The following is a 243,212-nucleotide window of genomic DNA, read 5'->3' as shown; positions in this document are numbered from 1 at the left end:
CACGACCCGAGGACCTATGCTACACTTGTGAACACCTATGCTACAAAGAGCAACAACATGAGTGTAGGTGACTGACACCCTCCTACTTGCACTTGGGAAAGAACAGTGACAACAATCGCTAATGCATGAGAAGGTGTTGGATACTTTGTATATCCTATGAACATCTTAATGTGACATACCACTTTTTTCATCCATGAACATCTATCCCATATCCCAAAGTTGAGGTCTCGTGATGTTATTCAAACATCTTACAAACTTGGTCTCTAAAGAAATCTTGAGCTACAAGATTGCATGAGAGGCAAATGTAGACAAAGCGAATGCGAGGTAGTAGAAACAAATGGTTGAAGGGCCTAAGAGGAACATAGGGAGGTGTTCGAAGAAGATGATGGTGAATGGGACCGCAAAATGAATAACTAACAACAAGAATGTAATCTGTTCTAAGTAAACCGTTGCACTTGTGTTGTTAAGTTGACAAGGAATGCAAGGAAAACCTTCCTATGTTGGAGTAAGCACTCGTTAGACACGAATATAAAGTGGATAATCAAGCAGCGAAGGGTGACCTACCTTATGTATATAGAGCTGGACACACTTTCCTTCCATCGTCTGATGATGTGGCCTCACCGTCTTGATTATCCACTTTCATATGTATATAGAAAGTGGATAATCGTGTGAACCCACTCCAATCGTTTGACGGTGTGACCCCACCGGGTTCAGACGGTGTGGCTGCCACCCCTGTCTAAACCCAGTAATTTTTTTCCTTGTCCATGTAGTGGCCTGCTGGTTGGGATTGCACTTTTTGTAATAGACAAATGGGATCCCACTAGAGTCCGGTCCCGACAATTCATCTGACTGATGAGTCGCTGGGATCACACAACCTGTCCGCCCATGGGAGAGGAAATAGAATTGGAGGATGGCCACGGGGTGTGATGGTTCACACCACCCGGCATTCAGTAGGCTACTAATGTATGTCACCAAAGTGTGATTGGTGTAGCGATAGAATGGGCAACGAGTGGGCAGCCTGGATGGGCGTGGCACAAATCTTTAGTGTGAGTGTTCAGGAAGGTCGCTCCTATTGGGCCAACGAGGACGAGAGTGAGTCACACGAGCGGAGGGGGTACCGAGTCATTCTGAACGAGTGAAGAGTGTGAAACGTGTCTAAATGATATCTCATCTGGTTTGCGGCCAACTCTGAGATCATCTACTTCCAGGAGGACGCGTGAAGAAAATGTGAGCCTCTTCTCTCTGTTTTGTTGTACGAGTCTTTTACTTGGGTGTATGCACTCAGCCCTGTGCTTGGCTGCATGTAGCTGCTGCGGCGCACTTCGGTGCTCGCGATTTCTGCCCAAGTCGTCTGTGGCGTTTACAGAGTATAGCAATGCCGTCCTTGCACATGAATACTGGCGCTGCATTAGAGGGTACGTAACACAATATATCTATTGCAAATTCAGGAACCACGAGTGCATGAAGCATTACAACTAATTCGGAACATAGTTCAGGCAGGGGGCTTGTCTTTGAAGACGGGTGAGTAGTCCAGGTTCGAAGGGATTGAGGAGCCTTGCTCTTTCTTCTGCACCGCTGTTTCTGCCTGGTCCCAGGCCTCCGAGCTTAACATGTGTGAATTAGAATCATCGATCCATGTATCCGATGGGTTGTGGCTCACGAGCACACGTTCATTAGGGAGCGTGAGGATGCTTAATATTTCGCATGGCTCTGTCCCCTGTGTTTTGGGGGGACTCATCATCACATAAACCTGCAAATGCATTTGCGCCCGTGTCCTCTGGGAAGGTCGACTGTGTCAGTGTCTCATGGCCATTAACTCCGTCACTTCTGTGTTTTCATGTCGGGAGTACGGTGCTACTTCAATGTCTTCTTCCTGGCCTGAATTGAAAGAGAATTGGCCAAAAAGCACAAGACCCAGAGGACGCGGGCTCACCACGTAATCAGACGACTTACTGCACCTGCATAGCTTTCTTTATAGAAACTGAAAACTTTGTAATTTAAAGGCCAAATGTGGGTAACACAGGAAGCCAAAGTGATGTACTTTCTTTGTCAATGACCGTGTCCGTGCTCTTGAAGACACCCCTCCTAACTGAACCTTGTCCATGTGGCCTTGAAGATGCTCTGCTTGCCATATTGCCCTCACACTTTGGAATGCCTTTATGAAGGAAGAGAACACCCAGGCATCCAACAATCATAGCCTATGACAGGTATGGGAGGGCAGCGTGACAACGCCCAGTTACATTGCCTTCGATATCAACTCCACTAGGACATTAGAAGTATATCCATCTAGGATTAGTAAATTTCAATTTGTAGTGGCGTGTGGGGCTGGGCAAGGTCCCTTGAAGTGCTCCAGCCAGCTGAGGAACAACTCATCTGTCATCCAAGCTTTCTCTTCGTGCGAAACACAGTAGTATCATCACAATGTTCAATGTAATAGCCCTTTTACCTTAAATAATGTAGCATATGGGTAGATTATGTCTGGCTGCATTCAGACAGTAGAGGAGAGGGAGCCTCTTGTACTGCTTTGGTGGATAATTGCGCTTTGCATACATTGCCTAGATGTTGTAGTGGAAAGTGTTCATCACATCCAGTCTGAAGTGCAGTGCCTTGGAATAATGCAGCCTCTCAGCTATATGGATGCTGAATTCTGGATGCCGATGCTTGACATCCAGTCTAAAGTGCAGTGCCCTGGAATAATGCAGCCCCTCAGCTATATGGATGCTGAATTCTGGATGCCGATGCTTGAATTCAGCTATATGGATGCTGAATTCTGGCTGCATTCAGACAGTAGAGGAGAGGGAGCCTCTTGTACTGCTTTGGTGGATAATTGTGCTTTGCATACATTGCCTAGATGTTGTAGTGGAAAGTGTTCATCACATCCAGTCTGAAGTGCAGCGCCTTGGAATAATGCAGCCCCTCAACTATATGGATGGTGAATTCTGGATGCCGATGCTTGAACCCATTACACCAGGACTCGTCAAAAAGCCCAAGCTGGAAAGAGTGGGGTCAATCTGGCATAGTTCCCTTAGAATAAGGGGCTACTTACTAAGGAAAATGGATCCATATGCGGGAAAACCTGGTCAAAGTGAGCTACAAGCATCCAAAGCAAAGGGCTTGGAAGACAAGGCCATTATATAGGCCAACAGGCGGTGCAGTTTGGGGCAGTTTCAGTTGGCCTGTCTGCAGATCTGGGTCTGCTATTTTGGGGGCATACAGCCCCTACATACAGATCCCCAGCCTTGGGCTCTTCCACTCATTCATACAGCCTCAGCATTGGCTGCTTTGCAGAGCAGCAGGGACACCAGGAGTCGTCCTTTGGTGCCTCAGTTTTAGGTTGCAGGTCCAGCAGCAGGGAGGTCCGCAGGTACACTGCAGAGTTAGGTCTTTGGTGCCTCATATTTGGGCTGCAGTTCTAGCAGCAGGGAGATTCGGAGATCCACGAATTCAGAAGCCTTGTACCTCACCACTGGAATCAGGGTTGCTGTAGCTAGTGAGGAATATGGGCTTCACGGGCTTGCTCTTATATAGCCACCAGTCATAGTCGGTTAGACCTTCCAGCTAATTCGTTGAGTTTAGTTCCAACACTTGCCCTGTCTTCCAAGCCCTTTGCTTTGGATGCTTGTAGCTCACTTTGACCAGGTTTTCCCACATATGGATCCATTTTCCTCAGTAAGTAGCCCCTTATTCTAAGGAAACTATGCCAGGATTGACCCCACTCTTTCTAGCTTGGGCTTTTTGACGAGTCTGGTGTGATGGGTTCAAGCATCGGCATCCAGAATTCAGCATCCATATAGCCGAGGGGCTGCATTATTCCAAGGCACTGCACTTCAGACTGGATGTGATGAACACTTTCCACTACAACATCCAGGCAATGTATGCAAAGCACAATTATCCACCAAAGCAGTACAAGAGGCTTCCTCTCCTCTACTGTCTGAATGCAGCCAGACATAATCTACCCATATGCTACATTATTTAAGGTAAAAGGGCTATTACATTGAACATTGTGATGATACTGCTGTGTTTGGCACGAAGAGAAAGCTTGGATGACAGATGAGTTGTTCCTCAGCTGGTTGGAGCACTTCAAGGGACTTTGCCCAGCCCCACAGGCCCCTACAAATTGAAATTTACTAATCCTAGATGGATATAGTTCTAATGTCCTAGTGGAGTTGATATCGAAGGCAATGTAACTGGGCATTGTCACGCTGCCCTCCCATACCTCTCATAGGCTACGATTGTTGGATGCCTAGGTGTTCTCTTCCTTCATAAAGGCATTCCAAAGTGTGAGGGCAATATGGCAAGCAGAGCATCTTCAAGGCCACATGGACAAGGTTCAGTTAGGAGGGGTGTCTTCAAGAGCACGGACACGGTCATTGACAAAGAAAGTACATCACTTTGGCTTCTAATCTTCTGCGAGTTCTACTGGCTTTAACCACTTCTATATATGTTCCAAGGGGAGGGATATCTCTCTGGAAAATCAACAGTCTATTTAAGTGCCTTGGGCCACCTCCCAACATGCAGAGGGGATTCAATATTCTGTACTTACTTTTCATCTTTAGTCACTTCAAAAGGTACTTGGCAATTGTACCTAAGGGGGATGATGCTTTTGTCTCATTATTTTCTTGATTGTCCAGAACTGTAGCACCTGTACCTAAGCAGGAAGATTTTTGGTGCATGCTGCTTGTGTTTGCTTCATAATATGGAAAAATAAAATAGCTGATTTCTTTGCCATTCCATGAAGCTATGAGCTTCTAGGTTTCTGTTTTTGTCGAGTTTGTAAGGATGTCAATTTTGATCATCTGATTTCCTAAATCTAGGTATTGCTCATCCTAGTGTTTATTACATTTTGTTGATCTCTTCTTTTCTTGGTGTTGGATTGTCATTTTTTGCTTCCGTAATGGACATGCTCATCTGAGTTTGGAAATATACTTCTTCATCCATTTGTTCCATGTACAGATTTAATAGATTGTGCACTTTTTTATATTTCTGTTTCCTATGGTAGGCAAGTTCCCACTATTGCTCCAATCACATTTGAGAAAGGAGACAACAGTAATGGTCAAGGATGCTCGCTTTCTTTCTCCGAACTTATCTCCACTTTTTCGTCACACTGGTGGGCAATCTCATTTGTACATGTATCCTGATATTTCTTCTAAATGTCAACTGCACCTTCGAGTTCATCGTCACCTCATCAGAGTCTCTGCCTGTGATACGACTTCTGATTCACCCAGAGATGAGGATCTCAAAGTTGGCAGTCCTATCATCATTGTTGAGGCTCCCCCTATTCTGAAAACAGCAGAACCCATGCCCATGCTGAGAGCAAACTCTGGTCTCATCAGGCCTGGAGATGCTGGAAGGTAGCTACCCGTACGATGTTGGAATCCTGTTGTTTACTACCACTTATAGATCCAATATAGTGTCATCTTTCTTATTACTCCTTGTTTGATGTGGAAATGCAGAATAATCAGCAGAAGACCTAAAGATGTTTGGGCAGTTCGATTGGCTGTTGGGGCATATCTCATCGATCGAAAATACTTTAAACCATTAGATATTTAATATAGAATGTGGCCTCACTTTAGTGCCATTGCTTACTTTGTAATTTGAGATTAACCAGTGCGTCCTTTTGCCATCTTTGGCAATGTGATGAAGCAAAAGTACTCGCTTCATTTGAGCCATTCTCAGGTGGTGGGTTAGTTTAACCATATTGGAAGAAGCTCTGTCCAGGGGGGTGGGGTGAGATTTACGGTGACCTTAAATATTTTGAATGGAGTTTCATGTCATCTTATTAGATGCTATTGCTGTTGTGAGGAGCTTGGTCTTGGGGGGTGGGGTGAGATTTACGGTGACCTTCAATATTTTGAATGGAGTTTCATGCCATTTTATTAGATGCTATCACTGTTGTGAGGAGCTTGGTCTCGGGCTTGTCAAGTTTGACCACTCCAATGTTTGGGGGTGCTATCTTGTAATAATTCATCTTTTGTAATAGTAAAAAAAATTTGTTTAAGGATTGGGAATTTGAGGTGGCAAAGGCACAATTATGTTGAGTTGTATGTTATGTTCTTTTCGAGCGTCTTGAATGTGAATAAGGTTTTGTGAGCAGCAACATATATGAGAACCCAAGAATGGGCAAATTTATCCTTGATCAGGTGCGTTTTGAGCCAAGGGATTTCATATTTGAAAGTAGTAATTCAAAGTTAATAAATGAATTTAAAGGGAAAAATATTGAGGAACCCAAATAAGAAAAGGAAAATGAAATTGGAAGAAAATAACAGGCAATTTCTTTTTTGTGAGGGGATTTAGAATTTTGGACTTTAGAAAAACAAAAATTGAATTTGTACCATTGGATATATTCTAGTCTTACAAAGGTATATATATGTATAAGTAGTGACCATTTGTCTTGTCAATAAGTGTTTGTTTAAGGATTGGGAATTTGTTTAAGGATTGGGAATTTGAGGTGGCAAAGGCACAATTATGTTGAGTTGTATGTTATGTTCTTTTCGAGCGTCTTGAATGTGAATAAGGTTTTGTGAGCAGCAACATATATGAGAACCCAAGAATGGGCAAATTTATCCTTGATCAGGTGCGTTTTGAGCCAAGGGATTTCATATTTGAAAGTAGTAATTCAAAGTTAATAAATGAATTTAAAGGGAAAAATATTGAGGAACCCAAATAAGAAAAGGAAAATGAAATTGGAAGAAAATAACAGGCAATTTCTTTTTTGTGAGGGGATTTAGAATTTTGGACTTTAGAAAAACAAAAATTGAATTTGTACCATTGGATATATTCTAGTCTTACAAAGGTATATATATGTATAAGTAGTGACCATTTGTCTTGTCAATAAGTGTTTGCCAGTTTTCTGTTACAACCCTAGCAAAAGAAAATTCTGTTAGCATTTTCAAGAAGTGCCTTTTGTGAGGACAAAAAAAGGAACAGTAACAGAAGGATGAAATAGGAACGGTGAATTTTGACTGCTCGGAATCACAAGAGCCAAGCAATAGGAAATAGTGCTTTAGCTCTAAGGTAGGAAGGTATCATGCTTTAGGCGAAGCGCATTTGTTGTGGATGTTTGATTTGAAAGATGTTGCTTGCAGCCAGTTGTATATGATCATTTCTTTGTGTTACATACCAACAAGCTTTTTCGTTAGAATACATTGTGGGGAGAGGTGCTTTTTTATTAGCCTTTCTCCGTAGCTGGCCTTGATCCCAGCTTTTCTGCCTCTGATCTCCACGCCTCTTGCTATTCAGCTTCCATGCATCTTGGCTAGGTTCTTTAGGGAGCGTGTTTCTTGGAATATTTATCTTTTTTTTTCTTGTGTAGAGGCTTTTATCTTAGAAGTAGCAGGCTTTTATTTAATTTGGAGGTACTCCCCCCATATTTATGAGCGGGGCATTGACCAGCTTAAAAGCAACAAAATATCATTCATCTATGAGCAAAACCTCAGAGATGAGCTTAATTCTTTCTTTCATTCCAACATGAGGGAGGAAGGGAGAGAGAGAGAGAGAGAAAGAGAGAGAGAGAGAGAGAGATTTTATTCCTGTTTTTTGGTCGATTTTGTTTCTTGATTTGTTTGTTTATTTTTGCTTAGTCACCTTCTTCCTTTCTTCTTGTTTTCTTGTTTTCTTTCTCTTTTGTTTATTTGACGTGTTTTAGTAAGCATCGAGTTTGCTCAAGACACTCCATGGGTCTTTAGAACCCAGTATAGCTACTTGGGCACTGATGATGACATAAGTGTTGCTTTGCTTGCAAAGTATGTCTCCCTTTCGTTTTTCAAAAAAAATTATTACCTCATTTTGCTTCTCTTTCGTTTTCTCTTTTATTTTCATTGTAGAATTTTGGACTTAGCAACAAAAAATCTAAATTTGTACGATTGGATATATTCTAGTCTTACAAAGGTATATATACTCGAAAATTTATCTAGGACCTCAGTTACTATGGATACATGTTTACTAGACAAGGTACAAGAGAATGATTATTATAGGGCGAGCATTCTTTCCCAGCATGCGTGGGTAGCACCATGAGTCCTCAGCAAGACGATATGAAGCTTTTTTGTGTTTCGTCTTCTCATCCATTGAGCCAATTGACAATCTCAATAGAGGTGTTGGAATATGTCTGAGGTATGTGAGTGGTATGCTTCTTGAAGTATTACTAGAGGCTAATGGCCACCAGTGCGAGGAGCTAAATACACACAATGACCATTTACAAAGAGAAGTAAGGAGGGATAGAGACATTGCAATGCAGAAATAATGATATCACGATAGAGTCTCCTCAAATCTCTTCTATATTTTAATTACACCATGGATGAGCTTGTAGCTAAAAGTAGTACACAATAGCATTTTGGCAAGCTTGTCACTTTTCTCGGTGCTTCTCCTCCTTTACTCTCTCCCCCTCTCCTTTGCCCCATTCACGTTTCTCCCATACATCTATTGCTTATCTTCGGCCAGTTGCAATCTTATCGGTCATTGGCTATCCCTTTCTCACCCACTCTTCGTTTGGCTCTGTTTTTTTGCTCTTTCTTTTTAGATGTGTCAAGGTCCTTTGATCCATCTGTATTGTCTTATGCTCCTAATAAATAATTTCTTGCCATAACGAATGGTTTGGCCTTGAGGGTCCCACTTGTCTCATGGCCTCGTGTGCTTATAGTGTGTTATATTACTTTGCTATTTTGCTCCTTGTTCTTTTGCTATTCATTGTCTCGGTGAATCATGTATCAAGTGGAAGAGATTATGAGATTGAACAATTCAATGTTACATTGGGGTTCAAAGAGATTTGCTGAATTTCAAAATTGAAATATGTATGTCATGCACAAGAAACCCTAAGCTCACAATATTTTAAAAGTAATGTTCCCTTACTAGCATCCAATAGTCTATAGCCACTGTATTATGTGAGAATATATATATATATATATATATATATATATATAATTGGCAAAATATTGTGCTAAGGTGCAATGAGTTGTGCAAAACCTTAAAAAAATTAAGCTCCATAGAACAACACATAAGTCAACTCAATGTTTAGGCGCTAGTAACCCCTAGTCAAGACGTTTTTCCTCAAGTAGATTTGTCTAGTTGTGTCATTGACACCCCTTGGTTGAGAGAACGTGGCATTTAGAAATGTCTTACTTCATCATTGTTAAGCAACCTTTTTAAAATAAATAAATTGTGGTGTTGTTAGGGCCTAGCCAAGGGTCTAACTCAGGCACCCTCTGACAACCTCAACCATCAAGCTAAGGTCCCATTGGATTTTGGTAAGCCATCTTGTCTTTTCTACTCCTCACATACTAGGGTCGCATGAGGTTTCTCCTTATGCCCCTCATCATCATTTATTCTTCTTCTACGAGCAGCACCTTGTAGTGTGCTTTTTAGAAGGTGTACAACTCTTTGTATTTGCGAGAATTGTCTTGCATTGTTGCTAGAGGTGATTCTATATCCCAATGTTGTTTGATAGAGTGTGAACGACTTCTAGACTTACTCTACAAAGTCCATGACTTAGAAGTTCAAAGATCAACTATATGGATCCAACAACAACGCATGTGAGAAAGTTCATCATGGCTTGTAAGATGAAGGTGATGGAGAACAAGTCAACCTTGAAGGATGTTGTAGATACATGGTACAATCAATTCCTACAGACCTTTAAATTTGAAAAGTTTGACCACGATCATCCAATAGTTGTCTACTATCATGATAAAGTTGAAGTAGGGTATCTCTGCATTGTACTCGTGAATCAGGGTTTTAGTTGCAAAGATTTTTGTACTACCAAATGACATGGTCGTGAAGGGGTTGATCCCAAGAGACCTATTAACTTCCATTGTCGATCAAACCATTCTTTGGCATGATTTAGAATGTTTTGGCTTCTCAACAAGCTACTTGAACACGGCACACTATAAGATTTTTTGAAGGAAGTTAAGATAGTATTAGTACAAATCATTACTAACATTATGATGTGTTTCGCTTAGACATGCATTCAAATTGCCTATCCTTTGAGCTCCACAAAGACAATACTAGGTATACCTATTTCCAAATGGCCTAACAAAAGCGATGGCTTATCGTAGGATTGATTTGATGAGCTCACAACCCTTTGGGAAGATTGCTCATTCATATGAAAGATAGAATGCATAAGTGCACAATGCATACATTGCCACATGTCTTAGATTGAATTTGGAGAAGAAAATTACTTCTTTCATTGCTCATCATCTATAAGATGTACTACAAATGGCATTGCCACATTGAACACACCCATTCCTTTGCCTTCTCCTCATTCATCCATCTACCCTATCTTCGAACTCAGTCAGGAACACCATTGTAATCCTATCCAAATGTTGCTACAACCATACTACTGCGCTTCTTCCTCTTATTCACCACCCCTACGTAACAACTACACACTTGACTCCTATTGTCTAATTCTTAGCGCACACTCTTGCACCCACGACCTACTCTGCATAAGTCTATCTACCTATTCACCACCACTACATAACAACTGCACACTCAACTTCTATTGTCTAATTCGTAGCACACACTCTTGCAACCACTACCTACTCTGCATAAGTCTACAACAATGGCAACTCCTACACAACTAACTAATGATCCCTTTAGTATTCTCCCACATCGGCTTAGCATATCTCCCATGCCAAATATCTTGTCATTTGTTTTGTGCTTCGGCTTAGACTATGCATTGGTGCTCTCTTTTCTGTCAGACACCTTCATTTGGGGTTCAACATTGGCCACATTTGTTGCTAAAGCTATGTCCTGACAGGTTCTCTCCTGTTTGGGTCCTGAGCCACCACTTGAAGTTTTTGTTCCATCTTGGTATTGGTAGGTTCTCGCAATCATGTAGAAAATTGTATCCAAGAGCATTGTCCGATGCTCCACTGTCACAGCTCAGATTCTCTTTGCATGCGATTGGTCTGTAGTGTCAGATCGGCAAAGCTTGGTGTTGAGGTTCCGATTAGAGAGTTGTCCCAATTTTCTTGCTGTTCCTCCTCTAGGTGCTAAATCCAAATCTTGGTCATCTTTCCTTTATCAAAATTTTAGGTGTCTTTTGTGAATTTTGCTTGTACCTCCTTGAGTTGGATTTGGAGATAGACATTTAGTCAAATGTCTTACTCATTTGGGCCTCCAATACTTTCACTCATGGATTTAGCTTGATATTTTCTTTGCTTATTTTATCCAACTTTCTTGTTGTTGCTTCCATGTGATGCCTTCTACTCTGGTTGGACTTTACTAGTTTTGCTTTTAGCAAATCTCAAATTTTCAATTCTTCATTTTGTTATGACCTGGAGATTACCTCCTTCACTTCTTCTTAGTTTTGTTTCCATAGTTATTTCTTTGTCTCTAATATAATGCATTTGCCCTCCAACCTTTGCATGTCTGCCTTCATGGTCTCTAGCTTGAACTCCATTACAAGGGGGGTGTAAGCTCTCCACCACATGAGCCATGAGATTCATAGCCCCTCATAGCAATTTGGTGGTATTTGTTGTTGTACTACTTAACGTCTTCTGTTGTGGCCCTAATAAGGCTTGTTAATTCATGGAATAGATGGCAAACCATCTTCGTCCACAAGGAACTAATATGTTCAATTCTAGATAACCATCATGTGAGCTCCCACTTGGCTCACCTTGTTCGACTTCTTTGACTCTTGGATGTGTGGCAACTTTGAATGGACCTATGTAATTAAACCTCACTTTTGAAAGGATTCCCATGGGTATGTGGGATTGAGTGGCATCTAATCTTCAAACTTTGGTCTAACCACTTGTAGGATATGTCACATCTCTTGCAATGATTTGTTATATATGCATATATTATACACCATCACAACCCAACATCCAATATCTTTTTAGCTATGACTAATCGAGAAATGACCTCTTGCCACTCCTTGATCCACTATCAATATCATCCTGTTATGCAGAAAGACACATCTTTGTATGATCATATTCCTGCCTTTTTTGTACAATCAATGTATACTCCAAGGATTAATCCGTTGCATCTCATCTATTGATGCACCTTTAGAGAACATTGTTGTGGAGAGATACCACAAGATTTTATGTGCTTGTCTTCGTACATTGACACATTGAGCAACCTGCCTCTTTGGATCTTTGATCTTCAATGCGAGATAAATAATTTTCCCCATAATGAGATGACCTATGTTTATGACTTATTTTAAAATTAAACTCCTGCAACAGAATATCATCCACCTTATCAATATATGTTTCATGACCGTCAAATACAACAATTCTTGATGATCCATGAAGAACACAAAAGGTTTGCTTAACAAATAGCAGTACATCATTCCCAAGGCTTTTCTTTCTATTGTGGAATAATTGTTCTCTACTATTGGGAAATTTAGGCTTACATGGAAGATGAAGAAATCCATGTTCCCTTAGGTTGACTCAAAATCGCCCCAATTCCCATTCTTAATGCAATGACATGCACATGGAAAAGCATGTTCCAATTTGGTATTGGTGTCTTCAATCCATTTCTTGCAAATTTTGAAATGACTCGGCTCATTTGTTGCTCAATTCAAACTTTGTTTTTTACCTTGTAAGTTGATGCTTTGGTTTGGCCACTATAGTGAGCTTCTTGGTAAACCTCTAACAAAAACTCAAGAACCTTATAAAAGAGCAACCTTGCCTAATATTACTTGGCTACTTCAGCTTCTAAATGGCATAAACTTCATTTTCTCATGTCCCTTCTCTATCATGTCCCCTTCATTCAAATTGTTGTGCCCAACAAATCTCTTAAAAAGACACAAAACATGGTTAAGGGACATTTGACTCTCCTTGCACTTTTGAAGCACCTTGTTTAGACACTGCAATTGTGTTGAATTCGTGTTGTACATTAAAAAGTCATTGTGAAAAATCACTAAGAAGTCATCAATGTATTGCTATAATGTCTCCACCATGAACTTTTGAACATTGCTGGTGCATTTTTTCACCCCCAATGGCATCAATTTACTCAAAGATAAATTTTCTCTTTTCTCTATCTTCTTTAGCCAATGTGATCTGATTGTACCCATTGTATCCAGCCATGAGTGAATACATCTCATGCGCGGCCACCTTATTTAGAATGTTCTCATTTAAGGGTAGTGGAATAGAATGTTTGATGGTTAATTCATTCAACTTCTTATAATCCACCCAGACCCTCAGCTTTCTAGCACTATGACGATGGGGGACAACCATTTGCTTTAGTCCATTGCAAGATGAATCTTGCCCTAAGTAGTAGTTGATCAATTCTTGCCTTGACTAACTTTGCATAGTTGGGGTTCATGTGTTACCTTAATTATCTCATCACCTTTGCATACAAGGTCAAAGTAGGCGATACAATCTTTCAGTATGTGTACCCCTATCTTTGTATCATGAGAAGGGTGTATATGCTTGCTCGATGAATGCTTTAGGCAATTCCTCATTGATCTATATTAGCTTTATCTCTCCTTTCAAACTATACATTGAGTTTGATGGCTTGCCCCTCAATGATTTGTCCATTGTCACGAATTTTAAAGATGCGATGAGCAGGCTTCTCTTGAATTTTCGTCTATCCTTCATCTTTACCAAATCGATTTGGAAACACCATTTTTCTCTTTTTCTCATCCTTTCCAATCTGTGTCGGCATTCTTAGGGCATCAATTGTAGCTATCAACACAATATTCATTGCGAGTATCTTGTCTTCTATATCCATGGCATATGCTTCCTTGCGACTCTGCTCTTTGTCATTGCTATATGCACCTTGTTGCCTTTGTTCTCAATTGTTAATAAAGCTTTCCCTTGATTTTGCACTACTTTTACTCTTTTCAATCATGGCTACCCAACAACATGGGGTATCCATACTCACTTTCCATTTTTGCCACCATAAATGTCCCTGTTAGAAGTTGCCCTCATTTATCTTGGTGCATACACCTTTCAATAGACCTTTTTGCATCACCAACCTCTTAATTGCCATATAAACCTTGAAAGGTGATGGTTTCGATTCTCTTCAATCTTATCCATTTTTGTATTTCTTTTAAGACAATGCTGACTTTGGAATGTCCATCAATGAAGACTCCCTTAACAATGTGGTTCCTAAACTTGACCTTGATCATTAACACTTCTTTCTCCCAAATCTATATCTCAGTCGCTCCCGCTTTGGTGGTCAATATTTCTACCACTAGTTGCTTGTTGCATAATTTTGGAAGAACTTTGTGCAGTTTGAGAAGAACTTTCCAATCATGAACATATTGAAATTTCCACATTCAACTGGCTTAATTTCTCCAAAATTGCATTGATTTATTATATGCCAATGGGGTGTGTTCCATTTGATCATCACTTTTTCTCTTATCTCTACTTCATTTCTTTGTCTGGTGCACTCTAGCTCTTCTATGCTTTGATCTGTCATGTAGATGTTATTCAACTCTTCTCTTAGCTCTATCAAGGGCTCCTTCTGCTTCAATGCCTTAGTTAATTTAGTGGCCATCAGGTTTTCTTATTTCCAATGAATTTCGAGCTCTTTTGGCCCCTCTTGATTTATTGGGTCCTTATGGCTACCTTGTGATGACATTCATCTCGATGTCTGCTAAGACCAAGCCTAGTGCTACTAGGTGGGATGGGGTTCAGAGTTCAGATAGGGTCAGAGGTCAGAGCCCAATAGTATGTGAAGATAGTGGGAGAGAGGGAAGGAGTCTCACTTGCGGCTTTCTCACATACACAATGGGGGAATACACACAAAGGTGGAGGCTGAAAACAGTTTTCTTCTTCTTAGTTGTGAAAGCCAAAAGAACTCTAGTACAAAGAAATAGGAGAACCCTATATGTAGGTCTCAAACTAAACTCAGCTAACTAAGGTGGCATACTAACTAAGCCATGCACTAGAGTACATAAGGATAGTTGTCATCTAGCTATTATTCATGGGCGGTGTACCAACCGTATCTGCAGCTAACAAGTCGGTGACATAAATGCACAAGGGTCACCCTGTCATATCACGAGTGGAGCTCGATATCTCAACACTCCCCCTCGAGCTCAATCCCAATTCCTGCACACCAAGCAGGTCTCCGAACTTGCGCAGCTTCTCTGCGCCCAATGCCTTTGTGAATATGTCAGCTACCTGATCCTCTGTGCTGACATAAACTAGATCAATAAGACCTAGTAAAACCTTCTCCCACACATAGTGATAATGCACCTCAATGTGCCTTGTTCTAGCATGATAGACTGGGTTATTGCCAAGTGTATACTACTCATGTTGTCACAATAAATGACAACTGGCCCATCTGTAGACTGATGCATATCATAAAGTAGCTTATGCAACCAAGCTACCTCACATGCAGCCATTGCTGCACCCCTGTACTCAGCCTCTATGCTCGACAAGGCAACTGTAGGCTGTTTCTTGTTGCTCCAAGTGACTGCAGCACTCCCAAAAGAGAACACATATCCACTGGTAGATCGTCTATCAGAAATACTACCAGCCCAATCAGCATCAGTGTATCCATGCAACTGTATCTGAACCCCAGCCTCATAAAATAGTCCATACTGTAATGTGGACTTCACATACCTGAGTATGCGTCTAGCCGCATGCGGTTTCCTTGGAGCCTACATAAACTGACTTACCAATCCAACATCATAGCTCAAATCTGGCTTGGTAATAGTCATATAAATCAAACTTCCTTCTATGCATCTGTACATAGTAGGGTCTTCCAGAAGCTCACCTGCATCTGCGCTCAGCTTCACATTCTGCTCCAAAGGAACTGAAATAGGCTTATAGCCTGTCATCCCATATTTGGACAGCATGTCCAATCCATACTGCCTCTGCAAGAGCCGTATCCCACTTGGTGATCTAATCACCTCAATGCCCAAGAAATAACGCAGCTCTCCCAAATCCTTCATCTCAAACTTCTGCTTCAATAGCATTTTCACATGAAGGATATCTTCATCACTATCACCTGTAATGATCAAATCATCAACATAAATGACAAGCAGCATAATACCTTTCTCTGTTTTTCTCACATAAAGTGAGAAATCTGCCTTGGAAATCTCAAAGCCAATAGTGACAAGATACTGTCCTATCTTGTCAGACCATGCTCTAGGTGCTTGCTTCAAGCCATACAAAGCTTTCTTCAACCTACAAACAAACTCAGGATGAACAGCATGAACATAACCTGGTGGCTGCTCCATAAAGACCTCTTCGTGCAAATCACCATGCAAGAAGGCATCCTTTACATCCATCTGATGTAAAGACCATCCCTTTGATGCAGCCATAGCAATGACTACCCTTACAGTTGCCATCCTTGCAACCGGACTGAATGTTTCTTCATAATCAATGCCATATGTCTGTGCATACCCCTTGACAACTAATCTTGCCTTGTATCTATTCACAGAACCATCTACATTGTGCTTCATCTTATAGACCCACTTACAGCCAATTGCATTCTTGTCTTTAGGCAAAGGCACCAATTCCCATGTAGCATTTGCTTCCAAGGCATCCGTTTCTTCATCCATGGCTTTCTCCCATTTTTCTTTTCCCATGGCTTGCTCAAAAGAAGTGGGTTCTGGTTCCTGTATCACTTTGACCATATAGGCATAGTGAATGGCTGTAAATCCATCATATTTCAGCCTATCCACAGGATACCTAACTCTGGTAGACCTGCACAAAATAGGCTCACTTCCAGGTGCTTTCAAAACATCCCTGGTCTTCCTTACTCCAGGTGTACCAATAGAAGGAATACCCAACTCATCATCAATGCTCTGTTCTGAGCCACTGGATTCACCATCCACATAAGAGTGACCTGCATTCACATCAAACATGGGCTGATCTACCTTCTCTTTTCCTTTTCGTGATACCTGCATACCACTATCTACATTGCTTTGAGGAGATTCTCCTGATCTCAATCTGCCTATCCATGGTGAAGTATGTGAACCACTGCTCGAGGACACTGCAGGTCCATTAATATTTTGTGATTGCTGCTGCGAATTCTGTGTAGCATTACCATTTTGTGCATCTACATCAATCATCACATTTACTGGTTTATACCAGCTGCTCATCTCATAAAAAACAACATCTCTGCTCACTGTAAACTTACGAGTAGAAGGGTTATATCATCTATACCCTTTCTGCTGCAGAGAATAACCAATAAAGGTGCACTTCTCAGCTTTTGGATCCAACGTGGACCTCAACTCATCTGGCACATGAACATAGGCAATGCAACCAAAAATTTTCAAATGAGAAATATCTAGTTTCCTACCAGTATACATCTCCTCTGGCGTCATGCCATGTATTGCTGTAGTGGGAGTCCTGTTCATTATGTAAACTACTGTAGCAACTGCTTCAGCCCAATAATAATCTGGTAGGTCTTTTTCATTTAGCATGGCCCGAGATACCTCTCCAATATGCCTGTTTTTCCTTCTGCAAGTCCATTTTGCTGTGGGGTATGACTGCATGAATATTGCTGCTTTATGCCATGCTCCTGTAGGAACCTTGCAAACTCATTTGAGAGGTACTCCCCCCCTCCATCTGACCTTAGGCATTTTATTTGCAGGCCTGTTTCTTTTTCAACCATAGCTTTAAAAGCTTTGAATTGCCCAAACACTTCACTTTTCTTTTTCATAAAATGCACCCAAACTTTTCTGCTGTAGTCATCAATAAAAGTGACAAAATAATGACAGCCTCCAATAGATGCAGCTTTAGTAGTCCACACATCAGAGTGGATTAATTCCAATGGCTTCTTACTCTCTTGAACATGTCTAGGAAATGGTTTCCTTGCCTGTTTTCCAAATTGACAGGCTTCACATACCTTATGCATTTCTGCAACCTTGAATTTAGGCAATCCTGCAACAATATTTTGGGCCTGCATTGATTTAAGTCGCTGTACATTAACATGACCAATGCGTTTATGCCAGATATCAATATCTGCAACTACACCGGTCCCATGTGCAAACATTGTTGCACTCAATTCAGGCATGTCCGCATCCAACGTAAACATCCTGCCATTCTTCTTTCCTTTTGCTATCAAGCGACCGTTATTTTTCATATCCTCAACAAAGCATCCATGAGGATTAAATCTGACCTGCAAGCCCTGCTCAACCATTTGACCAATAGAACCAGGTTCTTGGTGATATTCGGGACATGAAATACATCAGACAAGTATTTCTTTTTCCCATCCTGCATAGATAAAGGAATTTTACCAATCTACACAATAGGATGTGCAATATCATCACCAGTCTCCACAAATCCTAGTCTATCCATTTTCCTTGCATCCTGCATCCATTCTGCATGACCTGTCATGTGGTTTGATGCACCTGAGTCAACATACCACACATCATTTCTTTCTTTTGCACTTGTCACAGAATTGGTCATGTGCTGCACCATAAATAGATGCTCATTTCTATCATCACCCTGTCTACTAGAAGATGCATAATTGCCTTGCTGCAATTTTCCATTCATAATGTCATTCTGCTTTTTGTAGCAGTCTTTAGCCATATGACCCATTTTACCACAATAGTAGCATTCAACATTGCTGTTTGCATTTTGGCCTCTCTGCCATCCACCACGACCTCTTTGGCTCCCCCTGCCTCTAGAGTTACCACGTCCTCCTCCAAAGGATTGGTTTTCTTGAGTTTGCTGTGTATTCTGATTTCTACCACGGCCTCCAGATCGGCCTCCTCTACCTCTTCCAGCATTTGAGTAGAAGACAGTTTCTTTTAAAGATCCTCCTGAAGAAGATGCACTACCATTTCTCTGCTCTTCAGAAATTAGAAGAGCAAACAACTCCTCAAAATTAAGAAATTTTTCACAGACGGCAATGGATGTCCGGAACTATGCATAATCCTTTCCTAGACCATTCAAGGTCACAGAAACCAGATCATCATCTTCCACTGGCGACCCAATGGAAGCAAGTGCATTTGCAATTTTCTTCACCTTCATGTGGTAGTCATTGATGCTCATATTTTCTCTCTGCACATTGTGCAACTCCTGCTTGAGCTGCATTTTCCTGGCTTGCATATTTGTGCTATACATTTTTGCCAAAGTATCCCATGCCTCCTTTGGCGTACTTGCATCCTGAATATGCACAATCATAGAATCTGAAATACTGATAGACAGCCAGTACATAACTTTTCTGGCTCTCTCATGCCATCCTTTAAATGCCTGCATTTCCTATTGATTGGGAACATTAGGAAGAACTGGTTCTTCTTCATTTCCTGTAATGAACTCCCAATAGCCTTTTCCCATAAGGAAATTCGTCATTCTAAACTTCCATGCTTGGAAGTTGTTCTTGTCAAGATTTTCAGTGACAATCTATGAAAGAGAATCAGACGCCATTACAGAACACTACAAAATATTCTGTCACTGCAAAAAACACAGCTTTTGCCTCACACAGGCAAATCTGCAAAACTGACGAAAGTGGTATTTGACCACACAGTCACTTCCTAGTGATGATTTTGCATGAACAGGCAATAAGGATGATTCTGTAACTCCCAATATCTCTGTGCATAGGCATACGATGCAATTTCTGCGGCAACTTTTCATCAACCTGCAGAGCAGTGGTCGCACAGCAAAAACAGGGCCTTTTTCTGAGTGCCTGCAAAGAACTTCCGCCTTCAAAATGGGCCCGAAATGGCCTCGAATCAAAAAAATAAAGTCACCAAGGGCTTTGCCATCTCCGCAGCATATATTGCCCTCTCACCACATCACGAAGGGCGTCTCAATCTGAGACAATGCACTCTTGCACTTTCCGGCTGTGCTACCTGCAGAGATTTGCTCCCAAACTCGAAAAAGGAAAGCAACACTGGTCCTCTTACCAGGACACCGCGAACTTGGTTTGCTTTCTTGAGCTCCTTACCACGAATCAGGCTCTGATACCATGTGAAGATAGTGGAAGAGAGGGAAGGAGTCTCACTTGCGGCTTTCTCACATACACAATGGGGGAATACACACAAAGGTGGAGGCTGAAAACAGTTTTCTTCTTCTTAGTTGTGAAAGCCAAAAGAACTCTAGTACAAAGAAATAGGAGAACCCTATATGTGGGTCTCAAACCAAACTCAGCTAACTAAGGTGGCATACTAACTGAGCCACGAACTAGAGTACATAAGGATAGCTGTCATCCAGCTATTATTCATGGGTGGTGTACCAACCGCATCTGCAGCTAATAAGTCGGTGACATAAATGCACAATGGTCACCTTGGCATATCACGAGTGGAGCTTGATATCTCAACATAGTAGAGGCCAGAATTCCTTGGCACCATTAATGCAGCCCTTTATAGCATATCTAGATGCTTCTTCCACTATCTGCAATCCTTCTTCCGATGACCTTCCTTTATATAGAAGAAACATGTAGTGTTGGAATTCTTTGGTTTGCTTATTTGCCCTCCCTTTCTACTTGGTTGTCCTTTGTGGAGCTTTTACATTTGTTGAACTAGTAGTCTTCAATCATGTGGCCTAATGTTGCATATGTTGCAGTAATGTCCTGACCAAATTTGAACCATTGATCATCCCTTGACAATTGATGATCTCATTAGGATGCCAGTAATTTCTCTTCTATAGTTTGATGTATTCCATGGACTCAATCTTTTGTGGGTACAATACAGATTGGACAATGGCAACAACATCTTCTCTCCTTAAAGATCCACTTGGGCAACACTAACTTTGTAAACATACATTTGCTGATGACACTTCCACAATAGCTTCTTACATCTTGCATCTTGTCTTTAATTCAGTCTTGTACCACTTTTGGGTTTTGTTGGTATATGTGCCTTACTTCCTCCCATTTTGTTCCTTCAAGGTTTCTTTGCGATTCTTGGGAACTTGACCCACCATCTTCCTTCATCGGTACATCTAGTGCATACACTCCCCAATAGGAATGCCAAAATGCTAGCAACAAATACTAACATAATGATTTCTTTTGCTTGGACATGCATTTGGATTGCGTAAATTTTGGTCTCCATGAAGGCAATATACCTATTTCTAGATGGCCTAATAAAAGAAATGGCTCATTGTAGGACCGATACTATGCTTACAAACCCTTGTGAAGATTGATCGTTCATATGCACAATAGATTAATGGAGGAATGTGAATTCATACACAGACACACAATTCATAAACTACCACAAAGTTTAGACTAATTTGTAGAAGAAAAGTACTTCTTTCATTACTCTCATCATCTACAAGATGTACAACTGGCATTGCCACACTAAATAGACCCATGTTGTTGCTTTCTCACTCATCCACTGCCCTATCTCCACAATGCATATTGGCTTGAACAAACTTGGAGAAGAAAATATCATCTACAAGATGCAACACAAAAAGCATTGATGCACTCAACACACTTATTCCCTTGACTTGTCCTCACTCATCCATACAGCTTATCTCCACACTCACTCATGAACATCTATTGCAGTCCTATTCAAATCCTACCACTATAACTATACTCATGTATGTCTTCTACTCATTCACGCCCACTATGCAAGAGTTGCACATTCAAACTCTTTATAGTGTACAATGTAACAACTCTCTATAGTCTACTTTATAACACTACTCCTACAACCACTATGTACTTTGCATAACTATGTAGGAACAACTTGACACCATAACAACAAAATCCCCTACACAAAGTACTCTCCTTTGTAGGCTTGGCATATCTCCCATGCTAGGTATCTTTCCATTGATGTAACCAAAACCATTGGTGAAGACATTTCCAAGACATCACCATGATTTTCAATAAAATTGTTGGCATACACTAACATATTTAAATTAGCATTGAGTAATTCATCTTCTATACTTTGGCTCTTCTCCTATCTTCATATGGGGCATGTGATTGATGATGTAGTGTTGAGATCCCTTTTATAACACTATTTCACACTTAAACTCTTGCAGCACGAGAAGCCATCTTGTTATCCTTCTTGTGGCATGGATTCAATGAACTAGATAAGGTTGAAATTTTCAATTTTAAATTTAAAAAGAAGAAATTTTCAATTACAAGATCTGGTGAAACAATAAAATCCATTATTAGACTTGCAATCTATGATAATAGTTAATTTTGGTGACCTAAGGGAAGAATACATTACTTAAGTATAATGGAGAGATCATGTGTTAGCTCTCAAACACATAATTGGATAATGGAGAGATCTTGTGCCAGCTCTCCAACACAGAATTGTATGATTCAAGTAAGTTTCTAGGGGACTCATTGAAGTCTAAATGGACATTTCAAAAAAATCATTGTATATGGATCTCCCTCACTAGAAATGACACCCTTTTAGTATATTATATGGTTCTCATATGAAACCAAAAATGCCCCCTTTTCTTGAATCATACAAATCCAAAATACCCCTTTCCTTATATCATAAGGGTGTTTAACCTACTATTCCTTTTCATTTAGACACATTTTCAATAGTGTTCATTAACAATTATAACTTCTTCTTTCTTTAATACCATGTAATTCATTTGGTTTTATTGTGCTCATAGTATGAACAATCATAATACATAGCACACTCACTAAAAAAGATATGTGATAAGTAGATTACTCAATATTCCCAATCCAGCTTGACCTTGCTCTGAGGCCAAGAAATGGCCAATCATCCCTTCCTTAAAAACTTAATTTACAAAATAAATCCATAGTAGCAAAGTTGCATTGATCATTGAAAATATTCCCTCGCACAAAAGAAACCTATTCCCTTATATTTCATTTTGTTTTTAAAAAACCCAAAAAACACATAGTACCAAAGAACCATATTCCTCCACTTTTCCATATATTGTTTTAAAAATCCTCTCAGACCCATCTAGTGCCAAATAGTATATGTGTATGATCTGAAATCCCCTTTCCTTACATGTGGGTGGGTGATCAATACAAAAATAGGAAGTGAAACCCTTGGGAGCAAGTTTTACAAATTTCTAATATTTTTTGGAAAAGGACTAGATTTCAATCTAAATTAAAAATTAAAAAACAAAAAACAATTTTGTCAATTTAAACTTCATTTCACTTTTTCAATTAATGTATATTATAACATGTCGCTTGTGTGAGACTACTTGCAAACTAGGGGACATAATCCTTTGGGTTGATCTTTAAGGGCCCTTAGTACTTGTATAGCATATTGCTTGAGTGAGAATACTTGCAAACTAGGGAGACAATTTCCTTTGGGTTGATGTTTAAGGGCCCTTAGGTTTTCTCAATAACATACTAAACCCCAAAATGATGAATTGAGTATTTGAATTCACCACCTCCTCTCAGTCACATCAAGCTTATCCAATAGCCTAAGGAACATTATGTCTATCCCACATGGGGCTACAATGGTGAAAATTTCTTAAAAATATGCTACCTTCACCAATGGTTCCCCACTTATCTTCCCATTCACCCTCTATTAACCCAATCCCCCATCAAGCCCCCCCCCCCCCCCCCCCAGCTTTCCTTTCCCGCACTCCCTTTTATTAATGCCCTCCCTCTCTCCCATGCATGATATCTCCTAACTTGACATCTTCCCCATTCATAAATTGCTATCCCATTCAAATGCCCCTATGTCCCCCTGCCGAGGAGCATCATGTCTATCCCACGTGGGGCTATAATGATCAAATTTTCTTTAAAAGATCCTATCTTCTCCAATGGTTCCCCACATATCCTCCCCTTTACCCTCTATTAATCCAAGCCCCCTGTCTTCCCTTTCCCTCACTCCCTTGTATTAATGTTCCCTTACTATTATTAATGTCCCAACTTGTCATCTTCCCCCTAAACAATTCCTCTCCCATTCAAATGCCTATGTACCCCTCCCCCCTCCCCCCCCTCCCACAACTCGAGGCCCTTGCCCCCAAAGTTCAAATTTCCCCCTTGACATCTTCTGCCTTGACATCTTTCCCCTTCATTAATTCCTCCCTCTCACTCAATCCCCCTAATTGCCACTGCCCCCAAAATTTAGTTGCCGCCTCGCCCCCTTCCCTCAATGACCCCACCTTCCCTCACATTAGATTAATTGTTTCCTCCGTCCCTCTTTTCACCTTCTCTCTTGACCTTAAAAAAAACTTGCACCCTTGCATGACATAGGATACAAATCAACATCTTAAAATGTATTACTCATCAGTTTCAAAAACTAAAATGCAGACAATCTAGTCCCTAAAATAGAGGCCAAACAATCTAAGCTAGTTGCCATCATAGCTAGTTAAAATACACAACATGTTGATTCCATTAGCACTAGAGTGGCACGATGGCACTAGCACTTACCGAGAGTGGCATGATAGCACAACATGTTGATTCCATTAGCACTAGCACTCACTCGAGAGTGGCATGATAGCACTAGGTAGGGAGTGGCATAATAGATCCTAGGTGCCACTTCTCTAGAAGAATATGAGAAGGAATATGAGAAGAACTTTCCAAACCATCCTTCCCCCACATATAAGGATCAAAGAAAGCAACCTTTCTAAAAGATTAGGTGAGTTATGACTTGCTACTCTTCAAAATTATATACTGTACTAAATGCATAATCTAGAATATAAGTTGATACCTATAAAAAATATATGTGACAGGAACTAAACAAAGGAGAAATTAGTATCAAAATTCATGCTCAAGAATATAGTAATGCAAGACATGAAGAATATGATAACAAACCTTGAACTTCAATTTGTGTGATGAAGAACTTCGTCACAAAAATGTCATTTCATATCATAAGATGAAGAAATTAGTCACAATATCAAAATAGTATTAAAATAAAAAGGAAAAACCATGCACAAAACTATTAAACAAAAAGGCAAGAAAATCACAAGATAAGAATTCTTCTATTTGCTTCACTCCAATGAGTTAAGAAACATTTAAGAATTTATCATCACTTGCCATTTAAAATAGGGACTTGAGATTATTAGATTTTATTCATAAATTCAATGCGTAATACAATTGCGTACACATATATATGCTTATATGCATACACACACATGAAACAACAATTATCACAAGACACATGCATACACATACATACACATATAGAATATCAATTCTCTCTCTCTCTCTCTCTCTCACACACACACACACACATGCATGCACACACACACACAAAAGCCAAGAGCAAAATTGAAAAGACATACCAAACTATTACTAACATCAAAATGGTAGGCAAAGAAAATGTGGAGACTGCAACACAATTACAAATCACCATGACCAAGTGTGTGTCATGGGGTGTGATGGATCTGACTCCACCCTATGAATGTTTACAAAGTTCAATGAACTTTCATGCTTACTACCTCAACGATGCAGATAACTTACACATGATATCCATCATGAACAAATTCTTATGGCTTATTCCACAAAACGATTAAAGTGGATTACATATTAACTACAAATCTAATGAACAGACATATACAAAACATATTTCTTATCCATAGTGCCAATACACAATACGTGGTTCCAATTTGTTTTGATTTCATATCACATATATATTTATATATGTACATATTATGCTTGTTTGGTGATATACGTGTGTGTGTGTGTGTGTGTGTTTGTGTGGTAGACAAGACAACAACCCCTTTTGCATATTTAAAAGACAAAAGAGTCAGGGAAAAGGGTAGAAAGAGAACATTATAGAATTAAGGAAGTGTTTGAGTGAGTAGGTAAAACACCTACGAAATTGTATAAAAAGTATGTAAGAGCTTTTTGATAAGAAGTGCCAATAATGTCTTAGCCAAAAAAAAAAAAAGCAAAAAATTAAAGCCAGTGAAGTCCTGACAAGCACCTCTTTTATTGAAGAGGAGAATCTGCATACCTATCACCATCCAACAAGCAAACATGATAAGAACCACTTTGGGAAGACAACTGTCATAGACACCCCTCCCTTGTTACTAGAAGCTTTGCCATACACTTAAAATGCTCGATGTAAAAAATTATAGTGTGAAAAAGGATTAATTTAGGAGGGTAATCTACTATAAGGGGAAAAAGGAGGGAATAAGGACAAAATTTAAGGAAAAAAGAAAGAGTCTTGGGTGGAGGGAAAAAACCTGAATGAAAATAAGACAATAAATAGAGGGGTGGGTAGGAGAAATATATAGGAAAGGTTATAAAAAATATCTTGGGAAATAACAATTAAAGAAACAAAGTGGGGGAGGGTAATACATTTTAATAGGGGAGGGGAAGGTAAGGACAAAGAAAAACTAAGCAAAGGGGATTTGCTTATGTGAGATGATGTAAAGAGGGAGAAATGAAGGGGTATAGGAAGAGTGAGGAATTGGGTCTGTATTAATGAGAATAATTTAAAATTTTAGACAAGGGAAAGATTGATAAAATAAAGGGGGAGAAATAGAAGAGGACTGAGAGAGGAAGAGAGAGACAGGAGAGAGAGAGAGAGAGAGAGAGAGAGAGAGAGAGAGAGAGAGAGAGAGAGAGAGAGAAAGGGGGGGGTAATTATTCAGAGGATCACAGTAGGATGGCTTTTATCTCCTAGAATTAGTTTGTCTTGTTATGGTGTTCTTGAGTCTCAATGGCAGAAAAGAAAAAAATTTATGATAAAAGTGATGTTAGACCATATTGATGGGCTTAAAGAAGCATCAATCTTCTAAGAATGAGACCAATAAATCAATTTCTTCAAAGGAGTGGTAGTGGATCGACACGACTTGCTATTGTGGGCTTCAAGGAATTGTGTGGTCCTTCTCTTATGGATAGTATTTTTAAAGGACATAAGGCTAAGTATTTGGTCCTTTGTTACGTGGAATTATTTTAGGATGCTGGTTCAAACCTAGGTGTAAGTTAGAGAGACATTTTTTGCTAGTGGGATTAATGGCTCTAAGTTGAGATAACTTATTAGTGATAGAAGAATAATTCTTTTTAAAAACCATAGTTTAGGTTCTTTCTCCCCCTTAGTTGTCGCATGAGGCGAGTTGGTGAAAGCTGCTGGCTTTGAGCATCACTATCATCATAGTGGATTCCTCTCCAGTGGTGTGAGCTACCTACCACATTCTGGGGTATTCTCGAGAGGGAGCCCTTTGTTGTCCGTCTTCTCAGGCTTAGCTGTCTACATCATGCCTCTCAACTACTACTTTGAAGTGTTTTTATCATGCTAGGGCGGCTCTCTTTGGCGTTCTCTGGTCATGTATGAGGGTTGATGTCAAGGTCTTATTGTGTAGATTCTTTTTAATAGTTTGTGGTTCTCATCCCTCGATGCTCTAACTACAAATCACTATTTCATGCTAGATAGCATACATGTTCATCCATTATCTATGTTTTCTTGCTCCATTTTCAAGTATGTGTTGCGTCATTGAGCATGAAGATCGGAAGGAACATCAGTTTGGTGAGTTTGCTGAAAATGGACATGATCTTCTCTAAGGTCCATTCTCCCTCTTGGCTTGCTAATCCTTCATGTTGGGATCGGCTTCATGTATGTGCTTTTGTCAAGTTGATATTTTAAGCACCTTGGCTAAAGTATCATGGTTCCTTGTGAGTGCTTTGTTGGCCAAACTTTTCTCCCTCAGTTCGGCCTATGTGCTTTCCTATGTTCCCTCACACTCTCAAGCCTAACTAGCATCTTGTGCATGCTTTGTTTACTATTGGGTGTCCTGTGACAGAGTAGCATGCATGTGCTCACTAGGATTGCTCAGCTCATTCTTTAGCGTGGAGCTATGGCACATGCATACGTCTCATTTCTTTGTTTTGCCTCATGATTCTTCCCTCTTTGGGCTCAGCTCTTTCTTCCTGGCCCAAAGCTCATTTTACAATTTGGTTCTTGCCTGGTATGGAGCGTGCTTTTGATCTAGAGATTCGACTAATGGATTTTTCTACTACGCTTTAATCCGTTGTTGTGATCACCTTCTAGTCCGAGTATTGGGGGAGTTATGAGCTCTCAGTTTTTGAGCTTCATCATTGGATGGGTCAATGACCTTTCACATTCTTCTTCTAGAGTATAGCTGATTAATTCGCTTTGCTTGTCGTCAATTCTAGGTAAGTTTCTCTTTTCTTGCTTTTTAGACTTCTGTACTGGATATTGCATTGGTTGATTTTATGCTTATATACATGTATAGTAGTGTTTTTAAATAGATATTTGTAGCTACGTATTAAATTAGAATAGTGGCTGTCTCCTTGGACTCCTTAATGTTGCATATAGATTTATTTATTTACATCATTGTAGGCATGATTAATACTTATATATATGTGTATGTATGTATGTATGTAAAATTATAAATTTTGACTTGGTCAATTGATCTAACATTATAATGTTTTATTGATTAGACAACAAGTATGCTTTGTTTCTTCTATTTGTAAAGAATTGGTTTGCATATGTTTTGTAAACACACACACACACACACACACACACACCATGCTACATACCTGAGATCACACTATTCATTAAAAAGAGAAAGGAAAAGGTTACCACTTGTAAGCCTAATTGCTTGGCCTTTTAAGTTCTTCATTCTCCTTTAACCCATGGGAGGATAAATGGATGACTAAGTTCTCAAAATAAAATCTTAAATGTAATATTTCATAAGTGCTAAAAGATAAATAATGTAAAAAATATATAGACATTGAAAGTTAAAAATATATAGTGAAAGCTACCTTGCAAGTTCCACATAGATGTGTCAACCTATTTTTGCCCGTTAGTCCACATTTGTATTCCATTAGAGAAATCATACCAAAGCATTCATGGTTTTTTAGTTTAAGCAATTTCTCAATTTGGAATTCATTACTTTTTTTGGGCATTGAATCCTCTCTCACATTGCAATGGGCAATAACATAGGAGACTTGGCATGCATTGTCGTATTTTTCCCAATCGATGTATCTAATGAATTCCATGCCTTCCATTCACAAGGATCTTGTAATTTAAAATATTGATACTCTTCATTGGCTTATTGAATTCCAATCAATTCCTCAAATACCTTACCACCAGTTTCTCTATTCTTCTAACCATAATATTATGCCAATTTTTAGATTTCCGAATTGCCATAATCTCTAAATCCCAATCTAGATGGAATGCTAGAGGGGAACAAAGCCTTAAAGCAACTTAAAATATCATTAATAGAAAATATAATTATTTTAAGTTTTAAATAATAGAGGCCATAAAAGCTTTTAAAAATGCTCTAAGCCACGTCCATCACTCTCCTTATCTAGTTTAATAGGCCCGATACATGTTGTTGAAACCAAAAGGTAATTATCTTCAACACAAATTCACCACTTAATCAATTGGAGAAGAAGAGCACAATCACACCACGAAAGCGACAGCAGACTGGGTACAATCGCCCCCCCCAGATGAGTGGCTCACCCTTCCTCATCCAGAGTATTTATGATATTTCATAAAAGCACCAAGGAGCCAAAATTATCCCTCTCTTCCAAAATGAGGGATTTGCTTTACATAGCCATCTTAGGGCCCAAAAATGAATTATGTCCATTACAAAATATATTGCTCAAACTTGCAATAATAAAGCAAGTACAAAATTGGCGCATGGCCATATAAAATGCACCATGCGACACCTCGATCGGTACCCTCGCACTAACTCCAGTCCTTGCTATGAGTTGCATCACCTGTACTCAAGCCGCCAATTACATTAGTTATTAACAATCGATTGAACGAATCAACCGATCCCAACATAACCGCGCTCAAAGCACAATAATCAAGCACAACACCAATAACACTAGCGACATCAATATTAACATGGAATCACCCACAATACCGACCATCTAGTATGGCAAAACACAAGCTAGTCAGGCATCCCCAACTAACCACACAAAGTATCCACTAGGAACCCCGCTGCGTCCGGTGCGCTCCTATGGAGTACTTTGTCATAGTCACACTTGATTAAAATAATAATGTCCAATGCAAGATATATCAGAAATATAATTTTTGTAACATCCCTCTTGCTTGGATTGCAATTGACCTCGGTTGCATGTTTGATTATAGGAACTAGTGAGGTCTGGAAAAGTTCAAAAGAACCACTCAAGCATCCACTGAGCATCATCTCTCAAATGATTCTTAAATTTGAGCACGTATTTAGTATAGACATTTCCTTTTCGGGTTGAGGTTTGTTGATGATCAATAATGCATTGAAGTTCTAGAATTTCTTCTTCATCAACAATCAATGGAGCCTCTTCATACATAGGATGAATAGGTAAAGGTCCTTTGAAAGGCTTTAAGAGGCTGATATGAAAAGCATTATGTATTTTCCAATTATCAGGTAATTCAAGCCTATAAGCTAGATCATTGATTTTCTAAATCACCTTGAATGGTCCATAAAAATGTGGGGACATCTTGATTACTGGCCATTTCTCAACACTCTTCAATCTTTTTTTCTCAATCCGAACAAGTACATAATCACCTTCTTTAAAAAGCATGTGTTTCATTTCTTATTAGCTTGTTTTGTGTACTTCTCTTGAGCGATTACAATGGCTTCTCGAACCTCTTTGAGAATATTTTGATAGTCATGGGTAAATGCATCTGCTGCCTCCACTCTATGGGTCAATCGTGTGATAGGAATAGGTCAAACCTTCCCATAGATAATCTCAAAGGGTGCTCTTCCAGTTGCAGAATGAGGAGTATTATTATAAGCAAACTGTAAGAGATGAAGATATTTGTCCCAAGTCTTTGGTTGACTTCCCACATAAGCTCTTATCATATCCAAAATAGTACTATTTGTAACTTCAGTTTGTCCATTCGATTCTGGATGAAAAGCTGATGAGAAATCTAATTTAGTGCCTAGATTATGAAATAATGTAGTCTAGAAATTGCTGCAAAACTTTGAATCTCGATCAGACACTATAATCTTTGGCAAGCCATGATGAACAAAGATATGCTTGATGAATAAATGTGCAGCTTGCTGAGCTGTTAAAGTCTTCTTGCATGGGATGAAATAAGCTTGCTTACTAAAGCGATCTAATATCGTCCAAATCATATCATTTTGATTTGCTGTAGTAGGAAAACCTGTTATGAAATCCATAGATATTTGTTCCCAAGGTTGCATAGGAACAGGCAAAGGCATTAGCAATCTTGGGGTCTTTCATTTGTAACTCTTGATCTTTTGGCAAGTGATGTATTCGGCTACAAACTTAGCCACATCTTTTCTTATAGTAGGCCAATGGTCGGCTACAAACTTAGCCACATCTTTTCTTATAGTAGGCCAATGGAATTCCCTTGCTATCACTTGTAAAGTGGTAGTCACTCCCCAATGTCCCATATATGGTGGTTGGTGCATTTCCTCCATTACAATTTGTCTAAAGGGTTGAGTGATGCATTTCTTTTGATAAAAGAGGTATCCATCATTGCATGAATAGTCCAACATAGGATTCCAATTATTCTTCTCTAATTTGTTCCATATATCGGAAAAGTCTGGATCCTCTTGATAAGAATTCTTCATACCTTCAAAAGGCTGGGTCTCTACAGTAGTGATGTGATTAATACTTGGCTTTCTGTTAAGAGCATTAGCAACTACATTTTCTTTTCCAAGTTGATACTGAATCATGGGCTGAAAACTCTATATGAATGATGCCCATTTGATGTGCCTATCGGATATTAGTGGCTGAGTCAACAAATGCTTAATACTTTATTGATCGGTTTTGATAAGAAACTCAGATCCCATCAAATAATGTTTCCACGTTCGTAAGGCATGCACAACAGCGGTTAATTCTTTATCATATGTTTTATAATTGCATTCCACTGGTTTTAATTTTCGGTTCTCATATGCTATTGGATGACCATCTTGCATAAGTACGGCTCCAATTCCATATCCACTAGCATCGGTTACAACTACAAAGAATGGTATAGAGAAATCGGGTAGTTGCAACACAAGAGCTTGTGTGAGAGCTTCTTTCAAAGCTGTAAAAGATTTATCTTGATGCTCAGTCCATAAGAAATGCTTAGCTTTTCTAAGAAGGTATGTCAATGGATGTGCAATGTATGTGAAATTCTTGACAAATTTTCTGTAAAAGTTACACAATCCTAAGAATGATCTTAATTTGTGTATATCTTGGGGTTTAGGCCATGTGACTATGCACTCAATCTTCTTTGGATCTACTCGAATCCCATCGGCGGATACAATGTGACCCAAATACTCTATCTGATCTTGAAAGAAACTACTCTTTTCAGGATTTATGTACAATTAAATTTCTTTCAAGAGTGAAAAGGCTAGCTTCAAATGTTCCTTATGCTCCTCAACGTCTTTGCTAAACACCAGAATATCATTAAAAAATACTACCACACAACCTTGGTGTTTAAGAAAGATTCGGTGCATCATTCTACTAAAAGTGGCTGGGGCATTAGTTAGCCCAAAAGGCATAACTAGGAACTCATAATGTCCCGTTTGAGTTCTAAAGGCAGTCTTGTATATATCCTCTTCTACCATATGAACTTGATGATAGCTCGATTTGAGATCTATCTTACTGAAGACCTTGGCCCCTTTCAATTTGTCCAAAAGATCATCAATCCTAGGGATTGGATATTTGTTCTTCACTGTGATTTTGTTTAGTGCACGATAGTCTATGCACATTCGATAGGTTCCATTTTTCTTTTGACTAATAAGAGAGGTGCTCCATAGGGAGAACTGCTGGGTCTTATCAATCCTCTCTCTATCAGTTCCTCCACTTGCTTTTGAATTTCCTTTTGTTCTAGCTGATTGACTCTATAAAGAGCTTTGCAAGGTGGAGTATTGACCGGTAGGATTTCTATCCTATGATCTTTAGGTCGAGAACATGGTAGTCTAGGTGGTAAATCCTCTAAGAAACAATCAGAAAATTGAGAAAGAAACTTTTGGTGTGTAGGCTTAGTGTTTAGCTGAGTAGCCATTACCATATTCACCAAAATTAGATATGTCTTCTCACATTTTCTAATTGCTCTTTTGGCTTGTGTGTGGTTGAGTAAAGGACTGATCTGAGGTTTCATTGAGCTTTTCAAACATATTTCTTGTATGTCCTCAATCCACATCTGATGTGAATCGTAATCTATCTTAAGATTATATTGATGCCTCCATGGCATTCCTAAGATGATGTCCACTCCCTGTAAGGGTGCCACTAGAAAGTCTCATCTATCCTTGTAGGGTTTGATTGAAATTTCAAGATTCTTGACTTCTCTAGTGCAATTGTACTTTGTTTTGGTAAAAGCAGCTTTGACCTTATAGTTAGATGGGAAAGACTCTAGGTTTAGCTTTGCTAAGGCTCTTTTCGAAATGAAATCATGTGTACTACCATCGTCATGCAGAATAACAACCTCTTTGCCATTAATAAAACCTTTCATTTTTAGAAGAGCATGACATTTATACTTACCTCCCTCTTGCTTGGCTGCTTTGTCGTCGATCATGTGTACTTTTGCCGTTGGGGTCTTCTTTCTTTCGGGACACTCAATGGCTATGTGTCCCACCTTGTTGCACTTGAAACACCTTATTTCTTTCTTTGGAAAATTTCCACCGTTTGGCTTCGAAGAAGAATCTGTCTTATGTGGAACAAAACCATTTTTAGATTTAAAGAAGGGCTTTTTATCAAATCTCTTTTTCTTATGGAAGGGTACATGCCGTTCTAAATCTTTTTCTTCTTTTGGGATCCCATTCTTCCTCTCACAATTCATTGCAAGAGAAATTGCAAAGTTCAGTGAGCGAGGATGAAACATGTTAATCTCGGCTCTCAACTCAGATTTTAGACCTGCCACATACTTCCTGCATTGATCTCGCTCATTAACTTTCTCTAAGGACTATAATTGGATCAATGTTTGCCAAAATCTTTCAGTATATGTGGAGATCGTTCCCTTATCAAACTACCTGAAAGTATCCCACTGTTGTCTAGCTTTTTCTTTGAAATGTGAGGGAAGAAAATCTCTCTTGATGAGCTTTTGAAAAGACTTCCAAAATTTTGGTCGCCTTTTACTGTGCTTAGTGATGTTCCACCAAAGTGCAACACTCTCTACTAAATGATTTGTAGCACACTTAATCTTCTCTTTTTCAGAGAATTTCTCCCTTGACAAATAATCATCTAGTTGACTTATCCAAGACAAGATAGTGCGTGCTTCTTTCTTTCCATCGAAATTTTGAAATGAGAAAGCTTTTCTACTTATCTTACTCTCCTTTCTCGAATTATGTGCTCTCAGTGTGGCTTTGACTGTCCTGATAATAGGATCATCGTTGGAATCATCATCGGATGACTCATCGTTAGATGAATGCCTCTTCCTTTTCTTACCATTGATTTTATTTTCCAATCTCTCCCTATGCTCACGCTCATCGGCCAACTGTGCTTGAAGTGTGTCTAATTGCTCCTGAAGCATGGGTGGTTGTGGCCGATGCACCATGATAATGCGATAAATACAATAAGTGTATGAGAATTAAACGGATGAAATAAAAATGTGATTCAAGTGTATGGTAAGACAACGGATGGCGGATGATACTAAGTGTATGAAATATAAAGCAAATAAATCACTTATCTTGCTCTTTGATCGGAGGTAGAAAGGACTAGAGTGGGAGATATGTGATCGATGATGTCGCTCGTAGTTGTCTATGCGCTCAACCGCTCTCCAATTAATTGCACGGTGTTTTTTGTGGTTTCAATCACCTTCTTGATTCAAGCGTTCAAATTTGGTTGTGGTCTTCGCCTTGTTGAGCTCCGATTGCCTTATTGAGCCTCGTAGCTTACTGAAATTTTATTTTTCTTTCTTTCTCTATTCTCTCTTTTTCTTTTTTTTTTCAAATTCTCTATCGTTGCAGGGCTATAGGCCGGCTTCCTTTTGCAATAGGATGACCATGGTAAAAGCCCTCGAAAATTTTTCTTTCTTCTCATTAACTTCTCACACGAGCCACAGGGTAGCTTTCTTCTTTCACAAGAGCGTCACCAAAGCTTTGATACCACTAAAACCAAAAGGTAATTATCTTCAACACAAATTCACCACTTAATCAATTGGAGAAGAAGAGCACAATAACACCAGGAAAGCGACAGCAGACTGGGTACAATCTCTAAAACCAAAAGGTAATTATCTTCAACACAAATTTACCACTTAATCAATCGGAGAAGAAGAGCACAATCACACCACGAAAGCGACAGCAAACTCGGTACAATCTCCCCCCCCTAGATGAGTGGCTCACCCTTCCTCATCTAGAGTATTTATGATATTTTATAAAAGTACCAAGGAGCCAAAATTATCCCTCTCATCCAAAATGAGGGATTTGCTTTACATAGCCATCTTAGGGCCCAAAAATGAATTATGTCCATTACAAAATATATTGCTCAAACTTGCAATAATAAAGCAAGTACAAAATTGGCCCATGGCCATATATAATGCGCCGTGCGACACCTCGATCAGTACCCTTGCACTAACTCCAATCCTTGCTATGAGTTCCATCACCTGTACTCAAGCCGCCAATTACATTAGTTATTAACAATCGATTGAACGAATCACTGAATCAACCGATCCCAACATAATTGCGCTCAAAGCATAATAATCAAGCACAACACCAATAACACTAGCGACATCAGTATTAACATGGAATCACCCACAATACCAACCATCTAGTATGGCAAAACACATGCTAGTCAGGCGTCCCCAACTAACCACACAAAGTATCCACTAGGACCCCCGCCGCGTTCGGTGCGCTCCTATGGAGTACTTTGCCATAGTCACACTTGACTAAAATAATAATGTCCAATGCAAGATATATCAGAAATATAATTTCCGTAACATCCCTCTTGCTTGGATTGCAACTGACCTCAGTTGCGTGTTTGATTATAGGAACTAATGAGGTTTGGAAAAGTTCGAAAGTACTGCTCAGGCATCTACTGAGCATCTTCTCTCGGATGATTCTTAAATTTGAGCAAGTATTTAGTATAGACATTTTCTTTTCGGGTCAAGGTTTGTTGATGATCTATAATGCATTCAAGTTCTAGAATTTCTTCTTCATCAACAATCAATGGAGCCTCTTCGTAGACATGATGAATAGATAAAGGTCCTTTGAAAGGCTTTAAGAGGCTGATATGGAAAGCATTATGTATTTTCCAATTATCAGGTAATTCAAGCCTATAAGCTAGATCATTGATTTTCTGAATCACCTTGAATGGTCCATAAAAACGTGGGGACATCTTGATTACTAGCCATTTCTCAACACTCTTCTATCTTCTTTCCTCAATCCAAAGAAGTACATAATCACCTTCTTAGAAAAGCTAAGCATTTCTTATGGACCGAGCGTCAAGATAAATCTTTTACAGCATTGAAAGAAGCTCTCAGACATTACGATTACCCGATTTCTCTGGACCATTCTTTGTAGTTGTAACCGATGCTAGTGGATATGGAATTGGAGCCGTACGTATGCAAGATGATCATCCAATAGCATATGAGAGCTAAAAATTAAAACCAGTGGAATGCAATTATAGTACATATGATAAAGAATTAACCGCTGTTGTGCATGCCTTACGAATATGGAAACATTATTTGATGGGATCTGAGTTTCTTATCAAAACCGATCAGCAAAGTATCAAGCATTTGTTGACTCAGCCACTGATATCCGATAGGCACATCAAATGGGCATCATTCATACAGAGCTTTCAGCCCATGATTCACTATCAACCTAGAAAAGAAAGTGTAGACCCCAGGATTGCTAATGCCTTTGCCTATTCCTACACAACCTTGGGAACAAATATCTATGGATTTCATAATAGGTTTTCCTACTACAGCGAATCAAAATGATATGATTTGGACGATAGTAGATCACTTTTGTAAGCAAGCTTATTTCATCCCATGCAAGAAGACTTTAATAGCTCAGCAAGCTGCACATTTATTCATCAAGCATATCTTTGTTCACCATGGCTCGACAAAGATTATAGTGTTTGATCGAGATTCGAAGTTTTGCAGTAATTTCTAGACTGCATTATTTCATAATCTAGGCACTAAGTTAGATTTCTCATCAGCTTTTCATCCAAAATCAAATGGACAAACTAAAGTTACAAATAGTACTATTCTGGATATGATAAGAGCTTATGTGGGAAGTCAACCAAAGACTTGGGACGAATATTTTCATCTCTTACAGTTTGCTTATAATAATTCTCCTCATTTTGCAACTAGAAGAGCACCCTTTGAGATTATCTATGGGAAGGTTTTACCTATTTCTATCACATGATTGACCCATAGAGTTGAGGCAACAGATGCATTTACCCATGACTATCAAAATATTCTCAAAGAGGTTTGAGAAGCCATTGCAATCGCTCAAGAGAAGTGTAGCGCACCACACGCAGCAGGGGTCCTAGTGGATACTTTGTGTGGTTAGTTGGGGATGCCTAACTAGCTTGTGTTTTGCCATACTAGATGGTTGGTATTGTGGGTGATTCCATGTTAATACTAATGTCACTAGTGTTATTGGTGTTGTGCTTGATTATTGTGCTTTGAGCACGGTTATGTTAGGATTGGTTGATTCAGTGATTCGTTCAATCGATTGTTAATAACTAATGTAATTGGGAGGATTGGCATTAGTGCGAGGGTATCGATCGAGGTGTCGCACGGTGCATTATATATGCCCATGGGTCAATTTCATACTTGCTTTATTATTGCAAATTCATTTTTGGGCCCTTAGATGGCTATGTAAAGCAAATCCCTCATTTTGAAAGAGAGGGATAATTTTGGCTCCTTGGTGCTTTTATGAAACATCATAAATACTCTAGATGAGGAAGGGTGAGCCACTCATCTAGGGGGGGGAGATTGTACCCATTCTATTGTCGCTTTCATGGTGTGATTGTGCTCTTCTTCTCCAATTGATTAAGTGGTGAATTTGTGTTGGTGAGCCACTCATCTTGGGGGGAGAGATATGATCTCGCTTTCGTGGTGTGATTTTGCAAACTTGCAATAATAAAGCAAGTACAAAATTGGCCCATGGCCATATATAATGCGCCGTGCGACACCTCGATCGGTACCCTCACACTAACTCCAATTCTTGCTATGAGTTCTATCACCTGTACTCAAGCCACCAATTACATTAATTATTGACAATCGATTGAACGAATCGCCGAATCAATCGATCCCAACATAACCGCGCTCAAAGCACAATAATCACAATAATCAAGCACAACACCAATAACACTAGCGACATTAGTATTAACATGGAATCACCCACAATACCGACCATCTAGTATGCAAAACACAAGCTAGTCAAGCGTCCCCAACTAACCACACAAAGTATCCACTAGGACCCCCACCGCGTCCGGTGCACTCCTATGGAGTACTTTGCCATAGTCACACTTGACTAAAATAATAATGTCCAATGCAAGATATATCAGAAATATAATTTCCGTAACAATTGCCCTGAAATAATAAGTGACAGGCATAGAGTTGACCAACTATGGATCCAAATTTTGGAAATCAATTTCTATTGGAATACAACTCCCTAGAAATGAGACATCAACATAATTGTGTTGAAACAAGGGAAAACAATTGCAAGAGCTAATCAACAGAGTGGTATGGCCTTGGTCAAGAGTAATCTAAGGGATCTCAGCTAGGTAACCATGGTGAAAAATCCAATTGTCAACCATGTGTTGGTTGAGCTTGGGACCACAACCTTAGCCTCCAATAGGGGTGTTTAACTGATGCATGCAGTGTTGGCCAAGGGCGAACCACCCCTAGATCTGGCCTCATTTTGTAATTGGTCTTTTTTTTGTTGGGATTGACCACCCCCTAATCACGAGCCATTAACTTTAACAAGGGCTACTTCAAATATAATGTCTAAAAGCCTAAGATAGAATTAGATAGAATAAAGACTATTCACATTTTTTTGTCAGACATTTTCTTCCAAAGAGGGCATGGCAAATTCACACCCCCACTAGATAAGTTTAAAAAGTGTTGAGAGCTGTTTGGCAAAAAATGGATGCATTGCTAATTTATTTTTCTAACCTTGGGTTATTGGACCAAATTTGTTTTTTTCTAACCCACCCTACTTACCATGCTCTTGTCCTCATGGTCTAACGAGGGGTACATTGCCATGATTGTTGGGTAGTTGAGCCAGGGTCCATAGCTGGGGTCAAACTCATGCACACCCCAAACACACACACCCATTTTGATGCCCTCATATGAGAAAAAATAGAGGATGGGTGCCTATGCCCAATCCAATTTGGTAGATAGCTATTTGAGCATCAAACACATTTGTGAAAATCGGCGGATGTTTATGAATCTACCTAAGGGGGTTTCATAACGCCCACTCATAAATCGATAAAGATCATGCCCAAGGGAAATTGTCTTCACACACATGTGTGTGGCTTCACGTGCTAGCATCTGAGTCATGACCAGGCATGAGAAGAATTTCAGTGGCCCAGATGTAGTGCCCCCGAGAGACATAGATAAATCAAGAGGAGGGACCAAGATTTGAACCTACGCCCGTAAGTGAGAAACTCGATCCCTTTACAAGCTGGCCCCGTCTATTTTGGTAAACAATTGGTGCAACATTTATTATATCACTTCACTTGTCCACCCTGATGTAAATGGAGCTCTAGATAGATGTAGAATCTCACTTCAAGACATGGTAGACACGCCAAATGGGGGCTTCAACCTTCAGGGGACCGGTGTGAAAGGAGCTCCGAATAGATGCAAAATCTCACTTCATGACATGGTAGACACGCCAAATGGGGGCTTCAAGGTGTATGTGTGTGTGTGTGTGGTGGATGGCCATTAAGGACATGCCTACTTTGGCAAGAGTAATATAAATGTGGTGTCATACAAGAGACAAAGAGAGCCTCCATCTTTAGAGAGAAATACCTAACAAAAGACAAAAGCTTTAGGATGAAAGACAAGAACATTTAGGACCTCCACAAGCAAACAAAAACCTTAAACCCTAAACACATTAGAAGCCCTTAAACTTCTAGTAACCCACATTTTAGACTCATACTAGCCATAATTTGCAAGGTCAAATTGACCAAATGAACTAACTTCAAAACTATGGCCCTTGATTAGCAACTCACTAACCATCATCCCTTAGGACCCTTGCAAGGCCAAAAACGTTGCACTATACCTCACACATGCACCGCGCCATGGGTCTTCCATTAACTTGCTACATGAATTGCCAAGCATAGCCACACGACTCGCCACATGCTTCCATCTTCAATCCTCCATCACTCTCCTCCCTCGTTCCATCTCACTCTCCAGTTCATTCACCCTCCAAACTCTATCCAGCTCTAAACTCCCTCCATCGCTCTACTTCGCTCCACCTTCCACTCTACTTCACTTTGTTTTAGCTTGACTCTGCTTCACGCCTCAACTCTCCTTCCAGTTTTCCTTCACAGCTCTTTTATCCTCACAATTGCCAAAATGCCATCCTTGGAGCTCTACTCCCTAAAAACCAAAGATCCAGTAGTGAATGTTTCCTCTTCGAATCCCAACGACACAGCTTCCCCATCTCGAGACATAGTTAGTCCCAATGGACATGGAGCCATTCGAACTTGGAGGGCAGCTTGCAAATCCACCCTTCGTGTAGCTCGATGAAAGCATCGTAGAAGAAGTATCAAGGGGAGGAGAGACCTGAAGCATCGCAAAGGATGAAGGGGCTAGAAGATGCTTCAACAACTAGAGGAAGGCTCATGGAATGGACACGATATCAATAGAACAGCTCGACCTCAGGGAAATCTACAACTTTCTCCAAACATTTTACCTTCAAGTAATCAAGTGAAACGGTAAGCTCTATCGGGCAGAATCCCTCATGAACATGTACAAATGCTTTGGCCAAATCTTAAGAAAGCAAAAAGAAGTTCGAATAGCCAAACCAAAAATACTAGAGGTTCCCTTGGACATATTAGAGTTGATAGCTGCAATGAACCAGTTGGCAAGAAAAGATACTTGAGGGGACACACAAAATCTCGCGTGATAGGCCTCGACCAAGAAATACAAATCCTATCCAACATAGAATTCATAGTTGGTTCACCTAGAGAAGTTCAAACGCGAATAGCATTCTACTATCTTTCAAGATTCTACAATAGAGGTGGAATAGAATTGTACAAACTGCAATTTCATAACAGGGAACGATTTGTACAAACGGCAATTTCATCACAGGAAGCTACGTCGAGTTATTTAAAAGCTATTTCATCCTCAAAGAATAGAATAAGTTTGAAATATGAATCTCAAAGTACCTGGGTGTGCTGGACTTGGAAGGAAGTTTGGAGGCTGAGCCTGGGATTTGCTCAAACTATCCACCAAGCGACCCAAAACAGAAGGCATTCCATGCTTGCTCTTCCATGGATCCTTCAAAAATTGGTTGCGTCTGAGATTTTGAACGTATGCCTTGGGCATTGGAAATCCTATACTATGCCACAGATCCTCAAGGCTACCTTGAACTTATGGTCTCTCCATGGATTGGCAAGGCCAAGCAGATTCATGGCTGTTTTGGGTTCTGTCTTCGTAAGCCCCTTTCGCTATCGACGTGCTTCGAACTCCTCCCTTGCGAACTCGCCTCTCACGGGAACATGGCCCGCCCGAGCCCAAATGGAAGAAGGCCTGCTAAACATCCCTCCCTTGCTCCAGAGGAATTCGAGCAGATCATGGGAAAGGGGCGGATACGACTTTCGGAATCTGAAGCCTTTGCTTCTCTCTTGACGCGGTGTGGACTTTCCATGGACTTGGCCGTGGGAAAACGTATCCACGAGCATATTGTTCATGTTGGATTTCAGCAGGACAGATTTCTGGGAAACCTCCTTGTCCAAATGTACGGGAAATGTGGAGCTTTGAACGATGCGCTTGCAGTTTTTTCATCCATGCATCAGCGCAACGTGTTTTCTTGGAACATCATGATAGGTGCTTGGGTCCAGAATGGGCAAAGCGAGGAGGCCTTCAAATTCTTTCAAAAGATGCAGCTCGAAGACATAAAGCCGGACAAAATCACGTTTCTTAGCATGCTTTCTGCATGTGCTAAGCAAAAGGACCTGGCTGAAGGCAAAAGGATGGAGGCCTACATCGCGATGAGCGGATTGAATACGGATGTTGTTCTCGGAAGTGCCCTCGTGAGTATGTATAATAAATGCCGCAGTCTGGAGGATGCACAGAGGGTGTTTGATAAAATGTGCGAGTGGGATGTCGTGTGTTGGAATACCATGATTGCAGCATTTGCGCAGCATGGAGAGGTGCAAAAAGCCCACCAGCTCTTTCAAAGAATGCTCCTGAAATGCATGCTTCCGAACACTGTAACTTATAGCACGATGTTGTACGTGTGCGCAAGCGACGAATCCCTGGCTCAAGGGAGGCACCTACATGCACGCCTGAGCAATTCATTTGAATCAGACGTTGTAACGGGGAATGCCCTCATCAATATGTATGGGAGATATGGCAGCATAGAAAATGCACAAGAGATTTTTCATAGCATGCCTGAGCGAAATGCGGTCAGTTGGAGTGTCATGATTGCAGCATATGCTCATCAAAGGCAGGGACAGGAAGCTCTTCAACTGTTTCAGCAGATGCAGCTTGAAGGTGTCATCCCAGGTGAAGTGATTTTTACTAGCTGTCTTACTTCATGTGCCTATATGGGAGATTTAGATCGAGGGAAGCAACTGCACACCTCCATTTCAGAGAGCAAATTCGAATCAGATGTGGTTGTTGGGACTGCCCTTATCAGTATGTATGGCCATTGTCAGAGCGCAAAGGATGCAGAGAGAATGTTCAAGAAAATGCCCGAGAGAGATGTGGTTACATATAATGCCATGATCGCTGCATATGGCCAACAGGGGCAGGGAAAGGAAGCAATTCAACTTTTCCAACAAATGCAGTTGGAGGGCATCTTTCCAGAAAAATCCACGTTTGCTAGTATTATTGATGCTTGCAGTGGTCAAGTGACCCTTAAAGATGGCAATTGTATGCATGCTCGCATTGCGTGTAGTAGGTTCAATTTAGATATTGATCTGGGGACGACACTCATAAGCATGTATGGTAAGTATGGTGATTTGAAAGAGTCTCGAAGGATTTTTGAAGAATTGCTCACGAGAGACGTAGTTACATGGAATGCCATGATTGCAGCATCTGCCCAGCAGGGGCAGCGCAGTGAGGCCCTTCAGCTGTTGAAACAAATGCAACTGGAAGGGGCAACTCCAAACAGGTCAACTTTTGTTAGTAGCCTTTCTGCATGTGTCACCCAGGCAGCACTAGCTGATGGCAAGCAAGTGCACACCTCCATTGTGAGTAATTCGTCTGAATCAGATGTCATTGTTGGGACAGCCCTTGTCAACATGTATGCCAAGTGTGGTGATCTGGAGTACGCACAAAAGGTTTTTGACAATTTGCCTGAGCGGAATGTGGTTTCGTGGAATGCTATAATTGCAGCATATGCACAGCATGGGCATGGCAAGAAGGCCCTCCAACTCTTTCTGAAAATGAAAGTTAAAGGGGTGCCTGTAGACAAGGTCACATTCTACAGCATTCTTTCAGCATGTAGCCATACTGGTTGTGTGGATGAAGGTTGGCGTTACTTTGTTTCCATGAGTGAAGATCATGGCATTGCACCAACAGTGGAGCATTATAACTGCATGATTGACCTATTTGGTCGAGCAGGCAGGCTGGAGGAGGGAGAGAATTTGATCAAGAATATGCCATTACAGCCAACCACGACATCATGGATGGCCTTACTTGGTGCCTGCAGGATGCACTCAGATGTGGAAAGGGGAAAACGTATAGCTTATCATCTTTCAAAACTAGGTCATGAGAGTGGTGCACATTTTGCATTGCTGTCAAGCATTTTCATGTTAGATGGCAGGTGGGATGATGCGGCAAAGGTGAGAAAGCAACGAAGGGAAAGGTTCTAAGAAGCAGGGATTAGCTCACATCACGCGAACACAAGGGTTTTATCAAATCACAGATCATGTGCAGTGAGGTGAGTTGGAGAAACAAGATGTGAGTCACATGAAGGATTATTTTGTTTTTATTGTAGAATGAGTAATCTACCTGTTGCTTTTGGATGTCCCCTCTTATACTCCAAAGAACCTCTCAGTATTCATCTGCATGTCCCTGTTACCTCTATATTCATCTCGCAAAATTTCTTGCAGGAAAATGTTTGACTGCGAAGTGTTGGAATGGAGTATGTTGCTTCCTGGATTATTGGGTCGATACTCCCAAGTATCTGGCGATTGTCATTGTTAAATGTAAGACGAAGCCTTGGTACTGCTTGAATAGTTTGAAATTGCTTGAATAACTTTCCATCTCATTACAATTTTATTATTTATATTGCAGCTGAGGCTCTCTTACAAGCTTTTGCAGCTTGCCAGATTACAGACTTCTCATCATGACCGTCTCTGAAGCGATTCTACCAAAAGTGCTTTTATGGTAAATCGTAACCTAGAGAACTTTGAAAGTAGAATCAAAATCACAGTTACGCTGAAACGCGTTTCAGAGCCCAGCCAGGCCTGAAACGCCGTTTCAGAGATGAGCCGTTTCCTGAAACGCGTTTCAGGTCCCGAAACGTTTCGGGACCTTGAAACGGCTGGCTGAAACGTTTCAGCCAGCCTGAAACACGTTTCAGAGCCTGGAACGTTGCGTTTCAGACAAGATATGCTGCCAGGTCTCCAATATCTTGCGAAATGCGCCGCCAGCCCGGTTTTTTGCCTTTCTGCCTCCGATTTTTGCCTCCTTCCACTCCTTCAGCCTCATAGTTCATACTCTCTCCAGAGTCCATCCATCCTCAAGGTTTAGGGGCCCTCCTTCAGCCCCATTCACTCCTTTCCTCTCCTTTCTCTCTTGCAGCCTGCTTCAGCCCTCCATCATCATCTTCTCCCCTCCAGCCCTCCTTCAGCCCCCTCTTTCAGCCCTCTCTTTCAGCCTTCTGTTCCCTCCTCTTTCAGGCCCCACTTTCAAGTTTCAGCCCTCTCTTTCAACCCTTGGCTCTCTTTGCAGTTTCAGCCCCCCTTTCAAGCAACAAGCTTCCAAAGTTCCATGGCTTCAAGACACCCTACCCCTGAGTCTCATTTGGAGGTAGAATTCACCCAATCAGATTTTTGGTGGAGTCAAGTCGATCTCCTGGGTGGCTACGACTCCAAGAAAGGAGGCACTCGCAAGTTCATGTGCAGGCGTTGTGGATTGAAAAGAGGTGGGATTCCTGATAGGGTGAAGGCCCATCTTCTTGGCATCAAGGGAGAGGGGATTACAATATGCAATGAAATATCCGAGGAAGAGAAAGCAAGGTTGGCACGAGAGGTCGAGGCATTTCCTTCCGCGAAGAAAGCTAGAACTATTGCATCCACTGGTGGAGGAGCTACTTCAGGTGCTCATATGGCTACTGCAAAAAGGAGTCCTCTTCCCTCTGCTGCTGCTACTACAATTTCATCTTCTGGGAGTGCACATGTTCTTGGAGCTACAGGTTCTACTCCTATTGCATCTCCTTCACCTCTCCCACCTACACGAAGGCAAAGCACCCTTTATACTGCATGGCATCCACAAAGAAAGGCACAGGTAGATGCAGCCGTGGCCCGTTTCTTTTACTCGAATGGGATTAGTTTCAATGTGGCACGGTCTGCTTATTTCAAGGAGATGGTGACTGAAATTACAGCCTTTGGGCCCACGTACACCCCTCCCACTTTTGATGCATTGAGGGGAAAGCTTCTAGAGGATGAGGTGAAGGTAGTTAATGAGGCCATTCAGCCTGTTAAGGAGAAATGGCATAAGTATGGGGTCACTTTGGTAGCAAATGGCTGGAGTGATGTACGTAGTCGATCACTAGAGGGTATTTTGGCATATTGCAGAGGATCTTCTTTGTACATAAACTCCATAGAGTGCGGAGTACAACAAAAAACAGCAAATGTTTTGATGCAGATGTGGGCAGATGCAGAGTATGTGGGCCCGTCTAATGTTGTGCAGTTGGTTTCAGATGGTGAAAATACCAATAGGGCTGCAGGTGCATTATTGGAACAAAGGTACCCCCATATTCAATGGAGTTCTTGTGTTGCCCATTGTTTGAATAATTTGTTGAAAGACATTGGCAAATTACCTTGGGTAAAAATTGTAATTGATAATGGAAGAGAGATAGTTGGGTTCATTACACGCCATCATTTTTCTCTCTCTTTGTATCGCACCTATGCAAGGAAGGAGCTTTTGAAGTATGCAGAGACAAGGTTTGCATACAATTATGTGATGCTTCGTAGACTCATTGAAATGAGACCTGCTCTTAAGCAGGTTGTGGCAAGCCCACAGTGGGATGCATGGCCCCAGGCTCTTGGGATATTGGTGTACGATTTGTGCATAGGCAGCGATGACTTTTGGGCTGATGCATCACACTTGTATGACTTGTGTAAGCCGATTGTCTTGTTGCTAAAAAAGGTTGATGGAGACATGCCTTTTATTGGCAAGGTATATGAGGGGATGGATCGTATGATAGAAAATATCAGAGTGTTAGAGAAAGATCCCCACAGGTTGAAAGAGCTGGAGGACTTGGCTGTGACTAGGTGGAAAGGTGGTCCGTGGTTGGAACCTCACTCTTCAGAAGATGGTGCAAATGCCAGAGGCTCGTCGGACAATGAAGGACCAGCTCGCCAATTACCGCAATAAGGAGGGCATATTTGGATGGCCAGATGCCCAGCATGACAGGTAATCCTAACTCATTTAAATTCTTAAATTTTACTATTTAATGATTCATAATTTTCAGATTTCATGAGCTTTGCCATATATCTGAATTTTATGATCTTTCAAATTTCAGATTTCGAGTTGGGTCTATTACATGGTGGGAGGATTATGGAGCTGATTCCCCACAGCTGCAAGCGCTTGCCATTCGGATTCTCAGCCATGGTTGTAGCTCCTCCTCTTGTGAGCGCATGTGGAGCAGCTTTGCCCACATCCATACAAAGAATCCATACAAAGAAGAGGAACCGTCTCAAAGCACACAAGGCGAACGATCTTGTCTTTGTTAATGCAAACTTGCGTTTGCTTAACAGGATGAGACAAGAGTACACTCATGACAAGTTCATTAGTTTTCATAAGCCTGATGACACCCTCACTGATGATGATGAGGAGGGGGAGGATGATGACGACGACGACGACGATGAGGAGATGGCAGTGGAGGAGGAGGACTCTTAAGCAGCTGAGCTATCTAGATTCGAGAATCTACATTATGGATTTTGATCATATCATAAGTGATGTAGCGGTTGGCCTTAAGGCTTAGAGCCTAGGCTTTTGGGAATCTGAATTTTGTACTTTTGACTCTTGAGTCTTGAGTCTTGACTCTTGACAATGAGACATAATAATATATGAATCATATATTATATTGCCTTTGGCATTTTGTAACTTGTCAATCTTCAGCTTTTCTCATTGATTTCAGATTTGTCATTTATATTTGTAATATGTATTGCTCACTGCTAAGTTAACTTCTAAGCTCCAAGTTCTAAGTTATAATTTGTAACTTGTTCTAACTTCTAACTTCTAAGTTCTAACTTCTAAGTAACATTGTGCCATGTGGTAAGTATTATGCACTATATTTTAAGTTACAGGTAGGCTGTAGGCTGTAGCATTCTAAATGTGTGTGTTCTCATCTCCAAACTCCCTTTTCTAAACCTCCCTTGTTGACGTGGCGTTCCCCTGTTTCAGCCCTCCCAAAAATCCCGAAACGTTTTCGTTTCCGTTTCTGTTCCCCGTTTCCCCGTTTCCGTTCCCCCTAACTATGATCAAAATCCAACGTGGGTAGCTTCAAAGCCTTTTTTTCAGATTAAAAACTTCTTAGGCTTGTTTTGGTATCCCCCTACCCCATTATTTGCTTATGTATCATTCTTATTTGTTAGTTTTAAAAAAATTGCTTGTGTTTGCGATGGTGTTTCATTTGTTTTCTTGTATTAATGTTGGTTTATCTATTGTTACCTTGTGTTAGCATTGGTTTTTCTTTTGTTTTCATTACATCCAAATGGGTAGATGTGGTGAAGCGGGAACTTGCGAAAGCAACAGTTTCGGCTACCCTTTTGGAGCAGCATCAGAGGGCCACTAAGGCTCTCACCATCGGAGTCTGCAGGTTCCCACGAACAAAGGTTACACCGATAGACGATGCGACCACTTTGTTGCGACCATTTGGGGTTCTTGATCATGCTATTGTGGGAGCATGGCGAGTGGGGAGAGAACCCAATAGAGAGCAGCCTCTCGTTACACGGTTCAGAGACTATGAGGTTCAGAGACTATGAGATCACCCCTCGATATCCATGGATGAGGACCTGACACCTCTATAGATACAGGAGAGACGTGCTCTCTTATAGCAGTGGATGCGGTCTGCAAGGAGGAAAAATGGGCAGCAGTGCAAGATGGTCTCATCATCGGGCCCCGCCGAACATCTAGCTGTCCTCACACATAGGGGGGCGAGGTCTATGAGACGCAGGATATTGAAACTCTCGCTTGCACCATCTAGAACTGTAATGGTATCCTATGGGAGAGCTTGGGAATTTCTCGGAGTCCTACACGGGGCGAGACAGTTTTTTCTACACAAACACATTAGAGGCCATCTCTCATTAGGGCGATCTGAGTTGAGAGAAGGGACCCGTACTCTAGGTTCCTTTGGATCCAATTATGACGCCTAGGACTTTAAAAGGGGGGAGGAGCCCTTCTTTTAGATTCAGTTGGCCAAATTAGTTTCAGAGGAGCCAGATCATCAGTTTGGAGCTTCTAGAGCTTGTCAGGGAAATTCGTTTTTACCGAAGGGCCAATTCCAAGTGATCCAAGGCCTGCCAGAGCAAATCGCAATTGATTCAGGAGCTTGTTGCAAGTGGCGATTTCTACCACTTGCAATTGGTTCTAGGGCTGTTCCAGGAGTTTTGGACTTGACCAGGCTGCTCCGAGTGAATTGTGACTTGCTTTTCAGGCTTTCAAGCTCTGTAGGAGATTTCGACCTGATTTTTTGGAGCTTTCTAGGTGTTTTGGCTGGTTTTGGTATATTTCCAGGCGTGGGTGTTCTATTCTAGGCTGCTTCTGGGCTGTGCCAGGGCAGAATCAGCTTTTCTTTGCGGGATCTAGGGTTTTCTAGCCCCGGTGACCTAGCTCTGTGGATACTGGGTAGAAGAAGGCTTGCTTTTTGCCTGCTTTTGCCCCCAAACAATCGAGAAGAAGGGAAGGGCGGGAAGTTCTCAGAGCAAAGAACCACTGAACCAGTACAATGCAATGAAGTGCAATTACAAAAAAGTGGGTAGGTAATGACTTTTACAGAAATACCTATCGTCGATGCTTGGTTAGCTGCCTTAGTTTTGGTTCCTTGGCCTGCATGGACCTTTGGTCCTAGCGCTTGCATCTGGTTCTTGCGCTTAGGACCATCATTCCGAGTGTGGCCCCGCTCCTCGCAAATAAAACGTCCTTCTTTCTTTAGCTTAAGGGTGCGTAGGAAATGGGCTTGACCATTCTTCATCTGAGTTGAATTCTTCTTGGAGGCATTGTCAATTGACTTTGACTCCCCAGTACCAGTTGTTAACTGGGAGAACTTTCTCTTGTTCTTCCCACTCGTGTCGGCAGTAGTGGCTCCCTTTGCGCTTGCCATAGTATCATCATAGATGCACGCATAGTTCATGGCCTCTGGCAAAGTAGTACACTTGTTGTTCTTGATCTGAAGCTTATACGAGTCAGGAAAACCATCCACAAAGAAGCCCAACAAAGTGACGGGGTCCATCTTTGTAGCTCTGGTCTGCAAATCACGAAACTTCTGAAGATAGACTTCAAGAGTCAAATTCAGCTTGGACATATTGAGGGCCTTAAGCTTGCCTACGATATCATAATCCTCCTCCTTCTTCAGGAACTCTTTCTTGAAGACCTCTTCAAATTCGATCCAAGTGGGGGGCTTTGATTGGAGTTCCTTACACCACAATAAAGCCTTTCCCAATAAATACCCTACTGCAAGTTGCATCTTCTTCTCATCGGGATAAGGATGAAATTGGAAGTGTACTTGCCACTTGTGCAACCAACTGTCAACCACCTCCTTGGTCCTGGATTTCTGATCTCCGGGATAAGGATCTGGTGTAATATTCGGACCCAACACTGAAGCCAAAGCGTCTACATGCGTGAGCACTTGAACAGTGCTAGTCAAAAGCGTGATAGAAGCTTGAATCCCTTGGATTTGTTGTGTCAACCCCGTTTGATTCGCATTAACCATCTCAAACTTTGTGTCGAGAGCGGTTGTGAATTCACTGAAGGCAGTCTTCGTAATTAAATCATCGTAGAGACCCTGGTCGTTCCCTCCGGGGTAATCCATATCTTGATCACCCTCTGAAAGCCTGGGTTCTATCAAATCAGCCATAACCAGAACTGGTTTTGGTGAAGAGAGTAGTCTAGAGAAGAGAAGCAATAGGTGGACTTAGAGCTAGGAGAATGGAGCGGAGCGGAGGCTTGCCACGAGGGTAGGAGAAGGCGAAGCAAGAGCAAGGCTGGTTGAGGAGAAAGAAGCGGCTGATTCCGAGCTGACGAACAGCAGAAACCCCCCCGATCTTGGCTGTTTCGTACGATCGTCTGCAATTTCGTACGATCGTCTGCAGCAGGCCATACTAGCTGACGGGATCCGAGTAGCAAGGCGTGGAGGGGTATCACATGCGTAGAGTCCACGGGCTGGTGTAGAGAGGCAATCCTGGCAAGCTATAAGGTCAATGGCCTTAGCTTTTAGAAAGCCCACCCTCCTAACTTGGAGGGGATGGTGCTTTTTATAGCTTCCAGGCCCCCGAATTCAGCTCAGCCCAGATTGCAACCCTGCCCAGCCCACAACGCACCTTTCCTCGCTCTCCTTTTTCACGCCATCTCGATTTCTACGCAGCCAGTCAGGTGCATGGGGTCTCTTGAATTCTGCCACAGCCTTGCGCATGCCTAGCAGCTCCTCTCGCACCTATCCTCCGACCCTGAAATCCTCACCACTCCATCCTAACTACACCTTCTCTCTCTCTCTTAGACCTTCAACATCTAACAGCGAATTCACCTCTTCACACTCTATGGCCTTCCTTCTATCCCACTCCAGGCAAGCAACAACTCTAATTGATGAACCAACAAGCGCTTGTAGCGCCAAAAAAAGCGGAGACCTCTATCTGGTTCGTACCCTTGCCACTCAACCCGAGAATCAAGGCCTGCCTAGCCCTAAGCCTCCCCAGGCTACCTGAGCTAGTCTTGTGGACCCCACTACACATGACAACGAACTACTCCTCTAGAGAGTGCTGCATTGTGTTGTATTATATTAGATTGTATCCGTTATGATGATGATGATGCCATTGAGGACTATGACTATGATGACATTGATGATGATGACATTGACAATATCCTACATAGTTTTCTAGCTTGGGTTAGAATGCTCGCTTAGTAGCTCCGCCCTTTTGTTTATTGTATCACGTTTTCTATCAATCTCATAGACCCATTGGTCTTTATTAGACTTTAATAAACTCTCTCTCTCTCTCTCTCTCTCTCACACACACACACACACACACATTTCTTCTTTTCTTCTTTGTTATCTTCCTTTTTTGCTGTTGTAATTTTTGTTGTTTGGGTTGGGATTCGATACGTTAGAACCCAAAAGACTCTAGAATCTTTTGAAATTCAAATGGCAGCTTATGGGAATATAAGAGTGGCTTTGCTTACTAAGTTATTCTTATTTTTGTTTTTCTCTTTTACGTTAAATTTTGTTTGATGCCTCTTACAAGCCCCCTTCTCCCCTTGTCTCTTTTTCTCTCCTTTATTCTTTCACTCGTTTTATAGAAATTTTGTATTTGTAAGATTGAATCTATTCTAGTCTTATTAAGCTATATAGTATATAAATTTTCATAGACAAGCGGGTTCTAAAGTTGGTCGTGAAGTATCCTTAGTAGATGTGAATATAGCATTTCATTTATTTAGTTTTCAAGGTCTTCAAAAAGAGCGACATTCAAAACAGCTTGAGAATCTCATGCCATATATGAATTGTAGTCGTTGTGAGGGCACTAAAAGATTTCTCTTTCCATGGTTCATACACCATGAGACTACACCATCTTACTATGGTGGTGGTATCTTTGTGAGGGTAGCTACAGCTAACACTTCATCAGGGTCGTTGAGGTCCGCATGGCTTGGTATCTTAACTTACTAGATCACCCTTCGCTTGTTAGCATGCCTCATGAAATTGGATGCTTTACACATCCACAAGGTTTCTCACCCATTCATAGGGTTTACACACCGTGATTTTTCTAGTATCTTCCTTTTTTGGTAGATGTATGTGTGGTATTGTTATAGGCAAACTCTTAGTAAAGGTAGATAGTGGACCATAACTTAGGCTGATCATACACAAAGGCCCTAAGTATGATAACTATGGCTCTATTGGCTGTGTTCAGTTGCAGGTTTAAAGGCCATGGAAAATTGAAGCTTAGTACCAAGGTTCTCAAATAAGGCTGTCCAAAAATGGCTCATAAATATAGAATCATTACTAGAAGTAAATCTGGGCAACCTAACCAGTCTAAACATAGCGTGAATGAATAGTTTGCTTTCAGGAGCTGTTATATCCTTCTTACGTGGAATGAAGTGAAAATTTTTACTAAGGTGGTCATAGTGAGTTTTTGGTCAAGTGAGTCACAGTTAGGAAATTCAGACACGGAATCCATTGTAATGTGCTTTTATCTTTCTAATGGTATGGTACGTGTTGTAAGGGGACAGGAGCAGACTTCTTCCTCGGCTGATACCTCTCAGAGCTCTATCACGGAGTCTTTCAGCCAGATCACATAGACCCCCATGAGGCGAGACCTCGACATGACCGTGACTCAGAGCCTGTGACCCAACAGCTCAGACAAAGGGTTGACTCACAGATCATACTTGGGGAGATCCCCTCCTTGTTTAGGGTCGGAGCCCGACCGACGGTGGTCATAGTGGCCCTAGTTAGACGCAAAGCTACGACCAGGCGACGTACCAGGATTGCACCCTTGGGGGGGTGACAACGCTCTATTGTTGACCTCATGCCTCCACTTCCACAGCCTCACCCATCCTAATGTCGTGCTATTGCTGCTACTGCTGATGATGATGATGATGATGATGATTATGATGATGTCGATGATGATGCTAAGTTTGATATATATAGTCGAGATATGACTATGTTGTACTTAGGAATTAGTACTACCATTTTGCATTTTTTGCATTCTGCATTGGTGTGGATGCTCGTTTAGTAGCTCCACTAGCTCATTGTATTAGGTTTTTCACAATCTCATAGACCCCTCGGTCTTCCGAAGACTTTAATAAACTTTCTTTCTTTCTTTCTTTCTTTCTCTCTCACACGCGCACACACACACACACTTCTTCTTTTCTTCTTTGTCATCTTCCTTTTTGCTGTTGTAAATTTTGTTGTTTGGGTTGGTATTCGATAGGTTAGAACCCAAAAGACTCCATAATCTTTTGAAATTCAAATGGCAGCTTATGCTTGGCTATTGATGGGAATATAAGAGTGGCTTTGCTTACTAAGTTATTCTTATTTTTGTTTCTCTTTTACTTTAAATTTTGTTTGATGCCTCTTACAAACGCCCTTCTCCCCTTGTCTCTTTTTCTCTCATTTATTCTTTCGCTCATTTTATAGAAATCTTGTATTTGTAAGATTGAAAGTGTTGCGAAACCATAAGAATGGTCCATGAGCTGATGGGAGGATCCCTTCGTATCTTCCCTTCATTAACCATGGGCTTCTTCTCGCTGATGGGTTCTCCATTCATCAACGGGATTCTTCTTCCTTTCGTCAGGGCTATATCTTCCCTTAATCAAAGGAGGCCTTTCTTTTTGTGGTCAATGCACGTGCTACCTTTACTCTCTCTCTAAACAGATAGTTGGAGCAGGCAAGCATAGTTTGTCTGTCTATGTCGATAATCTATTCATACAGAGGTTGCATGCATAAACACCCCAAAGTAAACACATGCATAGGAGGTCCATCTAGCACTCTTCTATAATGTCACTCTTCTATAATGTGCCCATGGCAGAGTATGCATGTATGACCGTGCCACATCGTAGAGGATATTCCTCTGCTTTAACTATTGTGGCTGTCAATATCATAGTCTCACCTTGTACATGAGTAAGTTATTTCTTAATTACTTCTTGCCTCATCTGGAGAGTGAAGACGATCTCCTTCAGCTCCCCTACTTGGTTCTCACTAATGGCAATAGCTCTATCTGATTCAACTAGCTACAGTCGAACGTCTTGAAATTCTTTAGCAGCTTCATCGTAGGCCTCTCTCAATCTCGCTAGAGTACTTCACGTATCAGAAAGGATAGAGGACTACCTCTTAAAATTCTCAAGAGCCGTGGCATGCTCCTCTACAGTGGTATTGTAATCTAACTAAAGAATCTAACTAAAGGGCATTTTTCTTATTTTTCCAATATTGAACCGTCTCTTTCCAATATTGCACATTCTCATTCTTGCTATGAGCCTGATCAGCCTTAGCTTCTCTTTGCCCCATTTGCATCCTTCCTGTTCTCTTCCAAAGCTGCATCCAGTCTTATTAAGCTATATAGTATATAAATTTTCATAGTCAAGCGGGTTCTAAAGTTAGTCGTGAAGTATCCTTAGTAGATGTGAATATAGCGTTTGATTTAATCAGTTTTCAAGGTCTTAAAAAAGAGAGACACTCAGAACAGCTTGAGAATCTCATGACATATATGAATTGTAGTAGTCGTGAGGGCATGGAAAGATCTCTCTTTCCATGGTTCATACACCATGAGACTGCACCATCTTACTATGGTGGTATCTTTGTGAGGGTAGCCACAGCTAATCCCTCATATAGTGAGCGGCCAATCACATCTAGGTAACAAGATGTTGGAGTTAGCACATGGGGTGGATTCCACTCCACAATCCCTAGGGTTGTTGAGGTCCCCATGGCTTGGTATCTCAAATTACTAGATCACTCTTCGCTTGTTAGCATGCCTCATGAAATTGGATGCTTTACACATCCACAAGGTTTCCTACCCATTCATAGGGTTTATACACCATGAGTTTCCTAGTATCTTCCTTTTTTGGTAGATGCATATGTGGTATTGTTATAGACAAACTCTTAGTAAAGGTAGATAGTGGACCATAACTTAGGCTGATCATACATGAAGGTCCTAAGCATGCTAACTATGGCTTTATTGGCTGCATCAAAAAAGTTTTTCCCAATTGAGCTTTTTGATCTTAGTGCTTTCACTACCATGTCTTGCATAATTTGAAATGATTCTTCTCATTGTTTGTACAATTCAAATTTTGTTTCTTGCCTTGTAAGCTAATGTAGTGCTTTGTACACTCCAACAAACTATTGAACCTTTGATAAAAACCAAGAATCCTACAAGCTGAACAAAGTTGCTTAACATAGGTCAAATCCTTCATCTTGAATGCAAAAAATCTTTTTTTTCTCCATCAAGATCCCTTGATTCAATGTGTGAACCAAAAATTCTCTTGAAAAGACACAAAACAAATAGTTGAATAGATTAAGGGTTATTTGAGTCCTTGCACTTCTAGAACACCTTCTCTCTAGACACTTCAAGTGCAGCGGCTTCATACTATACAATTAAAGGTCATCTAGAAAGATTTCCTTAATGACTCCTAGAATGTCTCTACTATGAACCTCTAAAATGTTACTAGGACTTGTGGCATGGCACATGAGCCAAAGTGGAATGAAACTCCTATCCCATTTCAGTTATATACCGCATTTGACTTTTTCTGATTTTGAATTTTGTGAGCATTGTCTCTATGGGAAGTAAACTAAATCAGCCCATAAAAAAAGGGGAAAGAAAGAGCTTGAAAGGATTGATCCGGTGCATTCAGGCGTATGTGGTCCCATGCCTACATGGTCATTAGGCGATAAATACAATGTGACATTCATTGATGATGCAACTAGGAAAGTGTGGGCCTATCCTATAGCTCAGAAGAATGATATGTTCTAGATATTTCAAAAATATCAAGGTTGATGAAACTGTTAAAGTTGCTATTGGAAGGGGCAAGACCAGCAGGGATAGGGAGAGGAAAAGAACATTGAGGGCAAGGATATCATTGGCAAGACTAGGGATAATAGAATGATACTCATTCAAAGTGTTAGTATCATTAAGATCAATGGCAATGAGATTGGAGGCAACTTTCTGAAGCCTAGCAAGGGCACCATCGCTTTCACTACGGGAGAACTTTAGGACTTTAATCTAGTCACTGTGAGAGAGTGCTTTGATAAGTAGAGGAGTACTTTTAGCAAGCGCTTCGAGATCATGAGTTCTAATAAATGCGAAGAACTTAGGGTGTTGAAAGCAAGTAAGTACCACTTGGGAGGTAGGAGAGGGAGTTGCAAGTGGGTTGTTGAGAGATTTTGAATGGAGCGAAATGTTCCATGAATATTTCTAAAAACAGAGGAAAAAAGTTAGAAAGAAAAATAAGTTAGAGAAAGGAGTCAAGAAGCCAAAAGAGACCTTAATGAATTAAGTGTACTATATGCAACCATCCGAAGTTACAAGGGAAAGCGTGAGAGTGCTCTCAACGGAAGCAAGAACGGAAGAGGGAGAGAGAGAAATAGAGAGCCACACAAGTTTTGGTGGGTGCAGAACCACCCTAATCTTCTTTTTCATTCATTTATATATGTGTTTGAGTATTGTACATAACCGGGGTAAAGGCATAGTGACCTTTAACCCCCACAACCTCCGACTTAAAGGACAATGTGCCTTTAAGGGAGAACAACCAGTGAGCATACTATCCAATGCCCATCAATGCACGACAATACTCAAACCGCTAACTAGGTAGACTCTTCGTCAGCATATCTGCAGGGTTATCATCTGTATGAACCTTGACAAGCTCTATGCGCTTGTCCTCAAGTACCTCCCTGATGAAATGGTACCTGTGTTTGGTCTTTGCATGAAAGACCGGATTCCGTGCTAGCTGAATAGCACTCATGGAATCACTATACAATAACGGTACACTTGTATGTCCCCAAATCTCCCACTAGCCAATCAAGCCATATAGCCTCCTTGCAACCCTCTGTGGCTGCAACATACTCAGCCTCTGTGGTAGACAAAGCAACGCACTTCTGTGCGCGAGACATCCATGATACTGCACCACCTGCAAAGGTGAACACATAACCAGAAGTGGATCTCCTACTATCCACATGCCCTACATAGTCTGAATCTGTGTACCCAAGTACACGCATGTCTCCTTTACCAAACCAGATGCACATCTCCTTGGTACCCTTCATGTACCTCATGATGCACTTAAATGCCTCCCAATGCCTCTTTCCTGGATTAGCCATATACCGGCTAACCGAGCTTGGCTGCTCGGTTATTGCAACAACATGATCAAATACCCCTGAGACATGTAAGGGATACAAAGTCCCACACTTGGCACCCGTGGCCAAAAGCATAGAGCCCTTCTGAATTTTCTAACTCTGAAAGCCAAAAGTGGTGTGAAAACCAGCATCATCTAGCTGACCCACTGAAATAAGACTCTTGGTTAGCTTAGGCATATGTCTCACATGTTTCAAAACAAATGCAGACCCAATTGCAAAAGAAAACTTTGTCACCTACTCCCACTATGTCACATGCATAGTCATTTCCAAGATGCACACAACCTGTCTTTCCACTGTCATAAGTGGAGAACCATTCCCTATGGGGAGTAACATGGAATGAAGCACCAGAATCCAAAATCCAATCTTGGGAATATGCATCATTTGAAGTGGTAAGCAACTCTGCAGATAAACTAGACATGAAGAGAATGTCATTGTCACTATCATGTGTGACTGCATTGATCTCCTCAATCTTCACTTTTCCTTTGTCCTCCCTTGGACTCTCTTCCTTCTGATTTGCAACCCAATTTGCATTCTTTTTGTTATCCTTTTGCTCTCTTTTCAGCTTGTAGCAATCGTTTTTCATATGGCCCTTCTTGCCACAGTGGTAACGCTCAATGTTCTGTGCCCTGGATTTGCTACGAGACTTCCCTCTTTCTTGGGACTTCCCCCTAAACTGTGATCTGCCCCTTTGCACATTTAAGACTACATCCTGCTTGTTGCCATGCATAGACTTCCGTCTAATCTCCTCGGCCAACAAGCTACCCACAACATCATCAAATTTTAGTACTCCACCAGGTGCAGAGTTACTGACAGCTGTACGGAAGGTATCCCATGAGGATGGCAATGAACATAAGAGAAATATTGCCGTAGTCTCCGCATCAAAATTCATCTTCTAAGCCTGAAGCTGGCTGAAAATAATATTGAATTCATTCAAGTGAGAAGCAATGGAGACCCCTTCCTTCATCTGCAGCTCAAACAATCTCTTCATGAGGTAAACTTTATTAGAGGCAGTTTCCTTTTCATAAGTGGCACACAGTCTCTTTCACAAATCTTTCGTAGTCTGCTCATTCACTACTGTGAAATAAACTGACTCTGCAAGATGAAGTCTAATAGTAGATTTTGCTAATGCATCCAACTCATTCCAATCATCTTCAGACATATTTGCAGGCTTAGCTTCGATCCCTGCCAAGGGTTTAATCTGCTTCTTTTGAATAAGCACGTCCCTTATTTGTTCTTTCCACAAAGAAAAGTTTGTTCCATCAATCTTTTTAATGCTAAAAAACTCCTTTTCAGACATGGAAGAGGCTGCCATGATGCAAATGAAGCAAAAATCCCAAATGCTAGTGCCTACAAGAGAGAATCACACCAAATACCAGGTGCACCCAAATGTGTATGCCACAATAGAGTGTAATATCACCAAAACTCATGTCTCAAAGCATCTGACTCATGTGCATATACTATGCATCCATATGAGCAAATCTAGCCCAAAAGAAAATGCCAAGTGCAATGGCAATCCAAAATGCCAATAAGTGCGAAATGGCTCAAGCATAAACACCGTCCATGGGCATATGCATCAATAATATCTCATCCAAGAGAGCATAACACTATTAGTGCATCACCTGCAATGTGTCAAAGCTGTCCCTCAGCATAAAATAGCATCCATGTGCAAAGCGTACATAAAAATAGCATCCCACAAGGCAATTTGGGCCTATCAGCGCATCCAATAAGGACCGCAATGCATCCAAATGGCCTATAAATCATCCACTACAACCCAATGCACACCACAAATGAATGCACACTGCTCAAACTACAACCAAAGTGATCTGCATAAGGTATGCTCAAGAAATCATAGTCCCACGGTAATGACCGCTACTGAAAATAGAACCTGAGATGCCTCAAAACATGGGCGCCATTGCATAATCGGACTCAATAAGAAAATCTGCAAATATCTCTCTTCTGCCGGAACTCCAAAATCCCAACCGATGAGTGAGAAATGAGAGTCAACACTTATCCACTGCCATGTGGCATAAATCTAAGGTTTCAAAACCTTAGAATGAAAAATGCATAATAGAGAGACGAAATCGAATACACAGAGATCTATAACTCTGAAAATCCTCCACCGAATCGCGTAAGAACTGACAAGTAGGGGTTTTTGGGCGTCCGGAATGCAATGGGACAGACGGTTTTGGAAACCGTGGTCTTAATCACTGGGTCCAACACACGGACTGAAAAACGTTTTTCGAAACAGAGCTGCTTGTAAACTCCACCGGAGTACGAATGATGAGCAACATAGAAGTTTTAGAACCTCCTGAGTCCACCAGAACTGATAGATTTGCAAATGGTTGCTCCAAACTTGAGTTCCAACACCCGGGTAGAAAAACGCAGAAACTCACACAGTGAGTCAGAAATCTAATGAAATGATCCCAGATTCAAGAATGAAGGTGTTTCCAATAGGGAAAAGCTCAAAAAATGACTTTTTCTTTGAAAACACTTAACAGGCTCTCAAAACCACTTCGCAAAACCAAAGTGACTTTTCCAAAGGTTCCTCCAAGGTCTCTACACACTCGAATGCAAGTAAAATCACCCACAAAGCTTCCCACAGAGCTTCTCCTTCCTCCCACAGAGCTGCTGAGCTTCAAGCATTCACGCACGCTCAGCTAGATCACCCAGGCTCTGATACCAGTTGAGAGTGCTCTCAACAGAAGCAAGAACGAAAGAGGGAGAGAGAGAAACAGAGAGCCACACAAGTTTTGGTGGGTGCAGAACCACCCTAATCTTCTTTTTCATTCATTTATATATGTGTTTGAGTATTGTACATAACCGGGGTAAAGGCACAGTGACCTTTAACCCCCACAAAGCGCATGTGTGTAAAAGACTTTACAAAACCCCTTTCCATACTGAAATGAAAACAATATGGAGATAGACAATGGATTCAAAAGAGAAAACTGTTATATTTAATGAAAATTTTCCAAAATATAGGTGGTTGCCTACTAATGCTTATACAAAAAAGGTCATCAAGAGGTAAGCATTTTGCAAAAGTCTATAGAATGCATAATTGCACAAAATGTTGAGCTATGACAAGACACAGCAAGCATCATTTTTATTGAAGAGAAGATTCTACATACCTACCACCATCCAACAAAAAAGACAGGTATCATAAACACCCCTTTGTTATTGGGGTCATAATAAAAATAATCATATAACTACAAACTCATAAAGTTTAATTTTAATGTATGAGATGAAGCTAACTACAATAAGTGTGTGCTTAAGGAAAGACTGTTGTATAAAAGGCAAACAATTTTAGAGCATTCTAGAGAGGGAACTTTTGTGAGGAAAAAATATTACGAATGAAAAATGAAAAAATGGGGAAATTAATGAAAATTATGGAAAGAGATAAGTGTGTGCTTAAGGAAAGACTGTTGTATAAAAGGCAAACAATTTTGAAGCATTCTAGAGAGGGAACTTTTGTGAGGAAAAAATATTACGAATGAAAAATGAAAAAATGGGGAAATTAATGAAAATTATGGAAAGAAGTTTAATTGTTTTCTTTTAACAAAAAAGGAAGGGAAAGAGGAATGAACAAAGAGTTAAAAGGATAAAATTATAGGCTATCAAGAAATAAGATGTTAGGTTAGTACATGAGCTATTTATAGTTTTAGCTAGCAGCATATAAGACAATGAGTGTAAATTAATATAATATAGAAGGCTCAAGACTAAAGGATCATGGGAAAAACAAAGTAGATAATTATAATTATAGGCCTATAGATGGTAGGGTGTGTACGGGATTAGTCTTAAGTATTAGGGATGTTAATAAAAAGGGTAAAAGGGGTAAAAAAGGAAAGGGACAAGTGACAATTTAATTAAAGAAATTATAAGCAGTGAGGGGGAGAGAGGGGGAGGTATAAATCCAATTCGAGAGCTTTTGTTAAGGAGACATGAAAAATCAATCAAAATATGTGAGAATCTATCGACGGCTATGAAGGAAAAATCTTGCCACAGTGTCACAGTGGAAGAGCAAAGGCTCATGTGGGCTTGTAAGAGATGGTGCGAAGATGAAGAAGGGTAGCACAAAGGTGAGCAGATGCTATGGTAGCAGAAGTAAAGGGGGATTCAAATGATTGAATTTAGTCATAACAATGGAGAGCAAGGGAGTCACGAACAACACTAGTGAGTAGTTGGAGGCATAAGCAAAGAGGTGACACGAGACTATATAAATAGAAGGAGAGATGCAGTCGGAAGGTAGATGAGCAGTCGAGGAGTTGGGGAATCGGGCAATCAAGAGGAAGAGTCGAGGTAGGTGGGGGGGGTTTATAGAGTAGCTGAGGGTGTTGGGTTGGGTTGGGTTTAGGTAGAAGTGTACCTAGGGATAGAGGGAGGGAGAGGATTGGTTGGGGAGAGAGGGGGGTTATTAGACAAGAAGTGTAGTTAGGGAGAGGGGGAAAGGATAGTTAGAGAGAGGGAGAGAGGAGAAGAATAGTTAGGGAGAGAGATTGGTTAGGTAGATTAGGGGGAGAGGATAGGTTAAGGAGAGGTGTAGTTAGGGAGAGAGGGGGAACAAATTGGTTAGGGAGTGCGAAAATGGAGGGGATAGTTAGATGAGGAGAGTAGTTAGGTAGGGAGAGGGGGAAAAACTTAAAGAGATAGAAGAAAGGATAGTAAGAGAGAGGGAGGGAGAGAGAGAGAGAGAGAGAGAGAGAGAGAGAGAGAGAGAGAGGAAAGTTAGAGAGAGATTTTTAGTAAGGAGGTAGTTAGAGAGAGGGGGAAAGAGGAGAGAGAGAGAGAGAGAGAGAGAGAGAGAGAGAGAGAGAGAGAGAGAGAGAGAGGGTGGAGGAGTCATTAGGGAAAGAGGAGGTGAGGATTGGTTGGGGAGAGAGGGGAAATGAGAGAGAGAGAGAGAGGAAAGGATAAATAGAGAGGGGGGGAAGGGATACTAAGGAGGTAGTTAGAGGGGGAGAGGGGGAAAGATACTAAGAGGTAGTTAGAGGGGAGAGAGAGAGAGAGAGAGAGAGAGAGAGAGAGAGAGAGAGAGGAAAGGATAGATAGAGAGGGGGAAAGGGATAGATAGAGAGGGGGGGAAGGGATACTAAGGAGATAATTAGAGAGAGAGAGGGGGAAAGATACTAAGGGGTAGTTAGAGAGAGAGAGAGAGAGAGAGAGAGAGAGAGAGAGAGAGAGAGAGAGGAAAGGATAGATAGAGAGGGGGGAAGGGATACTAAGGAGGTAGTTAGAGAGGGAGAGGGGGAAAGATACTAAGGGGTAGTTAGAGAGAGGAGGGGTAATTAGAGAGAGAGAGAGAGAGAGAGAGAGAGAGCAGGGGAGGATATTGAGGATAGAATTAGAATAAGGAAATGAGAATAGAGATAGGCAAGGGTCAGAATTATGGTAATAAAGGGAAGGGGGAGTAATAATAGAATGTGTGTGTGCACGTGCGTGCATGCGTGTGCATATGTGTGTGTGTGTGTGTGTGTCTGTGTGTCTGTGTCTATGTCTGTGTGTGTGTGTGTGTGTCATTGATGGAGGTGCAAGGAAGGCTAGTTGTCATTGTGCAGCCTTTCTTCGACAAAGCTTTTTGACTACTTCTACATCAATTTCCTTCTTAGCTTTTCAAGTTCGTGGTCGTCTTGGTAACCATGCTGAGCACTTGTCTATATTCTTTTGCCGATCAAGGGTTTTGTTAGTTGCTATGCAGTGTTTTTCTTGTAGTGGTTTTTACTTAGCTTTTTTCTTTCCATACAAATTTGCTTTGCTTTCTACTGTCATTTTTCTTTTCATCGAAGTCATTTTTGTCTTTGATCTTTGGGGTTTTTGTGTGGTGTTTTTCTCTCAGTAGTTTTTTCCTTTATTTTTGCTTTCCATCAGCATCGCCGTTTTGCATTTTGTTAGAGTCATTTTTTTATTTGACTTTTTGGGTTTTTCTTTTTTCTTTCCTTTTTACCCCTGGATTTGCTGCCTTGCATGAGCCACTAAAGGTTCTTACATAGTTTGCTACCCCTATGACCCTTTCTTGATTATAGGTTTTAGTTTTGTTGCTTTTTTGGAAGTTACCCCTCAGGCCTTGGTGGTCGTCTTTTGACCGGTGGTTTTTTAAAAGCTAGACATAGGCATTTCCTTTGTTGTAGCCTTCCTAAAGGCCTCCTTTTAAGCTGCAACCTCTCCTAAGGTTTTCCTTGGCTATGTTTTAGCCCTTCAAATCTCCCTAGTGTCCTGCACCTACCCCCTTTTAAGGATTTTCTTTCCCCTACATTTTGCCTCCCTACCTCCCTACTCTTTCTACATCATTTTTCCTACAAGCTACTACTACTGGCAAAGCTTATGGTTCACGTGATCTTTCTCAAGAACCTAAATGTCAACATATTGATGCTTCAAATGGCAACTTTGCACATATGGATGCTGAAAGTGAGAATTTTGCAACTCATGCCGGTCTAGATACACAATATGTTGATGATGTACTACCTGAAGATTTTCAACAAAGCCATATGCAATGGGACAAGACTCTACCATATCTCACCTACTAGAATTGTTTTGATTTCTATTGTTTCTCTTAGTTGAAAGTACTCGAAGAATATAGTTATCATATTTTTCCCAGGGAAGATGCCTTCAGAGGTGATGATGTTGCAAATTGGATAAAAGCTCCTTTGAAAGGACAAGGGTGTGTTTTGTATCAATCCTAAACATCATAATATATTACTTGATGCATTACCATTTGTGTTTGGCATGTAGATCGTACATGTCTTACCTTGGACTCCTACCAAAAATTATCAGGGTCAAAAGATATAGTTTCCTGGTGTGGGTAGACATGGTTAACCTCCCTGAATATATGTAAAAAGATATTCCTTTCATTTCTACCTCTATTGGTAAAGTGGTTTATCCTCCTTCTCTGATATGCAATCAAAATAGATGCTGCATTTTATGGGAGACAGATAAGCCTACTATCTCTTCTATTGCTATAAAGGTTGAAAATGTAAACATGGGTGCCAAATAATTTGAACTCACCGGGGTGTATTTTGATGGATCAACTGAAGGTTACAATCCTTACATGAGTAACCACTGTTGGGAGATTCAACTCCTCGCGTTCTCATGGAAAGGTGGGCTAGTAAATTTGGTCTTCAAAATGAAAGTGTGGAACCCTTGTGGATTGGCCCCCATAGCATTAATGCCTAATATCAATATGATTATACCTAAGATTAGATGAAAGTTTTTTTTAATGTAGATGTACGTTCTGCCTTGTATGGTTTTGTACCATGAAGGCACATACATGACAATATTGCCAATGTGCATATAGGATTTGAATTTTTTAATATGCTAAGTATACAAAGCAAGATATGCAATTAGATATTGCTAAAGCAGGAGTCAAGAAGCCAAAATGGCCTTAATAACTTAACTGTACTATGTGTAACCGTCCAGAGTTGCAAAGGAAACGACCTGTGTGTGGAAGATTTGACAACACCCCTTTGCATAGTGAAAAGAGAAAAGAGCGAAGCTAGACAATGAAATAGGACTAATTCCATTAACGAAAAAGTTTGTACAAGTCTGTGAATCCCTGTTTATAACGGAAATTAGCAGTGGGCCCTTTTGTAGAAATGACTTTGTGGAAACTGTATAGAAGTTGAGCTTGGATAAGTCTTGGCAAGCATCACTTTTATTGAAGAGCGGAGTCTGCCTACTTGTCACCATCCAACAAGCAAACATGATAAGAACCAGCTTAACTTTAATTGGGAAGACATGTGTCATAGACACCCCTCCCTTGTTATCAGGGTCACAATAAAATAGAAGCATTGCCATATACTTAACATGCTCGATGTAACAAAATGTAAGGTGAAAAAAGGGTTAATTTAGGAGGGTAATCTATTGTAAGGGAATTATAGACAAGTGGGGGAAATAAGGGGGGGAAATTTAAGGAAGAAAGAAAGAGTCTTGGGTAGAGGGGAAAAAGCAAAAAGAAAAAAAGTAATAAATAGAAGGGTTAGGTGGAAAAATATATAAGAGAAGTTTTAAACAATATTTTGGGAACTAACAATTGAAGAATCAAAGTGGGGGAGGGTGATACATTCTAAAGGGAAGGGGAAGGTAAAAAGACAAACTAAGCAAGGGGGATTTTTGCTTGTGTGAGATGATGAACAAAGGGAGAAGTTAAGGGGTGTAGGAAGAGTGAGGAATTGGGTTTTTATTAGGAATTTGAGAAATTTAGACCAAGAAAGGATGAGAGAGAGAGAGAGAGAGAGAGAGATCTTTCAGAAAAAGGGGGGGGGGGGGGAGATATAAAAAGAAAGGAAAAGAAAAGATATAGTAAGAGGGGGGGTAACTTTTAAACGAAGTATAAAATTTTTTTAGAGAAGGGGAGGGTGAAAAGACATAGAGAGAAGATAGAGAGAGGGGGAGGGGGCTTTGTTGTTTTAGAGGGGGGTTAAAGAATTAAAAGGGGGGGAAAGAAAAGGTTAAGGAACCTATGGAGTAATACGCACGAGGCGCGGGTCACAGCATACGTGCGGCCGTGGTCCAAAGCTCTAGATTCCAGAAGACATGGGCAGGGATAGTGCGGAGAAGTGGGCTGGCGCCGCAACACCGAGGTCCAGAGCCAGAGGGTCAAAGACCCATAAAGAGTGTATGGGCGTGAGGGCAACGTGATAGCCGGGGCAGCAGGATAGCCGGGGGGTCGTGAGGGAGTAGGAGCAGGTGGGAGAGAGAAGCTTAAATAGGTGAGGGGAGTGACGTAGTTAGAGAAGTCGGGGGTTGAAGAAACTAGCGGGTCGGGGAGAATATATAGTCAGAGTGGGGGAGAAGAAGTGGGGGGGGGGGGGGGGGGGGAAAGAGTAACCGTTAGTCGAGTGAGGGGTTGGGAGGTGGAAAGTATTAGTGGAGTTAGGGGGGGAAGAGTAAACGTTAGTCGAGTGAGGGGTTGGGGAGGTGGCGAGTATTAGTCAAGTTAGGGGTTAGGAAGAAAGGTGAAAGGTTAGGGGTTAGGAAGTAGCTAGGATCCAGTAGTCAAAGAGTCCGAGAGAGTCAGCTTTGGTTTCGGGGGGTGGGTTTACAGAGAGTTAAGTAAAATTAGGGAAAAATAAAGATAGATTAGGAATAATTATTAATAGAAGGGGATGAATAGGTTAAAATTTTGGGGAAGGGGGGTCTTTTTGGAATTCGAGAGAGAAAAAAGACGTAACATGGAAAGTGAGAGAGAGAGAGAGAGAGAGAGAGAGAGAGAGAGAGAGGAAAAGAGTAGAGAGAGAAAGATGTAGAGGGAGAGAGAGAGAGAGAGAGGGAGTGTGTAGAGAGAATTTAGAAAAAACAAGGGATATTATGGTCAAATGACAGATAAAATCATGAAGAAGAAGTAAATCGAGAGCATTTAAGAAGAAAACTTACGGAGACCATTTAAGAAGAAAAATAAAAGGAAATTTTAAAATAAAAGGAAAGAGCAATAAAAGTTGGATTAAAGGAAATAAGGAGAAAATGAAATATAAGGGAAGATAAAAGAAACAAAAAATTTTAAAGAAATTAAAAAGTAATAAATAGAGTAAGACGATAAAGGGGAAAAAAGGGGGGAGGGGGAAATTTTAAGAAGGGAAATGAATGGAGAGTGGGTGAAAAGAGGGAAATACTAGGGGGAGAAATTGAAAGAGGGGTTTTTTTTTTTGGTGGGGGGGGGGGGGGGGGGGGCGGGGGGCAGGTTGTCGGGGTAAGAACTAATGAGCAAGTGACCAAACCAATAGAGGAAGGGATAGTAAGTGTGTGTGTGTGTGTGTGTGTGAGAGAGAGCGCGCGATCCCTCCAATATCAAAAGGGAAGAAGAAGACAGTTCATGTCCCTCCCAAAGACTATCAAGCAAGATAAGCAAATGGGAAGACAATGAACATCAGCGCACATTGTAGCCCATGCATGGATCTGCTACCCCAAGCCTTGAACAAACACAAAGACCTTAGAAACCATGCCCTTCGACATATCTAAAGTTAAGGCAAGTCGTGGCCAGTTCAAAGAGTGGCAACAAGAGAAAGAAGCACAATCCAAAACTAAAGTTTAAGTAGGTCAACTTGCACAAAGAATGTGCTGACCAGAGGACCCCAAAAGCATCACCCAAATCTAGAGATGAAGCAGGTCGACCTGATCAGAGAGTGGTGACAATAAGACCACAAAAGCGAATGTAATTGACAATACCAGCTCTGATACCAATGTAACATGCAACGGTAATCTGATCGTGTAATTCACAGCAAGACCTTCTTTAAACCTTTAGTGAGGAATTAGCATTGTACACCATAGAGAGAGAAAGGAGATGAGGGTAGAGAGAGAGTGGAGTCGACAACCGACTGGGTCCCTGTACCCACTGAGGGCCCCCTCTCCCAATCAGGGGAGAATTTGCTTGTTACTTGGAGAACTGAGAAATACAAAGAACACTCTTCAAGTGAGCACGGAAATGCACTTTTGAAGAGCTCACTGTGCACATGTATAGCAGACCCAAAGATCTTAGAGGCAATGCCGACCAATACCAAGACCTTGATGTTGTCCACACTGACGATGTAGGACGCTTCTACAAGGCAAGGGAGAGACTTGTGCTGTCCACCGGAATGCAGGGCTATTGCGTGAGTGGGAGAGTGAAAGCTAGGAGTGATAGATCCTATAAGAGAGCTGAGAGATAACTGAAACCTCGCTTTCCTAGATCTATTTGACATCAGCCTTATGCCAAGCAAGATGCCAAGAATATATGTACTTAAGCAATGAGTAACAAATATAAGATGACTTAATGGAAACCTAGATGCACATGCCAATGCTTTGACCTTTTGTTTGAGGACCTTGTTTGAAGACATGGGACAACTTGCATCGGTGAAGCCATTCTTAGCACATGCCAATATGATTGTGACATTTGTTACTTGGAAGCACACCATGTTAGCATTGTATAGAACTTTCAGCAAAAGAAGGAATTGGTGAAACCTGCACAAACTCAGTTTGCTTTAATGTTTATCATGTTAGCAAACTTGTTGGACGAGAGATTCTACAATGGATTGAACCGTATGGTTGTGAGTGAAGTGTCAAGCACTATGAAAACACAACATGTGTCTTCCATTGTATTGGAGTGCTTCATTCTGGCAAGAAGCAAGAGTCATTGTAAAGATATGTGCACCTATTTTGAAGATCCTTCGTTTGGTTGATAGAGAAAGGGCTACCATGGGACTTGTATATGAGCTCACTGATTGAATGGTGGAGAAGATACAAACTATGGATGGGATAGACTCTTCAAAGTAAAGCCTTGTGTATTAATAGGTGGGATATGGTGCACTCTCCAGTACATGCAGTAGCTTTTGTTCTCCATTCTATTTGGAGAGAGAAATTCAAATGGTGACAAGAAGGTGCATGATGGGTGTATGGATGTCATAAAGCAGTACAAGAAGATGATATTGAGAGGTAGGGCATTTTAATTGATTAGTTAGATATTTACAAGTCCATGTTAAGCACATTTGCTTGGACAATTGCTAAGGATGATACGAGGATGCACCAAGGGATGGTAGGAGACCTTTTGGGCTCACACTCCAAATTTGTAACAGTTGGCTATTCGATTGCTCTCGCAAGGCACACGTGCTTCTCCTTGTAAGATGAATTTGAGCATCTTCTCTCTTATCCATACCAAAAGAAGGAATAGGCTACTTCCAAAGAATACATAAAAATTAGTATACACCCATACTAATTCGTGTCTCATCTCCATAATCATGTAAAGGGAATTTGAGAAGATAGAATTGACTTTGAAAATGATCAACAAGGAGAAGGATGATGAGAGGCTACTTACTTTGCAAGAGAGACTAATTTGTGTCTCATCTCCAAAATCAAGTAAAGGGAATTTGAGAAGATAGAATTGACTTTGAAAATGATCAACAAGGAGAAGGATGATGAGAGGCTACTTGCTTTGCAAGAGACTATAGAGGGAGAAGAGATTCCAACCACTAGTTACAAGATGGATGGATGTTGCTACAACTTCAAGCAACTCTAGTATTTTGGAGTCCCATGGCGACGCAAATGAAATGATAATAATGAGGAGGAGGAGAAGGAGGGCACTGATACTGATGATGACGAGGATGCAGCTTGAGGCTTTAGACTCATCCGTTGTGATACATTTCAGCTTTGTTTCTCGACTCTGGCAACCTCTGGCAAGAAGAAGCCATTTCTTGTATGATGTTTTGCAACTTGCCTTCGATACTTTAGTGTAGTACCAAAGGCTACTTTCAATTTTCTAATCATGATGTTTGGTGTAATATTGATCTATCACTATGTATCAAAACCCAAATGACTCTGGTCCCTAGACTCTTCCATGAATCGTGACCTTAAAATTAATACGAGTTTGAAGTTTGATCTATCACTATGTATCAAGATCCAAATGACTCTGGTCCCGGACTCTTCCATGAATCATGACTTTAAATATATTACAAGTTTGAACTTTGAACTTTGAAGTCAAAAGTTTTGTAGCTCTTTATCAATGAAAATGTGTACAATGTTTTTCTTTTTTGGTACAATTAGGGTCACATATGATTCAGCCCCAAAGGCTGAACCACACTCCCATCATACTTCCATACCCGTATGATGCATGTGTATGTTAACATATGGAAATCAAGATTACTGTTAATCAAGATTACATCCATATTGGAAATCAGGATTACACTCATGGCTAACTAACTAGAAGTATGGCATAAGTATTGATGGAGATCAGAAATTCATTACATTGACCAAAGTCCAATTATACCAATAACAGCCTGTTCACGTGGGAGGGATGGTTTGCAAACCACACTGTCCCTGTCAAGATTGACCAGCAACCACGTTTTTCTCCTAGCCCCTAGTCAAGAGGAGGGGCTCAGGCAGCAACCAAGTTTCCCCTCCAAAACTGCTACACGTGAACCTAATTCAAAGTCTCACATGCAACCTGGTTTGCAACCTACCCACTTCGCGTGAACAAGCCTAGCCCTACTCAAGAAAAGGGGCTCAGGCAGCAACCAAGTTTTCCCTCCAAAACTGCTACACATGAACCTAATTCAAAATCTCACATGCAACCTGGTTTGCAGCCTGCCTGCCCACTTCGCGGGAACAAGCTCTAAGCTCGAGCACATCTCGATGCCCTTTACAATCAAATTAGCCAGCATGTTCTGACAACCTGAAGTCTCAATCTCTAAACAAACTCAATGTATAGCATCAGCATGATATCCAAATATTCAACAGATTCACAAATTTAGATTGACTCTAATATCAATCTTGCAACAGCTTGTATACAGGGTGAACTTGCATAAACAGACTTCTATCAGAACTTGTTTTTTGCACAAACATGCCCAAGCTCATTGTATAATGTTTTATTTTACGCAAAAATGTGGAAATCAATGTGTATTTCATGGGAGTGAACTATGACTCCAAACCCAATATGAAGTTAGCTAAGTGTGAACAAGAAAACAGCTGTCACAAGCTCCGAGTGCACGCCATAAAGACAACTGGCGTTAAAAGAAGCACTAGAAAGACTTGGCCTTTAAAACCCAGATCTGGTTATTTCTAACAGCCTTCAGTATGACATGGAAAGATTCAAAACTCTCCATTGACCATTCTCAATCACAGAGAGGCAAAGATCCAATTAAAATGCAAGGGCTCTGATGAAATGTCATGATTATGCCTACCATATAATCCTATACAGTTCCAAAATACAACTAATCAAGAAGACTCTTCGCTAAAAGCCCTTCGGTAGAAATCTTCTGTAGAATGATGTTTGCATCTAGATGTCATGATGTTTAACCTCAGCTGTTGCTCCATTATGATCCATCAGCTCATTGAATTCTTGAGTTTCTACGAGAAGACTTGCCTGCTCAACTCCTGACAAGATCACCTCTTTCTCCTTTTTGATTCTGGCTGTTGCAACCAACACAACAGAATGGCACACCGCAGTGAGTTAAACACAGCAAAAAGCTTTAACAGTCGTATTTTTCCAGCAAAGATTCCCTATGCCCGTGAACATACAAGTACAATGCAGCTCAATTTTCCATGGGGAGGATTGAAATCAACATCTAAAGCTATAAAAACACAAAAAGAAGTACTTTTTCTGGTAGGAGACTTAAGTGCTCAGTTTCAATAGGTACTTGAGGTTTGTACTTCATAAAAAGAAGAGACATTTTGGTCTATGACCACTGTGATAGGCACGCATTATGCAATAATCCATACCTTTGAGTCCTGCGGTGGGGAAGCCCTATGCGAATTGCGAGTCCTTCTGTCTCCATCCTGTGAATAGCAATCAGGACAGTAAAAATGTTCCATCTTTTTAACCTGCTCAGGACTCATATTCATGCATGTGGGATGAAACCTGGAAAAAAATAACAGAACAACAACATCCACACTGTTAGGAACTCAATTCGGAAAAAAACTGAAAACAAACAGATGAAAACAGCATTGGCACAGTTAGTCAGTCCACCTACTCAACAAAAAATTGAAAATCACAGATTTAGCATTGGCACAGAGTTAATAATGCAACTTGAATGCATGGCCAGCTCACATTGCATTCTTGCAGCAACTTAAGCCCCTCAAAACCTCAAAAAATTTGCATCCAATAACACAAATCCCTAGTATGAACATCAGATATTCTAGCTTTCATTCACTTAGAAAAGTGCATGTCCTCAAAGAAAACGAATTCCATTCCACCAAAGAAAAGGGATAAGCTATAAATAATTAGGAATATTGCAATGGAAACCAAGTGACTTCAAGAAACAGAGAAACTAAGGTGCCACCATACATAAGGCTCAAGGACCCGTACGCTGTGCATCAGATATTCTAGCTTTCATTCACTTAGAATAGTGCATGTCCTCAAAGAAAACGAATTCCATTCCACCAAAGAAAAGGGATAAGCTATAAATAATTAGGAATATTGCAATGGAAACCAAGTGAATTCAAGAAAGAGAGAAACTCAAGGAGCTACCATACATAAGGCTCAAGGATCCGTACGCTGTGCATATGGAAAAAATTACGGTACATAAGGTACACCGGCTCTGTAAAAAGAGGGAGGGAGACAGAGACAAAGAAGGGAAAGTGACAATATACTAGTGAATATAGTCCATAAAATACAGTGACTAATCGTCATTTTAACAATCAAGTAGATTATACCATAATTGACTATTGATGTACATGCATGATACACAAAGAGATTCAACTTGAAATTGAAAGCTCAAAATTGAGATTGTAGAACATACTAGAGCAACAATTCACAACTTATAGTCTACGGGCTGTGTGGACCATGGCGAGTGACTACCGCTTCGAAGAGAAGGAAGTGCAGAAGAGGCTATGTTGGTTGAATGAAGGAGAAGGGAGGAGGTGGCAAGCATACACAAACAAGTGCAAAATCGATTTAAAGCAAGGATTTGTATGTACCTTTTATAATTACAGGCATACATTTAAAGGAAGGGGGACACATCTGAACCACACCCATTTTTTAAAATCTACTTCTCTAAACACATGGACACACACTCAAACGAAACAAAATAAAATAAAATATTCAATTATTTAAAAAACATAAAACCTGTACATGTACCATATAAAAAATAGACGTCATCAGTGCTCAAAGGTGGCTGTAGATCATAGTATAAACATATGCTGTCACACATACAAATCCACACACCCACAAATACTTGAGCATCCATTTTATACAGAAGTCTTTGTTACTGGAAGCACCCTATATTTGAAACCCATGATCTACTCAATTGTCAATATGAGACCCTTTGCATCAATAGGTGGCTACTCAAATAGAAAGTGTACCTGTTTGCCAATGTACTCTTGAGCAAAGACAAGCGAAAGACTAGAATACTAGGTGGGCACGGTTGAGCATTCGGTGCTTCATGTGTGCTTATAAATATGTCTACATGTGTTAGTGTGCAACCACCATGTGTGCTTATATGTGCGTCTACATGTGTTAGTGTGTGACCACCACGTGTGTGAGTGGTTGATGTGATGATCTAAACTGTGATGTCAATTGGAGAGTCGCATGAGCTGATTCAGTGAATCAAGGAGATGATTGAGGGATGGATCTGATCCCCTATGATGTATCCAGCGAGGCTAGTTTTCATGAATAAACTGCAACACTTCTTTTGTTCAAAATGGTATCAGAGCTATGCTATTACGTCCACTTCTACTGATGTAGTTGCATAGCTCCCTCAGTCTGTAGGCAGTATATACTCTTGCCTAACTCCATCAGTTTGTAATTGCCCTCCTGCTGCTGCATCTCCCTTTGCTGAAATTGCAGTTGCCTACAGCCTGCTGCTCTTTCCTGAGCTCATACTTGCTGCAAATCTTGTCGCCCACTTTCTCAAGCTGGCAATTGCTGTTTGGAAGACTCTCTCTCTCCACCAAACATTGACGAATGAGCTGTTGGAGCTGCCGAGAGCTGAAAAAAGTAACTACAGAGATTTCGTATTTCTTTTCTGAGCTACATTGCACCTGCTTGAGGTCGTTTTTTACTGAGAGCTGCTACAGAAGCAAGGTAACAGAGGTATGAAGCTGAATCATGCTCTTTCTGCTGGCAGCTCTTTTTGCAAGCATTTCCTACTGCGTTTGAAGCTACCACAAGCTGTCTTTTGCTACATGTGAGGTCGCCCAGCCAGGAAAAGAAGATATCAAATACATTGGAGCCACTTTCATGCTGTTTCTGACATTGCCCAGCTTCTATGTAGAGGTTGCAAACTGTAGCAAGGTAATTGAACTCATCTACAAGCTGCAATTTAGTTTTATTTCTATGAGCTGAATCAGCTCCTACTTGAAGTATCTTCATCTCTTTTTACTATGCAAGCTGAATGCCTCAGTCTACTTATGCTATGAACTGAGTAGAAGCTTGTACAAGCTCACAATGTTCATACTTTGGCTTGTCTTTGCTCTCTATGAGCTGTATCTTTCTCTGTTTTTAGTTTTTGAGCAAGTGGTTGACGAGATGATCTAAGCTGTGATGTCAAGTGGAGAGACACATGGGCTGAGTGAATCAAGGAGATTCTTGAGGGATGAATCTAAGCGCCCTCGATATATCCATTCAACCTATTTAAGAGGCTAGTAGTCTTGATTAAACTGCAACATTTAAGCCCCAAGCTTTTTGAATGATCCTATAGGGACGTGATATGCTGAGTCCCCAACCAGTATGGGCCGTAGTACCTACATACCAGCTTATTGGTATTCTCAACAAGTGTAAATAATACCCCCCCCAAAGTCCCTTTCCAAAGATCTAACATCTCCTATGCTCATGAAAGTATTTCTTCCAAGATAGCATGCTACATTCCCTTTCTAACTCTTACAAAAGAGTTTCCATCCATCTTTATAACCACATCTGTTATGGCTGAGGACATCCCAATTTTTGCAACCATGGCAATATTTGGTGCAATTATGATACAATTTACGAGTTCAAGCCCAGTTTCCAAGAATGACATATTGTAATTGCAGTGAGTTTAGTACCCAAATCCACTATCCGAAAGTGACCCACAGAGGCAGCATCCCTATCACTAACATCTATGAACTCCAACATATTTGAATTGAAGCTGTCTAAGATGTCAAAAGCCAAGTCTAAATGGGAATTAAATTGCCTTGTTTAGTAAGCATGTCAAACACCACAAAATGTTCATATCCCATATCTATGGAAGGCAGCCTCGTGAATAGAGGAAATCTCATGGCCTTCATTGAAAGGTTCTTTTGCCATTTTGGGATATTATTGGAACACTCAGCCATTGTATGGAGCATTCCTGAACAACAATTCAATTCGTTTGAGGACTCTCTATTACTTTGCTATTAACAACTACTATGTTGGTTAGGAATGTAGAACTTGACCCCCACCACATCCTAGACTCGCCATAGAGCCACCCACACATATGCAATATCATATGAAAAATCCCAACTTCCTTATGATCATCAATTGGCGTCTCTATCTTACCGCGTCATAAGGTGATGTAAATAGGCACAATCCAACTTGTGATTTCCCCCAAGCACTTGTGCTGTCCCATCACGATGCGGTAAAGCTCTTCATGAAATGGCTGCACCGCTTTGCTTCAAGGAAGGATCACACACCCTCGACACGCCCCTCCCCCATGGGATACACCCCCATGGGACACACCCCTCAAAACTATGCATGACCCTTCATTGCAAAAGAAGGACCTAGGGCCTAGGCCAACACAAACCCCCTCATGGGAGGCTTGCATTGACAGCCCCATTGGTAGAATATGTAGGACTGCCCCAAAGTGAGCCCCATATGAGCACTAAGGGCTACTACACAATTAGCTTGGGGAATTCTGCACTACACTAGGTTTTGCATGATCATCGACATGTACTTGCAATCCATGTTTGGCATCTCATGTACGAAGGTTTCTTTCTTGTACTTTATGTTGTAAAACAGATTTCAGTCCCTCTTTCATGCACTTAATTTGGAGTGAAATTGAAGGTTCTTTGCACTTCCATGTTCCACTTGAGCTAGCATTAGATTGTTGGTTATTCTCTACTTTGGTATCAAAGCCATCTCCATCAAAACTTGACGGTAGAAAGAACCTCAATAAGGTGTTCCTCTTGAAGGGTTAGAAAAAGTGTCATTTCAAGATGTATCATGGCTTCACATTTACTCATCCCACATTAGCGGGGGGGGAAGCTAGATGGCATAGCACTATAGAAGCTGAAGATACAAAGCCATAGATGGTACAAGCTAGATGGTACAAACAATTCAGTTTAGAAGTACCAACAAGCCAAAGATTGTCATTGGCAAAGAAGAGACAATGGAAATCCAAAAGAGTAGATGAGTGGGAAGAAAAGATGCCAAAGCCCTTTCTCTCATCGTTGAGACCATGGCTTACCTTCAAAATTGAATATTTTGAAAGATACATGCCAAACATACAACTATGCACACATTGTACAACATTAAGAGAGGAGGAAAGTGATGCAATAATCATGCCACATCATCCGAGAGAGGATGCAAGTGACAGTAACCTAGAAAAGTAAACTCCACTGAGATGAGACCCTAAGAAGCACAAACAGCCCATCCAAATTTCTGGCAGAATACTCACGGAGGGCAGTTACAGGTTCTTTTTTCTTGAAGAAAGAAAAAGTGAACTTGTATGGATTTTCAATGATAGAGGTTCTTTTTTCTGGAAGAAAGAAAATATGAAGAAAACTCACTAGAGAGATCCTTACTGTACACTAACCGCAGGAAAATTACATTTATCGCAAAATCTCTATTTCATCACCATTCGCAAGCACCACAGCTCAAAGCCAACCAGTCCCACGCGGGTGATCCACCAATTCAAGGGCCACAAGTACTAGTCCAATAGCACTCAACCAATCAGTCTGTTCAACTTATCCACAAAGCAAGGAGACCTATTTCAAACTCCACAACCTCATCTTTGCCATTCGTACAACTTACGTATTTGCAAGCTCCAACATTCAATTGCTCATCATTAGCGAGGATTAAAGCACCTAACATAGCTCAAGCTCACAAAAGACGTGTCATCCTTTGTACACACAAGCCAACATTACCTCAACCATGATTTACCACGACAAGGTCAACTAAATCTCAAGGCTACTGAGCTTGGATTAGACCCCAATCAAGTATAAACATAAGTTAGTCTAGCTGACTTCAAGTTTGAATTAGACAAGGTATACTTAACATTGGGTTATCTTGATCTACCCTAGTTACTTTATTGTAACCTAACCTGACGTTCTGATAGCCTAGATTTGGTTTAGTTAAGGAACCCCAAAGCCCAATTAAAGGCCATTCATAAAGTCTTAAAGGCCAACCCATTTTGATTTTTCACCCTCCTTTACAAGGACCTATCTCGTCTATTTTGAATTCAACGCCATAAGCCCTCACGTCATCATTTCAGCCTCAGTTAACAAATATGACAAAGACTCGTGATGACATTTTTTCTCCATCAAAATAGCAAACTGGACAACCATGGCAATTTTTTTTAAAAACCTGCCAACATCTTCAAACAGAACAAATCGTGGACGATTGTTACAGTCAAAGAGAAAAGACTAGAAACTCCAACAATGGCTCAACTTGCAATACTTACCCATGATCAAGCAAAAGAACTATAAGATAAGCAATCTACATTGGATTAAAAAACAGGTTCAGCACTTAACTTGATCAAATTCAATGTCAAAGATATCATAATCTCGGTCATCAGGGAGAAGCAATCTGCATCAAATGCATGGAAAGCATTGGGAATTTGATTTAATGCCAATAACATGTCCAGAGTTGTGCTTGAAAATCAACTCAACATTGCAATAAAAACTTCAGCAAAGACAGATCCAAACTATCTTTTCAAATAAAAGCACATTGCAAATCAAATAACATCCATCAATCAAGAATTGAGCCTGAAAGATTGGTACAGATTGCATTGAACAATCAAGGAAGAGATATGAAAAATACTTTTGACAGCCATGGTCACAATAGATGCACCTCCCACTTCAAAAATCATGTCAGATATGCTCTCACAACTGATAAAAAGATCTACTTAAAACTACCTATCACAATCAAGCTGCTCACTCACAAGACGGTTTTGACATCTCAATCTTATTTACTTCAACAATTAAATGTAGTAGAAGGCCTTCCACAAATCTATTCTTCTTCTCATTGCCCATCACAATAGCAAGCCAACTACCTCCTTGAAGTACCCACCAGATCAACATATTCTAGTCAAGATCGCCAACTACCCCAGACTCTAATCCAAAGTGACCAACCTCATCCTCGTCTCCTAGTATCTATGGCCTCATCCTCAACCTCATTGTTTATTGAGCAACCCTTGTTGTCCTCACACGAATCAGGACTTCAAACACAAGCATTGTCACACCTGGCTTTGCTTATCTAATATCAAGGCTGATAGGGGCAACTAGGTAAAAGCAACTCTTTGATACCATGTTGGCCTTTCTAAAATTGGTCGACTCCTTAGAGAGTTCTGGAAATCAAAGCCTTTAAAGACTAGCAAGAATTATCTACTCTAACAACTACAAAAGGTCTTTGATTGAAGAGAGGACGGTGACTATCAATGGAAATCTAAACACATTGGATGATGGCATCCCACATGATCTCAAATGTTGATGAGGTAGAAACCTAGATGAGACCAGCTATCTGATGTGGAAAAGATTCAAAGCCATATGGTGGCAAAGGAAATATGGGAGGTGTGTCAGAAGAAGAGGCTACCTTAGGATTGGGGCAGAAGGTAGCATAGGATTGTTCTTGTCAGCTTCAGCAAAGGTGTAAGAGGATTGGGGCAATTCCATAGGACCCCATGTACGAGTAAGGAAGACAAGCTCGATGGCACAAACTATACCCCTGGGAAGCTGAACATGAGGTTGTGGTTCATTCACAAAGGGCTCTAGGAGATTGTGCAAGGATTCAAAAGAAAACACCACAATACACACAGCTCCATCCATTGGGATGCCAACCGCGAGGACGCCTTTCTCTAAGAATTACAAGACTCAGAGGAGCCCAATTCCAAGGCACATTCTGCTATGGTACAAACCATTTTAAAAGAAGTCTCTCCAACAATGTACATCTTGACCAATGCCTCGAAGGTATTGTCCAAACTGGAGGATCTCTATGCCAAGGATTCATCCATGGGGGCTATCACTCAACAAGGGCAACTCTACAGCCTAGAATTCCTTAAAGATAGCCTTATGCAGCCATTCCTAATGCAAGTGAAGGTTATCCACGACCAGCTTCTAGCTATTGGTGCTTCATTAACTCCACCTTAGCTAGCTGCACTGATTCTCACCAAACCCCCATCAAAATATGAGATGGTCTCTCGAGATTGTGGTGCCAAGTCACGACAAGTCCCTTGGATTTCGATGACCTATGCTCCCTTCTTCTACAAGAGAAATCGGTTCTGTTATCTCAAGGCAAGCTGAAGAAGCCCTCAAATGGGGATGAGACATACGCAACAATACCAAAGGAAAGGAAGGAGGAGGTCTTATGCGTGTCACAAGGATGTGAATTCTAACGTAATTGAACTTACACATGAATACCTTCGACCTTGGTGGCACGGGAATTCTAGGAGTCCTGGTACGTGTATCAGGCTCTGGGAATTAATTCCTAGTGATCCCAGGCAAATTGTTCACTTGTTCGTGTATTAATTGTCCCTTGGGTTAGTTTTCCGGTGACCCCAGAAGAATGGTGAAAATCCATTTACTATCTTTAGCTCAAAATCTGCCAATTGTGTCCAGGGGCCATGCATCCAAGGACTAGGACAAGTCAGTTGCATGCAAAAAGCGTCCAGAAGAGAATTCGCCCACTCTCGTGTATGCTATTGGAGAAATCATAGTCAAAGAGTGTGTTCTAGTGTGTACTAGAAACTAGTTTTATGAGTCTTTGTGAGAGAGAGTGTCATGTGGCGTATTGGGAGTTATCCCATAAACATATGGTACTTGAGAGTGTGTCCACTCTATATGAGTGTTGTACCTTCACTTGTCACATCAATCGACTCAATGGAGCTTTTGGTCTTGTAAGTCATTTCATTTTGGTTCTTGCCTTTCCTTCCATTTCATTTCATTTCCAGTTCAAGTTATGCTTCCTTCCTTCTAGCTCCCTTTTCTCTTTTCCTCTTTCTTTCAATTCCTCATGTGGTATCAGAGCCATGTCCCCTTTCTAGCTTTGCCTTCCTTGGGCAAACTTAGGAGTGAGGTAGCTCAGAAATGGAAGCTATCTTCTCCCAAAGGGCAGCCCTTCCCTCTCTTCCCTTAGCCTCTCCATGCGCTGCTGATTCATGGAGCTGCTGCCTCAGAAATCCCGCCTTCTACTGCTGCTCATTCCGCCTCCCCTTTTTTTCCACTTCTGCTGCTGGTCGCCGCCATCAGCTTCTCCTCCTGCCCGCTACACGCTGCCTCTCTTCTCCCAGCTACCGCTACCTTTTCTACTGCTCGTGCTGCCCGCTCCCTCCTCTTGGTGCTTCCTTCTCTTTGGAGCTGCCAACATGACTTCTCTTTCCAATACGTGTGGAGAAGTTCACGGGCGAAGGATTTCCCACTTGGCAAACTAATGTGCAATTGCTCCTCATGAAATAAAATGTATGGGATGTCATTGAGGATGAGGACTACGCTACAACAACGGATCCTCAACAACTCAAGATATGGAAGCAACACAACTCAAGAGCCATTGCTCTTGTTCGACTTTGCCTCACTGACACTTTGATTCATCATATTAACTTCAAATCAAAGGCCAAGGAGATTTGGGAGCGTCTCAAGAACCTGTTTGGTAACAAAATCACAAAATCCAAGGTTTTGTTGAAGCTGCAATTTTATAAGTTAAAAATGGAGAATAATGATGCTTTAAGTGCACACTTGGCAAAAATGCAATCTCTTGTTCAACAACTTTCCAGCCTAAAGCATCCACCTAACGACGAGGACAAAATGGCTGTCCTCATGAAGATATGGAAGGAGTCTCTCGTTCTAAGCACTCTTGAAGTACTTAGGCTTGCCTCAACAACCTTTGATGATATGATGACTCTTCTTCTCAAAAAAGACCGCCTAAACAAAAGAATCTCCACTCTTTACATCAGGCACTGAAGAAGCTCTTGCCTCCACCAGCAAATGGAAAACCCATAAGAACATCACGTGCAGATATTGTAAGTGCAAGGGCCATATGGAAGCAAATTGCTACACAAAGAAAGCAAAAGAACAACACCAACATCATACCAACTTGGTTGCAACAGAGGAGATTCCAGATCTCGACCATGCACTCGCTGCACATGTCACCCTCATTGAGGATGACAACCCATATGTATTCTGATTTCTCTTATGTAAGTCAATAAAGGTCCTCTGCCTTGAGTATAAAATGATGTATGCTTTTGTGGCTTTGGAGTCAATAAGGGTACTCTGCCCTAGGTAGTCCCCCAAAAAGTGATTGTATTGGGTGTTTACTCTTATGGCTATGCAAGACTCCTACCCACTTCAGAGTAAAGGGGGGTGACAAGTGATGGTCCTCACTACCGATCACAATTGACTGAGAAGTTACTATCACACGGGAGGTGTTGGATAGCTAGACTTGCTCTTTGAAGTATTGTGGTGGAGGGGGGATCGGTTTACTCCTTGCGTGTTGGGTCTCACATCTTTGCTCTACGGGGGTGTGTTGGAGAAATCATAGTCACAGAGTGTGTTCTAGTGTGTACTACAAACTAGTTTGATGAGTCTTTGCGTGAGAGAGTGCCATGTGGCATATTGGGAGTTATCCCATATACATATGGTACTTGAGAGAGAGAGAGAGAGAGAGAGAGTGTGTGTGTGTGTGTGTCCACTCTATATGAGTGTTGTACCTTCACTTGTCACATCAATCAACTCAGTGGAGCTTTTGGTCATGTACGTGATTTCATTTTGGTTCTTCCTTCCATTTCATTTCATTTCCACTTCAAGTTATGCTTCCTTCTAGCTCCCTTGTCTCTTTTTCTCCTTCTAGTTCCTTCATGTGCAGGGAGCTGCCAAGAGGAATTGCGATTTGATTTCCGTTGTCTCCCAAGCTGGTTTGAGGCAGATCTGATCAGGGCGAGCTATCCTAGAGGTCTCCCAGCTGTTTTGGAGCAGGATCTGTCAAGGCAGTTTCTCTTGGGGCTGCTTTTGCTGGTTTCCACACCAAGGAGGCAGGGCGATTTCATTCAGGGCTGCCTACTCATTATGATGCCAAGGAAGAAGGGCAATTTCACCTGGAAGGAATTCTTGTTGAGTGCCAAAAAGCAAGGCGATTTTCATCTGGGGGTGATTTTTGCTCATTCCAAGTCTGGTAGCAAGGCAATTTGGCTCTACGGCTGCACAGGCTCTTCTAGAGTGTGCCACGTTAGGGGCGAATTGATTCGTGGCAGTTCTGGGCTGTTCCGAAGATTCTAAAGATTAAACGAATTGCTTTTTGGGCCTTCCAAGCTGTGTTTTTGTTGGCTGGCCTGCCTTTTGCTGATTTCTAACAAGGACCAGGCTATGGATGCTGTGGTTGGTCTGTTGCTGGGACCTAGAAGGCTGGTTGTTGAGATTTTGGTTGGGACCGCTTTCCAAGTGATTGTGTAGCAGGATTACTCACAATTGGTCAGCTGTGAGCCTTGTTGTGCCTTGCAATCCACTAGTTGTTGGTCGAGGGGCACCGTAACAGCCAAGGGCCGAGTGCTGGCCTTGCTTTCCAAGGGATTAATGCCGTAACAACTAGGCAGGGCTGAGATTGTTGGGCAATTTGTGTTGTGAGAGCTGGAGGCAATTTGTCAAAGAGGTTCCGCCCTGGGATTGGATGCATGTGATGTTATGATTGGCTAAGCTTGCTAGAAGCAACGGTTATGTTGTTACCTAAATACCTACAGGAAGGATTCAGTACTTGTTGTAATCTATTTTTAGTAGAATAAATAATAAAGAAATACCGGAGGGGCACCAGCTAATTTGGGGCCAATCGGTGTACTGTGTTTTGAGTAGGGGCATTCTAGCTCCTTTGTGTTATTGTTTTGCTGTGGATGTGTTGCCAATGGGATAATACTTGCCAAGTTGTGTTTTTACCACCCTTATTTTATCTTAGGCCAGTTGCAATGCGTGCCGGAAGAGAGGGCATCTGGCAAGGATTGTCGGTTCAAGAACAAAGCTAAGGACTAGGACACTAAGTCAAAGACATCTTTAGACTAGTTACTCCCAATGCAAATGTAGCCCAATATCTCTAGATTACCCCAGCTTTCTTATAGTAAGGAAAGTCTTCCCCCATGTCACAGTCAGAGAGTGTGTGGGGGCAGGAGGGATGGCTGATTTCAGCTCCTATAATCTGAAGGAGTGGTAGGCGAGGCAAGAGTGTGGAGCTATGGGCCAAATATGTAAGTTCATTGCTTGAATGGACACGGTGTGTTCGTGTACCGAAGTTCATCGTTTGAGGTTTCCGGATGTGATGTGTTTATTGGAGGATGTTTGGCATCATGTGTTCGACAAATCTGCATTCCCCATTAGGAACTTAGTGTAGACTAGTATGGAAAACCAAAGCCAAGGAGGTCTCTTTGCTACTCGAGGTGGCAATATGTTTCAACGATCCGGGCTGACAGGTTCTCTCTCCGAGGCGAATCCAGTATTGGTGGTGCTTGAGGGTTCATGGTTGCATCTTCATCGGATTCCTTCTTCAAATCATTTGTACACCATGAGCTGTAGAGAGGGTGTTAGAGATTAAGGCATTCATGTGTAGAGAGAGAGGGCTTCTTTGTGGGTGTGCCAGCCTAGAGAGAGAAGAGGTTCACACTCTTCATTCATCTACCAGGTTTAGGGCTGGTTAGGGCAGAATTTACAGTTGGTGGTAGCCTGCTAGAGGTTGGCTAAGGCTAGTCTACTTGGCCCAAGATTAGCGCAAGGTTGCAGCCTAGTTTGGGCACCCAACCAAGTGGTGTCACCCAACCTACCTGGTGCGTTAAACCAACCTAACCTGACCTATTTGGATCGGGTCAACCCAACCTGCAAGTCGAATCAAGCCAACCATGGGTCAGCAATGTCAGCCAACTTATAGCAAGCCGACCACATAGCTAGGAGCCTATAGATTGCACCCCCCGCCCCTTCCCCCCTTTTCACACTTGTTCAGTGGTCACTTGGAGCTCCTCCTTCTCACGTTCTCCTCTGGCTCAGGTTGTACCACTGGATATATGCAGTTGCCATTGCCAGTTTTTTGTCTATTTCTCTCTCTAACTCTCTCTCACATGCTTCTGTACATGCACAACTCACACACTACTGGACGAGGATAGTTATCCAATCTTGAAGATGAAGTTGCAGAGTCACATGGTGGCAAGAAAGGTGTGAAAGGTGACAACATGAGCTAAAACCCCAAGATACATTGGATGCAAAGTGAAAGGTAGTAAAATTTCAACATCCAAATGATGTGAAAGAGTGGGAGGAGAAGAATCCTAAGGCGTTGTCTACGATCATAATACAACTACACTAGTGTGCAAACTGAAAAAAGCTTTATAGGGGCTGAAACAGGCCCCAAGGACATGTATCAACGCATTGTTGACTCCTTGATAAGATTGGATTATCTCAAAGTCCGTCACATGCGAACATGTACCTCTTTTCAGAGGCAGACATGTGACTAATAGTTATTTTGATGATCTAATTCTTACAAGTGATCACAAGGGGAAGATTTTGCAAGTCATGGGACCCTTGATGAGGGAGTTCAAGATGACTGATCTCAACATTTTCTTGGAATAGAAGTCGAGCGTTGAAAACACATCTTTATTTCCCAAGAGAAGTATTGCTAGGAGATTCTGAATCGGTTCTAGATGGAGGACTCCAACAAAGCGAAGATACCAATGGAGGTCAGTCTAAAGCTGTGCAATGAGGATACTTCTCAGTTAGTGGATGCTAACATGTAGTGCCTGCTAGTTGGTGGGCATTTCGCTTTCTCTGACTAACATTCCACAAGATATTTCTTTTGTTGTTAATGTACTCTGCCAATTCTCTTCATAATCACCGAATAATGCAGGTGCTCAAGTTCTTGAAGGGTACTAGCATATATAAAATCACTTGCAGCACACGTGTGGAGCTGGATGGAATCTATGAATCTGATCGGGCAAGTGATTGGGACATAGACGCTTGACATTAGGCGTTGTTTCATGCTTGCATCAGGTGTAATTTCATGGCTTAGCAAGAAACAGCCAACAGTTTCCCTTTCTTCAATGGAGACAAAGTAGAAGGCAGCTTGTGTTGCAGCCTGCGAGTCGTTGCGGATCAGGTGGATTTTGGAGGATATGGATGTTCATCAAGAGGATGCAACGGTGATTTTCTGTGACAATCAGAATCGCATAGCTATTGCCAAGAACCCTATATTTCATGCACGAATGAAACGTATTGAGGTCCATTGGCATTTTATAAGGAGCTTATCATCGACGAAATAATGGAACCGGTAAACAGTTGGAGTTCTCACATCTTAGATGTGTTCGAGAAGCCTCTTCACGAAGACCAACTAGAGCACCTCATATGACACATGAATATAGGCCCTTAGTGGGTCATTAAGAGGTGGTATTAGAATAGGTCATTGACCCATCCACGAGCCCACTATTTCAGTTGATCTGGGTAGGGAAGCAAGCAAACCTGGAGCATGCACCAGCAGTAAAAGCAACTTCGAAGGTATGCTGCACTTATGGAGAACTCCCTAAAGAAGTGCATTAACTTGGAACAGTGCAGCACATTCTGCAGCAAAGAACAGTCCAATTTATAGGCTTGGGATGGTTTGGGATCAGGTTGGATTCCAACAAATCAACAAACCTACAGGAGAGGCAGTTTTGACAAACCAAGGTCGGCATGTGTCTAGTCCAAATAGTTGGTTGCTTGATTGGGACACCAGGGTATTGTTTCGTGCATTAGGTGTCATCTCATACTTAGCAAGAAACAGCCAACGGTTTCCCTTTCTTAAACGGAGGCGGAGTACAAAGCAACTTGTGTTGCCTACGACTCATTGTGGCTCACGTGAATTTTAGATTCACTTGAATTTTAGAGGATAAGGATGTTTATCGAGCTCGAAGTGCATCTGGTAATGGAAATCTATGTGAAGCAACCACAAGGATCTCACTGCTCACATGTGTTACTTGGTTGCAATGGCGCCAGAATCATGATGGGTTGAAACAAACCTTGGAAGAATGGTGTTTGGATGGAGCCAAGCCGTCCTCGACTTACGGGCGAGACAGATGGATGAACCTGATATTGAGGTAGCAAGATTGCTCAAGAATGCTGGTGTGTTCGTGATCAAGGAGGGGCGTAACATGGTGGGTGGTGCTACCAAGGTTGTATCTGTGTTTCAAGATGCCTTGCCTTGGTGGAGCTGGACCTCGAGAAAGACCAAAGACTGAGGACATCTCCGAATTGTTCTCTTTAGGAAGTTGATGGACATCTGCACTGACAAGTGGGTGCTGGTCCAAAATGCGTAGTTGAAAACGGATGTTGGAGGTTAGAGGTCAATTCCCCACCTGTGAGCCCCCGCATAAGGAGGACGGGAGTTTTACCTGCAGCAAAGGATGGGATAAGAGAGATCATGGGGGCTGAGGATGAAGAGGCCACAGGGCTGAGCAGAGAGATGGAAGGGATGCCACGTGGGCAGACTGGGAGCTGCCACATGGGGAACGATTGGAGCTGTGATAACCGGCAGACTGCAGCAGCAGGTCGGCAGAGACTGCAGCTGCAACAGAAGCAGATGCAAGTCGGCAGCAGGCTGTAGCAGTCAGGTGCAAGCAACTGGCACAAGGTACAGTCAGCAATACCATGCGGCCTATTTATAGGCAGTATTGGTTGGTTGTACAGCAGGTACAGTCGTCCTGCTACAGAACCTATCCAGACTTGGTCAGCCCAGTCTGTAGGTCTGGTTGGTTGTACGGCAGGTACAGGTCGGCCTGCTACAGTAACTATCCAGACAGGGTTGGCCCAGTCTGTAGGTCTGGTCAGCTGAACCCTAATTTGGGTTGAACAGCTCTAGAGCTTCTAGCCCTATAAATAGGAGCCCCATTGGGGAGGTCCAGGTTCTTGGTGTGTGCCTCAGTCTTGGCTGCATCACAGAGCAAAAGTGCAAGCTGGAGGAGCAGCAAGCTGTCCACATGGCACACTGTAAGGAGGGTATTCTGTATATAGTTTTCTCTCTCTTAAGATAACTATTCAATTTGGTAGTGTACATGGCTGTCTATTGTGCGAGATGTGTGTGTAACAACAACCTTTAGCAACTCTTTAAACAAAGCAACAAAGACGATCATTGATAAAGGTTTGCAAGGTCGAATCGAAGAAAAGGGGAAGTTTCAGTAGAACTGAGAAAAGAACACAGTAAAGCTGACAGATGGAAATGGGCAGACAGACTGTGGAGGTAAGAAGACAAGATGGGAAGGGAAGGGTTCTCAAACGCGCTCTCCCACAAGCAAGACCACCTGACAGAAGGTAGAATGAGCGAGATCCAGAGTTTGTCATTCGAGAGATTTGTCATGCAAGCTATGATACCAATTGTTGGAGTAAACTAAGTAGCTAGTAACTACCAATCAAGTATAGAGAAAAAAGAGCACTAAAACCCATAGCTATGCAAGAGTCAACGGTCTCATGTTCTTCAAAGTTTTAAAGCTGGCTTCTGCCCGATTCAACCATAATAAAGTGAAGCTTCCACGCAAGTGTTGTTATGTGGCAGCATCTACTCTCTCACACACATTTCAAAGGGTGAAGAAATGGGCAGCGTACTCAAAGCACTATTGTCACGACTTCATAGAGGCTGATAATGGCTGTGAGGTTTGAAGCAAGCAAGGATTGACTGGGCCCCATTGAAGAGATTCTCAATCAGCACCTTGTTCTGAGACATGTTGTATCTCAGTATAAGCTAGGGCTTGTTGTATCTCATTATATGCTAGGGCATGCACAAAATCTGTATATAGGTGCGAATTCAAAGAAATTTACCTCAACCTCATAGAACCTAGCAAGGAAACATAAAACATGTGGATTTGATCTCACAATATGCATATGATGTGCCCTTCTCGATAATAGGTGCAGATTAGAAGAAAACGTTTAATAGAGTAGTCACAAAACCTATAAACAGCTCCGAAGAAGTTGTGGACCGTACAAGGTGATCATGAGAGATGGGAATATTGCATGCAGTTTAAAGTGGCTATCCCTTCCTAGGTTTACAATGTTTCCTTGGTGTTAATCCCTTTGATGGAACAAACCTATTCTTGCACAAGCTCACATGCACATAATCTCCATACATCTTTGGGCTGACTACGCTCTTCTTTTCTAGCCACTAAATTCAGGGATTACTATGTTGCAAAACTTTTTGACACTACAGATGAAGATTGTACTCACTAAATTGAAAGTGTTGCAAGTAGAAGATGGCCTTAGATTGCTGCGCTTCAAGAGTGGTTGACACTCAACCATATCAAAGTTACTGTGCATTCATATGTGGCTATTGAATTCACGCCAGAGTTTAGGGTAAATCATTTCCTTTGTGAGCATTGGCTGGTTTTTGAGTCCTAAATGTCCCATTTGACAGTAGGATTTCACTGTTGATAAATTGAAGTTCGAGGGCCCAAACATCACAGATAAATGACTCAAGCTCTGCAATTGGATCCCACCAAAATAGGTACCATGGTCAATCGTTGCAAATGCACTATTCAACTACTGCACAAAACCTTTTGCAGGCGTCAAAACAAGAAGCCCATGTCCTGGGCTTGATCGAGGCCTTCTCAGTCCACTGGTTATCAGATTATAACCTTCTGCTCATTTAAAACACTCCGTCTAACCTGATAGCTCTTCCAATTCAACCAGAACATAAAGCATCCATATCGAAATCGAACATCAGAATGCCATGCTTCAAATCAGAACCAGGGCATGCCCTAAGGACCTAAACCTAAAGTGAAGGCGAGAAGAACCAGAGCATACCCCAGGGACCTAAACCGAAAGTAAGGCATGAGCCCGTATTGTGTATCACTTGCCTAATCCTGTATAATTGGGGTATGAACTTCATCGAAACCTAATGAGTAGTCTTACTTTAATAATTACAACTACACTTCAAGATTCACAATAAAATTGGAACGTACCAGTCTTTACAAGCTTCACATTGTACCATCAGATCATCAGGATTATATGGCATCTCGCACTTGCAATACCTATGATAACAGGAATTCCGTTATTAAAAGAATGAACAAACTGACTACGAATCGATCCAGGGGCATCGGAAGAGAAAGGCGTAAACAAAAAAGGAGTATATATCGAGAGAGAGAGAGAGAGAGAGAGAGAGAGAGAGAGAGTTCTCAACGTCGGGGGGAGACGAGGGAGGGGCAGCGGGGCGGCGGATGGGATCCTTACACAGCGACTCTATCGGGAGTGAAGCCCCCTGTGGCCGCTTTATACTCGAAACGACAGAAGTAATCATCGCTCCCGACACTTTCAAGCTTTGTGTAGTTCTTGAAAGTATGGACGGTACACTTGCCCTCAATCGTGTCAGCACTCTGTGTGTCGTAATGATCCGATAAAAAGAGTTCTTTGGCTCCATGAAACTGCCTACGACCCCCTATGGATTCTTCGGGCCGGTAGTACCAACGTACACGCACTTTGATGTTGTTTCGGCTATCTGCCTCAATTTTCTCCAGCTTCGCGACGTAGGGAGGTTTTTCGGGATCTTGAGCGCGCATGAGCACAGAATCTCCAACTGCGTAAGCGCAGGAATAGTGGGATTACATATCCAGAACTCATGTTAGGAAGGCAATTCCGAGCCCAAAGAGCAGCTATTTCACTACGTACCTCTCACGACCTTGTGGGTTCCTTTGATTACGTAGGACTCCAGGACTTTTTTCGCGGATGATTTAGACTTGGCCATGATTTCTAGGAAGGCTGGAGGAGAGAGCTGGAACCCAAACAAAACCCACTAGCGTTGGAACCGCGCCGTCATGATCAAGAAGATGGAAAGGTGTGCTGATGAGAGTGGAAAGTGTTGCAAAACCCAAGACAGCAGAGGATACATTTTTCCTGGATATTCCTCACAAGACGCAAAAGTGAGGAAAGGAGAAAGAGCAGAGCCACACGGTCCCCGGGTGACGGGGGACCGCTGCATAAGCTAATCATGGGAGGGAGGGGGCCTAAGAGGGGAGGGAATGTGATATTATCATGGGAGTGGAGGAGGAGCAAGGTGGAGGAGAGGGAGCAAGAAGGGAAGAGAAGGAAGATGGAGAGTGAAAAGAGGGGGGAGGGGGGTAAAATGCAAGCTTGAGAATGATAGAAAACCAAGGAGGAAAGAAGAGAGAGTGAGAAACAGAGACAAAAAAGCTTGAGAATGATACAAAACCAAGGAGAAAAGAAGGAGAGTGCACTGTGCGAGAGAGAGAGAGAGAGAGAGAGAGAGACAAAAAAAGCAGGAGGTTCGAGTGGAGTTGACAGAGCAGGGGACAACAGAGGAAGCTGTCGGAGCAGGGGCACAAGAAATTGTAATGGAGATTAATTGAGAGCCTCGAGCATGATGGGAAAGGTGACCAATTTTTGAGCGAGTGCCTGAAATTCAAGTTCTCATCACTCAGTTTGGGGCTTCAATTTTGCAAAACACGGCTGATCTTTAGGTGTACGATCAGGAACAGAGGGTGGTCCTGTCGCTCTAATTTAGTCTACAATTCTGTGTTGATCTCTGTGAGGGTGATAATAATAATTTGAGTTTAACGCCGATGTTTTCTTTATGGTTGTGGAATTAATTAATCGCTAGAAGTTCCTGTGAAACTATGATGATGGCAGGTACTTTTCTCCTTGTAATTTTTCACAGTTAGGAGTTAAGAACAACAGTCATTAATCCTACAAAAAATTTCTTATAAGAGCCGAAGAGCCGGTTCTATAATAAATCCATTTGAATCGTTGCTCAAAATGAAAGTATCATTCTAATCTCTCTCTTTTTTTATCATTCTCCTGAATTTGGTTGGTTGGCATGCTAGGCAAGGATAAGTTTATCCAAAAAAAAAAAAGAAAAAATCCCGATTCCTTTCTCAATCGTTGCTTCAATCTCTCTGTAGCTTTCTCTCTCTCTCATGCTGAGAACGATGCTCCTCTTTTCCTTCCCGGGCCTTTTATTAATCCGATCTTTTCAATGTAAGTGGGAACATGCTAGCTTTAAAACTCGTCCGCTTCTTCCGATGATCACCTCTTTTTCTTCCACGCTGTTGTGAGTAGACTGTAGGACGAGATCACGACGTTGTCCTCGTTTGATTTTTGTTGCCTGTTGAAAATCTTGAGTCCTTCTCCCGGCCGTTGGAAGTGTGGGTGCTTCCTTCTTTCCCTTGTACTGTCGACACATTTTGCTTTATCTCGACTGCCGCCTTTTTTTTGCGAGTCCCGACTGCCCACTCGTCCTCCAGTCTTCAGACTCTGGAGCCCCTTCTCGAGCTCTCTCGAGTCTCATGGACCAGCGTCTCGCGGTTAGTGTTTTATCAGCTCGACCCTCGTGATCGTTGCTGCTGGTTCGATGATCAACTCGATGATGAAGCCAAGAATAATGATGCAAACAATGATGGCGACGAAATTTCACTTGTTTGCAATCTGTGTGACTCGTGAGCTCACAGGAACTTGCAATTTCCTTGCAATCTTGGAGCTCGATCGCCGAGGCTCTCTACACTCTACTCTCTGCTGAAAAAACGTGTAATTTTTACTGCTGCATCTCACAGCTGTTCTGCCAGTACGGCACCTCATCATCATCATCATCATCATCAAATGGAGGATTCATGGATGATGGAGCCCTGTTTCGGCTGCGCGGGATTCTGCCTGTTTTCAAATTTGTATATTCACTTCAGGCCTTTTCAAATCCCCACACGTTTTCCTCGTCCTTCAATATATACTTAACGGTCACAAGCTCGCCTTCCTTTTGACATAGGGAGAGATTGAGAGTGAAAGTGTGTGTCACTATCATTACATCGCATTCTAGATATATTGTTGAATGGTTTATTCATTTATTTGGTTATCCCTAGCTTTACTTTTAATTTTATTTGTGCACGTTTCTAAAGTTATTGAGTTATTCAAATTTATGTTTATATTCATATAATTAGTCCTTCCTTGTTACAAGGAAAGCAGAGAAACACCTACTCTATAAATACAAGGGAAAATGGTGGCCCAATTATTAAAACAAGGCAACTTTATGAAGACATTAATAATTGATCGATCCCCCCTCTTGTAGTGCATTAGTAAGATCATCAAAGCCTTCGATGAATTGAGCTTCATTGTTTATCTCTTTAAGGTAGTTTCCATGTTGAAGGAAAACATGACATAGGTCCCATTGTTTCACAGTTTTAATGTTTTTGCACTTGTCATGTTCTCCCATGGTGCATGCTGTCTGGAAATGGGAAAGCTATCATGTTTTGAGAGAAAGGTTCCTATTGAAAAGTTCCATATGTTGTGCAAACTGTGTGTTCCATCAATGGTGCCATAATGATCTTGGTGTCTTCTATGTCTTCGTCCACTTTCACATCGTGTAACACTCTACACAATAAACTATTGTTGATTATTTGTCTATATGTCCATTATGTTTATGTGGAGGCTAGAGAGGCTAGATGCAAGCCATATTGGTACATCAATGGCATTTTGTAGCCTACATTGAGGGCATGATAATTGATGTCAATAAAGAGATCATGTAATTATGGTAGCACATCCATCATGTTACCCCTTTCCATAGATGGAACCAAAAAGATTCCTCAACATGTTTAAACCATCCAAGGATTTAAACCTTGAGATAAAGTAGAATTCAGGGACCACATCCAATGTTGTTTTGCCATTTTCCTATACTTGGGGGTCATAGTTTGTTATCCATTCCAATTGCAATGACTAAGAAATGTTCCCTATCATTTGAAATGTAGAAATAGTATGGTATTGCACTTTCTTGAATTCCTTGGAGTCAATAGGTAGACTAGGTATCAATCATAAAATTTTAGGTGTTATGCACTAAAATTGATATTTGCTTGTTGTACTAGTGTGCACTTTGTATGTCATCTTGTTCATTAATTTAAAATCTATAATAGAGATAGTTCTGTCCTTGGGGAAACTAGCAAGCCACATCCTAAATTGGGAAATCTGGCAAGTCACATCCTAAACTGGTTGTCTTGATAGCGAGTTGTAAAATTATGAAGCACATATTTTTGGATGGATTGAACTAAGTGATCTGTAAGATTCTATCATCATGCGGTGCTATACAATGATACCATCTCTTCTTGTCTAATCCTTCAACCTCAACCATTTCAAATCCCCTCCATCTTACAATGATAGGGTTTTCTACCTTGAATTCATTTGGGGAATCAAATTGCTTTTCCTTCATACACACTGTGGGCATTTTTCGTGAATGCATTCAATGCAATGCCACTCGAAGTCTCCCTTTGGACAAATCAATGGCTCCCATATAGACCTTAGGCTATGAAACTTGCTTGCATGCGTGTATTGATGCTTCAAGATAATCATGTCTCAAGTAACTCAAACCTAGCTAGGTTAGGCCAAAGCCTACGTGCATTCTTTCTTTGAGTCTCTTAACATACCAAGGCTTCCGATGCTCAGAGCTCTTATGCCTAGGGTTCTTATCCATAAATCTTAGATAAATTTCTCTCTATACATCCAATTCAAAATGATTGCAAAACACATTCAACCCATCAAGCTTATTCTTTCAACCATCGAGTAGTCATACATGCAAAATTTATTCATCAACCTTGCAAACTTATTGTTCAATGATCAGGCTAGTCCCTAAATCAATTGGCTAGCTAGATTGAGCCAAATTGGCTTACTATTTTGATCGTGGGTCTAGTTTGCAAAGTGCCAACATGCTTGTAGTTTTGACCACTGGGCTAGTTCCTAGACCAAAGATTTGATTCATAAACCATCCCAATGGTTCGACATAGCAGAATGATTGTAACTAGCTTGGTGGTTGGCCTAAACTAGACCACTAGTTACATGGTCACCAAGTTTGTTGCTTGCAAAATAAAATGTCATCTCTCTCTCTCTCTCTCTCTCTCTCTCTCTCTCTCTCTCTCTCTCTAAGCTCACAATGATAAAAATGAAGAAAACCCAGCATAATCTTTTGGGGGATAAAAAAGATAACAATAGATAGATTCGGAGGTTGGAGTATTATTGAACTAGATTTGTCAACAACATATGTATGATATGCTTATCATATTTCCTGCATCCTATCCATAGCCTGTAAATGTCCTTCATGTTTAGAGAAACTCTCGTGTTATTCTGTGAAAAATGTGTCATTGTAGCTGAATTCTTACGGTAGGATGTCTCCCATTTTGTCTTCAATGTTTGGGGTTAGTTTAGAGGAAGATAACATAGCTAATGTTGCCCTCTTTGCCGCTTCTTTAATCTAAGCTAAGAACCGCTTTCAAATTGCTCAAGCTATGTCTCAAGTTACATGGTATAGTGTCTTGGACATGAAAATATTATGGCATTGGTAGGGTTGTCACTTGATGAATCCCTGGGTATAGTGTAAAGTTTATAAAGAATGAGTCTAGTAGTCAATCAAATTACCTAATGTTCTACTTGGAATGCTCTCAACGATTTTGTTTGTAGAAAAAGGTGCTCCCAATAGTTTAGAGACCATAGATCATGTCCTTTTGTTCTTATGACAATACTTAAATGTGTGCATCTTCTTATCTCCAAGTGCTACCACTCAGTTATGAGGTGTTTCATGGCATTGTTTCTCCCTCTACAAACATTGCACATGTGTCATCTATTATACTCTCTATTTATTCTTTTTTCAACCTCTTCCTTGTACCTTGATTGGTTTTCAACTTTCCTATGTTGCAGCCTTTGTTTTCTTTTCTTGCAATCCATGATAAGCTATATTGTACCATTTATATACCTTATTTTAAGGAAAGCAATTCAAGAATATAGACGAACTAGTTTGTGAAGAGAGAAAAAATGGAAAGATAATGACTCAATTCAAGAATGATTGAGGTGCTACACAAAATCTAATCAAAGTGCATGTTGAGGGGGGGAAAGTAGTATCATATCAAAGTACATTGAGAGGGGAAAGGAAAGTGCCAGGTCAAATTGCATGCTTATACAGAGGAAAGTGACATGAGCATAGAGACTAGTGGAACAAAGGGGAAAAAGACTTTTCAAAAAAAGACAAGTATAGATAATTTTAGTGCCCATGGAATGAAGACGTTCAATGGACTTCTAGAGGAATTTAATATAATGAAACAATTGGTAGTTCACGAGGATAAAATTTTGTACATTCTATGATAAATTGCCAACTTGAAGCTCTCTCATTGTCCTTTGGGGAGGTCCACATATCAAGCTAAGAAAGAGTTGGTTATGTTGAAGGATAATAAGAAAAGAGAAGGGCCTCCGTAATGAGAAAAAGAGAATGCTATGAAAGTGAGATATCAAAAGAATCACAATGCCAAGGGGTGTGAAGATGAAGAAGGTAGGTCTACAGGCAAGAAAAATGGTAACACACCGTACAATGAGAAGAGGGGTGAAAGCATAGTGAAAAGGGTGATGATTTTGATTGGATGTTGTTAATGAAGATAGAGATAGATGATTAGATGTGTGACATATGGTGCCAATTTTTGTAGCAAATTTTCTTTGACCTTTGGAGAGGTTGGGATCAAGCAAACAACCTTGAGCTTATGAGAAGCTTGCAGTTATGCATTAAGAGCCCATGCTAGCTAGTAATAGAGAATAGTTGAAAACAATGGAGCAAAAGGGTCATGGACCCAGAGTGGGTGTAGGGAGATCTAAGGAGGTTTGGATAAGGTCTCTTTCACATCTGAGTGCTAGCCTAGAGCTCAACATAAGGAGATGTTACCAATGTAACAAAGTTGGACATATACAAAGATATTGCCTAAGGTTAAATCATCCTAGTCATGTTGAGACAATTTGTAATTATTGTCAAGGAAATGGCCATGTTGTCTATCATATTTTGTCCAAAACCATGCGAAATTCCTTATCCAGGTCAAAGGTTAACATTTGTCCAAAGGCCATACCATCAAATAGGGAGGCTAGGAACAAACCTAAGTAGTAGTAGCTACACACTGAAGGTAAACGCTAGTTAACCAGTTAAGGATAAGATAGTAAGGAAAATAAAATTAGAAGCGATTGGGAGTGGTGTTGCACTCTCCTAGATTATGTCTTGGACTAAGGATTATTTTTACATTACTGCTAAGTATGTAGTAGTTAGTCCCTACAAAGGATGTTTTAGGTATAAAGGGGCACTAGCTCAAATGTGTGTTGGTATGAGTATGATGGGAAAAGCTACAAAGATTTCTTATGACCCATAGAAATGGTTTCAAGTTCCTATTACGATTTGGGATTGCTAATGGAGGTGGGTGATCTCATTTAGGCTTTGTTTTTCAAGTTGTGTGTCTTGGATACATGGATGAGATGATGGCATGAGTACCTTCATCGTGCTCTAAGGACCTAATAGTATAGTTGTGAAGGAGAACATTATTTAGGATTCTCTAGAGTTTTGAAAGCTTTTTTCTTGAAGGCTATGAGAGATTTTTGTAGCCTTGTTTCATGACTCGCTCACTGGGAATGGTTTTGGTTGTTAAAGGACATATTAGCCCTTGTGCTTATACAGGTTGGATTTTTGTTTAATGGTGAAGTTGTGTTTGTAGATTTCATTGGGTGGTCTTTGAAGTTGGACTTTATAGTTATGTCATGGGCATAAGATTGCCTAAGAGGAGGGATATCCATTTTCTATAAAAATGAAGCTATGGGCAATGAGCTGAGGCATATATCCTATTAATGGTGTGTTCAAGGGCTATGGGGGCCCTGGGATGGTTTGTTGTTCCATGGTATAGGTGCTAGTGGTTTCTAGCTTTTGGAGGCTATGCTTCATTGTTGTCTTAGAGTTATGGTATGTCTATGGAGACTTGCTATCATGGAGGTTTTATGCATGTCTCATACATTTTTTAAACTGGTGATATAGTATGCATTCATTGGGGATGGTGAATTTTCTTAGGGGGGATCTTGTTGATACTAAGATTAGCTTAGACAACAAATTTTCCCCTTGTTTTTATGATTTGATTGAGCCTTTCTTCCTCTACTGGTGTGTATGTGTGTGCTATCAATGAGATAAATGTTAATATCTCTAACCAAAATATTCAAGATTTGGTGTGGGTATAGGATATTTGCTACTATTATCATCTTAGGGTGCTTCAAGGTACTTTCTACACTATAGTTGCAGAAGTATTGATGCCTAATGGCTAAAATGCATTTATGTGTAATTTTGGTTCCATGGCATCAATGTCTTTGGCTATATGGGGTGCCCATATTTATCTAATCGAGTGTGTAAGTGGGAGGTAAATGTCTTGAATGTTTGGTGAGGTATGTAGAGTACTCAGGTGTTGAAAATGAGGGTTAAGGAATGTTAGGTTTCTTGTGTACTTGTTGTTATATGGGTAACATAGCATCCCAATTCCATTTGTAAGCATTACAAAACATTGAGAGTGCTCAAGAAGAGGTGAAGCTCATGATAGGGAAGGAGAGATGTGCACCATAAAATAGGATCCAATAATCAAGATTGATTAACTATCACCTTCATGAAAGGAAGGCTGGAATGATCCACACGGGTGACCACTCACTAAATAGGAACCAAGTCCTCATCTCTAATCCAAATCCTTTCCAAGATCCACATCCACCAATTACATGGATGTGAATTTATACCACTCCAATCAAACTAATATGATATGGGTGAAGTATTGTAGTAACATCAATCAATATCAACTAAGGGAGAAGCCTTTATCACTTATAGGTTTATTAAAATATTTTGGATATAATCAAGGACATGGTGTTAATTGAGACAGCTTAATACATAGAGTAGTGTGTTGAAAAATGCAACTTTGAAAGTTCTTGACATCCTCAAAATACCATGTGTGTTGCATCTTGATTATTACCACACACTAATCAATTAATGTGCACATGGAGATAATTGGCTTCCAGGAACATACATGATTTTATCTACATATTGAACCTTCACCAAGATAACAAGAGCTCCTTTGAATGGCAATGATGGCATCCCTTTTGAATAACGGTGAAATCATACAAAGGAAGGACGATCTTATTGCTTGTCATATATCGTGACATGGCTATCACACACACACACACACACACACAATTTTTTTAGTGAAATCACTAATTTTAAATACCTGATTGTACAATCACTACCACCCATAGTGGGGGTAGCTAAAAAAAGTGGGAAAACACTAAGAGATGCAAAGAAATCTTACCTACATGATGATAGGCATTATATAGGAGTATATGCAAGAAATGCTTAAAAAATGCATAAGTATCTAAGGGGGCATGGGAGGATATATAATGATTTCTATCATTCTTAGTGGTCTAGAATGCATTGCATCAAGAAAGGGGCAAGGTTTCCCAGAAAGCCAAAAATGCTTGGAGAAATGATCTATAGGGGAACAAATCTAGAGGCCAGCCAACAATGCCTCAAGGAGATTATGTGTAGTCAAGCAATGCCACAAGAGATGGCTAAATACTCTCTCTAGTAGGGGAGCAACGAAAACAAGGAACGAGTGTAATACATCATTTGGCCAATGTCATCCCCACCAATAGGATGCCTACTAGACATCACCACATGAAAACCTTTTGAATTAGAGGAAGACCATTCTTCCATATGTGCCACAGGCATCGAGTCCACTAGTAGAGAGGTTCATCTAACCTCTAAAGCTAATTTGCATGAAGCTCTATTAATGACGGGGTAGTTTTTAGTTCATCATCAAAATCTCCTAGTAAACTTATCTTCGGCCTGGCATGTTTCAAATCCTCCAAGTGATTTTGTACCTAAGGATGAGGGATAGGGAGGAAACATAATTATGTCTCAAAGATTATTCCAAATAGACCAAAAGTGCATGCCCAAAGCATAATGTCGATTGGCAGTAGGAAAGGAGATTATTAAAAAGACTATCAACATGAATCACCTATATGACATAAAAATACCCACAGCATGAATCACATCCTACACATATTTAGCACTTTTGCAGTCATGCTAGCATGCCTTCTAAAGTTCTATTATGGCAAAAGGCAAGGGAAAGAGCTTGCTCCAATGTATACTCTTCAAGCCATGATGTTGTCCACATTAGGTGGATAGCCCGACTGGTATAAATATGCAGAAGCACTTGCCAATCAGCCATGGCTAGAGAAAGGGCCACCAAGAATGCTCCCCTAGAAGGACAAAGTAGTCTCCCATTTGCCAAATGCGTGCATACAAACCCTATGCACATTTTCACAACATTTGCCTCCATGGCTCCTTTTGGGATACAAAAGTAATAAGCATGGTATATTTCTTGACAATCAACTTATAGTGGATGTTCAAAATGAGGCTTCCATGCATTTTGGAGAACACAATTAAAGCTCAAATTTTAAGAAGCATAGGCCTTTTTATCTTTGTGTGTTTTCTAGATGCATTCCATTGCTTATGACATGAAGGCATCCAAGGTCTTTTTGTCCCATGCAAAAAATGGCAAGTAGAATGTATGTATGCCTTGATGATTGCTTCTCCAATTTATGGACATATATCCAATGGGTAGGCAGAGAGCTTCCAATAATCCTGCTTTTGTTGTATACAGTGCATCACCCAATAATTTTCCTATAAGAAAATAGACCAACCAATAGGATATCCCGAGTGCCATACTATTTGCCTTCATTGCAAAATGAGACCCAACCACAAAAAGTCATTCCAGTCTTTGGTAGCACTAGCAAAAGCTGACTTGTGAAAATTAATATGTAGTCTAGCAGATAAGCCATATAACTCCAAAGCATCCATGGTAGAGCACATGTCCAACTGAGAGTTTCATGGGAAGAGAAAATCCCACATAATGATTACCATCTAGTAGTTGCATTCCCTACAACATGCCCTCATCCCATAAATTTATCCATATAAAAGAGCAATGGATGTGTGGAAAAGGCATAAAGTAAAGCATTTAGATGCATCCTTGCCACACTGACCAAGTGCCCATGAGCACGAGAGGTCACATACAAGATTACATTGAGCAATAGTGTTTTGATATAGCCAAAAGATAGCATTACACATCTTTGATCCAAACCCCATTTTTGGCATTACTTGAGGAATGAAATCCCAATTTATTAAATTAAAAGCTTTAGCAATATGTACGTGCATAATGACCATATCTTGCTTTGTATACTTAGCGTATTCAATGCCTATATGTACATTGGCAATATTGTCATGTATCTTCCTTCCTAGTACAAAACCATACTAGGCCGAATGTAAGTCTACATGAAGAACAACTTTCATCCTATTAACCAATATTTTTAGTGATAAGCTTATGGATAATAGTCATTAACCCTATGGAGTACCAATCTCCAAGGTTTCACACATTTGTTTTTTCAAGACCAAATTTACTTACCCTACTTTTTATGAGAACAAGAGGTGTTGAATCTCCCAACAATGGTTAATCATGTGAAGGATTATATGCTTGAGTTGATCCCAATAAGCATGAAATAATTCCATCGTAAAGCCGCCCTATCATGGGGATTTCCATGCAACCAAAGCGTTTAGAGCATCATCAAGTTCACCCTTAGGAAAGACACATCCATATTGAAAGCATCCATTGGCAACACTGTAGGCATTACTCCATCTAAGAAAACATTGCTAGTTGACATTCTCCCACAAAATAGATGGAAAAATTGCTGCAAACAAATGGAATAAATGGGCTAGACACTCAATTTCAAGTTCAAATGTATTTATTGTCATCCCACATAATCCTTTAATCTGTGTGATAAATTGTTTCTATCTAGAGGTGTGCAAACCTTTGAAACAACCTTTGAATGAATAATTTTTATCCTTTTAAAAAAATTTGCCACGCATAGATTTTGCCATTTTAAAAGCTTTTTCTTGTCATTTTGGCTTATGAGGCCTAGGGTGTCATAAGATAAATCATCTCAACATTTTACAATGGTCTGAGCTGATGTAGTTGCGAGTAATCTTGCATTTTCTATTTTGCAATTACTAAATGGTGCCTTTGTTGCCCTAGATAATGTTGGCCATACTTTCTAATGACATAATGCATCCTTATGGAAAATGAGTGCTAGGCCACATCCATATCCTCACTGGCTTGAATGAGTAATTGAGTGCATGCTTTACCATTTTAGCAAACTGATGATGTTCTAGATGACATTTGTTAATAATAAGGATTTTTGCATGGGTAGACTAGAAGCATTCATGCACATACCAAAATAGAGTCCCATCCAAAGGGGTGAATGATAGAAAAGTACGAGCGTCCACCCATAAATCACATGTGAAATTAGCATGCAATTAAGCATGGATTAAGTATAACCTATCAAGACAGTCCCAACACTGAGAATGTGTATTGTGATGAAATGTAAAGTATTTGTCATGGGATTTAGATAGAACCCAAGCTTAGAAGCATGAATGTTGAAAAGCATACAACCCTTGATGTGCATTCTATAGATAGCATGCCAAATCAATGTGTTGTGTTGTTATAAAAATTTGGAGAATGATTGATACCTCCATAAAGGAAAGCGTTGTTGAGCCACAAATAAGTAGCAATCTCTTATCACAAACCTGCTCTGTGAGATGAGTTTTACAAGGCATAAATAGATCCAAATTCATATATTCCTCCATGGTCCATGCATTGTATTACCATCTATTTGCCACTCGAATGATTAAAAGTAAGACATGGGTTGAGATCATGTTTACACATCAACAAAACACCAAAATATGCATGGCAACTAGTGTAAACCATACTATAGTCCCATACTATCCCCAACAGGCATGTGTTGATTATGCTCTTGTATATAAGAAGAACATTTAAGAGGCATATAGATGGAGAAAATGACTAGATTGAATAAATAAAAAAAAGCAAACCAATAAGCATCATGTTCCATGACATCAATGTTATAAACTATCATATCATTTCCAAGTTCATTAGTGGAAGCCATACTATGTTTTCCTTTGACAATGTCAGTCCATAGGGCACCAACTAGTGACATCATCGAGTGTAGTAGATTGACATGTGCAACTTCAAGTTCAACCCATACCTTTGATATTTGGAACCTCTACTACTGAGGCTAGTTTCTTCAATGTGCCCCCCATCTTGTTGCACTTTTTCTTTCTTCTTTGCCTTACTATTGTCTTTAACATTAAGCATCTATTTAGGCTATGGCCTAGGGGATGATGCATTACCCACTTTGGCTTTGCCCTTTCCATTAGACACATCAATAGCACTTGGTTGGATGTAGGCAAATCAGACCACAAAACTACCGTAGGGGGAGGTTGCTGTAAGAAAAGAGGACACTTTACAGACACATGGCCAAAATTGTGACATCTAAAACATGCTCTTGCAAATACACCCCATTTGTGCTCAAAGTATTCAACACCGATGTTTACATTTTCAACCTCTATAGTAATAGAAGGGATAGTAGGATTATTGTGTCCCATAAAATGCAAAATCTATTTTGATTGCATGTCAAACAAGGAGGAAAAACCACTTTATCAAGAGAGGTAGTAGTGAAAGGAATACCTTTCTACATATATTTAGGGAGGTTAACCACGTCTACCCACACCAAGTAGTTATATCATATAAGACCCTGATAAACTTTGGTAGGAGACCACAGTAAGACATGTATCATTTGCATGCTAAACATCAATGGTGATGCCTCAAGTAATATATTATGATGTTTGGGATCAATAAGGAGCACTTCATAAAACCCATCGAAGCAAAATAGACACCCTTGTCCCTAGAAAGAGCTTTTATCTATTTTACAACATCATGCACTAAAGGCATCTTCCCTAGGACAAATATGATAACTGCATTCTTCAAGTACTTTCAAATAAGAGAACAATAGGAGGTCTAGTAGGTGAAAGCTAGTATAGGCTTGTCGCATTGCGTATAGCTTTGCTGAAAATCTTCATGTAGTACATCATAAATGTATTGCGGGCTAGCATGAGTTGTGGTATTGTCTATTTCAACATCCGTGCATGCAAAGTTGCCAATTTGAAGCATCAATATGTTGACATTTAGGTTCGTGAGAAAGATCACATTAACCATAAGATTTGTCAGTAGTAGTTGTAGAAGAGGACTCCAAAAAGAAAACCCCCAAAAGGGGGTATATGTAGGACACTAGAGAGATTGAAGGGCTAAAACATAGCGAAGGAAAATGTTAGGAGAGGTCATAGCTTCAAAAAGACTCCTATAGTAAGGCTAGAACATAAGAAAAATCTATGTCAAACTATTAAAAAACCACCATCCAAAGGCAACCACAAAAGCTTAAGGGGTAGCCCCAAAGCTAGCAAAAAAAACAAGAATGTATGATTAAGAAAGGGTCACAAGGGTAGCAGACCATGTGGGAACCTCAAGCAGCTCATGAGAGGTAGCAAATTGAAATGAGAATATTGGATAAAAAGGGAAGAGAAAAAAGAAAACCAAAAAATCAAAGAAAAAAATGACTCTAACTAAAAGCAAAAAGATGTTGATGCAAAGCAAAGCGAATCTATATGGAAAGCAAAAATCTAGACAAAACCACAGAGAGAAAAAAATTGCACAAAATCCCCAAAAATTAAAGACAAAAATGACTTCGATGAAAAGCAAAATGACTCTAATGTGATACAAAGCAAATCTATATGGAAAGATACAAAGACACATAAAAACCATTGAGAGAGAAAAGCACTACACGGCAACAACAAAACCCATGAAGATGATGAAAACTGGCAAAGTAAATAGACAGGTGCTCAATGTGGTCACGAAGCCAACCAAGAACTTGAAAAGCTATGGAGGAAATCGAAGTAGAAGGAGTTTAAAATCTTATTGAGGAAGGCATGTGCAGTGACAACTAGCCTTCCATGCAACTCCATCAACACGCTACAAGCTGCCTACTCCTCCCCCCCCTTCTCTCTCTCTCTCTCTCTCTCTCTCTCTCTCTCTCATGCACATCAAACACACGTGTATATGCACACACACACACACACACACACACACACACATGCATGTGCACGTGTGCACACACACACATACACACAGAGGCATGCATGCACATGCATGTGTGTGCATGCATACACACACTGTTATGTAAGTACTTACCATTTGAAGGAAAGCAAGCTTGATTTGTTGGATCCGAGTTCAAATCATGAACCATGTACACATGTTGTACCCTTACCTTAATGCTATTTTCAATCTTTAGAAACCCAACAATACAACCTTTCTAGTGTCTCTCCTTGTTTGCTCTATCCTTTCTAGAGACCTTGTTTGGAGCTATTGAAGAGGTTTGCATTTGAACCCAAAAAATTAGCTTGAATTATTGAGTAATCCAAATATCATTTGCTTCCTTCAAATTGTGACACAAACAAGGATGAAGCGAAAGCGTTGGTCTAGGACAAGAAGTTCACTATCTGGAGAGGAAGAGGGAGCAAGGACAAAATAGATATGAGAGATTTTCACTTTTGAAGAGGGGAAAGAGAATTTTCTACTTTGGAAAAAGGGATCAAGTCATGGCAATAGTTTGGAAGAGATTTTGGCAAAACTTTTGACTATTATTGAGACTTTTGAAAAAATGTCAATTTTTTGGGGGCAAAAGTGATGTAGCTAAGGGGATGTGGGGTAGAGGACTTGACGAGTAAAGGTGGGGATAGGCTAGAGAAGGAGAGATGGAGGAGGGGACATGCTAGGTCAGTAAATTCCACGTGTAGGTTGGGGGATAAGAGGGGGCCTAGTGGTAGGGTGTGGAGACTAGGGAAAGTGTGCCCACTAATAAGAGGACTAAAGTGATTTCCTCTAAATGTTAAATGTTGGAGCCTACTCATTGGTGGAGAGTCTAATTTATTGATTAGAGTAAAGATTAAATTTTTGAACGAAAGGGGGCCATTTTTTAGTACAAAATTCCTTGAATGCTCCTATTGTGCATGGACTTCTTGTGCCTTGCAATTGGTTTCCAAGATGTCAATCAAAGCTAGCTCACTTGAGGGGTTTGTGGTTGCCATGGGGCCATGCCTAGCCACAAAGATATTAAAAAATTATGTGGTGTGGCAATGGTAGACCTAAGCTCCAATCTTACGGCCAAGGTGATTGGGGTATGTTTGTGCTTCTCTCAAGGTCTCTTTGGGGCTTAACATTTGTATAGAGCCTCATAGACTCCTTAGTTTGTGAGTTGTCTCCTGTGAGTGGCCAATGCTTTATATATAATAGGAAATCAAGATACAAGCTCAATTGTGAATTGTTTACTCTATGGGAGGCAAAGTTCAATGTGTGGCTCGACAATATTGAGTTCCAGGCCATTTCTTCCATAACAAAAATTGTTCCAAGGGTGAAAAAAAAAGACTAGAGATTGTGAGATGGAGGATGGTGATGGAGGCTATGACAATGATGGGACTTTCCATCAGTACAGATCACCTTTGCCTCCCATCATGTTAGAGAATGGCTCTATTCTTCTCTAAAATTATATCATTGGAAAAGGACACAGCTAATGAGATCTGCTTTTCACCTCTAAAAAATGACAAAAGAGTAGGATTGGTCAGCCCAAAATGTGACAATGAACGTAGTCTCAGAAAGTGGACATGGAAGAGCAGAAAGAAACTCGTGCTCCTACCAATGTGACTATGCATGATGAAGAGGGAGGCCCTCTATGCAGCAAAGGTGGCTTCAAGAGGGTTCTTTGCACTTCCACCTTGGTCATGAGCATTGGCTCCTTCTAGTGTTGCCTACGGTGGAGAAGACATCTTCTTGTCCATAACAAGAGGAACAAGTGAAATATCTAGAGGAGAGCACCGAGCATCACAAGGTAGCAGAGCAAAAGTTCATGATGCCTTCGGAGGAGGAATTGAGAAAGCCAACCAACTCAAGCATGATGGAGGATTTAACCCAACAAAATGAAGAAATAGGGAGATCGACCATGTAGGCTCTAAGCAGCAAGGGAGGTAGTTTTAATGCCACCTCAAAAGAAAACATCAAAGCCTATCCACTGACTGAGAAGACCGAAGATCTCTACATGGCCCAAGAGGATGGTACACAGTCCCCCTCTGACAATCCTACTAGCGGAGCCCTAGCATGAAGGAAGGAACACACAAGCTTTTGAAGAGAGTGAGGAACTTGTGGTAACCATCAAAGTTTGATTTAGATACTTCTATTTTAGTGTTCCTATAGATATACATGTACTGAGTAGATCGGTTGAGAACACATGCATTAGTGGGTTTCTCCTAGGACCTCGACCCCCAGCTTCAGTACTAGAAACTTGGATTAGAGTTAATTGGATCAGAAAGGTAGTTAATGTATTGAATGTTAGATTCCTCAAGAAAGAATACTTTGTTTTTCTCTTTGAGAAATTAGATATGGCTAAGAGAGATTTAGATCATGATATTTGGACCATTAGGAATCATCCCTCATGTCTTGAGTGGTGGTATGTGGATTTTTCCCTTCATACCCAAAGATCCACTAAAATCCCAGTTGGGGTAGAACTGCAAATTGCAGTTGAGCTACCAACCCTTTGTAGTAGGTTGGGTAAGGTCCTAGGTAACCCACAAGTGTGTGTCCTGAGGAACATGGGGCTAAAGATTTGCCAACCACCCATGTGATAGTGAATAGGAATGGCTCTATCTTTAGAGAGCAAGAATTAGTGTACAAGGATATACCTAATTCTTGCTTTCTATGTGGTCTATAAAGTCACAGTGTCAAGAATTGCAAACCAAGCTAAAACCCCCATTTGCAACTCCAAAAGCTCCTTTAGTATCTCTTAGTGGATCAAAGAGTCCAATAGGGAAACAATAGGTTCCACCTCCTTTAGTATCTTTTTGTGGATCAAAGAGTTCAATAGGAGATTCACAAGCCATTATTATCAAAGGAAAGGACAAGGAGATTACATTCCTATAAAAAATGCTTTCAATGCCTTGATTGACAAGGAAGCTGAGAACTAGATTAGAGAGAACGAGAATAAAGATTTGGACATGGAACTAGAAGAGGGATGGTCAAAAGGGTTTGAACATGAGGTCAAGAGAGGGAACAATATGGTCACAGAGTTACTAGAGGAAGATGAATCCGAAGCTGACAGCCCCAACCAATCATTGGAGAGAAGGAATTTTCTATCCAAGAGAAAGTATTTACCACTATTCAAAACAAAAGGAGATAGTTATAGATAAAGGTAGTAGTTCCTCAAGTGTATAGCCCTAATCCTAGGGCTAAGAAGGGTAAAAAAAAGAATGGCAAGTAAGTCTATTTCTTTTATGACTCTTAAAGTTAGAGGTCTTACTAACCATGGTAGAGCAAATGAAATCTCATTGATTGAGAGATAACTCCCTTTCTCCCACTTTTATTGCATTGCAAGAGGTAAAGGTAACTAGTCACATTCTATAGGATAGATTTTTATTGCATTGGAAAAGGTAAAGGTAACGGGTCATGTTCTAGAGGATAGACTCAAACAAATAGATAGGATAAGAGAATAGTATTACACAAATCACTAAGAAGGAAGAGGAGGGTCAATAGTAGGAATCCTATGCTTCTATAAAGAAAGTGTTAAACACACTTTCATGGGTCCTGGCAATAGGTGGATTTCCATTTGCTATGAGATCAAAGAGCAAGCCTTTCATGTAATCTTTGTCTATGCTCCTACTAGAGTCTAAACAAGGGTGCATAATAAGGGATTCTTTTAAAATATTAGGATGGAATAGTGTTGTCTTAGGAGACTTTAATATTGTAGAAAATCTACAGGATAGATCAATTATAAGGGGTATAGAATTGCAAGCTTAGGTGGAACTAAAAGACAAATCTCGCTTGACAGATGCTACTCATCGTGATGTTACACTTGATATAGTAATCAAACAAGGGAAAATAGAAGGGAAGCCAAATTGGATATAGTAGAGATGTCGCAAGACCTTATTAACCAAACAGTTAAAATTGCAGGTCAAAATTTTTCTTCCCTTTGCTTATATGATCACAAGTATATGCTACTGTTTTGTGATTTTGGTAATGGGAGAAGGGGCTCCTCAAGTTTAAAGAAGATCCTATTCTGTTCCAACTCAAGAATGTGCATACACAGATTTTATTCGTCTAGAAGAGCTGCTTTGCAGTAAATAGGCTCAGCCTCAGAAGTTTGGGATAGTGTTGTCACACATACTCAAAGACTACTAAAAAAAGCAAGGATAAATAGAGCCAAAATCAGAGCCGGGGGAATGGATGCCATCCAAAAATCAATAGTGTTTCTTGAAGGGAGGGCCAGACAGGGTGACCGGATAACTCAATTCAGCTATTGAATGCCAAAAGGGACCTAAGAAATCAGGAGAAATTAAGATGTACCCAGAGTAAAGTCTACTTTAGAGAATGGTGGGCTAGAAAAATGGATATACCTACAAAAGACACCTTTAAACTATCATAAGAAAGAGAGCAAATGAGGAAATACTTCTTCTTAAGAAAAAGGATGGAACAATAGTAGTAGACTCTGAGGACAAAAAGCATGCTCTATATGATCATTATAGTGAGATGCTTCTACATCCATTGCTCCTTACGAGTTTGTGCAGAGGGCAAGGATAATATGCCAAGATGCTAGGCAAAAGATTACATAAAATTTTGATAACTTTTACCTGGAGACTCCTCTCATATTAGATGACCTTAAAGGGATTGTAATGTAATGGCAGAGAGTAAGATCCCTACTGAGGATGGCTTTCCCATTAAGTTCTATAAGGTTTTTTTGGAGCTCATAGGTCCTTTTCTACTATTGCTTTGGAATGAGAGTGTGGCAAATCAACAACTCCACTTCACATTAATGGAGGCATTATCAAGTTGATACCCAAGGAGGGGAACAAGGAGGCAATTAGAAATTGGATACCTCTAACCATGCTAAACTACATCTATGAATTTTTTGCCAAGAGATAATAAATAAATGGATATGTAAGGAATAGAAAGGATTTATCAAAGGGAGGCACCTTCTTGAAGCTATAATCAATATATGGGAAGGATGTAAGTATGCGAGAGAATCCAAACAGGACATATGTTTCCTCAAAGTTGACTTTAACAAAGCCTATGATAGGCTTGAGTGGGATTTTCTTATATAGTCTCTTCTAGGCATGCGCCTAGGACCTATTTTTCTTTCTTAGTGCAACTTCTCCTAACTAATGCCTCTGCTAATGTCTTTTTCAATGGGGAGATGACACAACCTTTCCTATTAAAAATGTCAATAAGACAAGGCTACCCTTTGCCCCCTACTATATGCAATTATTGTTGATGCTTTTGGCTAGTAACTATACAAGAAAATTGAAGATGCTACAATCAATGGCATTTGCCTTTGAATGGAAATATTCTAGAATAGATTCTCTTATCCCTCTCCTAGTCCATTCCAAATGACTTGAAGAATTTTTGTGGGATTCATAGTCTTCCCTACTGTTGCAAGTTGATTGTTATAATCCTTGATTTTGAGTACGTAAGCATAACTTATTTCATTGCTATTGTGGAAACTTTGGTTGATCTGGTTTCTCAGTGTGAGAATCTTAGATGTGTTCTTAGACTCATAAAGAGTTGCAAACATATTCCATGCTTCTTTGGATATCGTGTCAGCTTAAGGGTGAGGTGATCCTATCTCTAAAGGGTTTGGATAACAATGTGCAACATGTCTCGTCGGAATCAGAATAACTAGATGAGATCTTCGAAAGATTTCATTGATTTGTTGTGCATGAAGGAGTTGATGAAGGCGTCTGTCATTGGTTGGGCATGAAGTCACATCTATTGTGTATGTTCAGTGGCATTTAGTGAGCTTCAAAAGATTTCATCGACATCTAGATTTGTTGTGCGTGAAGGAGTTGATGAAGGCATCCATCGTTGGGTCAAGCATGAAGTCTCATCTATTATGTATGTTTAGTGGCATGCAATGAGCTTCAATGGGGTCGTTTGGTGTGCCATTGTTTGCCGGGTACTATTGGCCAAAGAGCTTGTTGATGCTTGCCATGAGCATCACTTAAACCACTTGCTAGAGTCACCCAATTAGGTTGTAGATTGCTGCTGCCTAATCCTGTAGAAGTTGCCTCACTGGTTGTCTTGAAGCTGTAGCTAGGTTGATTTGTTGCACCTCCCATGGTTGTAGAAGCCGTGTGTAAAGTCTGGTAGTCGTAGAAGACCCAGTGGTGCTTCGTTGCTAGGGATTGCATTGTCGTTATGTTGATGGTGTTCATTGTTGTAATAATGCCTCTATCTTTCTCACTCATAATGAAGAAGAAGAAGAATAAACAAAATTCCTCACAAAGAATGAATGGAATTTTTATTCAAGAACTCTCAAGAAGATGTATGGAAATCTCTTCTATGCAAGAGAACAATCAAGAAAACTCTCGATCTCTCAAACCATTATCATGAAGATGGTACCTCAATGGAACATACAGCTATACTTTGATACCATGAAAAAATATAGAGAGAGGAGAGGAGAAGAGTGTAGATGAGGAGAGGAGAAGAGTGGAGATGAGGAGAGAGGGCACATATAGAGAGCACACCACAAATGACTAGCTATACACTAGATTAAGTTGAAAATAATGAATATATACAAACCCCTTTAGAGTTAGACTTAGGGTTAGGGTTTCCAACCCTTGTGCCCTTTAGCACTCTTTTGGTTAGTGCTAGGCACATGTGATAATACATGATGTTGAAGTGAATCCTCAATTGGTCTACCTCCATGTTGATCCACCGCCACGGATGATTGTCAAGCTCTCACTTGCTAAGGCAATGCATAGAAGGTGGATACATGCATGTATCCTCCTTGCCCAACACCACCCATTGCCTTGCAAGTACTAGGATGGATGCCAAATGTCTGCTATCCCTTAAAAAAGTAAAGAACCTATAAATTCTTCACATATGTTTTTTATTTTTTTACAAGATAGAAGACCTACAAACTCTACTAGATTCTTATTAGAGGGTAGAAATTACAAGTTACTTTACCTAAAAATAAGCCTCTAGGTAGCCATTTGGATCTAGTCTAGCTTCTTGAGGGTTGTCATCTCATCACTCTGCTCATTCCTCTTTGCCCTGCTCTCAAGAGGGAACAAGGGCTTCCTAACTTCAATCTTGACCTTCTTGAAGTAATCATACAACGTACAATCTACTGGTATAATCATACCAGGTACAATCTACTAGTATAGCAACCCCTCCAGGTATGTCAACAAAATCTTGGAGGTGTTGTCCAGCTCTTTGGTACACTTTGTCTAGCAGACCCTCCCTTCTCAGCCAACTAATTTGAAATACAAGAAAACATAAATGAACACTAGAAGAAATAATTTCCAACATGCATTTTGAAATTTCTTTAAAAATCCAAAGTACCTAGTGCCCATAGACATGATCACCTTAAAGCATTTGCTTTTTACAGACATTCATAACATTCAATTTTTGAAATTCCCAAAAGAACTAAAAGGTACTTACCGCCTATACACATGATCACCATGCATAAGGCCACATAGTGTCTTGGTTGCCTTGTTTGCCTCTAACAAAAGGACAATCATAAGCACAATCATAGAAGCTTGGTCTAAATAGGGGAATGGCAAGTAAATCTAGCTTCTCCAATGTGATGAAGCTCTCAACACCCCATTTTAATGCTAAGACTTTGGCCATCCACTCATCTCCCAAACGAGGGTTGATGATGTTAAGTATCTATTGAAAGGAGCCACATATTCACAAATAAAAAGAGAGTAGTTCCATTTTTGGCTAATGGCAATAAACAAATAAATGTGAAAACTCAATGGTAAATTAGTTTGATTTTTGTCATGAAAAAGTTTCCAGAATGTGGAAGGACAAAGCTAATGCTCAACACAAGTTCTTGTGAACAAAGAACTCTATCTACTTACCTTTCCAATCCTGTCCCCATACCTAGTTGCCAGCTTCCCAAGCTCCTTCTCCTCCATCTTTTGTAACTCCGCTTCGAACAATGTGAGCTTTGCATTCTCAAGTTTCTTACCAAGTGCTTAAGTAATTTGAACCTATTAAAGAAGATAAAATATTTCTCAAGACAGTAATCTCTAAGACAAAAACCTATTTATTCTCAAAGTGTAAGGTAGACTTACATTGTAAACTAGTTTTTTGAGGTATCGCCTCATAAGAGCATACTCATAAGAGCATACCAAGGCTCATTGCCCTTTGTGTACTTCTTTCTAATGCTGGCAATAATTCTCTTATCCTTTTCTGGTAAATCTCTCATGTAGCCCTCATGGTTTGCATGGTTTGTAGCACAAATATTGGTGCAATTCACTAGCTCATCTTTTGAAGAGGTGACTACCAATGCATGGATGTTCATGTGACCACAACATTCAAAAACAAAATAAGTGAATTCCAACCACAAAGATGCAAAACATAGAGACACTACAAAACCAAGAGTTGATACTTAAAAATTCATTCGTTGAAGATTGGATAGCAATCCAATGTCGTTGACCTATGTGGGATCAATGATAATGCAAAGCGCCCTATAATGCTTCTTCGGTGTATTGGAGAAACTCTCACTAATGGCAGCCTACCATGCAACCCTAGGATGGTTGCCTTCCCAAAATGAAAAACATTTTGTTAGAAAGAATTTGAAACTCAAGATGGGACCAGAGCTCTCCCTCAAACTCTTCATTGATGGAGCACCAAATGGGATCCCAATCTGCCACCACAATCCCATCATCAACAACCTTCTCCTCCCTCCCACACTCCACAATGAAACAATAAAAACCCCTTTTTCCTGCACATAACCTTCTTTACCAAAGGCTACTTTTGAAACCTAAAATGTCATCCCTCAAGCCCTTAACAATGGCATAAGGGATTAGTCTGCAAATAGGAATTGGGGACATTGAAAGCATCTGAAGAGACTAGCCTTTTGGAGGATGATCTCTCTCCTATCTAAATACAAATAATTCTCAATCTCGTCTTCGCCAAGTTCATTCCTCGAGCTCACAGTCACTCACATGAGGAGGGATCTCTGGCTACACATTGTAAGGAGCTATTTGCATGCAGGCCTTAGGAGCAAGAGTAGGATCATTCACATGTTGTGCCCCTATATTACCACTAATGGCTTGGCTCCCCTCTCACGCCATATCCAAACTCTCAATCATATCAATATCCGAGGATGAGAGAATCTCATCCCCATGCTCAATATAAGGGGGATGGGCAAGATGCAAGATACCAACACATTATCATTCTCCATGACCTCTCCTCTCTCTCTTAGCATAACCCCTCTCCCTATGACATTTCTCTCTATCTCTCTCTGCATCTGTTACCAACACATTATCATCCTCCATCTCCATGACCTCTCTCTCTCTTAGTATAACCCCTCTCTCTATGACATTTCTCCCTCCCTCCCTCCCTCCCTCTCTCCCTCCCTCCCTCCCTATGTGTGTGTGTGTGTGTGTGTGTGTGTGTGTGTGTGTGTGTGTGTGTGTGTGTGTGTGTGTGTGTGTATGTGTGTGTGTGTGTGTGTGCATCTCTAACCAACACAGAATCATTCTCCCTCTCCATGATCCTCTCTCTCTCTCTCTCTCTCTCTCTCTCTCTCTCTCTCTCTCTCTCTCTCTCTCCCCTCTTGAGCCATCTAGGATTGTTCCTACCACATTAAAATCGCTTTTCTTCTTCTTTTCACTCTCTCATTTCACGATCTTTCTCTCTCTTCACACACACACTCTCTCTCTCTCTCTCTCTCTCTCTCTCTCTCTCTCTCTCTCTCTCTCTCTCTCTTTCTCTTTCTTTCTCCCTATCTCCCTCTCTCTTCTTTCCTCTCTTTTGCACTTCTATTCTATTTCTCTCTATCACTTTCTCTCTATTTGTCTTTCCAAAAAGGGCATTAATTATATATTAAATTTGATTTGTCTAAGATTTTCTGTATAATGGCCTCCATCCACACTCCTCCCCCCCCTTTTCTATATAATGTCCCACTTTTTGGCCTGACTGATCAAACTGCCTATCTCTCCATGAACGTCCCTCACCCTCTCTTATGGAAAGAGGCACACATGCTGTGGGGAGAGAGAGAGAGAGAGAGAGAGAGAGGTACTGCAATGTGCACATGAGAGAGGGGGTAGAGAAAGAAGTGACAGAGCAAGACGTAAAAGGGGAGAAAGGGTTGACATGAGGACAAGGAGGATGAGGAGAGAGAGAGAGAGAGAGAGAGAGAGAGAGAGAGAGGGGGGGGGGAGAGAGAGAGAGAGAGAGAGAGAGAGAGAGAGAGAGAGAAGGAGAGAAGGAGAGAGAGAGAGAGAGAGAGAGAGAGAGAGAGAGAGAGAGAGAGAGTAAAGAGAGAATTTACTAACACATCCTCCCCTTGTCTTGCATCATCTCTATGTGCATAAAATCTTTCCATTTAGGTGAGCATGACTTTGACGAGTCCAAACTCATATTGGGGCCATAATAGGCAATGAGTACCACCAATTGAGAAGGATAGGATGACCTTCCAATGGTTGTAACTTGAAATAACCGAGAGAAGATACTAAGAGATGGAGATTGAGAGGCTCTAACACACATAATAGGTCTTTGACAAGTCTTGGTAGACTAAGAGTGAGGGTAGGGTGAGACATCAACATGAGCATCAGTCCTTGCAGTCCCAATTCCAATTCATAACCCTCCATCATCTAGTTGACACTAATGGGACCTAATGCAAGATAAAAGCAAAAATGTGATCAAAAGTCCATGTACTTCCTCTTGTGACCCAAAATTGTAGAATGTCATCATGGATCTTCACAAGCAAGAGGATTCTAAAGAAGCTCAAGAAGTTGTGACTCAAAATACTTTAATAGTAAAATGGATGCTCGATAAAATGACACTGACACTTAAACATAGGACAAATAGTCCTAAGAATAAAAATTGCAAAAGGCCACCATTAAAAACTTGAAGAGGAACCCAAACTTTAGTAATAAAGAGAAGGTTTTTATTTGCTAACATGTATTCTTATGTAGATAGGAAATGAATATGGGCCATGAATGATCATAAATGAGCTAAGCACAATTATGCATATATCAGAATAAAAAAATGTAGCACTTTTGCAAGATGGAGTAGGAGAGAGTGAAGAACTTCAAAGATTGCTTTATCGATGTCAATACTCATAGCCATGAGTATCTCAACAACACATTTAGAAAGGATCAAGAAGGAAATAGGGCCATGGAGGTAAATCAACAAAATTGATAACATAGGATCATGATGATGGCATTAAGGAGTCTCTGTGGACTAGGCAAATGAATCTGATATATACTTTCCACCTTGAAGGCATGTATTATACATTGTAAAATTTGTGAAGAGGTTCCAAATAAGACCTTGTAGATGTCCTTGAATATTGTTATACCAATGTACATATGCCACATTTAGGGTAGATTGGGGCATTTCCCAAATCCACACAAGTTTTAATATGTTCTCTAGAGCTATATCCTGGCTACATCAACACTTATTTAGATGTTTTTTAATGGTATTACTAACATTTATTTGAATGTCATATAAAGTTAATGGTTTCACAAGGTATAAGTCCTAAATCCCTTCATGCTAAACCCTTCAAAAAGTCTATTAGAATGGCACCCTTCCCCTTGTAGTGTTATTAAAGTAAGTGGAGAAGGCTTGAAGACACATATAAGATGAATGGTTTGGCAAGATATCATAGTCCTTGTACTTATTGATTGAATAAACCATTGATAAACCTTGTTGCTCTATGGTAGTATACTTCTTTCTTGTATAATTCAACTACTTGCTAGTAAATGTCGCTAAATAGTCAAGGTTGGATTCACTTGCTTGACAGATAACTAATTCTATAATTGGATGCATAATATGCACCATGGAACTCAATCTCCAAATCTAGGGGTTTTAGTATGGTGTATTGATAAGGTTCTCTTTAAGATTATAGAACAAGTCCTCACTAATAGGCCATATAGCCTAAAAACCTTTGTAATTTCTCAAAGGAGGTAGCTAAAAAATGACCCTAATTTTGCTGGAATATGGGGGTATAGAGCGAGGATTGCACACCAAAAGATGACTTACTATACGTAATCAATGAAGGATTATATGTGATTCAATGGATAAGGGTTGCTCGTGCATGGACCCATCCCACATCTATGTGTAAGGAAGAGATCAAAAGTGGAACTCTACAATGGCAGACAAATAACGAGTTATAATTGCATTCCAGAATTAGAACCAAGGCAAAGAACCAATTAGTTTGGTTTACCTCTATGCATTGACCAGTGGACTCATACAATCCATATAGAACATTTTGTGCATACAACCATACACCATACCACCGCTAACTCATATACACAAGAATACCACTCCATCTAAGGCATGGACACTCTTGCAAGCCCATTCAACACATCAGATTTTTATATTCACCCAAAAGGAAATGAAAAAGCACGTGCAAGAAACACAAAGCTCATGCACGAATAGGACCTATATGGAGGCCATGACTAGTAGCCATCCTACGTCCGAAAGAGTTGATGCCGATAAGGAAATCCCACAATCCTTGCCGAGCATTCACTGTGCATGTGCGGGTGGTGAAGAGTATTCTTCCCCAAATGGAAATTCTAAAAATTCCATGCCATCCCATGCGACAACTCGCCCCTTCCTAAAGTACTTCCACCCTTGGCCTAACCATCAAGACGTGTTACAAGAATTGGAATTATTCCATTAGTTTTTAATCTTTTCGTATTTTGTTGTGACATCTAGCATTTTGTTGCACAGCTGATGCAGTGTGTGCTCTCTATTTGTGTGATTGTGTGCACCACTTACACGACGAGCGACAGTATGTGTAGTAGTGTGTGCACCATCGGTACGCATGGTTGGATATATGGCTATGGCTGTATGAGTGTGTAGTAATGTGTGCACCACTTACCCGATGATGGTATGTGTGGCAGTGTGTGCACCATCTGTATGATTTTATGCATGCGTAGCAGTGTGTGTACCATGCGATGGTATGTGTCACATGTGTGCACCATCCATCTATGATTTGTTGATTTTGCATCGCTTAAATGCTGAAATATTAAATAATATTGGTGATTGATTCCAAGGTTATGCTTGAAATAGTTTCATTATGTATGGATGTTGTAAATTTAGGGGAAGAGTATAACTAATTAGGCGATGGCTATTGGTGACAAGCATGATTCGCCATATTTTTGTGCACATAAGGTGCAACCATTGATGCGAGGAATAAACAAGGCTTACTGCAGAAAGCCTAATTTTTGAAATTACAGATGCTCATGTAGATATTTTAATTTTTAGAACATTAGAGGCTGAGCCTAAGCATAGCAAAATCTATCCATAGAAAAGGGAAGCTATTTTGGAAGGTGTATGTATGGCTTATCTCCAGTTCATGCATGGAGGAGAGGTACATGAGCTTGTATCAGTTATTGCTCGAAATCATTGAATCAATCAAATACATAGGAAGTGGAAGACAAGCACCACTCCTATGGGGGGAGATTGCATACAATGCACTTGCTATCTTTTCTATTTGTGAGTTTTGGAAGATCGTGCAAATTTTTGTGTATAGTTTTTGTTATGTTTTTTATGATTGGCAGGTTCTGCGAGTGATTCTACATACAATGGACTCCACAAACCTACAACAAAGTGGTGATGTACTCTACCACATACCATAGCACCTCTGTTTCCCCAAAAGGGGAGCATCAGCATATGAGTGGTTAGTCAAAAATAGAAAAACGCATGGGTTTTTTCAACACCATCTTTCCCATCACCGCTGCTAGGAGAATAGTAGCTTGAATTAAAGTTAAGCAATGACAACTACTTATGGCTTAAGACACTTGTAATTCACTCATCCTGGCCTAACAGGGAACCTCGCATAGCATGATCATCTAAAGAGGATGTTCCCTCCTCTATGTCAGATACACTAGAAGACCAACCTCCAAATTCACAAACAAACTTTCATAGAAAATAATATAATATGATTGAAGCCAAAATAGTGGATTGTCAAACCTCTAATGAGAGGGTCGGTCGCACTACGATGCACTATGCTCTCTACATCCACCCTTGATTCTTTACGAGACTTGACCGTGCTTTGTGCCTTGGAGTGCATATGCACATCTAGGAGATCCCATAATGTAGTCAACAACACTAGAGCCCTCCCCATGTAGGTAACACCTAAAGAGGGCCATCGGTTGAGACCATCATAGATAATGAGGTCATGCGTCCTCCCTAAGTCTAACAATGCATGCCCATAAGATGTGACTGGGGCTTGCCTATTAGTAGAGACTCATGAATGATAGCATATTCGTTGAAATCAAGAAGAGGCACATGATGCACCCTTGTCCTTGCGTTGAAGTTTGCAACAAGAAGGACTTCTCCACGGCTCAAGAAATCACAATGTCTATGCTACATAGGGCAATGTCTCGGTATGCTCTTGGGCATCTCCTATAGAGTGGGATGTCTTAGGTGGAAAGTAGCGCACTGCTATGAACAAGTCCTGGCAGTCCATCCCACCAAAACTGGATCCAAAAAAATCTGGAGTGGATATCTCTCCTCTCTACTAAGATCGCCCTAAAAAGGGATGACCTATAAAGTACTGCAACTCCTCCCAAAACTTGGACCCCACCTATATCCCTCGTCTCGTCTTGAAAAGCCATCTCCCAAGTGTACTGCTGACAAACAACTGGTAGAGGGCATTCTGGACTTTGGTGTGTCTCTATATCAAAGACTATGTCTCAATCTATAAATGACTTCGAGAAGTTCCTTGGTTCTAACCAGAAGGTACCATTTCTATTCCAAATACTACAAGACATGGTCTTAGTATCCTGAGTCTCATAGACCTCACCCCCCTAGGTTGGAGAAGGCCTGAGTGCTTGCACAACTTTTACTGAGGAGTCTCCTGCTTGACCTTGTCTAGAGTACTCACTCTAACAATTGGGAAAGCTTGTTCAAACTTAGGCATTCCACCTAAATATTCCTAAGACTCTAGACTAAACGCTTCTAGAGAACCACCTTTTGCACTTGGCTTGGAGCTTTCTTAAAATTTCCATTGATGATTGGATCCTTAGCATGGCCTTAAATAGCTCATCCTTGCCACTCAGGGTCATGCCACTTGGCCCATCGATGGGTGACTCCTAGGTTACCTATGCTTGGTTCTCTAGACTCAATCTCAGGTTGGTTTGATTAACTAGAGGCCAATAGCCAATTATCAGTGTTGTATGACTAGTAGGGGTGATTTAAAAAGTAAGGACTATTATAGGCAGACTACCTTTCTTGGTTGACTACATGGCTCTATTTATGTTAGCAGCAACAAGCCCTTATCCACTCTTATTAGGCAGTCCATGGTTGGTAGCCTTCAGTGCCATACATAACTATGGCACAAGAACGATACAATTTAGGGACCATGCCTTTAAGATGAAGTCAACAGTACATAGAGAGGTATTGTATCTCTTGAAAAGTTCTTGGATAGATACTACTAGTATGGAATGAGCTATTAACCCATTTACAAAGGAAGAAGAGGACACGCCCATACTTGTGGCATCTATTGAAAAAGGGGTAGAGGCATCAAGATGGCCCTCAGATGCTAGAATCCTCGAGGAGTCTTCAAAGGAAAAGGATGACAAGAGGAAGAATAAAGGTAAGGCAATAGTTAAGGATAACCTTGAAGAGGTACCACACAAGTTAGTTGGGAGGAAAAATGTTGATCATGATGAGAATGAGGATTAACCAATCCTAGATTGGTTAGAAACTTATTGGCACACGAATATTAACCTTATTGAGGTAGCCAACCAACCTAATCCAAATCTATATTCTCATACCTCTTTAATACCTTATCCTATACATGAACTTAGTTGTTTGTTTATGAAAAGGTATGTGGATGCTTGCAAAGAAGTTGAGAATAGCCTCTCATAATCCTAAGAGTTCTAAGGATATGGGGTCCAAGGATCAGGCCTACATGCCCAAGATTCTATAAACAGTATGGTAAAGTTGGTATCATCAGAGGATTAGTCTAAGAACATGGTACTATATGACAATTATGATAGATCTAGGAAAAAGACAAGGACATTAAAGCCACCTCAATCTTGTCACAATTTTGGGGATTCTCACCACGTTGTAGGAACTTGCCCTACTTCTTCAAAACTACCATTAGTAGAACTAGTTTTGGGATAGTTAAGGGAAGAGCCAAAAAGTAAGGGAAGAGCCAACTAGTTTTGGGAAAGTTAAGGGAAGAGCCCCATAAAGTACGGTAGAGTAAAAAAGAATGGTGAGGATAGAGGTTGAGTTGATTCATGTAATTTTGTTGTTATAGTATTAAAAAGAGTGGAGAGCTAAAGCTTCTTTTGGTGAACCAATTACCCATTCAAGGGGATATAGTGATCAACATGGTGGAATTGGAGATTTTGAAATTGGGTGGTGTGGATCAAGGCTTTCAAGTACGAGTAGATTTTTGAGTTGATGAGTCACTTAGGGATATAGCGATCAATATGGTGGAATTTGAGCTTTTGGAATTGGGTGGTGTGGATGGAGGCTTTAGGGTACAAGTAGATTTTTGAGTTAATGAGTCCCTTAGGGAGTATATTAAAAGGTTTAAGTCATTCACCCTATAGGAAAGCTATGTTGTTGATAGATGTTATGGTTTATAAATAGGTTGCTTGTAGGATTGAGGCACTTAGTGTATGAGCACAAGCCTTTGACTATAGATGCTTGCTATAGAATTTGCTAAAGACTTTGACTTGTCAACTAATTGTACATGACCTAGTCAACCTCAAAAGGTGTACCAAGGTTGTTGTGAGGACTTTATCTTGCAAAAGTATAGTGATGTTTTGGGCTATATGTATTGAACCCACCAAAGACAAGGAAGAATCAATTGAGAGAAGAAATAGATCGAGAGAGAGAGACAAGCTTATCCACCGCTATTCCTAGAGTGCACTATATAAGAAATTAAGTTAATCGAATGGCCTACTTATGCTCATGGTCCCTTGATGTATGGTCCTTTAGAAGAAGATTACTCATCCTAAGAGGTTAACTTGGACACCAAAAAATTTTACCATAAGCGGTCAACTTAGGTACATTGCTTGGTGCATAAGCAAAGGACAAATATGTAGCATTGCTTATAGAGTTTAAGGATGTGCTAAATGGTCATATACAGATCCAAAACATATTCTCAAGGAATTTTTCAATGTTCAATAAGGCAAGGAGTCAAGCACTTCTCACATACAAGTGAGTCATTTTCCATAGATAAACAAGCATGCCCAAACTTGAGTGTTTTTCTCATGCATGGTCTTGGATATGTTCCAAGATCCATAACAACATCCCCTCTAGTGCATAAAGACTCTATAAAACATAACAAAATAGAGGGGCTTTTCTCAAGCCTCGCATGCCATGTCACCTTACCTTCCTTTGTTACTCAATTTGTTTTCGGTAAGTACATAGTCACTAAGACTCAATTGTAACCTAGAGCACACACCTATTGCATGGACAAATGTGAATCCCTTCAAGTGAATATGTTGCAACACCTTAGCATGAAAAATGAACAAAAGGACATACCTAATTATCCAAGAATTTCAAATAGTCAATAAACCTCCCCACATTCATGTTGTTTTAGGCCAATACAATACCTTTATTTGAAGGTTTCCTTCTTGTGCATAGCATTAGGCATTACAATATCAACCATCCAACTCATGCACACCTCCAATTTCACCCATGTGGCAACTTGCTCCATCACGGAAATGCTCATGGGAGTGCATTGACTAACACTGAGCTATACTCATCAACAAATGTAAGGGGGTATTGAGACACCAAGACACAAGTGTGTGTGTGATAATGTTAAATGGGTGGAATATCACCTCATTATGTAGATAGCCATGTCCTTGTCTGGAGATCCACAATGCAAAGATCCACACTCCAACAACATGTCTTGGAGTTATGTTGCTTCAAATGCCATGGACAATGGTAGATGAAAACACTCCTAGTTTTTCTTATCTCCAAAAGCACATCATCTCTAGAGCCAAACCCATCACGAATTAAATTTTCAAATCATGCACAACTCATTTTCAAATCATGTATAGGGGCTTTTGTGTGTATGTGCTCATGTAGGTTCGTGTATATATGTATTTGAGTATGTGTGTCTTTGTAGGTATATGTATATATGTAGGTGTATCTATGTGAACCATAAGATCACGAATATTTTTGTTAGAACCAAGAAATGAAAAATTCAAACTTTCTTCTCATTAGAGTAGCATGAATTAAGATTTGTTAGAGATTTTTCAAAGTCAAAATTGTGTGTTTCCCTCATAGGGAAACGACCACAAAACCATAAAGTGTGCTTCTCAATTGCTTAGATTCACTATAGAGAGAAGTTGCACTACATTGATGTTTAAATATATTGCATAAACTTCAATATTTATGTATAATATATTATTAACGCTCAAAGAAATGCTTTACCTATTGCATCTTGTGTGCATAGGCTTGGCTCGCTATCTCCCTAGCATCAGCGACACGAGCTTCATATGATTCCTTTTGAATATCACTTGAAATATCCTTGCATTACTCTTTAAATTCCTCTTTGATTGGATAGTGTACTCAACAACTAAACTAACCATTAGACATAATTTCTATTGAAGTGTATGTTTCAAGGTTTGTGGGGTATATTTCTAAGTGTATGTATATGCATATATGGGTGTGTTGTGGGTGTGATGGTTTGTGTATGTATTGTTTTACCAATATATAATTGTCATTGTCATTCTCAAAAGCATATATACTAGAACTCAAAGGTCATATTATGCATTACTTATTTACTTGCATGGAAGAAGATAAGATATTGGTATCAAACTTACTTGCTCAAAGGATCCTTTCATCATTAGTCAAAGGAAGAAGACAAGATATTGGTATGAAACTTTATCTGCTCCAAGGACCCTTTCATCATTAGTCAAAGGACACTTGTACTAGCAAAAATAGGGCTCTTTCCATGGACAATGCTTAGAGCCTTGAGAGTGTATCCATGTGGCTAGAGAGAGTGCTCCAAGGACCTTTTGCTATTACAGTGGTCCTTGGGCTCCTGTCATTGGAAAGTTATGTATATGTATATATGATTGCATATATGGGTGTGAGTTTGTGTATGAATGGGTGTGCAAGTTTTTGTTTATGTTTTTTAACAATGAATAATTGTCATTGTCATCCCCAAAAGTACATGTACTATAGGTCAAAGGTCATATTAGGACTTCCTTATCTACTTGCATGGAAGATGATAAGATAGCGCTAAGGAAAATTTACTTGCTCTAAGGACCCTTATGTGGTTCCTAGGGCTCTTTCTATGGACAATGCTTGGATCTTTGAATTAAGTGCTCAAGGACCCTTCCTGTTCCAGAAGGGTCTTCCAACTCTTGTGATTCATTGGCAAATCATTTATGTATGCATGGGTGCATATGTGGGTGTGAAGGTACTGTTATTAGAGAATTGTATTTTTGATCTTTATTGTTATGCAAATTATTTTATTTTACTCAAGTGTGACTATGGTAAAGTATTCCATATGAGTGCACTATTTTACTCAAGTGTGACTATTGTAAAGTATTCTGTAGGACTGCACTGAATGCGGCAAGGGTCCTAGTGGATGATCTATGGGGTTTAGTTGGAGATGCCTAACTACCTGTGCTTTGCCAAGCTAGATGGTTAGTATTGTGGGTGATTCCATCTTAATACTAATGTCGCTAGTGTTACTGGTGTTATTGCACTTGGTCACAAGGTGTGTATTTTGATGTTTATATATCAAGTGTACAATTGTCTTGCAATTAGTTGGTATGATGATTCATCAATTGATTGTAACAACTAACACAATTGGCAGCTTGAGTATAGATGATGAGTTGGATAACAAGGAACGAAGATGGTGAAGGTGATTTGGATTGATCAAAGTATCGAATGGTTGCCAAAGACCATGGGCCATATTGTAAAGTAATGAATATTAATTCATGGGCTAATTTATTTTGTTAATTGTGGATGAGGGCATATTAAGCCTTGTGATATTTTAACCTCGTGGAGCTATGTTAAGCAATCCCTCTAATTGTGGACAAGGGATACTTTTGGATATACCTTTATTGGCTCTTTGCTTTTTGGGATTACAATTATAAATACTCTAGATGGGAAGCAAGAGCCACCATCTAGAGGGGGCATATTGGACCCCATGCAGTGCTGCTCTCTCTTTCTCTTCTCTCCCCAACTTGTTTCCTTGTTCTTGGTTTCTATGGTTTTGGTAAATCATGAATTTGTGAGCATGTCTAATTCTAATTATTGTAACAGTGATACCAGAGCCTGGATACGCTCTATCCTGACTATGGGAGGCTAGCAACATGATTTTCTCCAATCTTATGGCACAATCGCTCTCAAAATGTTATTCCTAATCATTTTGACTACTTGATCACTAGGTTTTAAGTTTGTATGAAAAAGTTATCAAAGATGCTTTGAAAATGGATGCTACAATTCCGATTGATGAAAACAACCCACACAAGCTTGTTTGAAGGATATACATTGATTCTTTTGAGTGGTTGAATCACTATATTCCAACTTGAGGGATTTCACTCTCCTAAGCAAAAGATCACGGCAATTTTATTTGGAAGAAAGCAATAGCACTAAATCAAAGACAAGGACAAATAAATGCACTCTTTGCATGTTATTGCTTTGACAACTATCGATAATTTCTCTTGTGAGCTTAGTATATACAACCCAACATACAAGCATTATGATGAGATGACCAAGGCATCTCTAGATACATCTTATATTCTTCTTATTTCTTTTTACTTAATTGCTTTTCTTAAGTTGCATATGATGAGGTCACTATGAAAGAGAGACTCTGTGAGGAATCTCTTTTGAACCACAAAGTTAGTAAACCAACAATTGAATGGAAGCAAAAGAAAGTTGATGGGGGCTCAACCAAGCAAGCAAAGATTTGGAAGGACAAAGGTGACACATATCTATTCCCATCTTTTCATTTTCCTATTCCCATATTTTTGTTTTTTCATATTTTCATTTTTCTTATTGTCATTGAAGTACTCATATCTCTAAAGACAAGAAAGAATGGTATGGCAATGGAAGGGAATAATTGAATATGAAGAAGATTGATAGATCATATTAAAATATTAGAAAAAGGAGAATAAAAAATGATAGCCTATATAGGATCTAGGATAATGGAGGTGAGCTAAGAGTTTTTTATGATTATGTGCATTGATAAGGATGAGAAGATGTATATCAGATGGTATATATGAAATAAGAAATACAATTACTTAGAGGGCTTGTATCCTCATAGCTTGCTTGAGTAGATGGCAATCCTAGCTTAATTATAGATAACAAAATTAATTATTGTGATATACATATGGTATGCTTTGATAAGGTGTTCTACCTTAGTGAATTGAATTGGAGAAAATTAAAGAGAAGAAAAAACATATGACATTTTTGCTAAGCAAGAGGGAAGGCATGATTGTTTGCTTGCAAGCTTTTTGCTCTAGAAATTTCTTTATGAAATTGCTTTTATAAATAATGAAAAACAATTGGTATGTTTGATAATATCTTCTATATATTTTCTAGTAGCATAGCAACTGAAGAAAATACATATTGGATCATTACCAGCAATCCAAAACTTTGACATGTGATTAGACAATGACGTACATATACCCTTCTGTTGATCATATAATAGTATATGTCACTTATTGCTACTCACATCATAAGGAAAAAGCATTATGATTTGTATTTGTTATTATTTCTCAATATCATACTGGTATGGGACTTTATAGATATTGGGGGATATGATAAATGTAATGCTTGGACCTGCACCAAAGTAACATAATCAATGAATAGATGTTTTGTAGTACTTTCTCTTGGTATGGATAATAATAAAAATAATCTTTCATAAGTTTTGAATTGGCTAAATTCATTATCTCTTGGTTAATGACACCTTAAGATCTTGGATGTGGTTAAGTACTTTCTCTTGGTATAGGATAAGAACAAAAATAATCTTTCATAAGATTTGCATTGGCTAAATTCATTATCTCTTGGTTAATGACACCTTAAGATCTCTTTAAGAGATTTTTTGACCATGATGATACTTGATGAATATCCAAGAGAGTACTCTTCACATCTCTATTCGTTGACTTGGAAAGTCAAATACACGACTTAGATTAGTTGCAATCTAAGCAAGAGCGATGTTACAAAATTGTATTTTTGATATTTTTTGCCATGGAAATTGTTTTATTCCATAGCAAAGTGTGACTATAGCAAAGTATTCCATAGGAGTGCATTGGCATGGCAGGGGTCCTATGGATAATTTATGGGATTTAGTTAGGAATGCCTAATTACCTGTGCTTTGCCAAGCTAGATGGTTAGTATTGTGGGTTATTTCATCTTAATGATAACGTCGTTAGTGTTACTGGTGTTATTGCAATTGGTTGCAAGGTGTGTATTTTGATGTCTATATATCAAGCGTACAATTGTGTTAGGATTAGATTCATCAATTGATTGTAACAACTAACACAATTGGTGGCTTGAGTACATATGATGAGTTGGATAACAAGGAACAAAGATGGTGAAGTGGATTATTCAAAGTATTGAATGGGTGCCAAAGGTCATGGGCCATATTGTAAAGTAATGAATATTAAGTCATGTGCTAATTTATTTTGTTAATTGTGGATGAGGGCATATTAAGCCTTGTGATATTTTAAGCTCGTGGAGCTATATTAAGCTATCCATGTAATTGTGGACAAGGGATGTTTTTGGATGTATAATTATTGGCTCTTTGCATTTTGAGATTACAATTATAAATACTCTAGATGGGAAGCAAGAGCCACCATCTAGAGGGGGCAGATTGGAGCAGCGTTGCTCTCTCTTTCTCTTCTCTCCCCCACTTGTTTCTTTGTTCTTGGTTTCTATGGTTTTGGTAAATCATGAATTTGTGAGCATGTCTAATTCCAGCCTTCATAATAGGTGCATAAAATATCAAGAATTTTATTACTACAGAACTGATAAGACAAAAGGAAGGAGAGAGAGTGCAACAAATATTTTTCCACAAATATATATTTCTTTATTAAGCACACCACATGTTGTCCCTCTCCTTTAAATAGGCATTTACAATTACTAAGCAAGGTAGTCCCTCAATGAACTCCAATTCCCTCTATCAATGGTAGGTATCCACCAAGTTTCTATATCCATTTACCACTAAGCTTTTTGATCACTTACAACTAATAATTCTAACATTTGCGCTTGAAAAAAAGGTTAATACTTCATAAAGCAAATGAACAATAAGCCAGAGTGAGTTTGAAGAATCACATCATCATGAGGCAGTCTTCACGTAGGAGAAATCTTCATAAAGTTAATCAAGTCTTCAAGTACATCTTCAACATGATCATGAGGCAGGAAAGCTAATAAGGAATAGCCACCACAAAGTATTCATCACAAAGGTCTTTATTGCAAGCAAGGTGAACATCACCACTTCAGCATTATCATGAGTAGTCTTGACTTGGAAGTGCTTCTTCACCATGAGCATGGCCACAACCCACCATCTTCATCACAACTATCTTCATCATGAATATGAACTTGAGCCTTCCCACATAGAAAGATGAACCATGAAGTAATGTTCCTCCCATTAAGATATAATCACCCAAACAAGAAACCACATACAATTTAAGCAAACATAAACCCACCATGCGAACTAGCCCCTAAATCACACATATTAAATGCTCATAACTTACCCAAAAAACCATTACAACATCAATAACTGGTGGAATCATTACAGCATAAACATATGGTCTTTACATTGGCCAACATCATAGGAGCACCAACCGTGTAGTTACACACGGAAGCAAAACATGGCCATGATGGCAATCGCTCTCTACTGTGATAGCTGAGATCCAATCAAGCTTGTAGAGACATCACATAGACTAGATTTATTTAGGGCTACACAAAATAAGTGCAAGCATCAAGCAATTATGCACACAACATACTTTACAACCTTATCACAACATGGCTACAGGCCTAACATTCAACTCCGACTTTATGTCATCTATAAAAATTACTGGTTCCAAGGAGCTGAAGGAATCCTAGGGCTCTGTCCATGGACAATGCTTGGCACACTCCCCATGTGGCTAGAGAGAGGGCTCAAAGGACTTTTTCACTAGGGAAAGGGTCCTTGAGCGCTATTGTTGTTGGCAAGGTGTGTATGTAGGTATAGGTGTGAAGGTTTGCATTGGATGGGTGTGCAAGTTTGTATATGTGTGTTTTACCAATGTATAGTTGTCATTGTCAGTCCCAAAAGTATGTGTACTACATGCCTTCCTCATTTACTATTAACTTAAAAAATAATGCACAAAAATGTGTCTACTTTAAACAAAACCTCTATTTATTTATTTATTTATTTCTAGGAAAATTTGTTGTATTTATATAAGAGAAGACATTCCATTGTATATTCAGATCTCCACAGGAGGAGTCTTTTCAAAACATACTATCTTTGCCATAAAGGTAATCAGCCCATGGCTATTTGTTGAAACTCCACAACAAAGGGAATTCTTGAAGTATAGGATCTAGAAGTACTAACAAAACTCAACAATTCAGCTCAAAGCAACAACACTTCACAGAGGTTCCTCTTTGATATTCAAGGTAGTTGGTGGAGTCTTAATGGAAGGTCTCTCAGGTGTGGGTATGGGGGATGAAGATCACTGCTTTGTCCTTTGACTAAAACATTTCAAAAAAAGAGGCTCTTATAAAACAAAACATTGAGTCAAAAATGAAGATTTAAAAAAATCAAATTAGAAAAAATGACGTGAGATGTTAAAAATAGAGTACATCACATTGTTAAAAGAGACAAAAAAGTAAGATTTTAAAAAATCAAATTAGAAAAAATGGCATGACATGTTATGAAAACTAGAGTACATTTCAAAAAAGAGCACATCACATTTGTAAAGAAATCTAAATAGCTCCTAAAAAAATTCATGTGTACTTCACCTTTACATGTTGTGTGAAAGTGTTGAGTTTGAATCACAAGTAGCGGACCACTCACCGATGTTGCTAGACTTTGATAACGAGGTAGGCCACCTAAAATGGCTATGAATGCGTGGCTTCTTAAAAAGTGAGCAAGCAATCTATGGTGTTCGTGGATTACAAGGAAAAAATCGACAAGAAGCCACACATAGGCCAAGAGAGGGGAGGGTGAGAGGGTCTCCCCCTCCATGAATGCGCATGGCCGCCGTAGCTGACCCCACATGTAGGTAGGGTGGGGCACCCCTTCACCCCCTTAGATGTGTGCAGGCCAAGAGAGGGGAGGAGGAGAGGGTCTTCCCTCTCCCCCTCCCTACCTACGGCTATAGCTGTGGTTATGCAGGGGAGGGGAGGGGAGAGAGGGGGTCCGCGATAATGGGAGGAGGGGAGGGGAAAGGAGGACTCCCATTCCTCCCATGAGAGTCCCGTAGGAATCCATCTCATCTTACAATTGATCACATGAGTCATTGAAAATGTTTATAGCTTCCCTAAGTCTCTCTCATTCCTATTCCACTAAGAAGAGAAGAGCATTTATGGGTTAGTATCAACATGCTTGAACTCGAACTTTTTTCTAGAGATCCCCCACCTTATAAGTCATTAGATATAGATACTGACACCAAACCAAAAACTATGAGAGGGAGAGGAAACATGTACAACAAAGTATTGATAAATAATTTAAATAAATCCCACCCAAATTTTGTTTGGATCCTCATGCCCATATGATAGAGTCATCCTTGCCACAAAACCATAGGACAAACTCATCCTTGCCACAAAACCATACAAGGCCACATAGACTTGCCCACGAATTTTGTTGCATAAACCCATATTGCGTAAAAACATTAGAAACATTAAGGCATTTGGGTAAAGTTCAAAATGCCTCTTTTATACCTCCCATAGCCAAAAGCCCTTAATGAAACCATGTTAATTTCATGGCCATGTCTACAAAGTTTTAAAATTAAAGGCATAGTCATTGGTTGCCACCAAGGGCATCTCACAACAACGTGTCAATAAATAAGAGGGCATACTTTATGTGCCTGACACAACACTGCCCCATTGTCTATGATCTATAATGAGTAGCATGACCCATCTACGATGGGTTATAGACCTGCTCCGTTGGGTCCCAACATGGGATCTCAAAATCGACCCTACTAATTTGAGAATGGACCTTTTTTATTATCTCTAAACTTGATGCGTTGCCACATGCTTTCAAGATGTGAACAAAGGTAAAGCTACTTGGCAAGAGACCTTGCTCTCGCATTTGCACATAAAACCAAAAAGTTTCCTCACTTTCTTCTTGCTCAACATACCCAAGATCATTGTACTCCATGTAAGCACATTATGATGAGGCCTCAATTCATTGAAGACACTGAATGCTCCCACATCTTGTGGACATGTCCACCAAAGTAGTTCCCACAAATAAATCAAACTCAAAGCTAATCTTAAAAACATTGGAGTTGTTTATTAAACTTCATGTCCTTGCAAAGGTATCACATGTCTTCAATGGGTAAGACTGCTTGTTCAATGCCACAAAGTAGAGCATGTTTATCCCCATGATGCACGCCACCAAAACCCTATACAACACCGCTAGCTAGTGCTTATGCTTGATCATCTCTAGTTGGTAACCCACAAATGTTGAGCTCTCTCAGATAGCAAAAATTGTCCCCTGACTACGTGCTATACACACACACACACACACATAGGGCATGGGGAATCTGTTGAACTCTCTGAGACAGCAACAATTGTCCCCTCACTACTACGGGTTGCAGATTAAAATATATGGCGAGGTTTAAAATGAGTCAAGATCCTATTATGTAGGCTTTAATTAAAAAAACTATGGGTGCAAATTTGCTTTGGTTAAGATCCTTGCAAGGTTCCCAAGATGATGTATAGGTGAATGACACATGGGGAAATGATGCGCATATGATATACTATGCAAACTTTACTATTCAAAAAGTCATCATCACTCGAATGTTGTATGTATAAAATTTAAGGATTAAGTTTTAAGGATCAATAACAGGTTGATCTTACAATTCGCCGAACCAATCATAATGTAAGCTTATTGACCAAATTGTCTCATCCTTGCAGACTACGCGTGTAGTCCTAACCAACATGTTAGTAGATCAACCATCACTCGTGTAGCAATAGATTAGTAGATCAACATGTGCTTGCATACCATATTTATGTTAAGTGAGTTGCTAAAGGAGGTTCTTAGCTACCTAGGTGCATTGCTTGGTGAGGCCTCTCTCTCTCTCTCTCTCTCTCTCTCTCTCTCTCTCTCCTCCCTGCACCCTTCTTCCCTCTCTCTCTTTCTCTCTCTCTCTCTCTCTCTCTCTCTCTCTCTCTCTCTCTCTCTCTCTCTCTTCTCTCCCTTCTCTCCCTCTCTCCCCCTTTCCCCCTCTCTCCCCCCTTGCCCCCGTCTCTCTCTCTCTCTCTCTCTCTCTCTCTTCTCTCTCTCTTCTTACCCCCACCCCCCCCTCTCTCTCTCTCTCTCTCTCTCTCTCTCTCTCTCTCTCTCTCTCTCTCTCCCCCCACTCCCTCCCTCCCTCCCTCGTCCCTCCCTCCCTCTCTCTCTCTCTCTCTCTCTCTCTCTCTCTCTCTCTCTCTCTCTCCCTCCCTCCCTCCCTCCCTCGCTCCCTCCCTCCCTCCCTCCCTCTCTCTTTCTCTCCCCCCTCCCTCTCCCTCCCTCCCTCCCTCCCTCCCTCCCTCCCCTCCCCTATCTCTCTCTCTCTCTCTCTCTCTCTACTTCATGTTAGAAACATGGTGGAGAGAGAGGGAGAGAAGGTTAGGGTGTGAGTAAATTATACATGAATTAAAACATAATGAAAGGCTATCTTATTCATAATCATGAGAAGTACAAGCCTTATATAGGCTACTCACTCACACACTAGCACCTATTGCATATGGGATAAGTCCCATGATGACATGTGGCACTCATACATGACTCACACATGAACCAGTACTAGACCACCTAGTACTACACACCAACACAACACATCACCACACTATTTGGCTATGATATCTCCAACACCCCCCTTCAGAGCAAAGAGTGTGAGACCCAACACACAAAGAGTAGATCAATCCCCCCTCCACCACAATACTACAAACAACAAGTCCAACTATCCAAGACCTCCCGTGTGAGTGACTTCTCAATCAGCTTGCGACTGGCAAGGGCAAACCATCACTCATCACCCCCCCTTACTCTAATTTGGGTGGTCAATACTAGCATCAAACCATAAGGAAAAGATAATACATTCATTTTTGGGGGACAACCCAGAGCGGGAGAGTACCTCTTATTGGCTCCAAATACATTTAGTTTAGAGGGACAACTCAAGGCTAAGAACCTTTATTGACTTAACACAAACACACATAGAGCTAAGCATCATCTACCACCTCAGAGAGGAATAGATCATGCAACATAGAAGATGAAACTTCCTGATCAAAACTTCCTGATCCAGTGTAGTAGATGTAGCATAAATAATCTTGATCTTGTCCAGGTTCTCCTTGGCTGAAGTAGTGAGGTTAAGGTGATGAAGCAATTTGTTAACCAACCTCACACCAATAAGCGCTAGTGCTTTGTCATGCTGTTCATCCCTAGCTGAAGGTAGAGTTGGTGAGTCTTCACCACGAGGATGAGGCTCCATAGTGTTAAATGGAGGTAGCAAAGACAACAAGCTGAAATAGATAACCAGCTAATAAAGAAGCTTGTTTAGGGCTCTGAAATGACTTAGCAGCTTGATAGATGCCTAAATAAATGTGTCCAGCAATAGCAACAACAGCTAGTGGATACCCTCGGGGGTTCCAAAATGCAAACCCTAATGGAAAAGCAACAAGAATACTCCTTGAAATAGAGAACTAAGTGAACCTAAAGCAAAGAGCAACAAGGAGATGCTGCTAAACACAAAAATGAGCCAGGGAAAGAGCACTTGTGGGCATGATGACTGCTTTAGGTGCTATAGTAGGTCCAAAATCTTCAAGAAGATAGTTGGAAAAGATGCCAAATGCAATGATATATCTCAAAATTGTGAAGCGCTTTAGTAGACCAGCTCTAAGCTATACCAAGATACTATAGTACAGGTATAAGTGGACCAAAGTGCATCAGCAGGTCACCAGGCCAAAAGTTGGCTATTGTAAAGGAGGTAGAAGATAAAAGTAGCCCCAAAAGCGTCTCTGTTGAAGGTGGTTCTACAACAGCAACTCCAAAACAAGAAATGCAAGAGCATCTTCAATGCTGGTTGAAAATGACTTCAGAAGTGATGAAAAATTGCAATGAATGCTCACTTTTGTTGTAACAGCGTGCAAACCCTAAAAATGAGATGGAACAGCTCCAAGAAGGCTTAAAAATGCACAGGTGCAGGCATCTCTTGGAAGGCGTAACAACTAGGAGGCTATGGAGAGGCTAAATGGGTAGAAATGGTCACAAAAAGATGCAAAACAGAGGCAAAATGAGGGTAAGAAGGATGGCAGCTGTGCAAAATCCCTAAGAGGGTAGAAAGCAATAACTAAAAGGAGATGAAAATAAGGCTGAACATGAGGCAAAACTGAGTAGAGCTGAGGCGGCTATAGGAAGAAGGGCTTAAGCAGAATTAGGGTTTTGGGTTGGGGTTAGGTCAGGGATGATGTGACAACTATGGCAGGGTGAGCCTGCTCTGATACCATGTTAGAAACATGGTGGAGAGAGAGGGAGAGAAGGTTAGGGTGTGAGGAAATGATACATGAATGAAAACATAAAAGACTATCTTATTATAATCATAAGAAGTACAAGCCTTATATAGGCAACTCACTCACACACTAGCACCTATTGCATATGGGATAAGTCCCATGATGACACATGCCACTTACAAATGACTCACACATGAACTAGTACTAGATCACCTAGTACTACACACCAGCACATCACATCAAATCACCACTCTTTGGCTATGATATCTCCAACACTTCTCTCTCTTCCAGGCCTTATATCTTGATTGGGTTGCCACCTCCCTAACATGTCATCGTGCCACCTTGAACTTCAAGTCGCCACCTCCCTGACCCATTGTCATGTCACGTGTAGCCTCTCCAGACTCTCAGCTCTTCCCTACTGATCTATGCACATCGCATAAACTCTACTCTACCTGCATGCGTAAACTCTACTCTACTGTACTGCGGGTGCCACATAGCTCTGCCTCGGTATATTGTGTGCTTGCTCTGCCCCAAGTCATGCACTCACAGTTTGCTTGCTTCCAACAAGTCTGAACCGATGACTACCACTTGTTTCTTTCGTCACTTGGTCAAACATCACTGTCATTCTTCAATGCTAGCCACATCATACTAGACCAATGCCCACAAGTTGGCCAAAGCTCTACCTTCTCCTCTTCTCATTCCAGATCTCATGTTGTCTCCTCCTAAACTTCTCCCTCCTCTCTTCCCGAGCCTCCACAATCCTACCACGTTGGTAGGTTCACCACATATCAGTTTTTTATGCCTCCCACCATCCTTAAGAAGATAAGAGAAGAAGAGAAGAAGAAGAAGAAGAAGAAGAAGATAAGATGTGTGGTGGAAGCTCAGGAGGAACTCTACTAAAGTTGCATATAAGTAAGAAATCACCATAGGGATCATACAAAATTTTCACCATTGTATTGCTCTTTCAAACGATCTGGTCGTCGTTGCTGACTACAGGCTAGTAACTTGATGCTCGATGATCTTGAAGAGCCTCTCTTGCAAGTGGGAAGAGAAGCATAAATCTGGATTTGAGACCTTAGGATAAGAAGTATGGAATGTGGGAGGCTAGACTTTGGACAAGGTCATAGCATTGGAAGATGAAATGTTAAATACAAATGTTATCATAGTTTTGGAATCATGGAAACATGCAGGAAATGAATACACAAAAAAACACATAGGAGCGAAAAGATGTCATTGGATAGTATGCTACATTAGAATGGCATTTGAAAAAATAGCAAAGGTCATTAAAAAAAGCCCACATAAGCAATATATGTGGTTGGAAATAGCAACAAAAGAGGGAAATGTAAGCTAGTGATTGCGGGGATGCAAAGTAACATGTTGTCAGCCTTTGCACCCCCACAATCACCAACTTACATACACAAACCCATAATACATTTGGGGAGGATGTAGCCAGGTTTTGTAAAGAGCATGCAATTATCTTGACAGGAGACTTCAATGTGAGAACCGGTTCAATGCAAGGTATTATGACAATGGAGGGGAGAGACCCCATATGGATGGAAGAAATAGAAGAGGATGATGAAAGATAGATAGAGCTAGAAAAGCATGTCGAGGGATGCCAGAGAAATCAAGGGATACACATGCAAAAGTCCTCACAGATCTATTGTAATTGACTATGTGATCAGGAGCCTGTATGCAACACACATACTTGAATACCTCAAGATTGAAGGGTAGACTCTCAAGTCCAACCATAGGGCAAAGCCTCTAGGCATCATAGGGACAAAAAATGGTGTTTAGTTTAAAAAAAATTAGATAATCATTCTGCAATCAGAGCTGAGAATGCAATGCAAAAAGGCCCATATTTATGAGAAAGAAATAGAGAGAACACCTTAGATGTCAAAGGATGAGACTTTTTTTGACCTTTTAGAGGACCCACAGGTGACTAGGGCATAAGGTACACATCCACAGGCCCGGGGACGTACATGTCCTTACTACTTGACATGATATGGATTTAAGTTGCATAATACTTGTGGTTTTGCTATTTAGGGATTTGGATGGAAATGCTGGGAATGCAAATCTGATTGATATGGTAGGAGACATGCTTCTGCATGTAAGCTTGGGGGACATGCTTATGGCTATTAAGCTTTTTCCCTATAATTGACATGCTTACTATGATTTTGGCTACGAATGGTATTAAGAGATGATTATGCTAATGGAGACATGCTTATACTTTATGCATATAAAGAGATATGCATTTATTGATGCTTCTTGTTATGTTTATTAAGAGGAATTTCAAACTTTGTGAAAATGCAGTATGTGTCATAACAGTTGCATTGAAGAGACTAACTAGAATAGAAGATCCATGATAGCAGATTATCATGCATGCAATGTCAGGATACTTTCTAGTTTACATGTTCGTTTATGGTTTTAATTTCCAACCACTTATGATTTCTCTTGATGATACGGTTAAATTGCTATCTAGTAATGATATGTACTATAATAGCTATATTGATTTTTGGTACTATTTATTGTGCAGCTCAAAAGAAGCTCCAAGCAAACATGGCATGCGAGGTGGGGGAAGGGGCCATGGAAGAGGACCTTATTTTGAAGTGTGTGCTAGGAGCCAGTTTTTCAAGTGAGTTTTTTTTGGCAACACACTAATTTATGGTCCACCTATTCTAGTTATTCCACTCTCTCTCTCTCTCTCTCTCTCTCTCTCTCTCTCTCTCTCTCTCTCTCCCTCTCTCCCTGTCTCTCTCTCTCTCTCTCACTCCTTCTCTCCTTCTCTCTCTCTCTCTCTCTCTAAATGAGTAAGAGAGTAAATTTAGAGTGGGAATGAGGCAGGGAAAATGAGAGGATAAGGGGTTGGATGGGGATGAAGGGAATAAAAATTTAAAAGGATTATAGTACCAAAGAGGGAATTTAGAAGTGGATTTAAGGGGTTGCAATGGAAAGGGCGAATGGGAGAAGAGAGGGGAGGGTTGACGAAATGGAAAATTGGAGTAGATTAGAGAAAGGAAAATTGTAGGGGATGGAGGGGATTACAGCATATGGGAGAAAGGCTATGAGGGAGGAAATGGGATAAAGGAAAATTTCAAAAGTGGACGGGACCTAAGGGGTTGAGCTAAGAAATGGGATAAAGGAAAATTTAGAGGTGGATGGAGGAGAGAGGGAATTGAGAAAGGGATGGAAGGATTTTAGAAGGGAATGGTAGGGAATGAGGGAAACAATATGGGGGGAAATGAAAAATGGGAGAGGCAATGTGAGGGGATGGAAGCGGGGATGAGAGGAGATGGGAGGGGTAATGGAAGAGGGGAAGAGAGGGGATGCAAGGGAATGGGAGAGGGATGAGAGGGCATGGAAGGAGATGAGAGAGGATGAGGGAAAGGTGAAATGGGGAAGTAGAAATGGGAGGGGATATTGGAGGGGATGAGGGAAAGGAGAGGGGTTGAGGAGAAAGGAAAAAGGGAGTTGGGATGGGAGGGGAAGAGGGGAAATAAGATACAAGAAAGGGAGGTGATGAGAGGCAAAAAGAAATGGGAGAGTGGATGAGAAGGGATGGGAAAAAGGGAATATTTACAAAACACATGAGAGGGGATAGGAACAAAGGTATGGGGGAGAGATGGAAATGGGAGGGAATAAAAGAAAGGGGATACGAGGGGATGGGGATGGAAGAGAAGGGAAAGGCTAAATTGAGCAATATATTTTCTTAGATTAAATCTAGGAAAGCAAGCGAAATGGCTCCTAATGGATACTAGACTTCCAAAAAATCATAACTCTAACGTGTATAAATATGAATCAGATTTCCAAATAAAATTCACATGCAATGAAAACAATTCTTGGACATTATATAAATGCATATTGGATGGAGCTTATTTTGAAAATTAATTTTAATAAGGAGAATGATGAGACTAGAGCTATCACATTATGTGCTACATAATGCATGAGCCACTAATCAAGAATCTGTTAAGCAAAAACCAACCAAGACAAAGAAAGGAGGATTGCTGGATTTAGTCCCGATCTTTTCAAAGTCGTGCCTATGCTATTCCATTTTTGGTTAAGCTATCCAACAAGAAAAGTCTAGTCATAAAAAAAAGTTGGAATGCGGAAGACTTCCTTCCAACCTACCCATCTAAATTCTTTGAGTGAGGGCTATAGCTGTCCTCCCTTCCAAGGAAGGGTGGTGTCCCTCTCCTAGAGTTCTTTTGCTCCTAGATTAGCATAAGATCAAATCTATTGAGCCTATAATTTGCTTAGAGAATATCATCTTCTATCCATCTACCTTGCTCTATATTCCATAAGTCAACCCAGACTTTGATTCCTTTTTATTGAGTCTAATGGCTCCTTAAGGAAAATGTCCCTCAGCTGGTTGTCACCCCAAATTATCGAGAACTAGAGAGTCATGGCTACAAAAGGTACTTGCCATAACACTTTCTCTAGCCCACATTGCCTCCATCTTCATAAACTCACAAACGACCAAAAAACATGCAAACTCTACCAGATTCTTATTAGAGGGGAGAAATTACAAGTTATTTTACCTAAAAATAAGCCTCTGAGTAGCCATCTGGATCCCCAATCTAGCTTCTTGAGGACAGTCATCTCATCTCTCCCTTTATTCCTCTCTACCTTGCTCTCAAGAGGAAACAAGTACTTCCTAGCTTCAATCTTGACCTCCTCAAAGTAATCATACAAGGTACAATCTGTTAGTAAAACAAACCCTCCAAGTACATCAACAAAATCTTGGTGGAGCTGTTGGGCTCTTTTGTACACTTTGTCTAGCAGACCCTCCCTTCTCAGCCAACTAATTTGAAATACAAGAAAACATAAAGGAACACTATAAAAAAACTTCGACATGCATTTTGAAATTTCTGTAAAAATCCAAAGTACTTAGCGCCCATAGACATGATCACCCTAAAGCATTTACTCCTCATTACATACATTTGTAGCATTCATTTTTTGAAATTCCCAAAAGAACTAAAATTTACTTACTACTTGTACACATGATCACCATACGTAAGGCCAAATAGTGTCTTGGTTGCCTTGTTTGCCTCCAACAAGGACATTGATAGAAACTTGGTTTGAATAGGGGCCTCATGAATGGCAAGTAAATTTGGCTTCTCTAATGTGGCAAAGCTCTGAGCACCCCATTTCAATGCTAGGTTTTTGGCCATCCACTCATCTCCCGGATGAGGGTCAATGATGTTAAGTATCTATTGAAAGGAGCCATACATTCACAAATAAAAAGAGAGTAATTCGATTTTTGGCTAATGGCAATAAATGAAATAATGTGAACACTCAATGATAAATTATTTTGGATTTTATCATGAAAAATGCTTCCAAAATGTGGAAGTCCTCATGGTTTGCAACATAGATATTGGCGCAATTCACCAGCTCATCCATCAAAGAGGTGACTACCAATGCACGGGTGTTCATGCTATCACAGATTCAAAATAAAATAAATGAATTCCAACCACAAAGATGCAAAACATAGAGACACTGCAAAACCAAGAGTTGATACTTACAAATTCATTAGTTGAAGACTGGACAACAATGCAATCTCACTGACCCATATGGGATCAATGACCTTGCAAAGCACCTTGTAATGCTTTCCCCACATATTGGAGAAGTGCTCTAATGGCAACCTACCATGCAACCATGCAATCGTTGCCTTTCCAAACAACCAAAAAAATTGTTAGAAAGAATTCAAAGCTCAAGATAGGGACTAGAGCTCTGCCTCGAACTCTTCATTGATGGACCACCAAATGGGATCCCAATCTACCACAGTCCCATCATCAACGACCTTCTCCTCCCTCTCACAGGTCCACAAAGAAACAATGAAAGCCCTTTTTTCATGCACATAACCTTCTTTACCAAAAGTTTTCAAACTTGAAATGTCATTCCTCATGCCCCTAACCTTGTCATAAGGGATAAGTCTGCAAAGAGGAATTGGAGAACATTGAAAGCTACTGAAGAGCCTAGTGTTTTGGAGGATGTCCTCTCCCTTATCTTAATACAAATAATTATCATCCTTATGGTCACTTACTGAAGGAGGGATCTCTGGCTACACAATGTAAGGAACTATTTGCATGCAGGCCTCCTCAGGAGCCAGAGTATGATCACTCTCACATTGTGCCCCTATATCACCACCAATGGCCTAGCTCCCCTTTCCTACCATATGTGAACTCTCAATCTTATCAATGTCAAAGGGTGAGAGAATCTCATCCTCATGCTCAAAATAAGGTCCTCTTCCACTACCCTTTCCCCCACCCCGCTTACCAGGTTTGCTGAGAGCTGCTTTTGAGCTACACAAAAAATAGTACCAAAAATCAATACAGCCATTATAGTCCATATCACTACCAAATAGCAATTTCACTAAATCATCAAGAGAAAACATAAGTGGTTTGAAATTAAAACCATAAACCCAGATGCAAACCAGAAAGCATCCTGACATTGCATGTATGATAACCTGATATCATGGATCTTCTATTCTAGTTAGTCTCTTCAGTGCAACTGTTAGACACATACTGTATTTTCTCAAAGTTTGGAATGCCTCTTAATAACCATAAGAAGAAGCATCAATAAATGCATATCTCATGATATGCATACATTATAAGCATGAGTAGCTTGACCTGTCTACGACGGCAGGTTAGAGACCTGCTCCATTGTGTCTCAAGGTGGCGGGACCTTAAAATGTCTTTGATTTCAAGACTCCCTCCATTGCAGTGACCAATTGGCTTCTGTGATCACTTGGATTGGCTATATGATTAGTTTGCTCAATGATTCAACTCGTTTGATGTTAACTGGAGGCAAAGCATGCGCATAAAAATCGGTATTGCCCTTTTAATGCAAACTCACAAACTAAGGAGTATAGAGAAGAGATGATTATATATTGGTAGGTGCTGTTTTCTACCCTTTCTAAGCTTAAGATGGGTAGACATTCTTTCTTCTCACATCAAAATGCTATGGACCAAAAGAGGCAGCAATGGATCACATACCCCATGCTTCCATGATACTTTAAGGTGAAAGGTTTACTCTCTCCAATGATACAACAAAACAAATGTTCATCTTGTGCTCACCCTTTCCACTCTAATCTAGCAAAGTAAGGTGAAAGAGAGCCTGTACATCCAACCCTCAATGAGGGATGCCGAATCACACTGCCCTTTGAGCACCATGTGCCACCTCATCTCTCTCTCTCTCTCTCTCTCTCTCTCTCTCTCTCTCTCTCTCTCTCTCTCTCCACATTGCACCACAATAGCTCTCCCTCCACTCCTCCTACTACCACATGGAGCTCTCCTTTGCTGAGAAGAGGACTCTCATTTGAGTGCCACATGACAACCCTTCCTTAAAGAAGCAGTAAGAGTAATAAGTAAGTAGCATGAGCCATCTATAACAAGTTAGAGACCCACTCCACTAGGTCTAAAGGTTGGGATCCTAGGGTGCCTTTAATTTCAAGGAATAAAAGTTTAGCTTTTATTTACAAATCTTGTATCTAAATGCTTTTTAAAGAAATTTCAAATGTACATATGCTCATGTACATTTGAATTCCTAAGTGTATACACATGCATATGTGTGTGTTTGCCTATGTGTACACTCAGGCCATGGTGTGTCTGCAAACATGCACATGTGTGTTTATTCTTTGCATGTTCTTTGGGCATGTTTGAGTGTGTGAATCTCTATCTATGTGCACACACATACGCATGTGTGCCTGACATGTATACAGACACTTGAGCATGTGCATGTGTAATTTCAGTGTGCAAGTGATACCAATGTGCACATGTGTGTCTTTTTGTTTGTACATGTATTTATGTATGTACATGTGTGTGCTTCTTCTTTGGGCATGTTTGAGTGTGTGAATCTCTATGTAAGCATGTGCGCTTGACGTGTATATAGACACTTGAGCATGTGCATGTGTAATTTCAGTGTGCAAGTAATACCAATGTGCACATGTGTGTCTATTTATGTGTACACGTATTTATGTATGTACACATGTGTGCTTGCACAGATATGCACGCACATGCTTACATGTGTCAACAACTCTATGTCATCCTTATCCATTCGTGATGTGAATGTGTCAATTGTATCTTAGACTTATCTTTTTGTGGCCTACACACTACTATGATCTAATTGTGCATTACATACTTTTTGCCCATGTACTTAGGTTTATATCACTTCCCTCCTACTCTTCTTCTATTTATTTGTCATTGAAATAGGAGAATCCAGCCCTGATCTTTCTATATATCTACAATCTTCTAAATCTTTGATGTTCAGGCATCCAAATCGACTTCTCTTAAAGAATCTGGTTAGAGAAACTTTCAATGTGGATATGTAGCCTAGTTCATTTTAGGAGTGTCTTTACCTATTCTCCCTCATCATTTATGAATTCTTTCATAACGGTGATTAGGGGTCATCTCTTTCATTGCGAGCTTTTGAATTGCCATAGCTCCCTCTTCCTCCTTCATTTGGACCTTTGTGATTCCCATCTCCATTTCCAAATTCCTATATTTGTAAATCTCCATCTCCATTGCTCCATATCAAACCCCACGATAGCTCCATCCCCCATAGCAATAGTTGGAAGAGGCAGTAGAAATAGTATCATAATGAAGGAGCCACCTACAGTAGCAAGAGGAGCAATAATAGTAACAAAATTGAGGCATTCTTAGTCCTCATCTCCTCTACCCACTGACCTTGAGCCTGCTGACCCCTCTCTCAATTCCTCTCCTCTACTCCCGATGATATCTTGTCATAAGGATCAATGGCGTCGTTGGTAGGTCTATTCTCTCCTTCCTTTGGAGGAGCAACAAGAATAACTCTGGGCCAATCTCAAGCCTCATGTCCTTCCTTCATCATAGAGTGTGACATTGAGCCTAACCCCTCCCTTGATTCCTGTCCTCAACCTCTCCTCAAGAACTCATCGTCATGATCAATGGCATCACTGCTGGTAGGACTGTTCCCTCCGCAAATCATCATGATCAATGGCATCATTTCTTGGCCTTCGGCCTTCTTGAATCAGCATGGGTATCAATGTTTTGAAGTAGACCTATATACATTCATAACGGAAAGGTTGGCGGTGACATCAGGACTTTGATTACTATATCTTATATTATATAATATATAATATAATATAATAATATATATTAAATAAATTTATATATCATATATCATATATCATATATATTCTCTATCTCTCTCTCTCTCTCTCTCTCTCTCTCTCTCTCTCTCTCTCTCTCTCTCTCTCTCTCTCTCTCTTATATATATATATCTTATCTTATAGATAACGTATATTATAATATATATATATACATTATATTGTATTATATATTTACCTTTCTCTCTCTCTTTGTCTATTATATATATATATATATATATATATACAAAACTCTCTCTCTCTCTCTCACAACAACGTGGCAACTGCCAGCAACGTCTCAGTGGGTCAGCAGCATCGTGCATGCCAGAAGCAGCGGGTCGGCATGTCGACACATGATTGGATCTGCAACTAAAGCCAACGGCCATCAAAGGCTTTACTCCTCTATGTGCCCACATCATCCGATACTGTAGACCCAGGACTTCCACCATGTGACACCCCTCTACCCCATAACTCTGCCTCACCTCACACATGCCGCACTGCTCCTCGCTAGCTCACACCTGCCCTCGTTGCACCACGTGGCTAACCCGAAACTCCAAGTCACCTCGACAGATGGTCCCGCCGCTCTACACACTAGCCTCCCCTACTTGTATGCTGCGTCTGCTCCGCACTTGTCTGCTCTGTTGCCCTAGCTCAGGACATTTACTTAGGCTGCCACTCGTTTGAGCAGTCTTTACTATCTGTAGTCCCGTGTCTCATGCTCTGCCACGGTGAATAGTCTCGCAGTCTGCTAGTCTTTACTATCTGTAGTCCCGCACCTCACGCTCTGCCACAGTGAACAGTCTCGTAGTCTGCCTCACGCGCTCAGCCACAATCCTGCGCCTCATGCCACATGTTATCCCCTTGTGCTCCGTGTTGGCGGCTCCCCTCACACTCCGTGTTGTGAGTGTATGACTACTGTCCACTGGTACTGCATGGCAAGGCGTGCCGCCACTGCCTGGAAGCAATGGTGCCCCCTCCATGTGGCACACGACATGTCCAGTCTGCCCCCTCCATGTGGCACACGCCATGTTTCTGCCTCCAATCTGTCTGGCATGATGTCTAGTCTACCTCCAGTGTGTTGGTAGCTGCCATGTGTCGATGGCCCTCTACGTCCGTGCATAAAGCTTCCGCTTATATGTAACAATGTTCGAGATGTTGGCTACATAAGCATCATTCTCAGAATAGCTAGGATCTTTGCAGGGCAGCAATAGAATTTAGAAAACAACACAGTTCACAAGCTCAATACAATTCCATTTATGTCATTGAAAGACGATTCTAAGATTTTAGAAGCAACATTTTAGAGTTCCTCCTTTAGCAAATACATTTTGATGCCATTCTGTCAGGGATTTGATTTCTTTGGTAAAGATGTTGACTCTACTTCTCTATAAATCTATTCAAGTAGAGCTCTATTGTACATATCGATTGTATCATCAACTTTTGATAGTGCCACATCATTAATGTTGTTTTACATGTTCATATCATCATGACTAGATTTTGGATCAATCCTCAATTTGGATCCTCTTCCTAGATTCTATTAGCAATATTTCAGATGCCATGTCAACAATCGTTATAGACCCTAATTCACTAGATTTCTCTCCTAGATCCATATCTAGTTGCCACATTTCATCTCAGTTTTTTTTCAAATCTCGACACACTTGGGTTTAGTTCCAGATTTATTTTTGGAACTACTTGTTGCACAAGCACTCTTGTATTTATGACTATTTATAACATGCCAAGGCCTTTCTATAATACAAGTATTGGTTTGAAAATTGACTTGTTATTTGGCTCTTTGTAGTCACTCATATTTATTTGTGCACACTCGACCACCCATCTTGATACGGTTTTTCCCACACCTACACAAACCCTATGTTAGAACGATGATTGACCTTATGCATGCAAGCATTGAGTAGTCTTTATATACCAAGCATACCTCAGAGTGTAAGAGATGGTATATTCCACACTAAGCACCTTGTTCTGCCACCAAGCATTGTGCATACACTAAGCACAATGTATTTGGTCATTGGTTAAAGGGGTGAGGAGAAAGGACTGTTAACACATTGTCATAGAAAAAAATTTATCAATGAGAGACAAGGAATTTAATGTTGCATGTTGCTTACCCAAAAGAACCACCATGTCTTCTATTATGAGCCCTACTCTCCTTTGTTTGCTCCACTGAAACCAAAGGCCAATTCAAATTACTCTCACCAACTACCTATAAACTTAATATTTGTTCCATGGTTTAATCCTTATCAATTTGTACACCTTAATACATACCTTCCCTTTTGCTTCAAAAATAATCTTGATCGATTTACAATTGTTTCTATTTGATAGCACTTAGCTCTCTTATCATTAAGGAACTATGGGTTTTTCTATTGCTGAAATTTGCATGTCATCAAGCAAAGAACTGTCCTAATATGTCATCGTACAATTCATGATGGAATTTGCAATAAAATTGTGAGAATTGCTAGCTAGGGTTATGTAAACATGTGCAAGAAATGATTGAATGAGAGATTTTTTGCATTGCTATAATTTTTTAATTATAATTTTTGAATTTTCTTAAACATCTATACGATTAAATATAAAACATTCACTTTGCTTCATAATTTTTTGATGCTATTTTTTATTGTTATGTTACCTACATTCAAGTATAGTATTATTGAACATGAAAGTTGATGCATGCATAAAATCAAAAAATCATATGCAATGATGCATCAACATATGAAATATATAGGTGCAAGGCAAATTAAAAGGTGCTCATTACCTTAGAAGTCTGTGTTGTTTTTTAGGGTGAACACAATTCCCTTTGTTTGGACATATAGCCCCCCTCTATTATCTCTCACACCCCAACCTTGGTCTTCCTTCTTCATGTAAACATTTTTGTACATTAATGCTTCATGTATGGCTATGATAGCTATAATCAAATTTCATTGCAAGCCAATACCAACAAAAGATGTCTTTCATCATAGAACTGGCCTGTCTATCAAATTATTCCATTAGGGTTGAAGAATCCATACTCAACTTCCAAAGGTTTTGCTAGAAAGCATATGAAACTATTTGGCTAATATATGGATGACTTTTATGTGTCATTACCAACTTGATTCATCTAGCATCCCTAGAGTGGAGGTCTTCCAGAGGTTTCAAGGTTTAGACATATCATTAAATCCCCGAAAGTGCATGTTTTATGTGCATTCTAAAATATACTAGAGCCAACAATGCTCCATTAGCTGATGTTGCTTATTAGATTCATTGGCTTCTATGAATGGTTCAAACTCCACCCAAGTCACGGAGCCATTGTATGAGTTGATATGAAGAAGCATCACTTTATGTGGACTTAGGAAAAGTTTTAAACTTTCTAGGAAGTGCAGAGAAATACAATCACCTATATTCTCCAATTGGGTCAAAGCATGCTTAGGTATATCCATGATACTATTTTAGGGCATGCCACAACGAGTGTGGAATTACAAAATTTGTGATATAATGTGTAACGTCCCAAAAACTCATTGATATCTTTTAGCAACATGCTATTTCACCATAGGCCCCAAAATTTCAACTGACCACCTTAATATTTCACTAGCCCACCTTGAATTTCACCAACCACTCTCTCTACAAACTTATTAAGTGCACCATAGTGCTGGTGTCATTAGAGTAATTGTGCCACGTGGAGGCTATAGTATTTTGTTGTAACCATTGAGTTAGTCCCTGGTGTCGCACATGTGGCATCATACACATTTGATACAAATTAGATATTACAATATTTTTCCTTTAAAGCTAGCAACACAATTTAGGCTACCACTTCTCTATATTCAACTTGAAAAATATGGTGTGTGGAAGTCGGAAGCAATTAAACAAGAATAGTTGTACTCAATTAAAAAAGAATAGTGAAAGTGGGAAGCAATGAAACAATAATAGTTTTATTCAATTAAACAATTATATATTTTGTGGAAGCTGGAAGCAATTAAATAAGAATATAGGTACTAGATAGGCATCATACGGACTTCATACAAATTATAAATGCAATACTTTTCCTTAAAAATAGTAGCACAGTTTAGACTACCACTTCTCCATATTTGCAAGTAAAAAAACATATTGTGCAAAACTTGGAAGCAATTAACAAGAATAGATGTACTCAAGTAAACAAGAATATAGTGTGTGGAAGTTAGAAGCAATCAAACAAGAATAGAGGAGATTAATATGACATCATGGTCATGTTTACTCTATGGGTTAGCACCAACCATGGTGACAAATTTATAATCAGGTTGGTATACTAATCTTGATCGATGTCTAGTAAGTAACACCTTGCACATTAGCACTTTGATTTTACCAAGTATTTGTGTAAATTTTAGTTCATAGCCCGTGTAGAGATCTATCAGCAAAATTAGAATTGCTTGTGATTATCATGTTTTCCAAGCTAACTATTATCATGCATGCTCTCCAAGCTAAATTTGGAAAATGTGACTTCCATTTCACGTGGAATTTTAGGTGCATGTGATAAGGGTGCTCTCCCACCTCTCACTAGTTACCAACTTGTCAAGAAAGGGTACATTTTATTGACACCAATTCATGATCTTTGCATCTTAAAGAAAATTTGAGATTTCTCTCAAATACAATTGACACATCCATGATGCCGAATTTGGAATGAATTTTTGATTTGGCTATCGGTGTCAAAGAGGGATAAAAGGGATGGTCTAACACAATGTATGACTTTTTCTTCCCATGTCAATAATTTACCTTAGTTCTGTAATTGATCATGTTCAAACAATTTCAAATTGATTTTTCTTGAGGGAATGACTTCTTTTCCCCCTTGCTATATGAAAGGCTCTTTACCTTATGTTGCTCCCACTACCTCTTGTTTCTCTCTATACCTCCCCTTCTCCTTGCCTCACCTTGTAATCAACTACTCCATGGCTTGTATGTTATGGCATTATTACCTTTCATATGGTCATATTGCTTACACAACGCCTTTTCATCCCCATTTTCAATACCTTACATCTTGTCCATACATTTGTTGCCCTTCGTAATACCTTGCACTCAGGTCCATATCTCTACTAGCCATATACAGCTATTATACACCTCTCACCAAGAAAAATGCTTACTTAAACAAGATTCGTATAACTGCTATGCCTCCATATCAACAATGGGTAAGTGGTTTGAGATTGGTAGTGGCAGCTAGAAGCTGCAAAGGCATGCATCAAGTGTAAGGGTACCCAATCCCCCCAAAAAAGGTGGCGAGATACTTGAGGAGGGCTTCCAATCTTCAAGGGGTCCCAATCCTTGCCCCATAGCCACGGATAGATCTCCCCAAGTCCCTAAAAGCTGGCGGGATACCTACGGGATACTTGAGAACGGGTTCCAATCTTTAATATATTTAAGATCCACCCAATTACACAATTGTTGGGACTACTCAAGGTTTGACACACATATTCCAATAAGAAAAGCTTCTCCTCTTTAGGTCAACATGGTCCCTTATCATTGCTATGCCTCCATGTCAAAGATGGGTAGTGGTTTGAGATGGGAGGATTCCACTTTGATTCACAATTTGGCTACTTCAATTATGCATTAAATCAAAGCGTAGATACTCCTACACAACGTAAGCAAGAGTAATGCATTCACTCTTCTAGTTGATTGTGGTGACTACAAAGTTTGTTCCATCGACAATTGTTAATATACAATAATTCACCTTTAGATCCTAGGTCTCTAGTCCATAGATGTTGTTGATAGGTTCATCCTTGTTCTCTAGTGGAGTTGTCCCTCATTTATGCTAGGAGGTTAGGTATAAGCATTTAGGGTCCTAGCGTTGCCACTCATCATCACCATTTTTGATCCATAATCAACTACATCCATGGGATTTCAGGTGGTCACATTGATATTACTTTCATATATGAACATAAACTAGACAATGAATTAACAAAAGGTCTTGCAAAGTTCTTTCCTCTCATACTTTTGGTCTAGTACAATTAGTACTAGGGACGAGCATTTCAATTTTAGCTTCTATTCTCCATCTAGTTATGGGGCATACTGTTAGTATCCCCTCTAGATCTCAGTGGGTTGCGCTCTTGATCGATGGGTGCAAGATTGTTTCTTAATTTATACATACCCAAGAATAGGGGAGATCGCATTTGGTTGTAGAAGGAACTATTGTCTTGGATTCCAAAGGTAGATTCATGGAAACGGGGGGTGACTTCATGCATTCATCCTTTGGAGTGAGTTTGTTGGGATATATTGATTTCTCACTTCGGAGGTAGGGATTGTTGGGTTGATGATCCCTCTCATGTTTTATTCCACTCTATTTTCTCCATTCATGCTCATATTGACATATTTTATGATGATGATTGCACATTGGATAGAGCTATCAATATTTGTACACCTTTGATCATTTTTTTATTTTTCTCTCTTTGAGAGACACACCTCCTTGTACTTGACTAGTATTAGGATTCCAGGGTCCCTTTATGCAAAGAGGAACCTCACTGATTCTGTTCTCATGATCTAGGATTCGATTTTTTCTCTCCTAGCTGGCAACTCTTTGCAAACTTTTGGGTTTTACCATTCTATCTTGCTAGAACTAGGAGATAGGATTTTTTAAGGTAGGGAATGGCCATTTTCCACAAACATGCCTCCACAACAAAGGGTAGAATTAATCTGTTTACATGGTAGATTATGTTATAAAAGTTGTGGATTTGATAGAGACTCCATGGAATTGACACTTTGGGATACATTTATGTTGGTGATTCTTGGGATGAGGATGTCTATTGATGAACCTTCATCAACATGGGATTTCAAGATCCCTTACATGCTCTGCGTTACTGGGAAAGTCCTGGTTCAGACAAACCGATTCCCTCTTTTCTCATTGGTTGGTGTCTAGGACTCTGGTTTTATGCATTCTTCACTTTTAAAGGGTCTCATTCATCCCCAAAGGGGGTGATAGGTCTTCGATCACATTGTGGAGTTCAATCACTCTATTGTGCACAACATACAAAATTTGCATTAACGCTTGCCTTCTAAGTTGTTGACCATGACATCACTATACTTTTCCTTTTTAGCACTTTACAGATCGGCCATAGCCAAATTCTTATTGGGGGTTTAGGGGAGACAGACTTCAGATGGGTTGCAACGGATCGGCCATAACCAATTCTTATTGGGGGTTTAGAGGAGACAGACTTCAGATGGGTTGCAACTTTTCGAATGTGTTGAGCAGGGATGTCTACTTGCTCCTCTTCCCTATATATTTGTGACTAAGGTAATGAGTTTATTTCTCAAGCCTCAGTCATATATTATTAGCTTAAGACTCCCATTTAGGCAAGAGGAGGAATGGATAGATATTGAGCTAGCTAATAATATAGCAATGTATATGGATACCTCATGACATTCTCTTGCTTATTTCAGGTTATTAGAGATTTTTTATCTTCTTGCAGCATGAGCCTAGATTTATTTGCATTAGTCCAATGGATTCTAGATTAGCGATGACCCTCACCGAAATTGGGGAGATGATATTGGATTTATTTGGATTCAAAGAGGTACTTCAACCTGAAGCTTAGGCTATCATGTTGGCATTGGTATCTCCCCCACAGAGCTATTTGCTCTTATTGCTTAGGAGGATGCTTCTCTTTAGGAGCTTAGCCAGGCTAGATCTTGTCTCCACAGTGGTGTTAGTTAATTAAATGCTCTTAACCACTACCTACTTTGTTTGCTCATGTTGCTTCCAGGCATAAGTATGCACACCTTAAGAGGCCACTCAAGAATTTTCTGTGGCATGGGCTAGATAGACCTATAGATACTAGAGCCATAGCCGATGGGAGATATATCTAGATATTCAATGCAAAGCTTTGCTTTGCAAATTAATTTAGGGTAGAAGCTAAGGGCTTTCTTCTTGTGGAACATTATTTCTTACCCTCCCTCCTCAAGACATCATGCGGATTTTTGCTTTAGCAGATATTAGGATTGCCTTCCTCACCACTCATGGCAGCTATTGTCGGGGTTCTCTAACATGAATTCCTCTATCCACATAGGATGAGATTTTTAGCAGCCCATAACGTGGAATAGTTCTATTTGGGATGATTATGGCATGTCTCTTGGACCCTCAAGATATATGAAATGGTTTAATTGGGAAAGAGGCATTCCCCTCCAAGTGATTGGGATTTTGGGGGATATGAAAATAGTGTGGTCATTGGAGCTTCACTTCTCCATTTCTTCAACATTGTCTCTCAACATTGAAAATGAAGATACCCATTTTCAAGCTTATTAGTTGAAAGGCATCACTTTAAGAAACATGTATGCTGATGTAGTGAATAATAATAGACTATATGCATACATTTGCAAGGCATGACATGTAAATTGTACATGGTAGTAAAATATCATAATGCATGTACATTGACGATGATTATAGGTAGCATTGAACCCTTGAAATATACAACCCCCTCAAAATATTCAAGGCTATATAGAATATATAAAATACATAATTAAGAGGTTCAACCTTGACACTTTTTTGACCGAGTGAGTCATGAGGCCACATTCAACGTGAATCACATTTATGGTACATAATCAAAAGTTGACTTCTTACCTTTTCCTGCACCTTGATCTGCCATATTGTATCATTAAAATATAAAAGTTTATCATCTATTGTACCTTTGCATATCCTTTTGAAAGTCTTTTGATGATGTACAAGTGGATTTAACATAAATTGGCAAGTTAAAACTAAAATTGCATGACTATTGGTTAATATTATGACCTATTTCAAATTGGACTGGTGATAGCTTTACTCTATCACATGAATTTTTTTAATCATTCAATCATTTATTTTCTTTAGCATCCTCAGCTTATTCCTTTATTCCAAGTATGAAACTTAATTTTCACATTGACTTATGAACTAAATGTTAAATGGTTGCCAATATGGGATTCACAAAATGCAATACATCTATATCGATTTTCAAGGCTTATATTTGATCTCATCTTTTGTCATGAATCAACTACTTGTATAACTCTTGGAACTTTATTTTAGACCATTTCATATTATTTGGGGTCCAATTACTCCCTTAGATCTAGGTATTCTATGCATCAATACTACACCATATCACATGTGCCACATATAGAGATATTATGGCATACTTGAGGGTATTCTATTTTTTCCATACATGGACTTACCCAAGAAAAAAACATTAGTCTCCATTACCATTAATGTAAATAAATTGCAACCCAGAAACATATCAAGGACTTTCTCCATTGCTAATGGGTTCTCTCAAAGATGCTTCCAACTATTATAGCGTAGATATAGACAGTATGTAATGAATAATGTACCAACTTCTAAAGCTTAGATACATACATCATGTAGTGGATATTGGCTTGCAAATTCCTTAGTAGGGTAGGGTAGGTTGAGTGAGGACACATGAAACCAAAAACTAACTACAATAGAAGCTCCATGTTTGATGTAGATAGACTTCAAAAAAATAGTATTTGATTGCCTACATGTGGATGCTCCATGCATTCATAGTCCTGTGATATGATTTGTAGCCATGCTCCATTAAGTCCTCCCAATGATCTCTCCATAACTAGCGAAAGAATTTCTCCTCTCTTGCTACATGTTGCACCTAACTCCTAGATGGAAGTTTGTGTGCCTTTCTACACCATGTACCCAACATGGCATAAAAGTGAAGGATAGCTTACCATGGGTGCATTGCTTGGAATATTGTAAGTAGAAGTGCGTGTTTTTTTTCAAAGAGGTAGAAGTGTTTTATGTTAGCTTATATATGTTCGTCAACCATCTATACCAAGCCTACACGCTTAGTCCCTTGCAAGTCTAACACGACCACATCATGTCTTAAATCCAAACCTCTCTCTCTCGCACATTATATTAGATAAAAAACAAGGATATTTACAGATTATGCACATATAACCACATTAAACATGACCTCATCCTAATTTTGTTCTTCTAACTATTCTAATGCTAATGACAAATCACTTGTGGTAGAAAAGAAAGAACCCTTCTTTGGTATGGAAATCTTAAAATTTCCCAAGAGACTTTAAATAAAGGCTAGGCATGAAACTATCTTTATGGTTACCTCAATAGCCGAGTAAGAATGGGGCATATCATTTGATCCAACTCAAAAATGGCTTCTTGTAGACCCCCACCCCATCATGACAATGAAGCTTGTGCTCATCAAGGATGATTAGTGAAAATGCTTACTACCCATTGACCATCACAATGGCCTCATTCAAATTGTCATAAATGAGCTTTGATGTATAGCACATTGCTCAATGAAATCTTCCGCCTTGCAACAATCAGAAGGCATGCATGTGAAGAAGGATTTCTTGTACATGCGTGCGTGTGAGACTATTTGCCGCGGGGGGGGGGGGGGGGGGGGGGCACACACACACAAAGAGAGAGAGAGAGAGAGAGAGAGAGAGAGAGAGAGAGAGAGAGCAAATACGCTTTCAATCATCTCCACAAGAAAACAAGAGCTAATTGAGATCTATGGATGGTCCATAAAGGGAGCATGAAATGAGCAAGAGCTGTGCCCCTGATTTCTGTCTAGTATTCAGGTCTGTTTGTCCCATAACACATCATTTTAATTACAAGCATTACATGGTCATGCATACTCTCTACAAAAGTGAGGGAAGTACCACCAAGGCTGGATTCAATTGATCAACCAAGATGGGTAACAGGAAAGTGGGGTTCATATCTCTATATCTAACGACTTTTGTGATCATCCTATCAAAGCTTGGACACAGTTGTGGCCTTGCTAATTGCTGCACTCCCACAACTCCTTATGGGCATCTATTCATTTAGATATCACGTTCTCTAGTCTTCTACTTTGCTTGGAAACTGGATGCTTGTTCATTATCCTCACAGAAACATGTGGCCTTGAAGAATGTTGTTTTCAAACACACATGTATGAAAACCCTACTCAGCATATGACAAGAAACAGTTGCACGCCACAGGCAAAGAGTTATATCCCTAAAAAAATAGCAGAAAGATCACAAAGCATGCAGACCCCTGAACACTAAAAAAAATCCAATGAGCATTCAACAAATTGTTGTGCCACATGCTTTTGAATCTGATTTCTACGACTCCTGTGCACTAATACACATGATTAAAAACTGGACTCATTTCCCGAGCAAGCCAAATTGTTAAAATGATGACGACCTCATAACACAATGAAATACTGAGAAGAAAATGTCTTCTGCAAGATAGTATACCACAAAAAAGTGATCACTTTTAAAGACTGTCATCTCCACTGTTGAAATTTTGATCAACGTAGAAAGGACTCCCTATTTTAAGTCTCCATGTGCTTATTTTCTTCCTGCTTACCCGTGCTTGTTACAAAAGGCCTGCAAACTATGGAAAAAGACCAGACAACTTATAGATTCTCAACAACACGAGCTGTCAGGGAACCACAAGATATAGCTTCCCCTGGAAACTCTGATACAGTCCATAAAATTTTCCCTTAATAAGAACACCACCAAGGAAAAGCTTGAACAACCCTTCAGAAGAACCTCACAATTTCCGCTGCTATTGTTGTGCCAAAAATCCTTCCACCAAGCTTTGTGCAACAGAAACCTGTAGTCCCCCGCCCCCCCCCACCCCCCCAAAAAGAAAAAAAGAAAGAACAACAAAACAAGATCATCATTTGTCATCCATGCCGAGTGCACTACAAAGTCAAAGTAAGAGAAGGGAACAGCACAGCAGTGTTTCCACACTTTCGAAAACAGCAGGTTAGAACTAGGTCTAGAAACATTTGCAAATGCTTCACCTGTTAATCAAGCCTTTGCAAATTGAGCTTTCATTTCCTGTTACTTACGACACGTGAAACGGAAACATAGATATACAGAGCAGGAAATACAGTCTTCTATTCATATGCCTGAAGAAAACACATATACACATAACAAAACCTGGTTACTTTGAAATTCAAGATCATGATACATCTTGATCAACGAGTTTCAAATGTATTGCTAACTATACAATATGAATGCACGCATGTATAGATATAATGGAAACATTTCAAGTTTCAAGGAGTTTTAAGTAACGTTTACTCTACAAGAGTTTCAAGGATTCAATTAGGGGGGAATGTGTTGGTTGGTCACAACCTCTTAATGCCTAAATGGACAACCCTCCATCATTGTCATTGTACATGAAGAGGGAGAGGAGAGAAAAAGGACACAATTGAAAGTGCGAGTATAAATTGCACACAATTGAAGACATGACGCATGTATAGGGAGACATTTCAAGTGTCAAGGAGTTTTAAGAAACGTTTACTCTAGAAAGTTTCAAGGATTCAGTTAGGGGGGAATGTGTTGGTTGGTCACAACCTCTTAATGCCTAAATGGACAAACCTCCATCATTGTCATTGTACATGAAGAGGGAGAGGAGAGGGAAGAGGACATAATTGAAAGCGCCAGTATAAATTGCACACAATTGAAAACATGACAAAGTGAGCATTTGTAAGAAACCCTGAAGGCTAACTAAGATAAGATGCTAGTGGCATCTCGACATTTAGCTACATAACCCTAAACACTAGTTACACGAGTCTCAGTCCTAGAGACCAAAATGATTACAACCAATCAGGGCATGTCCCAATGTCCCCTCTCATAATGCAAAATGGGCCATGATGGCATACAGAAAGAGACACTAAGACTTCTTAATTCACAGAGGCAACATATGCATCATCAATGTCTCTCCTAAAATCAAACTTGTTTTGGATACAAAGGAGATGCCTGCAAAGAAAGAAAGAACTCCTTTGGTAGGATCTTGGCAAAAATGTCTACCACATCGTCCTGTGAAGAGCTGCTCAATGACAGTATCATCATTGCTGGTAATGATAAGTCATCCACCTATAATGTTCTAAGATGGTATCAGAGCATCTCATCCTTGAGATATGTTAAGGCACTGTTTCTCGTAACGTCAGATCTGTACCACAAGTGAACTTACCAATGGAGCCATCTGCTTTAACATTCTTTTTGTAGACTTGTTTGCATGCAACTACTTATCAATGGACCCATGTCCTTGAACTTCTTTTTTAAGACCCGCTTGCATAATGCATGGCATCCAACCACATTCTTACAAAATTGAAGTTCAACTAGAGCTGTTTCATCACCAAATGCATGAGCCACTGCTTGTGGCTGCAAATAAATATCACCATCCATTGGTGAATGTGCATAGGATAGTGTATGTGCATCTACTCATCGCAATGAAAGGCTCCACATCCACAGGCAAGATAAATTCAGCTGTAACCAAATTTTTTGGCACAAGGAGTCCCACACCCTCACCTCATAGCCATGGATGCCTCACGAAAAAACGGCAGGATGAATCCTACATATATTCAAGGCTCCTTGGATTCCATTATTACTTATGGGACTAATCAAGCCCCACAATGCCTCACACAAGAGCTCAACCCTTATTCAACACCCCCCATGGACTAAGCACCTTGAAAGGTGGACTGAAAAGACCAACCCACAAACCATGGTGATGCAAGACAAACCCCACAGGGAACAACAAACCAAAGCCACCCCAAAGTGCCTCATAGTTCACACCACACAGATAGTCAACTACCGGTGCAAGCAGTCGTTGCCCAAAGTAAAGCCGCACTTAACGATGAGCCACCACGGATCGTGACAACTTTACTGCCCACATTTTAAATACTACCACAAAATCACGAGGCCTTCGGCGATAGAGAGTCTAGAATCCACTAGAGGGCATAGCAGCCGCCACACCTCAGTTCTGCGACAGCGACTGTCCAACCTGTTCTAATACCATGCTGACTGACACGTGTCCAACTGTGGCTACACGGGGTACGAGGGGTCCCACACCCTCGCCCCATAGCCATGCATGCTCTCTCCCACTCCCAAAAAGCCAACAAAATGAGGGAGAAGGGTTTCCATCCTACATATATCCAAGGCTCCTTAGATCCCACTACTGCTTATGGGATTAAGCAAGCTCCACAATGCCACATGTCATTCAGCACCTTAGGGCTCTTTTTCACCCCTTTCGCCATTTCCATAAATCCCGCCGGGTTAGCCCATATCCAACAATCAGTAACATGGGGCCGTGGTCATAGACCAAAGATCTTGGCTAAGATATTGCTAGTAGGGTGACGCATTGTCTAATCAATCCCCCCTTTCGAGATCAAACAAATCCACTCTCGACTCAAGGGCTAGGAGAGAAAGATGGAGTCAAAGATCTCCTAGAAAGCCAAACAAAGGGATGCATGTATACACTCCCAAAAGCACCCAAAGAAAGAGGGTGTCAACCCGTCCTTGCCAGGACATTTCTGCGGATAGAGGGGCTTGGGGGCCTCCGAGAGCTCCTCATCATTGAATGGGTCTCCATCTGCCTACTTATGCTCGGAGAGACCACTATCCAATTGTGTGTCTAGACTCCCTCTCGAGCTACAAGAATATGAGGGGATGACTCCTTAGAATGAAACAACTGTCGATAGAAAGCGGTGGTCATCTCTAGAATCTCATGAGGGTTTAAATGCATTTTTGCCGTTCTCATCACGCAAGCGTTGTAACTACGACCCTGTTGATCAAGGGGAAACAACCACCTTGTCATCCTGTCCCCCGTGCATGCGTGCGTGTGTGTGTATTTCACTTTTTTTTAAATAAAAAAAGTGTGTGTGTGTGTGTGTGTGTGTGAGAGAGAGAGAGAGAGAGAGAGAGGTCAAACATTAATTGAAAAGAAAGACTAATTAGCAATCACACAAAGCATTGATGTTCTCATCAATAACCTAGTGAAAGCTGCCCTCTAAGTTCAACTGTTCACTAAACACTCATATGCATTGTTATTTATACATATACCTATATAATGAATCCAAGAACATTCCCAAACTCATCCTCTAAAAGCACAACATAGTGCAGTTTCAATCTCAGGATAGTCACTCATAAGATTGAAAACCATAAACTCCATCACGCATAGCAGGGACTAGCTACTATGACATCCCCACTGACGTCATCAGTGCCCAACAGTGGGTGTAGACCAAGTATAAAAGTATGCTCTCACACATACAAATCCACACACCCACACATACTTGAGCATCCATTTATACAAAGTCTTCGTACTGAGTTTCTGTCGGCACTCCGGAGGTGAAGGGCAAACTCAGCCATGACGAAGGCTAGCACTAAAGGAAAAGGCTATAGTAAGCCCACTCCATTAAAATGATCAATAGCCATAGCAACTTATTCCAACTTCAAAAAATGGAATAGATGAAAGTGATTAAACAGAGTAGCAGCCACTTGACAGGAAGAAATCCCTTGCAAAAATTGTGTTAAAAAATCTGAAATCTTAACTAAAAACACAGAGTTCCATCTAAAGTTGATTGAACTAACTTTTTAAAACTACCAATGCTTGCAAAAGGTGTTTTGCAGACAAACCTGCTCTGACGAACCTTCAAAATAGATGACTCGATGTGCGGCACCGTCCTTTTGTCCTCTCACCTATTTATACAGAGAATTAACAGCTAGATTACGACGACTGTCTCTCTAACTTATTATCCTGATTCCTATCCATTCAAAATCAGGTATCTTATATCTCCTCACACCATATCCCTCATTGAGATATCTATTTCAAAAGGAATTAAAACAGAGCAATTACAATGGATACCTTTACTGTCGCACCAGAAAGTTGCCTAATCTGTGTGATATTTGCGCCACCTCGTCCAATAACCCCTCCTATAAGAGAACTAGGGACAGTCATCTCAGCTGTTACTTTTGGTATGATTGGAAGAGGAACCACATATCCTGTACCATCAGGCTGTTGAATCACCGTGCTATAAGCAGCCATGTCAGGTAGCGTAATCTGAGAACCATCTGGAAACAGCATTTGTTGCTGTAGAGCATTGGCTGTAAAGTATAAACCTTGATTACTTGCATTCGAACCTTCCCGCGGAGGATTTTCCCTGAGAAGATAAAGCTTATTCACATTGGTAATCTGCAGAAAACACTCATATAAAGTGCCAGTACACTATATCTGCTCTAACACAATAAATATTCCATGAAGGACTCATATTGTAATGTTTAAAAAAGTAAGATGGAAGAAAAACTCTCTCTCTCTCTCTCTCTCTCTCTCCTGCAGAAAACACTCGTATAAAGTGCCAGCAGACTATATCTGCTCTATCACAATAAATATTTTATGAAGGACTCTTTAAAAAAGTAAGATGGACGTAGCTGTCCTTTTCAGATCACATCTGAGACCACTCATATCTGTGGTCCGGAGAGAGGAGCATGCGACATATGTGGATACGAGTCCAGCAACCAGATGCACGACCGATCCTCATTGCAGTGTGCTATTAACCCCCCAGATACATCATCATATGCACATGAGGTCACTATAGAGGGACACGGCCCATACGAGACGATATATAATGACATCACGGAGTTCTCCAGGCAGGGAGATACCCTCCTTCTGGATGACTTTAATGCACACACAGGAGATAGACAGGTGGGCTTTCTAGATTTTGCATCTGACTCCCTCCCAATACCGGAGCTGGATGAAGCAGAGCTTGGGATAGTCAGGCACTCAGCAGATGCATCACATGTGAAAGGGCATGGGCAACATCTACTTGAGTTAGGGGCTGTCCATGATTTGATTATATATAACAGCCTCCAGAGATGGCTATCATCTGGTGGGATCACTTGTTTCCCACATGGCGGAGGAACAAGCACAGTGGACTATCTGATAGGTCCCCTAGCCTTTGCTTCAAGGATACACAACTTTGTGCCTCCTCCCCCACTCGGCGCTGACCACTCATACCTAGCCTTTTGCATTTCTTTTTCTACACCAGCCACAAGGAGAGCCCCTCTCATGCCCACTTGTATCCATATCCACTTTGACCATGCTCTTGATCCAGTCTATGTGAGCCACTTGGCCTGGGAGCTTGTAGCCTTACTTGGAAATGATGCAGACCTCACCCACACCTCAGTAATAGTCACTCCAATATTAATGACCCACTCTGTCGTAGGCTATTGGGTGTTATTATTATTATTCAAAGGTTTTTAGTTACTACTAGTGGTGCTTGTTCATGCAAGCTTAACGGTTTCATTATTGAAGCTCTAGTAACTATTCAATAGTGCTTGCAGGATACCCTAACGTGGAAGATGCCTCAAAACTCTTCGTTCAATGACGAGTGCAGAGAGATGAGATCCCAGCGTGAGTGAACCTTGGGCCATCTGACGACATCCAAGGCCTAGTGGATCTTGCGGCGATTGACAAGTCGTAAGAGGTAGACTTTCCTGACACACAAGATGGATGAGGTGATCCGATCATTTCGAGGGGGCGACCCTACCATTGGATCAGGGCTTCTAGCCGCCAATTCCCACCACAAATCCATATGTTTGTCGCACATATGTGAGCTCACTCTATGGCATCCCGATGCGGGCACCACCTGGTCAATTGTATGTCCGCTATGCCCAAGCCCACTACTTGCCACTTGGTCACAGCAGGGAATGTGTAGTCTGCACTACATCAATTCCATAACCGGAGAACTTACAATCATGAGGGCCTATGGACGGAGCATTTCACACATGGGCAAGAAGTCCTCGCTCTGATTTTAGCGTAGATGTTCAACCACCGTCCACGTTGTATGCCACGGCTTCCCTCCAGCTTGGAGTACTATCACCATTGTGACGATACACAAAGCAGGGGACCCATGGACATTGGGAACTACTGCACTCTAATGATTGGCCATACCTTGGCCAAGATTTATGGGTCGGTATTAGAGAGGGAGATCAACGACTACACAAAGGCACACAGGCAACGGTACTCTAGGATAGGTAGGACTCCGAAGGCAACACTCAACCCTAGACAACATCTTCACCCTACTGAGGAGGCGAGGTCGAGATCCCAAAAAGTCTACGCTTGCTTTGTAGACTTCTGAAGGCCTTCAACACTGTCCCACAATCTTGTATGATCATTAGACTTCAGGAGATGCAGATCCCAAAGGTCATGATTTGTGGGGTGATGAGCCTATACAAGTCCGTCTCAGAGGGAGAGAATGTGCCTCAGGATGCCTATTCGATTGGGTTGAGAGTACGATCGGAGTAAAGCAAGGATGCCCCTTTCATCGACTCTCTTTGGGATTTACATTCACGAGATCACATCCTTTATTGACCGTATAGGAGGTGAGGGATCACTACTGGCTGATTTGATGATATAGATACTGCTATATGCAAACAACATAGTCCTGATATCATCTTCAGTAGAGGGACTATAGAGACATTTGGAGGCCTTAGAGAGAAAGAAAGAAAGAAAGTCTATTAAAGTCTTCGAAAGACTAAAAAGGGCTTTATGAGACTAAAGAAGCTGATATAATGAACTGATGGGTGGAACCACTAAACGGGCATCAACACCAAAGATGCATACATAATCACAAAAATGCATAGTCCTGCCCATAAAAGGCGTCGGTACATCAAAGCAAAAGACACTCTAGGTGGAAATCCGGCAAGAGTGTCAACTCTAGGAAGGGGGCGACGGTGTGGGAGGGTGCTGCAAGGGCAAAAATCCTGTGATAGAGCGCCAGTGGCTATTGGCATGTACAACCCATTGAGGTCTCCTAGTTGTAGCCCTGCGGCGAACAAGTGCCACAGTCACTCCTATGGGTCGTGTGTCTGGTCAAGCAAACATCGAGGTAATGTCCCCTACCATGATATGTGCCTCGGTACGCTGGCAGGTCTGGCGTCTCTCTAGCTCTAGCTTGGGTCCCCGTGGTCGCCACCTCTGTGAGCCCTCCCAATCAAAGCTATCTGGTCGAAAAACCGCGTCTAGATGTGTGCCCTAGTCCCCCCTACGCACTATGAGCAACCGCTCTTGTGCTAAACGGCCTCATGTATCAAAACTACCAAGCACCGCTAGTCTGGGTAGGATAGGAGGCAGGGTAGGGAGCTGAAGCCCTCTGAAGGGGCAATGGTACCAACCTCTAATCTCGTACACCGGACACATGAAAGCAAAATGCTCTCTAACTCTATCTCTGGGGAATCGCGCAGAGTACAGATGCGGCCCTCTCTAGGTATGGCCTTTGCTCGACCACTCTCTATATGGAGGCAATGTGATGAGACCCAAAACTGCCCAATCGAGATCCTCATGGAGTGGGGGAGGTGGATTTGCATGCATCCTGGTGGGTCGGTGCAGCCCTCCTCCGAAATCCATAGGCCGTGATCTCTATAAGTTGAGCTTCACAAGGAGCTCACGTGGTGCTAACCAAGTCCTGAATGTGTGTAGTTGTAGGAGATCCTCTCGTATGACCTGGTTCACCTCGTGATAGGTGAGCGGGATGGATGACACGACCCCGTAGAATCTGACCCTATCACTGACCTAGAATCTCGTCCTCGATACAACCAGAATCAAAGCGCAGATGCCTCGATCCTCCCGACCACCCCTGAGCACGTGGGCTACAGCTCGACTTATCCATAGGCCCGTACCACCTGAGCCCGTCTAGAAGACCTTCGATACACCACCTATGATCCGCCATGTAGATGGCCAGAGTCCCGGCTTGGGTCCAAGTCCCATCCATCAATTAAGGAGCGCTCAATTGATCTCCACAATAGCACTGGCCCTCCCTCTATATAGAAGGAAACCCGCTATAGATAGCACAATGCTATGAATAGCTCCCTCCATATAAAGCGAGCACTATATATGAATCAATCTCTATATATAGCAATCTCGGCTAAAAATAGCCAACCAGCCCTATGCTATCCCGTAACACACGTTAACCTGCTATCCAACCCTAGGTACACCATGCACATGACATACTCCCCTTCCTCTAAGAACTCACTCCTGAGTTCACCACAAAGCCCGAAAACTCTCTAGGAAGATGAGTCCATGCCAATAACTATACTCTGACTGTCAACTTGAGTGTGCTATACTTTCCATGAGATTCAAATCAAAGAAAATCTAAGGCGAAAGCCACAATCTTTGATAACCAACCCAAGGAAAGTAAATCTCTCAATCTAAACAAGGTTACGTATCATCGAGTATTCTCCTCGAGAAATCAAGTAACGCATGAATCCACAGAGTTCCGTTGACATATCCGTACACAAGCATAGTAAAATCTGTACCTGAAGGTAAATGATTCTATCAACCTTATCTATTGAGTATCCTTGAACTCAAAATCTTAGGTTGAGATCAAGAAATCATTGTTCGGACAACCCCATCAATTGAACCCCTCGAGGTCAATTTTTGGGTTGCAATTTCTATCAACCCTAATGTCCTGAATTACTTAGTATTCAGAAAATCTCTTAATAGAATACCCTTGTAATTCAAATTCTTGGGTTGAAATACATGACAGACTTTCCATCGCAGAACAATTAGGTATCCGTTCATAACTCATGATGGAAGAATCTTCATGGAAGTATCAATGGACAAAATCCTGACCAAAGATATGGTCCCCTTGATCTATCCTCGAAATACCCCTACATGAGGATAATCAGTAAAAATTCAGTTGGCTATATCTGACTTGGTACTATTCTAGACATGAATATAGTCAACCATCGTAGGAATAACATCCTATGTGATCCAAAGACTACGGAAATATACAATCCGAAATCTCTAAAAATAATATCCACTATCGGATATCCTGTATAAACTTGTGCACAATAAACCGCTCCTATCACACGATCATCCAATTCTTAGGATCTCTTATCTAGGAACATCAAGTTCCAAACAAGGCACTGACATACCATCATCAGAAGATATGCGGTAACCCTCCCTGAGATTGAATCTAGACTGTGGAGCTCCAGGGTTGAACCCAAAAAATACATGGCTTCTCTCAAGGTAAAGAATCTTAGTCAACCTAGTAAAAAATCTAATCAGGTTGCCCCCAATTCAATTCAGCCTACTTGTACTTCACCTTAGAGGTCCTTGGGTATTATTTCACGCTGGATTATACCACCACATCAGAGAATCTTAAATGTAACATACCTTAGTGTCCCATACCACTTGAGTATACTACAAATAAAAAACTCGGTAGACAATATGAGTGAATCAAGTAGCCAATTCAACTCAGATGATCCCAGATTGAGTCAGGGTGGCAAATCTGTACTCAATCCTTTTCTTAATGTGATTATATCCACCCCTTGTATTACAATAGCCCAACCAATAGGTCAAAGAAGAAAACCCAGTAGGTAGCATCCCTAACAACTCTTGAATCTTGAATATCCATGACCTCGGGCTAAAAGAGTGAGAATCAGAATGACACCGCCTTTGGACATGATTCAAAGAAAGTATCCAACAAGACTCATCCTGGTCTAATCAATAAGAACCTTCATATGTCCAAACGGTAACTCGAAGAAACGCCATAACTCACAATCACATCGAGATCAAAACTTCAAATAGAACCAAAAAAGGAATCTATGCACCAAGATTCGAGAAAGGGAAATCCAATTGCCTTTGTTAAATCCGAGCTAATATGTAACAAATACTCGGGCACTATCAATGTACCATATATCTGAAAAACTTCAAGATATATGCAAGAAAAGTATAATTTGAAAAAAACCATCAAATTATAGATGCCACTAGTTACAAATCAAACCCAAGTTAACCAAAACCTGGTAAATTTAATAACAAGACAGTTTATAATCCATACAAAATTGGGGAGCTTCTTGAACCAAACGTGGTTCAAAAGATCCAGTCGAGCCAAAAAATAATTGGGTGTCGGTCAAAACTGAGGATGTCAACCTCTTCATCGCTTCTCAATAGCACTGAAGCAATATAAAGACTCTAAAACAAGCTGTCTACATTTAGAACAGCATGAGCCTTCTTCAATATATTTATGGTACTGAGGGGTTTTATAGTAGTGAAGAGCTGCCCAGAGTTCATCCATCAAGGAATCCATCTCTTGTAGCGGGTCATGAGGTCTACGAGGAATAACCTCCGATGTAGCCTCATCCTCCATCTCAATAAAACAGTAATCCAATGTAGGTGTCTCATTACTTTGATGTCCTTCCATGGCTGGAAAATATCTCGCACGGGAGAGGGACTAGAAGAAAAACAGCTGCGTCCAAACACGTGCTCTTCACACTAAAAGAGAAGCTGGTGCTGTGCGGAATCAAGGAAGAAGGCGAGTAGACAACAGCAAGAAAGATGGCGGAATTTGATAGGCTGATCTTAGACTGGAAAATTCGCCTTCATGCGCTGAAGTGCTGAAGTGAGAAAGAGAGAGTAATCCCGGGTATCCTCTGTGTGGCTACTAATCTCTCTCTCTAGTACCGAACCATATATCTTAGCAAGAGTATGGCCAATCATGAGAGTACAATAGTTCCCAGTATCCATGGGGTCACCTGCCTTGTGTATCGGTACGATGGTGGTAGTGCTCAAGGTGGCCGGGAAGCCATGGCATACGGCATGATTGAACAACTGCACTAAAATAAGAGTCAAGACCTCCTGCCCATGTGCAAAGTGCTCAGTGCATAGCCCCTCATGGTCTAGAGATCTCCGGTTATGAAGCCGGAGAAGGGCAGCCCGGACATTCTGTGCAGTGAACAGGTGGCACATAGTGGGTCTAGGCATAGTCGTCATATGAGGTGGTGTCTGACCTTGGACATCATAGAGAGAGTATGCATATGTGTGCCAAACATAAAGATCTGTGATGGGGATGGGCGGCTTCCCCTCTGATAGGAGTCCCCATCCCGTAGAAGGGTCCCTCTCGCGAAAGGATCCAATCACCTCATCCATCCTGTGTATGAGGAAAGCCTGCTTCTTACGCCCTGTCACCCGGCATGAGATTCGTTGCACCTCTAGTGCATCCAGGTGTCCCAGTGCTCGCACACATGTAAGGTGGGCTCTGATCTCTTGGCATTCGTCGTCAAACCAGGGGTTTTGGGTGGGGCATCCTTCCGTCCTGAACGCGTACAGATCGAGTCGCGGGAAATGATCTGGTGGCAGCCTACTATATCACCGAAACAAAGTTATCCGAGGCATGGGCGAGGTACATCCCGTCTCCAAGTAAGACTGGAAGCTCCCCGAGGCCAGGTGATTCACATATACCGGGTCAAGAGCACGATCAAAATGGATCTGGACACGAGGTGCCGGGGGGATCTTCCTCATGGATGGCATGGTGGCTGAGATACGAAAGGCAAGGAATGAATGGTCAGCCCTGAGCGGGGAAGGGATACAATGGAATCATGTATCTGTGAGACCAAAGCTAACGGACCGAATAGGTAGTCTACTCTGCTTCTTCACCTGCCATGTGGGAAACAAGTAAGCCCACCAGATGATGGCCATCTCTGGAGACCATTATATATGATCAAGTCGTGAATAGTACCCAACTCAAGTAGATGTCTCCCGTACGCTGTCATTCGTGCCTCTGCATCCAACACAACGACATATTAGGGAATCCTATGCATTTGAGTCAACTCCAAGACACGGTGGGGTGGAGGAGTTAGCCAACATGAGGGCATTGTGGATCAGATGGGGAAAGATGACATGCTGCCAAGCGAGGGACGCGATGCTGCAGAGTGAGGGACGCAAAGACCACACACGACACAGACAGTGACCAAAGCATGCACAATCGAGGATCGGTCTATCTCAACTCTCCTCAAAGGAGAGCGCCAAAGACGAGGCATCACCCTTGACATAGTCCATCGAATCCAGAGATCGAGGAGACCACGCCCTCCCCCATGTCGCGAGACAGCTCCACAAACACAGATACGAGAGCTTCTCACATCTCATCAAAAAGCCACCAGGGCACGTGGATATGTGGAACCTGAGCATGTACTAGGAGTGCTAACCCTGAGCACTTGACACTCTTCTCTGTTGTTTTGCTACTCTAGTATTTTGTTCACTAGTTTAGCACTTTGGCTTTCACTTTTCAGCAAGGGTCTTAGTAAACCCTTTGTTTCAGCCCTTGGTGGCTTGTATGAGTTACCTTTTGGTTTTGCACTTTGTCTCATAGGCCCGTGAGGCCTCTTGCACAGGTTAATACATCTCTCTCTCTTGTGAGACCTTGCTCATGGAGATACATAGTTTTCGTGAGCGTGAGATGGAGCTGACTCGCTTCGCACGGGAGCAGGTCCGCTTCAACCAGGAGCAAAGCCGCATCATACAGGAGCAAGCTAGGGCCATTCGGGAGCAGGCGGGTCTTATTCAGGGACTCTGACAAGATATCACGCAGCTTTGACAGGAGGTCACAACCATACACACTGTCCCAGGGAGTACCCCGCTCGTTGAGGCACAGATTGCGAACCTGCAATCTGCTATTGAGGAGACTTCCAGATGGGTTGATGTGACCAAACGAGAACCCACAAGGATAACCGTTCCAGCTACCCTCATGGAATAGCAGCAGAGAGCCAGTAAGGATCTCAACATCAGAGTACGCGGGATCCCACGCACTGAGGCTACACCGATGGTAGATGCGACTGCGTTCGTAGGCGGGTGGGGAGAGATCCCAACCAAGAGCAACCCTTCATCATACGGTTCCATGACACTCAGGCACGACTTTCAGCTCTACGACGCAGGTCAGTCCTTCGAGATCAACTAGCGATCTCTATGGATGAGGACCTCACACCTCTACAGGTTGAGGAGAGACACGAGGACAAGGGCCCGTCAAGTACCACTTCTTGACTTCAGAAATGATTCCACTCTACTACCAGATATTGACCTTGAGGAGGCACGTATGCTACGGGTTTCGGCTCACAGGCGAGGTCCATTCTCATCTTATGGGCAGGCCCTATTAGACCTCGGCAGGATACATGATCTCATTATCTATAATGGTCTTGACAGATGGCCCGCTTCAAGTGGTTTCACATGCTTTCCACATGGGGGGGGCTCCAATGTTGTTGATTACATCATGGGATCCCCTGTCTTCACATCTCGCATTACTGACTTCACTGTAGCACCTCTCCCTCCAAGGGCTGATCATACATACCTTTAGCATCTCCACCTCCCTTCGCATAGCACCTTACACCCCACTCAGTACTTACTCCACCTACCACGATATACGCTTTGATCGGGATCACTCACCTTCTTACTCTGGCCGTCTGTACATACTTCTCGCTTATATTGACTTCATAGCTCTTTTAGAGGATCGTGCTGCCCTTGTCACCTACTCACTACACGAGGCAGCCATTCACGCTTTCCCCCACACCACCCGCTCCACTCGCCCACCACCCCCTAGAATCATACCCTGTAATAGTCGGTACGATGATGAGTGTAAGGCTTTACGCCGTCAACTCAGATTCAAAACCAAAAATAGTCTTCCGAGCGCACCAGATACGCTACGCGGAGGCGCTAGCTCTGCCGCAGTCCTTTTAAGGCGGTACGGAGGAAGAAACTAGACTTCCTTCGTCGAAACGAGGAGGAGCTACTAAAAATTTTGTTTAGTAACAACTCTAAGGACTTCTGTCAGAGATTTCTAAAAGGACGGTCCCCTCCGCCACTCACTGACACTCAAATCTGGTTTGATTATGCACGCACACTTTATGACATCCCAAATCAGCTAGTCCCTAATCTCTCACACATGTCTTGCCCCACATCCTGCACCCTCTTCACTAGAGGAGGGGTAAAGGATGCCGTAATGAAACTTCATAATGGCCGAGCCAAGGATCATGAGGGGCTATGCACTGAATTCATTGCATATGGGATTAACCTCCTAGCCCCGATCTTAGCAAAGCCTTTTAATGAAGTGTTTGTTTGGGGTTTCCACACACTTGGACCATTAACACTATCTCACCCATCCACAAGGCAGGGGATCCCATGAGCTCGGAGAACTATAGGACCATTATGATTGGACATGTCATGTCCAAGATTTATGCATCGGTACTTGACTCCGAGGTTGGCAAACTTGCACAGTGTCAAGGACTTAGAGCAGCAGGACAGGCCGGATTCCGGCGCCATCATGGAACCATGGACCACATTCTCACGCTCAGATGTATCATCGAGGAGGCGAGGTCACGGAAGCACAAGGTTTATTGTTGCTTTGTGGATTTCTGCAAGGCATTTGACACGGTTCCAAGAGCCCGCCTCATACGGCGCCTACAGGACTTGGGTTATGACCAGGAGATCATTTGGGCTGTCATGGCACTTTATGAGAGAGTTTCAGGCAGAGTTCGGGCCAGGATCAGGGTGGACAGACGAGATCATGAGCACCACCGGGGTCAAACAAGGGTGTCCTTTGTCGCCTACCTTGTTTGGCCTCTACATTGCCGAGCTTGAGATAGTGATGCAGACACAAGGGGGTGTAGGTTGCTCTCTTGCGAGCACGTTGATCCAGATATTGCTCTACGCAGATGACGTGGCTTTCTTGTCTTCCTCAGCAGAGGGGCTTTAGAGACACCTAGACGCACTACAGTCCTTTTGTGAGTCTCATGATTTGAAGGTCAACCTGGGTAAAACCAAGGTCATGATCTTCAATACATCTCGAGCCATCATGCGTCAAGAGCAGTTCACATTTGAGGGGTCATCTATTGAGATAGTTTCATCATACACTTATCTTTGGGTTATCTTCTCCGAACCCAGCTTCACTATGAGACCGGCGATGCATGCACGCTTGAGTAGACGGTATGCTTCATTGGCCAGACTAGAGAGGTAGTGCTTCCGCTCGCACTTTCAGGATCCACGCACCAAGGGGTTGCTTTTTGACTCCTTGGTTCGGCGGGAATGTACGGCAGCCCTTGTTGGGGGCCAGACTTGTTAGATACAAAGTGGGCCCGTGTGGAGCGGCTACAGATTCTCATGTTATAACGGATCATTCGTGGTAAGTCATCTGTTCCTCACCAGATCATTCACGCTGAGTTTGGGTCCCCCTCTTTACAACTAGATGCTGCATTTCAGGTCATCACGTATCTGTACCGAGTTAGGGAATATGGGGATTATACCTCGCGGCGTAGCGGGCTCCATGGATAGCTCTATCCTCTTCTATGGCACTTGCAGCAGGAGGAGACCAAAGGTGCTGATATGCATGTACAAAGAGATGGTTTGAGCGACTGCGGCTCCACATGGATAGACTCCTCCCTTCCAGTATAGCATGGATGCTCCATTTTCTCCCCTCCTATCACACGAGGTCAACTAGGTTATCCGTGAGCATCTACTACAGCTACACACATTTCGGACCTGGTTGGGACCGAGTGAACTCCCAGTGAAGCTTAGCTTCTACAAAGATCGCTTCTTACATATCACAGCAGAGGGTTTCATTGACCCACCAGGATACACGCAAATTCACCTACCCCACTCGCTAAGGATCTCTCTTGGGCAGCTTTGGGTCTCTTCACACAAACTTCGCATCAAGAGCGGCAGAGCAGAGCGACTACCCAGGGAGAGGCGCATATGCACACTGTGTGACATGCAAGAGGTTGAGACAGAGGAGCATTTCATCTTTAGGTGTCTTGTGTACTATGAGATCCGAGGGCGTTTCCACTGCCTCTTCAAGGATAGTTATGGGATTTTGGCCCGTTTCCTCTCCTACACAGACCAGCGGTGTTTGGCAAGTTTCATTCATGAGGCACTTAGACACCGCAAGAGGATACTCCAAGCAGGGAGACAAGAGCAGACTTCTTCCTCGGTTGATCCCTCTCAGAGCTCTATCACGGAGTTCTTTCAGCTAGATCACATGGGACCCCACGAGACGAGGCCTCGACATGACCGTGACCCAGAGCCTATGACCTGATAGCTCAGACAAAGGGTCGACACAGAGATCACTTGGGGACATCCCCTCCTTGTTTAGAGTCGGAGCCCAACCGACGGGGGTCATAGTAGCCGTGGTCAGACGTAGAGCTATGACCAGGAGACGTGCCAGGACCACACTCTATTGCCGACTTCATGCCTCCACTGCCTCATCCATCCTGATATCGTGCTGCTGCCGATGATGATGATGATATTGATGACGATGCCGAGATTGATATATAGTTGACCATCGACATGACTATGTTGTACTTAGGACAAAGTACTGCCATTCTGCATTTCTGCATTTTGCATTGGTATGGATGCTCGTTTAGTAGCTCCACTACCACAGCTTGTTGTATCACGATTTTCACAGTCTCATAGACCCATCGGTCTTCCAAAGACTTTAATAAACTTTCTTTCTTTCTTCTTCAAAGTTCCCACGCTTTGTTCAAGTTCCGGTTACAGATTCTAGTGCAGGAGCAAATTGTGATTTCTTCTACAGCGCCTGTTTCTAACCAACACAAAATCATTCTCCCTCTCCATGATCCTCTCTCTCTCTCTCTCTCTCTCTCTCTCTCTCTCTCTCTCTCTCTCTCCGTCTCTCTCTCTCACACACACACACATGCGTTTTTGCATAGACAACAAGAAGAACAAATGGACGCAATCAAACAATCAAATAGTACCAACCTGGATGCAAAGACAAAATGATATTTTTCAAGGGACAAAAAGGCAGCACAACATGGCAAGCTAAGCTGGTAAAGCTCAAAGAAAAATATCCAACTCTTACATCAGAAGAAAGAAACCACGCCATAATTACCAAGGAACACTCTTCCCCCTTTCTGGAGCTAGTGTGGATAGCATTTGTCACCTACTTGTATATTCCAAGCAAGAAATAAAGTTGACCTTTTATTTGACTGTGATCAAAGAGTTCTCTTTATCAACGCATTGACTCCGGTCAATAAGGCTTGACTTCAGTCAAGGAGTCTTGGTTTCGGCCAAGAAGGGTTGACTTCAGTCAACCAGAGTATTCAGAGCTGACTTTGTCAAAGAGATTAAAGTATGCTCAAGGAGCGTTGACTACGGTCAAAAGTTCTTGACCATGATCAAGGAGGGTTGGCCTTGGTCAACTAGAGAATTCATGTTGTGTGGCAAGAGAGGAGATTACTGAAAAAAGGTAGATCGTGGCCCCTTGTGCAGATTGGGCAGATGCCTACGCAGGGAAACTTGAAATGCCAAGGAATGGCCTTGTGGGAAGGCAATTGAGGTTTCCACACCGTTCCCCACGTTTCGGCACATTCCTGTTTCTCTTTATGGCTTGCAATGCAGTAAAACCGTGCCACGAATTTATTATTGTTGCTCTGTGTAGATATTTGAGCTCTAGGAAGAGTGAAGAGAAGGAATAACTCATACACAGCACACCACACAAGGGCCCAAAACCATAGCCGGGCTGGACCCCCCTGAAGGTATTTTGTTGCTTCCAAAAAGTTGCTGAGTACAAGCACAAACTCAGCTCTGTGTTATTCAATGTTCAGCCCAGTCTGCACAAGCGGCCACAATCAAATCAGCCTTTCTTCTCTCTTGCCTTGCCTTGGCTTGCCTCTCTCACAGCCCTTGGACTCTCCACTCAAGTCAGCCTCCCTAACTGCTAAGCTCTCCAAGCCTCAAGCTTGCAGCTCATAGTCACGTGAAAACCCATTTCGGCCTGTTCGAAACCTCGAAACGCAAAACACACGAAACGTTTCGAAATAGGACAAAACGCTCTCAACGAAACCTTTGTTTCGCCCAAATCAAAATACATGTTTTTGCCCCATTTTTTCTAGAATCCAATGTGTTTGTGTTTTAAAGTTCCTTTTTCGCGTCTTGACTTGTATTTATCTTTGTTCACTCTAAATTAAATAAGACATATCTTTTTGCCCCTATAAGGGTATATATTAAGTATCAATTCGATTTCGTCTGAAGAGTCAACACAAAACGAAATGAAACCTGTCGAAACGTCGAAACGAAGGAATAGACGAAACGTTTCTTGTGACTATGAGCTTGCTCCCTACCCTGCACTCCACTCTCCTACCTACACTGAAGCGTCCCTCCCATCTTACAATAGAGGAAGACAAAAGGCACTGAAGGGCTCCAAGAAGAGCCTGAACCATTGGTTGCATCTACCCTTTTTCAAGGAGCATGAGACCTATTAATTATGGTTAGACACATGGTAAAACTTTACAGGGCTGCTGTCGCTCTAGGATACTTGCATCAGGGGGGCTGAAATGCAAGCGCTAAAACCAAAGGAGAGGAATCCTTAAGAAAAAATCTTGAAGCTACAACCACATCTGAACAGTTAGCCACTTCTTTTCTTTAGATAAGTGTCTCTATCCCATAGGGGAACCTCTGCTCAAGAAACATGAGATTTTACTACTTCGTGGACTTTACAAGGCACTTGATTCGGTGAAGGAAAGAAAGAAAGAAAGAAGTCTATTAGAGTCTCAGAAGACCAAAAGGGTCAATGAGATTGAAAGAAACTGATACCAATGAACCTGATGGGTGGAGCCACTAAACAGGCATGAGCACCCATAACAAATACAAAATCCATAACCAAGTCCATAATCCATATCTTGCCCATGTTGGCATCCATACGTAAAAAGGGAAAAAATCTCCAAGTGGAAGCCAATGAGAGTGTCAGCCCTAGGACGGGGACGTCGGTGTGTGAGGCTGCAAGAACCCTGTGATAGGGCGGGCGTTGGTATCTCTCGGCATGTACAGCTCGCTGAAGTCTCCTGGCTGTAGCTCTGCATCGAACAAGTGCCCCAATCACTCCTATGGGTCGTGCATGGGGCCTAGTAAACATGGAAGCCAGGTCCCCAAGCGTGATCTGTGCCTCAGTGTGCTGCGGGTATCTGGCTCTGGCTCGAGCCCCCATGATTGCCGTCTCAGTGAGTTCGGTTGGACAGTACTGTCTGGCTGAAAAAACTTTGTGATCATGCTCTGAGTGGGGTCTGGATGTGTGTCATGATCTCCCCTATGTGCTCTGAGCAAACGCTCCCTGCGTCGTACGGCCTCATGAATGAATGCCGCTTAACACCTCTGCTATGGGTAAGCATAGGGAGCCGAAGCCGTCTCTGAAAAGACAATGGTATCGACCTCTGATCTCGCACTATACTGGGCACCTTAAAGCGAAATGATCCTTTGACTCGATCTCCCGCGAGCCACACATGACACATCAAGATAGGTATCTGACACTGAAGCATACCGGCGAGCATGCACTTTATAGGCAAGTAGTAAGGCAGATCCTTTTGTAATGGGCGTGGCTAGATTAGAAAGGGTTTTCAAATATGGCCACCCTCTTTCTTCCACTCTTTGAGTCTCTTTTTAAAAAGCCAGTATGTTTGACTTATTCCATCAGGTTATAATATTCTGCCATTACAATATCGGAGATGATGAACTCTGCAATGTTACACCCCCATTAATTATGGGCACTGTTCACGTCAATAATCCTGGCATTACCATAGGGGAGATGATCTAGTAGACACTAAGTCATCAATAAAATGGATAGCGTTTAAGTGCGCAAAATAATAGAAGAAATTATGAAAAAACATCAACAGCTGAACTACTCTGAAAAGGCTTTAAAAGTCATAGCAACAATGGCAGCTTTAAAGACAACAAACAAACTCAATATAAAATTCACCACACTAATGCAAACAAATGAGGGGAAACAAAATCAAACCTTAGTTTAGCAGCAACGAGTTCCACTGCTCTTTGGACTTGTGGTATCTCCCCAGACACCTGTGGAATGATGGCCTTAGCAGCTTTTATTTGTCGTCACAGGACAATTACTTTTAATCAGAAGTCCATTACAAAGGCAAACCAAAGCTAGACAACCAGGTAATAGGGTGACACCTGCATAAGCCTGTCAGATTCTGATGCAGAAGAGCATGGTGGAAGTTGATCTCGTGGTAAAATGCGTACAGTAGCTCCAGACAAGTCCCTTATTTCCTTTATCGAAGCCCCACCTTTCCCAATTACACAGCCAGCTTGAGACCCAGATATCAAAAGACGAGTCAAGTTTGGACCGGCATGGTGTTGAGGCCCAATGGTTGCTATAACTCCTTTGTCTCCAGTCTCCGGCTGGTTATGTTAATTAACAAATTTACATATAAATTGAACTGAAAACAAAACAGAGAAGAAACAAAAGGATTTCAAGAATATCAAAGCAGCATCTCAAGCAAAGGGTGCACAATCACTTTGGTCAAACCATAATGACAGAAATGGCAGTATCAGCAAAAATTGACCCAAACAATTAGCTCTATGAAGGTACGCAACACTCACCTCAACGAGTAGAGTAACCACACGAATAAGAGCGCGCTCTGCTGCACACTTCAACTGATCAGCTTCATCCTTGGAGGAGATGAGGACTACTCGCTCCTCGACAGGCTGTGACATGACAACATATGTAATAAGCCCCATAACGATCGTGCCAACACATAACCCTTTAAAAGACACCTTGCAGTTCAATATCCCGGGAATTTAGATGCTCTATCATCTTGACAATGTCAAGTCAGAGTATTACAAGATCGAGAGACATACAGTGTGGGCAACTCATTCACCTTAATATTTTTTTCACATACGTGCAAATGAAGGTTGGAACATGAAGCAAGGAGAGTACATGCACATGCATGTCATTCTGTGTGCGTGTGTGCGCAAGCATACGCATACATGCGAATGTGTGATATTATAAGACTAGGATATATCCAACCTTACAAAATACGTTTTTGGAAACCACACAATAGAACAATGAGAGAAAGAGAGAGCTTCGGGGGGAGGAGAAAAAGAGAGAAACGGAAGAGGCATAAAACGAAAAGAAAGAAAGAAATAACTTAGCAAGCAAAGTTGTCATCAATACCCAAGCATACGCTGCATCTGGCTTACGAAAGATTAAGAAATCTCTTGGTAATCATAGTGCTTACTAAGTTATAAAATCCAACCCAACAACAACTACAACAACAAAAAGGAAGAAGAAGAAATGCAACACACACACACACACACACACATAGAGAGAGAGAAAGAGAGAGTATTGAAGTTGTTTATTAAAACAAAAGAAATACAAATGCAAACACCAACCCAAGAATCTTAAACATAATCAAAGTTGAAATTCCAATGATTGAAATTACTAAACTAAGAGATAAAAGCACTCTTATTAACACAAAATGAGAGAACCAAGGTCCAACAGGATTGGGATCTCGCATAGTTCCAACCCAACGTTTAGAAGAAGCAAACATTGCAAATAACTGGTATATTAAAATGCATACTTGAAGAAACCCTAAACCCCTCGCTAGCCTTCCCCAAAAAAACAAAAGCACATAGAGCATATTCAAATACCAACTTTGAGTTACTGATGGTATAAAAGTTAGAACTCGTGATTCATGATCTACATTCATGATTCATGATTCTATATTGCTTATAGGCTATAGTCTAAGGCTGTAGCCTACACCCTAAAGAAGTTATTGAGTCCTAAATTTGAAATGAATACTAAACTTTAAACGCCCAAGTGCACACAAGGCGACATGGGTGCAGTGATAAGAAGCAACAAAATCAGAAAAAGACCAAAAAGTGAAGGTTTAGATCAATCCCCTCCACCTTAACCCCAAACAAATATTTACAAACCCTTGTCTCGTGAAACATATGAGTATGTTTGGAACTACGTTGAGAAGTAGTAACTTCATATTTAGCCCTATCAAATATGCCTAAGTTTATGTGAGACATTCTTATTATAATCAAGGTACTCAAAAATGTTTCTATTGAATCAATTCAAGGATAAAATCCTTCACCAAAAGAATTTGGATCTTTGGATATTAAACCTTAGGAAGGTCTAGGACATACAAGTCATCAATGAACCTCTTCACATAATTAGTTCATGAATAACAATCGAACAAGTCTCAAAAGAGATCGATCATTCCATGAACTCAATTCATAACTAAATCTATGGAAGGTTACCAAGAATATAGCACAATGCCAATACAACATCCTCGACACATACATACATACATACACACATCCTCGGCACATACATACACACATATGTATGTATGTATGTATGTGTATGTATACATACAGACATAAATAACTACATGCATATATATGTGTGTGTGTGTGTGTGTGTGTGTGTGTGTGTGTGTGTGTGTGTGTGTCTACACACACACTTTTTTTTTGTGAGAAGAAATCTTTTATTGATGTAGAAAAATTACATTCATAGTTACTTCAAAAAGACGAAGTAACTACTACTCAACTGAAGATCTCAGTATAAGCTGTATATACATCCTGATCAATCAAACGAGTCTGAAGACAATCATAAAAAGATTGTTGCAGAGATCGTTTGAAAAAAAGAAAAGATGAAAAAAGTGGATCACCAAAGGCTCTATGATTTCTATCCATCCATAAAGTCCATAGTGTCCAATAGCGCACCCATACAAAAAATAAATCAAAACCCTGTCTCTCTGGATGAAAGCCAAACAACCAGAAAAATCTGCCAAAAGTAACAGTAGGAAATCGCTGTCGAAGCCTCTGTCTGATAAGAGCAATGAGATCAGAAGTGTTTGGACAGGACCAAAAGATATGAAACACTGATTCAGTAGAGTGCTGACATCGGTGACAAACAGCTGAAGCTATATGTCTGTGTGCGAGTAACTGTCCGGACGGAAAAATGCCAAGAAGAACTCGCCATAGGAAAAGCTGTTGTCGTAGAGGGACTTTGTAATGAAATGGTGGAGAAAAAGGCTGTGTCTACACACACACACACACACACACACACACACACAAGCATACACACAACATACATACATATAAGTATATATGTATGTATACACCTTTGTAAGACTAGAATATATCCAATCGTACAAATTCAGATTTTGTTTTGTTCTAGAGTCCAAAATTCTAAATGAAAATAAAAGAGAACAAAAAAGAAGAAAAATGAGCTAACAAAAAAAAATTGTAAAACAAAAGGAAGACATACCTAGCAAGCAAAGCCATACTTATGTTGTCATCAATGCCCAAGCATAAGAAGCTATACTCGGATTCTAAAGACCCACGGAGTCTCTTGGGCAAACCTAGTGCTTACATCAATTAAACAAAAGGCAAGAAATAAAGGAGGAAGAAAGAAGGTGACTAAGCAAAAATAAACAAACAAATCAAAAAATAAAAGAGACCAAAAAAGAGGAATAAAATCTCTCTCTCTCTCTCTCTCTCTCTCTCTCTCTCTCTCTCTCTCACCGCGATCACTCACCTATTTACTCGGGCCGTCTGTACATATTTCTCGCTTATATTGACTTCATACCCCTATTAGAGGATCGTGTTGCCCTGATCACCCGCTCACTACACGAGGCTGTGCTTCACGCTTTCCCTCACACCCGCCCACCACCACCCGAGACTACACCTTGTAATAGCTGGTACGATGATGAGTGTAAGGTTTTACACCGTCAGCTCAGATTCGCAGCCAAAAACAATCTTCTGAGTGAACCAGAGACGCTACGCGAGTATCGTCGATTGGTACGTGGAAAGAAACTAGGTCCAGGCAGGCAGCTGTTATGTAGAGGAAGTAAATGACAAGTGGATGCTCGTATCAATTGCTTATAATCCACGTGATATTGGAGCAAATGACAAGGCATGTCAATTCATGATAAGTCACGTCTTCACTCTACATTGCAAATGTAAAGATATATCACGAAAGTATACAACAAACAAAACACACTTGAAAATGCATGATAAATCTTCATTTTATTGTTATATATAATTACGTAGCATTGTTCAAATCTTGCATATAACCACACATTGATATCAATAGAAAGTTCGCACTGTATATAACCATATGATCATGTGAAAGCATGATCATCTTGGCACAAATTTCATAATACATATAACCACATGTTCGTGTAACTACACGTTCATGTGGGGGAAGAGTTGACACAATTTCTCTCCAAAAATTATAAGAGCAAGGAATGTACCGTTCCTTGGAATCTTGTATCCTATATTTTGCAAATTGCATAATGTGGAATGTGCCATTCCTTGGGTTCTTGCATTCTGTATTTTGTAAATTGCATAATGTATTTTGCATATTGCATCTGTATCTTTCTTTAAATATTTTTTTGTTTTGATAAAGAAGATTGTTGGAAATAGTGAATGTATTGTTTAATGAACGTCCGTGTATGGAATAATGTTTATCAATCAGTCGCAATACCAGCAATGTAAATATCTAGAAATGTTACGGATTTATAATACGTACCAAAATTGCTAAGAAATCTTCTTGTCTAAATAATGTTTCAATCCGAAAGCTGAACCTGACAAGTTAAATGCCAAAGCAATTGAGATCTTCGTAAGGATTTTAACGATTAAATATTGGAATGGAAAGCCTACTATAATGGAAAGCTTGGTCAGAGAGAGGTGCTGAATGATATGCGGGAGCTCGCAAAGCGATGTAGTTATCAATCTCCCACTGAGCATGCCTCTTAGTGAACAAAATGGGACATCTCCCTGTTTTTGTTTTTGTTCTTTTGGATGGAATCTGCTCACTTGAAATGTTCAGCTGAACAAACCTACAAGCGCTTTGGATCCCCGTTTCAACCCATCTAAGGAGAGCATACTAGACAACCTGAAAGATGCAAAATCCGTTTCCTTTCAGGGAGGCCGCCTCAAGCAGATGAGAGCTATGAGACCCACAGCAGCTGAAAATCTTCGATAAAGGTGAGGTCACACAATAAACCATACCAAAAAGCTCTGCAGAAAACTCGAGCGATACACTTAACCTGTGCAATCTTGGAAGCTGCACGAAAATTCGTGCTTCGAGAAAGGTGGCGCGTAGCAGGGCGATATACGATTCGTGCAACTGGCAGATTCTTCTGATGTATGGGTGTTTCTGTTCTCAGATCAAACGGGAAATCTCTACAATGAAATTGGTGAAACACCCGAACATTGTCCAGTTGTACAAGGTTCCTCTATGGAAAATTGCAAAAGGCAAGGCAATACTCAGCTGCATCCATGCAAAGAATGATGATCCGGAACGATTGAGAAGGAAAACAGAATTAAAGCGCCTCCGATTCTTTGATAGCATAGCAGCTCCAAAGATCCGCCACCATACAACTCCGCAATATAGGCAGAAAAATGTGCTATTCATGCTCCAGAACGATCCAACGCAGAGCAAGAACGGAAGTGTCGATTCCTCAGTAGCAAAGCACGGCTAAGCCAAGAAGGATGATCCAGAACGATGTGGAGGGACACGAAAAAGGAGAGCGAGGAAGCGCCGATTCTTCAGGAGCAACGCAGGGCCTTGGCCACCTTGGAAATACGAACAAGAAGCTCGGTTGAAGGTCTGCGAAGAGCAAGAAAGCCGATACTTGGAGCTTGTCACAACAAAATCCTTCCTCCAAGCCCCTCTCCTCTTGTGCATGTTAAAGACGTCGTTCACCTTGAAGTCCCTGGCGTGCAAGAATTTCAAGAGAACTACATCCGTGCACTCATCAGACCAGAAGGGACGGACTCCTCAATTACAACTTCTCTCTTTGTTGTAACATGACAATCTGCAGATATCTGCATTCAATAGAGCAGAAGGCGCAATCACCTCTGTAATCAAACAATCCAAGACTAAGAAGCTTCGATGAAAGACCTCGCTTGCTTCTCTTGCTATGCTATCCGTAATAATTCCAAACAAAGCCCTCGGGTCCAACACAGACCGTGGGCTCTCGACAGAATCCGAGCTCTTATTGACAAGATTGAAACCAATCACTTGGCGGAGCGTCTCGAAAGCACGATGGGGGGGCTTGGGTTTGTCGCTCGAATCAAAGGGGTCGCTGGGAATGAACTACAATCTACAGGCAATGCGTTGCAGGGGGCGAGGGCATTTGCCCAGCATAGCTTCCATAGTGGAGAAGGGGAAGAAGCTCTGAGCTGTGGCTATGGCAAATACTACGAGCTCTGGCTATCGCAATTCACAAGCTATGGGCCTAAAAATGGGCAACGTGAAGAAGATGAAGAATAACAAGAGAGTAGCAGGGAGAAAGAATACACGCACCTGTAGCACAACGCTTGGAGCTGAAGATGACAAACTAAATAAAGAATTGAAGAGCTGGAGCACCTTGGAGCTGAAGACTCGGTATATTATTAGGCAGGCAAAAAAGCAAAGGGCCTTTATAAAGCGTCTTTATTAAAGAATCGACACGTGGCTCGACTAGAATAGCGTGACACGTGGCTCCACCAGAGCTTGATTCACGCAAGCTTTTTCTAGTTCATAGTGATGTTTGTGGACCATGAGGGTTGCGGCTCTTGGGGACTTCACCAGGTACACTTAGATTTTCGCCTTGAAATCCAAATCTCAAGTTTCTTCATATGCTTCAAGCACTTTATTGGCTTGGCTGAGAATGAGAGTGGGCTGCACATTGCTCGTCTTAATACAGACGGGGGGTGAATTCATGTCAAACGAGTTTGCTGTTTTTTTGGCTTCACGTGGCATACATCATGGATGCACGGTGCCTTATACTCCTCAACAAGATCCCGTGGCTGAGCAAAAAAATAGGCCAGTGATGGAAATGGCCGGGTGCATGTTGAAAGGCAAACATTTGCCTAACATGTTGTGGTTGGATGCGTGTAGGATCAATAAACGAGAGAGCAAACACAAGATTCAAGAGTAGATGGATATCAGCCGTCACGTCAACTAGATTAGATGAAAAGAGAAGTACATAGTACTTGAAGGTAGACCCCCCCCCCTAGACTAATAAGGGAAGTTTGAAAATCCTGAGAACGCTCCTGCGAGCTCCCTACCCCTTCACTCCCCGTCTACCCCCCCCTCGCTATCTGTGCGGGCCCTCTCTCTCCCTCCGTCGGCTGCTGCCGCGCAGACAGCCATCCCCCTCTCCGCTACGCTCCCCCTCTCCGCCACTCTCCCCCTCTCTCAACCTCGGCTCCTCCGCCGTCGCTACCCCCCGCTCCACTCCGCCCACCCGCCTCCCCCTCCACTCCGCTCACCTCCCCGCTCCACTCCGCCCACCCACCTCGACCCACCCCCCCGCTCCACTCCGCCCACCCGCCTCGACCCACCCGCCCCACTCCGCCCACCCGCCTCGACCCACCCGCCTCCCCCTCCGCCCACCCGCCTCCCCCTCCGCTCCGCTCACCTCGCCCCTTCCCTCCGCTCCACTCCGCCCGCTCCGTTCACCGCTCCTCTCACCGTACCCCGCTCCACAACACTCACCTCGCCTCACACCACTCCGCTCACCTCACCTCACCTCACCTTCCCGCCTCGACCACCCCTTTTTTTTTTTTTTCACACCTTCCGCCTCTTAGTCCCCGCCCACCTTCCTCCACCCTTAGTCCCTTCTTCACCCGCCTCGGGAGTTCGCAGTTAGTCAAGCGATATGGCGGCTACGTGCCCGGAACCGGTGGCCCAGACGGACCCCCCCCTCCACCAACCTATCGCGTTACATTGACAGAGCACCAGGTCTCCCTGGTGAAGCAGGCCGCCACAGACTTCTCCCAGACATCAGTTTATGGGAGGGTCATTGGCTACTCGCCTTCACGAGTAGACATCAGGGACTGGTTGCAGTCCACCCTCTACCTCGAGGACAGTCACATTGAGGAGGTTGCACTCATGGGACGTGGCATTTTCTGGCTTAAGCTCTCCTCAGCACAGGCTGCGAGCGACATAGTCAGGCGATCCCCTACTTCTGTGGGTGGGAAGATCATCCTCATGGTTCCTTGGTACAGGGGATTCAGTGTACGGACTTCGATTCCCGCTTTCGCATTCCTCGACACCCAGTCACCCTTATCTTCCCAGGTCTTGCAACCGAGCTTCGCCCGATCATCAAGGACCTAGGGGCGCACTTTGGTTGGCCTATGCAGGACACTTACGTTGATGCGGCGGCAGCCCAAGGGGTGCCACGTGTCAAAGTGGCAGTCCTTGACCCACAGAGCATCCCTTTGGAGTTCGAGATAGAGACAGACACAGGTGTGGTGACGCACCGCATTCTGGTCACTGGTCGCCCCAACCAGTGTCTGAGATGCCATGGCTTCGGGCACCAGGCACGCTCATGTCCTCGCTTCACGGGTACAGAATCTCAGAAGACCCCCGTTCAGGCAGCTCAGGATACTCCGCTCCAATCGGCGACATCCCCTCCCGAAAGGGAAGGCTCGACGGAAGTCAAACGAAAACGGAAGGGCAACAAGGCAGGCCCCAAAAAACCTTCCCAGCCACAACAAGAGCCCCCTCAGATGATCCCTACTCATCAGCAGCCCAGTAAGGGGAAGGAGAAGGGAAAGGAGAAGGTCAACCAGCCTCCCCCTCATCCCTCACCCCGCCCTCCCCCACCTCCCCCCTCCTCCTCGATTCTCCGACCCCCACCCCCCCCTCCAGGATCCCCCCCGCACCAGTGGTTCCAGCTCCACCCTCTTCCTCGAGCATGATCCAGAAGGAATCCCGCCCCCCACCTGCGCCACCTTCAGCCCCGAAGCCTGCACAGACCTCACCCTCGTCTATCCCTTCGAGCCCGACGGCGGGGATAGGCCCTTCCCCACAGGTGGCCAGCACCCCTCCCTCCGGTTCAGACTCCCCATCTTCGTCCCCAAGCCCAAGGGCTGCTCCTAGAGCTCTTCCATTGGAGTTTTACCGAGCAGGTCCTTGGGACTACTTGGATGCAGCGGGTATTGGCTCCTTTCCTGCATGCCTAGACATCAGCATCTTCTTCCTCCGCAAGGGAGCGGAGGGTAAGGTGTCCATCCTGGCTCCGCACGATGGTCCTAGCTATTCCTTCACTATCTCCAGTGAAGGGAATGAGCAATGGACGAATGAAAATGTTTGGGAGACGATACGAGACCAGACCCAGGAGCAGCTGGATTGGTAGCAGAGCAGCGGAGCTTCTTCAGCAGCAGTGGCAGGAGGGAGATGTTCGTCTGCGTTGGCGCCACAGCACCAAACGTTTCCGGTATAGCTCAGGCAGAGCAGGCAGATTAGGACTCCTTCCTCTTTGCAGTGGGAGGTCGAGACAGTTGGAGGGAGCCTTCCTTTCGCAGATGGCCTGGGAGTCTGGACTTCTCTTGGGGTTACAGGAGGGAGGGAGGCAGACTCTTGGAGCGACTGGACCGTTTCTATGTCAGTGATTGGGCGCTTGGCAGAGGAGGAGAGTCAGGAGTGCTTCCGGGGACGACACTTTCAGACCATGCCCCAGTCATCCTAGTCCTGGACTCGGCCTCTCAATCCTCACCTCCACGTTCATGCCGGATCCCAGATTCCATCTACACCAGAGCAGCGGTTCACAGCAGGATAGTGGACCTATGGGAGCAGGAGTGGGACCCTACCAGGGATATGGCAGCACAGGTAGCTCAGGCACTTGCTGAGTCTAGCCGCATTTGCCAGCAGGAGGCGATTCAGGTCAGATAGCGGTGTTGGGCGCGGGAGAGGGGTCTCAGACGTGACCTCGCCTCGATTCAGAGGATGCAGCAGTCTTCTCCAAGCTCTGAGGAGCTCAGACAGCAGGAGGTTCGGGCCTGGGCCATGCTAGAGGAGATCACCCAGCGTCACTCAGAGTTTTCATTTCATGCTTCCAAGTCCTTCTGGGCTAGGAAAGGCAACAGGATGTGCAGGGAGTTCTTCAGGACTCATGGACAGAGGTCAGCAGGGGAACAGCTCCGTTCTCTTAGGGCGCAGGATGGTAGTGTCAGGACAGATCCAGATGAGGTCCGGGACTTGGCGACAGACTACTACAGATCCTTATTCCAGCAGGAGCCCCCAAGCCCTCGTGGTCTCATTTGCAGGGAGGAGGTGTGGAGATCTACACCGAGACTCGTGCAGCCCAGCATGAGCGATACCCTTCTCGCACCTTTCACTGTTGCGGAGATGCAGGATTCGGTGAGTGCTATTGATGGGCAGAAATGCCCAGGTGAGGATGGCCTCTCTAGAGCTTTCTTCACCACCTTTTGGGAGCAGACCACCCGGCCCTTGCTCGCAGCCTTCCAGCACATCTTCTCCAGCGGGTAGATGCCAAAGAGCCTTGCGACAGGCCTGATTTGCCTCATCCCCAAAGGGGGGGACCGCCAGGAGATCAGACAGTGGCGCCCAATCACCCTCCTCCCGACCGCCTACAAAATCCTCGCCAAGACGATCAACAGTCGCATCCGCCCCCTGCTACACGACCTGATTCATGACACCCAGACTGGTTTTGTCCAAGATCGCAGCATCTTGGACAACATCTTCACTTTCTCAGAGGCGACGGAATGAGCCCAGCACAGTGGCCAGCACCTTGCCGTACTCCTTCTCGACTTTGAGAAGGCATACGACAGGGTAGACTGGTCTTTCTTGGAAGGTACACTCGCTCGGTTCGGTTTTCCGGACGAGTGGATTAGAGGTATTGCTAGCCTTTACAGATCGGCCTCCAGTCGGGTTATCATTAGCGGCAGGATGGGGGAGAGATTCACACTCGAGCGCTCGGTGCGTCAGGGCTGTCCATTAGCACCTTACCTCTTCCTATTTTTTGCGGAGGCCATGACACACTTCCTTCGAGCTCGCACCACTGGTCTTCGCGGGATGCATCTCCCTATTCGAGAGAATGCCGAGCTACTGGACTCCGAGTATGCAGAGGACACAGCCCTATATGTGCAGGATGATGTCGAGTCACTGGAGCGAGTGAGACTGTCCCTAGAGATGTTTTGTCTTGCGGCTGGAGCGAAAATCAACTGGCATAAGTCAGTTGGTTTTCTTACGGACCCGGGAGCCAGCTCACAGTGGGGTATTTTCCTGGGGTTTCACTGGATCCCCAGAGGACAGACGACACATTACCTGGGATTCCAGGTAGGCCTGGACATCACACCGACTCAGCAGTTCTTGCCGGTCCTAGCCTCCATACGACGGAAGCTTGCTTTCTGGAGCACGGCTCGGCTTTCCTTGGCAGGCAGGGCCCTTGTGGTCAACCAGGTCCTTCTTGCCACTGCTTGGTATGTAGCCTCTTGCTGGTGTTTCTCGAGGTCTTGTGTAGCCCAGCTGAGGAGACTGGTGCGGAACTTCCTATGGTCTGGCTCAAACGGTTCCAGCACCACCAGAGCTAGGGTCGCCTGGCAGACGGTCATTCTCCCCCAGGCAGAGGGCGGCCTCGGCATCATAGATCCAGAGCTTCAGAGTCAGGCACTTCTTGGCAAGCTAGTCATCCGCGGCCTGACCCCAGGAGAACAGACGTGGAAGCTCTTGCTACAGCATGGTCTCAGTGGGCGTAGCCCCCAGTTAGGGGGTGTTTGGCAGCCTTCTATCCTATGGATCTTCACTTCAACACCTTTGACTCAGCCCCGTTCCCCCTTCCTCCGTAGCCTCATTTCGGTCTGGAGGAAGTTGCGACACAGCCTTTCCCAGGTCCCCCCTAGCTGCCGAGAGGAGACAGACAGACAGCCCCTGATCTGGAGCAGCCAGGTGACAGATGATACAGGTCGTCAGCTTGGAGAGAGATCCCATATCCCTTGGGCGCTCTAGGAGCGTGGGCCTAGGAGCGTGGGCCCGCGCGCTCGTTTCGGGTTTGGAGGGACGTCTACAGTCAGCTGAGCCCAGGCGAGCTGGCAGCAGGAGTAGGTACGGCACCTGGGATCCAGGCTCGACGAGCGGAGATTGATGCTGCCATCCCTGCAGGTTGGAGGATCCCCGCAGACACCAGACAGCTCTTCCCAGGAGATGAGAGGTGGCTTGGACAGTTCACTCCACGAGGCATTCCTTTGGTGGTGGCCGGCCTCTTCTTGGACTCTTCGGTACACTTCTTCTCCATCACTAATGACAGCCGCCTACAGAGCAAAGAGGCCGTGATCGACCCCCAGCTTCCCTAGCAGCGCCTTCGCATTGTAGGGCTGCAAGGGAAGACGTGGCATATAGACCCCCTGATTATGCAGGACCAGGATTGGAGACTCTGGATATCGGAGGGCCGCTCCTTGTCAGAGGTGGAGTGGGACCCAGGGGAGTGGCGTTGGCCACCATCGGAGACCTCAGAGAACCCTACCCCCTTCTTTTCTTACATGCACGCACGGGTCGGCATGCTCTTGGGGCTCTCCAGCGTGGGCTACCCACACAGGCACATAGATGGTATGCCCAGGGGATATCCTTGGTCTTTCTTCGCACTTTCTGGAAGACTCTTTGGGCTTGCTGGCGTCCGAGGAAGATCTCCTACTTCCTTTGGATGGTGGCACACAAGGGGCTTCCAGTTGGCAGCTAGCTGAGACAGATGGGGCCGGAGGGGCATTGCCAGATGTGTTTTCAGGAGAAGGAGTCCCTGAAGCATTGCCTTTGGAGCTGCTCGCATGCGCAGACGGTTTGGAAGGGAATCATGGGGCTCTTAGCTAGTGCTACACCCGAGCTAGGACCGATCACTTGGGGAGCCGTTTGTTGGTGCAACACTGAGCCGGGGCATCACTTGGCCTATGAGTTCTCTAGACAGGATCCCGTCTTTTTCATCACGCAGGCCACTTGGGCTTACATGGACAGCTTCCCATGGCATCTGACAGAGACAGATGCAGGAGCGAGGCCTCGACACCCAGTTTGGGAGTTCATAGGGAGCGTCGCAGGCTGGCATATCTGGACTTCCAGATGCGCGCAGACTGTAGGAGCTCAGACTACTTCTACTACCCAGACCCTAGCAGATATCTGGAGCACGATTATTCACACGCTCAAGGGTCAGTGGGATCAGATCCAGGGAGAGTTCCGGGCAGGGAAGGAAAAGAGACGACGTTTCCTTCACGAATGGGATCACCGGGAGTTATTCTTCCAGCACTCCACTCAGAGTCTTCAATGGCATTACGCCCCTCCACTGTGGCTGTTTGTCCACTCTCCAATGATTATGCCCTAAGAGGCTTGTATTTAGCATTTTGACCTCTCGGGCTGAATCCGTTTTGTGATTACAGCCCGCTGGCCTTAAGGCCTTCTTGTACTCTCGCTTTCAAGTAATATAACTAGCACTACTTTTTGAGCATTGAAGGTAGACCCTAGGACTAAGTGTCCTAGGTGTCACATAGGACTAAATGTCCTATGTGGCATAAAAGGCACTAAAACTATAAGTGCCTATAACTTTGCCTACAAGGCACATACCATGGCCCATAGGGCATTACTAGAACCAAGAGAAGATGGCCTACAAAACCCCCTCCATGGTATGGGCTGAAGTATTCTAGAAACGTCTCAGAATACCTGGTATTTTCTGGTCATGGTGGCACATGTTCATCCAAAAGGATATAGCCACCTATGAATGTACAAGGTATGTCAGATCATGTAACAAAGGGAACCAAGTGTAAAGACTATCGAAAGACTTCGAACTTTGGACGAGGAAGTGCCTTTGTAAACATATCTGCTATGTTGTCCTTTGTGGGAAGGTAGGACAACTCTATGTCTCCTGCTGACAACCGCTCTCGAACATAATGATAGTGAACTTCAATGTGCTTGGTACGTGCATGAAATACTAGATTACGCGAACTGGCCAAAGCACTCTGGCTGTCAGTGTAGACCATAGTGGAGGATGTCTGGCGAATACCAATGTCTGTAAGTAACTATCGAAGCCAGACACAGTCTACTGTAGCAGTGAAGGCTGCCCTGTACTCAGCCTCACAGCTAGATGTGGCAACTGTTGGTTGCTTCTTGTTGAGCCAAGAGATACATGAACTGCCAAGTAAAATACAATTGCCGGTATGTGACACTCTGGTGCCACAACAACCTGCCCAGTCACTATCCGTGTAAGCATGCATGATAAGTGAACCCTGATCACCATAGAAGAGGACTAAATCCTGAGTGCCTCTGAGATATCTAAAGACTCTCTTCACTGCCTGCCAATGCTATGAACTAGGCATGTGCATGAACCTGCTGAGCTGAGATATTGCATACTGTAAGTCAGGTCTGGTGTGACATAAATAAATGAGACATCCAACAGCCTGCTGGTAAAGAGTGATAACACATGGTGGGCTCCCATCATGAGCTGAAAATTTGAAGCCAGGGTCCACTAGAGTAGAGATTGGCTTGCAAGCCTTGAACTGAAAACGATCAAGGAGCTGTCCAATATACTTGGACTGTGACATCATGATACCCCCCCTCAACATGAGCAAACTGAATGCCCAAATAATAGTGTAGCTGTCCCATGTCTGACATTTCAAAAGCCTGCTGCAAATCAGCCTTGAAAGCTGCAATATGCTGAGTATCTGGGCCCCTAATGAGCATATCATCCACATATAAAATCAGCACTAAAAAATCAGATCCACTCCTACGGACATAAAGAGTGAGCTCTGTGGGGCTATTCTGAAAACCAAGGGATAGTAAGTGTGCATGAATTTTGGCATACCATGCCCTGGGTGCCTGCTTCAAACCATAAAGGGCTTTTCTAAGCCGGCATACCTTGTTTTCAGAATTAACAACCTCAAAGCCAGGAGGTTGTGTCACATAAACTTCTTCTAGCACATCCCCATGAAGAAAAGCAGTCTTGATGTCAAGTTGGTGCACTTGCCAATGGTGATGGGCTGCGATGGCAATGACACATCTAATAGTAGTAATCCTAGATGTGGGAGCAAAGGTCTCCTCAAAGTTAATGCCTTGTTATTGGGCATACCCTTTTGCAACAAGACGAGCTTTGTGTCAATCTATACTACCATCAGATTTCCTTTGTAATTTGTAGACCCACCGGGTACCAATGGCATGCTTGCCAAGAGGGAGATCTACTAATTCCCATGTGTCATTTTTTGCAATGGATTGTAACTCAGCTCTCATTGCATCCATCCACTCTTTGTTTTCAAAAGCATCTTTATGGCACAAAGGCTCTTCATTGCAAGCTGAAGCAAGGAGTGCAAACTCAAGAAAGTGACCATGCATCTGTCTATTCCCTTATCTTGTCCGGGCAGCAAAAGGTTGATCTTGTTTGCTGTCCCTCAATGTATCAAGAAGCCATCTGGGAACTTGCCTTTGCTGTCTATTGACAGCTCTTTCTTCAATCATGAATAGTGGGATCATTTTGTGCTGGAAGAGAAACCTGCAAATTAGCATGGGGTACTCGCTGCTCATTGCTTGTTGAAGGGCCTGCAGGAGGCTCATGTTGTTGGTCAAAGTCCCCCTCTCAGGAAGGCAAAGGTAACCAAGAGTCAAAGGCATCAAACATGTCAACTTATGGCATAGCTTTGCAGTCCACAAGAGGAGAAGCCAAATGTTCAGCAAAGATTACATCTCTACTGACAATAATCTTCCCAGTATTTGGTTGGTATAACCTATACCCTCTGCTCTCTTGGCTGTAACCAATAAATATGCACTTGATTGCCTTGTCATCAAGCTTATGTCTCAGCTGAGATGATACATGAACATATGCAAGAGACCCAAAAAATCTCGTGTAAGAGTGAAGGCTTTCTGCCTTTCCATGCTTCATAAGGTGTAACAGTCTTCAATGCCCTTGTAGGTGATCTATTCAGCACATAGTTGGCACACATCATTGCATCAAGCCAAAATTTATTGGGCAAGGACTTGGCCTTAAGCATGCATCTGGCCATCTCCATAGTGGACCTGTTCTTCCTTTCAGGAACAGAATTATGCTGAGGAGTGTAAGGAGTAGTGCATGAGTGAACAATGCCCCATGAAGACAAAAATGCATCAAAGTCCATTGACATATACTCTCCCCCCCTATCTGTGTTAAGGGTGACAAGCTTGCATCCCGATTCATTCTACACCATATTCAGCCACTTTTGAAAGCATGAGAACACTTCACATTTGGCTTTTAAAGCATATACCCAGCACTATCTTGTGAAGTCATCAATGAGAGTCGTGAAATATTTGTACCCCCCAATGGCATTTGTCCTCATTGGGCCACAGACATCACTGTGCACTAGCTGCAATTTCCTTTGTGAGAGTTTTGGACAATTCTTTTGAAAAGGAAACCGATGCATCTTACCCAAAAGACAACCCTCACACACATGTTTGGAAACCGTGTGAGTTTGAGGTACATCATTTGCCATGTCCTATGAATGTAACTTGGCAAGAGCTCTATAATTGAGATGATCCATTCTCTCATGCCAAAGATGAGTTTCAGCAAGGTGTAATCTGAAATAGCAAATGCTTCAATAGAGAATGCAGCTGAGTGATCATCAAGGTGATAAAGCCCCCTTTTTAAAGTGCCACTGAGAACTATAGCATTGTCATCACGAAGATCATATACTAGACATCTGTATCCATCAAAAATCACTCTGAAACCTGAAGTGGCAATAACTGAAATTGAAATCAAGTTGACTTGTATTCCAGGCGCGAAAAGAACATTAGTCAGAGTGACAGGATGGCTTGAAATGGATGGAGGCATTGTTAGCGCATGTGACAGTTCCCCCACGAGGTTCATCAGCTAAGGAATGAAACAACTGTCTGCAAGATGGAAGCACCACTATCAAAATACCAAGACTGAGCATCATTAGCAATAAAGAATGCATCAACTTGGGAGGGATCAAAGGAGCAATGGACAGCCCATGCCCAATCATCCTGGAGAGCATGTGCATGTGAGGCATCTGCTGGCTTGTGGGATTCAATTGCATGTGAGGCATTAACTGTCAATCCTGCTTTCTTTTTCTCCGAAGCAATGCACTTCCTGCATTCTGAAATTTCATGCCCATGCTTGCGACAATAGTTGCATCGTTTCTTCTTTGACTTATTTGCTGTATTTTGTATGTTTAGATGCATTGGAGGAATTGCCACTGTTAGGCCCATACTTAGGCTTGCCCATAGGCTTGGAAGCCTTGCCTCTTCCTATCTGCTGTGAAGCAAATGCATGATCAGAAATAATGGCTTTTCTATTAGCATGACTTTGCTCTTCCTGCAAAAGCAAAGTGACTAGCTGATCAAAAGAGTAGTGGTTTGGATTACCCATGGCCACTAATCGAAGGGTTGTAGCAAATCATTGATATGTATATGGCAGTCCATTCAATGTGGTACTGACAAGCTCAGAATTCGGCACCACCTCATCAATATTGGCAAGTTGTTCCATGAGGTCCTTGACCTTTGTCAAGTATGCATCCATAGAGTCACCTTCATTCATACTGACTTCCTGCAATTGCCTTCTTAAATATGCAACACGTGCCTCATTGCGAATCTGATAAAGAGCAGCCAATTTGTCCCAAGCATCCTTTGCTGTCCTGCAAGATCGGATGTGTGGATTAATGATTCTCTTGCATGATAAAGCAGTACAGGAATGTGCATTTGCATCTCTCGCATCCCATCTTGATTGTTCCTGAGTTGGGGGAGCAAAAGCAGGGGTGCTAGAAGATAAGGCATCAGGAGTAGTACCCTCTGCAGAGGGACCAGCAGTAGGAGCAGCCACTGTAGCATTGGCTGGCCTCAGATCAACCCCAAAAATAATATTCCAAAAGTGCCTTGCAACAAGAATATGTTTCATGAGATAAGACCACATCGGATAGTTGGTCCCATCCAATTTATCATCTTCACGAAAAATACCAAATAAGTCGTGATTGTTCCCAGCCATTGTAAATAGTACTGATACAAATGCACTGACAAAGTGACCAAAGGATAGCCTCAAGGCTTTAAACTGCAAAAATATGTCTTACTGTACCAAATACCTGTGAGCCAACAATAGATATTTCCAGGAGGCTGCACTAGGCCTCAAGGCAACACGGAGCCTTTTCTTGCTCAGATGATAAAATAGAGATAGCAAAAAGACTGAAAATATGTGCAGCAAGGTATAGGAACAGAGATACCAGCTGAAATTGAGCTCCCAACACAAAAGCCCCCAATTTTGTTGGCCTGAGTGATGACATGGCACAATGTGACAGTCCTGAACCTGAATTTTACTGAAAACTTCAATTTTTGGAAGGATTTCAGTTGTCAACCTTGTCCAAAGTGTTGTATTGACAGGTTGAAGGTCCAAATGTCAAAAGCCCTAAATTTTCCACGGTGCTGCTGCAGGAAGTTGAAGTGCAAAAGGCGGCTGGAGCAAAGCTGGAACAGCCCTTAGACACCTCGAAATGAGTGTGTGGCTGCAAGTGTCTCCTGTGGAGGGCTCTGGACAGGTCGCGACAGCAGGACGCCTCTTGCAAATGACTCTGGAGAGGCCGCGGGAGCTGGGCGCCTGGATCTAAGTCTGGTTGAAGTGATCTGCAGCACAAAAAATGGCGACAAATGACCACAGGTGCTGTAGGAGACCTCGAAAATGCTGCAGCAAGACCTAGAAGCAATCGCCTTAGCCTGGAAACAGCAATGAGGCAATTTATGGCGACAAAAAGACTCTGGAAGCCTTGGACAGCAGCTGAAGAGCCTCGAACAGGCTGGAAATGTGACAACCAGCAGAGCAGCAGACTCCCAATGAGCAATGGAGGACTCGGGGGCTGAGGAGAGCTGGAAGACAAATGTAAAGCCTAGGCTCTGATACCATTGTAGGATCGATAAACGAGAGAGCAAGCACAAGATTCAAGAGTCGATGGATATCAGTTGTCACGTCAACTAGATTAGATGAAAAGAGAAGTACATAGTACTTGAAGGTAGACCCTAGGACTAAGTGTCCTAGGTGTCACCTAGGACTAAATGTCCTATGTGGCATAAAAGGCACTTAAACTATAAGTGCCTATAACTATGCCTACAAGGCACATACCATGGCCCATAGGGCATTACTAGAACCAGGAGAAGATGGCCTACAATGCGGTCATGTGTGCTAATTACATCTTGAATAGATGTCCCACAAAGGCATTGCAAACTATCACACCTTATGAGGCTTGGACGGGTGGTAAGCCTCGCATTTCTCACATGAGGACTTTTGGATGCTTAGCTTATGCTCATGTGCCTTCACAGACACGCACTAAGTTGGATGATAAAGCTGTCAAGTGCATTTTTATTGGGTATAGCTCAGAGAGCAAGGGCTATAAGCTATATCAACCCTGCACAGGCAAGTGTTTTGTCGATCGGATGTTGTGTTTGATAAATCTTCCACTATGCCTTTGTTGAACTGTCAAAAACAACCCGTTGTTGATGCCCCAGCCATTTTTGACAGCTTATGCCTTTTTTTCCATCCGATGCTCCGGATGATGTTCCATCTGAAATTGTACCTCCTCCATCTATTGGTCATTTGCAACCACATGTGCAGCCAGATATTCAGGCTGATATGCCTCTCATTGATCAGGACCATTTGCACAGGGCTCTTGACCAGGAAAGAGCTGAAAAAGGTACCCCGTTGGCTCCTTGACACATTAAAAGACAGCAAACAAGATACTCCTCTGCCAGCCCGTACTAGAGCAGCTGTCCGGAAAGAGCATGCTAGTTTTGTTGCTTATGCTTTGGTTGCTATAGCATGCAATGAAGAGCCATTATGTCATCAAGATGCCTTTCAAAATGATTGTCAGTTGAAGGCAATGCAAGCTGAATTGGATTCAATCCATCAGAATAACACTTGGAAGTTGTGTGATTTACCTCCTGGCAAGAATGCCATTGGCACTAAGTGGGTTTATAAAATCAAACGGAAAGCTGATGGTTCAGTAGACCATTACAAAGCCCATCTTGTTGCTAAGGGCTATGCTCAGCAGCATGGCATTGACTTTGAGGAGACTTTTTCTCCCATTTCCAAGATGACTACAATTCGCATTGTTATTGCCTTTGCTGCCCACTTTCATTGGGAGATACATCAGCTTGATATCAAGACAGCTTTCCTTCATGGGCATTTGCAGGAAGAGGTCTATATTTCACAACCTCTTGGCTTTGAGGTTGAAGGTTCTGAAAGCAAGGTATGCCGCTTGAAAAAAGCCCTCTATGGATTGAAGCAGTCACCTCACGCTTGGTATTCCAGGATTCATACTCATTTGCTCACACTTGGCTTTCAAAACAGCCCTACAAAGGCTACCCTTTACATCCGCAAACGTGGGACTGATTTGCTGATTTTAGACCTTTATGTGGATGGCATGCTTGTGACTAGCACACATGCTCAGCAAATTGCAGATTTTAAACTTGATTTGTAGCAGACATTTGCTATGTCCGATCTTGGTCTTTTGCACTACTATCTGGGCATCCAATTTGCTAGTAGTGAGGGGGGCATTTTGATGTCACAATCCAAGTACATTGGACAGCTTTTGCAGAATTTTCAGTCTGAGGATTGCAAGCCAGTATCCACACCATTAGAGCCTCGTTTTCACGTCTCTTCTGAGGATGGCAACGGTACATGTGATGTCACTCTCTATCAGCAGGCAATTGGTTGTTCCATTTACCTGTGCCATACGAGACCTGATCTACAGTATGCTGTCTCACAGTTGAGCAGATATATGCACAGCCCATCTATGCACCATTGGCATGCCGTGAAGCGTGTTTTTAGATATCTCAAAGGCACTCAGCATTTAGGCCTTCTTTATGGGGCTGATACTTCACTTGTCATGTATGGATTCACTGATAGTGATTGGGCTGGTTGTTCTGACACTCGTGTGTCACATAGTGGCAACTGTTTCATGCTTGGTACTTCATGTGTTTCTTGGTTCAACAAGAAGCAGAGTAGAGTTGCTACTTCTAGCTGTGAAGCTAAGTACAGAGCAGCTTTTACAACTACAGTGGAGTGTGTTTGGCTTCGGAAGCTACTTGCAGATCTTTATGAATGTCAGACTGCTACTACCATCATCTTCACTGATAGTCAAAGTGCCTTGGCTGTTGCAGGAAATCCTGTTTTCCATGCTCGCACAAAGCATATAGAGGTTCACTATCACTATGTCAGAGAGCGATTATCAGCAGGTGATATTCAGTTGTCTTATGTTCCCACTAAAAACAACTTGGCCAATCTTTTTACGAAGGCTCTACATCGACCTAAGTTTGAGGCTTTTCGGCAAGCTTTAAACTTAGTACCTTTTGTACTCTATAGAATCATAGGTTGCTATATCCCTATAGGACGAACATGTGCAACCATGACATTAGATATTTAGGTATCTTGAGCCATGTCCAGGATACTTCAACACATACCATGGAGGGGGGTTTGTAGGCCATTCTATGGGCTATCCATAGGTGCCACTTATTCCTTGGTATGTGCCTTGTTGGCCTAGTTAGAGTCAATTAGGACTATTGGTACAGTTAGTACATGTACCACCGAGGTCAGTTAGGATAGTTAGCCCTAGAGTTTTGTTATGTTGGTTCCCCCTTGAACCTCCACTCTCAGTTTTTGCAGCAATCTATTACAGCATATCGTTTTTCTCCTTCTTGCCTCCATTTTTGAGCTTCCATTGCTTGCCATAGCCAACACACTTCATCTTCAAGTGCCCTATTTACTATGAGATCCGAGGGCGTTTCTACTGCCTCTTCAGAGATAGTTTTGGGGTTTTGTCCATGTTCCTCTCCTACCCAGACTGGAGATGTTTGGCGGGCTTCATCCATGAGGTAGTCAAGCACCACGAGAGGATACTTCGATCAAGGAGACAAGAGCAGACTTATTCCGTCACCAGTTGGGGCTTCTCCCAAGAAAATAAAGAATAATCTTTATTAGAATTATTTTTTATGAAAGAATGGTTAAGTTAATTAACCAAGAATAAGTTTTATTGTTTTACTTTTGCTTTGCATCAGTAAAAAGAGAACTGTGGGGATGCCCACAAGGGACTAGAAATAGTCCAAGAACTACAATGCATGCATTAGACTAACCTTTAACGGGTTACTATGTTGAATGTTGTTTGTGGCAATGTGCAGGACCAAGGAAAGTGCAAAGAAGCCCTAGAATTAGGAAAAAAGTGCAAAAAGTAGGTCCTACCAAAGGCAAAAAGCATCTAGAAAGTGGGCGCTTATATGAAGGACCCCAACTAGGCAGACAAGCAAAAAAAGCAGCGCAATTCTCAAGAAAAGCCCTAAAAGCAGTAGAAAAAGCTAGAAAGCTTGGTTTTTGTATAAAAGTAGCTTCTTCTTCTTTTTTTTGCAAAAAAGAGACTTCTATTATGTAAGAAAGAAACTCGCTAGAGTAAGCTCTGAGCGGAAATACAACATCGTGAAATCATGAGGATAAATAAAACCCCCTCAAAGTGAGGTGGAAAACAACCAAGGCTGAGGCTGAAAGTGCCACCTCAAACCTGTGGGAGTCTCAGAGAAGAAAGGAGAATCCTTCCGTTCCCTGAAGAAAGAAGCCCTCCTACCTAAGGCTACACGGGAGTCTCCCTGTATACTCATCCATACGTTCCCTGAAGAAAGAAGCCCTCCTACCTAAGGCTACACGGGAGTCTCCCTGTATACTCATCCATACGGCCATCAAAGTATGTACGGTGTCTGTCCAAATACTAGCCAAAGTGTGCGATGGATGAACCTGAGTACCCTCCATAGCCTCTGTGCGTCTGGCTCTCCAGAAATGCCAGGATGCTATGCTCGCTAAAATCTTTACAGAAGTATCCACAGAGGCGTATACATCTGTACAAGGAAGGTGTGGTACCACATCCAACGAACAGGACTCAATCTGATGACATCGAACCAAAATGGCCAAAGAGGAGTCAAGTCTCTCATAGAATACCTGAGGCCCTGTAAGAGAAAGCCAAGCCACTGAGCCCCATGTCATAAAGAATGGGGAGTGGGCAAAGTGACTGAAAATCCTGGCTACCCCCATCCAAATCATCCTCGCCTGTCTGCAATCCCATAGACAATGCAGAATAGTCTCTGAAGCAGAGAGGCAACGAGGGCAAGTAGGGTCAGCTCCGAACCTAAATCTCCAAAGATTCACTGCAATCCCACCATGGATAGAAAGTCAAAAGAAGAGAGTGATCTTTCTATTCCTGTGGGATTTTCACAATCTCCTCCAGAAGCACCTCTGCAGATCCGCAGTGATATCAAATGTCTCCCAATGAGGAACTCTGGAAGGTCTCCAACCTCTACTACTGAGCTGAAATATCTTGACATTACTGACCGTGTCACGAAAGAAGGGGATGCTCTTCTCTCGATGCCCTGCGTCCAAGAAAAAAAAAGTAGCTTTTAGAAAGAGCAAAAGCATAAAATAGCTTTTAAAAAGCACTAAAGCTAGAAATAGCTTTCAGAAAGCAGGTTTAGCTTTTCGCTAAGCCAAGTTAATAAAAAAAGAGCCAAAGAGCTCAAGATCATTCAGTTTTGTACTCAGTTCATGCACTTGTGAAGAGCCAGTTATACAAAGACTATTTCCTATTGCAATAAAGACCTCGGGGGGAGAGCCAGCCCTTCTTTCTAGGCCCTAGTGCTGTGTTCTTGCTTCTCTCCCTCATCTCCCAGCGACTCTACTTGTCGGCAATCCCGAGTCATCATGCACGATGAGCATTTTACATTTGAGGGGTCCCCTGTTGAGGTAGTTTCATCATGCACTTATCTGGGGGTCATCTTTTCCGGACCCACCTTTACCATGAGACCCACGATGCAGGTGTGCCTGAGCAGAGAATATGCTTCATTGGCTAGACTTGAGAGACAGTGCTTCCGCTCTCATTTTCAGGATCCACACACCAAAGGATTGCTTTTTGACTCCTTGGTCTGCCCTGCACGGATGTATGGTAGCCCATGCTGGGGGTCAGATTTATCGGATACAGAGTGGGCCAGGGTGGAGCGGCTACAGGTTCTCATGTTATCACGGATAATCCGTGGTAAGCCATCCATCTCTCACCAGATCATTCAGGCGAAGTTTGGGTCACCCCCATTACAGCTAGATGTTGCATTTCAAGTCATTACATATCTGTACCGAGTCAGGGAGTATGGGGATTACACATCCAAGCGTAGCACGATACCATGGCTAGCGATGTCCTCTTCTATGGCACTTGCAGCAGGGGGAGATCAGAGGTGTTGGTATGCACACACAGAGAGATGGTTTGCAGGACTAGGGCTCCACATGGACAGACTACCCCCTTTCCAGTACAGCATGGATGCTCCTTTCTCTCCACTCCTATCACACGAGCTCAACCAGGTTATCCGTGAGAATCTACTACAGCTACGTACATTCCGAACTTGGTTGGGCCCGAGTGATCTTCCAGTGAAGCTAGGCTTCTACAAAGATCACTTCTTACATATCACAGCGGAGGGTTTCATTGATCCACCAGGACACATGCAGATTCACCTACCCCACTCGTTGAGGATCTCCCTTGGACAGTTCCGGGTCTCTTCACATAGACTTCGTATCGAGAGCGACCGAGCAGAGCGGTTACCCAAGGAGAGGCACATATGCACACTGTGTGACATGCAGAGGTTGAGACAGAGGGCATATTATCTTCAAGTGTCTTGTTTACTATGAGATCCGAGGGCGTTTCTACTGCCTCTTCAGAGATAGTTATGGGATTTTGGCCCGTTTCCTCTCCTACCCAGACCAACGGTGTTTGGCAGGTTTCATTCATGAGGCACTTAGACACCGCGAGAGGATACTCGGAGTAGGGAGACAGGAGCAAACTTCTTCCTCGGTTGATCCCTCTCAGAGCTCTATCACGGAGTTCTTTCAGCCAGATCACATAGACCCCCATGAGGCGAGACCTCGACATGACCGTGACTCGGAGCCTGTGACCCGACAACTCAGACAAAGGGTTGACTCAAATCACACTTGGGAACATCCCCTCCTTAATTAGGGTCGGAGCCCGATCGACGGGCGTCACATTGACCTCGGTTAGACGCAGAGCTATGACCAGGAGACGTACCAAGACTGCACCCTTGAGGGAGCGACAACGTTCTATTGCTGAACTAATGACTCCTGTCACCACAATGTAAATATCCTAAGTCAAAGTACAGTTGACCATTTATTTGATCATAATTAAAGAGTTTTCATATGTGTTAATTATGGTCAAAGAGTTTTTTGAATGGTCAAAGAATTGACTACGGTCAAAGATACTTGACCCTGGTCAAGTAAACCTGACTTCGATCGAGGAGAATTGGTTTATAGCCAAGAGGGTTAACTGCGGTTAACCAGAGAACTATAGAGCTGACTAAGGTCAGACTGTTGACTTCGGTCAACGAGACTTGGTTAACCGTAGTTAACCCTCTTGGCGCATGCCAAGATGTGCCAACTTCGGTTGGAGAGAAGCCCCTTAATTATGATCAAGAGCGTTGACTTCGGTCAACCAAAGAATAAATATATATTTTTATATTTCTTATGTATGCACATGTGTTCAGTGGGGACGCCCACCGTGACTAGAATTAGTCCACAGTGTATTATTTGCATGCAAAGCGCTAGCAATTAATGGGTGCCATGGTGGTGCGCTTTAATTAATTGTTGCAGCTACTAGGAAGTTATTTTCCTTAAGTGCTACGGGAGCCTACCAAGAGTCTAAGAGGCGGTTCGCGTGACCAAGTGCTTCGAAGACTCCAGAGTTGCCCTTAGTGGCATGTAATTAGTAAAGTAGAAATTGACAAGTGGCTTGTTGACAAGAAGGGGAGCCTGAGAGCTCATGTAATAAAATTATTCACATTTGAATTATGTATGAGCAGCTCTACGCTGAACTATGTACTCCATCTTCTCTCAAGTAATTAAATCCTTCAGGGGGGTCCAGCTGGACTGTTGTCCTGGCCCCTAGTGTCTCTGTTGAGAGAGGGAGAAAGAGGGAGAGAGAGGGAGAGCAAATGAAAGTGTATTGGCTGTCTTTTATGAGCGAAAGGTTTCATTGGTATCAGAGCTTGGCTCGCCTTCTTTTTGAAGGGGGTGACGATCTAAAGCTTAAAGGCTGTGACGACGCAGCAAGAGAGTAAAAGGATTCAACGTTAATTCATGAAGGAAGGATGGCGTTGGCTCAAGAGATGGTAAATAGTATGCTTGGAGCTTCAAATGTGACGGGATAAGAACGCACAGTTCGAAGCCTGAGATGTACATCGTGTCCGAATATCCAGAGACCAGCCAGGAGTTTACTCTGCCCGGTACTATCTTCTACGCACGGGGCCCTGCAACTCAATAGAAAAGGGAATGTGCTCATAAAAACGCAACACTTTGGGAAAAATATCTCCGTCGAACGACGAAGGGGTATCAAGGAGGTCACTGGATGATATGCCCAAAAGAGTTCACGGAAATCTTCGATGCCCTTGTTAAGGCACACAACAACAATCGGGCGTGGGTGTGGCACTCTGCAGAGGCACGCTGACGCGATGGCGCGACGACAGACGTGACCCAAGAAATTTTCTTTCTTTCTTTTTCATCGTCGATTAAAGAAATCTTCTTTCTTTCTTTTTCGTCGGCGATGCGTGGCGCCAACCAGGTCAGCCAAGGTTGGGAACCTTCGGCTTGATGATGTGGCAGTCCATGCTGGCAGACAGCTCATGCAAGACGTGGCAGCACATGCAAGGTGATGACATGGCAGGACACATGGCAGCTGACTTGGACTGCTGAGGTGGCAAACCAATGGCTAGACTAACTCTGGTTAGTTAACCCTGGTTAGAGGTTCAGCTAGTTGGTCTAACCAAACTAGACTGGTTAGTCAAACCAAGTCTGACCAACTAACCTTAGTTTTAGTTAACCAAACCATAGCTGGTTAACTAGACTACAGATGGTTGAGGTCCAGTTGAAAGCCAACCAGACCAGAGCCAGTTAGTCTGGTTAGAGTAACCAGCCGGTTATTCATCCAGTTACTGTCCTTTTTTTTTTTAAAAGACAATTGCAAAGAGTGTTTCTACTAGCAATTTTCACCTATCTGAGAAAGTATTTACTGTCAGAAAAAGCAGAAATCAGAGGAAAATCAGAAAATTGCACAAGTAAAGGGATGCATGCCTTTGTGCTCAGAAAAAGGGAATCAGATGCATACTCGGTGCTTTTTGCATACTCGGTACCTTGTGATATATGCCTTGAGTTGACAGCCCGGTACTGGCATAGATTGTGAATGCAAGACACCTCTTGTTGAGGTAATTTTTCTCTTTGAAAAGCAAAGGTTGCATGCATCAGTTGCATACACAGTGTCTGTGACAAACTTGCAGATCTCAGACGAGTCGTAAGAAAATGGCCCAATCACCTATCCAAAGGGATTCACAAGATAGGGATGCACATCAAAGACAGAAAAGTGTGCAACAAACTCAGCAAGAATTTGAATAGATGGTACGCACTCGTATGCAGGAGATGGAAAATCTCAAAAGGGATCCAAGAGCTCAGCATTTGTTTCAAGCAGAAACTATGCCTAATGCAGCGTATGATGTGCCAATGCCAGAGGCACACTCTCGTGTACAACCAGAGAAAGAGAGAATTCATAGGGGACGGTCTCATAGCAGGAAGAGATCGAGGCATCATCACCGATCTCCTAGTCCATCACCATCTACCTCGAGCTCGACTTCTGTATCTTCTTCTTTATCAGATAAACCATCCAAGAAAAGAAGGAAACACAAGAAGCCTAGAAAGAGAAAGTCTTCCAGGGAGACCAAGGAATTCAAAGAGGGAGGTAAATCTGTCAAGTTTATGACCTATAATGGACAATATGGTCATACAGACAAAGCATTGCAGTTCATCACGCACTTTGATGCTGCAATTGGTACATAAAAGCTTTCAAAATCCTCCAAGTTAAGAATGGTCAGTTTGCACTTAACAGCAACAACTAGTGCATGGTGGAGTGCACAAACCACAGATGGGTCAGCCCCAAAGAAGTGGAAGGACTTCAAGAAAGCCTTCTACCAGCAGTTTATGCCCAAACAGTTTAGAGACCATGTTCTTCAAGATTGTGGATGCAGGAGATACAGTGGATGTGTACAACCAAAAGTTTTGGGATGCCTTGCACATTGCACCTTTCAAAAAGATCTCCAAAGGAACCCAAATGAGAAAGTATAGAGCAGGTCTCAGTCCAAGAATCCAAGCAGTACTGAATGCTTTGGGAGCAAAGAACATTCAAGACCTTATGCATTCAGCTTCAGTAGCTAGTCTTGTGCCATTACAAGATCCATCCACAGTACTATCCTTGCATGCAGGACGTGCTAAAAGAAAGAAAACTGATTTTTCCAAATCAGAAAAGAAAGAGTAACCCAAGGTTGAAAGAAAAGGGTTTCAGCCTCAGTAGCCGAGGCATATAAGGAAGAACACAGTTTACCCCTGAACAGATTGAAACTTTCAGAATAAGAGGGTAAGTGCTTCACCTGTGGCAAAGAGGGGCATGTGGCTGCCCAGTGCCCAAAAAAGCCTCGGGGACCGCAAAAGCCAATGGCAGGAGGAATTCCTGACATACTGGGTCATGTTTCAAACCCAAAAGAATGAGAATTGCTGCTATCATGGGGCAAAGTCAAAGACTAGCAAGCGCTGATTTTATTTGATCCAAGGGCTACTGATAATTTCATATCAGAGGACCTAGACCTGAGACTGGGAATAAACACGGAGGAGTTGGGCAGGGCTTTGGATGCCGATCAGATGTTTTGTGGTAACCCTGTGCCAATCACTCCCTTGATAGGGAAGCTCCATCTTCATGTACAAAGTTATGTGGATCAGGAAGACTTCTTCATTTCTCCACTGAAACATCATGATGTAGTCTTGGGTATGCCTTGGTTTCATCGCAAGGCAGTGAAGTTGACTCTTCCTGAAAGAGTGCTGGAGTTTGTACATAAGGGCAAAGTATATCGTGGGGTTGCTAGGAATAGAGAGGAAACTATTTCCATTGTATCAAACAGTTCTGTTGGAAAAGAAATAAAGTCTGCAATTTCAGCTTACATGATTTTTGTAAAAGAGAGAGATGTGGAAATGCATGCTGAAATAAGTGAGGCAGATCATAATAAATTTCAGTTTCTTGAAAATTTTAAAGATTGCTTTTCTGACACTTTGCCAAGGGAGTTACCTCCTGAGAGACCTAAAGATCATGGCATAGAACTTATTCCCGGTAGCGAGCCACCCAATAGGCCCCCATACAGAGTTAGTGCAACTCAACGAGAAGAGATTCAGCCCAGTTCTTCTCCTATTTGTTACCCTGTACTGCTAGTACAGAAGAAAGATGGCTCATTCCGTATGTGCGTCGATTACCGCACACTGAGACCATCAAGAATAGATTCCCTATTCCACGCATTGATGATGTGCTGGATCAGTTAAATGGAGCTTCAGTTTTCAGCAGGATAGACTTGAAGAGTGGCTATCATCAAGTTAGAATACAACCGCAAGATGTGCATAAGACAGCTTTTCGCACTACATTCGGGTTGTATGAATACTTAGTGATACCTTTTGGATTGACAAATGCCCCAGCTACTTTCAATAGGATGATGGATCGTATCTTCCGACCCTACAGACAATTCACTGGTACCTTCTTCGATGACATAATTGTCTTTTCTAAGTCCGAAGAAGAGCACAAGGAACATCTTGCTATAGTGTTTCAAGAGCTGAGAAATCATCAGCTCTATGCAAACAGCAAGAAAAGTGAATTCTTTTTGGAAGAGACCATCCTGGGCATATAGTATCCAAGAATGGGATACAAATGGATCCAGCAAACATCCGCGCCATTCAGGAATCGCCAGAGCTGAAAACTGTGCATGAAGTTCAAAGTTTCCTAGGCCTGTGTTCTTACTACAGAAGATTTATCAGGCATTTTGCTGATATAGCCGCTCTAGTCCACAATCTTACTAAGAAAAATGCAGCTTTCAAATGGGGAATTCCTCAAAAGACAGCCTTCACCACACTCAAGGAGAGGCTGACTACAGAGCCACTCTTAATCATTCCAGATTTGTATCAACCATTTGATGTAAATTGTGATGCTTGTGGGGAATGTGTTGGGGCTGCATTGCATCAGAATGGTCATGTAGTGGCTCATGAGAGCAGGAGACTCCGGGATGCAGAGAGATATCTAGGAATCCATGAGAGCAGGAGACTCCGGAATGCAGAGAGATATCTAGGAATCCATGCCATCCATACATGGAAGCACTATCTTTTGGGTGCAAATTTTACTGTTAAAACAGATCACCAAAGTCTGAGATATTTTCTAACTCAAACAAAACTTTCCGAGAAGCATATGAAATGGGCAAATATAATGTCAATGTATCATTTTCAGATTGTCCATACCCCAGGAATTCGGAACAGAGTGGTAGATGCCTTGTCCCGAAGACCCCAGGTCAATAATGTGACTATTGCTTATCATCACGACCTAGAAGGCATGAGGGAGCAATATGCTAATGATGCAGATTTTGGCGAGATTTTACAGCAAAGGCAAGAGGGGCAGTCCACCAGTCACTATTCCCTGAAAGATGGGTATTTAATGAAAGATGACTGCCTATGCATCACCCAGGAGATGAAGAAAAAGATTTTAGAGGAGTGCCATGCACCTCCCTATGCTGGACATAGAGGAATTACAGGAACAACTCTAGCACTAGAGAGGTATTTCTTTAGGCCAAGGATGCAAAAAGATATACATCAGTTTGTTACTGAATGCCTTACGTGTTAGAAAGTAAAGTATGATAGACGGAAGGCACCTGGCCTACTTATGCCTTCTCGTGCCTCAGGCACCGTGGGAAAGCATTACAATGGACTTTATTTTTTATTTGCCAAGATCAAAGTCAGGGAATGATGGGATTTGGACTATCATTGATTGATTCAGCAAGCAAGCTCATTTCATTCTGGTTCGCAAAACCATAAAGGCAAATCATATGGCTAAGCTTTTCATGGCATAGATCTTTAAGCACCATGGTATGCCTAAGTCCATTGTCAATGATCGAGATCCCAGAATGACCAGTCTATTCTGGAGAGCTTTATTTGATAACATGGGGACGAATCTGAATTTTTCTTCTTCCTTCCATCCCCAAACAGATGGTCAAAGTGAAGTAGCAAATTCTACAGCATTGGATATGCTGAAATGCTGCATGGGTGACCAAGGTTCAGACTGGGAAAAGTACCTACCATTGGTATAGTTTGCTTACAATAATAAGTACACAGCTCTACAGGCAAAGCCCCCTTTGAGGTCATTTATGGGAAGGTGATTCTGCCACCTATCCTGAGGACCAAGGACGAAATATTTGCAGCTGATCAGTTTGTGAGAGACCTCCAGACAACTTTCAGCCAAGTCCGGACAGCAATCCAAAGGTCTCAAGAGAAACATAAAAGAGCTGCAGATAAGCATAGGAGACCGTTAGACCTCAATGAAGGGGATTGGGTACTTTTAAAGTTCGAGAAAGCTAGGCTCCGCAAGTTTAAAGGCAAACAGAAAGTGTATGCAAAGTTATCTCTCAGGTACTATGGCCCTTTCACGGTTACAAAAAGAATAAATGAGGTTGCATACAGGTTAGCATTGCCAGAGCATTGGAGGATTCACAATGCATTCCATGTGAGTCTTCTAAAGAAATTCCAGGGTCCAGAGCCTACAGAGCCAGAATCAGAAGATCCACCAGAAGTGGATGAGCTGGAGGACGTCCTTCAGCCAAAGCCGATTGTGTATCATACTGTACACAAAGGCCCTCAGGGCAAGGAGTTTTACAGGTATCTTGTAAAATTCAAGAATTATACGGCATTAAATGCCAAGTGGATGGATGAAGACATGTTATCCGATCATCCACAACTTTTGGATGTTTACAAGGAAGCTTTTCAGTTGAGGTCAACTGAATAGAAGCCGAGGGGATGTCACCACAATGTAAATATCCTAAGTCAAAGTACAGTTGGCCATTTATTTTTGATCATAATTAAAGAGTTTTCATATGTCTTAATTATGGTCAAAGAGTTCTTTTAATGGCCAAAGAATTGACTACGGTCAAAGATATTTGACTCTGGTCAAGTAAACTTGACTTTGGTTGGCGAGACTTGATATATTACCAAGAGGGTTAACTACGGTTAACGAGAGAACCACAGAGCTGACTACGGTCACAGAGTGTTGACTTTGGTCGACGAGACTTGGCATGCGCCAAGAGGGTTAACTACGGTTAACCAAGATCTGCCAACTTCGGTTGGAGAGTTGTGCCAACTTCGGTTGGAGAGACTTGATTATAATTAAGGCACCTCGACCCTTGTTCAAAGCCCCTTAATTATGATCAAGAGCGTTGACTTCGGTCAACCAGAGAATAAATATATATTTTTATATTTCTTATGTGTGCACATGTGTTCAGTGGAGACGCCCATCGTGACTAGAATTAGTCCACAGTGTATTATTTGCATGCAAAGCACTAACAATTAATGGGTGCCATGGTGGTGCGCTTTAATTAATTGTTGCAGGTACTAGGAAGAGTTATTTTCCTAAGCGCTATGGTAGCCTACCAAGAGTCTAGGAGGCGGTTCGCATGACCAAGTGCTTCGAAGACTCCAGAGTTGCCCTTAGTGGCATGTAATTAGGAAAGTAAAGTAGAAATTGACAAGTGGCTTGTTGCCAAGAAGGGGAGCCTGAGAGCTCATGTAATGAAATTATTCACGTTTGAATTATGTATGAATAGCTCTACGCTGAACTATGTACTCCATCTTCTCTCAAGTAATAAAATCCTTCGGGGGGGGTCCAGCCCGACTATTGTCCTGGGCCCTAGTGTCTCTGTTGAGAGAGGAAGAGAGAGGGAGAGAGAGGGAGAGCAAATGAAAGTGTATTTGCTGTCTTTTACGAGCGAAAGGTTTCATAAACACCTCTCTCTCCCACTCTCTATTTTTTCCCTCATTAGCACTTATTCAATTTTACACTCACCACCTCAATACGCTGTCACACCACCCGGTCTGAGATTGGTTTGCTTACCTCTTTGCTCCAAGAAGCTCTTAGTTGCACTTTGTCAAGGTAAGTTAATCCTTCTAGGAGCTCTTCTTGTCCATGTGATACACCCTCAATTCCCATATGCAATATGCGATATCGATCATTTCACCTTTTGTTCATTGTCTTGTCGAGGATTGTCTTGAGGGCCTTGGTGGCTTGGCTAGTACATCACCCATGAGTAGCACATTGTCAACTTCTTGTATTGAACAAGGAATTCCTTTGTCATCACTTCAATGATGAACTGTTCCCGCCAACATGATTTTTATGGGGCGCCCAAATTTGCATGTCATTTTCCACCCCCTTCGATGTGAAGAGCCCTTGATTGTAACTACCTTGTGTCCTTCCTCACGGTGGCAAATGGCTAGAATGCGGCATAGAGTAGGGGCTATCAAAATGGAGCTCCAAAGAGCCTACGAGATGAGATTAAACGCATCATACGGTTAGATCTCCTTCAGCTCCACACATCTCGCACTTGGGGGGGGGGGGGGGGACCAAGAGTTCCCCACCAAGACCCAGCTCTACTATGACCGCTTTCTGAGAGTATCAGAAGATGGGCTCATCATCAGACCTCAGTATCTCGAGGACAGAGGAGTCTCACACGCACTGAGGATTGCCATCAAACAAATGCGGGTCTCATCCCATCAACTGAGGATTGAGACAGGGAGAGCTGCACGCATATCCAGAGAGTAGCAGACTTGCAAGTTGTGCACGATGGGGGTGGTCGAGACAGAGAAGCACTTTCTATGTGTCTTCCCAACCTACTATGAGATCTGAGGGCCCTACCACTGCCTTTAACGGGAGGGGTACGGCTTTGGCCCACTCTCACAACTGATCCACTTCTAGGACCAGGTCCATATTGGGCTCTACCTGATGGAGATGCGACGACACAAGGAGATACTACTACGACATATCAGAGAGCAGGAGGATGGGACCACTGCACCATAGGGTACCGAGGTAGACCAAGCGCAGAGATAGGTCACGGATTTCTACGCATTTGACTCAGCCCCAGAGCACTCTGGGATAGAGGAGGAGGAGCTAGCCGACATGAGAGATATATGGATCAGGGAAGGGAGCCGACACAGCACTGCCAGATGAGGGGCACAGAGACCGTACATGGCGCGACAGGCGACCAGAGCACACACGATCGAGGTCCGACCTATTTCAGCTCTCCTTAGGGGAGATCGACCGAGGCAAGGCACCACCCTTGACATAGCTCATCGGATCCAAAGATCGAGGAGACCACGTCCTCCACCACCACCGGAGACAACCTGACAGTGGTCTGTATGAGTTACTTGATTCCGTACTTTGTCCCATAGGCCCGCGAGGCCTCCCGCGAACATCTCTCTCTCTCTCTCTCTCTCTCTCTCTCTCTCTCTCTCTCTCTATATATATATATATATATATATATATATATATCCTTTCGCCTTGAAAGTCTACATTGGAGTGCAATTTTTTCTCCTCCCTTAGCCTTGCGGTATCCCATCAAGGCTTATAATCTAATGAAGACAGGTATTCGTTTTGTGGGAGATGTGGTCGACCAGCACAGTTATTTCCTTTCCTTTCCTGTCGCTTGCCAAACTTATGCTCTCCGTTTACATCATCGCGCTCTCTGGCATGCTATTGGTCTCATGCTTGCCCCTTTTTTGCCGGCCCCTCCTTTGCAGCCTCTTCATCGGCTACAGGATTGGTGTCTCCTTCCGCGCTCCCCTTCTGGAGCTCCTATCTCTCTACAGGACCTTACTTCTCACAGGGTCTATCATGGGCTCTGTTCGGTGCCATGGATTCAAGAGCATGGTAATCAACTCTGGCATCTTTCAAAGCCTTTGATTTGGTGGCAACGAACTCTCGAATCTCTTTGGAAAAGTTCTTTGCCGCTCAAACAACGCCTTTTCCTCTAGCGTTGTTTGGTTGGAGCTCTACCGGTGGGCACTACTTTGGCTCGTCGCGGCATTGCTTCTTCTCGATGTCAGCGTTGTGCTGCTTCATTGGAGACCATCCCACATTTATTATGGTCGTGCTCCACCTCCAGGGATCTTATTCATCGGATTTCGCACTGTCTTCGGCTCCGCTTTCCTTCAGTGGTTTTTGGCCGCTTCTATTGGATCTTTGGTTGCACCCCTCCCCGACTTCGCTCGTTTGCCTTGTTCCTCGCCTGGGTCCATTTCTGGTCATTATGGAGCATTTGGTTGCAAAGGACTCATCTATCATGGCTCTGGTTCCTTTGATCCATTTTATTTCTTTCAAGGATCCCTTCGTCAGTCACTTTATGATTGTATTCAACAGGGAGATCTGGATACTTTGGTCTTGGATGTTTTTTTCCACTGCTTTTGACTTTCAAAGATTGACTCCATCACGGAGTTCACCTTCTGTATTACATAGTCTTTGATAATTTAAGCTGTGGTTTTACAAAAAAAAAAAAGTGTGTGTGTGTGTGTGCGCACGCGTGTGTGTGGGGGTGTAATACACACACACACACACACATACATACATACATACACACACACACTTTTTTTTTTTTTTGGTGAAACCAGTGACTATAAAATTAACATAAAATCAATGTACATGACACACGCACACACACACACACACACACACACACACACACACATACATACATACATACAGCTATGTATGTGTGTGTGTGTGTGTGTGTGTGTACACACACACACATACATACAGGTATGTATGTATGTGTGCGTATACACACTTTTTTTTTTAGTAAAATCCAGTGTATTTATATTCTCATAAATTTACAAGATGGGAAGTCTCCCACACACTGACATTAGACTCCAAAAAGGAGAGCCCAATGGAAGAACTCAAAAACAGTTAGAGAACACTTCAAGGCTAGTAGCATCCAAGTCCCTTGCAGCAAAACTGTCATATAAGGATTGCTTGAGGGACATTCTGAAGAAAATATATGCCTGAGGAAACTGTTGACCCATCCTAGAATGCAGTCTCTGTGTCCAACTGGTCCATAGTATCCAAAAGCGAGTCCAGTGAAAGAAGAGGAGGAATGGAGACATCTGAGATGAGAGGCATCCAAACATCCAAAAGAGTTTCCCAAATCTGATAGAGGGAAACTGAAGCCGCAGCAAATGAGAAACATGAGTGATCAATATGCGAGAGTGTGGGCAAGACCATAATAGGGGAGGAACTGTCTCGCGGTGATGAGAGCAACGGGGGCAGGAAGGGGAAGGAATGCGGCGTGTTGCCAATTTCACCCCAATGGAAAAAGCTCCCACTATACATCTCCAAAAGAAAAGCCTCTGTTTCAATGATTGGCTTTCCAGATTTTCATGAGTCAGGATTGCCACCAAGATAAAGGCCTATCCAAATTCCAAAAAGTGTTGGCATGCTTGTCAATCCATGGCGGTGGAAGAAGAAATCTGTAGACCTTCGACAAGGTCAGATTGTGCATTGAAAGCGTATGGGTAGCAGGAGGTAAGGAAGTCAAATTCCAGTCCAGTAATCTGTCCTGTACAAACAGTGGAGGAACCGAAACAAATGGCTGCAACATAGTTGAAAGTATTCTCCAAATGGACCTATGATGCAGACCCAAGGAGAATGTCCTGCAAGCTTGTGGAAATGAAAGCATACAACCTTGTTGATCCACAACATCGCCAACAAATCTTATGCCCAATTTCATAAGATTGTATGCTTTAATAGGTGCCTGTAAAGCGAGTGGCGATTCAAACACCTTGCTCCAATGGATGCTTTCCAAGCGAAAAGAATTACCATGATGAGAGGAAGCACCTGACCATTTAGCATATAAGAGAATTCTCTTCGAATCATGAATAAAAGCAGTAGAAACAGGGCAACCAGGAATTTTCCCCTGAAATGTGGTCATGACTGCTTCCCAGTGATCTGTAATCCAATGCCCATATGCATGAGACGCCATGTTTCCACACATAGCTGCTAACATAATAGCCCATGGCTGTTTTTGCTGAATAAAATCAGCAATCATAGTGCTCTTTCTTGCCAACATATGAACCTGGAGATTGAGAATATTCAGCCCCCCATGAGTCTTGGGTGAACAAATAGACTACATAGGTAGTAGTCGCAAAGCCTTTTTATGAGATTTCCTTTTCCAAAATATCTCCATAGCCTGGGACATATAGGAAGCCAAATGCTTGAAAGACCAGGGAAGAAGAGGCAAATAAAATTGCACATATGCCATAATGATGGACTGTACTATCCGAAGTCTAACATGTAGAGGCCAAGTGGACAAATGCCAGTATTCCAGCTTCTTGTTGATCTTTTGAAGCACCCATTTGAGCTGTTGTTGCGGGGTAATACACACACACACACACACATACATACATACATACCTACATGTATATATATATATATATATATATATGAATTCAGGAACATGCCCAAACTCATCCTCTAAAAATACTACACAATGTGCAGTTTCAATCTCATGATAGTCACTCATAAGGTTGAAAAACATGAACTCCATCACGCATAGCAACGTGCTGTTTTTCCTCATAATCTAATATTGAATTGGCCACATAGGCCTCTTCGGCCTTCCACAAAAGTTAATAAAGCTCTCTCTCTCTCTCTCTCTCTCTCTCTCTCTCTCTCTCTCTCACACACACACATATGCATCCAAGCGTACCACTAAGCATTCATTCTTTCTCAAAGTTCCTATTGAGCTTCTATCAAGGCTAGACTGGGCCTTGACAAACAGAGTTTTTATTTTATTTTTTTGTTTTTTTTGGGGGGGAGGGCCCCTCATGGAATCTGTAGCCAAAGGTTGCGACCCTCCACCCTTTTCAAGCGAGATCTATGGCCAAATGTTGGCCTTCTAAGGATCTTACCCTATTTCTATAGAGAATTTATATATATTTCCTCTAGAAAAACCATCCTTTTGGTGACCACACCATCTTTTGATCACTTTTTAAGCAACCACCATATGTTCCAAGAGTAGGAATCTTAACCAAATATTCCCTCCAAATTTTTTTGACAGCGAAATTTGGTGCCATTAGCATCTTTAAAAACAATGATGACCAAGCCCAGCACTCAACGAGAAGGCTAGGGAAACTGATTCTACGCGGTGCATCCATGGGGGAGCAAAATTGACAAAAAGTAAACCACTTAAGTATGCAAAGTTAACATGTTCCTTTCTGTTAACTGGAGAAAACTGGTAAAACCCAGGGGGGGGAGTGAAAAAGAGGACATGGAATGAAAGAGGTCACTACTGAAAACTTCCTGATGTTGACATTGAACGAATTAAAACTACAGCTTTCATGAGGCAGTGAATAAAGTAATATTTATGAAGGTAAAGAATTAGGATGAGGTTGTAAATTGATTAAGACCGTATTATGTATATTGATGTGAAATATTTTGGGTAAAGAAAGAAGGGGGAAGGTGGCTTGTAGAAAAGGGATAGAGGTCTCAACCTGATAAAATGGCCAGAGACGGCAATACAATTGAGGATTGCCAGCCTCCGCAAAACAGAATTACAGGAAAGCATGGATGGTCTGCATCAAATTTTTAGGGGATCAAAACTGCCACAGACCTTCAAAAACAAAAATCGATTCAGACTCCCAGGCTTGTTTCAGCACACCTGAAACCACAGGGGTATCTATTATTGCGTGTAGAACTGTGTCAAATCAAATAGCAGACAGCACCGTCACCACCCCAAAAAAAAAGGGAGAGTCATTTCTGCGATGCTATCCAAAAAGTGGTGTATTTGTGTATTGAATCACGCTGAAATGATGCAGATATGAAGCCTTCCAATGTATTACCAGTTGCTTCTTCTGAAGAGAGAATCTTTTCTTGAAGAAGGGTTGTCCGGGGGTAAAGAGAGCAGAGAGAAGTTCATGAGAGTGCTCTTTATTGTTTCCTTTCCTTTTTGTAATAATTGAAAGGAAGCGGGGTAGCAAAATAAGGTGGAAGGGATTCCAGTTAAATGCACTGAGGAAAGCTAGGATGGCACCATCAGAAAAGGACCGGACAAGAACTCATTTTCTGTTAATGATGAGTTAAGAAAATTAATTATGGGGACAATGTAATTATTTAATATATTTACACCTTTTCCTTCATTCTTTCTTATTGTCTGATCTCTTTGGGTTTTTCAAAAAGCAGTAATTCTTTGCAGTTCAGTTGGAAATCTAGGTGAGGAAGCAAGTAATATTTAGAAATCAGGGGTGAATCTTGATTGCGACATAAAAAGAATCAAAATTTGTACAGGCTGCACAAAAATACAAGAAGAACATGAATGCACTTTTACTTCCTTCTTGATTTAGATAAAACTGGGGACCTTTTTGCAATGCATGTAATTGAAAATTTGGGGTGGGAAGGTATATTGTAAACCAGAATGGAAAATATGCTGGGAAGGCATTAAAAGTCTAAAGAATAGTCATGTGGTTACCCTTGAGCTAAGAATACAGTAATAAACCTGTGGAGAGCAAATCTGCCTCAACACCATGGCATTCTGACTTCAAGAGATTTGATACAAGAACTGTGAAAAGAGGGAGTTGTTGCATCAAATCTCAACAAGTAAAGTTTCTGATGTAAACTGAGATCAATCAAGCAAAGAAGGGAATCGCAGGGAAGGACGGATGCAATTGCTTGATATGTCCAAGAATATGCACAGGTACGTGCATGCATAAAGTGCATATGTATCTTTAGATCAGTCTGGGGGTAAGGTGTTTGTCTGAGGGTGTGGAGGGGTGCACACATGCATGTGTGTGGTGTGTGGGAACCACAAAGTCCAGAAGATACATTCCGTGACTACTCCATGTGGATAAGATCATTGATGTTTATCTCCTTTGGTTGACAAAATACAAATGGATGATAGTTCCATCTTCATTATCTTGTCATGTTGATACCCTTTATGAGATTCTTTTGAAGACCATGTTGCTATGATTGTCATGTATAAACCTTGAGGTTTCTATCTGCTACAATTTCAAACTCAGTATTCAATTGCACACTTTTCCTGTGTTTTGCACAATCGGTTCAGTATTAAAGCCCCTTTTCATGCATAAGTGGAAGCAGAGGCCCTGCACGAAGCCCAACCCATCACAAAGAGGTGAACCAAAGGTGGAATTCTGGCTGCAAGTAGAGAAATTTTGGTGAAGCGGGTTGTGAGAGGCAAATTTTTTGGTTTGCCAGGCAGGGGCAACCTACGGACAAAGTCAAGTAGTGTTACCAAGCTGTAAATATTCCAAGTACAAACTTGACCTCTTATTTGATCATAATTAAAGAATTCTTTAGTTATGTTTATCTATGATCAAAGAGTTCTTTTAAGCAGTCAAAGCATTGACCTCGGTCAAAAACACAGGCCTACTTCGGTCAAGGAAACTTAGTTTAGGCCAAGAGGGTTGACTTTAGTCAACCAAGACATTCCAACCCCAGTTGGAGAGATTTGGTTATAGTTAAGGCGCCCTGACCTTTGGTCAAAGGCCCTTACAATTATAATGAAAGAGGGTTGATCTCAACCAGAGAAATTAATGTTTATGTATGCGCATTAGTTTGCTTGGTGGGGATGCCCAAAAAGACTAGGATTAGTCTACAGATTATTTTTTGCATGCAAAAGCTCAAGGTTAATGGGTGCCAGGGTGATGTGCTCATCACATTGATGCAAGTACCAAGAGGGGTCAAAATACCCTATTTTCATGGAGCTAAGGAAGAACCTTACCAAAGCAAGCGACCATGGGAGTTGGAAGGCCTAGAAGGACTTAATCCTTGGCCTGAGTTTAGATAGTGGCTAGAAAATGGACACTTGGCACTTGCCAACAGGAGTAGTTTCTCTCCTTTGTATTTTCAGACTTTCTCACATTTGGAAGAGAGCAGCCTCTGGCTGAGAACGTGGTATTCATATTTTCAATGTGAACTAAAGACATTTTGGGGGGGTCCACGTTCTGGGCCCTAGTCGATGTGTGTGTGTGTGTGTGTGTGTGTGTGTGTGTGTGTGTGTGTGTGAAAGAGAGAGAGAGGTGTGTGGTGTGAGTGTAAGCGTGGTGAGTCGTGTGAGAAGAGAGAGGTCGCTGAGCGCCCCACCAAGTCCTTCACGCAGGCCCCCCCTCCCGTCCGCACACTCGTACGGTGGCTGTACGGTCTCCGTACAACCGTACCAGGGCCTACGGCAAATTCGCCATCCCTGCGCAGACCTGAGTGCAGGCCCGCATGCCTTCTCCGCTCTCTGCTTCTTTTGCGTGCAAGTACGTCTCCGTCATTCTTTCCGTACCACTGCAGTCTTCAGCGTTCTGTCAACCTTTCCGTACAGCCCAGTCTTTTCCGTACAGTTTCTGCTGATATCTCCGTACAGCCAACTTCGTCCGTACAAAGCCTTCCGTACAGCCCATTGGTGTTCGCCCTGCTCTTGCTCGCTTGCTTTAGCTGCTGCCAACCACTCCTTCTTGCCATCTGCTTTCTTCCCCGTTGTTGTGTATCACCCGTCCATAACTGTGCATAAACCCTGCTGCCCTTTCTTGCTTCATCAATTCTGCCCTGCTCACCTTCATGGAGGACCATATTAAAAGCTAGTCTCAGAAGGACTTGTCCCGAGACCCTAAAAGACAGCAATTCGAATCCTCTACCTCAGCCTCTGAAGATGCTCACTATGTTTTCGATATGCTCAAGGATGAATTTCACCACAGCCGAAAGGAGTGGGCCAAACCTCCCCCGGCCCTTAAGTACAAGCTGAAGCTGCCCTCATTGGTTACTCCTCTCCGGAAGTTCTCTCAGCAAGCAGTTATCATTTTCTTCCCTGGGAAGTTACCTTCTACAAATGATGTGGCTCAGTGGGTTCAGGCTTTGTTGGGAGGTTGTTTTGTTGAAGGAGTATACTTTGCTTCTCGAGGTTTTTATGAAGTGCACTTTTTGGATGCCTCATATCGTCAGCAGATATTGGAGATGTCTCCTCTATTCTATGGCAGACAAATGGTGAATGTCATGCCATGGTCGCCAAATAAGGATTATCATGGTCTCATTCGACATCACTGCCCTGTATGGGTTGAGGTAGTGGATTTTCCGGATTATATGAGGGCTGAGCTACCAAGTCTAGCAGCTACTTTGGGACAAGTTGTATGCCCACCCCGACCTTCGGGCAATCGAAATCGGTTTTGTGTTCTTTGGGATACAGATCACCCAACCCCTCCTTCTATTGCGGTAGAGGTGGAAGATGTTCCCTTGGGCGAAAAATATTTTGATTTGAAATGGGGAGTATTTGCAGGTGCTTGTTTTACTTGTCATAAATTTGGCCATCTCGCTTCACAGTGTCCTGCAATACTGCATCAGCTCCCACCTACAGCTATTGCTCCAGAAAATACTACCTCTCCAACTTATGGTCCAGGGCCTAAGGCAACGCCTAGCAAGTTGGGTGATGTAGCATCTAAATCTGTTCTTCCCAAAGAAAGTGTGGTCCAGGTTTCAGCCAAGCAAAAGGATAAGGGAAAGGGCAAAATTTCAGAATCCAATGCCTCTCCTCAAGGTGCCTGGCAACAACCCAAAAAGGTATTTGCGCTTAAGCCACGACCGTTACAATCTCGGCATTGGGATGCCTCTACTTCCACCCCTGGTCAGGCCTCTACCCCTACTGATAGCTGATGGAAATGGGGAGAAGGTGAGAGACACATGACTGGAGACGAGCTGAGGCACGAAATAACGTAGATTGATTGATTAATCACAGCAAGTACATAGCCTCTTTTATAGGCTGGGCAAGCCTTACAAACACCTCATAGATGAGGTCACACACAAGAGAATCTAGATCCTATAATCTAGGTGAGGAATCACATGAGGTGGCACAAGTGGCCTCAAGACTCTTCACACTCACACAACTGTAGGACATTCCTAAGACTCTAGGACCACACACACTAGGACCACACACACTAGGACTCCGATTCCAACAAACCCCCCCTCGGAGCTAGGGTGAGAGACTATGACATCCTCCAGACTGTGCATCCCAGGCAATCTCAGAGGCTAACAGCTGAGCATAATTCAGAGGTTGAACCAAGCACTCTCATGGCTTAGGTGTCAACGTGATCAGAGACTCAAATCTGAGCATGGATGCATGACCAACTCATAGGTCGAGGGAGTACACCAACATCCTGGAACTCGCCTGATAAAGGAAAGACATAACAACCCCCCCTGTCTCCTAACTGGGTACATGGAAGTTAGTGGAGCCTTTTATAGGACAAGGCACACAAAATGACAAATTATTACAACATTTTAGGGGGACTACCCAAGGCAGAGTACCTAACACACATGACTCTAGAAAGCCCACTCTTCATCTATCACCTCATGGAGGGATAGACCAAAAATAGCAGCAGTGCACGCTTGTTCCTCAGGTCCAGAAGGTGTAGTTTCATCGTCTTCGTCCTCGCTCTGCTCCGCAACCAGATTGGCATGTTCTTTAGCTTGTACCTTTGCCATTTTCTTAAAGCAACGATCCTCTGGATGGCCAAGTTTTTGACAGTAATTACATTTAAGAGGTTTTCCGTTCTTCTAGGGCTTATTCTTGAGAAAGAATGCTTTGCCAGATTCGAAGGAAGATTCTGCTTTCTCTGTAAGCCTACGGTCCTCATCAATGAGATGAGCTACCATATCCTTAAAGCTCATATTGCGGCTTACTCTTAGGACAGCAAGGATCTCATTGTACTTGGAAATGTCTTCAATACTGGAGAGAAGTACAGCAACTTGATCATCATCTTCAACAATGGCTCGGATGGCAGATAATTGTTGGAGAATTGACCCAAGATTGCTCAAGTGTTCATTGAGGGTTTCAGTTTCCTTCATCTTGAGCTTGAAGAGTTTTTGTTTGAGAAATACTTTGGAATTATTGATCTTATTTCCAAACAAATTCTCTAACTTTTCCCGAACGTCGTTTGCTGTCTTATCAAAATCCACATGGTGGATAAGGTTGTCAGCTAAAGCTAGGCCAATGACAGCCATTGCTTTATCATTTTGGTTTTGCCACCAACTGATTCTAGCATCATCACTTTGGGGTTTTGGCTCCTTGCCATTGGTGATATTCCATATCCCTTCTCGCATAAGAAGAAGCCGGAGTTTTGTCTGCCAAGTTGGGAAATTGCTCCCTGAGAATTTCTCGATGAGCAAGGAGTTTTTTATGCTATCCATTGGTGGGAAGGTCTTAGCTATTATTACAGCCAGTGTCTAAATCCCTTATAATGTTTACTCAGATTTCAAAAAGGGCCCAAATTTTACATGGTAGAAGCTTCAATTATGCCAAAGGAAGACATAGAACAGAAAAGCCCTAAATTTTAGGGTTAGGGTTACTGCAAAATTAGGGTTTGCCGAAAATTGAGGCTTTTCAAAATTTCCTAGATAGTGTTCTAGCAACACTAGGGGAGCTTCAGATCATAAAAGCCCCAACAAATTCACCCAAAAATGAGGCAAAAATCTTAAAAAAACAAAATATCTCAGACGGACTGTCTGTTGGTTGATGGAGCTCATGTGGAGAGGCGAACGAAGAAGATCAACTCAGATCTGTTGTGCAAGTTGATGGCCACATCCCTCAGATCGTCAGTCGTCAAGGCAACTCCATGGCTGGCGCCATCGCAGGTTGTATGGTGAGGCTTGGGTAGGAGGTGAGGCTTAGTCAGGGGAGACCCGCTCTGATACCAATTGATGGAAATGGGGAGAAGGTGAGAGACACATGACTGGAGATGAGCTGAGGCACGAAATGAGGTAGATTGATTGATTAATCACAGCAAGTACATAGCCTCTTTTATAGGCTGGGCAAGCCTTACAAACACCTCATAGATGAGGTCACACACAAGAGAATCTAGATCCTATAATCTAGGTGAGGAATCACATGAGGTGGCACAAGTGGCCTCAAGACTCTTCACACTCACACAACTGTAGGACATTCCTAAGACTCTAGGACCACACACACTAGGACTCCGATTCCAACAATAGCATGACTTCTCGATTGTGGGTTGATGTGCTCAAGAAGGGCATTCCTGTATGTGACAATGATACGGATGATAGAGCTACTGATCCAGGAGGCCAGGTGGACGTCGATGTCATGGCTGAGGCCTGACAGCTTATACCTTTACTATGTTTCTTGGCTCAACTGTACATATCTTCTATGTCTGCTTCAATTACTTGCATTACATACAATGTTCAAGGTCTTTGCAATGTCAATAAGTGGAGACTTTTTTGGCACTATGTACTTAGAATGCACCCCGATGTAATTTCCTTACAGGAACACAACCAACACTTCTTTGCTGGCCAGCAAGGCCACTTTGCTGTTTATGACATCTTTTATGCTGGTACGATGCACTTTTCCGGGGTATGCATGCTGGTAAAACATGATATGCAGCCCACAATTGCTTACAACGACCCCCAGGGTCGATGGATGGTAATCAGATGCATCTGTCATGCTGATCTTTATGAAAAAGCATCGGTTTATGCCTCTCAAACTTCTGCGACAAGAGCTCGAATGTGGGACTCCCTCAAGCAATATCCATGGCTGTCTAATGCTTTTTTGTGTGGAGACTTTAATAACTCGCCTACCATGCAAGACAACACCACTCATCGTTCTCACATGATCCCCACTGAGCTTCGACATTGGGAGGATATGCTTTCTTTTTTGCCTGCAGAAGATTTATGGCTCTCAACAAGGGATAGAGATATGGGTTATACATACCGTCACAATGCTTTTACTCATTACTGGGCTCGACTTGACAGATGGTATTTATTGCAGGCTCGGCAGTACACTAGTTTCACATGTGCATTATGGGTTGATCATTCCCTCTTGTTATCTAGTATGCCTGACATTATCTATAACACATTTGACAGATGATATGCCTTTTTTTGGTCGTCGCCTACTCCATGTTAATAGTGCTTATTTGCTTCATCAACAATTTCAGAACATGGTGAGAGTGGCTGTCCACCCCCTCCTCTTACATGCTCAAGAGGACATGGATTTTGCCAGGATCAGTCTTGCCCATCGCTTGCAGGCTGTTATTCAAGATTATGGACGGAGCCACATGGAAAACCTCAGACTTAAGCTGAAATGGGCTCAATCACAAGCAACAGATGGATGCAATCAGCTCTTATAGGCAGCTCACCTCTTCTGAACAGGATTCTTGCGCTTATGCAATTCATATCATCCATCAAAATGATATTCGTAAATTAGAGAAGTGGCAAATCCGAGCTCGCATGAAACCCCTTTTGGATAAGGGCTGCACCTCCAAGGCCTTCTTTAAAAGCCTGCATGCAGATAGGCGAAAGGAGGATATTTGCAGGATCAGGCACGATGATGGCACCTGGACCACCTCCAAATCAGAATTGGAATCGCAATGTTCTAGTCATTTCCAGCATCTCTTTTCTCCTCAGCATGATTATGCAATACAAGTGAATGCAGCTATCTCCCCCGCTACAAGGACAACTTTGTTGGTCTTATGAAATTCTTTGGTTGTAGTTTGTTCATAATCAATTTACTGTCATCGTAATGAGAGGGGATGGCTACTATCAGATGCATGAATCAGGTCATGACGGTGGTGAAAATAATTCATGCTTTAGAAAAAGTTTTATGAAATTTGCTAAAATTTTTAGGGAAATAATTCATGCTTTCATGAAAATTTTGTATAGACTCATTCATGCATTCTAGAGATTTGCACCAATGCCATTCTTTCCCTCTAGAAGGACATGTTTGATGGTCTTATGAAATTCTTTGGTTGTAATTTGTTCATAATTAATTCTCCGTAATCGTAATGACAGGGGATGGCTATCAGAAGTGGGGACAAGGTAATTATATAAAGTGAATGAGGGAAAGGCATCAATTGAAATGAGAGAAAAGTCTTGATTTGTCTGAAATGTGATGTCTCCTGGTTGGGATGGATTGACTGTTGAATTCTTCCGTGCATATCGGGGTGATCTCAAGCACACTCTTCTTCTTATGATCAATCATGCTTGGGCAGAACAATTTCTTCCCCCTTCTTGGAAACATGGGCTTGTCAAATTGTGAGACAATGGCTGATTGGCGGCCCATATCTCTTATGCCAGTCATCTACAAATTCATTACCAAGATGATTGTCCTTAGGGTTCGATTTATCTTGCAAGCCGGACTTCATCCCAGGCAGCATGGGTTTGTTCCCAGAAGGCAGATTACTGACAATATCTCCAATGCTTTGCTTGCAATTGAGTATGCCAAATATTCTAAACAAGATGTTCTCATTCTGCAAGTGGACATTGCGAAAGCATTTGACACTGTCCATTGGGATTTTATTTCTCATACAATGCATAAATTGGGATTTGGCCCTCGGCTCGTTCATGTTATTTACTAATTGTATTCTCATGCCACTGCACAGTGTCTGCTTGGTAGTGGGTTGTCAAGGACATGGACTATGACCCGTTCAGTGAGACAGGGATGCCCTCTTAGCTCCCTACTATATGCCATTGCTACTCATCCGTTATTGTTGCATATGGACCATCTTGCAGATACAGGACAGCTTCATGGCTTGCAAATTCCAGGGGCACAGCCGTTTCTTGCACAGGCATATGCTGATGATTCATATTTCATGCCCAGGAATTCTCAAAGTGACCTCTCTCATTTGATGCATACTTTGAATGATTTTGGCATAGCTGCTGGACTGCATATCAACTTTTAGAAATCGACTCTTCTAGCATTGAAAGAAGCTGATTGGCATGCACTTCTCTGGCCAGGTCACATTATTTCTCCCCATACCATTGTGAGGCATTTAGGGTATCCCATTGGCTGGAATATTACCCCTCAACAACAGCTTAAATGGGTGCTTCAAAAGATTAACAAGAAGCTGGAATACTGGCACTTGTCAACTTGGCCTCTACATGTTCGACTTCGGATAGTCCAGTCTATTATTATGGCATATGTGCAATTTTACTTGCCTCTTCTTCACTGGTCTTTTAAGCATTTGGCTTCCTATATGTCCTAGGCTATGGAGATATTTTGAAAAAGCAAATCTCACAAAAAGGCCTTGCGACTACTTCCCATGCAGTCTATTTGTTCTCCTAAGACTCATGGCCAACTGAATATTCTCAATCTTCAGTTTCATATGTTGGCAAGAAAGAGCACTATGATTGCTGATTTCTTTCAGCAAAAACAGCCATGGGCTATTATGCTAGCAGCTATGTGTGGAAACATGAAGTCTCATGCATATGGGCATTGGATTACAGATCACTGGGAAGCAGTCATGACCACATTTCAGGGGAAAATTCCTGGCTGTCCTATTTCTACTGCTTTTATTCATGACTGGAAGAGAATCCTCTCTTATGCTAAATGGTCAGGTGCTTCCTCCCATCATGGTAACTCTCTTCGTTTGGAAAGCATCCATTGGAGCAAGGTGTTTGAATCTCCTCTCGCTTTACAGGCACCAATTAAAGCATATAATCTTATGAAATTGGGCATAAGATTTGTCGGAGATGTGGTGGATCAACATGGTTATGTGCTCTCATTTCCACAAGCTTGCAGGACATTCCCCTTGGGTCTACATCATAGGCCCATTCGGAGAATACTTACAACTATGTTGCAGCCATTTGTTCCTGTTCCTCCGTTGTTTGTTCAGGACAAATTACTGGACTGGAATCTGATTTCCTTGTCTCCTGCTACCTGTTTACTTGCACTGCATAATTTGACATCTTCGATGGTCTACAGATTCCTTCTTCCACCGCCATGGATTGATAAGCATGCCAACACTCTTTGGAATTTGGATAGGCCTTTATCTTGGTGGCAATCAAAACTCAGGAAAATTTGGAAAGCTAAATTGCCATTGAAACAGAGGCTCTTCCTTTGGAGATGTATAGTGGGAGCTTTTTTCATTGGGGTGAAATTGGAAGCACGCCGTATTGCTTGCTCTTCCTGCCCCCGTTGCTCTCATCACCATGAGACCATTCCCCATTTGATATGGTCTTGCCCGCACTCTCGAATACTGATCACTCATGTCTCTCATTTGCTACGGCTCCGGTTTCCCTCTATTAGATTCGGGAAACTCTTCTAGATGTTTGGATGCTTCTCACCTCAGATGTCTCCATTCCTCCTTTTCCTTCACTAGGCTCGCTTTGGGTACTATGGACTATTTGGACACAGAGATAGTTATGCGGCGAGGGACTTGGATGCTGCTAGCCTTGAAGTGTTTTCTCACTGTTTTTGAGCTCTTTCATTAGGCTCTCCTTTGGAGTCCAATGTCATGTACATTGATTTCATGCTAATTTTATAGTTACTGGTTTCACCAAAAAAAAAAAAAGGGGTGTGTGAGAGAGAGAGAGAGAAGCTGAAGAAAATCGTCGTCCGATTTCTCACGAAAAAGAACGAAATAGTTGTTAGAACTGCATATATCTTGTATTGGTATCAGAGCATATGAAACCGGCCTTTAGGAAATCCAAAGGGCAATGAACCAGCAAATACCTAACTTTCAGCCCTAAAGAAAAATATCCACAACACACCAAATAATTCCAGACTCAATATTTAGGAGCTGGATTGCCCTGTCAGCACCAGCACCAGATTGGCCCTAAACTTAGCGCCCCTTTCGGTATTTCTTTATCTTTTATTCAGAAGGCATCAAGAATACAGTAAAGGCACTCTCGTGCATCAGACCAAAAGCAACCAACTGCATAACCTGTTCACAGGCACTTCCGTCCTACTATGCAAACAGTTCCAGTTTCGGAAAGGCATCCCAGTCCAATGCAACATTCCATAGCGACCCTTCTTCCGTATCTGGCTGAAAAGTTCTAACTTGGAGCTCCAAAGGAGTCCGGGCAGGAGAGAAAATCAGCCAAGTCTGTCCTGTCAACTCCAAAGGAGTCCTGGCAGGGCAGAGGCCAGCGAAACAGCCAACCCAGGCTGTTCAAAAGGTCAGATGCAGCAATACAAGAAACTCAAAAGGTTCTAGAACAACTATAGAGCTTCTGAGACAGAGGATATGTCCATCACCATGCTCTCTCACTTGACTTCTCAGTACTCTGCCTTTTATTCGTTATTAATCACTAGTGGCAGGATGAACACCTTGACTTGGGAAGAACTGATACCGACGGTGCTAGATCAAGAGGACAGATTTCAGAGTTCCTATCACAAGGACATGAAATTATGGGACTTTTAATTTGTGACTCTCGTAATTTGCACGTGAGTGCCTTGAGCCTTTGGGACACGAGGGTCTAGCCATGTGTGAGGGACTTGGGGACTTAAAATTCCCTAGTGGGCCCTCAGGAATTGTGAATGTGCGCCCAGTTACTAGGCAATTAATTCCTAGGGCCAAACTGTGCAACAGGGGGCCAAAAGAGTGGTGCAATTTAAAATTGCTATTTTTAGCATAGGGGCCTTCTTTTGGATCTAGAAGGTTAGAAACAGCCCCAAAAGGAGCCAGAGCAGATTTTGAGGTTTGCCAGCGTTAGAAACATGGTGGAGAGAGAGGGAGAGAAGGTTAGGGTGTGAGGAAATGATACATGAATGAAAACATATGAAAGGCTATCTTATTCATAATCATGAGAAGTACAAGCCTTATATAGGCTACTCACACACTAGCACCTAGTGCATATGGGATAAGTCCCATAATGACACGTGGCACTCACACATGAACTAGTACTAGATCACCTAGTAACACACTAACACATCACCACACTCTTTGGCTATGATATCCCAACAACCCCCTTCAAAGCAAAGAGTGTGAGACCCAACACGCAAGAGTAGACCAATCCCCCCTCCACCGCAATACTGCAAAGAGCAAGTCCAACTATCCAACACCTCCCGTTTGATAGCGACTTCTCAGTCAGCTTGTAGACCTTTGTGGACCTATGACTGTTCCCAGCCTTGGAGGTGCTCTTTATTTCATGCTGCTAGTGGATGATTTTAGCAGGTTCATGCGGACCTATTTTCTGGCTCAGAAGTCTCTGGACTACTCCCGCTTTCACGAAAGGTGTGCTCTTGCTGAAAAGTTGGAGAGTTCTATTCCCACCCCTTTGAGGAATTCTGTGTGACAAAGGGCATTCGGTGGGAATTTGCAAATACTAGCACTGCCTCTGAAGCAGGGGTTGTTGAGCAAAAGAACCGAGCCATGGTAAAAATGTCTCGAACCATGCTTGCACACAGGGAGGTTCCTCGGCTTCTCTGGGCCAAGGCTTACAACCACCGCAGCACATATCCTTAACCTTCCTCCAACTTCTGTTGTTCCTAAAGTTACTCCCTTTGAGGCTTATTTTGGGAAGAAACCAGATGTATCTTGCATTCGGATGCTTTTGTTCACATTCCAAAGAAACAGAGGAGGAAGTTGGATGTTAAGTCCACTGAGATGTATTTGTGGGGTGCAATTCTCAGTAAACAGATTCCAGGTTGCATGACCCTTCAAGGCGGGAGATTGTTCTTAGCACGGATGTTATTTTTTATGCACAAATTCCTTCTCCTATGATTGAAGCAGCGCCACCTCTTATTGCAGAGCCAGTTGATGATGATAGTGGTGATGATCATGTTCCTGAACCTCCTCAGGTACCAGCACCTATTCCAGATCCGCAAACCGAGAGAGACCCGGACAGTGATCCAGATCATTCTCACCTCCTCAGGCAGCAGGGGAAAGTTCAGGGTCCTGCTCTCAGAAAGTACCTCAATGGCTGATTGAAACTCTTCGCGACCCAAGCATCCAGATATCCCTTCTTCATGGCTTCGAGAAAGTCGCTATCAATGGTTATTCTATCAGTCAAGGCAGCAGTCCAGGATCCAGCTACTAGGCTGGAGTGATTCAGACTGGGGAAAAAATCAGACACTCGTCGTCCGACCACTGAGTATTGTTTTACCCTCGGCTCAGCAGCTATCATGTGGGGCAGTAAAAGGCAACCCACTGTAGCCTTGTCTTCGACTGAGGCTAAGTACCGTGCTGCTTGTTCTGCTACATGTGACGCCGTTTGGCTCCGCTGTTTACTTGGGAGATTGGGTTCCCGGAGACATTCCTGACCGTCATTCACAGTGACAATCAGAGTTGCATTGCACCTGCTCAAAACCCGGTGTTCCACACTCGAACCAAGCATATTGAGATCCAATACCTCTTCACCAAGCCCTTGGCACAGCAACTGCTTAAAGACCATTCCACTCAGGTGATCCATGATCCAGGAGCTGAGAGGGGTGTTAGAGGTGACATCTCCTGTACCACTGAGTGAGGACCTTGGTTGTGGGTCTGCCTGCCCATGTGAGGGAGAGAGAAGACCTTGCTTGTGGGTTTGCCCGCCCATGTGAGGTAGACGGGGATCACCATGATGGCTGCTCAATCCAGCACCTGTGCGGGGGTGAACGGAGCAAGTGTGGGGGTGTCCGGAGCCTGCACCAGGCCGCCTTCAGCCTGCAACTGCTGCAGACAGATCCAGGGAGCTGCATCAACAACTCCTTCCCAAACTACCCTGCTTGACGTTTTGTCCCTGATGCCCACTAACTCTTCTTTGACGCTTGTCAGTTTTGCACACTTCCTGCACTGACAACAGGTGGTAACCAAGAGTCGGAACATGAAGAACCTCAGAGGTATGCTTCCTCCCTCTGCCATCGGGAACGATGTTCAACTTGCCCTCACGTTTAACTGGTACAATGGCCTTATCACCAATGCAAATATCACCTGACTGCCACCAAAGATCCTGGAAACTGTAGGTGCAGCTGACAAGCCGGTATCCTTCCCATGGCTCCGCAAAGGCCACTTCCTCCGATAGTGACCCTTCTTGCCACAATGGTTGCATGACCAATTTGTTTTCAAGGGCATCGTAGTCTACATCGGACTTCTCGTAGTCTGCATCGGACTTCTTTTCAAAAGACTTTCCTTTACGTCGCTCCACCCTTTGGCCTGTGGGGTGGTCAAGGCTTCCGATCCTCTGCCCTATGGAGAATTGTCAAACAGCTCCTCCTTGTCCAACACCATAGGAGGACCTCCTGCTGAAGAGCCTGCAACTTGTTGACGTGCTCCCAGATGCTAACTTTGCAAGGTTCAACACGTGCATTTAGACTTCCAAAGGAGAGATGCTTCCTTGGGGGGACCCTGTTGTACAGAGACACCGATTCACCAAATGCTCCCAGATACCTTTACAAGCATCATGTGCTTCACATGGTTGATCACCTAAGGGGTACAATTAAGGAAACTGAAGGAACGGACTCGAGCATTGACAAGGGCCCATAATTGTGCCAATGTTGCTCTCTCGTTCCATTCGAGGTCCAAGGGTTCTCTTCCTTTGAATCCGGCCTCACAGTTCCAACAAGAATAAAATTGTGTGATTGCAACATTGACTCCATCATCACTCTCCACACTCCTTAATTATCTCCGTCCAACTGACTGTCTATCAGGAATGTAAGTAGAACAGGGATCTTCACTAGCCTCTCAGCCATCAGCCATCTCAAGTAGACTTGCCATCTCGTCGGGGCGGGGGGGGGGCTTGCTTCAGCGACGCCTCCTTCAAACGATCTCCTCTTCTCATATTCTCCAACATGCCTCCCTTCCTTCAGAGGTTCGTCTTCTTCCAGAACTGTCCACACCTTCAACATACCTTTGTAAGACTAGAATATGTCCAATCATACAAATTTAGATTTTTTGTTGTTCTAAAGACCCAAAATCTACACAGAAAATCAAAGAGAAAATGCCTCTTGAAAAGCTTCTCCTTCTTCCCAAACTGTCCACGCCTGTAGCAATCAGCAGCAACCTAAGAGAGACAAATAGAGAGAGAGAGAGAGAGAATCGCAGCAATATAGAGATGATATGTGCGGAGAATACCGGTAAAAATTTGCATATATTGCCCAGAAAACTGCCAATGAATGAACACAACCCCAGGGCTTAACTGCGGCTCTGGTTGAGGCAGAACTGCACCTCAAAAGACACCACAAACAGGCTGGAGACGGCACCTAAAGCCGTGTCAAACAGTGGCTGAACTGCACCACTGAAAGTGCATAATCCACTGAACTGTGCCTATGGATCCTGAAGTAGACCTGCACCTTAGAAAGCTCAAGGATAGGCTGAATACTGCACCTACACCCACAGAGGGTCAACCCCGCTGACCTGGCTGACTGGCCAACTGACCCGACCAGGTCTGGTTGGTTAACCCCACCCATGTCCGGTCGGTTGACCCGACCCTGGTCAGCGTGGTTGGCAGGCCTTTCTGTCCCAAATGTGGCCTCTCACCAGGCCTAACTTCGAGAAAGGGCACCTCTCTCTGGGCGGGCACACCCACATAGAAGCCCTCACTCCCTAACGTACAGCCAGGAGATGACTAACTTTAACACTCTTACCAAGCCAATTTCAATAATAAGCAATATCCTCGACCATCTGCTAGGTTTTCAGTGCTGAAATCGCTAGATCACTATTAAACAGTCTAATCAAAAGGCTACTTTTTTCTCTTTTCACTGACATGTTTCGGTAATTGGTCAGTTCGACATAGATTCCCAAACACACGTGTCAGCTAACGGCTAAAAATCTGTGTTGTCTTCTTCGGTTATTGGCATAGAAAACATAGTATAGAAAAGCAATTGCCCTTATTTACCCTAGAATGCAGTTAAATACCGATACAAAGTCTAAACTCGAGGACAATTGGACAAACTAGGCAAACATAAGCTGCGTAAGCAAAACTCTTTGCAATATAAGCAATTGAGCAGTCGAATTCACCTGTACTGCACCTACAACCAACCACACATAAATAAGTAAAGGAGATTCTGTACTTACAGACTGAGCATCGGCAACTCGGATACGAGCACCCGTCTCATCCCTCAACTGTTTAATGTTCATACCCTGTTTTCCGATGAGCATTCCAACTCTGTTAGGAGGGACCAGAAGACGGAAATTGACTTCAGCAGTCGCAGCAGCGAGCCGCTTGGCGTTCTCCTCGTCGGCTTCTCCCTCCTCTCGAATACGCTTCCGGGAGTCACCATCGAGGGGAGGAAGAGGGATGGGGTTGAGTGGGGGGGGAGGGGCAAGGGAGGGGGGAGCGGGGGGGGGGAGGGGGTCCCAATAGGAAGGGAGGGTTTGAGAATAGGGGGGGAGTTGCTGTGGATGATGATTAAGCTGCTGCTGCTGCTGCTGCTGCTGCTGCTGTTGCTGTTGCTGTTGCTGCTGCTGCTGAAGCTGGGGTTGAGGGAGAAGAAGCTGTTGATGCTGCTGGTGCTGATGCTGATGCTGATGATGCTGCTGCTGATGATGATGCTGCTGCTGCTGCTGCTGCTGTTCGTAGAGGTCACCTTGCTGATCGTAAGCACCGGCCTGCTGATAATCACCAACAAGAGCACACATCGCGAACACCTTGGAGCTGAAGAACCTCCAATTCACAACAGACTCTCTCTATCTCTTATATTCTCGGAAGCTTTTTTTTTTTTTTTGAATACCTTCGTCAGCCGTTTACACCTGTCCTTCCAAGTCCCGGAATGGCACTCCTGAGGGCTTTTCCTTTTGCCTTTCCATCCTCACCGCCCCCACTTCCCGCCCCAGCTACGCCTGCTTTGAGGGCGGACCATCAGCACGTGTCCGTCTGCCACTCCTTTACACACTCGTTGTTGGCAGGCGCCCACCCGCAAATGCTCACACATTGCTCACCGACGGGCATGGGTTAGAACCAAGGATTAATTTTACTAACTATAAGTTAAACGTACAAACTTGTAACAACCCCTTCGCCAGGCAAGATTGAAGAAAAATTCCAATGTGGATATAACAAGAGGCACAGGGTGCCAAGCGCACTACCCTCAAAAAAATAGGCTTTCCTGCTCACATCTCTCAGAAGAGGGAGATGGGGCAAGAAGGGAGAGGAGAGGGAGACAAGGGGCAAGGCAGGACTAGGAGGGGGAGACTCAAGGGAGGAAATTCTACTTTTCTAAGGTCAATATCACTTTAAGACTTCTGCTTTAGACGGGTATCCAAAATAGCAAGTTTGTGGTTGCTATAGCCTGCCCCTAGCGGGGCATTGCTAACAAAATGGTTACAATTTACAAAGAGTAGGAGGGGCTCTGTGTTGGGGAAACGGCTCTCTAAACGTGATTGGGGGAGAGTGTGCGGAGAGGGAGCTAGGCGACGAAGCTCCCCCCGCCCACAACAGCGCGAGGAGAGCATCGAGTGCTCCCCCTAAAAGCAAAGTGTTACTCCCACTAGGCTTCATTCTTTTATTTGATTGGTCCACACGCATTGAAGTGGGTGTCCACCCCACAATGTGTAACCCTAAGCCACTGTGAAACACTAGTACGGGACTTGCACATTGTTAGTTAACGGATGCAACGGAGTTGGAAGAAGTAACAAACTTGTGTGCATTACACGTTCTTGTGTCACCACACCCTTTTGGTTGGCCGAGGGTGGGAGTATGTTGGGCAAGGGAGGATGGAGAGGGTGGCAAGAGGCAAGCCCTTCGTGCCATTTCTTGAGTTGTTTCGTCCTTTTTTCTAAAACCCATTTTCGGGAGCTTTGTGAAGGTGACACGTGTAAAGAGAGAGAACAATGTCAATCATGCATAGTATAGATTCCTATAAGTTTTTAGGGCCAAAATCTAAATATATACTACATGTAATTGGCATTCATCTCTCCCTAAAACCGACGCACTATTTACACATGTCACCTTCACAAAGCTTAGTTTTAAAAACACAAAGAAGTGGCATGATCAAAACAAAGGTTCTGGGGAGAGCTACGAATCCCTCTGCCCTCACTGACATCTTCTCCTAAATCCCTCCTATGGAATCCATTTTCCCCCTCCTTGTAGCTTGGATTAAGCCTCTGCTCCCATGGCACACAAACACAATCGGGCAATAGCAGCTGCAGTCTCTTCGCTGCATCCTCACACCTAACAACTATCAATCACTCCCCCTCTACTCTCTTTGTTGAGGTTTCACGAAAGCTTGAATCTTAATGCACTATTGGAGCAATAGCTTTTGCATGTGCCGCAGTAGCCATGCACGGGTCCCCTACTAGTATAACGAAAATATGAAAACATTTAAGAATCTTTAAATTTTGCAAAGATAAATCCCTTAAGTAAATTTGAAAACATAAACATAGTTTGCCAGTTATTGACCTGAGCAATTACAAGCCATCTCATAAAAAACTTGCACTCTTGCATGACATAGGATACAATTCGACAATTTAAAATGTATTAGTCATCAATTTTAAAAGCTAAAATGCAGATAATCTAGTTCCTATAATTGAGGCCAAGCAGTCTAAGCTAGTTTTTTCCATTATAGCTAGTTAAAATACAGTATATGTTGATTTTCATTACCACTAGCATTGGCTCGAGAGTGGCATGATAGCACTAGGTGGGGAGTGGCACAATAGATCCTAGGTTCCACTTCTCAAGAAGAATAAGAGATGGAATAAGAAAAGGTAGATGTTTAAGCATGAGGGCTTTTAAAAATAAACTTTCCATCCCATCATTCTCCCACATACAAGGATCGAAGAAGCAACCTTTTTAAAAAATTAGGTGAGTTATGACTTGCTCCTTGTCCCACGTTTGGATCATGGCAAGAAACCTTTTGAAAAAATTAGGTGAGTTATGATTTGCTATTTTAAATCACTTTCCTAGATCCTTTGTCCATCACAACTAATAAGATAATGACTTAGCACCTTTGAAGATGTTTAAAAATAATAAGATCTAGCATCATTGAGATTGACACATTATGAGTGATAATAGGTTTGTGGAGGATGGTGTAAATTGCACCATATAATAAGGTTTAGAGAGGACCTCAAAAGGGCACATGGGGAATCTCTAACCCTAACCTTGAGGGGTAAAATGTATATGTTCTCATTTCTCTTCATTTGTAATCTAGTGTATGGTGTGGTTGCACACTCCTATGGTTGGATCAAAGAGCTGCAAAGAGCAAGGGCATTGCTGAGGTCTCAAAATTTAGTATGATCACCATCTGCATAGAAAAAATCATACTTCCAATACTGATTCAACAACATCCTAAGAAGACCATGCTCTCCTCATTGACTACTTGGATCAGAGTGATCCATAAAAAATTGCTCAACTCTCTACAACTTTGTAGCATGCAAGCCACAAATCAACTATCAAAACTCCAAATAATGATCATGAAGTTTAAAACGATCATTTGCAAAATCTCCATCTTACAGCACTTATATTCCATGGAACTTCCTCCACAACATGTATTGGATACCCATCGACCAAACTTTTAAAAAGAAAGTTAAGCAAGAAAAATACGAGGAAAAGAAGATATTTGCCTAGGAAGGTAGGAGTCCCTATGTCAAATACCAATGAGAGTGAATGTGTTGTGCCAGAGGTGAGTTTGCATCAAACAAAGTGGAAAATTTGACTTTTTGGAAGTCCTTCCATTGATTGAGGGACTACATATATTTATAAGTGTAAAACCTATCTAATGATGAGCACAACTATGTGGTGTGGTCAATAAAGAAATGTATCTTTGTTTAAAATCCTATGTCACCAAGAGCCAAGTTGTTGTTTCACGAGAGCAACTCTAAAAAGCTATGGCATAGAGAATTTGCGTGTGTTTGCGGCTCAAAGACCATCAAATGCAATGATTGGCACATCAGTGTAAAATGTGTCAAATCATGATTATTAGTAATTTCATAAACAAACACGCGCTAGAGGCTTTAAAATGTGTATATCAAAATGTGTGCATTCTATACAAAAAACAAAGGTGATCTAATGGTGAACATTTACATTCTTATGGCCTGCAAGGTTGTTGAGTGGTTGCTTGGAGAAATTGAGGCATCTTACACCATCCCTTATACATTCTAGGAGCTAGAATTCACCAACTAGAATGGTAGAAGATAACAGTCACTACCATGCTGATTGAATTTCATCGCCAATTTTGAAATTTGGAGCATATCTAGTATGATCTTCAGGTCTAGATTGTCAAATTTTGTAATCCATTTTTAGAATAGCTGGATAGTGTCCTAGTCTCATAGATATATAGTGAATGGCTATAGTACAAAGTCATAGCTCACTATCAACTCTAGCATCTTTGCTGAAACCCAAGAAGTGATCTACCAAAAAGTCTGGAAAAAAGGAAGGAGTCTTGCAACTCATTAGCCTCACAACTACCGTCTCCGTGTTAGCTAGAAAAGGAAGAAGTTGAATATGCTAACAAAACAAGGAGAAAAGCACCTTACGGAAAAAATGATAAAGGACCAGCGAAGAGCATTTAACTAGCAATGAGACTAGTGTTCCATGCTAGAATCTAGCATATTAATGTGCATTGTCAATTCATTAGAAAGAGAGCTCTTAGCACGATGAGATAGATATTATTCATGTTCTAATACAAGAACCAGTTGTGGATATCTTCACCAAGCCACTCTCCCTTCATAAATTCATTTACTTCAAACATCGTCTTGGTATTTTCCAAATCTACCTCCAAGTTAAGAGGAGGAAACTATATACTTTGCACATTGCTTATTCCAAGAAAAGATTGATGTGGAATGAAGCTAAGAAGTTTATTAAAATTCTTAGAGAGGTGCTTGTACATGTATCTTTTGGAGAGGAGACGCTCATACTAATGTTATGAATGTTAATGAGAATGCTAATGTTAATTGAATACACATACTGGTGGAGACGCTTAAATAAACTAATGATTATACACATACTATTGCATATACTAATAGAGATAGATGCATATGCAAGTGCTTCTATAGACTTGTGCATTTACTAGTGCTTGTACTAATGGATACTTATGGAGATGCTTAAATTAGTGCTTATACTAATGGAGATGCTTATGCTAATGCATACAAACATGTTGATACACATACTGATGGAGATGCTAATGCTACAGAATGTTCATGGGAATGGAGATGAACTATATCTAGATATATAAATATAAATGTAATATATAGGTGTATGTATGTATGTATGTATGTATGTATGTATATAGTTATAGTTATTTATGTTTGCAGTTATGTAAGTATATTTATATGCACTTATATATACTTATTCATTCTGTTTGGTCATAGATTTAATGTTGAATATATTTATTTAGAGAGTCTTAGATTTTTATATAGATAGATACATACATACACACACACACACACACACACACATAAACTGACTAACTAATAGATTAACTAATTGAAACCTAGCAAAGATAGTAGAACTTAGCAAAGGAAACAATAAACGAACTGACACAGAAGACAACAAACAAGCCAACATAGGAGACTATAGGAGAAGAATCATGGAGCCCAGCCACTAAAGCAGCCTATGAGATCAAGGGAGGAGAAACAAGAGACTAGGCTCTAATATCAAGGGCAAGCATGAATAAACAACTTGCCAAAAAGCAAAAATCGAAACTAAGAACACAAAACAAGGGTAGGCAAGATCAGAAAAAAATGATATATGTGTGATCTTGGAACGAGATGAGAAAGCAAGAGAGCAAAGAAACGAGTAGAGCTTGTAGGAAGATACGGTGAAAAACAACCCAACTGTTCCTAGCTCACACGCGTAAGATGAGAGCAAACAATATCAGAAAGACACATAGAAGAACCAACAGAATGTTACTAGTTACTTGTTGATTGAGAAATACATGACTTGGACAAATCCTTTAAAGTAGCCAGGAGACACCGGTGAGCTCGAGATATAAAGATAAACCAAACTAAATGTCCAACAAGGCAGCACATCAGGTGATGAACAAAGAGAAATGGCATGAGACCTTCACAATGAAGAGCAAGCCTCTGGTCACCACAATGAAGGTCACATGACCAAGGCAAGGAGGGTAGCCAATCAACTATATGAGGGAGAAAGCAAAAGTGTCTTTGATCCTAGAAGTCATTGAACTTCAAAAATCCAGAGCATAGGCCACACGACTATATGTACTAAATTTTATTTGAGCTAATATTAGATAGCAAGCAAGCCAATAAGTTGCAATCAAAAAAATTACATGCATCAGGAGGGTATCCCTTCCAAAAAGCCGAAGCCCGCTGCCTACTCGAATATAGGAAGAAAAACCCACCCAAAGGTAGGGAATTGGCAACTCTTTAGTATTATCAGTGTAATGTCACACACATAGACGAAAGCTCACTTAGATAACGTAGACTTGTTACATGGCATTGAGTTGTTTTAAACCCATGATGTCCAAATCGGATGGAAGGACCATATTTTTTCTTTTGGCAGAATGGTACACATTTTTATATACAGTGTGATAAGATACCCCCCTCACATGGCCCTCTTCTAAATGCAGTTCAATTGAGCCATATGATTAATACAACTTCTTATGATTTTATTTTGGTTTCTTGAGTCCATTTCCTTCATTTGTTGCTTTCGTAGAAGACAAAAATGAATTAAGTGTGTTTGAACAAGGTGAATTACAGAAGTTTTCGGCTGAATTTGATGATGTTTTTCGTGCTCAACCGCCTTCAGGATTACCTCTTGAAAGGTCAGTAGATCATTGAATAGATTTGGTCCTTGGTGCTCAACCTATAAGTATTCCACCTTACAGAATGAGTCAGGCTGAGGAGGATGAGTTGGCAAAGCAACTTTAGGAATATCTGAAGTTGAGATATATTCATCCCATTAAATAACATTAGGGTGCACCAGTCTTGCTTCGAAAAAAGATACATAATACTTGGCGAATGTGTGTGGACTATAAGCATTTGAATAAACTAACAATAGGTACCCTCTTCCTAGATCTAATGAGGTGAAAGATAGACTTACAATCTGAAATCCATAGCTTACAGGCTGAGCACCAGGGACCAAATTGCTTTGTAATTTATATACGCTCTTGCTATAAATGTGTCCAATATAGCCACATGACAACTTTTGGTTTCATACTAATCAAGGACTATGTTTGATCCAATGTGCAAAGCCTTGCATTTGTTTATTTGTGCAAAATAATGTCACCAAATGCTATTGGCTTAGGGAGTTCAAGGTGTTCTTATTTTAGCATCTAACCTCAAATATTCCAAAGCCTCTCTATTCTCTAAGTTTGGTTATCATGATAATGGTTTAGCTAGTCGAAATAGTGTATATGAGGCTAGATAGTGTGTGACATGATAGGAGCCTATGTTATCACTATGCTAAAACACACTTTGTTGACATGTATAGAATATTAACTTCATGGAAAATGGAAGACTCAAGTATAAGAACGTGTGTGGTCATTGAAATGGATAGTATTAGACAACATATTTATACAAGCATGCATGAAAATAACTTGTGATCGGTTCATAGTACAAGTAAATGCATTGGTTCTTGCTACCTTTGGCTAAATGATGTACTTATGGTGAATGCATTGGTTCTTATTGCCTTTGGCTAAATGATGTACTTATATGTACATATGGCTATGCATTTGCCTCCCTATGGTGGCAATCACAAATTACCTTCATGTAAAATAATTATAAAAGTAAAATGATTTAGATTTCTGTAAACAAACTAATGTGCAATTGCAAGTGTGCTGCACAAACCAAGAAAATACTTTTAAGAAGAGTAAAGACCTAATTATGTGTGTGGTGATTGAGAAGAATTCGTGGTGCCATAAGAAGAATGTTGCTCAATAAAAAATAACCATATAGTAATTGAAATATATGGTATTGTCATTGGCGAGTACCCATTGAGAGACATCATGAAACCCTAATGGATGGCACATCATCGATTGTGGTCATATGGGTTAAACCCATTATGAAGAGCTATAAAAAATGGTCATAGGAAGAACCCTCAAGGAGGCACCATCAATCATGTTGGTCATACAACATCAATCATGGTACAAGTTTGATGAAGAAAGTATGTGTTGGTTCTTGTTGTCATTGACTAAATGATGTACTTAGATGTACATGTGGCCATGAATTGTCATCCTTGCCTTGGAAATCACATATTATTTCCATGTAAAAAGCTTATGAAATTAAAATGGTTTAGTTTAAACTAATGTGCATGTGATGTTGTTGCATAAACTAGGGAAATACTTCCAAGAGTAAATAACTAATTATGTGTGCATGTTCCAATCTGAGAAGAATTCACAATGTTATAAGAAGCATGTTGGTTTATGGAATAATGATCCACATAAGAGGCAAACCATTGAAAGATGTGGTATTGTCATGGAGAGTACCCATTAAGAGGGATCGTGAAACCCTAATGGATGATACATCATCATCGGTGAGCATATGGCTTAAACCTACAAGGAAGAGCTAAGAAAATGGTCACATGGAAGACCCCAAGGATGTACCATCAACAATGGTCGTCATATGAACACATGTATTTCTACTGACACAAGAGACACCTAGAGATATTACATGTATTTATGATCTTTGCATTACCAATTTCTTAGGCTTTGTATGATGTCAAAGTTTATGAAACATATCTCTACAAGTTTAAGAAGAACCATGGATTGAGTTGCATGTGATTGTAAAATTCATAGTACAATCCCATACATGCATGAGGGTAAAAAACATGCATCTGGTATCTCATTAGAACGTGCGAGTATCTGATAGGCACAGTACTATGCATGGGACTAAATCTCACCCAATTTAAGGCCCATACAAATAATCATGTCCATGGATATCATTTTACATGGTCGAGGGTGAATTTTTCTTTGTTTCTCACCACCTATCATACATGAGGGTCAAAAAACATGCATTGGGATGCCTTATTCAAATGTCTGACCTCAAATGGGCATAGTAATTTACAAGGCCATTGATGTAACCTACTTTAAGGCTTGTGTAAAGTATCATGCCCATAGGATCTTATTTGCATGGTTGGGATGTACCCTTTGCATTGGTGGGTGGGGGTACATCCAAAATTAGTTTGATTTTGTTATAATTGGTGGAGATCCCATTTTTGGACACTACATGTCTGAGTATTACCCCATGTTTCACCCAAAATTATCACTTCAGGGGATTGGGGGAGATTCTATAGAGATGGTATCTTTGGAACACCAATCTTAGATACTTAAGGTGATCATCCCAATTGGAGCGAACACACAAATCATCTAGGAAAACTTCTAAAACAATCCCTCTAGTATTCCTTGAACACGGTGATCATTAATCGTTGGAATGTTGTGGGCGCATTGGTGAGTACGAAGATCATCACCTTTGAAGCATAGACCCCCAATTCTATGGCAAAGGCCATTTAATGATGATCTTGTGGTCTTATGGACACCTAGTTATACGCTCAAAACACATCCAAGAAGCTATAAGCTTCCTTGCTTGCGATTCTTTCTAAGACATGGTCTGTGAAGGGTAGTGGTGGGTAATGATCCTTACGGGTCATATCATTTACCTTCTTGAGATCAATGCATACTCTAACCTTGCCATTCTTCTTTAGCACTATAATGATGGGACAAACCCAATCTGTATGCTCGATCTCATATATGAACCCTACATCGATCTACTTTTGTATCTCCTCTCAGATGATCATCACATACATCACGTTCATGGGGTAGGGTTGTTGTTGTACTAGTCTAATGTCGTCCATTATAGGGATGGTGTGTTGCACTAGTTTTGGTAGCACACCCTTCATGTCCATGTACTTCCAAACAAAACAATCCTAAAATTCATGCAATAAGGCAAGCAAGGCATGTTCTTACTTGAAAGTTAGGTCATCGGCTATGTAAACCGGCTTAGGGTCCTCTCTTGGACTGGCCAGGTTCACTTCCTTGACCTTTGCAGGTCTGTCATACTCATTTTGGTCTCTAAGCTTGGCCAACCTCTTAGCTTGTTCTAGCAGTATTCTATGATCATGTATCATGAGTGTTTGGGAACTTGATGCATGTCAGTGTCTTCCGCATCCTCGTCATCTTCTATAGCTGCCAAGACAATTTGCTTCACCTTACAAGATGTTTTAGGATCCTTGGCTTTTGAGGCCTTTACTTTGTGGGGTGGTTTATTCTCTACAGATGGTACTTGTGTAGGGGAGGCCTCCTCCACTTTAAGGGAACCTAGGGGGATATGTGAGAATGGAATGCCTTGATGATGAGAATAGCTATATCTGAGATCTCTTATACAAATGCTTACTATTTCTAATCATGTATCTTGTTGTTCATGTAGTAATGTTTGCATAGCATAGTCTATTTAACATCCTAATCTAATAATGTAAACCATATTGAGTTTGTAGCATTGTTTGTTGATTCCTTTTTCCCAATTGAGAAGATTCATAGGTTTAAGGTAGTATGAGTGTTGTGAGGAATTTGCATTGCATGCCAATATCGAGATTAGAGTAGAGTGTCTGATTGAACCCCTAAACATTGGCAATCCTACTCCTCAAATACTTGTCAACTCTGAGACCAAATATGCCTATGATGATAGACTTGTGGACCAAGAACAATTGATATTTGCAAAATATTTGTCATGGAATGATGCATTCAATGAATTATGTGCATTTTACTAAAAACTCTCTTCTACGAATGAAGGGCTATATGTTTTTCAAATCCAATGATAGAATCTTTTATTAAAGTTATTGATGATTGCGTTGTAAGCATCAGAGATTAGGTTCCATGCCATAACAAAAAAAAACTATCACGATTGAGAAAGATACGTTGTGAGCATTCAAAGATCAGGTTTTGTGCTATAGTAAAAGCGTATTAGGTTCCAAAAAGAGACAATTATGTACTATTAATGGTGATGTTTCAAATCTTATCTGTCAAATGCAATTTCTTGATGAACTTAGTGGTATGGAAAGCAAAATGCAAGTATCTGCATGTCAAAGGCATTGCACAATTAAGGATTTATATCCTCCTATACCAAATTTTGATTTTGACTTTGATAGGAGTGAAATCAAGATGTACAAGCTTCAGTACATGCAATAGATGTCGGAATGAATCCAATGAGGCCCCAGTAGTAGAAGAACAAGTCCAAATAGTGGCTCTAGATGACATTGATACAGCCAGTCTTGGACATCGAGGTCTAAACTTTGTTTTAATAGTCAAAACTGTGGCTTTGACCCAATGGCAAACCAATTGCGGACTACAATAAATCCTCTTGTGCTAAATTTTGACTTTGGATTTGAAAGGAGTGAAATCTGTTAGATATCAATGCTCCACTCTCGTGTAACTATGCGAGAACCATCTAACTGTACCTGTAAGCCCCCCATATGAGGAGAAGGCATTTGAGTAGCTCGGTTATTCGGTAGGTCCTGGTTTGGACACTAGATGGGGGCCATGTGTGGCCTAATGGTTGGACGGCTTCAGATAGAGTTGGCACACTGCCAACTAGGCTACATGCAAGTGTGGGAAGGCATCCCATGACTGACCGCACTGAGGATAGATGAAGCATTTCTCAGGGCAGCCCACTCTCAAGTTGAGGGGCTTGTATGGAGCCCCAGATGATCCCGGATGGCTGTGGGCCGAACGGTAAACGTAGGTTAGTTGCTCTATTTTGTGCACCGGTTCTATCATGTGGTCGGTGGCCTATTTTGGGACTGACCCCCAGTCGGCCATTTTGGGCGGACTGGGTCGGTCACCCAATTGGGTCTAACCGACTACTAGTGGTGGCTATATAAGAGCAAGCCTATGAAGCCCATTTTATCATTGGCTACAGCAACCCTAATTCCTTAGCATCTAGCCTCCGTCCTCTACTGTTTCCAGCACGCCAACGAAGCTTCTCTCACAGGAGCGCACGGTTGGGAGGTAGCGCCATCTATTGTATCAGTTCTACAGTAATCAAATTTTTTATTCTCCATACTATCTATTTTCTCTCTTGCATATGAGATCTTGTTATCCGTTGAGCACAGACGTTGTATTGTTTTCTTACTAAATCAAGATTACAAGCTTTTGTACATGCAATACCTATCAGATTGTATCCAATGAGGCCCCCCCAGTGGTAGAAGAACGAGTCCAAAAAATGGCTCAAGATGACACTAATACAGCCAATCTGAGACATATATTACATTGCGATCCAAAGTTTGTTGTAATAGTAAAATTTGTGGCTTTGGCCCAATGGCAAACCAATTCCCACCACAGTAGTATGATCCACTTCAAGTAGGAAGGGATGGACAAATGAATCTAGGCCCATGACTTAATATTAGGTTGGGAAGAAGATCATACAATGATAGAGAAAGGATTGGAGACCATAGTCGAAGATGTAGTAGAAGAATTTGATGCAGAGGGCAATACAACATCACACATAGTAGCCTGAGACTCAAAGTTCCAAACCAGCAAAGAAGGTTAGGAGTGTTGACTACATTTTTAGAATTTTAGGAAAAGCATGTGCAATAGTGCCAATAGCAATTCCAAATGAATCAACCACTTGGAAATTAAGGAGTACAATTTGCATAGAACCTAGTTCCACCACAAAACTCGGTTCCACCACAGAACTTGGTTCTACCATAGAATCTAATTTCACTTTAAATCCAATTTCGCCTCAAAATATAGTACCACCACAAGGAGTAGTTCCACCAATTCCACCGAGTTCTAGAGCTCTATCCATATATCCAATGAATCCCAATGCCACTAGTTTTAAGTGCAAGTTTGCAGGGTTCAAGGGTTGCAAATAAGACGAGTTGGACAATCATATCACGCGATTTGAAATGCAATGGAAAGCAAGCAAATGTCAAGAAATGTTTGGGGATGCTGAGAAGCCAAAAAAATTTGCAGTGGTAAGGTAATGAGTTGGTTTAGCCTATATGGTGTTGCTCAAATTTTTAAGGATGACTCTTTAAGAACATCATTTCTACATCATTTTTGCAAAGAAAAAACAGCAAATGACATTCACAAAAAGCTAAGGAGTTAATTAAAAATAAGCTTCTTGGAGAAGATTATGCACAAAGAATTTATAATCTCATTGCATGCTTAGATCCAGTAAAAAGACCAACAACCAAAACACTCATAAAGTCTTTCTGTAAGGGACTCTGGAGCGAGATCTATAGTGTTGTAAGTGGACTAGAAATTCTTGGTGTGAATGGATTGAGAGAATTGGTTGATGTTGCCAAAGGAGAAGAAAGGAGTTGTGGGTCATTCAAGAGAAGGTCTAAAAAACATAGCCAAAACTTGATTCTACCATAGAACCCGATTTTGCCATAGGATCTAATTTCACCATAGAATCTGGTTTTGCCACCACAAAATTTGATTATGCCTCAGAATATAGTGTCACCACAAGGAGTAGTTCTAGTTCCTGTGCCACCTGCATATTCAATGAATGCCAATGCAGCTAGTTTGAAGTGCAAGTTCGCAGAGTTACAAAAAGACTATTTGGACAGTTATGTCATGCAATTTGAAACACAATGGTAAGCAAGTAGATTCAAGCAATATTTGGGGATGCAAAGAAACAATTTGTAGGTACATTGAGTTAGTTTAGTCCGTATGGTATTCCTCATTTTTTAGACTATGACTCTTTAAGAACATCATTTCTAAACCAATTTTGCAAAGAAAAAACACCAAATGACATTAGATGAGGTCTAATGACATCATATGAAATTTTTGGGCTCCATGGTATCTAATTGTCCTGGAGCTCATAGTCAGCATCTTGACTTGCTAAGTCAATGTCGTGGAGCTATGTTAGTATGCTAACATGTTGTCAATATCATGGAGCTAAGTCAGCATGCTAACTTGCCATGTCGATGTATTGGATGAGTTGGCATGCTAGCTATGCACATTTGATATCTAGCTATTAGTAGGTGGAAACGTTAGGCATAAGTGGGTATCAGACAAAGTCAATGGCACATATATCTCAATGTCCCCTATGCTAAGCCAGCGCACCGATGTTCTAAGTCAATGGCCTAATAGCAATGTCAATGTCTTGCTATTATCTCAGGGTCCACTTTTGCACTTTGTCATTGATGATTTCTAATTGTCTCAAGCTTAGATGTTGTTGTTGCTCAATATTTTTTGTGCCTTGAATATTTTATGCTACCTACTCTACCTATTGAAATAAACATCACAAAAATAATAAAATTTTGTACTTTTTATGGTGATTTCCTACTTTTCTAAAAAATTCCCTACTCTAATGAATTTTGAAAATCATTAAAAATACTCAATTCTAACTAGTTTTTCTAGCTTTTTGTCACTACCATGAGCTTAGCACTTATGTTTCCTTCCTTCTCCTATGATTTCAACTTGATCTAACACCGAAAACACTCAAATAACTCTAAAATCAACCACATTTCATTATCTACTTGGTAGTGGGTAATGAGTAGATTATGATAGAAGCAATGTGAGTGTAAGCCATACCTCTACTTCCTAATAATTGTGCCAAAAGTGTTAAGGGTCAAACCACCAACCTCTCAATGTGTTGTGGGGACTTCAAGTTGTCACTAAAGAAGAACTCACCTTCTCCTAATCCTTGTTTGAGAGCTTACACTTCACAACGCCATCCACAAATGTCACCTTCTTATCTCCCAGCTCACATCTCATGAGTTGCTCCATAAGAAAAGAACACGAGGAAGAGAGGGAGGAGAGGTGAGAGCATGGGCATGGTGAATGTAAGGGAATGTAGGTGTGGAAGCAACTAGGAGCAAGTACACAAAAGATTACAAAGCTTGGAAGAAGCTTCAAAGCAAGAGATCTTGTATTCTCCATGCACGATTAGCTCCAAATCCAAAAATGTGGCTTTTATATGTGACCTTGTCCAAACCCTAATTCTGACCTAATTTTCCACTAGCTTCTATTCTCACTCTTTTTGGCAAACATGACCCATTGGCTCTATTCTTCACTAGTCTTATTGGAGAGAACAACTTACATGGCTCATTTAATCAATGATATTACATGTTTGTTCCTACAAATCATCAGATATTACAAGTATTCCTGCTTATATTTGCCAAAGCGATATTGTTAATGCAAGTGCTTGTCAACCGCGTAGTCTCACTCTAACAGCTTTCAAACCACTACAATGTGATTCCGCATGAGGGAGGGGAATGGGGATGAAGGGAGAGAGAGGGGGAAGCAGGGAGAAGAAGGGAAAGGAGGGGGCACAGATGAAGAGGGAGTGGCAATCACAAGGGCAAGACAAGGAAATGGGAAGGAAACAAGAGAACACTCCAACAAATCAGAGAGAGAAAAGAGCTTGGATTCCAAAAGTGCAAACAACAAGTGAGACCAAACTTTTGGTCTTACATACACTCACCTTTTGAAGGGGCGGTCAACCCTTTTCTCATCCTTACACTCTATTCTGTCTCTTTACAATCCACTCGGGCATGTCCAGTTCCAAGGCATAATCTCCTACAAAAGCTAGTCCCTGATCTTTATGAGATCCACAAAAATGTCTTGATATCAAAATGGTGCCTTTGTTAATGAATGTGGTTAACATGCCCACCTTCCTGCACGTGATTCA

At 41.9% G+C, this 243,212-nt stretch overlaps 4 protein-coding genes and 1 pseudogene across 4 annotated transcripts; 2 read left to right on the top strand and 3 right to left on the bottom strand.

The window, feature by feature from the left end:
- Window positions 1–1,109: 1,109 nt before the first annotated feature.
- On the top strand, window positions 1,110–6,019 carry CRR42 (DUF3148 family protein). Its single transcript, XM_087385886.1, has 4 exons — window positions 1,110–1,227; window positions 1,308–1,415; window positions 5,000–5,351; window positions 5,454–6,019. Exons 2-4 carry the CDS (start codon window positions 1,376–1,378, stop codon window positions 5,548–5,550), a joined length of 489 nt encoding a protein of 162 aa, XP_087242012.1. The 5' UTR covers window positions 1,110–1,227; window positions 1,308–1,375; the 3' UTR covers window positions 5,551–6,019.
- A 35,063-nt stretch (window positions 6,020–41,082) lies between these two features.
- LOC147893573 (pentatricopeptide repeat-containing protein At5g27110-like) lies at window positions 41,083–44,098 on the top strand. The gene is made up of 3 exons (XM_087386453.1): window positions 41,083–43,670; window positions 43,843–43,938; window positions 44,027–44,098. The coding sequence occupies exon 1, from the start codon at window positions 41,095–41,097 to the stop codon at window positions 43,600–43,602; it is 2,508 nt and encodes an 835-aa protein (XP_087242579.1). The 5' UTR covers window positions 41,083–41,094; the 3' UTR covers window positions 43,603–43,670; window positions 43,843–43,938; window positions 44,027–44,098.
- Window positions 44,099–70,321: 26,223 nt separating this feature from the next.
- Window positions 70,322–89,928, bottom strand: LOC147893572 (chromatin remodeling protein EBS-like). The gene is made up of 5 exons (XM_087385596.1): window positions 89,193–89,928; window positions 88,758–89,100; window positions 88,490–88,558; window positions 71,172–71,310; window positions 70,322–70,862 (listed from the first exon to the last, which is right to left on the bottom strand). Exons 1-5 carry the CDS (start codon window positions 89,266–89,268, stop codon window positions 70,836–70,838), a joined length of 654 nt encoding a protein of 217 aa, XP_087241722.1. The 5' UTR covers window positions 89,269–89,928; the 3' UTR covers window positions 70,322–70,835.
- A 20,866-nt stretch (window positions 89,929–110,794) lies between these two features.
- LOC147893571 (uncharacterized) lies at window positions 110,795–147,108 on the bottom strand (annotated as a pseudogene).
- A 5,962-nt stretch (window positions 147,109–153,070) lies between these two features.
- On the bottom strand, window positions 153,071–228,486 carry LOC147893570 (uncharacterized). The gene is made up of 7 exons (XM_087386052.1): window positions 227,760–228,486; window positions 173,944–174,048; window positions 173,515–173,742; window positions 173,342–173,400; window positions 157,642–157,936; window positions 157,413–157,475; window positions 153,071–153,603 (listed from the first exon to the last, which is right to left on the bottom strand). Exons 1-7 carry the CDS (start codon window positions 228,321–228,323, stop codon window positions 153,556–153,558), a joined length of 1,362 nt encoding a protein of 453 aa, XP_087242178.1. The 5' UTR covers window positions 228,324–228,486; the 3' UTR covers window positions 153,071–153,555.
- Between the last annotated feature and the right edge of the window lie 14,726 nt (window positions 228,487–243,212).

This window comes from Dipteris shenzhenensis, chromosome 15 (genome assembly GCF_047967505.1).
Source record: "Dipteris shenzhenensis isolate YYH24624 ecotype China chromosome 15, Dip_SZ_1.0, whole genome shotgun sequence".
In the NCBI taxonomy this organism is placed as follows: Eukaryota; Viridiplantae; Streptophyta; class Polypodiopsida; order Gleicheniales; family Dipteridaceae; genus Dipteris; species Dipteris shenzhenensis.
This window is presented reverse-complemented; position numbering and strand designations above follow the sequence as displayed.

What these genes read in the sequence shown, in the direction of transcription:
- CRR42 (XM_087385886.1), top strand. Translation starts at nt 1,376, where the DNA reads ATGCCGTCCTTGCACATGAATACTGGCGCTGCATTAGAGG. An exon ending in TACTGGCGCTGCATTAGAGG is followed by an intron (nt 1,416 to 4,999) that starts GTACGTAACACA and finishes TTCCTATGGTAG; the next exon opens with GCAAGTTCCCACTATTGCTC. An exon ending in AGGCCTGGAGATGCTGGAAG is followed by an intron (nt 5,352 to 5,453) that starts GTAGCTACCCGT and finishes GTGGAAATGCAG; the next exon opens with AATAATCAGCAGAAGACCTA.
- LOC147893573 (XM_087386453.1), top strand. Translation starts at nt 41,095, where the DNA reads ATGCCTTGGGCATTGGAAATCCTATACTATGCCACAGATCCTCAAGGC.
- LOC147893572 (XM_087385596.1), bottom strand. Translation starts at nt 89,268, where the DNA reads ATGGCCAAGTCTAAATCATCCGCGAAAAAAGTCCTGGAGTCCTACGTA. An exon ending in AACCCACAAGGTCGTGAGAG is followed by an intron (nt 89,101 to 89,192) that starts GTACGTAGTGAA and finishes GCGCTTACGCAG; the next exon opens with TTGGAGATTCTGTGCTCATG. An exon ending in ACTCCCGATAGAGTCGCTGT is followed by an intron (nt 88,559 to 88,757) that starts GTAAGGATCCCA and finishes CTGTTATCATAG; the next exon opens with GTATTGCAAGTGCGAGATGC.
- LOC147893570 (XM_087386052.1), bottom strand. Translation starts at nt 228,323, where the DNA reads ATGTGTGCTCTTGTTGGTGATTATCAGCAGGCCGGTGCTTACGATCAG. An exon ending in AATCTGACAGGCTTATGCAG is followed by an intron (nt 173,401 to 173,514) that starts GTGTCACCCTAT and finishes ATCATTCCACAG; the next exon opens with GTGTCTGGGGAGATACCACA. An exon ending in TTTCTGGTGCGACAGTAAAG is followed by an intron (nt 157,476 to 157,641) that starts GTATCCATTGTA and finishes CTGTATAAATAG; the next exon opens with GTGAGAGGACAAAAGGACGG.